The sequence below is a fragment of the Mytilus trossulus genome, chromosome 7 (assembly GCF_036588685.1).
Source record: "Mytilus trossulus isolate FHL-02 chromosome 7, PNRI_Mtr1.1.1.hap1, whole genome shotgun sequence".
NCBI classification, from domain to species: Eukaryota; Metazoa; Mollusca; class Bivalvia; order Mytilida; family Mytilidae; genus Mytilus; species Mytilus trossulus.
In genome coordinates this window covers 83,482,110-83,752,725 of record NC_086379.1, presented here as the reverse complement: position 1 = coordinate 83,752,725, position 270,616 = coordinate 83,482,110, and the positions used below count along the sequence as shown (strand labels likewise).

Genomic DNA, 270,616 nt, shown 5'->3' with positions numbered 1-270,616 from the left:
GATATTTTCTATGTTACCTGACAAGATCTGTTAAATCTGCTAAGTTGATATTTTCTATGTTACCTGACTAGATCTGCTAAATCTGCCAAGTTGATATTTTATATGTTACCTGACTAGATCTGCTAAATCTGCTAAGTTGATATTTTCTATATTACCTGACTAGATCTGTTAAATCTGCCAAGTTGATATTTTCTATGTTACCTGACTAGATCTGCTAAATCTTCTAAGTTGATATTTTCTATGTTACCTGACTAGTTCTGTTAAATCTTCTAAGTTGATATTTTCTATGTTACCTGACTAGATCTGCTAAATCTGCTAAGTTGATATTTTCCATGTTACCTGACTAGATCTGTTAAATCTTCTAAGTTGATATTTTCTATGTTACCTGACTAGATCTGCTAAATCTGCCAAGTTGATATTTTCTATGTTACCTGACTAGATCTGTTAAATCTGCTAAGTTGATATTTTCTATGTTACCTGACTAGATCTGCTAAATCTTCTAAGTTGATATTTTCTATGTTACCTGACTAGATCTGTTAAATCTTCTAAGTTGATATTTTCTATGTTACCTGACTAGATCTGTTAAATCTGCTAAGTTGATATTTTATATGTTACCTGACTAGATCTGCTAAATCTTCTAAGTTGATATTTTCTATATTACCTGACTAGATCTGTTAAATCTGCCAAGTTGATATTTTCTATGCTACCTGACTAGATCTGTTAAATCTTCTAAGTTGATATTTTCTATGTTACCTGACTAGATCTGCTAAATCTGCTAAGTTGATATTTTCTATGTTACCTGACTAGATCTGTTAAATCTGCTAAGTTGATATTTTATATGTTACCTGACTAGATCTGCTAAATCTTCTAAGTTGATATTTTCTATGTTACCTGACTAGATCTGTTAAATCTGCTAAGTTGATATTTTCTTTGTTACCTGACTAGATCTGTTAAATCTTCTAAGTTGATATTTTCTATGTTACCTGACTAGATCTGCTAAATCTGCTAAGTTGATATTTTCTATGTTACCTGACTAGATCTGCTAAATCTGCCAAGTTGATATTTTATATGTTACCTGACTAGACCTGTTAAATCTTCTAAGTTGATATTTTCTATGTTACCTGACTAGATCTGTTAAATCTGCTAAGTTGATATTTTCTATGTTACCTGACTAGATCTGTTTAATCTGCCAAGTTGATATTTTCTATGTTACCTGACTAGATCTGTTAAATCTGCCAAGTTGATATTATCTATGTTACCTGACTAGATCTGTTAAATCTGCTAAGTTGATATTTTATATTTTACCTGACTAGATCTGCTAAATCTTCTAAGTTGATATTTTCTATGTTACCTGACAAGATCTGTTAAATCTGCTAAGTTGATATTTTCTATGTTACCTGACTAGATCTGCTAAATCTGCCAAGTTGATATTTTATATGTTACCTGACTAGATCTGTTAAATCTGCCAAGTTGATATTTTCTATGTCACCTGACTAGATCTGTTAAATTGTCTAAGTTGATATTTTCTATGTTACCTGACTAGATCTGCTAAATCTTCTAAGTTGATATTTTCTATGTTACCTGACTAGATCTGCTAAATCTGCCAAGTTGATATTTTCTATGTTACCTGACTAGATCTGTTAAATCTTCTAAGTTGATATTTTCTATGTTACCTGACTAGATCTGCTAAATCTGCCAAGTTGATATTTTATATGTTACCTGACTAGATCTGTTAAATCTGCTAAGTTGATATGTTATATGTTTCCTGACTAGATCTGTTAAATCTGCCAAGTTGATATTTTCTATGTTACCTGACAAGATCTGTTAAATCTTCTTAGTTGATATTTTCTATGTTACCTGACTAGATCTGTTAAATCTGCCAAGTTGATGTTTTCTATATTACCTGACAAGATCTGTTAAATCTGCCAAAATGATATTTTCTATGTTACCTGACTAGATCTGTTAAATCTGCCAAGTTGATATTTTATAGTTTACCTGACTAGATCTGTTAAATCTTCTAAGTTGATATTTTCTATGTTACCTGACTAGATCTGTTAAATCTGCCAAGTTGATATTTTCTATGTTATCTGACTAGATCTGTTAAATCTGCTAAGTTGATATTTTCTATGTTACCTGACTAGATCTGTTAAATCTGCTAAGTTGATATTTTCTATGTTACCTGACTAGATCTGTTAAATCTTCTAAGTTGATATTTTCTATGTTACCTGACTAGATCTGCTAAATCTGCTAAGTTGATATTTTCTATGTTACCTGACTAGATCTGTTAAATCTGCTAAGTTGATATTTTATATGTTACCTGACTAGATCTGCTAAATCTTGTAAGTTGATATTTTCTATATTACCTGACTAGGTCTGTTAAATCTGCCAAGTTGTTATTTTCTATGTTACCTGACAAGATCTGTTAAATCTGCTAAGTTGATATTTTCTATGTTACCTGACTAGATCTGTTAAATCTGCCAAGTTGATATTTTCTATGTTACCTGACAAGATCTGTTAAATCTGCTAAGTTGATATTTTCTATGTTACCTGACTAGATCTGCTAAATCTGCCAAGTTGATATTTTCTATGTTACCTGACTAGATCTGCTAAATCTGCTAAGTTGATATTTTCTATGTTACCTGACTAGATCTGTTAAATCTGCTAAGTTGATATTTTCTATGTTACCTGACTAGATCTGCTAAATCTGCCAAGTTGATATTTTCTATGTTACCTGACTAGATCTGCTAAATCTGCTAAGTTAATATTTTCTATGTTACCTGACTAGATCTGTTAAATCTTCTAAGTTGATATTTTCTATGTTACCTGACTAGATCTGTTAAATCTGCTAAGTTGATATTTTCTATGTTACCTGACTAGATCTGTTAAATCTGCTAAGTTGATGTTTTCTATGTTACCTGACTAGATCTGCTAAATCTGCTAAGTTGATATTTTCTATATTACCTGACTAGATCTGTTAAATCTGCCAAGTTGATATTTTCTATGTTACATGACTAGATCTGCTAAATCTGCTAAGTTGATGTTTTCTATGTTACCTGACTAGATCTGTTAAATCTGCCAAGTTGATATTTTCTATGTTACCTGACTAGATCTGTTAAATCTGCTAAGTTGATATTTTCTATGTTACCTGACTAGATCTGCTAAATCTGCCAAGTTGATATTTTCTTTATTACCTGACTAGATCTGTTAAATCTTCTTAGTTGATATTTTCTATGTTACCTGACTAGATCTGTTAAATCTGCTAAGTTGATATTTTATATGTTACCTGACTAGATCTGCTAAATCTGCCAAGTTGATATTTTCTATGTTACCTGACTAGATCTGTTAAATCTGCCAAGTTGATATTTTATATGTTACCTGACTAGATCTGTTACATCTGCCAAGTTGATATTTTCTATGTTACCTGACAAGATCTGTTAAATCTGCTAAGTTGATATTTTCTATGTTACCTGACTAGATCTGTTAAATCTGCCAAGTTGATATTTTCTATGTTACCTGACAAGATCTGTTAAATCTGCTAAGTTGATATTTTCTATGTTACCTGACTAGATCTGCTAAATCTGCCAAGTTGATATTTTCTATGTTACCTGACTAGATCTGCTAAATCTGCTAAGTTGATATTTTCTATGTTACCTGACTAGATCTGTTAAATCTGCTAAGTTGATATTTTCTATGTTACCTGACTAGATCTGCTAAATCTGCCAAGTTGATATTTTCTATGTTACCTGACTAGATCTGCTAAATCTGCTAAGTTAATATTTTCTATGTTACCTGACTAGATCTGTTAAATCTTCTAAGTTGATATTTTCTATGTTACCTGACTAGATCTGTTAAATCTGCTAAGTTGATATTTTCTATGTTACCTGACTAGATCTGTTAAATCTGCTAAGTTGATGTTTTCTATGTTACCTGACTAGATCTGCTAAATCTGCTAAGTTGATATTTTCTATATTACCTGACTAGATCTGTTAAATCTGCCAAGTTGATATTTTCTATGTTACATGACTAGATCTGCTAAATCTGCTAAGTTGATGTTTTCTATGTTACCTGACTAGATCTGTTAAATCTGCCAAGTTGATATTTTCTATGTTACCTGACTAGATCTGTTAAATCTGCTAAGTTGATATTTTCTATGTTACCTGACTAGATCTGCTAAATCTGCCAAGTTGATATTTTCTATATTACCTGACTAGATCTGTTAAATCTTCTTAGTTGATATTTTCTATGTTACCTGACTAGATCTGTTAAATCTGCTAAGTTGATATTTTATATGTTACCTGACTAGATCTGCTAAATCTGCCAAGTTGATATTTTCTATGTTACCTGACTAGATCTGTTAAATCTGCCAAGTTGATATTTTATATGTTACCTGACTAGATCTGCTAAATCTGCCAAGTTGATATTTTATATGTTACCTGACTAGACCTGTTAAATCTTCTAAGTTGATATTTTCTATGTTACCTGACTAGATCTGTTAAATCTGCTAAGTTGATATTTTCTATGTTACCTGACTAGATCTGTTAAATCTGCCAAGTTGATATTTTCTATGTTACCTGACTAGATCTGTTAAATCTGCTAAGTTGATATTTTCTATGTTACCTGACTAGATCTGTTAAATCTGCTAAGTTGATATTTTCTATGTTACCTGACTAGATCTGCTAAATCTTCTAAGTTGATATTTTCTATGTTACCTGACTAGATCTGTTAAATCTGCTAAGTTGATATTTTCTATGTTACCTGACTAGATCTGTTAAATCTGCTAAGTTGATATTTTCTATGTTACCTGACTAGATCTGTTAAATCTTCTAAGTTGATATTTTCTATGTTACCTGACTAGATCTGCTAAATCTGCTAAGTTGATATTTTCTATGTTACCTGACTAGATCTGCTAAATCTGCCAAGTTGATATTTTATATGTTACCTGACTAGATCTGTTAAATCTTCTAAGTTGATATTTTCTATGTTACCTGACTAGATCTGTTAAATCTGCTAAGTTGATATTATATATGTTACCTGACTAGATCTGCTAAATCTTCTAAGTTGATATTTTCTATGTTACCTGACAAGATCGGTTAAATCTGCTAAGTTGATATTTTATATGTTATATAGTATTCCATACTATGGAAGCGCATATGGTACACCCCTTGTAAAGTTATTTTGTTGCTTATAAGTCGGAATTGTTAGTAAAGTTGTGTGTTATAAGCTGGAATCTTATCATCAAATTGAAGTCAAGTTGTCGGAATGATGTTGGAAAATTGTTTTACAATGTCGACTTGCTAAAATAAATATAATGGCATGGTAATAAGAAGTCGACATGTTGAATTCAACTTGTTAAATTGATTAAGTCGACAACTTGTTTAATTTGATATTAAATCATCATGTTGAAGTCAACTTGTCGGAATGATAGAGAAATAGTTTTTATTACAATGTCGACTTGCTAATATAAATGTAAATGACATAAAATAAGAAGTCGAATTGTTAATTAATTAAAAGTCAACTTGCTTATTTGATGTTAACTTTATTCGTTCTCACGGTCAGATTCCCACGGTCCGTATTTTACTTCCTGTGCTGACACATTAAAGATGGAGATCGACAGCAACAACATCAGCGGGAGCAGTGGAAACGAGTCATAAGTAAGTTTATATTTGTTTTCTTTGGAATCTTAGCATAATATTTCAATATGAAGCAATACTGAACACAAAATGAAATAGGTCATAGGGAGAAAAAACGTTATTGTTTGAATGAAAGGGCATTGAAATGTTACAGTTTAACGTGACCTGTGATAAGATCTAGACGTCTGCTATTATTAAAGATATATTCTACTTAAAGGGTTTGATCCCTCTCCCCACCAACCCATCACAAGTACACTACCCGCTCTGTACGACTATCAATGAAAAATGAAAAAAAAAACCGATTGGTTCCTCGCTTTTGCCTTTCATAGTCTTTTCTGATCAATCTCCATGACTCATTTAACTCATAACAGCCAAGCAAAAAAATATGTAAGTAATCTAAACTGATAATTTGATTCTCAACTAGCAGGGTGGATCTTATCATTTATAAGGGTTTGGTATGGGAATCCTAGCCCACGATAAAGGGGAGTTCCAACTTTATGTCCCCATTCAATTGCATTGATCTTTTGAATAAATGTGAAAGAGGGTTCGGACCCCCTGGATTCGCCACTAATGTCAGGTAGAAAAGCATGATGCGAAACGAAATATCTGTTCTCTTCATTTTGATATTGACCGATTAGAAGATTTTGCTATCATTAAGCTGCTTGGTCACCTGCCCGTCTAATAACTGACCAAAGACTATGGAAGCAAGCAATATGTTAAAGGTAATGTTGGAAGTAAAACAAAGAAATATGTTGCTGACATGGAACATCAAATCAACATACTTTTGCTTAAAAACAAACAAAATTTGTCAAAACTTTCTTGTATGGTTTTTATAATGTTTTTCTTCATTCAGACTAATCAGCGACATCTTCGTGGAAAGTATGAAAAATGTTCAATACTGTAAATGTGATTTCTTTTTTGTAAAAACTGCACCTTAAACGGTAAAAAAAATACAAAAAATAAAGAATTACCAAAATAGAAAAAGTGAGCACACATTTACACGGCTCTAGCGAAAAAAAAGTGCGCCATGATATAAAGTTTTCTTCATATTTTGTCTAGCCTGCGCAGCAAAAGCGAGACATAGGTATAGTTTAACAGGCGACGGTGAATATATGGCGTTAACAATAACATTGCAACCAAGTTTGCTGCTCATGTCTTTATCTCGTGAAGCATAACAAGTAAGGATTTTATATTTAATATGCAGATGTCCTACATATTGTTCTTGTCAGTCTGTCATGTGTCATTTATCTTTGACCTATTTTAAATGCTTGAATGACCCTGAAGAACTTAGTCAATTTTGCAACCGAGCTTACTGCTTAAGTCCATATCCCAAGAAATAGAAGTCTAAGGTTAATAATATTTGGCACTAACGTTCCAACTTCAAGGGGACGTAGTCTTTTTAGCTTTGACTTAGGTTGATGATATTAGACAAGGAGGTTCCCCACTACCAGGGGATGTCATTTTGATACTGTAAACTAATCTTGGCCTTATTTTCATGGTTGATTGACTTTGACAATATGCGACCAAATTTTAAAGATAAGTCAATGATTGCTAAAGAACTAGATATCATGTTAAAGAAGGCTTGAGGTTACAACAAATTTAGCAAAAATTGAAACATATTTTTTTCATAACAAATTTTATTTATTACTTTTTTTCTTTTTTGTTTCTTTAAGATATGGTACAAAAATCAACCAAACAAAAATAAATTCGTTTAGGCATCAGATGACTTTTAAAATGTTTATTCTATTGCAAAATGCTGGAAGAAGATATGTTTTCTCGTTTGAAAATGAAGACAAGTCATGTTCAAATGTAAAAATATCATATTCTTATACCTGATACCTATAACAGGTAAATTTAAAAATGAAATATCTTATATATATCGTCATGAAGATCTATTTTGGATTTTCAAAATTTCCTGTGTATTTTTTCCATATCGTATTCCATTAAATGTGAAAGCGCAGCGCATTTCCGAATAGTTTAGTAAGCTGATGACGTCATAGTGAATACGTAATGTCCTATTTAAATATCAAGCCAATCGGATTCTTTGTTTAATCATTACTTCATACGTGTAATTTCAATCTTTATGTTTCAGTTACTCTGTTGTCTCCTTTGTGTTGCTGATCATGACGTTGAAGGAATACCTTACCAGGTGATGATGCTTCTGTGCCTGAACTAGTCCGATACCATTACAACTTATGCTACACGTCCCTTCAAATATGTGGATTGTTTTGTTTGTTCACGGAACATTCATGAGTTATTCCATGTTAAAGAGACTTAAGAGAAGATTAAATATCAGACAGCGTATAACAACCAGTAGCCATTACCTACAGTTGTAAGGACAATCCTGGCTTTACACCGAAATGGCCTGTCTGATGTTGGATACATGTATATGTGGATGACTCTGAACATAGGCTTTGGACTTTGCGTCTCACAATCAAGAGTAAGGCTTTGCTTAAGAACAATAGACTAACAGGGTGTACTTAACAGATCGCATCGAGTTCTTCGAAGGAGAGTGTTCTACAATAGGGGACCAAACTATCTAATTCATGCCGATGGTTAAAATAAATTAAAACCCTACGGCATAGCTATACATGGGGCAATCGATTGATACTCTCGTAAACTTTTATGGTTGATAGCAAGTCCCTCCAACAATAACCCCAGATATGTTGGTTACTGGTATCTTAATTGGTTCAAACAAAGAAAGAGGCTTCCAAGGGTTGTTCGATCGGATGCAGGAACAGAAAACGTCATAATGCGGGATTTACAAAGATCGTTGCGACATAATCAAAACGATGAAATGTCGGGACAACATTTTTTTCTCGTCGGCAGATCTGTTGCAAATCAAAGAATAGAAAGGCTTTGGGGTACACTAAAAACGAGTTTCACCCAGTTTTGGAGAAACCGTTTACAGGATTTTCAAGACACTGGACTTCTTAATGTACCGTGTCTAGTACATAAAGAATGTGTTCGATTTTGTTTCCTCTCCGTTATCCAACATCAATTGGACATGTTTGCTGAGAACTGGAACTCACATAGAATAAGAAGACAACGTGCTGAAGTTGTAACACCAAGTGATATTCCAAATATATTATACTATCAGCCAGAGATCTTTGGTGATCATTTTCTTTACCCTGTAACTTACAAACAATTGACAATCTCATGGAGGAATATACAGCGAACTTTCCAGAGCGCGGCTGTAGCAATGAATTTATTAACATTGTCGAGTTGCTTAATGGAAACAGACGCGATCAGTTTCCCATCATCACATCATACGATGACGCAGAGCTATTGTTTCGGACATTGATTGCTGCCTTACCGAATTGAACCTTTGCTATACATTTTTCATACAAAAATGATTTTGCATATAAAATTTGTTAGAAATTAATTAATTATATATAATTGACGCCCGTCAAGCAAAAACCACCCTTATCGCATTTGACGTCGTTATCGGTAGTCAACGCTAAAATGTAACGTAGAACAAACCGATAAATTGCACGTTGAAATTGAGATATTTTTTCTAAACATAGCGTTATCCATGTGAACTGACCACTCTATTCTTATATTAATACATTTAAATACTTCTGTAAAATAATGCCGTATTTACGATTTAAAATTTAATTTTGTGATAAATGCTTGTTTTGACACGCTGTATAGTCTTACTGTCTTGACAGGAATGATTTATAAACAATATGATAAAATCTCACACATCAGAAAGTCTCATTATGACATAGTATCACGATATATGATTTACGTATTAACCTTCTACAATATATAAACAATACCAATGTTGTCTGAAAAAAAATCCACTTAAATATTTTCTAAAAATTACTAAAAGTTTTTTTTCCGCAGCTAGATTTCTTTCATACTTTTAATACGGAAAGTTATTGTATGAAGAACCCAAGAAAATAATCTAATATTTGGCACAACATCATTATGCATGCCAAATGCGGAAAATCGTATATGGTTAATCACACGAGAGAGTATGCTTACAAGAAATTTAGTACGACAGAGAAGAAAGTCTGTCTGAAATGTTTCGTCTTTTATTTTGCCACGCTTTAATCCGCAATATTAACTTCTGTACATAAAACAATAAACCATTTGTTCAAATGAAAACATTCTATGAGTATTTTATCAGAAAATATACCAAACAAGAATGTGTCCTAAGGTAACACGGATGCCCCACTCGCACAATAATTTTCGATGTTCAGTGGACCGTGAAAATGGGCTTAAAACTCTAATTTGGCATTGAAATTAGAAAGATCCTATCATAGGGAACATGACTGTGTACCAAGTTTCAAGTTGACAGGACTTCCAACTTCATCAAAACATACATTGACCAAAAACTTTAACCTGAACTGGGACGAACGAACGGTACGACGAACGAAACGAACGACGGACTCACAGACCAGAAAACATAATGACCCTCTACTATTGTAGGTGGGGCACAAAAAAATTGCAATGCGTTTAAACTGTAAGTATGAAACAAATATCAGTTCATAATTATATCACTCACTTTTAAAAAAAACAGTGGGGGTATACTGTTTTACCTCTGTCTGTCCTTAAGTCAATTCCTCCTTCAGTCCGTCCGTTTGTCCCATGAATATTTCTATAATTTGGTTTCAGAGTTTATATAATTCAGTTATATCGTGCGATGCGTTTTCAGATTCATCACCCAACAACTTCCTGTTTACCGAAATCTCTCGGCGGGGGTATCATCAGTAAGCAGTAACTCAAAAGTTTCACTTGTTTCAAATGCTTTAAAGTTTACTTAAATCTCCTACTAGAATCGCCAAAATCGACTTTAGAGGTCCCAGCCACTCATCTTCTAAGTGGAAAGGGGATGGAATTTGCTCGGCTCATATGGCACAAACACTATAATAAACGTACAATTCGATTCTTTGGCTAGGATGTTGTCTTTTTGACAGATTACGCATTAATTTTCCTTTCTCAATTTTATTCAGTTTTATCGTAATAATTGTTTTACATTTTCTAAAAGTGGACAAAATATAGGTGCCCTGCTTCCATTAAAAAAAACAATCTTTTAATCTTTTATTCTTAAATGGTCTGTGTGATAGGCCATGAAGAAACAAAGCAACAAAGAAAGGAAGAAAAAACAACGAAAATAAATGATGCTAGAGGCTTGAGCTTATTCGAAAAATGATTAACAATGTTGGATGCATACACGAGATTGCTTAAGCTGGTTAATCATTGTTACACTGTTGTCAAATATATGTATATTATTTAATGGTCGCAGTTCAATTTCATGTGTCTTAATTTTCTTTGATTGTGAATAAAACGAGATGCGGGATATTGTTTGACTTAAATTGAGTTGTTAACTTTGTTGAAATAAATATGCAACTCCAGTACGAAAGGTTATACAACGACGAGAAGACTATTTTTAAATTGATGTTTTTGATTTAATGATCAGAAGTCACTGACTGTATCACCCGTCGTGTAAATCTCTAAATCACGGATAGATAAGGTTAACAATCCGATAATAAACTTACAATGGAATTTTTTAAACGCCATGTAAAAATCAGAAACAGAAACAGAAACAAATGCAATTTTGCAATGTTGCATTAATTTACAAAAAAGATGATGCTGGACATATTTTTTTCAAATCTTGAAATGTCATACTTTAGATGTTAAAAAACGATCTATTTTACTTTTGCATAAAATTGAAATTTTCAAGTTTACTTCGAATCGATATCCAGCGAAACTTATTATAATTATAGTAATACATAAAAATAGTTAATATTTATTACGAAGACGGACCGATTGAAATTTCGCACTCGAGATATATTTAAGTTTTTAAATGTTATTTTTCGTTTAAATCACTTTTAGTTTAACGTGCGTTATAGTTTGTTTTGTAAACATTTACATGCGTATATATTTGTTGCAATAAATATATCTGAAACGGACGAAATTGCACACGCAGCTGCAGTTCTCATTTAACGATAACATTGAAGATAATACATGTAGAAATGAACTATCCAAAGAAGGCAAAGATACGTATTGGGTAAATTAAAATAAAAAGGCGTAGATAAATCCCGTTCTAGATACGGAGAGCGAAAGCGAACAAAATTTTACATAAACTTTTGATAACAGGTAAGTTTGTCGAGATGTATTGCTGTTACCTATAGTATTCGAGAGTCCCATTTAAAATCTTTGATTAAACACATCAACAGTAATAGAAATACAAAGAAAATATCAAAATTTTAATAGACGTTTGAGGGAATTTTCAAATATGGTACAATATTTGAAAAAATAGGCTAGTCTGCATGGTTTACCTCATAACAGACATGACTCTGAACCTCAGATTGTGTTATCTTCTTGTGAATCAAAACAGTCGGTTTTTGACACTTGTGTACCAGCATTTCAGACAAATGGAACTGGATGTAGATATAAGATGAGTATGAGTGTCAATGAAACAACTCACCATTCATGTCATAATTTAAAAAGGTAAACCCTTATAGGTCAAAGTACGGTCTTCAACATGGAGCATTTATTGACAAGATATGTCCACGGAACAGATTGGACAAATGTCTGGTCGCCTTGCTGTCCGCACATAATATTTGCATCTATATATTCTTATGTCGTAGGTGGGACTCTTATACTAGTAGAATAGTCCCATGTCGTACGTATATGCCTTCAACATTGAGATAAAACATACCGTATTGTCCGAATTTGTCGGCTATAAAAGACCCCGATATGAAAAATCAGAAACAATTAATTTAATTACAGCCGATTCCATTGAGTGTGTAGGCAAGGGTAATAACTTTGGTTAGCTAAGGTATACGACAATCCTTTCGGAGTAGCCTGGTCTTATATCAGACAGATAGATTGGTTATCTGTCGGATGAGTTGACATTTAAAGGAGTGTAGTTCACCTGAACTAAAAATGACTTCATGCACGGTTAAGCTATTCGCGAATCAAGCTAACCAAATATATTACCTTTGCCTTCACACTGAATAGAATCGGCTGTAAATAAATACCAGTATTAAACGCCCTATTTGCAAAATACATTCCTTTATATTAAATGTTCAAAACACTGACCTTTCACATTGAGCTCCTTTAATCTATATTTCATTTCTAATTTTATTGTCAATTTGATTTTGAATGGCCAAAGTGTTTTAACTGGCAATATGAATTGATTCAATCTGAACCTGAGAAAGTTTAAATAAGAGTAAAAATGAGTCAATTTGATCCTTAATATCAAATAAATATAAACAAACACCACTCGTGCAATCATAAATCATAAACAGAAAACTCAGATGACCATGTCTTAAAATCAAACGAATGATACAAAAATAACACAGAAATTTAAGGTTTGAGCAACACGAACCCCATGAAAAACAGATAGTGCCCTGTAAGAATCAGGAGTTCACACTTCAGTGTTGTTGTTTGTTTTATTACATTTTAGATAACACTGAAATTTCTACCAAAATAAAAAGAATTCTTTTATATTTGAAATCCAACAAATGAAAGTCTTTATTGTTCTGTTATTATTCTGTTATTGTAGGAGAAAAAAAATCGGTATATGACTGACTATCTTGCTTTGTGTGTGCTACAAGTAACTGGACAATATTAGAAAAAATAAGCCTTTGGTCATGCTTAACCTTTGGTAGATTTTGTCAAGCTAAAAAAAATATTGACGATCAAACTGTGATACTCTATCGCAGGTGACAGAATTCTTCCAAAAATCATCATCAATAAGTTAAAGTCGGTTAACATTGTAAGCAAGAAAACGATGAAACTACTTAGAAAATGGATAGATTAGAAACCAATTTTATCTGTTTAGATTAGACCTATTCTATGGTATCAGAAAGTACCATTATTTCATCGATGCTCAACGATAAGTCAGAAATTAATTTTGCAAAAAAAAAAATGCACAAAATAAAAGAACTAGATACTCTGCATCGTCCTTGATAATAGTTCGATAAGTTGGCTCGTCCTGTAGATATTCATGCAGCCAGAACTGCACGTGTTAGGTAGGAACATCTATACATGTATTAAAGAAATCGTCCATATGCTAGGAAGGGATATCAGGTTACATTTTGTGAAGCACCAGGAGAAGAGTAAAGTACTAGTAAATTGCAGCAAACTTAAATCGACGTCAAAGTGTATAATTTCAACGTTACGTTGAATTTTACATTAGAACACATTTCATGTGTTATTAAAATTGAAATTTCTACACTAATTTTTCACCGATCGTTTTCAATTTTTTACATTGTGTTGGCATAAGTATTTTCTGTTTAATTAATTAAAAATCTGATAATTCATAATTTTTGCCATAAGGGTCGTTTTTGCTTGTCGGGCGTCTAGATCTAACATTGTTGGGTTGATGTTTAGACGAGTTGAATATATATATATATATAATTAATTACAAATTTTCGGTTCTTCCCTCGCTGGGATTCGAACCGATGCTACTGTGATATTGTGACACTGCCATGTATCACCATCATTGATGGCGATCCGATGGATACATCTGTTGTAGAGTTGTTACTGACTCAGACGTACTTATGTATATATATAATATAAGTAGGTTTAATATTTGGTTTTACCATACAAGAAATAAATCAAACAAAATTACTAGGAGTTACTATATACTATATGCCTGTACCAATCAGGAATATGACAGTTGTTATCCATTCGTTTGATGTGTTTGGACTTTTGATTTTGCCTTTTGATTTTGGATTTTTAAATATTCTTATGTTAATCGCATTCGTTTGAATGGTTTTGTCTTCTACTTTCTTGCACTCAAGGATCTAGTTTAATAACAAACTTTTTGTGCCAATACTTTAGGATATGAAACAAAAGACTATCAAGAGGCTGTTTCGCTCACCCCAACCGTGGTTACATTAGCCAGCCCTATTTAGACCCCGATATAATAGGTATGTTCCTTGTTGTTGCCCATCAAGGATGGACATAGCACTGCTTGAAAAGTGTTCATACAAAAACAAATGTTATCAAGTTTGGTCTTAGTAGTTTTGATGAAGATCTTTGATCCCCCCTGGCCTTCAGTCCAGGGTTCAATGTTATTCTATGTTGTTAGTAATTCCTGCAATCTTGGGTTATAGTGTTGAACCTACCAGCCATAGTTTGCCTATGTCTTTTAAAAGATCATTATGACCAAGTTTCATTATAATTTGCACGGTACTTTTAATATATCTTTCAATACATTTCGCCATATGGTATAATCTCAACTACGTTTGTCGCTGGCAATCAAGTTCGATTGTACCCTGTCCGGCCGAACACAATTATGCAAGAAGGCCACCCAATGATAAGTTTTGCTTCCGAATTGGCTTAGCAGTTTCTAAGTAGAAGATCTTTTTATGCATTTTCAAATAAGATGCACTTACACTACGTTTTCCGCGGGCAGCCATCTACGATTTGACACATACCTGACAGTCATATTTATTATAGGATTTACTTGTAGTTTGTTTATTAGTTCTATAAATACTGAGTTAAAATGTGCTCCGTAGAGCGTAGCAAGTAACGACCGCATAATGGGTACATTCGGGCAAGTGTTTACACAAAGTAAATGTAGACATATTAAATCAAATTCAATCGAAAGGGCCAATCACATCTCTTGACCCGATTTGGGTCTCTTGTTTGTTGGAAACGGTAAAAAAAACTTTAAAAATAAAGTAATACACAATGTATGAAATCTATAAAATAAAAATATAAATGAAACTGTAATCTATAAACTATACACATGTCGAACAACATTTTTTGTTTCATCAAGTTGAAGCATTTTCAGTTAAGATCCTTTTTGGTACTCGTGTTTCTCAAAACCTCTAAAAAATTATATAATCTATTAAAATATCTTCATATGAATTCTGTTCCAAACATCTGCATCAAAATCGGACCAAAATAAAAAAAAAAATTCAATTTGTTCTTGGTTCACTCCTTTTGGCCTTGTATTTCTCAAAAACGGTAAATTCAACATCAAATATTTAAATCTATTTCCTACAGGGTCCAATGTAAAATCGTTGTTCCCCTCGGAGGCCTTGGATCAAACCAAAACCTGCCGGAAACAATTTGCCAAGGGGACTAGGTTTTGTTCCAATTGGTTGTTTTGAGCAACTGTTGAAAACTATGTTCCCGCTATGCTAGATCGTTTTAAAAAATCAATTCAAGAACCAATGTAAACAAGTTTGGTTCCAATTAACTAAGTAAGTTCATAGAAGATATTTGAATGCATTTCATACAAGGTTAAATTCTAAACTATGTGAAGAAGCGCGCATGCGCAGCTGGAAAGTAAAAACATTCAGAGCTCAGATAGAAATATTCGATTTTTCATATTTCTTGAAGTGTAACCGATAATTCAATAAGTGAAATTAGTATTAGAACATCAATAACAATAGCTACTTGTATTATGAATAATATTGGCTAAATACGGTACCCAGCCTCAACATATCACCTTGTCAAAACAAAATCAGACGCCTTTTTTGTCAACATAGATCAACCCAAACACACCACTATCATATCTAATGACAGAGAAAGTAAAAAACAAATGAAATTAAAATGTCAATTGTTCTTGAACAATGGAGAGTCTTTCCTTTTGTAATGTAAAAAAAATGTTCTAATAGTCAAATGTAAAAAAGTTGCGCCTCATCCACCTCAACGTTTTTCACTATTTACTATTTCTGTAAGTACTAGTGTGAAGCTAGCCGGCGTTAATATTAATGAGGCTATCCGTCAATAATATTCATGAGATGAAAACCGCGTTCGATGAAATGTTTTGGGGAGTTATTAAATTGCGACAATAAAATACCATTTTGCTGTTAACATCCAATATGGTTATGCTATTTATAGCAATATCAAGTAATTAAGAAATATTAAGCCAATAGGTGTCTTCTGTAAGGTCCGCGTCAAGTACACACAAAACAAAACAATAATGATTCATTAAAATGTTGTTATTATTATATAAATGTAAACTATTATAATTAAAAAAAGATGACTAAATTTCGAGAAATTAAAGGGAGTTGGTTGTCAAATGGGAATACCATCATCTGTTCGTTGTCTACAAATACAAATGTATAGTCCAATCCTAAAACTAAAATATGCAAAACATAAAATAGTATCATCCATTTAAAAAAATCAGAAAAAAAGAAAGATAGTTAATTGAAGGAATATAAAAAACAGAAAAATAGAAACTGTCAATTACTATTTCAATGATATAATTTTTCAAAATTACGGAGATCAATCAGAGTCGTTAATCTCAACATTACAATTCCATATTATGGCCTCTAAAATGGCCCATAGCACTTATGCCCTAGACCCGTACGAGTAAGCCAGGAATGGATAAGGGAGTACCCTGGTATATCACAAATTCGAAAATGAACTATTGCCGGCTGGCCAAGCGAAGAAATTCTCCATATCGACCATTATACCAGAGGTAGAGGTTGGTATTACCTCTAAAATGGCTAATAGCACTTATACCCTAGACCCATACGAGTTAGTCAGGAAAGGATAAGAGGGGTACCCTGGTATATCACAAATTCACAAATGAACTATTGCCGGCTGGCCAAGCGAAGAGATTCATACGTGTGCAATGATACCAGAAAAAGAGGTACTTAGTGCCTTTAAAATGGCATATAACACTTATTCCCTAGACCCGTACGAGTTTGTCAGTAGAGGGTTAAAAGGGGGATATGGTATCCCGGTTTACAACGAATTCTTACTGAACTATTGCCGGCTGGCCAAACTTAGAGATGCTCCATATCGACCAATTATACCAGAGGTAGAGGTTGATATTGCCTCTAAAATGGCTAATAGAACTTATGCTCTAGACCCGTACGAGGTAGTCAGGAAAGGATAAGAGGGGTACCCTGGTATATCACAAATTCAAAAATGAACTATTTCCGGCTGGTCAAGCGAAGAAATTCTCCACGTAGGCAATGATACCAGAGGAAGAGGTACTTATTGCCTTTAAAATTACCGATAGCACTTACTAGTATACTCTGGATCCGCAGGAGTTTGTCAGTAGAGGGTTAAAACAGGGATATGGTATCCCGGTTTACAACGAATTCGAACTGAACTATTGCCGGCTGGCCAAACTAAGAGATTCTCCATATCAACCATTATACCAGAGGTAGAGGTTGGTATTGCCTCTAAATTGGACCATAGCACTTATGCCCTTGACCCGTACGAGGAAGTCTGGAAAGGATAAGAGAGGTACCCTGGTACATCACTTATCCAAAAATGAACTATTGCCGGCTGGTCAAGCGAGGAAATTCTCCACGTGTGCAATGATACCAGAGAAAGAGGAACTTATTGCCTTTAAAATGGCCTATAGCACTAATACCTTAGATTCGTACGAGTTTGTCAGTAGAGGGTTAAAGGGTTAAAAGTGGGATATGGTATCCCGGTTTACAACGAATTTGAACTGAACTATTGCCGGCTGGCCAAACTAAGAGATTCTCCATATCGACCATTATACCAGAGGTAGAGGTTGGTATTGCCTCTCAAATGGCTCAAAGCACTTATGCCCTAGACCCGTACGAGTTAGTCAGGAAAGGATAAGGAGGGTACCCTGGTATATCACAAATTCGAAAATGAACTATTGCCGGCTGCCCAAACGAAGAAACTATCCACGTAGGCAATGATACCGGAGGAAGAGGTACTTATTGCCTTTAAAATGACCGATAGCACTTATACCTTGGATCCGCAGGAGTTTGTCAGTAGAGGGTTAAAACAGGGATATGGTATCCCGGTTTACAACGAATTCGAACTGAACTATTACCGGCTGGCCAAACTAAGAGATTCTCCATATCAACCATTATACCAGAGGTAGAGGTTGGTATTGCCTCTAAATTGGCCCATACCATTTATGTCCTAGACCCGTACGAGGAAGTCAGGAAAGGACAAGAGAGGTACCCTGGTATATCACAAATTCAAAAATGAAGTATTGCCGGCTGGCCAACCGAAGAGATTCTCCACGTGTGCAATGATACCAGAGAAAGAGGTACTTTTTGCCTTTAAAATGGCCTATAGCACTTATACTCTAGACCCATACGAGTTTGTCAGTAGAGGATTAATAGAGGGATATGTTAGTACGGTTTACAACGAATTCTAACTGAAGTATTGCCGGCTGGCCAAACTAAGAGATTATCCATATCAACCATTATACCAGAGGTAGCGGTTGGTATTGCCTCTCAAATGGCTCAAAGCACTTATGCCCTAGACCCGTACGAGTAAGTCAGGAAAAGATAAGGGGGGTACCCTGCTATATCACGAATTCGAAAATGAACTATTGACAGCTGGCCACCCGTGGGCAATGATACTTAAGAAAGAGGTACTTATTGCCTTTAAAATGGTCCAGAGCACTTTTTCCCTAGACCCGTAAGAGTTTGTCAGTAGAGGGTTAAAAGGGGGGATATGGTATTCCGGTTTACAACGAATTCGAACTGAACTATTGCCGGCAGGCCAAACTAAGAGATTCCCCATATCAATCATTATACCAGAGGTAGAGGTTGGTATTGCCTCTAAATTGGCCCATAACACTTATGCCCTAGACCCGAAGAAATTCTCCACGTAGGCAATGATACCAGAGAAAGTGGTACTTATTGCCTTTAAAATGACCGATAGCAATTATACCCTGGATCAGCAGGAGTTTGTTAGTAGAGGTTTAAAACAGGGATATGGTATTCCGGTTTACAACGAATTCGAACTGAACTATTGCCGGCTGGCCAAACTAAGAGATTCCCCATATCAATCATTATACCAGAGGTAGAGGTTGGTATTGGCTCTAAATTGGCCCATAACACTTATGCCCTAGACCCGAAGAAATTCTCCACGTAGGCAATGATACCAGAGGAAGAGGTACTTATTGCCTTTAAAATGACCGATAGCATTTATACCCTGGATCAGCAGGAGTTTGTTAGTTGAGGGTTAAAACAGGGATATGGTATTCCGGTTTACAACGAATTCTAACTGAACTATTGCCGGCTGGCCAAACTTAGAGATTCCCCATATCAATCATTATACCAGAGGTAGAGGTTGGTATTGCCTCTAAATTGGCCCATAACACTTATGCCCTAGACCCGTACGAGGAAGTCAGGAAAGGATAAGAGAGGTACCCTGGTATATCACAAATTCAAAAAAAACTATTACCGGCTGGCCAAACGAAGAAATTCTCCACGTAGGCAATGATACCGGAGAAGGAGGTACTTATTGCCTTTAAAATGACCGATAGCACTTATACCTTGGATCAGCAGGAGTTTGTCAGTAGAGGGTTAAAACAGGGATATGGTATCCCGGTTTACAACGAATTCGAACTGAACTATTGCCGGCTGGCTAAACTAAGAGATTCTCCATATCAACCATTATACCAGAGGTAGAGGTTGGTATTGCCTCTCAAATGGCTCAAAGCACTTATGCCCTAGACCCGTACGAGTAAGTCAGGAAAGGATAAGGGTTGTACCCTGCTATATCACGAATTCGAAAATGAACTTTTGCCAGCTGGCCACCCGTGGGCAATGATACTTAAGAAAGATGTACTTTTTGCCTTTAAAATGGTCCAGAGCACATTTTCCCTAGACCCGTAAGAGTTTGTCAGTAGAGGGTTGAAAGGGGGGATATGGTATCCCGGTTTACAACGAATTCGAACTGAACTATTGCCGGCTGGCCAAATAAGAGATTCTCCATATCAATCATTATACCAGAGGTAGAGGTTGGTATTGCCTCTAAATTGGCCCATAACACTTATGCCCAAGACCCGTACGAGGTAGTCAGGAAAGGATAAGAGAGGTACAATGGTATATCACAAATTCAAAATTGAACTATTGCCGGCTGGCCAAGCAAAGAGATTCTCCACGTGTGCAATGATACCAGCGAAAGAGGAACTTATTGCCTTTAAAATGGCCTATAGCATTTATACCCTAGACCCGTACGAGTTTGTCAGTAGAGGGTTAAAAGGGGGATATGGTTTCCTGATTTACAACAAATTCTTACTGAACTATTGCCGGCTGGCCAAACTTAGAGATGCTCCATATCGACCAATTATACCAGAGGAAGAGGTTGATATTGCCTCTAAAATAGCTTATACACCTATGCCCTAGACCCGTACGAGGTAGTCAGGAAAGGATAAGAGGGGTACCCTGGTATATCACAAATTCAAAAATGAAGTATTGCCGGCTGGCCAACCGAAGAGATTCTCCACGTGTGCAATGATACCAGAGAAAGAGGTACTTTTTGCCTTTAAAATGGCCTATAGCACTTATACTCTAGACCCATACGAGTTTGTCAGTAGAGGATTAATAGAGGGATATGTTAGTACGGTTTACAACGAATTCTAACTGAAGTATTGCCAGCTGGCCAAGCTAAAAGATTCTCCACCTCGACCATTATACCAGAGGTAGAGGTTGGTATTGCCTCTAAAATGGCCAATAACACTTATGCCAAGACCCGTACGATTTAGTCAGGAAAGGATAAGGGGGGTACCCTGGTATATCATAAATTCGAAAATGAACTATTGCCAGCTGGCCAAACGCAGAGATTCTCCACGTAGGCAATGATACCAGAGGAAGAGGTACTTTTTGCCTTTAAAATGGCCTATAGCACTTATACTCTAGACCCATACGAGTTTGTCAGTAGAGGATTAATAGAGGGATATGTTAGTACGGTTTACAACGAATTCTAACTGAAGTATTGCCAGCTGGCCAAGCTAAAAGATTCTCCACATCGACCATTATACCACAGGTAGAGGTTGGTATTGCCTCTAAAATGGCCAATAACACTTATGCCAAGACCCGTACGATTTAGTCAGGAAAGGATAAGGGGGGTACCCTGGTATATCATAAATTCGAAAATGAACTATTGCCAGCTGGCCAAACGCAGAGATTCTCCACGTAGGCAATGATACCAGAGGAAGAGGTACTTATTGCCTTTAAAATGACCGATATCACTTATACCCTGGATCCGTAGGAGTTTGTCAGTAGAGGGTTAAAACAGGGATATGGTATTCCGGTTTACAACGAATTCGAACTGATCTATTGCCGGCTGGCCAAACTAAGAGATTCTCCATATCGACCATTATACCAGAAGTAGAGGTTGGTATCATTGCCCACGTGGATAATCTCTTCGTTTGGCCAGCTGGCAATAGTTCATTTTGGAATTTGTGATATAGCAGGGTACCCCCTTATCCTTTCCTGGCATACTCGTACGGGTCTAGGGCATAAGTGCAATGGGCCATTTTAGAGGCAATACCAACCTCTACCTCTGGTATAATGGTCGATATGGAGAATCTTCTAGTTTGGCCAGCCGGCAATTGTTCAGTTCGAATTCGTTGTAAACCGAGATACCATATCCCTTATTAACCCTCTGCTGACAAACTCGTACGGGTCTAGGGTATAAGTGCTATGAGCCATTTTAAAGGCAATAAGTTCCTCTTCCTCTGGTATCATTGCCTACGGGGAAAATCTCTTCGTTTGGCCAGCCGGCAATAGTTCATTTTCGAATTCGTGATATACCAGGGTATCCCCTTATCCATTCCTAACTTACTCGTACGGGTCTAGGGCATTAGTGTTATGGGCCATTTTAGAAGCAATAATATGGAATTGTAATGTTGAGATTAACGACTCTGATTGATCTCCGTAATTTTGAAAAAATCTATCATTGAAATAGTAATTGACAGTTTCTATTTTTCTGTTTTTTTTTATATTCCTTTAATTAACTATGCTTCTTTTTTTCTGATCTTTTTAAATGGATGATACTATCGTATGTATTGCACATTTTAGTTTTAGAATTGGACTATACATTTGTATTTGTAGACAACGAACAGATTATGGAATGCCCATATGACAACTTATTCCCTTTTATTTCTCTATATTTAGTCATTTTTTTTTAATTATTATAGTTTACATTGATATAATAAGAACAAAATTTTAATGAATCATTATTGTTTTGTTTTGTGTGTACTTGACGCGGACATTGCAGAAGACACCTATTGGCTTAATATTTCTGAATTACTTTGTATTGCTATAAATAGCATAACCATATTGGATATTAACAGCAAAATGGTATTTTATTGTCAAAATCTAATAACTCCCCAAAACATTTCATCGAACGCGGTTTTCATCTCATGAATATTATTGACGACTAGCCTCATGAATATTGACGCCGGCTAGCTTCACACTAGTACTTACAGAAATAGTAAATAGTGAAAAACGTTGAGGTGGATGAGGCGCAACCTTTTTACATTTGACTATTGGAACATGTTTTTTACATTACAAAAGGAAAGACCTCTCCATTGTTCAAGAACAATTGACATTTTAATTTCATTTGTTTTTTACTTTCTCTGTCATTAGATATGATAGTGGTGTGTTTGGGTTGATCTATGTTGACAAAAATGGCGTCTGATTTTGTTTTGACAAGGTGATATGTTGAGGCTGGGTACCGTATTTAGCCAATATTATTCATAATACAAGTGTTATTGATGTTCTAATACTAATTTCACTTATTGAATTATCCGTTGCACTTCAAGAAATATGTAAATTCGAATATTTCTATCTGAGCTCTGAATGTTTTTACTTTCCAGTAGCGCATGCGCTTTTCTTCACATAGTTTAGCATTTAACCTTGTATGAAATGCATTCAAAGATCTTCTATGAACTTACTTAGTTAATTGGAACCAAACTTGTTTACATTGGTTCTTGAATTGATTCTTTTTAACCGATCTGGCATAGCGGAGACATAGTTTTCAACAGTTGCTCAAAACAACCAATTGGAACAAAACCTAGTTCCATTTGCAACTTATTCCCGGCAGGTTTTGGTTTGATCCAAGGTCTCCGAAGGGAACAACGATTTCACATTCGACCCTGTAGGAAATAGATTTAAAAATTTGATGTTGCATTTACCGTTTTTGAGAAATACAAGGCAAAAAGGGGTGAACCGAGAACAAATTGAAAATCTTTTTTTCATTTTGGTCCGATTTTGATGCAGATGTTTGGAACAAAATTCATATGAAGGTATTTTAATGGATTATATAATTTTTTGGCGGTTTTGAGAAACAAGAGTACCAAAAAGGATAAAAACTGAAAATGCTTCAACTTGATGAAACGAAAAATGTTGTTCGACATGTGTATAGTTTATAGATAATTATAGTTATTTATATTTTCATTTTGTAGATTTCATACATTGTGTTTTACTTTATTTTTAAAGTTTTTTTTACCGTTTCCAACAAACAAGAGGCTCAAATCGGGTCAAGAGATGTGATTGGCCCTTTCGATTGAATTTGATGGAGTCCAGCAATTAAATATGTCTACATTTAGTTTGTGTCAACACTTGCCCGAAAGTATCCTTTATGCGGTCGTTACTTTCTACGCTCTAAGGAGCACATTTTAACTCAGTATTTATAGAACTAATTACAAACAAACTACAAATAAATCCTTACAATAAATATGTCTGTCATGTATGTGTCAAATCGTAGATGGCCGACAAACGTAGTTGAGATTATACCATATGGCGAAATGTATTGAAAGATATTTTCTAGAAGTACCGTGCAAATTACAATGAAACTTGGTCATAATGATCTTTTAAAAGGCACAGGCAAACTATGTCTGGTAGGTTCAAGACTATAACACAAGATTGCAGGAATTACTAACTACATAGAATAACATTGGACCCTGGGCTGAGGGCCAGCGGAATCAAAGATCTTCATCAAACCTGCTGAGACCTAACTTGATAACATTTATTTTTGTATGCACACTTTTCAAACAGTGCTATGTCCATCCTTGATGGGCAACAACGGGGAACATACCTATTATATCGGGGTCTAATTTAGGCTGGCTAATGTAGCCACGGTTGAGTTGAGCGATACAGCCTCTTAATAGTCTTTTGCTTCATATCCTAAAGTATTGGCACAAAAAAAAAGCTTTCAGTGGCCGTGTGTTACCTTTCCTCGTCACTTTTAATCTAGCGGTGTACTACAGTACATGATTATATATATACATCAGTACGCCCGAGTCAGTGACAACTCTACAACAGATGTAATCATCGGATCGCCATCAATGATGGTGATACATGGCTGTGTCACGATATCACAGTAGCATGGGCTCGATTACATGCTACTGTGATATCGTGATACCAAATCACCTGCACTGCAGCCGTCCCGCTGGACCACACGACCACCTGGGCTCTACGGCTGTATATGCAAAATCATTTTTGTATAAAAAAATGTATAGCAAATGTTCAATTCGGTAAGGCAGCAATCAATGTCCGAAACAATAGCTCTGCGTAATCGTATGATGTGATGATGGGAAACTGATCTCGTCTGTTTCCAGTAAGCAACTCGACAATGTTAATAAATTCATTGCTTCAGCCGCGCTCTGAAAAGTTCTCTGTATATTCCTCCATGAGATTGTCAATTGTTTGTAAGTTACAGGGTAAAGGAAATGAACAGTCTCTTCCACCAAAGATCTCTGGCTGATAGTATAATATATTTGGAATATCACTTGGTGTTACAACTTCAGCACGTTGTCTTCTTATTCTATGTGAGTTCCAGTTCTCAGCAAACATGTCCAATTGATGTTGGATAACGGAGAGGAAACAAAATCGAACACATTCTTTATGTACTAGACACGGTACATTAAGAAGTCCAGTGTCTTGAAAATCCTGTAAACGGTTTCTCCAAAACTGGGTGAAACTCGTTTTTAGTGTACCCCAAAGCCTTTCTATTCTTTGATTTGCAACAGATCTGCCGACGAGAAAAAACTGTTGTCCCGACATTTCATCGTTTTGATTATGTCGCAACGATCTTTGTAAATCCCGCATTATGACGTTTTCTGTTCCTGCATCCGATCGAACAACCCTTGGAAGCCTCTTTCTTTGTTTGAACCAATTAAGATACCAGTAACCAACATATCTGTGGTTATTGTTGGAGGGACTTGCTATCAACCATAAAAGTTTACGAGAGTATCAATCGATTGCCCCATGTATAGCTATGCCGTAGGGTTTTGATTTATTTTAACCATCGACATGAATTAGATAGTTTGGTCCCCTATTGTAGAACACTCTCCTTCGAAGAACTCGATGCGATCTGTTAAGTACACCCTGTTAGTCTATTGTTCTTAAGCAAAGCCTTACTCTTGATTGTGAGACGCAAAGTCCAAAGCCTATGTTCAGAGTCATCCACATATACCTGTATCCAACATCAGACAGGCCATTTCGGTGTAAAGCCAGGATTGTCCTTACTACTGTAGGTAATGGCGACTGGTTGTTACGCCGTCTGATATTTAATCTTCTCTTAAGTCTTTTTAACATGGAACAACTCATGAATGTTCCGTGAACAAACAAAAGAAATCCACATATTTGAAGGGACGTGTAGCATAAGTGGTGATAGTATCGGACTAGTTCAGGCACAGAAGCATCATCACCTGATAAGGTATCCCTGCATCGTCATGATCAGCAACACAAAGGAGACAACAGAGTAACTGAAACAAAAAGACTGAAATTACACGTATGAAGTAATGATTAAACAAAGAATACGATTGGCTTGATATCTAAATAGGACATAACGTGTTCACTGTGACGTCATCAGCTTACTAAACTATTAGGAAATGCGATGCGCCTTCACATTTAATGGAATACAATATGGAAAAAAATACACAGTAAATTTTGACAATCCAAAATGGATCTTCATGACGATATTTTTTAGATGTTTAATTTTTAAAATTATCCGTTATAGATATCAGGTATAAGAATATGATTATTTTACATTTGAACATGTCTTCATTTTCAAACGAGAGGACATATCTTCTTCCAGCATTTTGCAATAAAATAAACATTTTAAAAGTCATCTGATGCCTAAACGAATTTATTTTTGTTTGGTTGATTTTTGTACCATATCTTAAAGAAACAACGAATAGTGTAATAAATAAGATTTGTTATGAAAAAAATATGTTTCAATTTTTGCTAAATTTGTTGTAACCTCAAGCCTCCTTTAACATGATATCTAGATCTTTGGCAATCATTGACTAATCTGTAAAATTTGGTCGCATATTGTGAAAGTCAATCAACCATGAAAACAAGGCGAAAATCAAATTACAGACTTGTATTAAAATGACATCCCCTGGTAGCGGGGAACCTCCTTGTCTAATATCCACAACCTAAGTCAAAGCTAAAAAGACTAACATCCCCTTGTAGTTGGAACGTTAGTGCCAAATATTATCAACCTTAGCCTTCTATTTCTTGAGATATGGACTTAAGCATTAAACTCGGTTGCAAAAACATTATAAAAACCATACAAGAAAGTTTTGACAAATTTTGTTTGTTTTTAAGCGAAAGTATGTAGATTTGATGTTCCATGTCAGCAACATATTTTTTTGTTTTACTTTCAACATTACCTTTAAAATATTGCTTGCTTCCATAGTCTTTGGCCAGTTATTAGACGGGCAGGTGACCATGCAGTTGAAATAGACGATATTTCTTCAATTGAAATATTTAATGATAACAAAATCTTCTAATTGGTCAATATCAAAATGAAGAGAACACATATTTCGTTTCGCATCGTGCTTTTCTACCTGGCATTAGTGGCGAATCCAGGGGGTCCGGGGGTTGGAACCCTCTTTTACATTTTGTTAGAAGATCAATGCAATTGAATGGGGACATAAAGTTGGAACTCCCCTTTATCGTGGGCTAGGATCCCCATACCCAACCCTTATAAATGACAAGATCCACCCTGCTAGTTGTGAATCAAATTATTTGTATATATTTACTTATTATTTTTTTTTGCTTAGCTGTTATGAATTAAATGAGTCATGGAGATTGATCTGAAAAAGACTATGAAAGGCAAAAGCGAGGAACCAATCGTTTTTTTTTTCATTTTTTATTGTTAGTCGTACAGAGCGGGTAGTGTACTTGTGATGGGTTGGTGGGGAGAGGGATCAAACCCTTTAAGTAGAATATATCTTTAATAATATCAGACGTCTAGATCTTATCACAGTTCACGTTAAACTGTAACATTTCAATGCCCTTTCATTTAAACAATCACGTTTTTTCTCCCTATGATCTATTTCATTTTGTGTTCAGTATTGCTTCATATTGAAATATTATGCTAAGATTCCAAAGAAAACAAATATAAACTTACTTATGACTCGTTTCCACTGCTCCCGCTGATGTTGTTGCTGTCGATCTCCATCTTTAATTAGTCAGCACAGGAAGTAAAATACGGACCGTGGGAATCTGACCGTGAGAACGAATAAAGTTAACATCAAATAAGCAAGTTGACTTTTAATTAATTAACAATTCGACTTCTTATTTTATGTCATTTACATTTATATTAGCAAGTCGACATTGTAATAAAAACTATTTCTCTATCATTCCGACAAGTTGACTTCAACATGATGATTTAATATCAAATAAACAAGTTGTCGACTTAATCAATTAACAAGTTGAATACAACATGTCAACTTCTTATTACTATGCCATTATATTTATATTAGCAAGTCGACATTGTAAAACAATTTTCCAACATCATTCCGACAACTTGACTTCAATTTGATGATAAGATTCCAGCTTATAACACACAACTGAACTAACAATTCTGACTTATTAGCAACAAAATAACTTTACAAGGGGTGTACCATATGCGCTTCCATAGTTACCTGACTAGATCTGCTAAATCTGCCAAGTTGATATTTTATATGTTACCTGACTAGATCTGTTAAATCTGCCAAGTTGATATTTTCTATGTTACCTGACTAGATCTGCTAAATCGTCTAAGTTGATATTTTCTATGTTACCTGACTAGATCTGCTAAATCTTCTAAGTTGATATTTTCTATGTTACCTACCAAGATCTGCTAAATCTGCCAAGTTGATATTTTCTATGTTACCTGACTAGATCTGTTAAATCTTCTAAGTTGATATTTTCTATGTTACCTGACTAGATCTGTTAAATCTGCCAAGTTGATATTTTATATGTTACCTGACTAGATCTGTTAAATCTGCTAAGTTGATATGTTATATGTTACCTGACTAGATCTGTTAAATCTGCCAAGTTGATATTTTCTATGTTACCTGACTAGATCTGCTAAATCTGCCAAGTTGATATTTTATATGTTACCTGACTAGATCTGCTAAATCTGCCAAGTTGATATTTTCTATGTTACCTGACTAGATCTGCTAAATCTGCCAAGTTGATATTTTATATGTTACCTGACTAGATCTGTTAAATCTGCCAAGTTGATATTTTCTATGTTACCTGACTAGATCTGCTAAATCGTCTAAGTTGATATTTTATATGTTACCTGACTAGATCTGCTAAATCTTCTAAGTTGATATTTTCTATGTTACCTACCAAGATCTGCTAAATCTGCCAAGTTGATATTTTCTATGTTACCTGACTAGATCTGTTAAATCTTCTAAGTTGATATTTTCTATGTTACCTGACTAGATCTGTTAAATCTGCCAAGTTGATATTTTATATGTTACCTGACTAGATCTGTTAAATCTGCTAAGTTGATATGTTATATGTTACCTGACTAGATCTGTTAAATCTGCCAAGTTGATATTTTCTATGTTACCTGACAAGATCTGTTAAATCTTCTTAGTTGATATTTTCTATGTTACCTGACTAGATCTGTTAAATCTGCCAAGTTGATGTTTTCTATATTACCTGACAAGATCTGTTAAATCTGCCAAGTTGATATTTTCTATGTTACCTGACTAGATCTGTTAAATCTGCCAAGTTGATATTTTATATGTTACCTGACTAGATCTGTTAAATCTTCTAAGTTGATATTTTCTATGTTACCTGACTAGATCTGTTAAATCTGCCAAGTTGATATTTTCTATGTCATCTGACTAGATCTGTTAAATCTGCTAAGTTGATATTTTCTATGTTACCTGACTAGATCTGTTAAATCTGCTAAGTTGATATTTTCTATGTTACCTGACTAGATCTGTTAAATCTTCTAAGTTGATATTTTCTATGTTACCTGACTAGATCTGTTAAATCTGCTAAGTTGATATTTTCTATGTTACCTGACTAGATCTGTTAAATCTGCTTAGTTGATATTTTCTATGTTACCTGACAAGATCTGTTAAATCTGCCAAGTTGATATTTTCTATATTACCTGACTAGATCTGCTAAATCTGCTTAGTTGATATTTTCTATGTTACCTGACTAGATCTGTTAAATCTGCCAAGTTGATATTTTATATGTTACCTGACTAGATCTGTTAAATCTGCTAGGTTGATATTTTCTATGTTACCTGACTAGATCTGTTAAATCTGTCAAGTTGATATTTTCTATGTTACCTGACTAGATCTGTTAAATCTGCCAAGTTGATATTTTCTATGTTACCTGACTAGATCTGTAAAATCTGCTAAGTTGATATTTTCTATGTTACCTGACTAGATCTGTTAAATCTGCCAAGTTGATATTTTCTATGTTACCTGACTAGATCTGTTAAATCTGCCAAGTTGATATTTTCTATGTTTCCTGACAAGATCTGTTAAATCTGCCAAGTTGATATTTTCTATGTTACCTGACAAGATCTGTTAAATCTGCCAAGTTGATATTTTTTTATATTACCTGACTAGATCTGCTAAATCTGCCAAGTTGATATTTTATATGTTACCTGACTAGATCTGTTAAATCTGCTAAGTTGATATTTTCTATGTTACCTGACTAGATCTGTTAAATCTGCCAAGTTGATATTTTCTATGTTACCTGACTAGATCTGTTAAATCTGCCAAGTTGATATTTTATAGGTTACCTGACTAGATCTGTTAAATCTGCCAAGTTGATATTTTCTATGTTACCTGACTAGATCTGCTAAATCTGACAAGTTGATATTTTATATGTTACCTGACTAGATCTGCTAAATCTGCCAAGTTGATATTTTCTTCCTGGACTCTATCTTCATACTTGGACAAAGTGTTACTGGACAGAGCTTTTTGTAATTGACCTACATATATACAATAACTACATGTAAATAGTGTATCCGTTCAATATTTAACTGAAATCGCCATATTTTTGTGTCTATATATAGATGGTAAAGTCACCATTAAGTGCCAGTCTTTGTAAGAATCAGGCAATTTAGGTAAAAATCTAAACATGATCAGAAAAAAACCACCGAGCTAATCATGATATTTAATAATAACGATCATCCTGAGTTAAACAAATGGTCTTTCGTTTGTGTGTGTTTGGTAATATCAAATAACTTGGTTAGAAAATTGGTTCGAATGATAGCAAATTACAGCGTTATCTCCCCTTATTCATTAATTTCTAGTGCATTTCAACCAAATTGTATCTTCTATTACCAGAACGGAAAACAGAATCAATGTTATTTTTGTGCATATCTACATTTTATGAACTGAAATTAATTTCAAATTGGTAGGGTTTTTTTTATCATGTTTTCACCACTGCCTAATTCTGAAGCAGACTGGCACTTAAAACTTTTTGTTTTTTAATATGAGATAAGAATTACAGAATAAACCCTTATTGTACATATTGAAATTGCTGCAAAAATAAAATGGGATATTTAAACTTTATCATGATCAAATAAAATGACTCTGTAGACATCCCCTTGGACATATATGTATTGTGCCAATTGTGACTGTTAAAAATTTCATGCATATCTAGAATGACCATAAAATTTTCAAAATAAATAAGTGCCTACACCAATCCAAGCAACAATGTTAAGTTAGTTGTTAGTCCATCAAATCATACAATAGCTGATATATGTCATATAAATAAAAGCCTTTTCAAAGTCCTATAACTCTTGAATCACACACGGAAATAAAACTGCGTTATGTCCACCAATACCAACAACTATGTAAAACATTGATTGATTGATTGATTGTTGGTTGCTTAACGGCCATTGGCATATATTTCATGCATGTTCAGGATAATAACTATGTAAAACAAGTCCCTAAAATAAACTGTATGTGCCTGTTCCAAGTCAGGAGCCTGTGATTTAGTGGTTGTCCTTTGTTTATGTGTTACATATTTGTGTTTCGTTCATTTTTTGTACATAAATAAGGCTGTTAGTTTCCTCGTTTGAATTGTTTTACATTGTCATTTTTGGGCCTTTTACAGCTGACTATGCGGTATGGGCTTTGTTCATTGTTGAAGGTCATACAGTGACCTATAGTTATTAATTTCTGTGTCATTTGGTCTCTTGTGGAGAGTTGTCTCATTGAAAATCATACCACATGTGAAAATATTTTTCAAATATGACATTTATAGCTCTGTAAATCTGGAATAGATAATTAATTTAAAAAATTGAAAGAGAGCCTCCTCTGATCAATCTGAACAATAAAGTAAAGATTTGATAGAATCAATCAAAACATACTGGAGTAAGTGAGGGATATGTGAAATATCATGAATATTACTTTAATTCAAACAGTAAAAGTCCACTTCTGGAACGACAAAGCAACAGTCAACAAATCCCTGTGATTTAAACAAAAAATTCCCTGAAACTAACATCATTATCAAGATTCTTGATTTCTCGATTGACATCATATTTATTATAATAGGAGGACATTTCAGCAACAAACAATTGGCATTCCTTTTTTTAGCCACGGCTGTGTCAGTTTTTTTTACTTGTGAATGTCCTTTTGGTATATTTGCCCTCTCTATTAATTACTATATTGTGATATTAAATCAGTTGCTTAGTAATTTATACTTACTCATTGGGTAGGATGCATCACAGCCATCTGTCATACACAGTAAATCAGCCTGTAAACACAAATTATGTTAAGTAAATACACACCTTCATAAACTATTGACACAGGAATATATCTCATATGTGTGTAATTTGGAACAATATAATGCAAATGTTGAAATTAACACTCACTTTTTACATGTAAAGTATGCAATTACTTCATAGACTATAACTAAGGGGTCAAACCCAAACATACCTCCATGGCATTTAAATGTGTAAATGATAAAACTAATCTTTACCTAAGAGATCAATGACATATCATCAGTGGCTCTTCTTTAACAGAACCAAAAACAAACCCAAAAGTTGATGCTGCTGTCTCAGGATTGATTGTTAGTTTGTAAGCGCCATTTTTATGCTATTTAGTGGCAGCCAGATTTTATTGGTTGCGTAAGCCAGAGAGCCAAAAAGAAACACCAACCTTTGACAGGTTTAGGAAAACTAACAATCCAAGTCAAATAAAATTAGAGTTGGAGAGCATCTGTCTGGGCGGGGTTCTAACTCTCACCTCAGTGTTGACTGACTAGTGGTTACAGGAGTACACCTACATAGACCACTTGGTCACTGAGACCCCTATTAACACTGAAATGTGTGTTTTGATTTAGTGATCATATTCCAATTAATGTTGAAAATCATAAAGATAAAGGTTATACAAGTAGTACATAAAAATAACATTATCAATGATGCTCTTATATGAGGTCAAGTTCAAGTGAATCATGTCAGACAAATATGTTCACATATGTATAACATACATCTTGGAAAATGTGTGTGTGGGGGGGGGGGGGGGGAGGTCAATATAGATAAACAATGGAAACTATTAGTTGTTTTGGGTAGAAGCAAAAAGTGAAAACTGAGAATAGGTTAATGTAAATTAACATGTACATATATAAATAATATAGAGTAAATAAAAACAGTAAAAACTGAGCATAGGTGAAGGTAGATTAACATGGCATGGAAAAATATTAATAGGTCAGGGCAAAATGAAAACATTAAACACTAAGTGTGAGTCAGTGGAGATAAACATGGGAACATATAAGTGGGTCTGAGTAGAAAAAAAATTTAAACTGAGAATGGGTTAATGTAAATTAACATGTAAATACATACATAGTATAGAGTAAATAAAAACAGTAAAAACTGAAAATTGGTAAAGGTAGATTAACATGTAAGTATATAAATAGTTCAGGGTAAACTAAAACAGTAAAAACTGAGAATGGGTGAATGTAAATTAACATAGAAAACTATAAAAGTTCAAGGTAAAAAGAAAACAGTAAAAAAGTAAGAATGAGTTAATATAGATTAACATGGAAACATATAAATAGTTCAGAGTTAAAAAAAAACCAGCAACATGGAAACAATGAAAAAAGTAAAATCACAAAAATACTGAACTCAGAGGAAAATTCAATCGGAAAGTCCATAGTCACATGGGAAAATCAAATGACAAAACACATCAAAAACGAATGATCATGAACTGTCATATTCCTGACTAATTACAGGCATTTTCAAATGTTGAAAATGGTGGATTAAACCTGGTTTTAAAGCGCTCAACCTCTCTCTTTGATGACAGTCTCATTAAATTCCGTTCAGACATAATAAATAAAATAGTCAAAATATGGGTACAGCAGTCATTATCGTGTGACAATTTTAAAAGGAACAATTTAATAGAACGCAATAAACATATCTACAAACACATCCATTGATTCACTTGTCTGACGTCAGGAAATTTTAAACGTCACAAAAATTTGTCGTTCAATGTATATACAAACAATTTAAAAATTTCACATTGGCAATGTTAGCATACAGGGTTAAAAAGTAGACCGAGATTTTAAATTGTACAAAAGTTATATAGAATTTATAAAAATCCACAAATAGTTCATTCCACTACGCGATTGAATAATTTGACGCTTGTGGTTAAACGTATTTTCTAATTCATAATAGAAATATATTATAATGACATATAATAAAACAATATCATATTGACGGGATATTTTAAAGCTCAGAGTCACGTTATAAGAACCAAAGAAACACAAAAGATCGCATATACAAAACACACCAGCGAAAAATTAAAGATGATACAAACACATTGATGGGATGTTTAAGTCCCGAGCCACGTTAAAATGGATATCACACAAAACAATCAAACAGTAAAAGAAATATTGAGTGTTTGTCTCAGTATAAACCATGCAAAATATGCAACTATGAGAAACCTTTTTTGTCTATCTTTGCAATTTTGGCAAATGCTATTTGAACACATCTATCTATCACTTCGAACTGGTGATAACTACATACAGTAAAGCATGCCTTAAAATATCTTGATCCAACTCGAGACATTATCAATGAGGGTCAGTTGGAAACAAAACAAACTGTACAGTCATTCATATAATTTCCTCATCAGTCTAAAAAGCAATTATAAAAAGAATCCGCATGTGAACGAGAACCTATCTATTACAAGCTCAAAGACACAGATTTAAAAAGGCAGATGTAGACCCGATTTATCCAAGTTGTACAATCTGATTAACTTAATAAATCGGTACAAACCACACATATCTCAACTTCTCTTGTGATGTATACACAAAACATCGAGAAATCTCCTCTCAGATTTAACGTTCATACCATAGGCATGTAATAGCATAAAATTCATCATACAGTTTTTCACCTCGGGTTTTGTTTGTTACCCAGATTTGTTTCCGATAAATCGATTTGTGACTAATTCTATTGAACATGTTGCAAAGTAGTCCAAATAATTATGACGTCTTGAAAGGCTATTATAATTTTTTTTCTTTGACGCCTTACATCGATGTAAGGCGTCAAAGAAAAAAATTATAATAGCCTTTCAAGACGTCATAATTATTTGGACTAGTTGCAAAGCGGTACACTTCTTTTGCCATTCTTCGTCTTCTTTATTTAGATCCCTCCAGTGGTGGAACACACATTTAAAGCATTGTAGAGTAATCCTAAAGAATATGCATTCCAGATACATTAAAGATGGATATTTTCAGACTCGTGTTGACTTCTCTGTCAAAAAGTCTAGCTATACGCACATTCAGATTTTTATATGTTGTATGTGAGAGATAAGCAAGCAGATTTATGCTGCAGGTAGTTAAGCATATAGTTCACACTAAAATTCAAAACGGCTATTACTACAAGTGTTCTATTATCAATAATATTTATATCACATAAACATATGGTGGTAAATATTGTCATTGGTGTCTCAATATGGAGCTGTGAGACCCAGGGAAGTATTATATATACCGGTGGATAATCTCTCTTTTGTAAATTTCATAACAGTATATTCTGGACATGTTTTCAATCTTACGAAGTATTTCTTGGTTGTTCGGTATAAGGCCAAGATTTGCAAAGTTCTGACGGTCTTTTATAAGTTTACATATTGCATCACGGTTACAGTCTATTTTTTTTTCAGATATGATACTCAACATAAATTGCCTTTTCGCCATCGTATGTGACGTCATTTTTTTTAATTGCGTTGACGCCTGGACTAATTCGGGTGTGTCTATGCTGTATTGAACTTAGCATCATGTATTCGGGTTTAGTTTTCTGTAATAAGTTTATACTTCAGTTTCATTATGTATATATCTTTCATATTCATTTGTTAAAATTTACTGTTTGCAATAGCATGAATCGTTCTATATAATAATGGTGTTCTTATCCCGGGCATAAAAACAATGCCGTATTTGGCAAAACCTTTTCAACTTTTGATCTTCAGTGCTGTACAACTTTGTACTTTTTTTAACTTTCGATCTTTTATATCTGGGCGTTATGTATTCGGGTTTAGTTTTCTGTATTTATTTAATACTTCAGTTTCATTATGTATATCTCTTTCATATTCATTTGATAAAATTTACTGTTTGCAATAGCATAAATTGTTCTATATAATAAAAATGTTCTTATCCCGGGCATACAAACAATGCCGTATTTGGAAAAACATTTTCAACTTTTGATCTTCAGTGCTGTACAACTTTGTACTTTTTTCACTTTCAAACTTGTATATCTGGGCGTCACTGGTGAGTCTTGTGTGGACAAGACGCGTTTTTGGCGTATTGAATTTTAAACCTGATGCCTTTTGTTATCTATTCATCATGTTTTTCTTTGTCTAATGTGTTCTCCTATTTATTTGTATTGTAGTCTTGTAATATTATGTTGTCAGGAAGATGGCCATTGTTATAATATTGTTCGTTTCTGTGTGTGTTGCATTTTAACGTTGAGTCGTTTGTGTTTCCTCTTATTTTTGAGATATTGAGATAAGACGTGGCACGGTACTTGTCTATCCCAAATTCACATATTTGGTTTTGATGTTATATTTGTTATTCTCGTGGTGTTTTGTCTGTTGCTTGGTCCGTTTCTGTGTGTGTTGCGTTTCGGTGTTGTGTCGTTGTTCTCCTTATGCCTGGTTAAATCTGTCGTTGAGCTTGTAATAGATAAGTTCCCGTTTACATGCGGCATTTTTAATTGCTTTTCAGACTGATGAGTAAACTGTATATGGGGCAATATGCGTAATTGTTTCTCCATAGGCGGTAATGGTAACGTTTTCTTCTGTTGCTCAGCTCACATCGTAAACTTGTATATGTATGATGGCTTGTTTCGAAGCTGAGAATTTTAACATATGTGGTTAAATTTTCGGGGTACGAAGTGTGATTCATTTTTCCGTAAATTAGAAAACCCCGAGTATCATTTTTTGATGCGGCTCCTCATGGTAAAAAATCCCATTTTTAACACAATAAGTGCTTTGAAAATTTAATACTTTGAACACATTTAATAGCTTTATAGTTTTTACACATTTATTCTGTGTTCCCCTTCTTTCTAAATTAACACAAATGGTTCAGCTCAGTCATTTGTTTATTATAGAAATGTGTCAAATATCACTACACATAGATTTTTCGTTTACACGTGACTTTTGAGTTCCTCATTTCAAGGCGCATCAGGGATATTGTTCCAGATCTAACAGGATGTATGACACCACTTCCTAAGTTTGAAATTGCTTAATTTTGTAGAGTTTAATTTTCTTTACATTCTAAGCGTAAGTCCAATAAAGGCAACAGTAGTATACCGATGTTCAAAACTCATAAATCGATAGAAAAAAACAACATATCCTGGTCATAAACTTAAACCGAGGGAAACGCATTAAATACAAGAAAAAGATGACACTACATTAAAATATTCACACAGAAACGAACTAAGCATTAGACAAAATCCGTTGCGAATAACAAATATCACATCGAAACTTAATACATGAATTTGGGATAGAAAGGTACTGTGACACATCTTATAATAATGTGAATTCACACTCAAATATAAAAGAAAACAAACGACACAAAAGAAATATAAAAAAGAAGATATGGTATGATTGCAAATGAGACAACTATCCACAAAAGACCAAAATGACACAAACCTTAACAACTATAGGTCACCGTACGGCCTTTAACAATGAGCAAAGCCCATACCGCATAGTCAGCTATAAAAGGCCCCGATAAGACAATGTAAAACAATTCAAACAAGAAAACTTACAGCCTTATTTCTGTAAAAAAATGAACGAAAAACAAATATGTAACACATAAACAAACGACAACCACTGCTATACAGGCTCCTGACTTGGGACAGGCACATACATAAATAATGTGGCGGGGTTAAACATGTTAGCGGGATCCCAACCCTCCCCCTAACCTGGGACAGTGGTATAACAGTACATCATAAGAACGAACTATAAAAATCAGTTGAAAAAGGCTTAACTCATCAGATATACAAAAAATAATAAATAATAAATAAATGTTCGTTTATTGCTGATTTTGTCATTCTTTTCCATTCTATTTTTCAGATAATTCAAGAAAGAAAGGAAGGTTGTACATCTCTAAAATTTCTGCTATTCTGATAAAGAAACTTGTTGATCTTTTGGACAGATATCGACGTATAGCTAGTGATCTGGAATTGTTTTTGTTGAGAACGTCACATAAGCATTTAAGCATTCACCGAAGAGCACTTATTAGCTGGTATACTGTTGCATCTGCTGTCTTTTTAGTATTAAATTATGGTGGTACTTTTTTTCTAACTGAATGTTTTTTTGTAGTTTTTCTGGAACGCTTTCCCAAGTCTTAGAGTGTTTCAAATATTCGTCTGCTAAATCATATTCATCTACTGCTTTCTTAGCTTTGAGTTGGTTAATTACTTTCCGCATTTCTTCTCTTGTTCTGAGACGGATGGAGTCTTTACAATTTCTTTTATGATTTAAATTATTTTTGTTTCACAATTCAGAAGTTTGTGTTGTTGAATTTTACGTTGGCTTTTGGTTGGGTCAAGCTTTCAAAGTATTTCACTTTTAATTAACATTGTTCTTTTTTGTATATATTCCTTTCCATTTTTATTTTGCAGTTTCTTTTTTCTGATGTTTTCTGAGATTTCTTTAAGCTTCTTTAAAGAGAGGGTGGTCATCCTGCATCATTCCAGAGTCTTTAAAAGAAAAGAAGATGTGGTATGATTGCCAATAACACAAATCTCCACAAGATACCAAATTGACACAGAAATCAACAACTTGAGCTCACCGTACGGACTTCAACAATGAGCAAAGCCCATATCGAATAGTCAGTTATAAAAGGCCCTAAAATGACAATGTAAAATAATTTAAACGAGAGAATTAAGTCTCATTTATGTACAAAAAATGAACGAAAAACAAATATGAAACATGTATACAACCAACAACCACTGAATTACTGGCGCCCGAATTAGGACAGGCTTATACATAGAGAATGTTACAGGGATAAACCGGGATAACACCCCTTCCCTCACCTAATTAGTGGTGTAACAGTACAACATAAAAACGAACTTGAAAAATCCATTGTTTGTTTTTGTAAATTCCAATCAGTTGTTTTAAACATCAGGAAAAGATTTTCCTTTTTAATACATTTTTTTATGATCCACTGCTATTTGGTAGCTTTGTCCAAAACAGGTTTCAGCCAATAACAATCAAAACCAAATGTTTCATGGAATGGACGGCATTGGAGATGTTTATCAATCTTATTTACATATATATATATATTTATCTAGTTCTTCCTTTATTAATTTATATAATACTGAATTTGTTTCGATTTACTGGTCTTCTTTATTTCTAGATACAGGTTTGTACATGATTTTACTGGTATATGGCTTGAGGTGTGATCTTGACTGTATATATTGGACGATAGTAAAACGTTGATGTTGGACAGGATACAGTCAATTTGAGAAGTAGCTTGTCCATCTTTAGGAAAATATGTTGGTTTGGATTGGATATATCTTGTGTTGGCTTTTATCCATTATTAGAAGTAAATCGTTTGATACTAAGAGCATGCTTGTTGTTTCTTGTTGGTATTAATGACTCATTTAGATCCCCACATCGATGATATTGTGTGATTGATCATAATCGTTTTTATGTCAAGACATTCCTTATTGTCATTCATTGCATGTGCTGCATTTTTTGGCATGTAGGCATTTCTTTATATATCCAAAGTTAACTTTGTTTAGGTTACCTTTTCTTCAGCCTTTATTCAAAGTTAATTGCTATCACCTCTGGACATACTTTCTGCTCTCACCTTTTACTTTTTCTTAATAATAGTTCCTTTTGTTCATTTATCTCTGTCAAGACTTTTTCTTTCTTCTTTGGCTGATACTATCGTGCTGATTTCTTTCACTATTTTTTACCGTGATAAAACAGAAGTTATCAGCCATGTGACGATTGAGCATGCTCATGTTTGTTGAGACTTTGAGATTATAAATCAACACAAACTATCATAAATATGCCACTTTATTATTCAAATTCAATAAAGTCAAAAATCGATTGAGAGAAAACAAATATGTTTTACAAACTAAAACTGAGGTAAACACATCAACTATTCGAGGAAAATTACGAAACAGAAACACTAAAGTGTGAAACCAAAACGACAATGCAACAAACACAGAAACGAACTATAAGATAACAACTGCCATTTTCCTGACTCGGAACAGGACGTTTTAAGCAAAAATGGTGGTTTGAACCTGGTTTTGCCGCCAACCAAACCTCTTAATTTGATGGCAATGATAAATATAACACTGAAATGACAACATTTCATGACAGGATGATTTGTGTTATTGTTTACCAGTGAACACTTCAAATAAACAACCACCAATTATGTTCCTGTCTTAAGACAGACACATAAACCATTTTGATTCACCTGCAAATGAAATATGTTTTAGGTTCATTAGTTATAGGAAAACAAAAGGTATTCAAATAATATTTGTTTTTAATTTCAACATAAAATATTTCACAAGTATTCCCTCAACAAATCCATAATTTGGCACAAACATTTGATCATGTGTATGTAATAGATAAATGAGTCTTAGTAAGAATGTCTGGCAGACTATATGACTACATGTAGTATAAAAAGTCCATGGTTGCAGAATTTACTAGTTAATTAGTCTGATGTCAGTAATTTATGTCCTGCATACTATTTTTTCTAGGAATGTATGTCCATATAATCAATATTCCTAGGTAGAAATCTACATGACTTTTATTTGACCAGGAAAATGTTCACTAAATTGTACATGTAAACAATGGACTTTCAATTCTTTTGTCATAGTGTTGTTTTACAGTTGTTCATCCCTTTTTATATTAAATTTATATGCCTGGTTTAATTTCCCCAGGAATTCATCTACAGTTCATTAAGACTCCTATGTAAAAACATCAATGTCCTTTACAGTTTAGGAAAATGTGTAATAAAAGAAATCATTCTAATCTTGTTGTCATGGTTGTGTTATGGTTTGTGCATCAATCTCAAGTTAAAACTAGCCACGACTTATTTACTTTTGACATTAATGTCCTTTTTCTTATAGGAAATATTGTAATGAAGGAAACCCTTAACTTGTGAACAATAGAACTTTTAATTCTTATATATTTGTACAATGTTAAACATTTGTGCATTCATATTTCACTATATTTGTTATAACAAAAGGGCTGGTTTTTTTAATAATTAAACAAACTATTTTTTTTTATATTATGGACTTAAATGATGCACATAAGGCAGATTTTACAATAAGAAGGAATTGTTGTTTTTTTGTATCCATCAAAAAAGCAATTGCTGAAACTGTGAAACAGACTGTGTAATGGAGTAATGCATTATGTTATTGAATAAAATGTGTCTTTCTGAGTAAATAAAAATAAAAATTACTCTGTGTTTGTGTTTTTTGTTAGAATTAGAGGGTTTTTAATTTCAAAATATTGGACATGGAATAGACATCATGACCTACTTTACTGACATCCAGCTTATTTGGAGTGGAATTTTGAAGTATTATTTATAAGTGGAGCCTAATAACATGGACTTATATTTTAATAAAAAGTCTTCTTTTGTGTTTCAATCATAACTTTAAGGCAGATTTTTATTGGTAAAGGCTAAAAAAGGTAATTAAATAATATTGTTGCTAACGTCACGTCTTTTCCGTCCATTGTGGTATGTCACGATCGCAATTTTCTTGTTGGTTCTCAGACAGCCCATTGAAGTTATTTTTATCCCTGGTTTTATAAATAATTGAAAATAGCAATCATATTAAATTTGGATGACGTAAGGGGGTCAAAGGACTTGAGGAATCAATATCATTGGCTGTTTTATTTTTTGCGAACGTTACTGCTCGAGGTTTCCGTCCAAATCAGTGTCACGTGAGCAACATATATTTAGATCTGTAACTCTCCTGTATAGGAGTTACGATATCGCCCTTTGCAGAAATAGATTCAGAGTCAGTTCCTTCACATGATGGGGAAGCAAAGAAGGTAAGTTGTATGTAATATCGTTACAAGAGGACCTTAAATATATTCCGTCCATCAAAAAGACGTTCGCAACAAAACGTAATGTCATGATAGTAGATGTTGCTAATGTTACTATTACGAATTGGTTTCTTGTGGATTCATTTGATATAAAGTACACCTGCAAATGACATTCTGTATATTTAGAAATTCTAAACCAGACTGTACAATTTTATTACTCCAGGCATATATTAAACATCACTGTGTGCATACATTTTAACTTTTAAAGATGTTGTTGCTAATGTGACATGTCCAAATGTCGCTAACGTTACTAATTTATGTCTCCGTCACGTTAGCAACATGAAAGTAGGAGACAGAACACAATACTGTAAAATCTGCCATAATTAAAAATGATACTTTTAGCATAAATTAAATTTTAAGAATGCCTTGGGAAATAACATTTAAAGAGGCCTTTTTCATAGAAAACAATTACAATATGGATGTATAACTTTATAATATAAGATTTTTCTTTGGAAAATAAGTGCCTGACAAACTTTTCTAGCTATGGACTTATTTCCTAGGAACAATAATCCAGGAACTTACATTCCTAATAAATCTATAGTCACAGACTTGATTACCTAGTGAAAAAGTGTGGCAGACAAATTTAACTACAGCACAATTTACTGTTACATTTACAGAACTATCCCTCAGTGGAAAATAACGTCTCTGTAAATTTATTGCTGGTTATTGACTAATCTAATTTTAAGATATCATTTTTTTGTGAATTTTATTATTATTTTATGCGGATTCATTTTACATTGAATGAATTAATAAATTTGTGTTAAACTTGCTACATCTGACCTTATGATAACACAACATTTAATTAAACATCTGGTCTTTAATTATTTCAATGTTGCTCTTATTCTACATTATAGACTAATCAGAAACCAAATAAAAAAGAGAAATAATTCTGAATGTACCTAAAATTAACAATAAAACATTCCATTCTAAGAATAAGTCTATACCACTATATGCAACATTACAACATATGAACATGTTTCTTTAAATTTGCAATACTTTCAAAAACTGTTTCATAACTTCATTGTCTTTTAGCATTAAAGGAATAAAATAACACACAACAAACATGACTTGTGTACAACTATCATGACTATCAGCACTAAATAGCTTTCTGTTTTGTTTAAGCACTAAACTATGATCTCAATTTTGCTGTGTCTTGCGTTCAAATCAGACAAAATGCAGTTATAAAAAACATTACAGATAACATGGTATACATGCAGATTGTCACATAGAAACTGATTAATATATTATTTAACAAGAGTTCTCTTCTAAAAGATGTCTCAAACAGTATTCTACTATAGAAACCTGTGATCTAATCATATATTTGTTACCCTTGCACTTTTAACATAATTTCCAAATTTTCCTTATCTTTTACTTATACCAACTAATTCACACAAAAGTTGTTCAATTCTAATCTGAATATATTTTAGAAATCAAAGAGAATGAATTCATACATGTCATATATAATATTAACTTTTGTTTATCTTTTGCAGTTTTTAAGGTCAATTTTTATCAGTCACCATATTTAACCATAGCTAGATACATAATATAATAAACAGTAAAAATAGAGCACCATTGGAAATAAAACATCTTCATATCCCATCCCTATATCAATATTGCCTTACAAGAAAAAATGTTGTTTGCAGGCCACAATTCCTAGCAGCTTGTGATAAATGTTACACTATAAAATGTCACACAAGTCAAACAAGGTTTGACTTTAAAAGATGTTTTATCCAAGAAACAGCAACAATCCTCTTTGTTTCCAATTTCTTGTCCAACTCTTCTTTCCTTTAAAACAATCCTTCATTGAATTGATCATAAACAATAAGGTGCTATGCATAACTTGTCCTGAGAATTTGAAGAATGGAACATGCCAAGAAGTCTGGATTTTGTTTTCTTATCCAATATTACACACCGTGAGCACAAAGGTGCACAGGAGGCACTATTCTGGGATTTTATCCAATATTACACCACTAGAGCCCAAGGGTGCCTATATGGCACTTTTCTAGGTCTTAATTCAATATTGCACAACTTGAGCGCAAAGATGCCCAGGAGGCATTATTCTGGGTTTATATCCAAGATTACACAACTTGAGCACGAGGGTTTCCAGGAGGCACTATTCTGGGTTTTTTACTTGGAGGTTCATCTGGAGCACCAATCAACTTGTCATCATTATATCCTACATAATAGAAATATATAGGTATAAGTTTATTTTACAGAATTTATATCTTGTACTTTATAGCATTGGATGCAGTGACAAAACTAACTTCTTATATATGTTTATTTTTGTAGCTAGACCTTATATTGGGCAGTAAATCTTGGCTGTGTTACTTATAAAGTTTAATGATCTAGATGGTTGCATTTAATTGAACAGTGAATTTTCAGGCAATATTCTTATTTAAAATGAAAGAAAAAGATTTAAAGAAAACTAGAGGCTCTCAAGTGTCACTCACCTGTATCTACTGTGGTTTGAAATTATGTAAAATAAGGTTTAAATAATAATAAATAGTATAAGATAACCCAATATTGATTGAGACAAAGTTTGGTTTAATTTGGCCAAGACAATAGACAACACTTGTATTTCATCCAATTGTTAGATTGTTAGCCATGTCGTCCATGTTGGTTGGCAGGTGAGGTCATCACACAATTTCACAACTGCATACCCTAATTATGATTATGGCCAAGTTTGGTTAAATTTGTTTTAGTAATTTAGAGGAGAAGATTTGTGTAAGTTTACAGACAAAGAAAGACGCCAAGTGATGACAAAAACTCACATGGAATTTGGCAATAATTCTCTCCTGCTCTAATTAATATCAAAATAAAATTATTTCACAAAATAATCAAAAAATTTTCAGAATAATCCCCACATTATTGAGACATCAAACAAATATTTTCATTGATAAACACTAAAATAACCAAAAACTCAACATATCAGTTAATTCACTACACTTTCACAGAAATATGTCCATGGAAAAAATTATTACTCTTCCAACAAAAGTTTTCATTTAAGAGTATAGAAAATTAGAGGAAGCATTGAATGGAGGTTGAATCATTTAAGTAACAACTTACCCATAGTTTTCCTGACTTCTTCAGCTTCTTTTCTTATTTCTGATACAGCTCTTTCGTCATCTTGCTGAAAAAACAACAAGAAAAAAACAATCATCCACTGAGAGAAGAACTGCAAGACATTTCAAAATAAAACATCTCACTACTTTCACAGAACAAATGGAATTAAATGACCAAGCAAAACACAAAATAAGAGATTGACAATGGTAATATATAGTAAATATAGTTTTCTATGTTGTGTCATGTGTACTATTGTTTGTCTGTTTGTCATTTTCATTTTTAGCCATGGCTTTGTCAGTTTATTTTCGATTTATAAGATTAACTCTCGCTTTGGTATCATTCGTCCATTTTATATGAGTTAGGGTCTGGCATTTTTCTGACCACAAATTTGTTCTTTAAATTACGGTATCATTTTGTTATCTTCATTTCCATAGTCTCATTGTTAAATTTCCATTTGACTACCAAAGATGAAGAATTTTGAAATATTAACACAAATTATTTTTATATTTTAATTTAAGACAATTGTTAGCCTAGTTTACATATTTTTTTATTAGAATTATTTAAAACTCACTCACTCTGGCAAGAAAGTTCAGGGAAATTTTCAAATGTGTAGCACATATTTTATATGAATATTAATGATAATTGTCCTGATTATTTCCAGAAAGAGACATAAACAAGAATGTGTCCAAAGTACACAGATGCCCCACTCACACTATCATTTTCCGTGAAATTGGGTAAAAAATCTAATTTGGCATTAAAATTAGAAAGATCCTATCATAAGCAATAAATCCATTGTATGTTGGAAGTGTGCAGATTGATTGTTTAGTCTTAGAGGCATGAATTTTTTATAAGTTGTTAGTGGCTTTGAACTAGCTGTCAGATAACTGCGAGTAATCTCAGATCTGTTCATTGTGTCTTTTTGTGTCGGGATGTATAAGTACCCAACCACGTCCACTTGTATTTTTGTCTATCTGATGAGTTAAGCCTTTTTCAACTGATTTTTATACTTCGTTCTTATGTTGAACTGTTATACCACTGTCCCAGGTTAGGGGAGGGTTCGGATCCCGTTAACATGTTTTCTTGTTTAAATTTTTTACATTGTCTTATCGGGGCCTTTTTTAGCTGACTATGCGGTATGAGCTTTGCTCATTGTTGAAGGCCGTACGGTGACCTATAGTTGTAAATGTTTGTGTCATTTTGGTCTTTTGTGGATAGTTGTCTCATTTCATTGGCAATCATACTACATCTTCTTGTTTATAAGTTTCAAGTTGATTGAGCTTTTCAAAAACTACCTTGACCAAAAACTTTAACCTGAAGCGAGACAGGTGGATGAACGAACAGACAGACGAATGGAGCCACAGACCAGAAAACATAATGCCCCTCTATTAGCGTAGGTGGGGCATAAAAAGCACATTTATCTCAATAACAGCAAAACAAATATCTTACTTTAATACATTTCCTGCATTCCAATATACAAATACCTAATACTGAGATAATGACAATAACACTCAAACCTGTTTAAGACACCACTCAAAGGTGAAGGCAAAAGTGGTTAATAAATATATACAGGTGATCTTTGAATACAGGTTCCACAATAAGAAAAGAACAAAGTATTCGTGTGAATAATAACTTCTATACACGAAATTAAGGATTTGATCATGCAGGTCAAATGTACTTACCTCAGGATTTGACCACAAAGAACATGATGTACATTCAGTACAATTTTTGCCTTTGTTTGGATCTCTAAAGTGACGACAGAAATGATCATAATCAATCTGAAAGAAAATATCCATAGTTATAGTGATATATAACAAAAGTCTATTTATATGGTGAACATATTTTATATTCTGGAAAGGCTAAAACATTAGTGTTGTTTAGGAGTGAAGGACATTGTTAAATCACCCCACATGTTGATTGTCAAAAGAAAGCACTAGGAACAGTATTAAAATTTGTGTTCTTCCCTACCCAGGTTTAATTGATCAGAAGAAACAGTTACAACACAAGTTTAGAAGCTTTTTGTGAAAATCAAACCATAATTGGATAAAACAAACAATGTTGTCTTTGCTTTAGGAACATTGTCATACTGCCATAAAATTGTGCCAAATACGAGTAAGGTAATCTATGCCTGGGATAAGAAAACCCTTTGTTTTTTTTAAATCAAAAGTTTTGTTAACATGAAATTGATAAAAATAAGTATGATATGAACAGGTGCTGAAACCAGAAAGTTTACTTACATTTCAATAAAATTAATTAGTTAGGAGAAAGTACAAATACACATGTAAACATGAACGCACTGGCAGAACTATAACTTTTGTTGGTTACAACATACATGGAACAAAGTTTTGATTTTGAGCAGAGTCTCATGAATTTGATCAAAATTTTGAAAGAAATGATGCTTAAAAAATAGTTGGAAATTTATTGTCTTATTTTTGATTTACTTCAAGATGAGAGTGTTTTTTTTATAATTGCCGGCCCAACCTATCCCTCTGAACATGCTGAAGAAACAATGTTTTTTCTCTAGTAAACTTGCAATTGTTAATAAACCCCTTCTTACGATCAAGGTAATTTTTTTTTTATCTCTATCTCTTATATTTTCAATCAATTTTCCAAGAGAAGTTATGTCTGTAATATTGCTCAACAAGAATCCTGTAACTCACGTTCGGCTTTCTACAAATATAACACATTTTTGCTCCACATCGACAGGTCATTTTATTGCAGCCATCTGATTTAGTGAACTTTGCTTTACATTTATGACATGTTCTTATCTTAGCTTCAGTCATCTTCTCCTCACTATAAAACACAGAAAAAAAATTACAAATCAAGAAAAGTCTTATGCTAATAAACATTTATGAAACTTTTAGTCAAAAAAAGAATACAGAAGAATCTAAATATAAAAATATACCTTTTCACTTAGTCAATATTGAAGATTGGGAGTATACCATTAGTTTACATACACAATGTAGTCCTGTTACCATGGTTACAGAGTGAACATAAGCATAGTTGTCTCATTAGCAATCATACCACATCTTCTTTTTTATATAATAATAAATTTAACAAATGTTATTATTAGTATAAGTTCATTGTTATGAAAAGATATGTTGTGAAAAATTCACGTTCAAATAATTTTTGCTGAACCGAAAAAATCCGTATTAGAATGAAATTTTTAAATGAGTTGTGCAAACAGAAACCATCTTGTATATATACAAAACTTTATTAAACTGAAAAATGTCAACAACTTGTGCATTTATTAAAAATAACTTTTAACTTACAATTGCAGCCTGAGTTTAACTTCATCTTTCTTCTCTATTTCCTCACATCTTTTACCAAAATGTTCTGTCCAATCTTCTTTACAATAACGACACGTTTCCTGGAACAGATAGAAACCATCTAAATAAATATCTATTTGAAATAAATTAGAGAGTAAGAGTCTCCAACAAATTTGCAAAATAAAACCCCCATGCATAGAGAAATTCCCAAAAAATATTCATCAGAAGGAATGTTATAATAAAGTTATATGTATATTAAAATTCGTAAATCTCAATGAACACATTATCAACAAATAATTACAGATTGTTAAAATAATTTGCAAAAGAGTATATATATATGCAAGCAACCTATATATGAGATCCAACTTTACGAATGCAATATGTGAGCAAACATTTAGAATCATGAAGTAGTGAAAAATTTAACATATTTCTGTTCTATAAACTGAATCTAATAAATACAAGACTGTCAAAGGAAGGACACTTTATTAACCATTTCCTCCATAATGACGCTTTTTGACGCCACCCCCTTTACTCCATAATGACGCCTGTTGACGCCTGTGTAGTGCCTCAGTTGAAACGCTTTGACTACAAAATGTCTGCATCAGACTTTTAAAAAAAATTATGTCCAATATGAAAAGGATATTCATGAAAATATCTGACTTGAATTTCATTGATGAAATATTCCTTTTCACAATGCATTAATACTTTAAACCTGATGATTTCTTTTTTATTAAAAAAATCCTATGCAAATCAAGTATGTAAAAAAACAAATTCCATGGAGGAAAGGGTTAAGGTCTTTCAGGCAAATTTAAAACAATATATGTAAACACGTTATATTTACTGGCCCTTACTTATTTAATAATTATTATAATCATTTTATTTTTTAAATATCAGTGCAACAATGTTACATCTGATTATTTGCGAAAGCAAATTTGTGTTCTTCTTGGACTCATGATACTGGAATATCGAGACTTCACGGTGTCCAGCACTATAGACCACTTAGTCACCTAGAATGAACCACTCACACCACATCTTCCTATATCTATTGATATTCAATCAATTTGATTTATATACTGAATTGAACATGACTGTTACATTTCCTACATCTAAAATTACTTCTAAAAAAAAATTGCAGACCCAATTAAAATAATTAATCATCAATTTTTGAAACATCACAATAGAGTTGTGATGATATAAAGACCCCTAACAGGAGAATTAAAATACAAACTATTATAAACATTTTTTTAGTTTCACAACATATGGCATTATTATAGGCAAAGAGGAAGGATTGTGTACAAGTAAAACTGGCTAAACTCCCTCGTAAGTTGGACCTGTATGTTTTGAGCTCCAGATGAGTCACAGGATGGTGGTTGATGTGCTATATTTGGCTATGTGGCAATCCTATCATTTAATCAAGTTATGTATCATTCAAAACATATACATCTACTATTCATATCCATAAAATGAGGTTAATGTCAGATCTAGATGAACGGGGCTAACAAACCTTCACTCAATTTATACCAGAAATATAGTTAACCTATCAAATAAAGTAATCAGAGTTAAAAAATCAATCAACTAGTTAAATATATTATACCACATTTCTCCCCACAAATAAACAATTTTTCTGTAAAACAAATCCTAACAACATCTGTTACAAGAATGTGTCCATAGTACATGGATGCCCCACTCACACTTTTATTTTCTATGTTCAGTGGACCTTGAAATTGGGGACAAAACTATAATTTCGCATCAAAATTAGAAAGATCATATTAAAGAGAACATGTGTACTAAGTTTTAAGTTGATTGGACTTCAACTTCATCAAAAATTACCTTGACCAAAAACTTTAACCTGAAGCAGGACCTAACTTTAATATGTTTTTAGTTAAAACAGAATATATTCAACAGATCGACATTTGACTACCAACTTTTACCAATCAAACAAGTTCAAAATATACACCAAGAAACAGCTCTTTCTAACAACAAAATATGATTTGTTCTCAGTGAACTTTAGTGTGAATATTATATCTTTATTCTTTTCTCAGTTGCTGTTAAATAGTTTATTATAACTTGTTTTAACTCCCAGCTTGCATACCGGATAGATATCGGTGTTTTGCAGAAGACTGTACCTTGACCGCTAGATATATTTGTTGCTGGGTTGCTGTCTAAATAAAATCATACCCTACTTTATCTTTTTGTCTAAAATTAACATAGGTTAGACAATAATTTTAAATGGTTTTAAAAAAGAATGAAAACAGATTTAGCATGAGAACATTTGTAACAGAATTTCTTATCTAAAATTTATTAGCAAAACAATTAAATCTTAAAAACTATGATTAATCAAAAGGTTTTTAAATCTAACTTTAGAGGTAAGAAAATTCCTGTTATATTATATTCACAATTGTGTCTTTTAAATACTACTGGTATACTTGAACCGGTTTTATCTATTTATAGATGTCGTTTAAATATTTACTGATTACATGGATCATGTATAATAATCATGTATAAACATGTCCTAATTTACTTCCTTATAACCGACATTTTAGTAAACGAAGACATAGAGACCTACATACAAATGATATGACAAATTCCTTAATTAAGAGGTATATATCATTGTTGATAAGGCTATATTACTTTATTTTGACAAAGTTAAAGGTCATTTATTAACAAAGGCTTGATTTTCATGTCATGTATTTTATTACTTTTTAGTTGTTTTTTTGAATTGAATAAAAACAATATGTTCGGTAAATTTTAAGGAGACCACAAACCAGAAACACAATTTTCAAATAATATCTAGAGGGGAACACAACAGGCATGTATTTCACTTCAAGTTTATCATAAAAGACACAAACATAAAGGCTGGGTGATCTGAGTGGAATCATCCCAGTTGGAGTTTCCTTCTTCTGCATGCTTCCCTTTGTTCTGTTACATTTTGGCCGGAATGGCTAGCGACTACTGTATAGTAGTTACTTAGACCACTCGGCAACCAAGACCTCCTCCCCTTTTATGTGAAACTTATCTGCATGATCTATTACATTTCATATTTGCTCTAGAAAATTCAAATATGACGTGCTTCTTTAGCTTTATAAACAACACTGTGATAAAATTCTCGATATATCTATTCTTAGCGCATACTCAGAGATATACACAATAATGGCTGTTACAATATACTTCCCATGTAAATCTACATGTATTGGAACCTATTTGCAAACCTTTTGCCGATTTTATTGTTTTAAAAAGTGCAATTAAAATAAGACAAAAGAACTTTTATTCTTATTTGTATGCATAATAAAAAGAATTAATGCACAAGAGCTCGGAGAAATCAACAAAATAAAAATAAAATAAAGTCTATTAATCTTTTTGGCGCAATTTTAATTATATGTCATTTCAAAACATGACGTCATACAAAAGAAACTGCTTAAGTTAGTTTTCTGTTACGTGAACCATCTGAATTCGTATGATATTGAATTAAAACTGATTTTTGAGGTACAAATGTAGGTTTTGTGTTATTTTCTTTTCTATTGCATGATTCGCATATTTACTCATTTCAACAAGTCAACATGGCGGCTCCTTAGTTAAGAAATGTCAACTTTGGATTTGACTGAAGCTTACGAGAAAAACATGTAAATTAAAAATGGCAAATGTTGGGTTTGAGAATTAAAAGAATTAAACAGATTTTTTTCTAGCGGTTATTCACAAATAACCTATGCAATAAGCTACATATTTATAAAGATATTTGAGCTTTTTCTAAAATGGAGTAAAAAAGAACAGCCACACACACAGCATACCCACCCTTGCTTCAGTTTTTTAATGACCATATTTGTCCTATCAGAATCGAAATAATTTATGGAAGCCATAGATTGTAGGAAATTTACACATGGCCTGGGTCGTGATATTCGTTAACGCTCAGGATAAAATTTGAATATCACGACCCAGGCCATGTGTAAATTTCCAACAATCTATGGCTTCCATGAATTATTTTTTAAATAAGATTAAATCCCATCCAGTTTGGTGTCAAATAAATTTATTAGCCTATATCTCATTCAAAATTTAATATTTATTTTCATCTGTTATACTTTCGTTGTTATCATTTTTCAATTTCAGTCATGTCTTGTACTGTTTGCTAAGATTTTCTGAATACCTGGATAGTATGCATTGTTTTTTCCCCTTTTTCTACCCACTTTTGTTTTCATTTGAAGTGTGCTCCTTTAGCTTTTTAGGCTTATTTTAAATTTGTTTTCTAATGTAGGTATTTTTCTTTTATAAATAATAGATTTTCATATTACATTTTCAGTTTTGGTTCTAAATCATGTGTTCCATGTTTTTTTCTATTTTTTCCCCAATTTTACTATACTTAATACAATATTCCTTCCTTTCATAGTCTGAAAAAAGTCTTGAATCTATTTCATTTTTTTCTTTCTTTTTTTAACAATGTTTTTGTATTATTTTGCTTTTATTGCATTTATACTCTTGCTCATTAAGAAAACACCGTAATTAACATTCCAATATCCACTTTTAATGGGTGTAACAATCCTTGGACATTAATTCGTCTTATATCAATTATCATTACTTAAGAAATCAAAGCGCTGTAAGCACTGCAGGCAGTTAACCAAAAACCAAGGCAAACATAATTATGAAAACTGTGGCAATGTTGCTTCAACTTTTTTTTAAAGATTTAAAAGAACAAACATTCATATATAATTGTACATTTATGTTCATTTAATGAATTAAACATTAAGGCAAATAATTTATATTTTATCAAGGTTTTCAATAGCAACGCACATGACCACAAATGGTCATGAGTCATTCATGAGTCAGCAGTGGTACAAATTTGCAATGATTGCAGTTCTTCTAGTTGATCGTAATTGTTCGTATTAGTTGACTGTTAGTAGTTCAATTTGACTTTAGTATGAGCTTGTAAAAGTATGAATGGACTTGCTTCCCTGGAAAGAAAACTGAGTTTGTGTTGTACAGTACAAAAGTGATGAGACAAATGTTTACTACTACAGGGATCAATGGTGAGGTCTGACTGACCTGTCCATAGTAAATGTAAATGACTCCCACCTTCACCCCAAGTCCAAGTTTGGAATAAAATGACAGGTGTCAGGGTCTAGCAAAGTCATGCATATGTGTCGCCTATGAGATTGACCTTGTATGTCATTCAATCTCTTTTGTGAGAGAGCCGTGGTGTAGTGGTTAGTGCATCGGACTACTAACACAAAGGTTCCTGGTTCGATTCTCGTTTGGGATGAAAATTTCAGGAACTCAATTTTCGGCTCTCCCTTGACACCATTTGCGATTATGGTCTTGAGGAAACGATGATAGTCCGTCGGACGGGGACGATAAATGGCTGACCCGTGTTAAGAGAGAGCCATATCTCTTGCACGTTAAAGACACCCTTGTAGATTTCGAAAAAGAGTAGGCTAATGCCGCTACAAGGCAGCACTCGCACCCGCAAAGTGGAAAGGGATTAATATAAGTTGTAAAACTTGTTTCCCAATCCACTATAAACAAATATGTTTAAACTAATCTCTTTTGAAATGACAAACAGGAATGAATATGGTTAAGGCGTTGGTATCTCAATCTTTTACAAGTTCTCAAAACCCCTTTTTTTCATTTGATTTTTTATATTGTCCCATACATGAATATATATTGTTTATGGGTAGGGTATCTCGACCGTTATCTAATTTTTCAAACCCTTTTTTATACGACCGCAAATTTTGAAAAAATTTTCGTCGTATATTGCTATCACGTTGGCGTCGTCGTCGTCCGAATACTTTTAGTTTTCGCACTCTAACTTTAGTAAAAGTGAATAGAAATCTATGAAATTTTAACACAAGGTTTATGACCATAAAAGGAAGGCTGGTATTGATTTTGGGAGTTTTGGTCCCAACATTTTAGGAATTAGGGGCCAAAAAGGGCCCAAATAAGCATTTTCTTGGTTTTCACACTATAACTTTAGTTTAAGTTAATAGAAATCTATGAAATTTTGACACAAGGTTTATGACCACAAAAGAAAGGTTGGGATTGATTTTGGGAGTTTTGGTTTCAACAGTTTAGGAATTAGGGGCCAAAAAAGGTCCCAAATAAGCATTATTCTTGGTTTTCGCACAATAACTTTAGTTAAAGTAAATAGAAATCAATGAAATTTAAACACAATGTTTATGACCACAAAAGGAAGGTTGGTATTGATTTTGGGAGTTTCGGTCCCAACAGTTTAGGAATTAGGGGCCAAAAAGGGACCCAAATAAGCATTTTTCTTGTTTTTCGCACCATAGCGTTAGTATAAGTAAATAGAAATCTATGAAATTTAAACACAAGGTTTATAACTATAAAAGGAAGGTTGGTATTGATTATGGGAGTTTTGGTTAAGGAAAAAGGGGCCCAAAGGGTCCAAAATTAAACTTTGTTTGATTTCATCAAAATTGAATAATTGGGGTTCTTTAATATGCCGAATCTAACTGTGTATGTAGATTCTTAATTTTTGGTCCCGTTTTCAAATTGGTCTACATTAAGGTCCAAAGAGTCCAAAATTAAACTTAGTTTGATTTTAACAAAAATTGAAACCTTGAAGTTCTTTGATATGCTGAATCTAAAAATGTACTTAGATTTTTGATTATTGGCCCAGTTTTCAAGCTGGCCCAAATCGACGTCCAAAATTAAACATTGTTTGATTTCATCAAAAATTGAATAACTGGGGTTCTTTGATATGCCAAATCTAACTGTGTATGTAGATTCTTAATTTTTGGTCCAGTTTTAAAATTGGTCTAAATTAAAGTGCAAAGGGTCCAAAATTAAACTAAGTTTGATTTTAACAAAAACTAAATTCTTGGGCCTCTTTGATATGCTGAATCTAAACATGTACTTAGATTTTTGATTATGGGCCCAGTTTTCAAGTTGGTCCAAATCAGAATCTAAAATTATTATATTAAGTATTGTGCAATAGCAAGTCTTTTCAATTGCACAGTATTGTGCAATTTCAATTGCACAGTATTGTGCAATTTCAATTGCACAGTATTGTGCAATGGCAAGAAATATCTAATTTCACAATATTGCGAAATAGCAAATTTTTTTTAATTAAGAGTTATCTTTCTTTGTCCAGTATAGTAAGCAAGAAATATCTGCAAGAATTTTTTTTAATTGGAGTTATCTTTCTTTGTCCAGAATCAACTTAAATCTTTGTTATATACAATATACAATGTATATTCACTTTTTACTACCAACTGATAAATTTAAATAATCTTTACCATTCAGTGATAACAAGCAGTTTTTTTACATCTTAATATTTTATGATGTATTTAAATGAGTAGTAATTGTTGCAAACTCCATTAGAATATTTTAATTGAAATTAGTTTTGGAATAAGGGAAAGGGGGATGTGATTAAAAAATTGGGTTCAATTTTTCTCATTTGAAATTTCATAAATAAAGAAAATTTCTTCAAACATTTTTTTGAGAGGATTAATATTCAACAGCATAGTGAATTTCTCTAAGAGAAAACAAAAATTTTAAGTTCATTTGAATACATTCATTCTGTGTCAGAAACGTATGCTGTGTCAACTATTTAATCACAATCCAAATTTAGAGCGGAATCCAGCTTGAATGTTGTGTCCATACTTGCCCCAACCGTTCAGGGTTCAACCTCTGCGGTCGTATAAAGCTACGCCCTGCGGAGCATCTGGTTTCATTTGATTTGTTATATTGTCCAATATATGAATATATATGGTTGAGAGGTGGGGATCTCATCTGTTTCTAAGTTATCAAACAGGAGTGGGTAGGGTGACCCTAAGGACTCTCTCTATATTTCATTTGATTAGTTCTCATACACGAATATATATGGTTTAATTTAAAGGTGGGGATTTCGACTGTTTCCAATTTTTCAATCAGGTTACTGCAGGGACTCCCCCTATATTTCTTTTAATTTAGAGTTGGGGATCTCAACTGTTTCAAAGTTCTTAAACATGATGGGTAGGGTGACCACAAGGACTTCCCCTATATTTCATTTGATTTGTTATATAGTCTTATACATGAGTATATATGGTTAAGGGGTGATGACCTCGAAATTTTCCAAGTTCTCAAACAGGAGGGTGTACCGTGACCATAGGGACCCCCCTTATAATTCATTTGATTTGTAATATTGTCCCATACATAAATATATATTGTTTAAGATTGTGGATCTCACCCTATATAAATTCTCAAACAGAAAGGGGTAGAATGGCACCACGAACTCCACCTATATTTCATATGATTCCCATACATGAATATATATGGTTTAGGGGTGGGGATCTTGACCGTAACCAAATTTTTGTCATTTTGGTCTCTTGTGGATAGTTGTATCATTGGCAAACATACAACATCTTTTTTTTTAATATAAGAAACTTCCAGCTATTTTAACTGACCTATCAAAATTGAGAAGAAAAAAATACCCCTTGAAATAGCAGTAGTATGTTTAACTTGAAAAGCATTAAACATGCATTACCAACATTTATCACTGATAAAAAAAAATTAAGCTGTTAGATAAACTGTTCCCAGCTGTCACATTGTATTGGATTTTGACATTAAAATTGGTGTACAAAATATTTTCTTCTTTTTCTTTCTTTTACATATATCTTTTGGTTTTCAATTCTAGTGTTTATATTTATTTACCATGCATAGATGTATTTTGTCACCTGTCTGGATTTTTATAGCTTTTTATAGCCAAAACCCGGGATTACCCTTATCCGCTTCCGGAATCGGATCCAATATTGTAATCTCGAGGCAGCCATTTTTTTTCAATGTTGTTCTCTCTTGACAGATAGTGAGATACGATTTTACTCGGATTTACACATTATTTATCGGCGATTTTCTGTATCAAGCTAGCGGTTGAACAAATTGAACATCGCTGCCATGAATAGTAATGATGAAAATAAGCTTGAGATCGTTTATTAGGAAACTTTGATAAAAATGATTGCAAAGTGTTTTTTTTTATTTTCTTTCAAGGTCCGTCGAGCATGTCGGCCTAGCTAGTAACCAAGTAGAAAGTTCGACTGCAAAATTGGACAGTCGCAGACCTCGGACCACCGCTTATTTAAACCCCTGCGTCCAAATTGAAAAGATACGAAAATTTCGTCTTCTAATTCAAAATTGCCGCCAACTACTGATGTATATATACGTAGTTGACTACGCATAGATGACAAACAATATTCCTACGACTTTTGCAATTTGGGAAATCTCAACTACTTGTCTTTAGAGATTTTCGGCAATTAAATATTTCATACATTTGTTCTTTGACATCTTAGCCAAAAGCTCAGTGGATAATAAACTACAGAAGGATTCCTAATGTGCTCTACTTCCTATGTGCAACTTCAAAACTTTTGGGAAAATCGACGATCATTTAAGGTTTTTCTGGTCATATTTTTTGAAATCCAGAATGAAAAGTATGAAAAAATGGCCTAATAAGTTATAAATAATATAGTAGTCAGCTAGATGATAACAATGGCACATATTTCAGCATTCATTGGGTAGCACATAAAACCAGGGTGCTCGCATAAGGCAGCTTAACTGCCTAAAAATATTCCTACCAATAGAAAACCAAATTAAATATATAGCAAAATTATTATTTTCATTTTCTTAACTGCTTAACTGCCTAAAAACAAGAATGTGTCCCCAGTACACAAATGCCCCACTCGCACTTTCATTTTCTATGTTCAGTAGACCGTGAAATTGGGGTAAAAACTCTATCATATCACAGGGAACATGTATACTAAGTTTGAAGTTGATTGGACTTCAACTTCATCAAAAACTACCTTGACTAAAAACTTTAACCTTTAGGTGTCATACCACCAATTACTCCCTCAAATTTAGAACGTATGTGAAAGTAGGCCTACTCGGACAAAAAATAGTGCATTTGATGTCATTGTTTACTTTTTTTTTTTTTTTTTTTACACTCATTGTCATTGTTTACTTAATCTAACCAACAAATTGGCAGAAATGAAACTTTTGGTGAAAGAGAAATATATTAAGACCATTTTGAGCTTAAGATGGCCGCCGAGCTGAAAACACTGTAAAAAGTCAGCTCCCAGTTTTTTGCAGTTTTTTGTGTTTTATATGAATTGTTGCATGATGAAAAGTGGATAGACTGATAGATAACATTTTGCTGAATCATTGGATGCCAACTTATGAGAAAAATTTGGTGGAACTTTTGTGATATTTACAGATAACCATTTTTTTGGATTCAAGTGTTCACCTATTATTGATTATATTTACTTGATAACAAAGGATTTAATTCAACATGCCTGGAGGCAATAGCCTTACAAGTAACAAATCTGTGAAAAGTGGAAAATGTGGAAACACTGTTCAGACTTTACTAGCTGCCAAATTAGATAAAGTTGACAAAGAAAAAACTGAAAAACCTAATAAACAACCAAAAAGGACTCACTCTGAAGTGTCAAATGAATCAAATACAAGTGTTGATCTGACTGGTATAATTAGTATACAAAGGGACATAGAAGAAATTAAACAAAACCTGGAGGGTGGATTAAAAAAGATAGACCTTGAAAATGCAACAAAAGACCTTGTTAAGTCAAGTGATCTGGAAGTCATTGTAACTACTATAGTGAAGAATTTATTTAAAGAATTTACTTCATCCATAGAGACAAAAATTGATAAAAAAGTATCAGAAGTAATAGAGGAAATGCAAGAGAAAATAGATGCATTATCAATAGAAAATGAGAACTTGAGGGAGAAAGCGGAGGTAGCTATGAAAAGCCTATCTGCAACAAAGAAAGAACTACACCAAAATGAACAACTGACAAGAGATGCTATTACCAGCAGCAACTACAATGAACAATATTCTCGCAAAAACAACATAAGAGTTATAAACTTTCCATGGCGAGAGCGACAAGATCTGCGTGCGGACTTTATTAGTAAAGTGAAAAGGGACATGAATGTTGAACTTGAGGAAAGAGATGTTGTCGCCATCCATAGAATTCCATCTGACAAATTAGGACCAAAACCTCTTATTGTGAGACTATTCAGTAGTGATGTCAAACGAAGAGTGATGCGAGAAAAGAAGAATTTACAAGACCATGTAAGATTTTATGATGACATTTCCAAAAGAAACATTGAACTGATGAAAAGACTAAATGAGACTGAATGGTTCAGCGACGTATGGTACTTCAACTGTGGTGTATATGGAAGGATATCTGATGGTCTACAGCTGAAGTTCAATATATTTGATGACATTTTTCTTAGATTGAGACAAAGGAAATAAGTAGTTAACTTAGTACTTGACTCTCATTGTTACATGTACATTATGTCTTGATGAACTTTGATCTATTTTTTAAACATGTTAAAAGTGCCATTCTTATTTTCATGGGACAAATCTTAATACTATAAAAGTTGTCTCCACTTTGTAAAATAGTTGACTATGTCATAACTGATAAATCATATACAGGATATATAAAATTGAAAGAACAATTATACTGCAAAAAACTAGAATTTTGTTTTGACATTAATTCAATCAAAAATGTCTGCCATTTTGATGCTAAATTCTTGTTTTTATCTCTTTCTTTTTCTTTCCAGTCCTTTATTCTTTTTATTAATTATTGCATTTCTGCAATATCATTTCATTACATTTTGTTTTGGTTTAGTTTATGGTGAGTTATCCTGTTTATCATTTTTATGCATCTTTATGTTGGTGAAATGTTTTTCTTTAGTATTTTTACACACATTGAGAATAATCAGATATTACTGTTAGATTTTTTTAAGGTCATATTATGTGCTAGTGTATTTACTGACATCATATCATGTGTGCCCTGAAGGTATTAACTGTTAATTGTCAAGGTTTAGGAGATAGTGTTAAAAGAAGAGATGTTTTTAACTATTTAAGAACAAAGAATTACAATATTTACTGTTTACAAGATACTCATTTCTTATGTGAAAATGAAAATAATATAAGAGCTATGTGGGGATATGATAGTTATTTTTCATCTTATAGCTCAAATTCAAGAGGTGTAGCAGTTATGTTTAATAACAACTTTGAGTTAAAGGTCCTAAAAGAAAAAAAGATGTTGGTGGTAATTATTTAGTATTAGACTTAGTTGTTGATACTTTACATTTTACATTTGTAACTATTTATGGACCAAATATAGATACTCCTATTTTTTATGATCAAATTATGTCAATTATAGATGATTTTGGTAATGATAGCTATATGATATGTGGTGATTTTAATCTTGTTCTCAACCCTGATATAGACTATTATAATTATTTACATGTAAATAACCCAAATGCTCGGGAGAAAGTTTTAGAAATCATTCAGGAAAGGTGTCTCATTGACCCTTTCCGTGAACTTTACCCAGATTTGAAGCGTTTCACATGGAGAAAAAGAACCCCCTTTAAACAAGCAAGGCTAGATTTTTTTCTTTTATCTGAAGATTTACTATGCTGTTTGAAAAATTGTAATATCGAGCCTAGCTATCGCTCTGATCATTCTATGGTTGTATTAAATCTAGAATTTAATCCTTTTGATCGAGGTAGAGGATTGTGGAAATTTAATAATTCATTATTGTATGATCCAGAATATATAAAGATTGTTAAAGAAAAAATAGTAGAAGTTAAAAAACAATATGTAATTTATGATATAGATAGAATTGAAGACATGAATAATGAAGATCTCCATTTTAATATTAATAGTCACTTATTTCTTGAGACAATGTTGATGGAAATTAGAGGTAAAACTATATCTTATTCAAGTTATAAGAAAAAGGTAAAAGAAAAACAAGAGAAAGATCTTAGAAATGAAATTCTTATTTTGGAAGAAAAGGTAGATGAAGGTTCAATACAGATTTTGGAAAATAAAAAATGTGAATTAGAAAATATAAGAAAAGAAAAAATTAAAGGGAAGATAATTCGATCAAGAATACAATGGGTAGAAGAGGGTGAAAAACCTACTAGCTATTTTTGTGGGCTAGAATCAAAAAATTTTACAAATAAGATAATACCAAAAGTAGTAAAAGAAAATGGAGATGTAATTTCAAAACAAAAAGATATTTTAAAAGAAGTAAAATCTTTTTATGAAAATTTGTACAAGAATAAAGACAAGTCAAAGGGAGATAAATTCAGTAAACTTAAAGAAGGATTGAAAGATATAAAATTAAAAAAACTAACTGATGATGAGAAAAAAAATCTTGAAGGTGAAATAACAATTGAAGAAGCTGGTTTGATATTGAAAAATATGAAAAATAATAAAACACCAGGATCTGATGGTTTCTCCACAGAGTTCTTTAAATTTTTTTGGAAAGATTTGAAAATTTTTGTTGTAAACTCCTTGAACTACAGTACTGAGATTGGTGAACTATCTGTTACGCAAAAACAAGGAATCATTACATGCCTGCCGAAGGGAAATAAGCCTAGACATTTCTTAAAAAATTGGCGACCTATATCTTTATTAAATACAGTATATAAAATTGGCTCTGGAGTTATAGCAAAACGCTTTAAAACAGTTTTAGATAAACTGATAGATTTCGATCAAACTGGATTTATAAGTGGGAGATATATTGGAGAAAATCTTCGTTTAATTTATGATATTATGCAATTTACTGAGGAAAAAGATATTCCAGGACTTTTGCTGCTCATAGATTTCGAAAAGGCATTTGATTCGATTTCTTGGGAATTTTTAACCAGTGTCTTGAAGTTGTTCAATTTTGGAGAATCAATAATTAATTGGGTTAAAGTTTTTTATAACAATATCAAATCAGCTGTAAACCAGGGAGGACATCTATCAGAATTTTTTTCTATAGAACGAGGCTGTAGACAAGGTGATCCCTTGTCGCCTTATATTTTTATTCTCTGTGCTGAGATATTAGCATTAAAAATACGAAATAATGATAAAATAAATGGTATTACAATTACACAAGTTGAGCACAAACTTTCACAATTTGCTGATGACACATCTCTTATTTTAGATGGTAAAGAAGAATCTCTGAATGAAGCATTAAATGAATTAGATTGGTTTGGAAATATATCTGGTTTAAATATTAATTTTTCTAAAACACAAGTTATTTGGATAGGAAATAAAAAGTATAGTAATGAGGTATTATGCCAAAATAGAAACCTTACATGGGGAGAAACATGTTTTAAGGTACTAGGTATAAGCTTTGATGTTAATCTTGATAGAATTGTAAAAATTAATTATGATGAAAAAATTGTACAAATTAAATGTGTAATAAGACAATGGTCAAAACGAAATCTTACTGTTATTGGTAGAATTACTGTAGTAAAGACATTGATATTGCCTATTTTAAATCATTTGTTTATATCCTTACCAAATCCAAGTGATGATATTTAAAAAAATGTTATTCAACTTATGTACAATTTTATATGGAGTTCACCAATTGATAGAATTAAGAGAGATGTTTTACAAAATGATATTGAAGATGGTGGACTCAAAATGATAAATCTTAGTGCATTTATTTTAGCACTGAAGTGTACATGGATAAGGAGATTATTTAAAACAGACAACAAATGGCAGAATGTTTTTTTGTCAAATGTTCATGTAGAACTTGAAAAATTTTATGGTTGTGGAAGTGTTTATATCCAAAAATTACAGCAACATATCAAAAATAAATTTTGGCTAGATGTTCTGAAAGCATGGCAACTTCTTAGAGAAAAAGATGAATATGACAGTTGGGAATGCTTTCTTGCTAGTCCAATCTGGCTTAACAATAATATAAAGGTAGCAAATAAACCTATTTTTTATAAAGACTGGTTTGAAAATGGTATAAGATTTATAAATGATATTGTAAATGAAGATGGGACCTTTTTCTCTCATCAAAAGATAGAAGAAATGTATCAGATAAATGTGAATTTCATGAGATATAATAGTATTATATCTGCTATACATCAAGCATCAAAATCATTTGTGGGAAAAAATCACAAATTAGAACTACCTTTAATTCCATCTGCTATTAAAAGACTTGTTAAAAGTTCAAAAGGATCTAAAGATATGTATATTGTTTTGAATAAAAATGGAAGTGTTCCCACTAGTCAGTTAAGATGGACTGAAATTTTTGGCTTTGATCAAAATCATTGGAAATTTTTTTTATAAACTGCCATTTGTTGTCACAAATAATACTAAGTTACAGTGGCTACAGTTTAGATTCAATCATCGAATCTTAGCTACAAACAAATTTCTTCATAAAATTAAGATTTATGATAATCCAAATTGTACATTTTGTAATAGAGAAATTGAAACATTAGAACATTTATTTTGGGAATGTGAACATACACAATTATTATTAGAACAGATTGAAAATTGGTTTCTAACCAATGGAATTAGTGTACTTTTTAAAAAAGAAGTTTTTTTGTTTGGTAACACTGCAAAAATATCAAAAGGCAATGCAGAAAATACTATTTTTCTTACCATAAAGCAATATATTTATAATTCCAGATGTTTTAAAAAACAACTGACAATAAACTCAGTAAAAGAAAAGATAAAATATGTGTATGCAATGGACAAAAATATTGCTATGAAAAACAAATGTGAACATCAGTTTCTCAGAGAATGGAATGCTTTTGATATATTACTTAGCATGCTTAGTTAAGTACAAAAATGTATATACATGTTATAAATGAAAATGCTGTATTTACTATACTAAAATAGAATTCAATTTCTAGATGAATTATATTGAAAACTCACCACACTATTCTCTCTCGCTCTCTTTCTCTTTCTATCTCTCTCTCTCCGGTGTTCAAACTGCTTTACTCTTTATCTTATATTTGTATATTTAAAAAAAAAATTAAAAAAAAATTGCTTCCTAATAGAAAGATGTATTGATTAGATAATATCTATAGATTTATATATTATATATTGCTATTATATTTGTGTATATTATGTTGTAAATTGGAAGTTATAAATAATAAAAAAAAAAAAAATAAAAAAAAAAAAAAAAAAAAAAAAAAAAAAAGACCATTTTGAGCTAAAATTTACATGTTTATGAGTTTGCATTCAAAATTGTGGATTAATGCACTCCATAGTATACTAATTTAAGATTTCCAGAAAACCAGAAGTTATTTTCAGTGGTACCTCTATTTGGAAGACCTTTTCTTTTTTATATGATTTTAAACACCTGTTGAAAATTGGCATGTAGAAAGCTGATACATGTAGGATTCAGGATATACCTGGTTTCTATGAAGTTAAACTTAAGGTAAAATATTTAGAAAGCTGGGAAAATTGTAAAATTTGGTAGAACAGATAGGGACTTTTAATTGGTGGTATGACACCGCAAAATACGGTGAAACATCAAAATCTGAAAACAATTGTTTTTTCTTGTCTTAACTGATCATTTGAGATAATAGTAGCCACATTTCAATCTTTTTGGAGGCAAAATGTCACATCTTGCAAATTTAGAGCCTAAAAATTGAGTTTGTGCTATTTTTAGCTTTTCCCATCCTGACAATATGCTTTTATATAAAAAATGTCCTAAATAATGTTATAAATGCACAGAAAGTTATTCTGTGGTGTTAAACATTGAAACATAGGTTGTTTACTACCCCCAAACAAATTTTGTCTTGCAGATTTAATGAAATTATTTGATTTTTACCCCTTATATCATTGCGTCATACTATGTACTTGGCAGATATCATAGCCTAATGTAAACACTGCAGAAACTCACAAAAGTACCATTTATTATTCCAAATAAAATTTTTATATCTTAAATTTTATTAGCTGATGTAAATAAACACAGTTAAATGACCATGACTGCATTTGTGATCAATTTGTAGTACTTTACTGACACCAGATGAAAAAAAGGGGGGTCAATATTCATTGACACTTCAATACCTTGGATTATTTACTAAATTCATTGCAAAAATTGTGGAAAGTCTTTAAAGAAGTAGAACAAACAAGGAAAAATCAACAAAAACTGATTTTGATATTGAAAGTTTATGTTCCTGTAGCCCAAAATGAAATTTTCAAGTATTTTCTATCAAAGTCATACATTACAGTCAGTTTAAATTGAGCTGTGAAATTTTTAATATAAGTCGCATAATGCTCAGATAAGCTGTTTTTAACTACAAATTGACTAAGGATTAAGAATAAAGCAAAATAAAAGATTTCTAACCAACTTTTTTGTCTCCTTAGGTGTCATACCACCAATTACTCCCTCAAATTTAGAACGTATGTGAAAGTAGGCCTACTTGGACAAAAAATAGTGCATTTGATGTCATTGTTTACTTAATCTAACCAACAAATTGGCAGAAATGAAACTTTTGGTGAAAGAGAAATATATTAAGACCATTTTGAGCTAAAATTTACATGTTTATGAGTTTGCATTCAAAATTGTGGATTAATGCACTCCATAGTATACTAATTTAAGATTTCCAGAAAACCAGGGGTTATTTTCAGTGGTACCTCTATTTGGAAGACCTTTTCTTTTTTATATGATTTTAAACACCTGTTGAAAATTGGCATGTAGAAAGCTGATACATGTACAATTCAGGATATACCTGGTTTCTTTGAAGTTAAACTTAAGGTAAAATATTGAGAAAGCTGGGAAAATTGTAAAATTTGGTTGAACAGATAGGGACTTTTAATTGGTGGTATGACACCTAAAGCGGGACAGTTAGACGGACAAACGAATGGACGAATTAAAGAACCTTAGTGAGCACACTCACATACCTCACGTCCCGACATTGTCATTGGAGAAATTAAAGGGGGCTATAAACAGTTTAGTACTAAAAACTAGGGGTATTTCCCCAGTGAGATTTACATACTGATGGAATTCCCTGCTATTTATATACCACTAAATGAAAAATTTGATTGTTTTTTTATGTTCAATGTGAAAAACATATATTGAAGTTCAATTAAAATGCCACTTTTGTCAAGATTTAAAAAAAAAAAATGTTTTAGTGACTTCCTACTATATGGAACATATAAACAGCTGATTTTCACCTGTTGCAAAAAGCACTTTGATTTGTCAGGTAAGATAGCTCCTTTCGGAGCAGGCAAACGTAGGCTGAAACTACATTTTCTTAAATCAGCCGGACAAGCTCTTCGAAATGCATATTATAAAAAATCTCAAATATATGCACAGGTTACTAATCCATGTGTCCAAAGGTGGTCTGTTTTTAAGGTTTTTTAGGGGGAAAATGCCTAATTTCCAGCTGATAACTTGTACCAATTTGCATGTTTAAACAAGAGATGTTGGATTTTTTTTTATTTATTCAGAAAGTTCATAGAATTATCTTTCCATTGATGTATAGATATCTATATAACTATGAATATCTGACTTCTGCATGATGGGTCCACTATTACATGCCCTGTTACAGAATGACGTCACGTAAAAAACTGTTGATTGCACCCAAATAAGTGTAAGAAAAAAAAGTAAGAAAAAAAAATTGTATAAGAAAAAATATTGAATAATAATTTCCTGCCAATATGCACCTCTACATAGTATGTACTTATTATCTACAAAATTTCATTGGATGTTGTGTGGTTTCAGAGGAGTCGAGATGACAAACTGTTGAAGTAGTGCCTTAAAGCAAATAAGTTCAAAGAGGCATAACTCCTAAAAAAAAAATTGAATTGTAATTTCCTGTCGATATGCACATCTACATAGTATAAAATTGAGAATGGAAATGGGGAATGTGCCAAAGAAACAACAACCCGACCATATTAAAAACAACAGCAGAAGGTCACCAACAGGTCTTCAATGTAGTGAGAAATTCTCGCACCCAAACGTCCTTCAGCTGGCTCCTAAACAAAAACATACTAGTTCAGTGATAATGAACGCCATACTTATTTCCAAATTGTACACAAGAAACTAAAATAAAAAATACAAGACTAAGAAAGGCCAGAGGCTCCTGACTTGGGACGGGCGCAAAAATGCGGCAGATATAAACATGTTTATGAGATCTAAACCCTCCCCCTATACCTCTAACAAATGTAGAAAAGTAAATGCATAACAATACGCACATTTAAAATTCAATTCAAGAGAAGTCTGAGTCTGATGTCAGAAGATTGACAAACTTTTGCAGTAGTACATTGAAGTAAACAAGTTCAAAGGGGCATAACTGGTAGAAAAAAATTGAATCGTAATTTCCTGTCAATGTGCACATCTAGATAGTATGTCCTTATTATCTAAAAAGGTTTCATGAAATTCTGTTGTGTGGTTTCAGAGGAGTTGTAAGGACAAACTGTTGCAGTAGCACATTGAAGGAAATAAGTTCAAAGGGGCGTAACTCCTGCGTGGGGTATAATGAACAGGTGGAAGAATGGACGAACAGACCAGAAAACATAATGCCCCTCTACTATTGTAGGAAGGGCATAAAAAACATAATGCCCCTCTACTATTGTAGGTGGGGCATAAAAAGGCATTTATTTCTGTGAAATTAATTCAGCTGTGATTTGTTTATAAGATTGGTACAAATAGATGTCATACATAATAATTTGTACCAATCTTATAAACAAATCAAGCCAAATGTCATATTTTAGAAAGTAGTGTCCATGCACTTGTTTTCAAACATGAAGTAAAACTCAGTTAAAAAATGATTTTTTTCTCTCCATAATTACACCTTATATAAGAATACAGGATTTCGATTGGTTGGAAACCAGTGTATTTTTTTCAGCATATTCTAATATTTTTCTTTATTTCTCCAATTTGTCTGTTTTTCACCACTGCCGTTGAATATGCCTCAAATTCAGCTCCACATCGTGTTATTTGTTATTTTGAATATTCCTTTTTTAGCCCAGCAAGCTTTTTCCGCTTTCCTGCCAAAACTATTCAGACCTGGCGTTACATAAAGACAGCGCTAACACATACAAGTTCTTGTTATATTCCTACAGTACTTTGATATTCTCTACTTATCCTCCAATCTATGCATAACTATATTTATGGATAACAACGTAGTAGTAGTTTAAAGCATTCCCTAAGACTGTACAAAGAGTAATAATCAAATCTTTTTCTGTGATATTAGACAGATATATATAGATTCTTGCATTGATACCAGTGGATTATCGGATTTATCCAATCGAGATAGTTAAATTATCAATTCTAAAGTCCGAGCCGCTTCGGCGAGGACTTTAAAATTTATAATTTAACTATCGAGATTGGATAAATCCGATAATCCACGATTAACTATGTAAGAAACTGTTTCTCTAATGATTAAAAAATACATTTTCTTTTTTGTTAACCGAAAATCCCCTTCGACATTGCACGAAGTTGTCAATTTCATTAACACCTGTTAGCATATTTTGATTCATCCAGTTAGCTAAAAAGGTCATGACCCTTAAAATCATCCAATGATCTTTTGAGATCAGCAGCAACCACACGTTGATTAAATTTTTTTATACAATGGGTTCGGAAAGGGATAAATTTCCATAGAATTAGAGAAATCATGTTACGGAGGGGTTTATGAAAAATACCAGTCTGTCGACCAAGTTTACCTCATCAAATGGCTCAGGCAATTTCACAGTCCCATGATTGGTACTTTTCACAAATACTCGGCCATAAAATGATATATCTATTAAAAATAGCAGTTTCATATTACAAATAATAAAATTTTATGTTCGCAACTTCATAACCTCAAAAATAACTGTAGTGCATACTTTTAAGTCCACAAAAGCTCTTATTCGTTGTCTGAATACTTTTCTTAAGCCTTTTCTATTTTTAACAATTTTTAACATGTTCAGGTACCGAATAAACTATAAGGAATTTAAAAAGCAAGCTTATAATTTTTTTGTATTATTTATATGTTCAGGTAATGGCATCCAGTAAACCTATACTATGTGGACCTTGTCATAAAGGGGAAGTAACCACTAAAGCTGACATCTGGTGTAATAACTGTGACGAAGGATTATGCTCAACATGTTTAAAGCATCACAAAAGGTCCAAAGGAACATGCGATCATAAGACCATTGATATCAAAAGTTATAAACCATCCATCGCCATCAAAACAGAATGTGACAAACACGGTCAACAGCTTAACTTGTACTGTCCCAGTCATTTAATGCCTTGCTGTGATGAATGTATTGCCACTAGCCATTCAAAATGTACCGGAATAAAAAGTTTAGCAGGTGTCGTGGATAAAACAAAGATTGAAAAATCCAAGGAAATTGTAGAGACAGACATACATTCTATATTAAATGTATTGGAAACAATAATCAACAACAAATCCAAAAACATCAAAACTGGAGAAACTCAGTGTGTTAGTATAAAGAAATCTATAAAAGAAATTAGACAAAAAATAGAAAAAAATTTAGACGATCTGGAGAAGAAGTTATGCCGAGAAGCAGATATTATTTGGAATCAGGAAAAATCTAAAGCAACTGATTTCATCTCTGAAATTGAAGCGAAATCAAAAAGCTTGAGGGAAATGAAAGAACATTTACAAACAGTCATAAAAAATACTTCTAAGCTACAATCATTTCTTGGTGTACATCAGATTGAACAACAAGTACATCAATGTCAAAGATATGTTGAAGATCTGGAAAATGATGAGAGGATCAAAGAAGTTGACATCAACATGAAGCAAAATGATGAGATAGAAAACATACTGAGCAAGTTAGAATCCTTAGAATCCTTAGGAGAAGTCATTGTTATAAAGACAGAAGTAGCCACGAAAACAGAAATAAGTGTGGGAACACATCCACAAGTAGAATTACAAGAACCATCCAACATAAACAACATGACCATTAATATAGAGACACAGATAAAGATCAACATGGAGACGTGGATCAGTGACATGATTTGTCTGATGGATGGAAGACTTATAGTAGTGAAACGGTTTGGTAAAGTTAACCTTCTTACTTCTGATGGCAAACTACAGAAACAGCTACCTATACCTGGTAATCCCTACAGTGCTACACAGATCAATCAGAACACTATTGCCTTAACTTATCCTCATGAGAAAGCCATTAAGATCTTCAATATGGAGAATGAAACAGTTACCAAAGTTATCACGTTAGACCAACCATGCTTGGGTTTATCATTCTCCAATAATTCTCTGGCTGTAGGTTTGAGTAAAGATGAAATCCGTATTATAGACTTGGAAGGAAAACAACTAAAGTCAATACAAGTAGAGAGTAAATCAGACCTGTATGACCTTGTTTACTGTAATGACAGAGTAATCTATAGTGACTATAATGGTAATGCAGTATACTGTTATGATGAATCAGGTAAACAGATCTGGGGATATACACAAGATTTATTAAGACCAGAAGGACTTTGTATAGATACTTATGGTAACATTATTGTAGCAGACTATCAATCTAATAGAATAATAGTAATATCAAAAGATGGAAAGGAGAGTAAAGTACTGATTGGTGAAGAGGGTGGACTGGAGGTTCCTATGTATATTTGTTTTAATCATAACGAGACTTCAGGTTTTATTTGTGATAACACTGGTACATACTTGACCAAATTTAACTTAACCTATAGATAAAATATACATAAAGAAATCTTATGATATTTACCTCCTTTTGAAAATATGAAAGTGATATACAAATATACATAATACAAGTTGTGACATTATGTGTGAAGTTTGAATGTCACAGGAAAGACAGGCAAATGTTAAAGTGTTATGTTGTTGTTGGGTTACTGTCTAATTAACGTCTACACCACCTTACACATATATTCCTATAACTAGTGATATTTGGTTTGAATGTGGGAGGCAATGTAGACAAGTGAATAGATGTTTTTGTAAATTTTATTGTTTGTATTGTGTTTTTGATTTACTGTCTTATCAATGTTCACTTTAGATATCCTTATAATCTTATACATATTTTAGTTTTGATGTATAATACATTTTAATAAGGACAAATTCTTCTGACATTTCAGTCTCATTGAAATCTCGTTCTGGAATTATTTCCAAATTATGTGATTAAATATCAATGAATTTAAATAATGTTATAATCAAACTGAACTCTGTGATAAAAATTGGGTGCAGGATACAGGAAAAAAGTAAAAGCACAAAAATACTGAACTGAAAATTCAAAAAGGAAAATCCAAAATCAAAAGGCAAAATCATAGTCAAAACACATCAAACGAATGGATAACAACTGTCATATTCCTGACTTGGTACAGGCATTTTCTAAAATGATTTTACCAGAAACATGTTCATCCCATATTTCCTTTTTCTTTTAAAATTTCTTAGATATATATATATTATGTATTTTTTCAATTATTTATAACAAAGAATTTATTGCATTTTGTACATAAATCAGAGAAAAATCACAAATTTTACAAAATTGATAGCATGGTAAATTTGACACAAAAAAACAACAAAATATGATAGAACTTTCCTATATTAACACCAACCTATAATTTTTTTATTTAAATTTATTCAGATTGGTCCACTTCATCTTTATTGAAAGTATGACACAAAGTTAATAAATAACTGTGATTATTTTTTCACGATAACAGTCCCAAAACATGTACAAATTGATTAAAAATGGAAAAGACATCATAATTGGGTACTTTCTAAGGTCAGAAAGGGTCATAGCCAAAAAATAGTACACCACCATATGATTTTTTCTCCCCCAGTTATTGCTTAAGTCTGGTAAATCCAAAAATCAGACTGCGAAAGTTTAATTCTAGAAATCTTTGGCTTGTCAGAGATGTACATCCTTAAGTTGTTGTATTTGGTGTGAAGTTTGAATGTGAGAGGTTACAGGATTAAGTGTATAAATGTATGCTTATTCAAAAACCAGTTGTTGGCATGACACAGGTTATGTTCTTCTCATATATGTTATGATGGCATGATTCTAAACCCCTAATGGGAAGGATTGTGCCTGATGTTCATATGATGAAATCATAATCTTTCAGTCAGTTTAATTGAAGTCTGGAGCTGGGATGTCAGTTAACTGCTAGTCTTCTGTTGTTATTTATGTATTATTGTCATTTTGTTTATTTTTTTTGGTTACATCTTCCGACAACAGACTCGGACTTCTCTTGAACTGAATTTTAATGTACGTATTGTTATGCGTTTACTTTTCTACATTGGCTAGAGGTATTTTTGCGCCTGTCCCAAGTCAGGAGCCTCTGGCCTTTGTTAGTCTTGTATCATTTTAATTTTAGTTTCTTGTGTACAATTTAGAAATTGGTATGGCGTTCATTATCACTGAACTAGTATATATTTTTTAGGGGCCAGCTGAAGGACGCCTCCGGGTGCGGGAATTTCTCGCTACATTGAAGACCTGTTGGTGACCTTCTGCTGTTGTTTTTATCTATGGTCGGGTTGTTGTCTCTTTGACACATTCCCCATTTCCATTCTCAACTTTATGTTCTTTGTTTTTATTGTGTAGTTGAGTTATGAATCTTATATTCCTACGTAATGATATTTGGTGTGAAGTTTGAATGTGAAAGGTAACGGGATTAAGTGTATAAATGTATGTTCTTTGTTTTTATTGTGTTGTTGGGTTATGTAACTTATATTTCTAAGTAATGATATTTGGTGTGAAGTTTGAATGTGAAAGGTAACGGGATTAAGTGTATAAATGTATGTTCTTTGTTTTTATTGTGTTGTTGGGTTATGTATCTTATATTCCTAAGTAATGATAATTGGTGTGAAGTTTGAATGTGAGAGGTAACGGGATTAAGTGTATAAATGTATGTTCTTTGTTTTTATTGTGTTGTTGGGTTATGTATCTTATATTCCTAAGTAATGATATTTGGTGTGAAGTTTGAATGTGAGAGGTAACGGGATTAAGTGTATAAATGTATGTTCTATGTTTTTATTGTGTTGTTGGGTTATGTATCTTATATTTCTAAGTAATGATATTTTGTGTGAAGTTTGAATGTGAGAGGTAACAGGATTAAGTGTATAAATGTATGTTCTATGTTTTTATTGTGTTGTTGGGTTATGTATCTTATATTCCTAAGAAATGATATTTTGTGTGAAGTTTGAATGTGAGAGGTAACAGGATTAAGTGTATAAATGTATGTTCTATGTTTTTATTGTGTTGTTGGGTTATGTATCTTATATTTCTAAGTAATGATATTTTGTGTGAAGTTTGAATGTGAGAGGTAACGGGATTAAGTGTATAAATGTATGTTCTATGTTTTTATTGTGTTGTTGGGTTATGTATCTTATATTTCTAAGTAATGATATTTGGTGTGAAGTTTGAATGTGATAGGAAATGGGGACGAGTGTTAAAATGTATGTTCATTGTTTTTATTGTGTAGTTGGGTTATGAATCTTATATTCCTAAGTAATGATATTTGGTGTGAAGTTTGAATGTGATAGGAAATGGGGACGAGTGTTAAAATGTATGTTCATTGTTTTTATTGTGTTGTTGGGTTATGTATCTTATATTCCTAAGTAATGATATTTGGTGTGAAGTTTGAATGTGATAGGAAATGGGGACGAGTGTTAAAATGTATGTTCATTGTTTTTATTGTGTTGTTGGGTTATGTATCTTATATTTCTAAGTAATGATATTTGGTGTGAAGTTTGAATGTGATAGGAAATGGGGACGAGTGTTAAAATGTATGTTCATTGTTTTTATTGTGTTGTTGGGTTATGAATCTTATATTCCTAAGTAATGATATTTGGTGTGAAGTTTGAATGTGAGAGGTAACAGGATTAAGTGTATAAATGTATGTTCTATGTTTTTATTGTGTTGTTGGGTTACATATCTTATATTTCTAAGTAATGATATTTGGTGTGAAGTTTGAATGTGAAAGGTAACGGGATTAAGTGTATAAATGTATGTTCTTTGTTTTTATTGTGTTGTTGGGTTATGTATCTTATATTTCTAAGTAATGATATTTGGTGTGAAGTTTGAATGTGAAAGGTAACGGGATTAAGTGTATAAATGTATGTTCATTGTTTTTATTGTGTTGTTGGGTTATGAATCTTATATTCCTAAGTAATGATATTTGGTGTGAAGTTTGAATGTGAGAGGTAACAGGATTAAGTGTTAAAATGTATGTTCATTGTTTTTATTGTGTAGTTGGGTTATGAATCTTATATTCCTACGTAATGATATTTAGTGTGAAGTTTGAATGTGATAGGAAATGGGGACGAGTGTTAAAATGTATGTTCATTGTTTTTATTGTGTTGTTGGGTTATGAATCTTATATTCCTAAGTAATGATATTTGGTGTGAAGTTTGAATGTGAGAGGTAACAGGATTAAGTGTATAAATGTATGTTCTATGTTTTTATTGTGTTGTTGGGTTACATATCTTATATTTCTAAGTAATGATATTTGGTGTGAAGTTTGAATGTGAAAGGTAACGGGATTAAGTGTATAAATGTATGTTCTTTGTTTTTATTGTGTTGTTGGGTTATGTATCTTATATTTCTAAGTAATGATATTTGGTGTGAAGTTTGAATGTGATAGGAAATGGGGACGAATGTTAAAATGTATGTTCATTGTTTTTATTGTGTAGTTGGGTTATGAATCTTATATTCCTACGTAATGATATTTGGTGTGAAGTTTGAATGTGAGAGGTAACAGGATTAAGTGTATAAATGTATGTTCTATGTTTTTATTGTGTTGTTGGGTTATGTATCTTATATTCCTAAGTAATGATATTTGGTGTGAAGTTTGAATGTGAGAGGTAACGGGATTAAGTGTATAAATGTATGTTCTATGTTTTTATTGTGTTGTTGGGTTACATATCTTATATTTCTAAGTAATGATATTTGGTGTGAAGTTTGAATGTGAAAGGTAACGGGATTAAGTGTATAAATGTATGTTCTTTGTTTTTATTGTGTTGTTGGGTTATGTATCTTATATTTCTAAGTAATGATATTTGGTGTGAAGTTTGAATGTGATAGGAAATGGGGACGAGTGTTAAAATGTATGTTCATTGTTTTTATTGTGTAGTTGGGTTATGAATCTTATATTCCTACGTAATGATATTTGGTGTGAAGTTTGAATGTGATAGGAAATGGGGACGAGTGTTAAAATGTATGTTCATTGTTTTTATTGTGTTGTTGGGTTATGAATCTTATATTCCTAAGTAATGATATTTTGTGTGAAGTTTGAATGTGAGAGGTAACAGGATTAAGTGTATAAATGTATGTTCTATGTTTTTATTGTGTTGTTGGGTTATGTATCTTATATTCCTAAGTAATGATATTTGGTGTGAAGTTTGAATGTGAGAGGTAACAGGATTAAGTGTATAAATGTATGTTCTATGTTTTTATTGTGTTGTTGGGTTATGTATCTTATATTCCTAAGTAATGATATTTGGTGTGAAGTTTGAATGTGAGAGGTAACGGGATTAAGTGTATAAATGTATGTTCTTTGTTTTTATTGTGTTGTTGGGTTATGTATCTTATATTTCTAAGTAATGATATTTGGTGTGAAGTTTGAATGTGAAAGGTAACGGGATTAAGTGTATAAATGTATGTTCTTTGTTTTTATTGTGTTGTTGGGTTATGTATCTTATATTTCTAAGTAATGATATTTGGTGTGAAGTTTGAATGTGAGAGGTAACGGGATTAAGTGTATAAATGTATGTTCTTGGTTTTTATTGTGTAGTTGGGTTATGAATCTTATATTCCTAAGTAATGATATTTGGTGTGAAGTTTGAATGTGAAAGGTAACGGGATTAAGTGTATAAATGTATGTTCTTTGTTTTTATTGTGTAGTTGGGTTATGTACCTTATATTCCTAAGTAATGATATTTTGGTGTGAAGTTTGAATGAGAGAGGAAATGGGGACGAGTGTTAAAATGTATGTTCTTTGGTTCCTGTCTAATCAATGCCCAAATCACAAATCATTTAATTGTTAAGTTGTGATGTTCTGTGTGAATTTTAACTGCAAGAGAATTGAGAAGAAATTACCTCTTGGCATTGTAGTAATATGATAAAGGGTAATTTCTTCTCAATTTTGAAAGGCCAGTAAAAAATCTGGAAACTTTATTTTATCTTTTTGAAAACCAAAAGATATATATGGAAAAGAAAAAAAAATCAGGAAATATTTTACACAGAGACTCAAAATTAATTTTGAGTCTCTGTGTAAAATATTTTATGATTTTTTTTCTTTTCGTATATCTTTTGAATTTCAATTCTAGTGTTTATATTTCATCATCACAGGCTTTGCCCCCCTGAAGCTCCTGGATTTTAGGTATTTCAGCCTTAATTTTTTACTTGAAAAAATAGGAAAAAGTCCGTTATATTTGCTTCAATTTTGGGTAAGTTAACATTGAATTGTTTTTTTTCTAGAGTATTTATCTGAAAATACATTGCTTATAATTATTTTGAAATCAGTTATAAAATATGTATGACCTATAATGCAGGGGTTTCATGTGAAATGTTGTTTCAATGTTTTGTTTGTTTTATACTTTTATTAAATGTTTTGTATTTGTTCAATATGGTGAATGAAATTCATAAGTTACATACAATGTAGTATATTATCAAAAAAAATAATAAAACTTGTAGCTTTTTTTTATTGCTTTCAACTTTTTGTTATAACCATTAAAAGGGGGGGGGGGGGGGGGGGATTAATTAGAGGCTTCTTAACTATAGTAAGTAACTGTTAAATTGTTTTTTTTCCACTTCTTCAGAGCTTTTTTTTTTTTAATTTTAGAAGTCTAAAAATTCAACAGAAATTATATTTTGTTAACGTAACAGTTATGTATGTTACTTCAGATCGTTTCACGAAATCTTACACTAAAAAATTTCCTGCAGACAGCAGTCATAATTTTTTAAATCACAACATAGAACACATATCGAGAAAACGGTGATCAGGGACATAGTACAGTCCAACAGGAAACGAACTGATTTGATACAATTAACGATTTTCTGAATTTCATAGAATGTTCACCTTTGTTAAACCTTTTATTCATAAAATAATCTGTGATACAAGATGCTTTCCTTTTCATAGAAAGCATAACTAGACATAGTTATGTTGTTGTTGTTTAAATTCATCAACAATTTGCCCCTTGAAAATATAGTGCTAAATCGTCGCATTATAAAGCGCTCTTACGATACAGATACGTGGTTTATAAGTATCACTTCTGCTTATTTTGGAGGTGAACCTAAATTGGCAGAAGATATATAAATATACTTTAACGCGGACCTCGACGAAGACACCTATAAACATACACATGAACGGCGTACACGGAGATTATCACTTTAGTAAAGAAAGAAATTAGATTTAAACGATTACACATTATATTTTTGGTATTTTTATTTTTTCTGCCGGTACCAGACGCTGCCGTAGGCGGGTAAAAGTACAGGGTACCGGCTCTTAATGAATGCACTGACTGGTATGACAGAAGAAATACAAAACCAAACGGTCTCTGTATGAAAAGATATGGCTGAATCAAGCTTCTTTCCTATCTAAATTTTTAGTTTCAAGTTCAATTGTAATGACTTTATAAAGTGACTTTGAAAAGGAAAATTGGGATGACCTTGTTACAACACTATAAATGACCTAAAAGTATATATTGTTATGACAATATAAAGAAGTGAAACTGTGAGCTACGGCTCACTGATGATACCCCCCACCCTGCAACTGGATAACTTTAATAGTTAAATATCTATAAGTGTTATTAATAAGTAATAAGGGAATTGCTGAGTGATGAAAGCCAACTTATAATATAAATCCTGAAACCTAATTTCAGAAACCTTTATGATTTTGTTCCTGAGAAAGATACAATGAAAAATATTCATGAGATGGCTGGACAGACAGAGGTAAAACAGTTTACCCCAACTTTTTTATAGCGGGGTATAATAACCTTGAAACATTCATTGGTATGACATTATAAATGACCTTGAGGAATGCATTGGTATCACATTACAGACTTTAAGGCATGAATTAAACTGACATTATAAACTGACCTTTAAACATGAATGGTTATGACATTTAAATACTTTATCTTCAGGGTCCATAAGGGCAGCAAAATCACAACTTGGACATCTGTAATAGAAAAATAGGTTGCAAAATAAGATTTTGATAATGCTGTTCTTGTAGAATTGAGTGCAAGTAAAATGCTAAAACACTTAGAATGGAGATCCCTAGAACAAAGGCTAAAAAAGATGCAAGACTCACCATGCTTTTCAAAATTTGTTCTTGTAGAATTGAGTGCAAGTAAAATGCTAAAACACTTAGAATGGAGATCCCTGGAACAAAGGGTAAAAAAGATGCAAGACTCACCATGCTTTTCAAAATTGTTTTAAAATAAGAAATTTGAAGTGACAGAGGAAGTCGTCTGATGCCACCTAAACAACTGTCAAGTAATATGCATGACAGAAACTTCCAAATTAGCTGCATTAAGTGATTATCAGAAATATGCCCCCTTTCCATGAGCCATCAAAGATTGGAACACTCTTCCTCCTGGGGTAATATCAGCACTGTCAGTCATGGCTTTTAAAGCATTGGTGACAAAGCTGAACTAAATTCTAACAATATGGGGTATGGGGAGTTGTCCGTATGCACATCAAACTCATGGCAAATTATTTAATTTGTTGATTGTGGCCATTATCCGTTAGAAGAAGTGATAGAAGAACAGAAACTGATCTGCCACTGTCGTGACTGTGGCCACCCAGCTAAGGACAAAATTAGTTATTCTTTTCAAAATCATCAATCCTTAACACTTTGAAAAGATTTGTAGATTCAGAAAAGAAATAAAAACTCTTGACCAATCAGAATCAATAATTTTGCATGTTACCTTACTACACTTGATATTTTCTATGTTACCTGACTAAACTACTGTGGATTCATTAATATTCGTTGGATACCAATTTTCGTGGAATTCGTGGGTACTGGTGAACCACGAATTCAAATGCACAACGAATAGCATATTTTGAATAGGTTTTGTATACAGTGATTGCTAAAACCACAAAATCAAATATCCACGAATATGCAAGTTTTCGGCAATCCACGAAAATTGATATCCACGAAAATAAATGATTCCACAGTATATATTTTCTATGTTACCTGACTAGATCTGTTAAATCTGCTAAGTTGATATTTTCTTCCTGGACTCTATCTTCATACTTGGACAGAATATTACTGGACAGAGCTTTCTGTAATTGACCTACATATATAAAATAAGGTCATGAAAGGAATAAATCAAATAAGAATTAGAGAAATATATTCATTGGTTCAATATTTACCTGCAATTTGACACCATATATTTTGTCTATGGCAGAATTATCATTAAAACAGAAGGTCTATTTCAAAATGATTTTTACATGATTTGCATATTAGGGGATCATGTTGATATAATTGGTTGATAGGTCTTCCAGTAGTGGTTCTTGACATAAGATTTTTTGATAGACGACATTGGAGGAACTACTTTTTGTAACCATTGTGAACAAGATGACAGCAACTTTGAAATATTGTTTTTCTGTGTGTTCATCGTTAAAATGTTAAATTCAACATTAAAAAAATAAATTCATTTCCAATATTATAAGACATTATTGTAGTTTATTTTCTTTTAATATAGGATTGCAATTTTCATACTGATACAATACATATTTTGTTGCCATAACCAGAAAAAAAATTCATGCACCAGGCCTATTCAACAATTTATTTGTGATAAAGGTTAGGAGTGGGGAAATAATTTTTTTTTTTTTTAATTATTATAAAGATTAAATGCCATTTTAAAGGAATTTATTGGTGTGTAAACTGGACCAACTCGCTAACATATCCTTAAAGTCCTTTTATTTGTTTGAGAGTGAATTGGTCAATTTTATACAACAATAATTTCCTTTCAAAAGGCTTTTAATGATCTTTAATCCTTTATGATTTTTTTAATATGAGAAGAATTACAATTGGCCATTTGAATATCCTTGTCAAATTTGAAAATATACCATTCTAGTGCATTTAGAAATAAATGTAGAATAAAATGGGTTATTGATGCATGGTGTTTATCCAGATGCAGATAAAATGATGTATTTTCAAGTCCAAGGACCGTAACTCTGCAAACAATTATTAGACCAAAAACAAAATTTGAACTTGATGTATTTATAACTTGTCTGACATGAAAAAACTATCCACCAGTTATCAATCAATATCTTCAAGCATGATGAAAAGGGTAATCAATATAACATTAGATAGGAATAATAGTTTTCTTAAATTAGATATAATGTAATACAATGTTTATCTATTTTCAAATTATTGTCATATATAATTAATAGTTCCAAATATTTTTTTTCTTTTATTCGACACAAACTAATATGGATTTGTAACTTACCTATAAAATGTCAACAAATTCTATTTACACAATGTACATGATGTAATGTAATGAAATAAATACCTTAATAAAAATAGATTATTTTCACTCCATAACAAAATCATAAATATAACATCATGAAAATTAGCATGTAGTTAATACCAAATAAAAAACAAACCTGCCACAAAATTATTTAAATAATTTACCAAAGAATATTTAAATTAACATAATACTCTTAACATTAGATATGTAACCATAACTCTGGACTTAATTATCAGACCTGAACAAAATTCAAACTTTATCTATAACTTGTCAAGATATGGAAAACTGACTTGCCGGATTGACAGATGAACAGACAGACGAACTGACATTCAGTGAGCAAATATAAAGTCCCCTTCAACGACTAAAATTGAGTACCCACTGTACGCCAATCCCAACAATAACCACTATGGAATCACAGATCAAAACATATACTCAAAGCATTAAGGCAGATAATGCATATTTTATCAAGGTTTTAAATAGTAACGCACATGACCACCAAAGGTCATGAGTCTTTCATGAGTCAGCAGTGGTACAAATTTACAATGATTGCAGTTCTTCTAGTTGATCATAATTGTTCGTATTAGTTGATTGTTAGTAGTTCAAGTTGACTTTAGTACGAGCTTGTAAAAGTATGAATGGACTTGCTACCCTGGAAAGAAAACTCGAGTTTGTGTTGTACAGTACAAAAGTTATGAGACACAAATCAGACAAATGTTTACTACTACAGGGATCAATGGTGAGGTCTGACTGACATGTCTATAGTAAATGTAAATGACTCCTACCTTCATCCCCAAGTCCATGATGTCTAAGTTTGGAATAAAATGACAGGTGTAAGGGTCTAGCAAAGTGATATGCATATGTGTCGCCTATGAGATTGACCTTGTATGTCATTCAATCTTTTTTGAAATGACAAACAGGAATGAATATGGTTTAGGCGTTGGTATCTCAATCTTTTACAAGTTCTCAAAACACAACCAAGAGGGTGTGGGGTGACCCTAGGGACTACCCCTATTTTTCATTTGATTTTTTATATTGTCCATATATGAATATATATGCTTTATGGGTGGGTTCTTGGCCATTATCAAGTTTTCAAACAGGAGGGGGTGGGGGACCCTAGTGACTTCTCCTATATTTCATTTGATTTGTTATATTGTCTAATACATGAATATATATGGTTAAGGGATAGGGAACTTGACTGTTACCAAGTGTTGGTAATTTTTGTCTCTTGTGGATAGTTGTCTTATTGGCAATCTTACCACATCTTTTTTTTATATAAGAAACTCAGTCCAGCTATTTTAACTGACCTATCGAGATTGTGAAGAAAAAATACCCCTTGAAATTACAGTAATATGTTTAACTTGAAAAGCATTTAACATGCATTACCAACATTTATCACTGATAAAAAAAATTATGCTGTTACCAGGAACATATATATATTGTTAGATAAACTGTTCCCAGCTGTCACAATGTATTGGATTTTCACATTAAAATTGGTGTACAAAATATTTTCTGATTTTTCTTTCTTTTACATATGTCTTTTGGTTTTCAATTCTAGTGTTTATATTTATTTACCATGCATAGATGTATTTCGTCACCTGTCTGGATTTTTTAGTCGATAGCCAAATCCGGGATTACCCTTATTCACTTCCGGAATCGGATCCGATATTGTAATCTCCCAGCAGCCATTTTGGTTTCAATGTTGTTTTGACCTCTTGTTTTTGACAGATAGTGAGATACAATTTTACTCAGGATTTACACATCATTTTACGTTGTGACTACAATCCCCTTCCCTTTCATGAATTTGACCTACCGAATTAGACTATTTACCGGATATGTAATCACATAAGCAACATGACGGGTGCCGCATGTGGAGCAGGATCTGCTTACCCTTCCGGAGCACCTGATATCACCCCTAGTTTTTGGTGGGGTTCCTGTTGTTTATTCTTTAGTTTTCTAGGTTGTGTCGTGTGTACTATTGTTTTTCTGTTTGTCTTTTTCATTTTTAGCCATGGCGTTGTCAGTTTGTTTTAGATTTACGAGTTTGACTGTCCCTTTGGTATCTTTCGTCCCTCTTTTATCGGCAATTTTATGTATGAAGCTAACAGTATAACAAATTGAACATGGCTGTCATGAATAGTAATGATGAAAATAAGTTTGAGATGGTTTATTAGGAAACTTTGGTAAAAATGTTTGCAAAATTATTTTTTTATATAATTCTTTCAAGGTCCCTTGGGCATGTTGTGCGTAGCTAGTAACCAAGTAGAAAGTCCGACTGCAAAAGTTGAAGGTCGCATACCTCGGACCACCGCGAATTTGAACCCCAGCGTCCAAATTGAAAAGATACGAAAATTTCGTCTTCTTTTTTAAAATTAAAAATTGCCGCCAACAGCGTGATCAGTTGAACTTATATACGTAGTTGACTACTTATTGACGACATACAATATTCCTACGACTTTTGCAATTTGGGAAATCTTAACTACTTGTCCTTAGAGATTTTCGGCGATTAGATATTTCATACATTTGTTCTTTGACATCTTAGCCAAAAGCTCAGAGGATAATAAACTACATAAGGCTTCCTTATGTGCTCTACTTCCTATGTGCAACTTCAAAACTTTTGGGAAAATCGACGATCATTTAAGGTTTTTCTGGTCATATTTTTTATAATCCAGAATGAAATGTATAAAAAAAACTGTCCAATAAGTTACAAATAATATAGTAGCCAGCTAGATGGTAACAATGGCACGTATTTCAGCATTTATTGGGTAGCACACAAATCCAGGATGCTCTCATAAGGCAGCTTAACTGCCTAAAAAATCAAATGAAATCTTTCTACTGCCAATCCTGGATCATCTATTGATGTTGTGTTAGACATGAAAATTGGTAAAACAGTTATTTGTATTCATATACGACGAAAGGATGGATCGAAGAACATTAACATGACATTAGTATATATATAATGTACCATATAATTACCTCTTCCCACAGGTGTTTAAAATTCATAGCTTCAGTACTATATTTTCACTGGACCAACAAACCCCTTTAAGTCTTCATGCAGTAAAGGTTTATGAGCTATGAGAAATACGAAAAACAGAGAAAGATTTGCTTGTGACAAATTCAAAAAAAGTTGCAGACAAATGTAAACTAGCTATTGTTGAGTTATACATTAAATATTATATTGTGATTATTCATGTAACTTACTCATGGGGTAGGAAGCATCACAACCATCTGTCATACACAGTAAATCAGCCTGTAAATACAAATTATGTTCATTAAATATACAACTTCATTTAAAACTGTTGACACAGGGATATATTTTGAACAGTATGAGAAAATGTTGAAATTGAAAAGTCAATTTTAATATTTCATGTACTAGTATAATTGAGGGATCAAGGCCAAAATATCTCCTTGGCATTTATAGGTGTCAATGATAAAACTAATCCTTACTACCTAAGATAACTGACATACCATCAGTGGTTCCTCTTTAACTAACCTATTACAAACTCAATAGTTGATGCTGTGGAATGTGGAAACAACACGACTCACTTCCCAGATTTTGACAAGGCAGGACAAATAAATAGGGAATGTGTCCATACCACACCGATGATGCACCCACTAGCATGACTAGCAGTTCATGTAATAAAGGGTCATAACTCAAGAACTGCAAAAGTGACGCTACCCAAATTTGAACTTGATCTGAGTTTTGTGGTAATAAACATTTTAACACATTTAGTTGAGGCAAACTTAAGTTAGAGAAAGAAAACGAAAAATTCAGTGATGTTTTCATTTGTAAAGGGGCATAACTTTAGAATGGTAAAAGTAATGCCAACAAATTTCATACTTGACCTGTGTTTTGTGGTAATAAGCATCGGAATAAGTTTCATGACATTTGGATGAGGCAAACTGAAGTTATCAATGGAAACTAATTTTAGGACATACAGATGTACAGACACGGATAAAATTTAATGCCCCTTTCGCTACGGTTAGGGCATAACAATGTCAATCTTTCTAAAGGTATTCTTGGATTTTTTTTTATTTCACCATGTATCACAACTATTTAGTTCGGGTTCTTTTTTTTCATTAAGTCGGAAAATCTTATTGCAGAAAGGTTATTAACTTGAGACTTCCTATTCAAATGAAGAAATTCGGTCTGATGAACCACTGGAGATGCGGTGAAAGCGCTAACAGAAACAATGTTCGATTTATGATGTGATTTTTTGTGTTTTTTACTTTTAAATTATATTTTCTGTACCAAGTATATACAGTTAACTCTCGTTGTCTCGAACTCGGTTGACTCGAAATTTCGGATGAGGCGAAGTTTTCACGTGGTCCCGAACTTTATTCCATACAAAAGTATGTAATTCGACTCCTGATGAGTCGAAATTGGATGAGTCGAAATTTCAAAGCATTCAAAATAATTTTTTTATCTCGAACTAATACACATATGTCAAAACATGACCTCCGGGATTTAAATGGATTGAAGAGTTAATCTGACAATACACGTGTAATTAAATTTACAGTCACTGACCACTGTATTGATTTATGACATGCTATTTCCATGAGTGTTTACCTAAGATTATCTTTTATAGAATTTTTATAGATAATTAGTGAGACATTGTTAAAGTTCATGAAAAAGTCTTTAAAATGTTTACAAAACAATTAATTTGTGATTTACGCTAATGAGCTTGGGTGTGTATAAAGTGAGGATTATGGCTTCCGTTGATGATCACCTAAAAACTACTCAAACGGCGTCTTTAATCTTGTTATATTATCTTTTAAAAAGAAAGAGTGAGATAAAACAAAATGAATAGAAATCAAAATTTTCTTAAATCTCTTCTATCCGAGAATGAACAATTTTGTCAGCTATAACCGACCTGAATAACAAAACTATCGATTGGAAGTTACTCTCTTGGAAAAGCCATAGGATTTTTTTTAATTGATTCGAGACAATCGAATAAGTAAAAATAATGTCATAATAATAAAAGACTGTGACATGCAAATACATCGATCTGAAACTAGAATATCGATCTTCTTGTCATATTCACCCGGATTTATTTTAGCGTTACCAAGCTAAGCAAGAGTTGTGTCCCTTAGATTGTCGAACTTCCGGTGTTCGTTTGAGTCGAACTACGTGTATCTCGAAATATTTCTCTGGTCCGGCTGACTTCGACATAACGAGAGTCGACTGTATATATATATCGGAGAAAGAAATCAGCAATTTAAAATTCAAAACAAGATTAAGACACAATGTCTCTATTGTACTCTACATCATGATTAAATGGATGTTGAAAGTATAACTTTAAAAAAAAAATGGTTATACAAGTACCACATATATAAAACAAGAATGTGGCAAAATAAAAATACATGGAAAAAAATACCCACACTACCATTTTCTAAGTTCAGTGGACCCTGAGTCTGGGGACAAGTCTCTTGGCATTAAAATTAGAAAGATTGTATTATAGGGAACATGTGAACTAAGTTTCAAGTTGATTGGACTATCAAAAACTACCTTTACCAAACACTTTAATCTAATGTAACAGACGGACAAAAAATGGAAGCATTGACTGAAAAACATAATGCCTTTAAGTGGGGCATAAAAATATCATTATCAATGATACACTTAATTGAGGTCAAGTTCAAATGAACCCTGTCAGACAAACATGTACACCTTTCAAGTCAAAGGTTACATACCTTCCCGTGTCCAAATACAGACTCCTTGGCATATCTTTCAAGACACTCCTGGCAAAACAGGTGCCCCTCATAACACTGAATCATCATCTCAAATGCCACTTCACCATAGCAACAACCACACTCTATCAGCTGACCACTCTCCTCATACTCATGTTCGTTAACACTGACTGCCATTATATGATCCTGTTCCTATAAAATAAAATTAACACTGACTGCCATTATATGATCCTGTTCCTATAAAATAACATTAACACTGACTGCCATTATATGATCCTGTTCCTATAAATAACATTAACACTGACTGCCATAATATGATCCTGTTCCTATAAATAACATTAACACTGACTGCCATTATATAATCCTGTTCCTATAAAGTAACATTAACACTGACTGCCATTATATGATCCTGTTCCTATAAAATAACATTAACACTGACTGCCATAATATGATCCTGTTCCTATAAAATAACATTAACACTGACTGCCATTATATGATCCTGTTCCTATAAAATAACATTAACACTGACTGCCATTATATGATCCTGTTCCTATAAAGTAACATTAACACTGACTGCCATAATATGATCCTGTTCCTATAAAATAACATTAACACTGACTGCCATAATACGATCCTGTTCCTATAAAGTAACATTAACACTGACTGCCATTATATGATCCTGTTCATATAAAGTAACATTAACACTGACTGCCATTATATGATCCTGTTCCTATAAAATAACATTAACACTGACTGCCATTATATGATCCTGTTCCTATAATAACATTAACACTGACTGCCATAATATGATCCTGTTCCTATAAAATAACATTAACACTGACTGCCATTATATGATCCTGTTCCTATAAAGAACATTAACACTGACTGCCATAATATGATCCTGTTCCTATAAATAACATTAACACTGACTGCCATAATATGATGCTGTTCCTATAAATAACATTAACACTGACTGCCATTATATGATCCTGTTCCTATAAAATAACATTAACACTGACTGCCATTATATGATCCTGTTCCTATAAAATAACATTAACACTGACTGCCATTATATGATCCTGTTCCTATAAATAACATTAACACTGACTGCCATTATATGATCCTGTTCCTATAAAGTAACATTAACACTGACTGCCATTATATGATCCTGTTCCTATAAATAACATTAACACTGACTGCCATTATATGATCCTGTTCCTATAAATAACATTAACACTGACTGCCATTATATGATCCTGTTCCTATAAAATAACATTAACACTGACTGCCATTATATGATCCTGTTCCTATAAAATAACATTAACACTGACTGCCATTATATGATCCTGTTCCGATAAATAACGTTAACACTGACTTCCTGTAACAAACTTCAGTTAATTATTTATATGATTTATTTTACACCTAGGACTATATTTTATGTTATCTCTTATTTTCACTAACACCGGTAATCTAGTCAAGCAGACCTTGTTTATCACGTGATTACGCACCTATTGAAATTTAACAGGTGAGTCTCAAATCAGTCGGCACATGATCATTGAGAGTAGCACACGTTTGTGCAGTTGGGTTTGTGGTTTAGATAGCAATTTGGACATTATAATTGTCAGGACAGGACATGGATGTCCAAAGGCTAATTGAAACAACACTCAGGTAAGTTATTTTACTTATATTTTATGGTACATTGAGGTCAATTTGCTGTCGAGATGATATTTCTTGCTCGCGGTCCAAATGTACGGATAATTGCCATATTATTCATATTTATAGATAACGTAAGTAATTTTTGGGTTCAATTATTATTTTGCAGGGGTTTTTAGGCCCGGTTTTAGTGTGCGTTGGCACGTTGCTAATTGTCGACTGGTCGGAGATAATGGTGTCGATGAATTAATGGTGTCGGGGTTAAAAATGGTAACAACTCGGTGATATATTGGTTGGAGTTACAACGCATGGAGGCGGTGATAAATTTATAGTCCGTTTCTATTTATTTGGAGCAAAAAGTCCGTAAAATTATATACATTTTTTAGTTGAGAAATCGAGAGGTCCGTGCAGTATTTATGCAGTTTAAAGCAGTTATAGTTTGTTATTCAGCATTATATTTATTCATACAAATTTAGTGTTCTCTTCAATCAATTTAGAAGCAACCAGATATATGTGAAAATTAGTTAATTCGTCCGTTTAATTATAAAGAGAAATTTAAAGGGGAACAACCCAGTTCATCATTTACATCTACAGTACGTACAACGAGGAACGTATCCGGGCAGTGTGCGGAAAGTGTGCAGGCCGAAATTTGTTTGATTTATGTTTATTTCATGACATTTTGTTTTGTTCCGTGTGTGTTTATTTAGTTACATTTGTGTTCTCATTTCATATTACATTTTTTGTTGAATTTACTTTATTTTGTTTTGTTAATTAAATTTATATTTTAATTTGGTTTTGTATGACATTGGCCACCTGACAATTCCCAAAGAACTTACTTCGTTACAATGGTGGCAGCGGTGGGATTGTCACTGTGCCAATTGTTATATTAGAAAATATTGTCAGATAGACAACAGGGATTTTTTTTCTGTTATATATTTTGTTTGAACTTTTATGTTTTATTATTTGTTTACATTATCATTTTATTATTATTTGTATTGTACAGTATGGCAGGAAGTGTATTACCCGCTTGGGTTCCGGAGATGTTAGAGAAGGGTGAAACTTTGGAGACATGTTTAGAAATGTTGAAAAAAATGCAGTCTACTGAGAGAGAAGCTAGGATGGAAGAGAGAGAGATGAGAAAGATAGAGATGGAAAAAGAGGTACGTTTAAAAGAGTTAGAGCTTAGAGAGAAAGAAATGGCTCAAGGTGTTGCACCACCACAGACACATTCAAGTTTGAAGTCGAAACTTCCTAAATTTAAGGAAGGTGAAGACCCAGATGTATTTTTAAGGTCCTTTGAGAAATTGGTGGTTTTGCATAAAATACCCAAGTCTGAGTGGGCCCTTAGATTAGTACCTTTACTTTGTGGGAAAGCTTTAGAGGCATTTTCTAGATTGTCTGAAGAGGACAGTAAAAATTATGATAAAATTAAATCTGCTATTTTATGTAGATACGAGCTTACTGCCGAGGCATACAGGGAGAAGTTCAGAAGTGAACGCCAGTCTTCGGATGAGTCATTTAAGGAATTTTCAGTCAGACTAGTAGGTTTTCTTAGACATTGGTTGGAGCGTGAGTTGATAGGCACTGATTTTGATAGATTTGTTGATTTAGTTACTAGAGAACAGTTAATGGTAAGTTGTAATAAAGAGCTCAAACTTTGGATCAAGGAACAGAAACCGAAAACAATTGATGAGTTGGTAGACAAAGCTGAGGCTTTTCAGCAAGCACATAAAGATGAACAGGTAAGTTCTAAATCAGTTGGGAGAATTGACACCGACCAATCTAAACAACAAGGTAGATATAACCAATCAAAAGGAAGACAACCTGACACTAGGACTTGTTTTATTTGTAAGAACATTGGTCATATAGCTACGCACTGTCCTACAAGGACGAACCGGTCAAAGGAGGATAATTTTAAGCCAGGTAAGTTTGGTTTGTGCATACAGAGTAGACAGGAGTATAGAGTAGATGATTATATTAGTGGTGTGACTGTTAAGTTGCCTGGTGTTTCATGTAATGGCGACAAGGTACAGGTACATGGACTTGATATAGTAGAAGGTAAGATCGATAGTGATAAAATCTCAGTTTTGAGAGATACAGGTTGTTCTACTGTATTTGTTCATAGTAGGTTTACTAACCCAGATTGTCTTACAGGTCAGACTAGAGACATATGTTTAGCAGATGGTTCAGTGAAGCAGTGTCCAGAAGTATGTATTAATATTTCTACTCCTTATATTTCAGGTGATATTATTGCATTGATCTTAGATACACCGTTTGCAGATCTGATTGTTGGAAACTATGTGAACACATCAGTGCCACATAGTGTCGATGGTTTATCAGTGACTAGTGGAGAAGATATTTTTGTTTCAGGTGACTCAGTCCCATGTCATGCAGTTGAGACTCGATCTCGAAAGAAGAAGCAGGATGAAGCAGATATTATGATTGATCAGACGAATGTTCAGCGTAGTAGCGATATACCTATATCTCATTCTATAGATTTTTCAGACGTATGCCATGATTTTAAGATTTGTGATAGGAAGCAGTTGATTGAGTTACAGAAGACAGATGAGACTTTGGATAAGGTAAAATCTTATGTAAGTGATGTGCATGATAACCCAGCATCTTATTTTATATATAATTCAGATTTACTATATAGAGTGTATACTAAGCCAAGTGGTGAAGTTATTCAGCAAATTGTATTACCAAGCAAGTTGAGAGGAACAGTTCTTTCGTTGGGACATGATATTCCGTTGGCAGGTCACCTTGGGAATAAGAAAACAAGAGACAGAATCATGCAGCACTTTTTCTGGCCAGGTATATTTAATGATATTGCCGAATACTGTAGGTCTTGTCCAGATTGTCAGATAGGTACATCGAAGGGTAGAGTACCACATGCTCCATTGATTAGCATACCACCTATGGATGAGCCATTTCAGCGCATTGCTATTGATTTTGTTGGCCCTTTGCCTATGACTGATGACAAAAACCGTTATGTACTTGTTTGCGTCGATTATTCCACTAAATATCCAGAAGCAATTCCTTTAAAAGACCAAGAAGCTTCTACAGTCGCTAATGCTCTTATAAGTTTATTTTCTAGAGTTGGAATACCCAGGGAGCTGTTGACAGACCAAGGCAGTAACTTTATGTCAGAGCTGATGGTTGAGGTATGTAGACTATTAAAGATAAGTAAGTTACGCACTAGTCCTTATCATGCTATGTGTAATGGACTCTGTGAAAAGTTTAACGGTGTACTGAAGAAAATGTTGAAGGCATATGCACGACAGACACCAAAAACATGGGATGCATATATCCCCTACTTATTATTTGCATATCGGGAGGTACCAAATGAGAGTACTGGTTTCTCACCGTTTGAATTGTTATATGGCAGGCACATTAGAGGACCTCTAGCAGTACTTAAAGAAGAGTGGGAAGAGCCTAGTACATGTCAAAACTCTGTGTTGAGTTATTTATTAGACACTAGAGAAAAGTTGAGAACAATGGCTGAGTACGCCATTGAAAATGAAACAAAAGCGAAACAAAGACTGAAGTTTTATTATGATAGAAAAGCTAGAGACAGAAAGATTGAAGTTGGTCAAAAGGTGCTTATATTATTGCCTACACATACATCAAAGCTGTTAGCGAGTTGGAAAGGACCATTTATAGTGACTGATAAAGTTAGTCCTGTTGACTATAAGGTCAAGGTTAGAGGAAAAGACAAAGTATTTCATGTAAATATGTTGAAGTTATGGCATGAGCGGGTAGATAATGATCTTGATAATAATGTCACAACAGATATTGCTGCGTGCTTAAATGTAATTTCAGGTCTTAACACAGATGAAGGCACAGATGATAGTGAGATGACTACAGATATAACTCCAGTGTTGAAAAGCAAAGAAAATGTAGATGACGTTACGATCTCACCAGAATTGACAACTGTCGAAAAACAGCAGCTTAAAGAATTATTATCAGAATATGAAGACATCTTTAGTGACGTACCTAAGGTAACAAATATTATAGAACATAGAGTAGTTACAAAAACAGATGAACCGATTTACCAACGTCCGTACCCACTACCATACGCACTTAGAGATAAGGTCAGAGAAGAGATTGACAATATGTTAGCTGCAGGTATAGTTGAGCCGTCTGACAGTCCGTATGCAGCTCCGATAGTACTGATCAAGAAAAAAGACAACACACTTAGATTTTGTGCCGATTATCGTTCCTTGAACAAACAGACTATCTTTGACCCGATTTTTATGCCACGCATGGATGAGGTACTGAATAAAGTCAGCAGAGCACGATATATCAGTAAACTTGATTTAACTAAGGGCTATTGGCAGGTACCACTTGATAAAGATAGCCGACAGAAGAGCGCATTTATAACGCCGTTCGGACATTATCAGTTTACTGTTACTCCATTTGGTATGATGAACTCAGGTGCTACTTTTGTTCGTATGATGGATAAAGTTCTGGCAGGATACGAGGAATTTGCTGACTCGTTCATTGATGATATTGGTATATTTAGCGATACATGGGAGTACCATATTGAGCATTTAAGGGCAGTATTCGATTCACTGAGACAGGCAAACCTCGTTGCAAAACCGAGTAAGTGTTTATTTGGCTACGATGAGCTTGAGTTTTTAGGATATATTGCCGGCGGTGGCAAGATTAAGCCTGTTCAGGACAAGGTATCTGCTATACATGAATTTCCAGTGCCTGTCACGAAGAAACAGGTCAGATCATTTCTCGGTCTGATAGGTTTCTACAGGAAGTCTATACCACAGTTCTCCGACATATCTGTACCTTTGACTGACCTTACAAAGAAAAACGAACCAAATAAAGTTAAATGGTCAGACACAACACAAAAATCTTTTGACAAGCTTAAAGAATGTATTTGTAGTGACTCTGTATTACGGAGTCCAGATTTTTCTAAAAAGTTTATTTTGCAGACTGATGCGTCCGGTAAGGGTCTAGGTGCTGTACTAGAGCAAGAATTTGATGACGGAAGGCGTCCAATTATGTTTATCAGCAAGAAACTCTCTGGAGCGGAATGCAACTACGCAGTGGTAGAAAAGGAGTGCTTTGCCATAGTGTGGGCGGTTAAAACTTTGAGAAACTATCTAGAGGGTAAAGAGTTTGCTATTAATACTGATCATGCTCCTTTACAGTGGTTACAGAGGATGAAAACCAGTAACCAACGGTTACTCCGTTGGAGTTTGATACTTCAGGAATTTAATTATACAGTTTTTTACATTGCAGGCAAGACAAACATTGTTGCAGATGTTTTGTCTAGATGTGGCGATATTTAGATAACCCCTGAGTGTGACGTTATTACAGCGTTATTGTGTTAATTTTGGTTTTATTTTAGTGTTACAGGACTGAATTTTTTATGTTTGATGTGTACATATTTGTTTTTTTTTACTGATATAGCTTAATTTCAGATTAGATTTTGAAGTTTGTTGTTTCTGGTCGGACTAAATGTTCTTTAGTCTCCTGGAAAGGGACGTTTGTAACAAACTTCAGTTAATTATTTATATGATTTATTTTACACCTAGGACTATATTTTATGTTATCTCTTATTTTCACTAACACCGGTAATCTAGTCAAGCAGACCTTGTTTATCACGTGATTACGCACCTATTGAAATTTAACAGGTGAGTCTCAAATCAGTCGGCACATGATCATTGAGAGTAGCACACGTTTGTGCAGTTGGGTTTGTGGTTTAGATAGCAATTTGGACATTATAATTGTCAGGACAGGACATGGATGTCCAAAGGCTAATTGAAACAACACTCAGGTAAGTTATTTTACTTATATTTTATGGTACATTGAGGTCAATTTGCTGTCGAGATGATATTTCTTGCTCGCGGTCCAAATGTACGGATAATTGCCATATTATTCATATTTATAGATAACGTAAGTAATTTTTGGGTTCAATTATTATTTTGCAGGGGTTTTTAGGCCCGGTTTTAGTGTGCGTTGGCACGTTGCTAATTGTCGACTGGTCGGAGATAATGGTGTCGATGAATTAATGGTGTCGGGGTTAAAAATGGTAACAACTCGGTGATATATTGGTTGGAGTTACAACGCATTGAGGCGGTGATAAATTTATAGTCCGTTTCTATTTATTTGGAGCAAAAAGTCCGTAAAATTATATACATTTTTTAGTTGAGAAATCGAGAGGTCTGTGCAGTATTTATGCAGTTTAAAGCAGTTATAGTTTGTTATTCAGCATTATATTTATTCATACAAATTTAGTGTTCTCTTCAATCAATTTAGAAGCAACCAGATATATGTGAAAATTAGTTAATTCGTCCGTTTAATTATAAAGAGAAATTTAAAGGGGAACAACCCAGTTCATCATTTACATCTACAGTACGTACAACAAGGAACGTATCCGGGCAGTGTGCGGAAAGTGTGCAGGCCGAAATTTGTTTGATTTATGTTTATTTCATGACATTTTGTTTTGTTCCGTGTGTGTTTATTTAGTTACATTTGTGTTCTCATTTCATATTACATTTTTTGTTGAATTTACTTTATTTTGTTTTGTTAATTAAATTTATATTTTAATTTGGTTTTGTATGACATTGGCCACCTGACAATTCCCAAAGAACTTACTTCGTTACACTTCCATTATATGATCCTGTTCCTATAAATAACATTAACATCTTTTATCATTAACACTGACTGCCATTATATGATCCTGTTCCTATAAATAACATTAACACTGACTGCCATTATATGATCCTGTTCCTATAAAATAACATTAACACTGACTGCCATTATATGATCCTGTTCCTATAAATAACATTAACACTGACTGCCATTATATGATCCTGTTCCTATAAAATAACATTAACACTGACTGCCATTATATGATCCTGTTCCTATAAAATAACATTAACACTGACTGCCATTATATGATCCTGTTCCTATAAAATAACATTAACACTGACTGCCATTATATGATCCTGTTCCTATAAATAACATTAACACTGACTGCCATTATATGATCCTGTTCCTATAAAATAACATTAACACTGACTGCCATTATATGATCCTGTTCCTATAAAATAACATTAACACTGACTGCCATAATATGATCCTGTTCCTATAAAATAACATTAACACTGACTGCCATTATATGATCCTGTTCCTATAAATAACATTAACACTGACTGCCATTATATGATCCTGTTCCTATAAAGTAACATTAACACTGACTGCCATTATATGATCCTATTCCTATAAATAACATTAACACTGACTGCCATAATATGATCCTGTTCCTATAAAATAACATTAACACTGACTGCCATTATATGATCCTGTTCCTATAAAATAACATTAACACTAACTGCCATAATATGATCCTGTTCCTATAAAATAACATTAACACTGACTGCCATTATATGATCCTGTTCCTATAAATAACATTAACACTGACTGCCATTATATGATCCTGTTCCTATAAATAACATTAACACTGACTGCCATAATATGATCCTGTTCCTATAAAATAACATTAACACTGACTGCCATTATATGATCCTGTTCCTATAAATAACATTAACACTGACTGCCATTATATGATCCTGTTCCTATAAAATAACATTAACACTGACTGCCATAATATGATCCTGTTCCTATAAATAACATTAACACTGACTGCCATTATATGATCCTGTTCCTATAAAATAACATTAACACTGACTGCCATTATATGATCCTGTTCCTATAAAATAACATTAACACTGACTGCCATTATATGATCCTGTTCCTATAAAATAACATTAACACTGACTGCCATTATATGATCCTGTTCCTATAAATAACATTAACACTGACTGCCATTATATGATCCTGTTCCTATAAAATAACATTAACATCTTTAAAACATGTACATGTATGTATGAAGTAGACTTTTGATCTCAGAAATGTTCATTTTATAAAATTTCTAATAATATTTCAATATTTAAACAAAAGCAGTATGTAGATTAAAATTTTGTTTCTAATCTTTTCATTTGAAATTGTAAGACATTTGATATTAAATGGTTGTAAATCAACTTGTAAGGGTAGCCCATTGGTTGAACTTTGTGTATACAGTTGTTTCACAAACAACACTTCTTTTGGGGGAGTAACTGTATAGTGGATAATTTTATTTTCATAGGTACCAATTTTCAAGGAGTAACGAAAACCTGCATGTTCCAGATATTAAATTCGTTGTTTCGCCTAAATATGCATACAAGCATACCTGTCAACTGACAGGTGTGACCTGAAATTTTCACAATTCTGAGGGATCACCTGTAACTCAGGAATTAAGAAAATGACCCGTTTTTACCTGGATTTCTTAACCTTGTTGATTTCATCAGTGATTTTCCTTTAGAAAACCGGCAAATTCGTAATTTTTCCATGAACAGGAAGTTTAGCTAGCTGTGTAAACTATCAAATTATGTGACCCATATGCATTAAGTGCATGGCTTCACTTGGCAGCTTTGGTTTCAAACACACGGTTTTAAAATTAACACCAATTACCTTACCTTTAGGTTGTGAATAAATTTCATTGTTGTTTTACAAACATTTTTCAACTTGAGTTATTTCTCCTTTTTTGTCACCATTCAAAATTGTTCCTTATATTTATGTTTTTTAAGGTAAATAAAAACAAATAGCATTCATATACATATTGAAATATAACTTTTCATTATTGGTATACCTTAATTTAATTATAAAAGAAAAGTTGAAAATATTTGTTTTCATTTGTTCTTTCTTTAACTGTTTATCTTTATTTTAACTATAGTCTAATTACGATCAACAATAATATTCAAAGGCTGTATATTTGTTTTCATTTGTTCTTTCTTTAACTGTTTATCTTTATTTTAACTATAGTCTAATTACGATCAACAATAATATTCAAAGGCTGTATAACCAGACATAAATTTTAAATATTTTTTGTGTAATGAAGACAATTTATCTTGATATTGATAACTGAGACTGAAAGACATCAGATGAAGTACAGTGTAGGAATATCTTTTAAAGATGCAGTGTTATAATAATTGATAAAATTTTAAATTACTTAACCAAGTGAACATATTTTGGAAACTTTGATTTAAATTTTAAGAAAAATGTCCCCTCATTGCTGAAATTCAGCTCGAAAAAGTTTGTACATGTTATGACCTGAGATTTCATTCTTCAACGCAGGTCATGACCTGCATTCTCATCGTCACAGGTAGACAGGTATGTACAATTCCACAGAAAATTTGTAATTTGTCAAACATTTAATTTCGTTGTACAACTGTACCCAGGAAATCCACAAAATTTGGTATCCATCAAATAATAATGAATCCACAGTATATAAGACAGGGTGATTCATTGGTAAGATTGTTACCTGTAAAAAAATGATCACTAACTTTAATTTTAGTATGCATCAAGAGGAAGGGGGTTGATAATTCTGAAACTCATCATAACAATAATGCTCAGGTACATGTGGTGCAATGAAATGGCAACACCCCTTGATAGTGACTACTACTAACTTTCTAATAATATTGGTCAATGTTCCATTTTACAATACCTTTGTTTCTTCCTCTGTTTTAATTCTGATAAATTCTTTCTCGTGAACAAGTTCTGGACAGACAGGAACTTCACTTCTTAGAGGTCGACCACACTTTAGAAACTGCATGCTGATAATTCTTTCACCATAAACTGAACATAAATTATACTTTAAAATAATATCAAACCAATTTAACAAACACGCCTTAGGTGAAACAAGAATGTGTCCATAGTACATGGATGCCCCACTCGCTTTATCATTTGACATGTTCAGTGGACCGTGAAATTGGGGTCAATACTTAAATTTGACATTAAAATTAGAAAGATCATATCATAGTTAACATGTGTACTAAGTTTCAAGTTGATTGGACTTCAAATTCATCAAAAACTACCTTGACCAAAAACTTACACCTGAAGCGGGACAAACGGACGGACACAGACCAGAAAACATAATGTATCTCTACTATTGTAGGTGGGGCATAAAAAACATCAACTTAATGTTGCATTATGATTAAAAACAATATTAGAGATTTCAGGTAAAGGAAAATACATCAAATAGACAGAAAATATATTACACAGATTAATTGTTGACACAAATATATATGTCTTGCCTGTGTTTAATTTCTCTTGTATCATTCAAATGTTGAAATAAGAATAATAACATTACCAACGCTAAATAAAACATGCCTAATTTATTCGTTCAGTGTATGGTTACTAGCTTTTTTTGTTAATATGTCTTTTGATTGAGTTAAGCCATTTAAATTGATATTTGATAGTGTCTTTCTATATATGATGTTATGTTACACTTTTATTTCAGACTAGGGTGGAGGTTGGGGTCTTTAAAATTGTTTAAACCTGCCACAATTCAGGAACCTATTGACCAGGGGTTGTCACTTGTTGATGTGGTTCATAAGTGTTTCTTGATTTTTTAATTTTTTTTAAGAGATAAGACTCTTGATTTTCATGTTTAAATGGTTTTACACTAGACATTTTTTTTGGCTAACTGTTCAGTGTCGGCCAAATCTTGGAGTTGAAGACCGTTCTTTGACCTACAATGGTTTTTCTTTTACACATTATGACTTGGGTAGACAGTTTCCTCAATGGCATTCATACCACATCTTCTTAGATCTATATAAAGCCTTCCTTATTGATCTTTATATTTTCTCCGAGATCTATCAAGTAAGTCTATATATTACACTTACCTCCGTCCACTTTAATTTCTGCCTTGGCTTGAGAATAAGGATGCATTAATGGGTTAGTTTCTGAAAACATACAAACATACAGTCATCAGAAATAATATACTTTTTTATAATAACTAATGGTGTTTAGACTTAGATTCTTCTTTTATCGGTTAGTTGTCCTTGATGAATGAAAAAAAACATTAAGTGAGCAAGCTTACAAACCCCAGGCCCCACACAGAACTAATATGAAAAACCTTCCCCTCTTCCATTACAGACTGTTTTTATTTAGGGAGGTTTCAATGAGTGAAAAAGGCTCACAACTGCATTAAGTCTAGTTTTAAAACAGTTATTTTAATTTTGACATCACCTAAAAAGCTTGAACAATAAATTATTGAGTTATATTCAGTCTTTCAGACTTCCAGTTCTGTTCACTTCTAGTCAATCCAGTACTAATATGGTTCAGAAGCTTTTTAGTTGAAATAATATGTTTTTCTTCAGAACTGTAAAATATTCTCTTAAATTTCAATAAAAGCTAATTTAGATGGGAACTCTTACACGTAATCCATAAATAATTTTCATTAAAACTAGAACAATGATGAAAGCATGCCCTTAAAATTTGGGCTATTTGTAATCATGGTAATAAGGAACAAACACTGATCTTCTTAAATAGAATAAACAAGAATGTGTCCAAAGTACATGGATGCCCCACTCGCATAATCATTTTCTATGCTCAATGGACTGTGAAGTTGGATAAAAAATCTTATTTGGCTGTAAAATTAGAAAGATCATATCGTAAGGAACATATGGACCATAATTTGGTATTCGGCCTTTGGTTTCTTTTTGTATCCTTTTTTATAAGTTCTAAAATTTAAACTTTTATTTAGTGGGTTGTGTTGGTGTTAGAATAGTATGAATGGAACAATTGAGTTTTTCGAGAAAAAAATAATACATTTTGATTCACCGTTTACGTGACATGAAACCAAACAGGAAACCAATCTTTATTTTCTTTATTTTGCACAATATAATTCAAAAGGCATAAATAAACACCATTACTAGTGTTACTTGCTTCATGTTAATATTTAAAATCTATTTTCAATGTTATATTAAAGTTTTTTTTAAACCTGACAGGAAACCATAAGAAACCGAAAGCAATTTTTTAGTTTTATTTTATTGCAAAATCTGCTTAAATTAATCTGAACAGTATACTTTTTCTTAAAATCCATCTTAAATGTAACAGTATTATAAAACTCCTAAATATGTGCTTGTTTTGAAAACAATTAGTACATTTTATTCAGAATTTTCCATATTTTCTCCATTGATACAGGATACCATAATCGTTGAATCATGATGTTTAAGCAAAAAAAATGTATTTATATTTGGTTTTGATTTTCCAGTTAATATATACAATTTATTCCAAATCATTGGCAATGTAACATTCTTTAAATCCAGTAAAGAAAAATCCTTTAACTTGGAATTAAAATCTTTAAAATAGACACAATATGATACTTGTGACATGTACACCATCTACAGGGTTTCCACATTTTAACCTACTTTAGTGGGCTAAAATCAATAAAGTACTCCCTTTCAAGTCATGCATGCTAAAAGTTTACTTCTCCTTTGACAAATTTATTGCGTTTCTGATAAGTGTTTGCAGAACATGAATAAAAAATATTAATTAAAAACTGTGACAGGATTCCAACTTTGTACATTCCAAGTGTAACGGTATATTAACATGTATTTTTTATTAAATTATATTTATTCACCTAAAATATCCAGTAATATTTACTGCTGAAGTTAAATCAATCCAACGAGCATTGGTACAATGATAAGAGACGTAATTTCGATTGATTTTTCCAAGGACTCTTCACGTCATTATCGGGAAACGAAGTGTGTTCTAACGTCTGTCAAATATGAAATCGATTTTGTCAAGTCATTGGGCATTTATTTTCACACAGGATCGTATGTAACATTATGCACATAGGAAAAATAACAGAGCACCGGCGCAATCTCTTTGACAATTGTATTTTCCCCTTTTAAACAAGACGAAACAAGTCTACGGATTATGTTTGCTAACATCCCGTTGGAAACAAAAACAATGTTTAGACCTAGTATTTCGTACATCCGGCCGTAATGGCGTGATCACATGCTAGTCACACGTTTCACGTATGACCGGAAATGGTTAGAACTTAAGGACAAAAACAATTTTAATAAATAATTGGACTTCTGTTTCGTGTGAAATGTAACGCATAACGGCAACGTAATTTTCTTACTTAATTATTACGAAGATCAAAACAAGAATGTAAATCATCTCGGATTTACCTGTTTGAACATCTCGCGAGAGTTCATATTTGCATATTGTTTTTAAGAATTCTATTACAACAAAGCAGATTACATCATCTAAAAATTGCGTTATGAAATCGGACGCAAAAATCACGCCACTGTTCTTACATCTGCTACATAAATACTTATAGTTCTCGGCATTTTCTTCTCACTATTCTTATTGGTCGATGTTCTTTGTTATTTGAAAGCAAAAGTTACGAATTTGCCGGTGACGATTATCTATAAATCAGTCAGCGTTATGCTCTTAGGAAGCAATAAATAACGCGAGAAACGACACAAAAATACGGTTGTATAATCTTTGAAATTCTTATATTTTAATTTTTTTTCTAGGGAAGTGTAGCATACACTTGTATGTTGATAAAAATAATGGCATCTTTAGATGTAGTTGCAACTTTTCTTACAGTAATTCACATTTTATCACTTTTCTATAGTTATAGGAAACGGAGCCCAATAGCAAATTATGGTCCATATGTACGAATGCACAGACCAGATAACATAATGCCCCTCTACTATTGTAGGTGTATTGTAGGTGGGTCATAAAAATGATTCTTTTTCATGCATATGTGTTTTGCATGTTTTGCTAAATTGACTGAAAACTTCTTTAAATAAATGTTTCAATAGTCACAGATATAACTATTCATCTTTTGAAAGTTTTATATTTTCATCTTGGGTAACAGATGATCATGCCACTAACATGACTAATACAATACTTTCTCCAAAATCTTATTTTTATAACTCTCAGTTTATCTTTTCAAATCCATTAGCCCTGTTTTTGTTTTTTCAATAAAACAACATTTATCTGAAAACAAGAATGTGTCCATAGTACACAAATGCCCCATCGGCACTCATTTTTGTTCAGTGGACTGTGAAAATGGGGTAAAATCTCTAAGCTGACATTAAAAAAAGAAATTTATATCATAAGGAACATGTGTATTAAGTTTCAAGTTGATTGGACTTCTTCAAGTTCATCAAAAACTACCTCGAACAAAAACTTTAACCTAAAACGGGACAGACGGACGAATGAACGAACAGATGCACACACCAGAAAACATAATGCCCATAAATGGAGCATAAAAATTCCTAAGCCCTGTTGTTTTGTGTTTCCAATAACTCACCTTTCAACTTGGTGAACTCCTGAGCCCTGTTATTCATGATAGCTGTCATTACTTTATGAGAAGGAGCATAGTGACCATTAAAACATTTCATAATGTTTCTTATATCTTTAAGAGAGATCTGAAAAGACAAAATATTGCATTTTGAACATAAATAGTCAGATATTTCTTCAGTTGACAACAAAATTTCAGGATACTGAAGATAAGTTCTTGTTGCGTAATTTAACATTGATTGTATGATGTTAAATTGCACACTATCAAAGTTGAAATAGCACTATTTAGAATTGTTAGTTTATACCGGTACATGGGAAACCTGAAAATAGCATGTTCTTTTTTCACTTTACATTTTATAAGTAAACTATATATTCTCCATGAATTCTGCATAACTAAAGACTAATAGAAAGATAATATAAATTGTTAAGCCCCAATAACCCCTTGCAGAATAATTTGTCAGTGGTTCAGAGCAACCTGCTTCTAAATATCAGCCAAACAAAATTATGCATGCTACTGAGATATTGTGGCACCAAATCACCTTGAACTATGCCCAACACACAAGACCACTGGACCACCTAGGCTCTATATATATAAGTACGTCTGAACCAGTGACAACTCTACGACAGATTTTATCCATCCGATCAACAGTGATGGTGATACAAGGCTGAAACCATAACTTGACATAATGTATAAAACAAGAATATGTCCAAAGTACACTGATGCCCCACTCAATCATTTTCCTTGTTCCATGGACCGTGAAATAGGGTAAACATCTAATTTGGCATTAAAATTAGAAAGATTATACTATAGGGAACATGTGTACTAAGTTTCAAGTTGATTTGACTTCAATTTCATCAAAAACTACCTTGACCAAAAACTTTAACCTGAAACTCCCACTTTCATTTTCTATGTTAAGTGGACCATGAAATTAGGGGGTCAAAAGTCTAATTTGGCTTTAAAATTAGAAAGATCATATCATAAGCAACAAGTGTACTAAGTTTCAAGTTGATTGGACTTCAGCTTCATCAAAAACTACCTTGACCAAAAACTTTAACCTGAAGCGGGACAAATGTACACACAGAGGGACGAACGAACGGATGGACAAACGGAGCCACAGACCAGAAAACATAATGCCCCTCTACTATTGTAGGTGGGGCATCATAATGAACATATGGACTAAAGTACCACAACTTCATGGTAAACTAAACTTTGAATTTTGTATTGGACAAACTGGAATGTCTACAAACTTGTGCCCCCTCCCTACCAACCAAGCAGCTGAGTCTTCATTCTTTCTTCTTAATACAATGTGCTATCAGGAAACAATATACATGATATAATATGTATTGCTTAACTGGCCATACAGGCAAGTTCCATCCTATATTAACTTGCCTTTTAATTAATGTACATAAATAAAATTTTCTGACGAAGTTAAGATTAGGTTAAGTTTTTTCAACAGGCAGCCACTAATTTACTGACATCAGACAAGAGAAGCCCATATTTTGATCATTATTTTTATTATGTTTGTTTAGCTCACGCATCATTGTAATTATAGCGGAATTTGATGAGACTGTTGTACAAAGTAAGAGGTTTAGCGCTATAAAACCAGGTTTAATCCACCATTTTCTACATTTGAAAATGCCTGTACCAAGTCAGGAATATGTTAGTTCTTGTCCATTTGTTTTCAATGTGTTTTGTCATTTTATTTTTTGCCATGTGATTAGGGACTTTCGGATTTGATTTTCCTCTGAGTTCAGTATGTTTGTGATTTTACTTTTTATCCCTTTGTTCAATGAAGACGCAATACATACAAATGATCGAGTCTTTGGTTTGACCATTGCAAGGATCAAAATCACTTTGGTGAGGCTAACACTCTACCATGAGACCACAGCTATGGTTCACCATAGATTTTAAATCAAATCACATAAATTTATGTGAAAAATGGAAAACATAACTAGTAAAAACAAGACAAGATTCCTGCATTTGGCACTGGTACTACAACATTAAGTCAGTATTATTCAGTAAAAATAATTCCTCAGTTATCTCCCTTATAGTTCTTCATTCAATCTATCTTTTAACTTGTTTTTAATCACCTACCCATTTGAATTCTGACTGTAGTAGCATCTCACACTGGTTTCTGTAGGGACCAGTAACATGGCCACTGTATTCTTTGTAATAATCAATCTTAGGTAATGTCTGTAAGTAAAATCACCAGGCTTTAATGTGTAAATAATATAATTTTAATGTGCACAGGCCTCTACATATCATTTTTTCTAACTTGTCCCTTTGGTCAAGTTACAAGAAAATCAACTTGTCTGACCTCTTATCTTACTTGTCTGAATTTATAATAAAAATGATATATGCAATAATAACACTAGTAATGCGCTTTGATTTTACCTAATAAATGGCGCATTTTGTAATGTTATATGAATACCACATCAAAATTCATTTTATTATTTCAGACTGAAGATAGACGTATTTTTTCCTTTTTTGATATAAATGAAACGCCGTCAATCACAATCCTCGTTCACGTTGTGTAATGGTATAAATCGTTCAATAATGTCCGACGTGGAGCGAATTTGCTTTTTATAATTATTTTCTAATCTGTTAATTCAGTGACCAATTCAGATTCTCAGTCACTGTCAAAAGACGATTCCGTTGTTGAATCGATATCGTCATTTTCAATAATCTGAACACACGAGTTCTTGGACTAAACTGGTCACCCGCTGATCGATACCTTGCCACAAGATAAGAGCGAAACAACAGCAGGGGTCCAGTTTATTCTCGGACTTTATCGTTGACAAATAGATAACGGAGGAGGAGCATGAATTATATATATAGGGTCTCAAAAGGGAATCCGGCATCCCGTAAGTATAATTCGAAAGTCTTGCACGACTTCTTAATCCAGCGAAACGCTTTAAAACTATTGTTTAAGTAAACAGGTTAGCTACTTAATGACAGTTACTAATTTATGACCGTAAATATTTGAGTCACGAGCATTTAATTGATCTAAGGAAAAGATCCATTCTTGTCCTTTTCGGTGATAGGGCAGCTGACCAGTTTAACGTTTCTTTACAACCAAATCATTTGATCACTGAATACAAAGACACAAACATGCTAATTTGCTTATTAGTTTGTAATTAAAACTCACCAGTTCATTAAACCTCAATTACCCTCGGTTATACTCTGTCATCCTGTGTTTGTTTAATTAAATCATGCAAATAATTAAAAATACTTTTTTGTTTTGATTGGTATCGATCGATTTTGACAGGTAATTTTTAGATACATACTTACTAACGAGCCTTCAAAACGCGTTCGGAATTTGGTGTTGACAGGGTTCGTTTTTTTCAGGTTAGATTAACGTTAATTGATAGGGAAATTTTGTGGGACTTTGAAAATTGTTCGGTTTAAACTGAAATTCGGTTTTATCAGGGTTCGGTTTACCCAGGTTTCACTGTACATTGTTATATGATCATGAAGTACATAAAACATTTCAATAAAAGTCTTGCCTTTTAAGATTTTATTTAATTTTTACATCTTAACTTATTATTTTTATATATAGATCTTATTAAATAAAACCTCTTTTAATGTATTGTTATCATGCGTAAAAAGCAAAATCAAATGAAACCTACTTTAAATTTAAAATTATAAAGTTGAGGTTATTACAAGTATTATATGTCTCTGGTTCAATCAATGAATATTTATTTCAATTTGTATGATCAATAAAAAAACAATCATCTATATTTTTGGGAAGGTAAAAGTCTTGATTTAGTTTATTTTTATCTGACCTCGATTTTTCACTTGTCCTATCGAAAAAGTAGTATTGTGAATCTACTTGCCCGACACCTGTGTCCACCTGTCCTTGACAATCGGACAAACCATAATGTCGAGCCCTGGTGCATATTAAGAATTTTTACAATTAGCTGTTTTCAACTTGAGAAAAAGTAACAAGTTAAACAATGGTACTCTTTTAGGGACATGTTGGATGTTTCAAATAAAAATTTTGCAAAACAAGACTGATGTAGCATTGTGATGTTTCCAAAACCGATCTCTGTTACAATGACAGTAGTTTGTGTGTTTATAAACGACAAGGTGATAATGAGATTATGGAGACTATACAGAAGGAATGGTAGATAGACCTGACATATCTGCTGGGTATAGCTTTAAACAAATGTTAGCCATACCAGTCAAACCAAGTCATAAGGCTAAGGTCCTATGGTTTCTATGCAGAGATGAGGCAGAACTAAGTAAATGGATGAAAGCAATTTGCAGTACTCTGCCACAACCAAGTTCTAATCTATCTCTGTTACATAAAATGATAAAGCTGAGATTTATTGTTTGGAAAGTGTTGATTTTTTAGTTCTACCTAATTTCGTTACCAGAGGTTGCCATTTATTTTCAGACTTTTTAGAACATTGTAGATTTTCTAGATCTTACCTTTGGCACTTGAGGTTGAGTTTTCTTTTCAGACTTTTTAGGATATTGTGGATTTTCCAGTATTAACATACAGGCATTATTGATAATCATCTGCCAGTTATGATCTTGTAATCGGTCATACAACTGGTCAACATAAGTCGGGTCAATATCTGGAAACATGTTGGTCTACAAAAAAAGTTTGTTTATAATATGGACTAAAATGTCAGTCATAATATCTATAAATTATAATGTTTTTGGGTGTTATGTGATGTTTTTCAATATCATGGCAGTCAGATTTTACCAGCTTAGGATATTGGAGAATGTTGAGATAACTACAGACACTCCACAGGAAAACAGACCATTCTAACAATCCTCATCAATTACAATAGAAGTGGAACACAATTCTATTGTAATCACTTTAAGTTAACGTCAAGACCAGTGGGCAACTGATATCCATTTTTGCTATTTGTATTGCTGAAACACTGTCTCATATATATACTTACACATATACCATGTATACCCCACTTCTCCTTTCAGTTCATATCCATTTCCTAATTAGTTGTTTAAGTATAAAACAATTTAACAAATGGTTAAACTCTGTGGTCCATCTGATCAAGAAACGTACTTGATTCATTTTTATCTTCTTAAGGTCCAGTGGCAAATATTTCAAGAACATAGTAATGTCATATCTCAACAAATGAAATGAATTAATTATTCTCTTTTATGAAAATTCACACATTATCTTAGGCCGTGTTCACATTGAACTAAACTCAGTGTTGTGTTAGTGTAACTCACACATAAACTAAACATAATTACGTTCCCATTGATAAAACTCAATGTTTACATGTAGTGTAAATCATGTTTTGTCTACATGCAGTCAATAGTAGATGTAGGCCTTGTGTAGGTTAAGTGTACACAAAACTAGGCATTCAGAACTTTAATTTTCCCATGTATATTTGAAAAAGAAACAATTTTTATATAAAATTGATACTTATAACACTTATTAATAAAGTTCTTTACAGAAATATTTGTCTAAACTTGATATATTTATTTGTTATAAAAACGCTCTCCATAGCCTTATTAACTTCTTATCAAGACTCACATCCATAATCACTGCTGAAAACATAATTAATTTGAAAAAGTCTTTCCGAATCGACTAGACGTACACACTGACAGAAATATTTGCCACTGGTATTTACTCAAACAACGATTCACTCATAAATGCATTACTGAAAAAGGGTGAGGTTAATTGCTTGTTTTTGTAGTATCTCAGATCCGTTAAAATTCAATTAGAAATAATAAAAAAAAACATTACCCCCTCCCTTTGCCAAATACTCATTGGAGAAAAAATACCATTTGAAACAAACAGAAAAGATAGAAATGTACTGATCCTTTACATCTCAGTTCTTTTTCTTCTTCTGGTCTGTAAGCAAGCTGATGCAGCCTTCGTTTTTAATGCGTAATCGACACATCTTTGAACTACTGCAAATCATCCAAAATGACTTTCTTAAAGGAGCAATCACTTCACTTTTTTTTTAAAAAGGGGGGGGGGGGGGGGGGGGGGGGTGTTCTGAGTCAGATTTTTTTCTCGCGCGAAAGTTTATATTTAGTTTTTTTTTCTCAATGGTACCAATTCAATATTTAACACTATAATGTATGGGGAATCTATGGATTCAGAATAATTGTTCATTCTTATCATCTGTATGACCCGATTTTTTTTTAAATCAAATTGTGGAAAATCCATCCCCCTTTTTTTTTAAAGTCAAATGGTCGTTCCCTTACTGCTAGAAAAGTTGTTTGAAAATTTGAATTCGGTTCTACGTAATGAACATTTAAATGACATATAGTTTACAAGTGTGAACAAATCTTATGTACAGGTAGCTAAACAAAGTGTATAGATGTGAACAAGTTTAATGTAAAACTAGTGTAGATTACATTAAACCAAATGTAAACATGTTTACTGTACACAACATTTGGTGTGAACACGGCCTTAGCTTGTCATGCTTGTAGTTCTATTTTACATGTTTATAGGATGTTTTTGTCTATGCCTTTTTGATCATGTTTTCAAATGATATTTAATAGCAATGTATAGTGTCAGAGTCTTTTCATGTTGTTATCATGGTTATGTTAAACTACTGTTACAGGTTAGGGTGAAGGTTGGCAACTGTTGAAACCTTCAAACCCCTGCATTGGTAGGCACCTTTCATAAGTTATAAGGAGCCTGTTCATTTGTTGTCATTTGTTGATGGGATTCATAAATGTTTTATTGTTTTTTAATTAGATAAGACTTTAGGTTTTCCTGTTTATATTGTTTTATACTAGTCATTTTGCAGCCCTTAATAGCTTACTATTCTGTGAGCTAAGGCTCTGTGTTAAGCCGTACTTTGACCTTTAATTGTTCACTTTTACACATTGGAATTGGATGAAGAGTTGTCTCATTGGCACTTAAAAGGATTTTCCATTAAATCATTCACGGGGCCCAAGGAAGGCATTTTGAAACTCTTCAATGGATGGGTGTCACTTCACTCAAGTGCAGTCAAAATGTAAATGAAATATTGACTTTGTCTCTGTAAGTTGTTTACACCATTTTAAAAGTGCCTTCTCTTGCATGGATGACATGTATGTTTAAATTTAACTGTCCTCATTCTGTTTTGAGAATAGTAACATCATTTTTTTTGGGTAAATATATTATTTTCTTTAAATATTATTGTTATGCATGTGCCTTACACAATGTACATATGTTCAAACTAGATACAATGCAGATGTTAATCAAGACCTGGTCTTAATCAATCTTACCATTTCCTGCCTTAACTTCTGTTTTGCTTCTGCTTTCTTCCTTTCTGGTGTGGGTTCTTCATCAGGAATGACAACTGGAGGACTGAAATAAAAAGAATCAAGGTCACATATACATGTTTACCTTTTTTATAACAATGTCAGTGCAATGCAGTATGGACTCAATCTGAGTATAATCTAAAACAATAGACCAATAAATGCTACCATGCCACAGTAAGTGTTCAATCATCAAATTGTTACGAGAAGTTGGGACTTTTTATTACAAAGTTTGCAACATACGTTTCTGGTATCTATACAATGAGCTGATGTATAATTGATGGGTTTTGTGTGATCCTAGACAAACATGTTACTTTTATCTGTTGCGACTTGCATGAAGAGTTGTCTCGTTGGCACTCATGCCACATCTTCTTATAATTATATCTAATGACTTCAGAATAATCTTTAATATAATTGCAATTTATGGTTCTGTCTGCATTCTTCATAAATTATAAATTGACTGCTACATTTTGACAGACATTAATGCATATTTGGCCTTGAGCTTCACCATTGTTTTTAAAAATGGCTTTTTTTGGCTTTCATGTAGCGCGCATTAAAATATTTCATCAGATCATTTATTTGAAAAGATTGCAGACTTACAACAATTGGCATTCAAATACATGACAGATGAACTCCATTTCAAAATTAAATAAAATTTTACAACTTTCATTCAAGATGTTTAATTTGTCAGTGTGGTCCACTTTTATTTCTTGAACTTGGTGACCTTTTTACAGAAATCTCTTTAACCAAAAAATTGTTATTCTATTTCAATTTTCATTCTTACTTACTTTTGATTTTGGACAATGGCAGGATCTTGAATTTCCTCTTTATTAACGGCAACAGATTTATTGGTAGGTTGGTTATTGGATGGAACTAAGTTAGGCTTGGCAAGTACAGGCACAATAAACTGATGTCCATTATTAGTGTGTCCTGGAACCAAGTCGGGTTGCCTTTCACTGTTCACTGGAGGAACATGTTGAGGCTGCACAGTATTTGGTTCTGATGAAGCAACTGCAGGTCTATTTATGTTTGCTGATGCATTACCAGGTCTAATCAGAAAACCTCCATTTGGAACTTGACTAGGAACAGGTCTGTTAGGATTTACTGCTGCTGGATTTTGATTAACTGCAGGCCTGAATGGAATGTCCATTGTTGGAACCTGACCAGCTACATGTCTGGTTGGATTGTTCATGGTAGGGAATTGACTTCCTGCTGGTCTCTTTAGGTTAGCTGTTGTTTGACCAGGTATATTCTGAGTTGTTGACATTACAGTAGCATGTCCAGCAGTTTGTGGCCCAGTAATGGTACTTGATGGCCTTTGAACCCCCATGAGAAGTGGATTAAATGGAGGTCTATTCATGTTTGTCATTTGGTGTACACTTGATGGAGGCCTCTGTACCCCTACTGTTGGATTGAACATTTGATTAACTTGTGGTCTATTCATGTTTGTCATTTGGTGTACAGTTGATGGAGGCATTTGTAAACCAGCGTTTTGATTAAATATTGGATTAAATGGAGGTCTGTTCATGTAAGGCATTTGGTGAACAGTTGATGGAGGCCTCTGTATACCAGTGTATGGATTAAATGATGGATTAAACGAAGGTTTGGGCAGAAGCCCTTTATTTGACTGAATAACAGCTGTATTTGATGCGTTGCTTGAAACATTACTATTTAACTGTGGTCTGTTCATAATTATGTTTGATGAATTAGCTGTTATAGTAGACTGGTTTCCTATCCTCATGTTCAGAGGGTTTGATGGATTAGGATAAGATACTGCTAACATTTGATTGGTCATTGGTACTGGTACATTTGCAGATGTCATTAATTGTGGCAATTGTCCTAATGGTGTTTGTTGAATCATGTGACCAGCACCTAGACCAGGAGGTAATATGTCTAGTCCTATTGTCTTTTCCTGTCTAGACGGACCAGCTTGTGGAATGTGTGTCACAGGCTTCTGACTTACAGACTGAGATTTCAATTGTTGATTTTGTGTGATGTTATTAATTATATTGACTGCAGACTGGGCGCTAGGTTTCACATGTTGTTTTTGAGTGATGTTATTATTGCTAACAGCGCTAGGTTTCACATGCTGTTTTTGTGTCGTATTATTCCTCCCTAAAGACTGAGCACTAACATTAACTGTTATATTAACATTCATATCAGATGCATGACTAACGTTTACAGTGGCTGTTACACCTCTACTTGGACTAACCGAGGGATTGGTAAGGAGGCTGTTCTTAGTACCTATCACACTGGACGGAGTGGTAGTTAGTAGATTTGGTACTGTGTTTGACCTTACCAGTAAGTCATTACGACCTTGTATTATAGTTTTATCACTTGCTACAACAGAACTAGGAGATGATGACTTGTTTGCCTTGTCTCTCCAGTTAGAGAAGTCTGGGCTACTCATTACCTTGTCCAGTTTACTATTGAATTGAGAAGGTTTTAGAGGTGAATTTTTAATTGGACTGTTTAACATTGGTAGGTCATCTTCACTGTCAGTTTGGTCAAATATTTGATGTATTAAATCGCTCGAATTCGAATCTGAACTAAACTCTATTTCTCTATACATGTCATCACTTGTTGATTTGTCAACCTTTGTCTCTATTAAAGTCACTGTTCTTTTCTCAGCATCACTCAGATCTTTCACACTGGTACAAGCTGCTTTAAATTTGCCATCTTTTAAAATCGGTTTTCTTTCTTTCCCTGCTTTCTTCCTTGTTTTTCCCGACACAATGAGACAATCTTTGGATGGAGTGTGTCCAGTTATTTGGACATCATTGTCATTGTAATCACCTGTTATAGTTGCATCAGATAGACTTATATTTGATGGACTTATTATATTACTTTTAGCCAGTCTGATATCATTTAAAGTCTTTTCTTTAGATGTATCTCTTTCACTGTCTGTAGAATCTGTAAGGTAAAAAATAAAAGTCTTCTATGACTTAGTACATTTTTCTAAATTCTAGCTTAGCCTTAAATTTTCAAATAAGGATTAATGGCCTGCATCACAATATATTCAATGAGTTTTAAAGGGAGTGTTATATGTGTTTTCACATGCAATTTTAAAATTGTTTCAAAACATTACTTATAAATTTCTCTTCAAACATTATATAGAACATTAAAAGTATAGATCTTTTAAGTGATTTTCAAAATATAATTACTTTTTTTTGTCTTAAGGCATACAAAATCATTTAATTGCCACCCTTTTATGATACTTTGTTGAATTCTGTGCATTACGTTTGCACGCATTACCATTACATTTGCGTGCAACTTTTGATTACAATTGCGCACATTTTTTTTGACAGGTAATCTCAGGTAAATACAGGTAATAATACTTATTTATTTATAATTTGTTCAATTATTTACAAGTGTAAGCACTCATTCCCTTAGTCTTAGTCCCCAGCTGCTCACCAACGATGAGATGGAAGTGGGATTTCAAGCAAGATAAATCCATTTTATTAGGCACAAGCACTAAATCCTAGAAATATATATACAGATGAAAACGTTAAAATGTTAAAACATAGCTAATCTTTAACAAAGGTAAAAGTATTGATAAATTCATTACTTTACATGTCTGTACGTGCAGAAACTCCATGTTTGTACCTTGGTGTAACTTTACAAACTAACTTAAATTATTTACTAATTTTAAAAATGAACACTTTTAGTTGAAACACTTTTCATCCTGAAATATTCACAATGAAGTTACATGTATGCCTTTATCATGTTTATGCAACGGAGTTTATTATGATCACAATCAGACACTTTATAATTGGTTTTAGAATTCAATATGAACAATATATAATTTGAATTAAGAAATATTTTCAAAATTAATAATTGAGTCATATTTACTATGGAAATAAACAAATATATAGTCAATTACAATTTGATTTAATTTTTCTTATATTTTTACTCGAGTTTACCTGTAAAATGAATGTGCGTAAATGTCATCGAAAGCTGCGTTCAAACGTAAAACACTTTAATGCCCAAATGCGCGCAAACGTAGTGCGCCTGTTCAATTTGAATTTAGTATATGTTGTTTTATCAATTCACATTATTAATATTTTAACTTAAAACAGGATTAATCAGGGGAAGTAACCCAAATTTTTTTTAATTGTTTACAAACTAAGCTTGAAGCAAAAGTCGTTAATGATTGTTAATTAGTACTATGTTTGACACCCAAGCTGTCAAGTGATGCCATTTACTTTCACATATGGACCATAATTTGGTATTCGGCCTTTGGTTTCTTTTTGTATCCTTTTTTATAAGTTCTAAAACTCTAACTTTTATTCTGTGGGTTGTGTTGGTGTTAGAATAGTATTAATGGAACAATTGAGTTTTTCGAGAAAAAATTAATACATTTTGATTCACTGTTTACGTGACAGGAAACCAAACAGGAAACCAATCTTTATTTTCTTTATTTTGCACAATATATTTCAAAAGACATAAATGAACACCATTACCAGTGTTACTTGCTTCATGTTAATATTTAAAATCTATTTTCAATGTTAAATTAAAGTTTTTTTTAAACGTGACAGGAAACCATAAGAAACCGAAAGCATTTTTTTAGTTTTATTTTATTGCAAAATCTGCTTAAAATAATCTGAACAGTATACTTTTTCTTAAAATCCATCTTAAATGTAACAGTATTATAAAACTCCTAAATATGTGCTTGTTTTGAAAACAATTAGTACAATTTATTCAGAAATTTCCATATTTTCTTTATTGATACAGGATACCATAATCGTTGTATCTTGATGTTTTAGCCAAAAAAAATGTATTTATATTTGGTTTTGAAATTCCAGTTGTATACAATTTATTCCAAATCATTGGCAATGTAAAATTCTTTAAATCCAGTAAAGAAAAAAACTTTTAACTTGAATTTAAAATCTTTAAAATAGGCACCATGTGATATTTGTGACCTGTACACCATCTACATGGTTTCCACATTTTAACCTACTTTAGTGGGCTATAATCAATAAAGTACTTCCTTTCAAGTCATGCATGCTAAAAGTTTACTTCTAATTTGACAAGTTTATTGCATTTCTGAAAAGTGTTTGCAGAACATGATTAAAAAAAAAAATTTAAATTGTGACAAAGATACCAACTTTGTACATTCCAAGTGTTATGGTATATTAACATGTATTTTTTATTAAATTATCTTTATTCACCTAAAATATCCAGTAATATTTACTGCTGAAGCAAAATCAATTCAACAAGCATCGGCTCAATGATAAGAAACGTAATGTCGATTGAATTTTCCAAGGACCCTTTTTCATCGTTACCCGGAAACAAAGTGTGTTATAACGTCAGTCAAATCTGAAATCGATTTTGTCAAGTCATTGGGCATTTATTTTCACTCAAGATCGTATGTAACATTATGCACATAGGAAAAATAATAGACCCCCGGCGCGATCTCTTTGAAAATTGTATTTTCCTTTTTTAAACAATATGAAACAAGTCTACAGAATATGCTTTCCCGTTGGAAACAAAACCAATGTTCAGACCTAGTATGTCATATATATCCGGCCATAAGCGCATGATCACATGTTAGTCACATGTTTCACTTATGACCAGAAATGATTAGAACTTAATGAAAAAAACAATTTTAATAAAAAAAGGAAATATCTGGACTTCTGTTTCTTGTGAAATGTAACACATAACGATTACGTCATTTTCTAACTTAATTATTACTAAGAACAAAACTAGAATGTAAATCATCTCTGATTTACCTCTTTGAACATCCCATGAGAGTTCATATTTGCATATTGTTGTAAAGAATTCTTTAACAACAAAGCAGATTACACCATCTAAAATTTGCATTACGAAATCGGAAACCAAAGTAACGCTAGTGTTCTTACACCTGCTACAGAAATACTTATAGTTCTCGGCATTTTCTTCTGACTATTCTTATTGGTCAATGTTCTTTATTATTTGAAAGCAAAAGTTACGATTTTGCTGGCGACGATTATCTTAAATTTACCAGAGTTATGCACTTCTGAAGCGAAAATAACGCTAAGAAACGACACAGAAAAGCAGCCGGATAATCTAAAACATTTGTTTATTTCAAATTCTCTCTAGGGGAGAGTAGAAAGCACCTTTATTTTAATAGAAATAATAGCATTTGATGGTGGAGCAACAACTTCTCTCACCAAAATACAATATTTTATCACTTTTCTATCGTTATCGGAAACGGTCCAAATACCAAATTATGGTCCATATGGTCTGTGATTTACAGGTAACAATAACGCTCATCGGTGACACAAAAATGTAATCAATGTTGACTTGCCATTCGAGGTTAAAATATCCAAAAGCGGGAGGGTACCGGCAAGCGGGAGATTTCCCGATTTTTGCCATCTGAGCGGGAGTCTCCTGCTCAAAACGGGAGGGTTGGCAGATATGCATGCCACAGCCGTTAAATTTATTTATCTATTTATTGAGACTTACCATCAGAATCTATCTCGGTTGGCTGTCTGTATGGAGAAGCAACCAACGTCTTTTCAGTGAATGTTCTTAATTCTAACAAGTCGTCAATACATCTCTGTAGGAGTGTATCTGATGTCAGTGGATCTCCATGGTTACTAGGATGTTGTACACTTGCTTGTAATATTTCCTGTGTCAAGTTTGGGAAGATTGGAACTAACATTTCCAAGACAGATTTTTCCATATCACCCATCCTAAAAGAAGAAACATGTACATGTTGTATAAAATAATTGAGAGAATTTTTTTTATATGATAGAATGATAGAGCCAAAACACAAACAATAACAATACCTTTATAAATCTGCATATCCTTTATAGAAGCATAATTTCTGCATTTAAAATATATATGAAATCTACATGTAGGTTATGTATTGGTTATCATAACTGGTTGTTGTATTACATTGATGGTGTATAGGGTATTGTATGGCCGTTCTGCAGGTATTCATTAATATCAGGTAGGTATACCTGTATAACTGTAACAATACTTTACACCTACCTCACCTGTGCCCTTAGCAAAACCCAGGGTTCGACACTAAGGGTAGTCCGGTAGTCCGGTGCCCTCCTAAAATCAAGGAGGACTACCAAAACATGGTTAATCAGTAGTCCTGTGGACCACCTGAAATTTTGTGTATGATCTGGCTATTCTAATGCTAAAAAATGGAATAGAAAGTTCTCCTAATAAATTTTATATATTTCAAAAACAGTGATGGCATTGATCGTAATGTACGTAAATTTCCATCATGTTTTTAATATTATGAAAGCACTTTTGAGCAATCGTAATTACTCGGCCATTCTCGCTACGCAGTAGAATAGTTATTTCTTCGTGCAACCAGAAAGGCCGAGTTGTTCCGATTGCACTTTTGAGATCCAGGTTTCTGATCAAAATCTTCTTAGTGTTTGTAACACATGGCGTTTTCAATGTAAAAAGTACCATCATTGTTTTCGTTCCTTTCCCCTCCCCGAAAAATACCTTCCTGTTTGAAAATGTCTGACAACCAAAATATATGTGAATGAAAACTGCAGAAAGGACAACAAAGGTCAGCAATAAAAACGTACATGTGTTAAAAAACCTTCCAAATTTGGATAGAAAAAACATTCCACCCTAAAAACAAAAACAACAGGTTGAGGTTTTAAAAAAAAAGCAACATTATCACTTATCTTTTTTTGAGGCTTTCCTGTTTTAAAAATAAAAATCATATGTCATGCCATTGAAAATGGTATTTCATCCACTTTGTTTCAAGAACTTATCCACTGAATAGAATGGATTTCAACAGTGATGATGAAGATGACCTCTAGTACACAAACAAAGACATTGTATTGATGATCCCTTCAACAAAATCTTATAAACTGTTTGAAATTAAAACATATTGTCTGACTTATTTTTATTCTTTTTTTCTAAAAAAATTCTGGAATGAAAGGTCATTAACTCCACCTAACAAGGTCTTACATATTGTCTCTCATTGCTGGATTTTGCATCTCATTTTTCAAAATTTCCTTGAGAAAAAGTTCAGTTGGAATAAAATTGATTCACTAAATGTTAACTTTTATATAAAAAAAAACATCTATATTTGTGAAAAACTCAAATGAACATTTGTGTGCTTTGAGGTGCTCAGATGGCAGGAAATTGCATCTTATTTTGAAAAATTTTCTTGGGGGGGGCATGCCCCCAAACCCCCCTAGGAAATTCGGGCCGCGTTGCGGCCCTCAACGGTGATAGTGATGGACTACCAGGACTACCCAAAAAAATTTCTTGGTAGTCCTGTGGACTACATGTCCTCTAATGTTAGTGTCTAACCCTGCAAAACCTACATCAAGGATATACACAAAGTCTGACCATATTATACAATTATGGCCTTTGTAAGTTTGTATGAGGTCGATACAAAGATTATATGGACCTGTAGGGTAAGAAGTATATGGATGGAGGACAAAGTCTGAGGACGATATACTTCTTTCATGTCTTTGGGTGGTTATATCCTGTACTGGCCTCATACAAAGGCTATTATTGTTATTTTATTAACCATACTTTTCTTTTTATCAAAATCTTCAGTGCATTTATATATATATATATTCTATTTGTTTCATCATTCATTTTTTTTGGAATTTTGTAGATCTCATTATATTGTCGCTTTGACAATAACATGAATAGCAACATTTTAGTTAATATTTCTATTATTTTTAATGTTTTATTATCATGATTATGGACATTCATTGTAATCATTGTTTGCTACTAAATGTTCAATACTGATCTCCTATAAAGAAGGTGAAGAAATATACAGAATACCGAAATTAGCATGCATATTTGCATACTTCAGTCTAGCATTCTGTGAAGTCTCTCGTAACTTGACGTCCATATAAAAATAAAAGTAATCAAAGAGCTGATAGCTCTGAAGTGGAAGAAGGTGAATAAAAGGTAACTTGAATTACCATAAAAGCAGCCCCATGTCTTGCTATTACTTAGCTTGCACAATAAAATCTACTAGTAATATATATTAACGTTTACAAATTTAAATTTCAACATTTTACTAGGAATTAATTTAACTACTAGACCTTTTATTAGTCTAGTTGCACATATTGAAAGTTAACTTCTAATAGTTTATAAACAAATTTATAATATAAACTTCAATTTAATCCTTGAAAGGAGGTCTAGATTGCTAAAATAATTTATAAATTTTAATTTTTTTATTTGTCCAAAATCATTTAAATTCATTTAATCAACATCCTTTTATGATTATTTGATTAAAATATTAATCATTTATAGTCTTTTTACAATTTACATTTTTAAAAGCAAAATAACTGAAAACAGGATAAAACAAAGGGAAGTAACAAAAAAAGTATTTCAATATTCCATACCTGTCAACTGACCCGTATTTTGCGGGTGTGACCCGAGATTTTCACAATTCTGAGGGATCACCCGAGACACCCGCCGGGTCATTGAAATAACCTGGGAATTCCGAAAATGACCCGATTTCACCCGTATTTCTTAGCCTTGAGATTGATTTCATTAGAAATATATTCCTACGAAATACCGGCAAATTCGTAATTCTTCCATGAACAGAAAGTTCATCTAGCTATGTAAACTGTCAAATTAAATTACCCATTAAGTGCATGGCTTCACTTGACAGCTTTGGTGTCAAACACACTGTTGATTAACACTAATTACCTTAGCTTTAGGTCGTAAATAAATTGCATGTATTGGTTTACAATACAAACATATTTCAACTAGACATCTAGAGTTACTTCCCCTTATTTTTCACCATTCAAAATTATTCCTTATATTTACGTTAAATCATCAAAAATATAAAATTCAAATACATATTGAAAACTAACTTTTTACTTTTTTTATACATTTATACAATTTTTAAAAAAAAGTTGAAAATTATTTTTTACATTTACACTTCCTGTAACTGTATTACTACATTTTATCATAGTCTAATTTCGATGATAGTATGGTTAAAGGCTACACAGCCAGTAGTCTAAAACATTTAAAAATCACATTTGTTTATATTTCCAATTCTTTTCTTTATCACAAAAAGTAAAGAACATAAGACTGTGTCACACAAATTTATAAAAATCTTAAAAGTGCAATGAAATAATGATTGATAAAATTTAAAATGACTTAACCAAGAAAACATGCATTGATGTTGCGGTATCTTTGATATATACATTAATTTATAAGAAAATGTACCATAAATACTGAAATTCAGCTCGAAAAAGTTTGTACGCATTTGATTCTTCAATGCAGGTCATGACCTGCATTTTCATCGTCACAGGTTGACAGGTATGATATTCCCAATACACATCGTTTTGATAACACAACGGCAGTTAGCCGGAGGTAAACATCGTTGATTACCAGTATGTTTGACACCCAAGCTGTCAAGTGAAGCCATATAATTATACATCTTCTTTGATGTTCAGGCAAAATTTAACACAGGTGTCAATTACACCCGTACAGTAGTAAGAAATGATCAAATATGGCGTCTGAAAAATTTCATACACGGGAGTTTTTTCTCCTAAACGGGAGGTTCACATGTATGTTACGAAGGGCATCTAATTCACATGACAAAGGAAAACCATAAATAAAGACAACACTTTATATATCCTTTTTATTTATATAAAAACAAAATCTTCTTGTCTGCAGGATTGAAAATTCGTAACTTCAAGGGCGAACTTGTAAACAGGGCGAGTTGTCCCGATACCAAATTCACGCATGCGTAATACAAATATCTACAGTTAAAACATCCTGTTACAAGTAAACAAATAACGTTCATGTGGATAAGATGCAATCTAATAATTTACATAAATAAAAGGGTCATATTTACGATAGTGATTGTTTTACAATCATAATTTACAAATTAAATGATTCAGATGCCTAATCATGTGTAAAATCGCTGTCAGGAATCTAAGTTGTTTTGAAATTGTAATACACGAAATGAATGCGGCATACGGAGACTCAATGCCAATGGTCAGCCCCTTAAGTCTTCAGAAGACTTGACGTCTTCTTCCACTAAAAATGTCTGAATCATTGGGTCACTATGAAAACTGTCAATATGAGAAAATAAAGGGTGGCAGCTAGATGAAACTTGCATAAATGAAGAGATAAATGAATCAAAGCCTGAAAGGCTGTAAAAGCAATTGCTGCCATGTTTATGTTTTGGGGACTTTTTTTTCATCCACATATATTTAAGAATTAAACATGACAGGAGTGTTGTCTAGTGAGAATTAAGAAGGTTTTAACTTTATATCAATTAAAGACTTTAGCAGAAAGTCATTTTTAATATGTTTTATATTTCACAAGGAGACAACACGTTTACCAGGCTAAAGTTGGGGTCAAATATACATGTGCTGAAACATATAACTCCAAGAGAAATTATAATAGATTATCCCCTAGTAGTGTTTGTAACTGGGCAATAATTTCCTTTATTGATTTAATTTTCATAATTAATTTAAATTTAACACTTCAGTAAAAACATTTCAACTTTCCAGACGCAAATGTTGAAAAACGGGAAAGAAACAAAATATTATACAAGACATAAACATGTAGAAAATAAATATATATTTCAGCTGACTAAAAATATTTTCATAATGTTACTTTGTCATCATTTCTTAAAAACTAAGTCCCAAACATTATTGCTCAGTTGATATGTGTCATCCTCATGCGGTACAAGATAACTAATTCTATAATTCTCGTGCAATCCCGAAAAGAGGGGCCATCACAGACAAACATGACATTAAATCGTCATTAAACGAACAAGAACAAACAGCTCTTAGTTGCTTTGATATTTATCCAATTTTCAGGAAACATTGTGAAAATGATCTTCAATATTTCGAAAACATGTGAAATAAAATTGCAAACACGGTGGACCGTCGAGGGTCAACAAACGTAGTAGACTCGTCCATTGGAAAGACGAGGATAATGGTTTTATCATTTGTCATGCATACCCAGTTTTGAATATGATATCCAAAAAGGATGTACTTTTTTTAATCTATGAAACTAGAAAATTCCAAATTGTAAATATCTCTTCATCTGGACTTAATTGGCATCTATCACGTTTGGACGGGTCCATTTCATTAGTAAGGTGATCGATAAATCTTACGGAGTTATGACAAAAAAGGAAAACAAACTTATTGTTATGTGTTTTTAACAAGGGTTTCGTTCCTCTAAATTATTTGCGCAAACAAATCAACAAAATAGGTCAGTTAACTTTGTCTATTTTTAGATTACAGGTAATCATTTGACACTACGTATAACCTGATAACATGTGTAGTGATTTTGATTTTACGATAAATTTATGAATGAACGACAATTTTATGAATGAACAAGAGCACCTGACCTCTTTCTTAAAAAAACACCAATTAAACATATAAAACCGTATATTATAAAAGATAATTCAGTCAAATTTTCAATACTAAATCAACAACTGAAATGATTCCATATTTTGTTGAAACATCGTACGAACGGAAAACGGAATCGCAGGTATAAAAATGCATTTTTTTCACTCGGACGTCTATGTTTTTTGATAGTCAAACGGTTGTCCCCCTAAATACAAAAATACATCTACAAGAACGTATGCTGAAACTTCTTAAATCCACTAACGTTTTTCAAAAGTTTCAAGCTATGTATTGCATTAGAAAACATACATTGGTGTTTAAGAATGACAGACCAGGAGCCTGTTTAACAAAATACTATGGCTTGATCTGGGCGGAGTCTCTGATCTGGGTCACAAAGATGGCCATACGCGACGGCATGAAAGCAATTGCTTTAAAAATTAACAGTTCAATGCTTGATTATATTAATCCAAGGCCGTCAGTCGGCCCCAGAAGCATCGAAGTAGCACATCCACTTTGGACGGGCAATGATCTACTTTTTGATATGGGACAAGCTTGTCTGGCAAAACAGCTGTTGGACTTAGGAGTAATCTCAACTAATTTAAATATGCTTTTCTTTTTTTTTCTTTATTTTCTGTGAAAAAGTGTCCACCTGGACACTTTTACAATGTTTTATGGCTTACACTTTCAGTGGTCTTAAATTCAATCCTGGTAACTGCAGTTACCACGATCCCAATATGTGATAGTAGAAATAAGTAAAATTGCTTTCTTCAGCCTGTCAATTTCGGTTACAATAGGGACTTTGAACAAGATGCCTCATGCAGTAAATGTCAGATTATAGCTCCGATATCGCGATGCATGTGAATATTTAAGTTATACATATCATGCATATTGTTCATGTTTATTGGAGATTGGTTTACAATTTTGTATTTACAGATACATGTACTTATAACAAGTTATTATTTGGATGACTCATTCAATCTTTACGCTTAACCACATGACCACAAGCCCAGGCTTGTAAAATTCTTCTCTACAAGTCAATAGAACCAAATTAAAATTTTCATAAAAGTAAGCTTCAGACTTGTGCATTAAATTTATTGTGAAGACTGCTTATTTACAATGCAGAAAATAGCCCACAATCAAAGAGCAGATTGCTCTGAGGGATACGATTGCCGTTGTTTCATTGACACATGTATAGCATGTAGCTGGATAATATTATTTTCAAAACTAATTCAACTGCACATGTAAAATAGTTACAAAATAGCCAATCCTGGATAAAAGTGTAACAATGTAATTAGGCCTATTGTGTTTTATTTTGTTCTATCAATTCCAAGTTTACTTTCCACAGCAGTCACTGAGACTCGTAGTGAGAGAAGGTATTTAACTTTGTATCTTATCACCTATTTTCCTACATTAATTCTAGGAGGAACCCCATTCCTAACTCTTTAAATATTTAATTTCCTTTGGGTCAGTGATCGAGACTCCTTTCCGTACACATTTATCGGTTTAAATTGCGATCGTTTTTAATATAATATGACGTTCATTGACAAAACGAGCTAATATATTAGACCGTTGGTTTTCCCGTTTGAATGGTTTTACACTAGTAATTTTGGGGCCCTTTATAGCTTGTTGTTCGGTGTGAGCCAAGGCTCCGTGTTGAAGGCCGTACTTTAACCTATAATGGTTTAATTTTTAAATTGTTATTTGGATGGAGAGTTGTCTCATTGGCACTCACACCACATCTTCCTATATCTAATCATGATTGATGAATACTCGACGTGTTGTGATTCAGAATTCACGGAAGTTATTTCCAGAAGGGAGACAACTCAAATCGCTAATGTGGAAGACTCCATTTCGCCTGAAGGGGTGTTCTACGATGCGGACGACATTTATTTTAATTTAAATGATGCATATGATTTAAAATTATGCAACAACAATAACCCTCTGACAATAGCAGACATACATAGAAAAGATCCCATGAGTTATAAATTAATTAATTGAGAGGGGAATCTAGAGCAACTATTCAATCTAATAAAATTGAGAATGGAAATGGGGAATGTGTCAAAGAGACAACAACCCGACCAAAATAAAAAACACAACAGCAGAAGGTCACCAACAGGTCTTCAATGTAGCGAGAAATTCCCGCACCCGGAGGCGTCCTTCAGCTGGCCCCTAAACAATTATATACTAGTTCAGTGATAATGAACGCCATACTAATTTCCAAATTGTACACAAGAAACTAAAATTTAAATAATACAAGACTAACAAAGGCCAGAGGCTCCTGACTTGGGACAGGCGCAAAAATGCGGCGGGGTTAAACATGTTTGTGAGATCTCAACAATACATAGTTACTATACAAATCCTTGATGTTTATTAAACGACCTAGATGGTTCTCATTTCTTTATGGAAGTACAATCTCAAATTTCAGTTTCATAACGGTAACATATAAGAAAAACTCCACTTCAGTTCTTAGATGACAGAAATAGATTTTTCGGAATTCAGACTGGCGGAACTCTCGCATTTTATCAAAACTGGGAATTCCCTCTGACGTGTTTCTAAATTTATAAATACACTAAATATAAATACTGCTTAATTCTGATTTTCCGTGTTGTTAAAAACACGCATATAAGTCAAGGGAATTATCAAACATGAAGATAATGAAAAGAATATTATAGGAAAGTGTGAGCTTTCAGAAGGTGTTATCCCCAACCGGGAGTTCTTCTGTTCTAAATTCAGTAGGAGCCTTCCAATCTGTCTTCCATAGAAGAGGGGCAGGACCTTTTTCGGGACATCAGGATCAGGATCGGGTGTTTTTAAGCTCGGGATTTCGGGATTGATCCTTTGGGGATCCCCCCTCACAATATGCAAGGTTTGGGTGTACACTTTAAAATGGTATAGTTTTGCTAAAGATACTGTTCCTCGGATCCCTTAGAACCCTGCTCTTTTACTCAGACACACTTTGTGAACATTTAGCAAATCATACATAGAAGGGCTTTCATCATCAAAGTGCAGAAGTGTGACAACGCAGACAACCTTACGTCAGTTACGAAACTGTCTTGAAACTTTTGTCGTTTTGAAATTTGAGTGACCTGTCATTTTCATTTTCTTTTTCTTTTTCTGGCTATAGTATTGAATATTTCAAACATTTCTTGTTGTTTACCTGGACGACATAACCCTTAATTAGATTATAAAATAATTAATTCACAGGAATTCTGTTAAATCTGCATCATCAACTTTTGACTTCAAAATAACATCTCGCGCGCTGCCTCGTTTTAATTACATGACTTACTCCCCCTTGAAGTGCTACTTTCACTTTCGTTTTATATTCGCGCCAAATTATGAAATTTTAAGAGAAGTCTGTTTTTAAATTACATCACACATTAAGGGTCCCATTGCTTTCTCTCTTAGTTAGAAAGCTTTAAAGTAATATTTATGATAAAACATAAATGTCATTGTACACATAATTATACATCTTTGGTGAAATTCAGAATTGAAACATCCAATTACTATCTAAAGACTAACAACTGTCTCTGTTAGCTTCCACTATAAAATTACCTCTGCTTCTGACTATTATCATCCAAACAATATGATCGACATTATCTTTATCTGAAAACTCATCTAGTCATGCAGTTAATACGACGGTTTAAGATATGGTATAAACTCTATAAAATAATTTAATGCCACAGGATTTCTTTACTTAATCCAATTAATCTTAATAAAAAGTTTTAACTGGCTACTAAAAAGATAAAAGGACGGAAAGGTAAAATCGACTACTAGCGCACCTCAGTAGCCCTTGGATTAACCCCAGTCTCGCCCCATATGTATATCATCTGTAAAAATAGTCTTCTACACTTTATATGACTCAAGGACATATATATAGTTATATATATAGTTATATATATTTTAAATGATCCAATTATGGATTTTTTTGGGGAAAAAAGTTTTGTTTCCAGCTTTTGGAGAAAAAAATAATTTGTTTTTGATCCTGAGAAGAAAAAAAATGTCTCACCCTCAGCTGCCACTATATGTAATGCTAAAATTGCTTCACAAACTTTTCAAAGCTATTTATAAAATGTTATAAGTAGTATTTTCTAATGAATTAACGTGACTTTTAATACAAAATGTTTAATATATCTCTTCTTCTTCTTCCGAATACGGGAGTAGACTCCTAGGTAGGAGTGTAAAACTTCCCGGAACTTGTGTGCTATGTACATATGGACTTAATTTAAAAATAATATGACAAAGAAAATCGTTATCAATAACATATATACATTAGGTACAGTGGCTTTAAAGTTTAATAAGTTGCTGTGGATCCTTCAAATGTTAGAGTGGATATGCCACTTTTGAAGGATTCCAGGGTGTCAGACATACCTATTGCTTCAGGTAGTGAATTCCAGTCCGAAATAGTGCGAGGATAAAATGAAAATTTATAGAAATCTTTATTTGTTGATATTTGCCTAAATTTATGTTTCCCCCTAGTGCGTCTATCAGATATTGTTAAGTTGTCCTTAGGAACTTCAACTAACCCCCAATTTATTTTATACAGCATAGTTAATCAAGCCTTTTTCCTTCTTATTTCTAAATTTTCCCATTCTAATGATTTTATTAAATTTGAAACTGCTCCAGGTGATCTGTCTTTATAATCATTGAAGACCAATCGGAACTACTCGGCCTTTCTGGTTGCACGAAGAAATAACGTTATTGTACTGCATAGCGAGAATGGCCGAGTAGTTACGATTGCATTGAAGACAAACCTGGCTGCCTTACGCTGTACCTGCTCAACCTGAGTGATGTGTTGTTTTTTGTACGGATCCCAGACAGGGGAAGAATATTCGACGACCGGACGGACAAGTGATGTGTACGTAAGGTTTTTAACCTTACGTGTGCAGTTTTTTAAGTTCCTACGAAGAAAACCTAAGGTTTTATTTGCCTTACAAGTAATATTGTTTATATGTGTTCCCCAATCAAGATCATGGCTTATAGTTACATCTAAATATTTACTGTCTTTTACTGCTTCTAAAATATGATTGTGCAATATATAATCAAAAGTGGAAGGTTTACTTTTTTTAGAAATATGAATTGCATAACACTTCTCAGGATTAAAATTCATTTGCCAATCCTCTTCCCATTTTACTAAACTAGACAAAATCTTTTTGAAGTAATTGTGCATCAGAACTATTATTTACATTTCTATACAATAAACAGTCATCTGCAAAAAGTCTTGCATTGCAAGTTACATGTTCGGGTAGGTCATTAATAAAGAGTAAAAATAATGTTGGGCCTAAAACTGTTCCCTGAGGGACACCAGAATCAACTGTAATATATGACGAATGCAAATTTCCCTTTCAATGCAGTCATTTAACTTGAAAGAAAGACTTTTTTATTTTGCAGTGCATGAAAAGGTCAACATTCAGTATTGTATATGTGTCTATGGTGCGACCAGAGCCATATAATACAATATTATATGTCTCTGGTGCCACCAAATGTGCCTCTAGTATTGCCGCGCGGTTAGTATGACAAAACTTGGTCGTCAATATGTGAAATTTTCGAAATGAGCATCTATAAGTCGATCAAAAATCATACTGGCCTTCCCATCATGTACCTTTAACAAACACATTTTTCAGTTTTGACCATGTCTGGTATAATAAAAGAATAGTCAGAAGGAAAACTCATATCTTCAGTGAAAAAAAGATAAGAAGAAAGATATGAAAAACTTTCAGTTTCGCATGTTTGTCGCTGAGGTAAAGACCAAAACAAATTACGTACACATTATTTTATAACCTAAAAAAGGAATATAAACCTGAGACTTATACAAAGTTGAAGATCTAGAAAACATATATTAGACAGTTACGTAAATTATGAATTTCTAACCATAATTTACACATCGAAAAAGCAAGGATTTGTATAGTAAGACGAATTAAGACTTACTATACTGTAGAAAAACGCAGACTCTGTAATAGTACATCTTTGGGTCAAAGATTGTGTAAACATTGTATTGAAAACAAAATTGATGATGAGTTTCATTTAATATATATATGTGAATGCAACATCTATCAAGACGATAGGACAACGTTTTTTGACGACATTGTTAATACTATACAATGTCTTTGTAATTTAGATATTTTGTTATATAAATTTAGATATTTAAAGAGCTGTTCGGAGACTGATGTTCTCAAAAGATGCCTTTTGAATCGAGACAAATGTGTCGTGATCAGACATTCATTAGTAGGAATAACAATTGTGGTCTATTTTTTTTTCTTCCTTTTTGTCTGTTTTCTATCATATTAATGACAAGTCTCATTCCTAGAATAACAGATAGTAGATCAAAAATGTTTATGATGATATGATACTAAACACCTAACGGGAGGGTTTGTGGTTGATTTTCATATGATGAAGAGTAATTTTTTAATCAGTTTAATTGAGGTCTGGAGCTGGCATGTCAGTAACTGCTAGTATAGTCCTTTGTTAATTCATGTATAACTGTCATTTTGCTTTTTACGGTTACCTAGTATCCTGACATCGGACTCGGACTTCTCTTAAACTGAGTTTTACTTTCGTAGTGTGTGTGTTTGCATGTTTATTATACATTGACTAGAGGTATAGGGGAAGAGTTGAGATATAAAAAAAACATGTTAAACCACGCCGCATGTTTTCCGCCTGTTCCAAGTCGCGTGCAGGAGCCTTTGACCTTATTAGTTTGTGTTGTTTTTTTTATAATTTTAATGCATTTATATGTTTCAGCGTACGTTTAGTGTGACGTCCATTTTCACTAAACTAGTACATAAGCCGATAGCCCACCTCTGGGTGCGGGATTGTGTCGCTGTGATGAAAACCCGTTGGTGGCCTTGGTCTGCTCTTTGGTCGGGTTGTTTTCTTCTTTCACACATTCCCAATTTCCATTCTGACTTTTATTATTGGAAAATAACCAAAAACTACCATAGAAACCTGCCCCAGCGGAAGACTTCTAATAACTTCACCAACTGTCACTGACGAGTTTTTTGTAGTCGAAACGAGCGTCTGTCGCAAATACCAAATTCAATCCTGGTATCTTTAATCAGTTTAGTTACAATAATTGTAAATAAACTGATCATAGATACCAGGATTGGAATCTAGTATTTTCAAGATTCTCATGGAAACATAACTCTATCTGAAATATAAAACTGAGTAATACATCAATGTGAAATTAATTTTTTATGATTCGTCGACGACAATATAAACAGGCTATGAAAATGGTATATGAGAAAAGTGTTTTTTTCTAAATTAATTTCGAGTACATGTATTAATGAAGTGTTTGGCACTCTGATACAATTCATACATTGACCGGATTAATGTATTTTTATTTCATAGATCCGGCCTAACTTTAACAAAGTATATTCATATAAATAAAAACTATATGTTTAAATAGGTCCTTCGCAAAATGCGGCAGTTGTTATGCAGATCTATAGCGCATAGTGTTTTTTTTCTTTTGTGCGAGGACATGTTCAAATATTCAACGAATTGTTTACTTTTCTTTCGTGTGAGGACATATTCAAACATTCTCAATCAATCCTGATTTATGTATTGGCTAGGTTTCCCTTATCATCAATCTCTGAATCAATCCTGATTTATGTATTGGCTAGGTTTCCCTTATCATCAATCAGGACAATGTACGATCCATATGTAACAGCTCTCACGGAGACAATTCCTTTAATACATACGCTCTCAAACAAACCTATCAATCGAATTATGAATTCATACCAACAAAAAACAAGTGGTGAATGTTGAATCTACAATGACATGTGATCAATGATGACAGCTGACGAATGTCTTCACCAAGACTGAGTCCATCCTCCGCAGAATCAACATCACCATACCTTCTAAGGAGATTCAGGTAGGACAATTTATACAGTAAAAACCATTTATTGTGTAATTGCTGGATTTTTAGTAATAACTTATATTCCATAATTTTACCTGAAGTTTTTGTCAGTTCATTGAAGGCATTTTGTTTTCTTTTGAGAGACAACACGAGCGACTTCATTTATCAGTAAAAACGATTCATTCTGTAATTGTTGGATTTTTTTAAAGTTATAACTTATATTCCATTAATTTACCTGACGATTTTGTCAGTTCATTGAAATGAATGAAGGCATTTTGTTTTCTTTTGAAAGACAACACGAGCGACTTCATTTATCAGCTACATAAAAAGAGATTTATTGTGTAATTGTTTGATTTTTTAGTAATAACTTATATCTTTCTATTACCTGAGGTTTTTGTCAGGTCATTGAAGTAGACAAGAATGTTATTACTTTTATTAAGAAACATTTAGATACATTTTAATTATATTAAAGTTTATATGTTAAACTGAATTGCTTTGAAATGAAGAATCACAGATGTGAAAAATGTAATAATGAGAAAACTGGAAGAAGATAAATGCGTTTAATTGATTGGAGTACAAACATAGCTTTCAATTTTGATTTTGTTTTACATTGTAACTTATGGGCCTTTTATATTTTGCTATGTGGTTCCCAACACAAACATCAGATATTAAACTTTACAATTTGATAAACGAAAATGGATCGTCTTTACTTAAATAAAAATATTTTTTTCTCCGTCAGACAAAGTATAGACAGACTGGATGCATGATGTTTTTGTCATTTACTTTGTTTTCAGTAACTACAAGAACTCTCAGATCAGCGATTTGTGGGTTTATATTACTTTTTTTATCAGTATTTATCTGACGAGTTCAAGTTGATTTCCTCTGCTTTTGGTAGTTTGTTTTATGTTGTGTGGTTTCACCACTATCCAGTATGTATGTGTTTTCCCAAGCTATTAGTTTATCGTTTTTGTTTTACATGACACCCTATGAACAGTGTATATGTGTTTGTCCCAAGCCACGAGATTTTTTTAATAAAATGCTGGCATTCTTGCTGTAAATCATATTATGTTATCCTTTTTTTACGTGACTCAGGCCGTCGATGTTTTATTTGGAACTAGGATTCATTTCTATATTATACTAGACTACAGAAATGTGAGAGTTCACAATTTATAGCTGAATTTTCAGTGCAAAAGAGTTCTGCTTCAGCTAAAACAACTGCATGTGTTGTTATTGAATCTATTTCTATTTGTTTATAAATTTTGTATGCCGATATCTGGAAATTTATTGCTTTTATCGTCGATATTTGAACTCTGGTGGATAGTTGCCTCATTGGAAAACATACCACATCCACCTATTTGTTTTATGCCCCGCAACTAAAAGTGTGTTGTTTTACCCATGTCCGTCCGTCTGTCCGTCCATCCGTTCTTCTGTTTGTCTGTTATGGGTACTAGTATATAGTTATTCCGCATAGCTCCTCCTGTAGTTTGAATCCAAGTAAGTTTCACTTTGCTGTCAGTTTGTACATATATTGAAGGTGTGCATTCTTTCTTTTTTTTTTTTTATTAATATTGGCTTTTTTTGGAGATAGTTGAACTAACTTTGTCATTTTGGGAGAATAAGCGGTTGAATGTTATAAGTTATTTAAGATTAACACTTTGCATCTGTGGCGGCATTAGTTGTGTCTTCCAGACAATAATATCTCAAAGAAAGTCCTACATTGACTTTTTTTTTTATTGTAAGACACAATTGCAATGGTTACTTTTCAATTTTAATCAAAAGATGGGAACCATTTATTGTTAAGAATAAAATTTCCTTAACAATGTTACGTATGCACTTTCGATAGTTTAGTTTTGTAATTACAATTTTTATGACTTATAGATGAACAAGTTCTGATTATTTTTCAGAATCAAATCAATTTTTCAATTTAGTGCATTTTATCCATTTGGATAAGTTGACAATGTAATCTATTTATGAGTGCTTTAATAAACCATACGAATGTTGTAATATCGCATTGCAAAATCAATTGGTTAACCTGTCATAAGAACAGACAGTCCAGGGTTTATTGGTTACCATATGAATTATCGGTAAAAAATAGGAAATTAACAGTAAAATAGGTTTTCTGAAAACCGCGGGAACTCATGTAATACAACTTTATGTTCAGAAATACTGACATTTAACAAACTATCATATAGTTATATTGACTTTTGATAAGATGGTACAAATGCACAAATAATCCAAGAATAGTATAGTTGTTGAATTGTGGGTCGTATCAAAGAGGTAGATTAAAATTTTCTTTTTCTAAGGCAAGTAGATAAAATAGAACGCCAGAGTCCTGCGTTAGAGTCAAATACTATAGGATGTAAAGTATGCATGATACTTTTGCCTGCGTATGCAACGTAGTAACTTTTTTGTTTAAATGCAGGTGAAGATATTTTCAAAGTTATCCTATCATGTGATATTTATCCTCTAAAAAGACGTTATTTTACTGTATTCAATGGCATTTTTGTCTGCTTAATCTTACATACAAAGTTCAATAATGTTTGATTATCTGTTTTTCTTGAGATTTTTGGACTCAATCCTTGTCGCTTCTCTTTTATTGCATAATTCTTTATTAACACAACATGTCTTTTAAGGATACCCCCCCAAACCGGTCCATACCATCAGACGCGATTCAACATGTAATACATCAATGAAATTAGTCATAAAGAACATAGACAGATAATATAAAATATAAAAAGTAATACAGTGCCAAAATTACAACATAAAGAATGATCATTGATTTCTTATAATAATGAACCATTCTGTCATGTGAATGTATAATAACTACGTTAACAAAGAAATCCCAAACAAGAATTTAATATTTATTGCTGATGAAGTTTTGCGAAACATGCAGTATCACCTTTCCTTCTTTGAAAGATTTATATAGAGATATGTTTGTTTTATTTTACTATGGAACAGTAGAAAGACTTAATTTTAATAACAGCTATAAGTATGGGCAACCAACATTCTGTAATAAGAATCACAAATCAAAAGTCATTACAAGGAAGAAATTTCCATTTTCTCCTGACGAGGAACGTTGACATATATTGTCAGCGAAATCAGACGAGGTTAACGAACACATATTTTAGATTGCTATATTGTCTGTGATTTGAATACCAATAAACGTTTTCTGTTCGTGATTTCCATAAACATTGTATCTTTTTTTGTCTTTTTCCTTGTTAATAGCTGTCTGGTGTATTGAATAAGGAAATAAATAAACGACATGGAATTATTAACGAATGTTTTGTATCTGCAAAGATATTTGGTGAAACTGTCCATTTCATTCCAATATCAATCTCAAACATGATTTAGCGCATCATTTCGTGCAGGAAAATTGTCACATTATCATGGTTCCAATTGGGGATAAAAACGTCGTATATACCCCGGCAGTTTCCTGAATATACACTGACATCTCTGTGTTGTTATCCAATCACAAACCTCGACACATTTGTAATCCGCAATATATGTATTTATTACTTCTATGTAAATCAGAGGTAATCGCCTCTTATAGTCGTGGCTGTCGACGTTGAGATATGAGACGCCTATATATCTATATCTATTTCTTGTTAAAAGTTCATTGCGTATTGAAATAAATATGCAGCTCTTTTTTTAGCTATTTTGAAAGTCAGATATATTTTAGAATTTTTCGGCTGCAATATATCTTTGAATTTTTCGGTTGCAATATATCTTGAAATTTTTCGGCTCCAATATATCTTTGAATTTTTCGGCTGCAATATATCTTTATAGCTATAAAGAGGTCTATAAAGGTAAGAAACGTAATGTTTTTTATTAACAGAATTTTATGTGGTAAGTTCAAAACCCCATGCGTCAATGTTGAGTACCATGTAATTAATAGAAAAATGAAATTAGATGAAAGTTAAACATTAAACAGTCCGAAAAACTACTTCGAACTATAAATACTCCCAACCTAATATAACAAACATGGCATAGGAATATCAAATTTCCGTAAGATGATTTCATGTAATTTGAAGTCCTATTCGTTTATCTACTATTTTGTGCTCCTTTTAATGTTTTCGAGGTTTGTGGGTTTTTCTCGAGGGGATAAACCGGTATGCAAAAGTTATGAAGGAAATGATGAGAGGACGAGAGGTCATTCTAGAGGTTGCAATGTCATATAGAGTCAAGCAGATAAATATTCCGCAGTCGACTATTGTTACGATACCGTTGCCATCTATATGCTGTGTACGACAGAAGAATTTGTGATGCATGTATTAGGAGATTAAACTCATTTGGACCACGTCAACTTGGTTATTCCCTTAAGATTTCTTTTATTAGCAGTAATAAACCAAAACAGGACAAAACTGGTAAGATGACAAAATAGCTAAGAGAATAACAATAAGAAATGATATTCTAAGGTCAAACTTCAATAGAAATCAATATTTCCTAATTACGAGAAGTCTCTGATTGGTGATTGAAGGTGATATTATATCGGTATTTTGAAGGATGAAAAAAATAAACGGAATCCAGACACTTTGACAATAAAGGCAGATAAACAAGCATTGATTTTCCTCGGCCCAATATTCAGTCACTTTGTAACTTTACATCTCTGTTTTTGTTTAAGTTCATAGGTATAAGCTATTTGAACTGACTGTAAGATTTACTTGATACAAAACTTCCAGTCATCAAGACGAACAGGTTTATTTGAATTTCACAACACAATGTATCATTATAACAAACTACCGATCTCTGTAGTTCAAAGACCTTAGAGAGAAAAAAACTTTTTATTAGAAAAGACACAATTCAACATTATAAGAGGATATTGTTTCTATATCAGCAATTTTGTTCATTTGTTGTTGAAATAAAACCTGAAGGGCTCTTAATATTTATGTACTAATGAAATTTGTTTAAAAACGTTACTTTTGAATTCTTTTAAAATTATCATGCCTTTTCACTATTGCATGTATACGTGTTAAAGATTTATACAAATACGGGAACAAAGTTATAGGTTTTAAAAGACATTTTTGTTTTTGATGTGTTTTGTTATTTGATTTTGCCATGTGATTATGGACTTTCCGAATTGATTTTCTTCTAAGTTCAGTACTTTTTTTAATTTAGTTTTTCGAAAGTTATCCTCTGAAAGAAGCGGTAAAAATATATTTAGAATAAAAACTAATTTGGCGTACTCCTTCGTCGGTGTCATGCCCTATACTACACTTATTGGACAGTGCCAGATGTAAGATTGAAGAAGACAAAGGAGTAGGTCCGGTAAGGACCAATTTTGGCCTCAAATTTCAGGTTCATCTGACGAAAGATTTTGACCACTTTTCAAACACTTATATAAATGTCTATTTCATTTGAATCAATTAGTTTTTGTGAAAGATTTGAACTGATTAAGTCATTAAAAACGACCCGATTCAAGCTCAAATATAAAAAAAAATCTACCAAACATGCCGAAAAATGTCACTTTTCATATGTGTTTTGTCAAAAATGAAAGTGGCCGCGTCCGTGTTCATCAACAACCTTTATATATGTTATGTATTATCATCCAATGCAACTTACATTTCAATATTAAGGATGAACACGAATGCGGCCACTTTCGTTTTACACGAAAACCGTCTAAAATTTAACTAAAATGCTTCAATAGTGAAGATTTCAGTAATTTAGCATGACCTCATGGTGCTAGCACCCGATATATGTGCATTGTATTGTCAAAAAAAAGGCCATATTTATTTAGCAGAAGCACTCTTCTGTCCAATAAATAACTAAAAGTTTACATTTTAACAATTTTGTAAAACTGCTATATTTTGGGGCCAAAAAGGGGTCTTACTGGACCTACTCCTTTCTAAACAAAACATTTTTGGACCAAAATATCGAAAATGAGAATTACCCGGTGAAGAATGTGGATGTCGACAAATTTCAAACTTTTTCAAAAAGTAGTTCAATTTAAAATCCACAACTGTACAAATAACCTCTGACAAAACCTAGTAAGCGTATATATTAATGTTTTCTTTCGTCGTAGATCATTTGTTTTATGATAGTTGTGAAAATTGAGGTGTTTAGTATAATAAAATACAGTACTGCTCCTAATGCTGTATTCTTTCTTGTTTAATTTATCCAAACTTACAAAACAGTATTTACTGGTACCATCAAATGCACTTTTTACATCTTTTTGTTTTGTCTGTCTTTCGTCTTCTTCCTTCATTTGCAAACTTAATACTATCATATTATTCGAATGAATAAAAATGGCAAAAGTTTACATACAAATGTATGATAAAATCTAGAAGTTATTTTTCAACGTGTCTAACTTCACAAATTACTCTTTACCACTCTAAACAATTCTATACTGGCATTAAGAAGAGTCATGGAACTATAAATAAAGGAAGTTTCTAATACATTAAAAAATGTTACAAAAGAGAGTAAAATCGATTAGGATTTTATTTGAAATGTCACTTTTTAATAGAATTTGTAGAGTGGTATCATCTTAACAATCTGCTTAATCCTGCCAAGCCGATCTCCAAGAATCTCTGAAAAAAATCAGTATTGATTTAGTCTTAAAAATCTAAAAGTGAGATATAAGTAGTTGTCAATGAAAAAGAGAAGAAAACACTGGAATTTTCTGTCATCGCGAAATCATGTCTGCAATACCTGCAAAAGGGAATGAGTATGGAAATTAAGTTTAGTGTGAAGTACATTTCACTGAACCAGTACATGTATATACATTATTGTTTGCCTGTAAAGAAATTGAACGCATGGAAAAAGTATAAGACTTCTGCGCACGGTTCTAGTTACTGTTTTATAAAGGAGCCAATTCTTTCATGATGTTCAATGCCAAAGGGGTTTAGCATTTCTTTATTTGTTGTCCTAGTGTAAGCAACGTAAAATTATGAGAAGGTCAACACATTTCAAATAAATTATCTTTTTGTTTTTTGTTGATTCACCATTCAAGGAGGAAGTGTGTTTCACATTTACCAGAATCAGAACACATTAAATGCTCATGATTTTAGCTTTTATGACTTATCTATAATAGGAGCAATTTAAAACATATGACTATTTTAATGTAAAAAACCTTGACCGTAACTGTACTTATATTTTATTCGTTTTTTAATAATAAAATGAGTCAAATTATAACTGGATCTAAAGTCAATTAATTATATCCTAGATTTAGTAGGTTAATAAGATCACATGAAGATATCCAACAAAGAGACACTAAGCAATCAATAGCTGTACCTGAAACTTCAAAGACATTATTGCTCATTAGCCTTTAAAAGCACGTGACAAATATATCGTTTGCTGCTGTGAACAATAACATTCATCGCTGTGTTTTCTATAACGACACAAGTATGTCATCGATGTACATCATTGGAAGCATTTAATGGAATATGACAAACATAAATTTCATTTAATTGCGTGATGGAAAGAAGAACACTAAAACTTATTCGATAGAACAGTCTAATCATGGTTACGCTTTGTCAATCGACAGAGTCCATCTTGTCTCGGCTTAGTCCTACATCCGTAGACAAACCAGAATCCCCGTATCTTCTACGCAAAGCAAGGTAAGAAAGATTTATTTGATTCGTCTGATTTAAATTATCAATATATTTATACAGAGATAACTGTTTTATAATGCTAAGTAAAATCCGCCTAACCTTTCTTTATTAAGATCAGAATGTTTTTTTTTATTAAAGTATTGGTACATTAAACATAAAAGCTTTGTAAAAAAAATATTTGTTACGTTTATTTTATTTCCAATCAGAAACCAAGCTAACAAAAATGAGCGAGTGCGGAGATTTAATTTTAATTAGGTTGATGTTATAGTATTTCCCCCTTTTCATAAATGAAATGGTAACAATAACTGTGCCAATTCACTGCACCAGATGCGCAATCAATGTAAGAAATTCTCTAAACAAAAATATAAAAGAGCTGAGAAGCCAAAGACCAAAAAGAAAAGACCCCACCCAGACAAGGCATCAGATCAGTGCAAGGGGGCCTTAATTCATACCTGAATATAAAAATAAGAAGATGTGGTATGCATTCAATCAGACATATTTCCTGTTGATACCAAATAACACAGACATTAACAACTATAGGTTACCATTTGGCCTGTAGCAATGAGTTAAACCCATATCGCATAATCAGCTACTAGTATATAATGCCCCGAAAAGACAAATCTTCAAAGGTGGTGGTATACATAGCTTGAATGGTATTGGAGATGTGGGATATATATATATACATGTTAACAAATGAGACAGCAACTAAAAACCACAAAAAATCAAGACATTTAGTACATGTTTGCCACCATCACGGTATTCTAGCCAATATTGATAGTGACATTAAGTATGTAAATCTTAAACAGAATTATCGACATGAAGTTACAGTGAATCATTAACATATTTTAATTTAATATTTCCCCTTCAAATATTCCAATTTTAACCCAGTGATCCGTTGCAGATCGATCTACGAATATTTTAAGTGGCTTATTTCCTAGAACACCTCGACCATTGTCTTTCCCTTTGATTTAGTATGTTTGAATGGTTTTTAGAGTTTTTGACGACATTAAGAGCGTATTACCCAATTTTCAATGAATTAACCCATAACTTATACGAGGTCCTTCGGACATCGAAATGAGAAAAAAATAAAAAATAACCAAAGAAAATACCAGCGACCTGAAGAAAGCTTAAACACTTTAATGAGAAACAGTAATAACAGACTAAAGCCAACTACAAGCAGTATACTACATGCGTACATTCTCTATATAGTTCCACGACATGTATGCTTTTGTACCTGTAACTGTCAGAAAAACAATTTAAATCTCGTTCCAACAATAATTATCGGCTTAGTTCTGCTCTTTGGACTAGTAACGTTAGTTTCTCGTTCACACTTTACCCGTTTCCATCGTCAGTTTTGTTGATGAGACAACTAAAAAAAACACGTTTAGATAATTTTTGGAATAACAGTCTAATAAATCTTTTAAGTTTTGTCCCCGTTGTGTCTACGCGTTTTGTCGCAAAAAAGCTATTAGTCTGTTCGTTTTCTTCCTGTTTTCATACAGTTGAAGTCCAGACATGTTGAGGGAACAATTTTGTTATTTGAGTAGCCAGAACCAGAAAACACGTTTGAAGATATTTTTGACCTATTAATTATACAATTTCCCTTCTTGTCTTATTAAAGTTTAATATAACCATTTTTAATAACATATAATAACTACATTAATATATCGGCGCCAGTTCTTCGTGTTATGAAGTAATCGAATGAATCATGAATAAATTGTCTTGAATGCAGTGACAAGAGGAAACTGCACATTATAATCAATACATGGCAGGAATAATGTTATAGAGCGTTTGTAACACAAAATCAATCTTTCTGGTCATTGCTTTATCAAAACTCTCTTTGCCAATTATACCATCAACAAGCAAGTCGAGATTTATACTGGTGAGTGGCTATCCGATACTAATTGTGTATAGAAGAGCATTTAAGTTTAGCATGGTCACAGATCTTATAACATCTGCAGTAGGAACAAGTTAAAACTGTGTTTATCTATATCATTATCTGAAGAAATTCATCGATTTTTTCGTGGTTTTTATTAATATAAATATATAGCTTGAAATCTTAAAACGATACCGTTCTTATTTTAAGTGGTTGCATTAGAAATGTTCGATATGGTGAAAATGTCTTAAATTAGGCTGTTAGTTTTCTCGTTTGAATTGTTTTACATTGTCATTTCGGGGTCTTTTAAAGCTGACTATGTGGTATGGGCTTTACTCATTGTTGAAGGCCGTATTGTGACCTATATTTGTTAGTTTATGTGTAATTTGGTCGCTTCTGGAGAGTTGTCTCATTGTCAACCATATCACATCTTCTTTTATATATATACAGCTGATTTACAAATCTGAATTATTATGGAAGATAAAACCTTCAATACTTTAAGCCCCTTCTGTACATCTAAATTAACTATTGGGAATGTCAGTAGATGTCATTTTGAGAAAATATGCAGTGAATATAAAATGCTAGCTTACTTGTTTTACACAAGAGCATTTTAGTTGACAATTGCAGGAATTTCAAATTTTGAATACTAGTATATCAGTATTAACTACACAAATAGCTGTTAAAATGTTTTATTCAACTCAAATGCTGAAATATATCTTATTTTGATTTGCATTTTCTGATCTTGAATTTGGAATTCACATTTGATTGAAGTCTTGGAAAAAAGTTTAAACCAGACGAAAAGGCGAACAATAGGTTATAAACCAGTACAAAAAAAACCAACGATTGAGCGCTCTCAGGATATGATATATATCAGTATCAGTCTATATGTGTACTTAATGGGAACGTATTACTATATCAGACTCATTGATTAATAAAAGCTTTAAAAAAAGGTTCAACAGTGTTCAGAAATTAGAACACTAAGAATTCAAATCTACGGAGATCGTTTGTTCTTTTAAATGCCTTGTGTGAAAGTTATCTAAAAAAACAAAAAAAACGAAAAAACAATGATAGCAGAGTGTTGCCTCACATAGGCGAATCCAGTGGGGAAAAATTGGTTGATTATGAGGGAATCACTGTAGCATGAAAGGAGCGGGCCCCATTAGGTCAGTAAGCGGCCTTATGATAAGTTCTGGATCAGCCACTGTGGCTAACTTGACTTAAAATATGCCATCAATGTATGTTAGAAAAGAAAAATGTTTAAAATATTCCGAAAAGCGTAAAAAGTTGAATCTGACGTGTACTTTGAAATCCAATAACAAACCATTCTGTTTACGACAGCGAATATCGTTTGCTTTTCCTAATGAAATAGTTTTCTAACTTTTGCTTTTTTCCAATTAGTTTTACGTGTTTTCTAACAAAAAGTTGATTTCTGTTTTGTAAAGAATTTGAATTTAAATAAGAATTTAAAACTACAGACGATGTTATCAATGTCTGATTTCAACTCTATTGATCTTTAATAGTATGTGATTTCCATTAATTATCTTCTAGACTGGATTTGAAATTCGGGTTGAAATTGTCTCGGATTTTTATACAAAAATTTACCAAACAAATTACGTTTAACTAATGAGTAAAAAAATAGTCAAAGAGGTGAACGATAAAGTAAATCATTAACAACAAAACTGTAATCTGATTGACAAAACTAAAGCACGGCCAAACTAGAATACAATGGAAACTGATTTACAAAACTGATGCACGCCCAAACTAGAACACAATGGAATCTGATTTACAAAACTGATGCACGGCCAAAACAAGAATACAGTGGAAACTGATTTACAAAACTGATGCACGCCCAAACTAGAACACAATGGAATCTGATTTACAAAACTGATGCACGGCCAAAACAAGAATACAATGGAAACTGATTTACAAAACTGATGCACGGCCAAAACAAGAATACAATGGATACTGATTTACAAAACTGATGCACGCCCAAACTAGAACACAATGGAATCTGATTTACAAAACTGATGCACGGCCAAAACAAGAATACAATGGAAACTGATTTACAAAACTGATGCACGGCCAAACTAGAACACAATGGATACTGATTTACAAAACTGATGCACGGCCAAACTAGAACACAATGGAATCTGACTTACAAAACTGATGCACGCCCAAACTAGAACACAATGGATACTGATTTACAAAACTGATGCACGGCCAAACTAGAACACAATGGAATCTGACTTACAAAACTGATGCACGCCCAAACTAGAACACAATGGATACTGATTTACAAAACTGATGCACGCCCAAACTAGAACACAATGGAATCTGACTTACAAAACTGATGCACGCCCAAACTAGAACACAATGGAAACTGATTTACAAAACATAATGCACGGCCAAACTAGAACACAATGGATACTGATTGACAAAACTGATGCACGGCCAAACTAGATTACAATGGAAACTGATTGACAAAACTGATGCACGGCCAAAACAAGAATACAATGGAAACTGATTTACAAAACTGATGCACGACCAAACTAGAATACAATGGATACTGATTTACAAAACTGATGCACGCCCAAACTAGAATACAATGGATACTGATTTACAAAACTGATGCACGCCCAAACTAGAATACAATGGAAACTGATTGACAAAACTGATGCACGGCCAAACAAGAACACAATGGATACTGATTTACAAAACTGATGCACGGCCAAACTAGAATACAATGGATACTGATTTACAAAACTGATGCACGCCCAAACTAGAATACAATGGATACTGATTTACAAAACTGATGCACGCCCAAACTAGAATACAATGGATACTGATTTTCAAAACTGATGCACGCCCAAACTAGAATACAATGGATACTGATTTACAAAACTGATGCACGGCCAAACAAGAACACAATGGATACTGATTTACAAAACTGATGCACGCCCAAACTAGAATACAATGGAAACTGATTGACCAAAACTGATGCACGACCAAACTAGATTACAATGGAAACTGAATGACAAAACTGATGCACGGCCAAACTGGAACACAATGGATACTGATTTACAAAACTGATGCACGCCCAAACTAGAATACAATGGAAACTGATTGACCAAAACATAATGCACGGCCAAACAAGAATACAATGGAAACTGATTGACAAAACTGATACACGGCCAAACTAGAATACAATGGAAACTGATTGACAAAACTGATGCACGGCCAAAACAAGAATACAATGGAAACTGATTGACAAAACTGATACACGGCCAAACTAGAATACAATGGAAACTGATTGACAAAACTGATACACGGCCAAACAAGAATACAATGGAAACTGATTAACAAAACTGATGCACGGCCAAACTAGAATACAATGGAAACTGATTGACAAAACTGATGCACGGCTAAACTAGACACAATGGAAACTGATTGACAAAAGTGATGCTAGGCTAAACTAGACACAATGGAAACTGATTGACAAAACTGATGCACGGTCACATGTTCCTTTTGATATGATCCTTTTAATTATAATGCCAAATTAAGGTTTTGACCCCAATTTCATTGTCCACTGAACATAGAAAATGATAGCGTGAGTGGGGCATCTGTTGTGATGGTATTTTCTCCCATCATCTGTTGTTGTGAAAGGAATTTCTTCGTCAATTGTTGTGACGTAGGATTTTTATATGAACTTCACATGGTGGTCACTTGTTACTTTATGTGTTGTAGTAATGTTAACTTCCCAGGGAGGTCACTTGTTTCTGTTGGTGTAAGGGTTAATTGACGGATGACTTTTATATGTACTTCACATGGTGATCACTTGTTACGATGTTGGTATAACGGTTGTCTTTGTTGTTTCTAAATTGGAAGACATGGTGTTGTTTTTGCCTTCTCTCGTTTTCTGAGTTCTTCTACGGTTCTTGTAGGTAGAAGGATATTTCGACATCTGGGGACTACATGTCGTTGTTGTGGACTGGCTTGGCAGCGAGAGTGGGACTCGCGCCTTCTTACCCTTTTTAATGAAATAAATAAGACAACTCAATTTGCTGGTTGGAACAAGGATTGTAATGTAATGTAATGTAACGTTTCTTTTCTTTTTGATCGTAAAATATTACAGTGCATAAATCATACAGATTAACAATAAGATTATCATTTGACAATAACAAATATATTTCTATTTCAAATATTGCTCGAATTAAACTTATTATATTTATTGAATTATTTCCTATTAATTTGCAATTAATTTATTTTATAAAATTACTTTACATGTAAGTAACATTATATAACTTACCTTTTTAATGAAATATATAAGACAACTCAATTTGCTGGTTGGAACAAGGATTGTAATGTAATGTACGGGAGTAGACTTATATTTGCTTTTATAGTCACTACTCATAACCCGACATTCTTGTTCCCCAGACAAGATTGAGCTTCTTTTGCAAAAGATGGAATGTGTTGCCAAAACATTTATTGCTTCATATTATGCAAAATGTATTTATTTGTTTTTGAAAAGCATTTGGACTTTTATTTCTTAAATTAAATAAAATAATATTTTTGGAAGAATTTCAATTTCTGATCTTCATTATAATTGATAATTAAATTTTAATTAATATCTTGTGTACGTCAATCTTCGTATCTAAACTTTTTGATTGGTTATTTATACAATCTTGCGTGCCTAAATGTATTACTGAATATTCATGATGCTGTAGTATCTACACATTCTGTGAATATGGTTATAACCTTGGATGTAATATCAATTCGACATACATCTGTCCGTCGACCTAGCAACCTTCTAAACGTGTGCCAAATAACCAATGAGGTTCTTGACTTGTACTATTTTTGCTTATCATGCATCTAAGATAATGCTTGTTATTCGCTATCTTCTTTATGTGTTTTCTTCTTACTTTATTTTCCTATATCAACGAATCATTTGACATTTATATTATCTTTTACTTGCAACTATCTTAATAACCTATAAACATATATTTTTGTTTAAATAAGATCTATTTTATTTCAATTTCTAATTATTTCTAAAAACGTCCTAAATCCTTTCATAACACATCCTTGTACTATGGACATATTCTTGTTTGAAAATGGTTAAACGACTTGGCTTTGTTGGTAGCTGTATACACATTTTTCTAATCTTGGAATATGCATGCATTTGATTTAAATTTGCCATTAAATTACTCGCAAGTAATGTTTTGTGTAACGAAATGATTATAATATATCAAGAAGGGGGAGGCAAATCTCTACTTCTTTGACGGTTCTTAATCCAAGGAAACATTGGTACTGTAATTAAATTATAATTATTCAACAACTTCACAGTACTCTCAGACATTGGCCAATTCTTACTTTTCTATTTTATTTTTTTTGCTAAGTGATTTTAACCTTCGGTTCTAAATTAAGTGTTTCTACAAACATTTTTGATTTATCTTTATTAAATACACGCTACAATTCCAATAAAACTCGAAAGCTGGTGAGATAACAACTATAGTCATTTATATTGTGAATTACGGAAATAGTACTAAAATCCAATCAGTCACACCTTTCATGACTAACTGATATAAAATGGTTTTGGTTAAGTGTATGATGATTGTTCTCGAAGATCGAACATTTCTACATTTGTCTACAGATTTAATTATGGGACAGTAAAACAGTTGGCAATATTTCAGCAATAATTGTCACAAACTCATACCAATTTGTTTTATGACTTATTGATTAATGGGTGATTAACCGTCAGCAGCTTTATTGCATACATATTCAAAAAGAAAACATACTCAAGTTATATAAACATATCCTGCTTTACATAGTAGTGTTATCCTTTATCAGCAAAGAGTTTTAAGGTATTGGCAATAAAACTAGAAAGATACAAGACAGTATGGTATCTATAATATCCATTTAATGTAAATGTGTTTGTGCTAATAAATATTGTCTTTATATTGCAATTCATATGGCAGCTGCCATACAAAAGCAGTGATAAGGAATGAATTTGATGACAGAATAAAAGACGCAATAAGGATTTATTACAAATCCATATCTTCAAACATCTTTTGAAAATGTTCCTGCATCTGTAAAATTTGAGATAATGACACTTTTCGTGTTTCATCAAACCAATTGCTTTTTTGAGTAATAGAAGAAAAAAATCAAATATTTATTTATTAACTCTATGTAAGTCAGATGTAGTCATCTCATATATTCGTCGCTGACGCCATATATATATATATAGCTAAAACTTGTACATACAGAAACGCTGACCTGGAAAATAAATGTACTAGCTTACAAGGTAACATTGAACCAACGATCTCCCGCTCTTAAGGTATGTTCGCTTCACGGAAATGACATATCCGATTGAACGGGTCGATAATGTTTTTTTTTTTATCACATTCTTTATATGATTTTATACCATCGGCTTTTAATTTATGAAATTTAAAAAAAAATCTAGGTAAATGAATATCAAAACAATGTGTATTACAGATCCTTGTTAAAGAAACGAAAGTACAAGATCTGTATTTCAAAGAGTATATTTTTAAACAAAACTCCCCCTTTACTGAATAATGCTATTGATACGACAAACATGATGTAATTTATCAGTCTGATGTCTTGTGTACTGTTAGACATTTCTCACAATTAGCTTTCTTCTTAATCAATAACTAATTTGAGATCTGAATAAAAAAGAAACGAAAGTACAGATTGTTTACAAATTGAATGACTTATATATTGTTGCCATGCCATGAAACCATCTAAGCACTGATTTGTATAAGGTCATGCCAGTGTATTCATTCTTTCACCTTTAAATAATTAAGTTAACTGAGACTCCCGTGAAGCCAAAAATCGAATTATCATAACCCAACTATTTCTTGATTTCTCTATAATTTTCACTGGTATAAATTTTACTGGTATAATTTCACCGGTTCATAGATTTAAATTGAATGCATGTGTAATTCACTTTTGTCGAACTTTTGAAAAAATAAGGAAATCTTATTATACATAATGACATTAGTTGCTTTGAAAAATTGATAATCAATATTGGGAATAAGGAATTTATATCATAAGACATTTTTTTTTATGATACATCAACAACAAAATTAGATTCTCTCAGGAGGTGAGCTTGTGTCGCTCATTGTATTCATGGCTGTTTTTTAAATCATGTAAAATAAGATTAAAATCATTATAAATAGTATAAAATACTATAGATTATTAGATATCTAATAATAAAAGTTGTTAAAGTTAACGACAACGGACGACAGACGTCAAGTGATGAAAAAATAATAATATAATATTGTCAAGTACATTTCTTGATAACGTTTTTGTAAAAAGAAATGCAATGTTTGCGTCAAAATATTTGAAAACATCTTCAAAATTTTGAAAAAGAAATGTTACAAATGATATTTTTTCAATTAAACATAAAACACCATGCTAAACTCTAGATATTTCAGTTTTTTTAGTCCCATAAAAAAAATACGAAGTCGAAGGAGGCTTGAGGTTTGCAGTATGTCTGTCTGTCCGCCAAATCAGTTTTCCAGACTTATGTTCTTCATGCTTGAAGATATTGTGTTGGTATTTGGTATATTGTTTCATCATGACAAGTTATTTTTTTTTTTTATTTTTTTTTTAAGATTTATCTAATAAATTAACACATCATTTGATAATTCCTGTTTTTCTATTAAAGTTGTATCAGTGATGACAACATCTAAGTAGTTGAACCATATATTGATTTATTACAAAGACACACTTATATCACTAAATTCAAATGGAAACTTTCAAATGATTTCTAAAATATTTTGAGTTCGATTTTGATCTCAAACCATAAAAAAAACTACACGCAAGCGGACGTTAAAAGTAAAATGATTTGAATTTCAACGTTCTTTACAAATTTCAATATCTGCAATTGGACGGTCAGAAACGATTTATGGCAAGGAAATATTTTAAAGTTCTGTGAGCAGAAAAAAATGATCAGGGTTAATTTACCAGGTCGTTCCACTGTTGATAAATTTAATAATAAACTCGTTAAGGATATTACAGTGCAAACAGCTCCTAATTGACACGTTTCACAAGAAAAGCCACTTTAACTTTCCTAATAATCTCTTGTTGTATGAGAGGACTTGGTACCAATAATCATGATGTTATTTGGCAAAACATGTGGAAATCAAACGTGGAAAACGTTAGAATTCACAAGTGATGGCATTCGACGGTTTTGTTATTATCAGGGTATTTATTGTATAAAATAAAGTAAAACTGATGTTGCGTATCGTAAATCAGTTGCGGATATTTTAGGGGGGATATCGGGCGTACCACTTTGATCGAGAATAACATTTTGTTTTGAATAAATGCGTCAGAAAGGTAGTTTATACATAAATATAATTTACAATTTTGGAAATAACACCCATCCCCCTCGTTAAAATAGTACAATCTGACACACACAAAAAATATTTTGAAGAACACAGTAGTTATTCTCTGTTTATTTGTACTAATGAGTCTTTAATAAACCCATTAAAAGCACGTTCTTTTGGTTTTCAGATGGGTGCAGATGATTTTTTCTTTTTACCTTTTCCACTGTATCAATTACGTGTTAAATTATTGGCGAAAATATATTTCAGTTTTGTTAAATTTTATGGATTTTGTTGGGTAGAATGTTAATTAATTTTTAGTCTTTCTTGGATAAAATTGTTTTTCCACTTCTAACCAGGCCAAAGCATTACTTTGCAAAGTGTACAATTCAGCTCATTATACGATCGTACATTATCATTATCTAGTTTGAGTCACCCTTTTTGCACTGCTCTTATTCTGATTTTTCTGATAGATTTCACATCATGTACTTCAGTTTTGATGTTCTTGTTACCATGTCATTAGTTTTAATCAGATATTTACTGCTGAGTTCTGACATTTCGTAACCTAGCTACATTTGATTGGTAGTTACAACTAATATAACGCTTTTCTGTGTATGATAGGCATAAGTTGACAATATGTGGATCGTTAAGCCTTAAGATGTATCCTTATCTTAGGTATTAGTACATTGAACATACGGATATTTTAAGTCTAATGTAGAATCCTCGCATTATGTATTGGTACATTGAACATGTATGTCTTTAAGCCAAATGTAGAAGCCTTATATTAGGTATTGGTCCATTGAGCATGTAGATCCTTAAGCCTAATGTAGAAGACTTATTTGAGGTATTTGTACATTGAACATACGGGTCTTTAAGTCTAGCGTAGAAGTCTTTTAAGTAAAGTCTTAGTAGTACATAAAGCAAACGGGCAGTTGATCTTAAAGTAAACTAATTATGTTAAGCATAGAACAATGAGCATACGGGTCTTTAATTAAAAGAAGAATCCTTAAAATATGGTATGTGTACGTTGATTATACGAATTCAAAGCCAGATTTTTACAAATTTTAGCCATTTGTTGTGTATACTTGATACATTAAAATAATATCAAAACTCAACAAACTGGTGATCATGTTAATGAAAAGTTACTTTCTATCTGCGCATAATAGATATAGAGGTGTTATTGTCACTTCTAGTTTCAGAAAGTCATTGCTATAGTTCGTGTTAAAACAATAAGATAATTCAGTCTATTAATCCTGTAACGCGAGGACAATATCCCGCGGGAATACCAATGAGATAACAAATCTGTAGACACATTTAATGTGTATCAATACATTTGTCTCTCCCTGAGGTTGATATATTGTCATATATCTTGTTTTATATTTGCCCAGACAAACCAAGTCATCAATGTCAGACAAGAACATTGGAATATTTATCAGAGACAGACTTCAACCCAATAACCTTGGAGACAAGTTACTAAGTTGTAAAACTTGTGTCTGGCCAATCTGTCATTTTGAACAAAAAAATATGTTTAAACTTAACCCAAAAACCCAATAAATGTGCAACTGAAGTCAACATTATTTATGATTCATTTTGGTAAATGCTTTATAATGATATTTTAATTCTTTTTTAGTATGCCCAAAGGTGTTATATGTTAGTATACTTTTGAAGTAAAAATAGTTCTAAGTCTTATAGTTCAACAACTTCCCCCAATTGGATGTAGGTTAGCTTCTGACTGATTTTGTGTTGACGACTGACTCTAAACTAGCCGCTAACAAAAGGGTTGTTTGCCAATAATACTTTTCTGGTGTAATTCAGGGCAAAGTGGTGGAACTACTGCGGTACTCCTGGAGCATATGTAGAAGACACACATCGTCTATGAAGATATATTGTCAATATAATTAATTGTTTAGTAATATATCGACACTAATATTGCACACGTTTTATTTTTTTTGGGGGGGGGGGGTCCCGAGCTTTTCCCCAGCCTTCAAGTGGAATGCTGTAGGTTAATCATTTAAAAGCATAGTTACTATTGTAAAGATCATATATCATGTGTATTGTGTAATCCAAGTATTTGTTTTTAAATTGGACTGAGTACCTTGTATTTGATTCATTAATTTTAAACTGTATGCTTAAGAATGATTTATGTATATATTTCAAATTGGTTTAAGAACCTGGATGAATAACCGAGTAATTATGAACAATTGGTTAGTCGTATCATTTTCAAATATTTTCCGTTAATGCATTTCCGTTCCTTCGGGAAATGACGCAAGACAAGAAAGAAACCTGAAGGAGCGAATGGATATCTGTCACGTGATCGTGTATTGGAGTACTTCCTGTTCATTGGGAAGACAAAAAAAAATGTGATTTATTAGTTTTTCACCAGCAAACCTAACATATGCATATCTATGTATTCGATATTCAGTCGGAATTATTATTCTTGTCTGGATTTATCAGTCAAAAATACTATATAGAGGACGATTGATTACTATAACGACAGCCATGATTTAAAAGTCGATATTGTAACGTTAATATCTATAGGTTATCCAATTGCACATTGATATCGTAAAATAACGTCACAATTTTTTTGACGAGAAGGCGTAGCAAACGTGCCAAAAAACCCACTTCACATTATGTTCAGTAGTTTATACTTTACGATTTATGTATGCAGACAACTTGAAAATCTGTTCAGCACGCTATTTCGGTCTTTTGGTGGCCGTTTCATCTACTATACCAATGGATTATCAACAACGAGGTTGAGAGTTCGAATCCCACACGTGTCAAGTGCATTCGACTTCAATCTAATCAAGATTTGTCAGATATCAGGTGTGGAAGTCATAAGTTCTGACGGGCTTCCTCTGGATTCCTCCACGGATAAACAAAAAGCCAACAGTAACCCTAATAATCAATCGGTCAATCGATTAGATAGATTTACGGTTATCAAAAGTAAGCTTGACGCCGTCTCCTCACACACTGTGATGATGCTGATATGTTTTCTTGCTAACTTTTAAAAGTCGTGATGCAGAGCAGCTAAACAGGGTAAAATAGGCTAAGGATAGTAAGGTACATTTGTATCTTAAACTGGTCAAACACAACCGCAGTATTTTTCGTGATTCCTTTTATCCTCTTTATTTCATTTTTACGCATAACACTATTTACCAGAACATATATAACAATGGCCATTTCCCCGACTTGGTACAGGACATTTTAAGAAAACAAAAATAGTGGGTTGAACCTGGTTTTGTTGCTAACCGAACCTCCCGCTTTTATGGCAATGTAAATTATAAATCGAAAATGACAACATCAAATGATGGGATAACGTATAAGGACAGAGAAACACACACACAATAGCTTTCAAAAGGTACCAGGTTTAGAATTTTATACGTTTTAAGTTTAGTAAATCTGTACGTCAAAAAGTGTAGAAAAAAAAATACAATACTTTGAACTAAAGAAGCAATTATAGGTATAGGAAACCACATTGAGCAATAACGTGGACTTTATATAACTTTGGGAGAGAACTTAACTATCATCATGATTGAAAGAGATTTAAAACAGTTAGTATTTATGATTTTATCTCTCTTGTTTTATTTTTTTTAGTGGAGAACGCAGATCTTTACGTCCAGGTGCGCCTTCAGAACCTAATGCTTACAACTACAATTACCCTAAACGAGGCTTGTTCATTATAATTAACAATAAAAACTTCCATCCGTCTACTGGACAGCGATGTCGGGAAGGAACTGGTGCAGATGCGGAGAGACTAGAAGAAAGATTTCAAGATTTAGGATTCGAAGTCAGACGCTACGATGACGCCACTGCATCAAGTATGACAAAAATTATGGTTGAAGGTAAATAAAATAACATTATGTAAAATTTAAAATTATGGGAACCAGCTCCCCCGATTCTATTTTCGTATAAGGTAGACTTCATAAAGGAGCTTTTCAAGAAGGATGAAAATAATTATTTTGTAGACAGTGATAACGCATTATCCCGTTCAAAGTTATATACAAACAGTTATCATCTTCGTATTTGAGTTATCATCTTCGTATTTGAGTTATCATCTTCGTATTTGAGTTATCATCTTCGTATTTTGACGTACATTATATCTGTGTACTGTATGATGACACAACAGATATGGCACGCACTCGAAGTTATGACAACTACGACAGTGGAACGGTGCAATCACATAATTGTCAATGGCCATTAACTACGGCTGCCTAAGTAGAGAAGGAACTGTTTACCATCACCAAGCACCTGTTTCTGATCCCAGAATGTCATAAATATGAATTAATATTATGTTTGAAACAAAGTTATGACAACTCTAGCTTATCAAACACTATTTGGTCATGGTAGAGAACAGACAAAGTATGACATAGTGAAGTAACAATAACACTATGGGAGCACTCTAACTCGAAAAGATGAATATTTTTTTCAGCTTGCAAAACATGCATGCAAAGCTGTATAATTTAAAGATATATTCTACCCATATCAACAAAACATGCATGCAAAGCTGTATAATTTAAAGATATATTCTACCCATATCAACAAAACATGCATGCAAAGCTCTATAATTTAAAGATATATTCTACCCATATCAACAAAACCAGACAGAATTAAATCACATCGATTTACACTGTCAAACGAGTTAAAATTATGCAATTAAAACTCCGGCTTTCAGAAAGATTACAACGAGAAACCTGGCCATCTTTTGTGATTGGTTCTGTCAGTTTGACATGATTATATAAAGCTACCAATTTATTCCATTTACATTTTATATTTGTATGTGACAGATCGTACATCATATAATGGAGGGATATTATAAACTTTATACGTACCTATAAAAACATGGCTTTATATTTCTAAAGATAACACATATCATTTATAAAAATATATAGCTTTTATAAGATAAAATGCAAAATAAGATTAAACTATTTGATGTCTGTTATTACAAATGTTGTAAAGTAACATCTATAGAGTAAGGCGGAAATTACAAATATAAAAAATCACGGAGAAGTATCATGAATCTCTGGTTACTTAAAGTGATTGAAATCAGCTAGCAATAATCACGTTTGGTTTCACTATTTGATCATTTACATTTTGTCATATAAAAATTGAGAATGGAAATGGGGAACATGTCAAAGAGACAACAACCCGACCAAAGAGTAAACACGCCAGGGTCCTTACGATTTGGTGTCTGTTTGACTGTTGTTTCATTGGACATCTCCTGAATTTTTTGTCCCTAGTGAATATTCGATCCAGAATTTTTTTTTATCCTACCTCCCAGATAATCAATTGTTGTCTCCTGAATATCTATCATAGTGCGTACTATTACCACTCTGACTGACAGTTCTTAGAACCTTTATGTTTTGTATAATACAAGAGCCCTATGTCCAGGTATCCATTCCACATTTGTCATTTCAGCAAGTAGTCTCTTTGGCATTACTTATGAGCGTCAGTTTTCATGGACCATTCTAGAACATCAGTTTTGATTGTATTCAAGGGATAATGGTAGATAACTATAGGTAGCAACATATTTAGCAACAGTTGGACCTTTCAATTTTTAAATCGGCCGTCGTTACCATGGACACTGCAAAAGTGTGAAAAATTGAAATATGCTTCAAACACAATACGTACAGTTATTTTACTTAGGAATTTCCAAAATGGCCACTGTATCCATAGACAATAAAAAAAAACCAGTAATTTGACCTGTCGAGTATAAATGAAGCATACAACAATCACTTATCAATCAATGTATAGATGTACACTCCGTCCTTGACTGAATGTTACCATAGAAACAGCAAATCAATGTTAGGAAGCCGTTTTGGCAACGTTTATGCTAGCATCATTGTGCATATTTCTTTTTGACCTTGTAATTGTATGTTTCAGCAGCGAATTATGACCACTCTGACTGTGATTGTTTTGGTTGTGCTATTTTAAGTCATGGTATTGAAGGTCGGATATATGCAACAGATGGAATGCTATCATTAGATGTACTTACTGGTCCATTTAGAGGAGATAGGTGCTCTTCTTTAGTGGGAAAACCGAAACTATTCTTCGTTCAAGTATGTATTTATTAATCATAGTAAGAAAAACAAAAACAATTGGAAAGAAACAGATTGTATAAAGTGACATTAGCTTGATAATTCGAAAAACTAAAATAAACTGTTTTGTTTACTCAAAATATTTTCCGAAATGAAAACTAATTATATTTTGTACAACAGAAAAGTATGTTTGAGATTTTTTTACGTGCAGTGTAACCGAAAAGATGCGATTTGCATAGACACCAAACGATTAATAGTTTTGCAATTATTGGGTTTCATCTAAAACTAAAGTAGTTTGGTGTGACAACACCGAATACGACTTTTGCGGTTTTATACTCGTCTTGAAAAAATAATTATTCAAGCCAACAATTACTGTTTTTCTTGTATGCTTGATTTTTTGCAAAAGCAGCAATGTTTGTTAACAAATCAAAATCTTACTAAAATGAAAATCACACAACAATCTACAGAAAAGCGTTTCTCTAGCATGTCTAGTGTATTTGTAAAATGAACTGCTCGTGATATGCATCAATTCAGCGATAAATCACACATGATGTGTCATGAATGGGTAAAGGAATATTTCTTCCAATAGTAAAACATGATATTCGGTGATACTGATATTTATTACAATGACACATTAAACTTTAGTAAATAAATGAGTTAGAGCTGTTCATTTAAAATATCTCTTTTTTATATTTTGTTGTCTTGGTTTGACAATTCTCCATACATCAGGAATAGAATGTAATATCACCATCATTTATCGATATTAATATCACAATTTACAACGTCATAAATTATTGTCCTGCAGCAAAAACGCCATATTAAATCTGTAGTGAGACTGAGGATAAGTTAATCACGGCATTACCATTGTTACCGGCAATAATCTGGCCGGTCAAAGCCCGACAGGAAATTCATTAGTACAGTAAAATTCAATGATTTCTACAGGTTAATTCACTAATGACATTCTAGTACTGATAATCACCTTGGTCAGTTAACTCACCTGCTATTAAAGATGCCAAAGTCGACATCAAAACCGAATTAAAATCTAGTATTCCGAATGTAGTTATAAGTTAAACAAAGAAATTTTTAGCCAAACATGCGCGATTCGGCAAATGCATATAAAGTACGCATTTCGTTTATCGTATTGAATTTATAAAAAAAACACGCGATCTAACAAATAAACTTATATGCAGATATAAGTTTATATCTGGATAACCCTGGCCTCACAAATGTTTTGGAAGTTTTCGTCCTCGGTGATCTTCAACTTTGTAGTTGTTATGGCTCTGAAACTTTTTACACCTGAGCATAGTTTTGGGTGGACGTAGCGCGCGTCTGTCGTATAAAAATATTTTTTAGTCTATTACCTTTTGATGGCTATTATTCGTTTGTTTCTCTGTCCTATATTTTCTCCCATGTATCTATTTATTTATTGTAACCCTGTCGTTTAACACTGCCATTAAAGCGGGAGGTTTGGCATGCCATAAAACCAGGTTCACTCCACCAATTTTTCTTAAAATGCCCTGTAACAAGTCAGGAAAATGGCCATTGTTACATTATAGTTCGTTTCTGTATGTGTTACGTTTCGGTGTTGTTTCTCTGTTGTGTCGTAATTCTCTTATATTTGATACGTTTCCCTCAGTTTAAATTTGTTACCCGGATTTGTTTATTCTCTATCGATTTATGAATTTTGAACAGTGGTAAAAATATTCTACTGTTTTTAAGTATCTCATTATGTGTGGTAATATGATCCTTCGAACAACACTTATAAGATAAAAGTATAAAACGTATCATATTGGGAGGGGATTATAGTCTTGTAACTTGGTTATGCTATACTAGTACCTACGTCTTAAACAAATACCGATAGACTGTCCTCTCCCTCTCTGATACTTACAATATAACTGTAATGTGATTTAATCATATCGTGTAAAAAAACAGAAATGTCATTGAAAAGAGCCTCTGCATGCACCTGCCCTATAGCTAGGAAGTCAAAAAGTGTTTTATATATTCCCTTTGTTACACAGAGTTTAAGTGCATTTATATGTTTTGTCTGTTTTTTCAAAGCCCTGATGTTTGTATACAGCTTCATGTGTTGAATAGCATTTGACTGTTTTTATGTTGGCCCGTACAATAATCTGCCATGAAATTGCATATTTTTTCATCTATTACAAGTCTGGTACTTTTTGTCCATCATCTTTAGTTTGTTGATAATCTCTTTTAATTTACATTTGTTTTAATATTTTCTTTTAACGATTAATTGTTACAGTTCCACGGGTTTTATATTGCATGGCTTTAATATTTTGTTTACAATCAATTTGTCTCCTTTCGGAATGTTCATTTTTAATAATAGATCATGCAGATATATACTTAGTTCGATTGTTATTTCAGGCCTGTCGCACAGCACCTATGAATCATTCCTTTGACAGTATGTCTGACAAGAGTGGGCTCTCCGAAGAATACGAACCAGCCCTATCGTCCATACGGAAAGTGCCAGTAGAAGCTGATTTCCTGTTTGCATATTCCACTGTCCCAGGTAGGAGTTTTCATTATCAAATATTGAAGTGTTCTAGGTAGCTGTTTTCATTGTGTAATATTCCACTATGCTAGATTAAATGTGTCATTGTCAAATTTCCACTAATATATGCATGTAAGAGATTCCATTGAAAAATATTCCACTGTTCTAGGAAGTAGGTTTTATTGTCCAATATTCCACTGTATTTAGAAGAATGTTTCTGAGGCAAATAACAACTGTTCAAATAAAGGCAACAGTAGTATACCGCTGTTCAAAACTCGTAAATGTATGGACAAAAAACAAAATTGGGGTTACGAACTAAAACTCGGGGAAACGCATTAAATATAGGAGGAGAACAACGACACAACATTAAAATGTAACACACACAGACATGGAGCAAGCATTAGACAAAATCAGATGAGAATGTCAAAACCAAAAACATAAATTTTGGATAGAAAAGTACCCTGACATGTCTTATAGTAATGTGAATTCACACTCAAATATAAGAGAAAACAAACGACGCAACGGAAACACAACGTTTAAATGTTACACACACAGAAACGAATTATGATATAACAATGGCCATTTTCCAGCCTTCAACTAGAAAAGTTATAGTGGCCAACAAGACTTGCAGAATTAAAAAAAACCTTAAATATATTTTATGTTTAAGAAATATGTACGTTAATGTTTTTTTTTACATTTAGGATTTAAATTAAACGGCACAAGAGTTTCTTAACATAATTGAAGGGGAGAGGGTTGTTTTAGAAATTTAAAAAATTCCTCAAATTATCATTTTATGCAATATATGTGTGCAAACTAATGCGATGACAGTTTTGTTCAATCATTTGACTAGTATGAATAAGGTATCGTCGGATTGGCTGCAGGCGGTATAGACACACTCTACGTCCGATCGTAAAAACGTCACGCACGATGTTCCTACAACCCCTATGATTTAAAACAGAATCTTTGAAATTTCCTCAACAAAACAAAATAAAATGTTAATTAACGCTAACCACTATAAAAACTAATTCAGTATATGTTTTCCTTTATGTTCTTATAGCTCTTGGTCATATGCTTAGTAATATCTAGTATATTTGAGGAGTAAAACAACAAAGCTATATGAAAAAAACGGATGTCCAACGTTACATTTTTGAACAACTGTTTTATCTCTTATGTATAGTGATCCTATTTCTTATTCTCTGATCTTCCCAAAACTTGGCAGAAGCAACGAAGTGTGTCAGTTCTTGGTTAAATTGAAGCCGTTCTTTTGTCGAATTTTGTTTGACTCGGTGGCTCCATATTAAGCTGGGATAAGAAAAGTGTCCAATGACGTTTTACTTTGACTTAACGGCTAAAGGTAGTTTTATAAGTAGACATAGCTAAAAATGTCTAACAAATGTGAGATAATTATAACATCTCCCGAAAGAACAAACATTTGCCTCATTGTTCGTGAGTTTAAAAATAGTAGATTCTATAAAACCATCTCTACACAGTCGTTTTGCAAGCGGTAGCCATTTTGTCCAAGTTGATATTTCATTTGTCCAAGCAATTAATGCGGGTTTGTTACCTGATATTTCAATAAGTATTTTATTATTTACCAAAGCAAAATTTAGATACACAAAAAGAACATAAAGTCTAGATTCTTTTTTTATTAACTGCATGTTTGGGTCTTACAGGAATAAAATGCTACGAAACATAACAAAACGGTAGCCATTTTGTCCCAACGTCGAAAAACGTCGAAAAAACAAACAAACGCTTTTTTTTTCGACGTTACATGTGCAAAATTTGTTCTATTGTATATTCCCGATACTTAAAACGAATCGTTTGGTGAAATTTAAAAAATAATTGCTGGTTGTCGAAAAACCCACAGTGCATGTTGTGCATGAAACGGAGGTAACTGAAAGACTTATTGGAAACAGCGACAAAAACAGTTTCATTGAATTAATGCAACCCCGTATTATACGGACGATTCAGGAGAAGATTAGTACATTTTGAAAGAAAGCAACTTCAAATGAATGGGAAAATATTTTCAAGATCGGGTTATAATAATTTATGTAATGGTTGTATTGCGACAAGTTATGTGTCCAGCAATTTTTTAATACAGATCAATTCAAATTAATCAAGGGTAAATATGTTTTTATTTACGTGCAGAGTGTCGGATATATAAATATATATTTGTATAAGGGTTGAATCAAGATATGAAAAATTTACATATGATATTCACCATGCAATCTTAACAGTCTGGGAGTGAAGTTTTGTTATAATTTATTTATTGAAAACCGTATACTTCTGTCCCATTTTCCCTTCCTTCAAGTTCATTACTTACGACAATACAACATTTTAAGGTTAATTATGGGTAAAAATTATTTAATCGATTTCCACAACTTGATATAAATAAATTCATGGTAAATAGACATCACAAATTTAATAGAGACAGATTAAGATTCAACCAACTACACGAAAAAAGCAAATGAAACTTGCAAATTGAATAAACGTGCGTCAAAAGTTTCAGAAAACTCTCTTTGACGTCGTGGTGGTGTAACGTCTTGTTGTAGGAACATCGTGCACAACGTTATTGTTACATTAAATACGAAGCCTCGTGCTATGTTTGTCGAATCTTTATCACTCTTTTCATTAAAAAAAACAATGCATCAACTCTGAGGTATATACATGTGCCCTATTACAAGACAGAACGTCTGCTGTAAATCTCAACATGCAACCATTTTCCAGTGAACGTATATCCTGCCTATTATCTCGGTCAAATATATATCAAACCCAAATCTAAGCATATGATTTAAGATTCCGAGTGTATGCATAAGTCCGCTGGGCATTCATTTTGTCCACACTTAACTAACAAGTTGCCTAGAACCAAAACAAATGAAAATTCAATCAAAGTTAAGCAAAAGATGAAGACAAAAATTACAATAAATTTAGTCTAAGAAAAAGATACTCTAAAATATCGATATAACGAACGACAAAAAAAAGTACATTTAGAAATATCTATGTATAAGAAGTAAAATAATACAAATACCGAACAAAAAAACAAAAAAATCATAACGGAAAGTTTGGAGTGAAATGGCAAATTCAAAAGCTAAAACACTATGTGTCTATGATGAGTTTATTTACACATCAAGCGAATGGATAACAATACATTATCAAGGATTGTATAAAACTACGTTCAAAGTGTGCTGATATATTAATCATACTTTCTAATAATCAAAAATCGAGCGCTTTGCTTCCGAATCGATTTTATACAGGAAAGTAATAAATTATGACCTTGAATCTTATCAGTTTTATACAAAAACACGTATTGATAAGAGATATAAATAAAATATAACGACATGTGTGATATATGTCAAAGAAACAATAATTCAACGACATAAATATCAAAAGATCAGTCTCCAACAATTGATAGGTGTATGCTACATATGATGATGCACTTTAGTCCAATAAGTAGTGAATAATTTAAGCAGATACTATAGATAATCTATAATTCACACACAATTATCAAATAAAAAATGCACTTGAAGAGTTCACAAACCACTGACAAGGCACAAGACTTGGTACAGGTGCATGAATATGGAGGTTAAACTAGTATTTTAAGGCAGATGTTAACTCAACATAATTATAACTCTCCCTTTGTTTTCAGGACACTATTCCTGGAGAAATAACCAAGACGGTTCATGGTTTATACAAGCACTGTGCATCGTCATAGAGAATTACGGGACTAAAATGGAACTAGTTCACATGCTTACTCAAGTCAATAGGATTGTTGCTTACGAATTTGAGTCTTGTAAGGACGAAGAGTTCACTGATAAAATGAAAATGATGCCTTGTATTGTTTCCATGTTAACAAGATATGTTTACTTCCGGCCTAAAAAACCGGATATCCGAGACTAACATACTCAAATATGCATTTGACCATCTACATATTATTCATGTATGTTTTAACATAATGTAGTGAAAGAGTGCTTATGTTTTATATCCAAGTGAAATAAAATCGGTGCCACTTTTATATTTTAAGTCTTGTTAGTTATTCAGTACCTAATAAGTAAATATATCTTGCTATGCATACTTTGGTAAGGAAAATAACAATCTAAAATAAATTTGGATTGGATATAACAATATTGCTACGCAGTAATCCAAATACAAATTATCCTTTGCTAAAAAAAACCGTATTCTGTTCAGGGTTCGGATATTAAATAAGATGCAGTAATGAACTAGTTCAAATCTGGCAGTATAAATTTAGAATGAACCACTGAGCCAAAAAGTGTTATTTTATGAATATTTTATTACTACATGATATTTATATAAAATTAATGTTCTGTATGACTGTTGAATAACATAATGCACTCCGTAATGATTCTTATATTTAAAAAAAAATGCTTTCCATGATCAGTTCCAGCTAAATCTTTTCATTTAAGTAAGGACTATTTCAACGCCGGTTATATGACCAGAAAGATCATGTTACTAATTATAATGAGATAAGGATGAATATGTTAAATAACATAAATAATATGCGAAGATACATGTCAAATCGATTATTATTTTAATAGTAAATGTTAATCAGGTAAGTAATTCTTAACAAACATGTCAAAACCATTCAAAATATTAGATTTAATATAGTGGTCATGTGCGATTTTTTACCAAGATGACACTCAGTAAGAATAACGTACGTATAGATTATACACATTTGGGTTATCCCCCATTGATCTATAAACCTATGAAATTCACAAATATAAGTTAAAAGATTGCGGAATTGATTTAAAGCACTGTTTGAAGAAATAGTCAGTAGATAACGCTGAAAGCTATAGAAGATCAGAAGTCGAAAAATGTGTTCTAATGGAGGGTGATAATAATTTTACTGCCCAGGGAAATCGTTGCACTGTAAATAAATGTTCTTAATAAAGTCGCCAAAACTTGCGAAAGTATCTCAATATGCATAATTGAGCTAGTACTAGAGAGTAAACCGATCTGCTTTCGTTAGTCGTAAACTATTTTTCTTATTTAAAGCAAACATCACTCCTTTATAAACTCATTAAAAAGAGAGATGGACAGATACTGGTATAAAAGAGGGACGAAATACACCACAGACCAGTCAAACTCATAAATCGAAAATAAACTGACAACGCCATGGCTTAAAATGAAAAAGACAAACAAACAATAGTACACAAGACACAGCATAGAAAACTAAAAAACAAGCAACACGAACCCCAGCTAAAACTAGGGGTGATCTCAGATGCTCCGGAAGGGTAAGCAGATCCTGCTCATCAGGTGGCACTCGTCATGTTGCTGATGTTATAACAAATCCGGAAAAATAGTCTTATTTGGTAGGTCACATTCATGGAATGGAAGGGGATTGTAGTTACGACGTTGTTAACATATCCGATATCATCATTCCATAACGGTCAACCAAATTTTGATGGCGTCCGTAAAATATACGAAGGGATTATTTCAATTTCACCTTTAAAAAACTGATGCTTTTCAATCCCGTTTAATAAAAAAAAAATGCATACAGCATTATATTTTTATTTTTTTAAGCTTAGTTTTGATCCATCCTATAAAAAAAACTTTATTCACCAATCATTGTAGCACAGGTCTTGGACTTTTATACTGTAAGCTCTCCCCCAAATAGGCGGTCCCTGATGACATATATTTATTTACTGATTGGTCCTATATAGATTAATGCAATCACAGTTATTATATATTGGCTATATAGGATACAAGTTTTTCCCGTATTGACGGACGATTAATGATAGAGTTGGTTTAATTTTATTGAGAGAATTGCCTTCACAAACATGACAAATACATCAGAAATATCAAATAAAAACAGATCACGAAAAAAAAAAAACAAATTATCCTACCATAGTATTATTATCTGTCCTTGATTTTAATGATTTTTATTTTATGAAATTTTTTAATACACCTAACACATAGTTTGTTTTTATAGTTTTCTCTTTAAATATCAATATATTATATCGATGTTTTTGTTCTGTATTAAAATGATTCTCGGTAAACTATTTCTTAACCTAAAATGTATTTTTATAACATTCTCAGAAAATGACATCCAATCTACCCTTATTTCATACATTTAAAGGAATATATATATATATATATATGTCGTTTCATAATCAATTTAACCGATCCCATTTTGAATTTAAATAGATTTACTATTTTTATACAAATATTTTTAAGAACAAGGTTTTTCTCAGAAATGACAACAATAAAAATAAGTACTTGTGTCCTTGATGCATAAATGTTTGGTTAAATTTTCATTGACACTTTTAAAACAGGTCCCAGAGTTCTATTAAGCGTTTTATTATTAGAACTTAAAATTATGACTTCTTTATCAACTAGATCATATTCTGATAAACAAATAGCTTTTTCAGAAATTATATCTACACGAAAGATACAGGTGGCTACTTTATTATACACAGATAGAGAGTCTTTTAATAAGTATCATACAACATATTTTTGTTTTTGTGAAGATTTAGAAAATGAAAAAATAAAATGGTCCATTAATTGTGTCTGGGTATTGAACGCATCAATGTAAATATAACGGAATTTGATGAGACTGTCATTAAAGTGAGAGGGTTAGCGCTATAGAACCAGGTTTAATCCACTTTTTTCTACATTTGAAAATGCCTGTACCAAGTCAGGAATATGACAGTTCTTGTCCATTCGTTTTTGATGCGTTTTGTTATTTGATTTTGCCATGTGATTATGGACTTTCCGAATTGATTTTCCTCTAAGTTCAATATTTTTGTGATTTTATTTTTACATGTACGTTATAGCAGATAGATTTCAAATGAATAAATAGTAAGAAATATTGTTATTTTTATATGTGGCTTAATTAAATACGTTCTTACATTAACGTGGTGAATTAAGGTTTTTTTTAAATGTTTTTCACTCGCCGACTTGTTTTTTTATTATCACGAGGCTGACTTCATGTTGGAACTTCTTAGAAAGAAATATAAGAAGTTAGCAATATCCTTTAACTCTACTTTCCGCCATATAGATGATGTTCTTTCACTAAACAATTCAAAATTTGGTGACTATGTGGAGCGCATCTATCACATCGAACTGGAGATATAGAATACTACAGATACAGCTAAGTCGGCTTCATATCTTGACTTACATCTAGAAATTGACAATGAGGGTCGGTTGAAAACAAAACTTTACGACAAAAGAAATGATTTCAGCTTTCCAATTGTGAACTTTCCATTTCTAAGTAATAACATTTCAGCAGCACCTGCATACGGAGTATATATCTCCCAATTGATACGATATTCCCGTGCTTGTATTTCCTATCATGATTTTCTTGATAGAGGGTTACTGCTCACAAGGAAGCTATTAAACCAAGAGTTCCAAATGGTGAAGTTGAAATCATCCATTCGTAAATTTTACGAACGCCATCACGAGTTGGTTCATGCTTCCATCTCAAGTTGGTGTCACCGTTGTCGGTGATTCGTCGTGCAATCAAAACATAGGTGTTGATTCGATAAGTTTAGAAACTTTGAACGAATTCGTTCATTCACTAAAGAACAACATGCACAATTTTAGTATGATTGCAGTGACCTCTTGTTCATTTAACGGGAACGTATTGCAGTATTGATTTGGATAATCTATAATCGTAAATGAATTCATGAATACATCGTGTTACAAAGAGGATGAAATACGACCACCTGACACCAAGCCTCCTAGGTATAGGCATAATGATTCGTCATAACAGCCGCCTTCTTTGAAATGATTTACCAAATGCATTGGTTTTGAGTGAACCAAATGATGATAGGTGAAGTCGGACTCATGCAGGTTTTATAATGTATTTTCATTTTCTATACCCTTGGTTTAAGATTTTTCAGAATTTGTTCTTAATCAGAAATATCTGTAATTGTCATTATGTCTTACTAGACTGTTCTATCGACTACACAAAAACGATTCTACTTTTGTTTGGATTTGGTTCCAATCTGCAGGCACAACGTTATTCTCGCATCAAGGCTTTGAAACATTAGCAAACATTAAGATCACCCCCAGATTTTGGTGGGTTTGTGATGCTTATTCTTAAGTTGTATATGTTGTGTCATTTGTGCTGGTGTTTGCCTGTTTGTCCTTTTTATTTTTAGCCATGGTGTTGTCAGATTATTTTCGATTTATGAGTTTGACTGACCCTCTGGTATTTTCCCTTCTTCTGTTATAACCGACATCACAGTGTCCGAGAAGAAATTTATCGAGGTAACAATGTGTGAGAAGACATTATCAAGCTCACTTACCATGCTTACGTCAAGTGAACTGTTTTGAGGATCGTGTTAAAAGAATAGTAATAGAATGATGAATAAATTATTGGGTTTTCTCCATATAGAAAGCGTGATACATCAGATGCTCGACACAATGGGAAGATGTTTTCTCTTTCATTGCGCTCATTGGTCTTTTACATTCCATTGTGACCCACGACTGATAACTTGCGATATCATTAATGAGTAGAAAACCCAATAATCTATACTAGTATGACATTGCAGTAAAAACCAGGTATATATGTGGCTGATTTTATCGAAATAAAACGTACGTTCCTATTTGTTATGAAAAGAGAAAAAAAATCCTTTTTTCCAATACATTCTTGAGATAAAGCAATCATGATAAGAAAACGAATAACTTTGGTCCAGAACTATCTCAAGTTTGGAAATTGCTTACAAATAGAACAACACTACAGTGGGAATAAGTCTCTCAACTCTCTGGTGTTGTGTTCAAACCCATTTTTTTTTGGGGGGGGGGGGGGTTGAGATGTGTATGACCCAGCTATCTAAAACGAGTGTTTTCCTGTCGTAGGTTGCTGGTTCTTGCAGTGTACTGTGCATACCTCCAACAACAAAAAGTTGTAATGGTGATATAACTAAGATAACGCATAATTGTGTACCACAACAACAAACAAAGAAAACAAATTACTTTAAACTAATTTTAATAAATGAAGTACTACAAAAATAACCATTGATGTAAAATTTAGATAAATATTGATTTTTAAAAATGTTATAAACATATTCTAAGTACTGAAATGCAGATTGGGAAATAACCAAGTAAACCAGGCGAATAAAAGAATCTCATTTTACACTTTAAGACATCATCTATGATGATCATACGATATTTGAAGGTTATTTGAACATTCATATAATTTAGTTATCAAAGCAGGTTGTCAGAAGAGAAAATACAAGAAGAAAAAGACAGAAATAACAAAACAAACAAAACAGATATTTGAGTAAAACGATGATTGATATTTTGTATTTAACGATGCTATGAAATCAAAAACCAAAACACATAAACGTGATTCTGCTTTGGTTGCAATCTATATCAACTTCATTTTAATCCTTATTGATTCCAATGAAATCATGTTATTAAAAGCAAAACTATAAAATACTGAACTTCGAGGAAATCTCAAAACGCCCTAATCAAATGGCAGCATAAAGTGCCCAAACACGTCAAACGAGTGGATAGCAACTGTCAAATAATGACTTAGTATATACAGGTATTTTCTTATGTAGACAAATGGTAGACTAAACCTGGTTTTATAGATAGGTATGCCTCCCAATTGTATGACAGGCGCATCAAATTCCATTATATTGACATTAATGTTGTGTGATTATAACAAACATAAATAATAAGTCAAAATGTCAAAAGCAGTCTACATTGTTATAATTTTTCACTATAAAAACAAACAAACATGTAACAAAGGAGTAGAAAGAGCTACGAAATTTAGAATAGCACAATTACATATAACGGGATTTATAAGATAAGAGCCACGTTATATGTATCAAATAGACATTAAGATAAAGCGCATTAGCAAAAATGAAAAACAAGAATCCAATTATTATAGAACAATAACAAAAAACGGGATACATGAGTACAGAGCCATGTCATATGTATGAACGAAACATAAAAAAGAGAATATAGAAAAATCACATTAGCAAAAATGAAAGACAATTATACTACAATTATCAGAACAAAAACACAATGAGATAATGGATATCACCAAAAACAGACTAAACAGTAAACAAAAAAATTAACATAATATTCATAAAGACAAAAAAAAAACAAGAATAGTATTACATGTATTACAAGTCGATAATCACCGTTAGTACACATAATGTATACGTCAAGACCATTTTGTATTATATGTGCAGTTGATACGGAATATTTCCCTTGTATACTGAATAAGTTGGGAAATGTATATCCCATATGCAAGTGAAATTGATATATTGCCTCCAAGGTGAGGGGACTTGATAATTTCAAAAATAACATTGTCTTGAAATGAAATTTTCAACGATATCATGTAACGCGTACTATTTTAGAATCTGATATACATTTTAATATTATAGAATAAGATTTGTAAGCTCGATTTTGTTTGATGGACAGGAATTTGGATGTTAATTTTTCTTTAATTATGTTTAAGAATTCACCATCCTTTATCCACATTGACATAAAACTTAATGTGAACAATAAAAATGACAAAAATAAATAGTAACCTTTGTCATAAATGCATATCTATAGCAATTGAAAACAACATAAACTAGAAATGCATATACTATCATTTAACTTATAATACACACCTTATTTATTCGTAGGTTAGAATAGTAATGATTAATATAACTATAAAAAAAGACTCTATTAATATATGAAAGACAGTAACCACGGTCTTTGTGAGTCGGTATTGATAAAGACTGTACATATGTCAATAATTCGTGTTGTGGTCTTTGTACAAACAGACAAAGTCAGAGGGATTTTTTTTCAAGTGTTATGTGTATCATCAGTTTCATGATGATCAAGACTTTCAATCAAGTCAAGCAAGTTTTTGAATGTTATTTTTTCGATTTTTATGTCTATTGGCAACAATTCATCATCACCAGGTACATCATTTCATAGCATACTTCATATTTTTCTTTTGTGATCATTCTTTTTAACTCATTCCAAAATAATATATAATCTGTTCTAAAGTCGGACAAATCATGAGACTTAAACAAATATCTCCGTAAAATCAAGGGAATTAGGCCCCCACCTAATGTTGCTAAAGCAAGATAGGTTCCTGTCACCCCTTTGGCCTGACCGAAAGCTAAAACTATTGTTGCAACCAACAAAAGAAACAAGGTTATGGATAAAAAATGAATAAAAGCCTTTTTTTATAATTTTCCCATAATGTACCAGGGGCTCCTGTGAAATTGTTGCTACATATTTTGAATAAATCTTTCTGAGTAACGAATGGTTTATCGTGATCATCGAAAAATAAAAATGGCACCTGCGATGAAAGTGTAATCGCATTGTTTTTAACGAGTATTGGCGGAGAAGGAGCACTGTCTAAGTCTAATTGCAGTGCATATTTGTAGAATATCTCTTGTGTATCGGTTGACTGTCTCCCGACGTTTTGAATTGAATCATGTAGGTTAGGCATGTTAGAAAGGATGTATTTCGTTACAGTTTGACCGAACACTTCATATTTTTTTTGTACAAGTCTTATAGAATTAGTTGCATACAAAATAAGCATTCCGGCAAAGGTAATGTATGTAAGAACATGAGATGCATTCAGTATAGCGCCTATCGCTACATACATTAGCATCTGCAGAAAGAAACATATAACTTCAAGAACCAAAATCAAAAATGTTATCAACGAGAGAAGAAACGCCATATAACAAATCGAGACAATAGCAAATTTAAGAGCAGCTATTAGCATTGATTTGGTTGGAAACATTTCTTTTGCTAACGTGCTTATTCCTAATGGTGCAATACATAACCAAAACAAGACATGAACAAGAGGTATCGACGTTAACACAATAAATGGGACAACTAAAGATAGAAATATTGGGCAAATAACAATTCCAATAATACCACAATTTTTGAAAATATACAATATTCCGCTTAACAAAAACAATAAACCTTTATTTACGTTTACGGGAATTTTATCAATTTCAACCAAATCTAGCATTCGTATGATAAACGATTTTGATACAATGTTAAATATTAGTGAAGCATAACATAATATAAAAAATGAATGATCTGGTTTAAATGAATATGTTATGTTCCACTTAAAAATATTTGGATACTCAAGATTTAATTTATTTGCAAAATATTCCCTGTCATTCCTATCTTTTTCTTCATAAACATAAAAAAACAGTACACGAAGAAACCATGGAATCAATAGGCAAAGTACATAGACTATCTCAATGGATGACTTCAAACAAGTTTTCCACTTCCAGCTATTACAATATGAACCCATAGGTAAACATTCAGCGTCACAACACTTCTGCACCCTTTTATTGATTTTAAAGCGATCATCGTAATCTAAACATTCAAACATAGTTTCTGGATCGAATGTTGAATGAGCTTTTTTTGTGTCTTGAGGTCTTATATCAATTTTGTGTACATCCAAATATAAAACATGTACAACGGGGTTTTCTATATCAACATTAGTTTGAAGTTTAACCAACTCACTCTGACCTGTGTTATTCTTATTCTGACCTGAGTTCTGCTTTGATTGAATGTCTTTGTTTTTTTTCAATGTTTCCACATGCTTTTTAAAGTTTTTCATATGCAAAATTCGATTATAATCAAGAGTATTTGCAGCAGAACTGTTGTTGCTTTTAAAAAAATCCTTTTCCGAATATGTCAATTTGATACATATTTTTTGACGAGGATGAAATGAATATGTTGCTGCACTTTTCTTATACCATGATGTGGAATAAAGAGTGGCGAGTAAAGAAATACAATGATATATACAAAAGTCATTACAAGAAATAAAGAGCTTACCCAAAAATGTTCTTCGATGGTTCTACATTCAAATGAAAAGTTGACATTACGGAAGCAACATTTATAGTAAAAGTCAGCACGTTCATTTATATTTTTGACATGCATACTGCAAATTCGATGATTGGAGTTAGAATTCTCTAATAAACGGAATTCCCTTGTCGCAAACGTTTTCAAGTCTGTGTGTACCTGCTCTTCAGTTAAATTGAATAAGCACTCACTTGACATGGGGTTAAGCTGAATCTCTACATGTTCAACACCAAACATCAAAGTACCCATGGAGAGTTGCTCAAACTGTGGGTGCAGAAGTAGCAATTCATCTCCAAAGCTACCAGCTGTTCGAACTAAATTCAACAATTTATAAATTTTTGCACCTGATTCAAATGGAAAGATGTTAGAAAAATTATGAAGATTAAAATGAATAAAAATTAGTTCTTTCTCTTCATCAATGAATTTTAGAATCTGTTCTTTTCCATTTCTATCTACTGTTTTAAACGAACAATCAGGCACATCTAGACTGACATTGGTATGACGTGATTCATTCAATACACTGACTGTACTGATGTTTGATGAGTCGACCATGACAGAAATAAATCCTAAAAGAAACACCAATTTTCGGATTGATACAAGCGCCATCTTAAGTCGTAATTCGGAAGTGTCTTTTGTTAAAAAACTGAAATACAACAAATATTCGATGCAATTATTTTAACATGATTTAAATTAACAACTATATGTGTTTATATTTTAACTAAAAAAAAAGATAGTACAATTTGTCGTTTTTTTATAAATCTGTCATAGTGCTTTCAGACAACTTGTATTTGTTAATTTGTTAAAGCATTAATCTCGCGAGATGCATTGCTTGGTTCTTATTTATTATTTTGAGTGGGTAACATAAGCGAATGTTAAATGAGAAATAATTGTGGACATAAACTGTCAACCATGTATTAAAGAATAAGAATAAAGAAACTGAAAAAGACCAATGACCAAACCGTCTTAAACAAACATTGACGATATCAATTCTTTTGCACAAACCGCGCATATCAACAAAACATTCAGTAATATCCAAGAACTTGTTTTGAGAGTCCGAAATATAGTTTCAATCCGATAAATATGAGCTTAAGTATGGCCCAGCAATTCTTACTATGAGGAAGATATCTTCCGTAATTAAGCATATTTACGCATTTTCATACAAGTCTCCCTTCAGTGATGAAAATAATATCCAGCAGAAGTATAGTATTAATTAAGTGGTAGTAATATCAATAAGGTCAACATTTATGCGTACAACATATATTAGTATATACACTCGGACTCCGGACTTTGTATTTGTTTGTGAGTTACTTGGACAAGCTTATCCACCAACACATTCCTTTAAAGAAGCATTTACTCATTCTTATAATTCTTTAAAATCGGAAATAAGGAATGTATTTTTCCAACACTCGTAACCTCCAATTTTTGTCATGTGCGAATCCTGAAATGTAATATTTCTGATGTAAAGTGATTAACAAACCGACGACAAAGTCGTGATTTATGAATAGAATAAAAAAATATATAATGTGTACCGATATAAATTCATGATATATAGTTTTAGATGCGGATCGTTTTTTCATCGCACCTACGATTGAATTAATGAAAACATTTTTATCTTGAACAGAAATTGACGCTTGGATGTCTAGATAGTTGATATGTATAATGTCATTGGTAATAATCTTATACATGTAATACAGCAAAGAAAGTTGGATCAACAGTCGAGTTGAGTCATCTTAATTGATGTTTTAATTCCTTATAAATATTACAAAAAAACAAATACGCAATCGTAATAATAGGTTCATTCTCATTTATTCAACTTTTTAAAATTTTAGGTTTTAAAGGTAAAAAAAAGTTGGATAGATGAGATCAAAGGTAATCAAGAACAAAGGGTTTTTCAATTAGAATTTGGGTTGAATGTCAGGTGAAAAATAAGACTGAAAATTATACCCGGATTAAATTTTCTGTAGTATTATGTAGCATAGCATGTTAAAATGTGCAACTGACATTAAGTTAATGTAATTTTAATCATTTGAAAGTATTTTTACGTTTTTAAAGCTGCACCTTCAACAATTTCACATCTTAATTCATTGTACAGTGATAATTCATATCATTTATAGTTAAAATGAATTGCATTCAGCAATTAATATAAAGGATTCCCCTGCTTTTAAAGATACTTGTAGTACTTGTACATTCTATCATTATCGTTTGTGATATTCTGGTATTCTTGTCTTACATTTTGCTAATAAGTCTGGAGCTTGCATGTCAGTTAACTGCTAGTAGTCGGATGTTATTTATGTTTTATTGTCATTTTGTTTATTTTCTTTGATTAAATCTGCTGACATCAGACTGGCACTTGAACTGAATTTTAATGTGCGTATTGATGTGCGTTTACTTTTCTGCATTGGCTAGAGGTATAAGGGGAGGTTTGAGATCACACAAACATGTTTAACTTCGCTGCATGTTTGCGCCTGTCCCATGTGAGGAGCCTCTGGCCTTTGTTAGTCTTGTATTATTTTTAATTTTAATTTCTTGTTTACAATTTGGAGTTTAGTATGGCGTTCATTATCACTGGCTAGTATATATTTGTTTAGGGGCTAATTGAAGGACGCCTCCGGGTGCGGGAATTTCTCGTTGCATTGAAGACCTGTTGGTGACCTTCTGCTGTTGTCTGCTCTATGGTCGGGTTGTTGTTTCTTTGACACATTCCCCATTTCCATTTTCAATTTTATTTGTCTATAGGCCTTTTGGTGTAACTTTCTTGTTTGTTGCTCCACTTTCAGTTTTGCTATGTGCTTTGTTTAAATGCATTTTTATGTTCCGTCAATACATATATCACGTGGCTCTGTACTTATACATCCCGTCATTTTGTTATTGTACTATAGCAAATTTGTGTATTCTTGTCTGTAATTTTTACTAATATGCTTGGTCTGTATGCCATTTTGTGCTTCTTTGTTACGTGTTTGTAATTCTTTTGATTGATTTGGATTATAAGATAATGTTGACGGTTGTAAACAATGTATGTTTGCTTTTGCTATTTGCTTTGTTCACGCATCGTTGTCAATATAGTTTAATTTGATAGGACTGTCATAAAAATGAGAGGTCCTTAAAACCAGGTTCAATCCACCATTTTCTACATAAGGAAAATGCCTGTACTAAGTCAGGAATGTGACATTTGTTATCCAATTATCTATAAATAAAGGCAACAGTAGTATACCGCAGTTTGAAATTCATAAATTGATTGAGAAAAAAAGCAACAAATCCCGATTACAAACTAAAACTGAGCGAAACGAATCAAATAAAAGAGGCGAACTAAGACATAACATAAACACAAACATTAAAATGTAACACTCACAGAAACGAACTATGATATAACAATGACCATTTTCCTGATTTGGTACAGGACATTTTAAGGAAAAAATGGTGCATGACGACATTGAACACAATGATTTTAATAACATAAATTCATAACTCAATTTTCGAAAATGATGAAACTACGGGCTCCTGCTTAGGGAAATATATAACATGTTGCGGGTTTACTATTTTTGTGAGCGCTCAATAATTTCCTTAGTCTTGAGAAGTGGTATAAGAGCATACCATAAGAACAAATTATAAAATCAGTTGAAAAAAAGAATACATTCATCTGAAAGATATAAAGCAGAAACGCTTTCAAAATTGACGTGACAAGGTATTTATCCAACCTTAATCTTTAACAAAAAAAAAAACAACATTTAATACAAATCGTTCAATAGTTTATCAGTTTCATTGTACACAAAAAAAAAGTGTCATCTTTTAGGTAAATTTACTTCAATCAAATTGTCTTAACTATAAAAACCAAGGTTACCTGATTTCAGTTGATACTTGTGAGACCTCTGCTTACACAATGATCAAGGTGTTATGGGGACTGCATATATAATTCATATTTCATGTTTCGTAGAATAAATACTCAGCAACAGGAGAAACACACATTTTATTTCTCGTAACATCTTTTAGACATGTTTTCTAGGTTTGATTGATTCGCTATAAAAAGGAGTATAATAACGCAAATAATCGAAAATATCATATATTTGATAACTCTTTTAGCGATAAAAACGTATAACCTGCAAAACTTGAAAACAAATGTTACAATGGGTGTCATAAGGGAAATAAATGTGTTTTTTTTTAAAGAAATTTCATTCTGTGAATTTTTTTCAATGCCTTTTGTTTACCGATCAGTATATATTTTCTTTAAACTACTCGTAACATTATACTATACATAGGATGGATAAATATAGATTCTTACATTGATACCAGTGGATTATCGGATTTATCCAATCGAGATAATTAAATTATCAATTTTAAAGTTTGAGCCGCCTCGGCGAGTACTTTAAAATTTATAATTTAACTATCGAGATTGGATAAATCCGATAATCCACGAGTAACTATGTAAGAATCTGTTTCTCTAATGATTAATAAGACATTTTCTTTTTTTGTTTACCGAAAATCCCCTTCGAGTGCCTTTCACATTGCACGAAGTTGTCAATTTCATTAACACCTGTTATCATATTTTGGTTCATCCAGTCAGCCAAAAAGGTCATGACCCTTAAAATCATCCAATGATCTTCTGAGATCACCAGCAACCACACGTTGATTAAAATTTTTTATACAATGGGTTCGAAAAGGGATAAATTTCCATAGAATTAGAGAAAGTAGATTTACACATTATTTAGAAAACATTATTCAAAACGAACCAAGGGTAGCATTCTTTGTTACATAAGGTTTCCGGTGGTATAATTGCAACGTGTTATGATTTATCTTAAATAAAACCCCTCAGATGGAACATCCAATTTATTTTAACATTATCTACAAAGCACAAAAATGTCGACATTCACCAAAAAAAGGAAATAAAACATTTAAACATACCTTCTCAGAAGAGATATAGTTACTATAATGTTGTCAGGTCAATTAAAGAGGGACGAAAGATACCAGAGAGAGTCAAATTCATAAATCGAAAACAAACTGACAACGCCATGGCTGAACATGAAAAGGACAAACAGACAAACAATAGGAAACATGACACAACATAGAAAACTACAGAATAAGCAACACGAATCCCACCAAACACTAGGAGTTGTCTCAGAAGCTCCGGAAGTGTAAGCAGATCCTGCTCTACATCGGCACAAAGATGGCATATTTTGGTATTAATTTGGTTCTCTCATAGGGTTTTTGCATCGGAAATAAACACATTTGTTCTTAAACCAGTTTTTGCATGATACGGTTTATGTTCTTCTCATATATTTTATGATGGTATGATACTAAACCCTTAACGGGAGAGATTGTGCTTGATTTTCATATCATGAAAACAGAATCGTTCAATCAGCTTAATTTAGGTCAAGAACTGCTTTGTCAGTAGCTGCTAATTGTCCTCTGTTATTTTTTTGTATCATTTTCATTTTGCTTTCTTAATTTTGGCGTTTCGTCCCCGAGGGTATCACCAGCCCAGTAGAAAACATTTCGGTGTTGACATGAATTTCAATCATGTGGTCATTTTTTTTTTATAAATTTCCTGTTTACAAAACTTTGAATTTTTCGAAAAACTAACGATTATCTTATACCAGGCATAGATTACCTTTGACACAACTTTTTGGATTTTTTTTTATCCTCAATGCTCTTCTACTTTGTACTTGTTTGGCTTTATACATATTTCGATTTGAGCGTCATTGATGAGTCTTATGTAGACGAAACGCGCGTCTGGCGTGCTAAATTATAATCCTGGTACTTTTGATAACTATTGGTACTCATTTTGACATCGGACACGGATTTCTTTTAAAGAGAGATTAACTGAACGTATTGTTGCTGTGTTTGTGTTTAATATACATTGGCTTGAGGTACAGATAGGGGGTTGAGATCTCCTAAAACATGTTCTACCCACCCCACCCCACATGTGTGTGTCTGTCACATCTTAAGTCATGACCCTCTGACCTTTGTTAATCTTGTGTGCGGTTTCAAATTTATTTCATTTATATATTTTTGAGTTGAGTATGACGTCAATTTTCACTTAACTAATACACATCGTTGTTTAATGGCCACCTGAAGCCCGCATCTGGGTACGGGATTTTCTCATTGTTTTTAGGTTTATTAATTCGGCTGTTATGTTGCTCTCTGCTAGTGGTTTTGTCTCTATCACACATTCTACATTTCAATTCTCAATTTTAATCAATTTGAAAATCCATCGGTGAGAGGCAAATACAAAATATGTTTTTTGTAAGTTTAGGTATCTTGAAAAAACCTACTCGAACGCACAATAGTTTTGGGATTGGTCTATCGTTTGACTTAATTTTTTTTTTATTATTGTAGATTAGTTATTATCAAAGATGAAAGATGAAAGATGCTTGATTAATGCAATATTAGTTGAAGGGTCATTAAAAACGACGTTGCTAATTGTTTTCAATATATATTAAACCTTCTGACATTTGATAGTCAGAAATCACAAATTCTTAATCAGCAGACTCTACTACATTGTGGTAAGGGACATTCAATTCTCTTTTTCCATGTATACATAACAATGATATCAGGCATTACAAAAAACAGCACACTGTAAAACAAACACAACTAACCACAAACACCACTGTCCAGACTATTCACAAAAAAATCTCACTCAAACCTTAAAGTCTAATATGAATTGACAACACCGTGGCTTAAAAAGAAAAAAAGACGTGACAAAACACCATAGAAAGACTGAACAACACGAGCTCAACCTTCATTTCTCTTAAAAGTAATAGATAAGGCAAATGATGCTATATCTTTTCCCCCTTTTACACAAATCATCCTGAAATGTTTACTTTTCTATTTACGACTTGAAAGAGATAGTCGTATATATAACCAATCAAACTAATCATATAATATGTTTGTGTAATTCAGTTTTCATTTTTTTTTAAAAGGTATAACTTTACGAATATATGTTTTTCAAGCAAGATAAACACAGATTTTTATAACTTTGAGGTTTAAGTTCTTGCGAATACTTCACAATGTGTTTATAACATTGATCTGTCTTCTTAATTGGTTAATATATTTAAATATCGATATGATAATAATTCTACCAATGTTCTGATATAATCTATATAATATTCAAAATTTATAATTCTAAAATGTAAATTACAAAAACTGTTCTGCCCGAAGTAATTTACTTCGTTTAATCAATGGTGTAGGGAAGGTAACTCAAGATATTTATTGAGTTGGAAAAAAGAACGTTTCTTAAAATACAAATGTTGCACGAGAACACTAAAAAAAACCAGTTTAAGATAATTTGCATCTTTTCACATCAGACAGACTATAGGCATTTTACAAACGCTTAAGCATGTTAGTGTTTGTAAAGAAAATTAGGATATATTTTTTTAATGTTTGCAAGCAGAGATAGTTGTCATCGTCAACAAATATTTTCCATTACCTATACAACTTTGAATTATAAAGTGGTATAATAGTCTTAAAATCTTGTTCAAATCGACCTTCAATGTAACTTTAATCTGATACCTTAGTACCTGGTACCTTTTTGTGTCAGTTTGTTTTAGATTTATTAGTTTGACTGTCCCTTTGGTATCTTTCATAACTCTTTTAGTAGTCTCAACTTCTAACTTCTTATTGACCACTAAAATTGTTCTTTGTTCGTAACTGAATGCTTTAAAGTTAAATACTTCCCCTAAAAAACTAGCTTTTGTCTTTGAATTAAGTTCAGATTGATAGTGTTTTTAAACTATCTTCCATGTTTTAAAGTTGTGAGGTGAAATTTCATTGTTTATTCGCACATAGGGTCAATTTTTGAAATTTGTCAAATCATATCAAAACAATGAATGGTTAAAGTGTCTGTATCATACGCTTGCAGTATTTCTTAACAATTCAAAGACAGTTATTCGATAAGGAAACACTGGTTTGGTATATAAATTGTCAATCATAATGTCTCATGCTGAGTTTATTTACATTTTTCCATAAAAATTGCGAATGCTATTCAGCACTCAGTCATATACAAACCCTCTTTCAAAACAAGTAACACATTTATATTCCAGTTTTCAATTAAAAATCGGCATTCGTACGTGAACTGACTGTTTTCATTCCAATTTTTTCTTTTTTAAAAATTATTACTTGAACGTCACATCACATAAAAGAGATGATGCCATGTCAATAAATAATGCAAAGGTATTTAACTATTATACGCATTCAACAATCAAACTCGCAATAAAGGACACCACTTATTCTTTTAACTCTTTCGTTTATTTTGACTTACATCTAGAATGTAACAATAAGGGTTCATGAAAAAAAGTTAGTTTTTGCAGAAACATTACAACATCGCTGTATATGTAGTATATGTAAATATCCTATTTGATACGATATTCCGAAATTTTGCTTTTCGAATAATGAATAATCGACGAAATAAGATTAATATCTCATTCGTTTGCTTCGGGTTCTGATTTTTTAAATCCTTGATTTCAGATATATATTTTTAATATTTAACAACAATAAAAGGTTATATCACACCACATTCCTATATGTAAAAAATCCCAGTTCCTGATTTAACTTTCCTCTTTTGCCGTCTTAGCTCGGCTTCTGTCATCTACTTTCCCCCTAAACGAACTGAACTTAACTAAAGCAACGGACATGCACTGTCGACAAGTTTTGGTACTACAGAGTAATTCTACTATAAATGATAGAATTGCAATACCGACAACACCGAAATATACATAGAAAAGGCCATATAAACTATCCAATCCAAGTGACTGGGCAGATCCAGACCTATCTGTGCTTGTACAGCTGTCAGATTCCGATTTAGGCCACCATATTTCTCGCCATTTTTGTATTAGTCCTGCTTCTGTCATCTTCATGATCCTGTAAAAAAATCTATACCCTTGAAATAATTAAAATACTATTATACCGAATTCCAAGGTAAAAAACAAACCGGAAAGTCCGTATTCGGATGTCAAAATCAAAATCACAAACGCATAAAACGAATGGTTATTAAATGTCATATTCTGTACATCTATGTATCAGTAAGTCATGTTGAAAATAACTTTGTTAGTGGTTGTTTTTTTTTATACATATTACGTTTGAATTTTAATTTAGTGATTTGTTTGAATTGGTTTGAATTTAAAACTCTTAGATATACAGTTTGAACATTCGATCAACTTTACATATTACATACAAATGTATCAGAGGTAGCGTAGAAAAATAAGCACAAAAATACTGAACTCCGAGGAAATTCAAAACGGAAAGACTGAAGATTTTCCGTTAAAAAAAAAGTGAAAACCAAAGGCCATATTTCTGACGTCGAGCAGGTATTTGTTGGAGACAAATAGTTTTTGTGTTCCTTTGATAATTATGACGTGTCTCTGTACTTATACATCCCGTCATAATGTTAATGTGCTATTGTATTTTGCATTCTTGTCCTCCATTTTTGCGAATCTGCTTTGTCAACACACTTTGTCGTGATTCTTTGTTACATATTTGCTCGTTTTAAAGTTATTAAGATTACTACACAATGTTGACTGCTGTACCCTTATTTTTGACGATTTCAAGTATTCAATGTGTCCGTTTATTTTGTTCACACATTGTTGTCAATATAATGGAATTTGATTCGATTGTCATACAAATAAGAGGTTTGTCTAGCTACAAAACAAGATTCAATCCACCAATTTCTATGAAAGAAAATTTCTGTACGAAGTCAGGAATGTGACATTTGTTACCATAACTTTGATGTGTTTCAGATTCAGGTTTGGCTATTTGATTAGGAACTTTCTATTTTCAATTTTCCTCGATGTTAAGTATTTTTGTGATTATTCTTTTTTAAAAACATGGTGACCTACTGAATTTTACTATTTTGGGTTTGAAATAGTTTGAGCAACATGACGGGAACTTCATGTGGAATAGAAACGGATTACCCGTCCGGAGTACTTGATATCACTCCGGTTGTTTGGTTGGGTTCTTGTTGCTTAGTCTTTATATTTCTATGTTGTGTTTTTGTGTACTATTGTTTGTCTGTTTAAAGCCACGGAGTTTTCATATTAAGTTACGTTTAACCAAGCCGTTATGTTGTCCATACATGTAAAAGTTGCAAAAAATGCAATAAATATATATATATAGAATAAATAATCACAAACTTACGCTATGTTAAAAGCATTCAAATAATTAGAATGTTCTGGTAGAACAAATCCATACCCTGCTTTGTTGAATGTTTCGTCAGCCACAGCGTAGGTTTTACAATCTTGAAGCATGATGTACTCAAGAACAGAGTGGTCTAATAATAATGCATATTCATTTGTCCTTACATAGCTTAATATCGTTTCTAAATGATTAGCTTTCGGCATATCATCCATTTTTGACCATATTTGTCTGTAAACTGACGTTTTTGCAGTCTACAAATAAAATAACTTGAAAAAAGTATATGTTATTTCACATTTGCACTGGAATTTTGTATTTTGTTTAATATTTTGTGAAGTGTCCTTTTTTTAGTTTTTCATAAAGATGAATACACAACATAACCAAAAGAATATACTTATTAGTAAAGCAAGACTTTCTTTCAAAAGCATTTGTGTGATATTCTATTGATAAAGATTTTTATTTCATGTAAACGAGTTTGCTTCTTTTGAGGTTGTAGCAGTTTCCTGAGCACTATTCTTGAAATTTCTATTTCATCTTCGTAATCGTGTTATAAGATTTGAAAAGGATTGTTCTAACACCAGTATCAAGGTCCAATTTTACACTTGGGGCAGTATCTGCCAACATTATGGTTTAAGTTGTTTAGTTTTTATGTTTTTGTGTTTGTCTGTTGATGTGTTTTTTTCTAACCAAGAAGTTTTCAGTTCAATTTCGACGTATGAGTTTGAATGTTCCTTTGGTATATTCTGTCTTTCTGTTAACCACCAGTAGACTAATGTTGCCATTATTTACTATGTGTCTCAGGAATATAGGTCTTTTAATCCTATTATTTCAGACAACATAAACCGAATCATTTGTTATCCTTGACTATTACACCTTGTATGACTACCTGAAACAAAGTATGAAGATTCGCTCCAGTAAATATCAATGGTCGAATGTTTTCATGTCTAGCCAGTTCCTCTAGGCTGTTGATTGGTGAATCTATTATCGTCACAGTCAGATAGGCAGCAAGATTGGCTGTATATGTGGCTGCCATCAAAATAGTAAAGATCCACCAGAAACTTAACATAACTCTGCCTGATAAGGATCTAGGCTGAGCATCTCCTCCTGAAAAATAACAACGATCAACAGTTAACATGCACGACAACGACCTACATTAGTCACCTCATGAGATAACAGTAAAGGTAAAAATGCAGTGATATAAATTCTACAAATTTAAAATGACAGCAAGAACATTTTAAAGGACGCCGTTATGTTTAAATAGATTTGAAACATAAGGTCGTTCTATCTTTATCTTGATATTTGTTTTGTTTTGTTTTTCATATTATTTTACATTATGTAATTATTGTGTGTGTGTGTAGTGGGGGGTTACCTTAATATAAGATATGAATTTTGCTATCATCACCATTTGATTTCAGAGTATATGTTAAATGACTTTCTTGGTCGCGCGAATCGTTTTCATTGCACTTTAACTAAAGAAAACAGTTTGACTCTCACTCTAATATCTTTCGTCCCTCTTTTGCAGTAATGTGTTCTAAACAAATTGATGTAAATGAACTTATCATAGATATCAGGATTAAGTTTTGTAAACGCTAGACGCGCTTTTCGTGTAAAAAGACTAATCAGTGACGCTTGAATAAAAAAGCTAAAAGGCCTAACAGCTACGTACGATTTAGAAATGAATTTGAACACATTACGGATACATTTCAACTTGTATATAAACGTTTTTTAAAATGTCTTGAGAATATATCAACAAACTTGATAGAACTAGGACCAATGCCAAATGGTAAAAAAATGCTAGCTACTCTTTCGAATTGAGGTTGTGTAAATAATGCTCGATCATTTTTATTTTATCGGTTTGCAACACGTTTTAATTATCTTATTTTGTCCTTCAGTTAAAAGCTTGATGGTATGTTAATATTGAACATGGTTTGTATAAGATGGCATACATCGGCTGCATATTTGTAAGCTAGATAGATAGAGAAATTACAAAGGTTCTCATATTTTTGTTTCCCTTTAAGCCCATCTTACTCCTAAACAAACTCAGACTAATACTTTATCTGACATGATTAGAATGTGAAAGTATATGAAATTCCCGTCCATCATGAATTTTAATTTAATTTCAAAAATTGTATTACCCTGTTCAACAAAAGCTCCATAGATAAGCCACATTGAACTAGACAAGTTTTCTGTCTCTAGGTAGTGCTGATGTTCTTCTAACTCAGTAGAACAAGGACTATATCTATTTACTATAAACATAACCACGCCCACTACAATTATAGCTACACCAATCAGAATCCACACAGTAACAGACAATGGTTTAAACATTTTGTACTCTTTATTAGCCTCTACCTGCGGCCTCAGTGTAAGAATGCCCACACCTTCTTCCATGTAGGTTTTTGTGAAGTCGATCACTGATTCCCTAGCGGCGGTTATTGTAAATGGACCAGCTGCAAAATCCGCTTCCTACAGAATATATATCAGATATACTAGTCGTAAAATAAATCTTGCATAAAGGTTGTAGTCTAACTATTCGACAATTCGAAATTTGAATCGACTAGATTTTGTCGAAGGATTTACTCTATCGACACGTCTGACTTCACTTTTTTTTATGGTTATATATCTTTAACCTTCGCAATTGTTGGTCTCTATAGTACAGAATAAGGTAACAATAGTTACCCTGTGTTTAAAACTTACAATGAAAAAAATCAAGGTTACAAACAAAAACAAACGGAAACGCATTATTTTTTTTTGGAACGAGACCGGATATGGTGGCATGATTTGATTGACACAAAAAGGGGTGTTGGTTATTAATTATTAATATCAAATTGTATTTGAATTTTTATGTACCTTAAATTAAGTATGTTTTTAAATGCTATTATTTCAATCCGCTTCCTCATTCCATTCAAATTGTAGTTGCACATTAGAAAAATATTGATCTGAAGAAACGTAAAGAATCAACTCAGTTAACTCACCTTAGGCATAACCATATCAACCATACCATTTCATGTACCGTCGTCTTCTAAACTACTATAAGCATTGTCAGCAGGAGTCACAATCTGATAACTCATAATAAACTCAATCAACTCACCTTACGCATAACCATACCAACCATACCATTCCATGTACCGTCGTCTTCTAAACTAATATAAGCATTGTCAGCAGGAGTCACAATCTCGTAACTCATAATAAACTCAATCAACTCACCTTACGCATAACCATACCAACCATACCATTCCATGTACCGTCGTCTTCTAAACTACCATAGGCATTGTCAGCAGGAGTCACTATCTCATAACTCATAATAAAAGACAAAAGTACTAGTAATCATGAATATGAAACCTCTCGGATGTTTCAGATCGGTAAGCAGATCCTGCTCCATATCTGGCACACGTCGTGTAAATATTTCATATTATGATGAGTTTACTTGTCCTTAACAGAGCGGAAAATATTGCACGGTCAAACATACACAAACTTGAATCGCTCATTATCCGACAAATTCAAAATACATTAAGGAACTAAAGAGAAGGATTGTTTTTAAAAGTAAACAACCATTAATAACAACAAAACATTTAAAGAATTTAGGTGTCACTACACAATATTTGAGGTTTGAGCACAGTCAAGTAAATTTGCACTCTCTTTTTTTTTAGTATACAAAGTCAGTTATTAAATCAGGTATTGTTTCTTAGTTTAATGCTACAGAATTTTTTTTTTGTGGTTGGTGTCGTCTGCTTTTATGCCCAACATCATTGATCAAAAGTAGCGATCAAAAGTTAACTCTAACCATTAAGCTGCAGAGATGAACTTCAGATGTGTTCAACACCAGTCAGGAGGATATTATGCAGTGAATTTCGCTGGTTGCTGTCTATATTATTTTATGTGTTACCGTATAATATCTTGATAAATCGGGCATTTGTTTTGTTTTTGTTTGAATTGTGTGACATTTTCACGCGCGAAATTAAAAGTTCAGTATCTGATGTTTTTAAATTTGAATTTTATATATGTGATATATAAAGAAAGGCAGTAGTATATTAAATACAATGACTAAATCCGTCATATTGCTGTTCATAACGTTATGCTTTCCAATTTTACGAATAAGGAGTGTTTGCATCTATTTGCTTAGTTGTCGTGGCAATAACATTACTCAACATGTATTTATTAGGTCGCTTGGAATATACAAATTAACATGTTACATTAACAGAAAAACGAAGGTTTCATTGATACAATTTATTTGTATTTGGTGCTTGAATTAGTGTTACTGTTAAAATAAACAAATTGATATAAATAGAGCCTCTAACGAGCCTGTGTTGCTCTCCTTGGACTTTGTGCATATTAAACAGAGGACACAGATGGATTCATGACAAAATTGTGTTTTGGTGATGGTGATGTGTTTAAAGTTCTTGCTTTACTGAACGTTGCTTCTTACAAGCATCTCTATCTATAATCAACTTTGATAAAATTATAATCCTGGTACTTTTGATAACTATTGCCCATTAGTAACAGAGGAATTATTTTGTAAAAATTTACCACATGAATGTTCAAAAATAACTATTAAGGGCAAATAGTCCTTAAGGGGTCAACTGATAATTTTTGGTTATGTTGACTTATTTGTAGATCTTACTCGGCTGACCATTATTGCTGTTTATAGTGTATCTCTATCTATAATAGTATTCAAGATACTAACCAAAGACGACAAAATATCTTTAAAACTTACCAACTGGGGGCAGCAACCCAACAACCGATTATCCAATTCGTCTCAAAATTTAGGTCAGATAGATATTGACTTGATAAACAATTTAACACTATCTCAGATTTGATTTAAATGCTTTGGTTTCAGAGTTATAAGCCTAAATCTACATTTTACCCCTTTGTTCTATTTTTAGCCATGGCGGTCATCTTGGTTGGTTGGCTGTGTCACCGCACAAATTGTTTAACTAAATACCCCAATGATGATTGTGACCAAGTATGTTAAATTTGGCCAAGTAGTTTCAGAGAAGCAGCTTTTTTGTTAAAGTTAACGACGGCGGACGACGGACGACAAGTGACGAGAAAGCTCACTTGGCCATGTGGGCCAAGTGAGCTTAAAAGATCATTTGAAATTTTAAAGCTCTAAAGCCTTTTCGTATTAACAGTTTATTTTCACTTTCTGTTTGGATTTTTACCTTCTAATTTTGTTCTAACATTGAAATCATCAATTGTGATAGTAGTCTGCTACCAATTCAAATCCCAAATTTAAGATTTATTTAAATTTTTCCTTAAACAAAAGCAAATGTACTGCTGTTCAATAATCATATTACGTCACGTGCTACTGATACAAAGGTTCTTACTTAAAATTCAGTTTGAGGGCCAGTTGATCAAGAATGTCAATACAGAGTCCAGTGTAGGTCGTCTTGTTATTTTCATCTGTATTGAAGAAAACCATTGGATCCAGCTGCATAAAAAATTATTAAAAAAAGAAGCACGCTTTAGATAGTTACCCGATGATTTATTAATAAATAACTGAGACCCACAGGAAGCTCAAACATACGACATTCTTTTCCCACTAAATTTGGCAAATATTTTTTTCAAAGCATAGTATTGATAGCAGTACCAGATGAAGGGAAACTAAAAGGGAATTATACCTTTGGATCGAACATATGCGTGCAAACTATATATACATCTTGAAAACTTTGATGGCGGGCAAAAGAATCAACAACTAAATTCAAATTCATCACAATATATGATTTCATGTGGAGTGTTATAAAAAAGAAGATGCGGTATGATTGCCAATGCGACAACTATCCACAAAAGACCAAAATGACACAAACATTAACACCTATAGGTCACCGTACGGCCTTTAGCAATGAGCAATGCCCATACCGCATAGTCAGCTATAAAAGGCCCCGATAAGACTAAGTAAAACAATTCAAACGAGAAAACTAACGGCCTTTTTAATATTTAGATTTGTTTTTCTTTACAAAAAACTTACCGGAACTGCTGCCACCTTCAATGTGGCATTCCTAAAGTCAAGGAAATCATTTCCAAAGAGTTTGAAATGCTTCAGAGATATTCCTGTCTTTTCTGACCAACTGCCCATGTGTTTCCATCTATTTATCAAACCATTTTCAACGCTGCATATCTGATATTTTCTGTCTGTTATATGAACAACATCCTACGAAATAAACAAATACATGACTTTTTATATAGAAACCCTTTTATATGAAATTTTTGAGCACCGGATATTTAAAAAAAACAAAGGTATCCGTCCAGTTCCAATGTTTTCTTTTGTTAATTCGTTGAATATGATAAAGAACACTGAACGGAGGACAAAGAAGATCTCAATACTCATTTTATTTTGTCAATATAATGGAACTATGAACAACTTTTATACAAATGGATGGTTTGATGAGCTAAATAATCCAATTTTTCCTTCATAAATAAATATATCAAGTCAGGAAATTGACAGATATTTGCCTCTCCGTTTGTTAATGGATAACTTTTGATATTGGCATATTTTTTTTAGTTTGGTATTTTCGTGATACTTTTTTTTTCATTATGCGAACTATTAAAATATTTACTTGGAAAGAATGTCGAATTAACCAAAAAAACAAGTTTCAAAGTTTTAATATATACTTCTCATGTACTAGAACTTCGAATATAACACAATCAAAAATTGAATATATTAGTGATTCTACCTTAGCTGTATTAATAACTACAGTACGATTAAACATAGAGGTGTGTTTATGGTTAGAGCAAGAGAGGGGCTCTAATGCCGTTATATTGTTCTTTGTAACTGTAGTAAAAAATATGTCCAACATCTTTAATTTTGCATCTGCTAGATAGTTTGTAAATTCCTAAAATCAAAACGTTCATGAAAGCGTTAACATTAAATTATTCAAAAAACTTATTAAAAGCAAATAAGTCAAATATAGACGACATTAGTTTATCGATGTCAAAATCTTGTAATACAATTAAAATGCGACAATTCAAAGTAACAATTAAAAACCACGAAATTGCTAAAGTAGAATTCAATCATGTAAATATACATCAATTAATCTCCTTCTTTTTGAAATCTTGATTTGATGAACGTTTCATTGACATATTATATTGCCTTATAACTTTTGAATTTGGTTTGTGATAGGTATGAGCGCATGTTGTTACAATATCAATGACCATTATATTCTTCTTTGTAATTCAATATTTTTTACAGAAGGAAATGCTTAAACTAAGTTAGGAAGATAACAGTTTTGTTTTTTTGAATTAGTTTATTGTGTTTCAGATTTTAAATTTACCATTCGATAAAGGACTTTCCTTTTTTGATTTTCCTTGGATATTTTTTGCTGTTTTACTGAATTTTGATTTTTTTTTATAAACCATATCATTAATTATTGCTGCTATTTCTCATATTCTGAAATGTGCTAGTGTTAGCAGATTTTTCTTTCAGATATTGCTTTTGCACATTTGGTAAGTGTTTAAAAAAAACGTGTTAGTTAAACAACATGGTCGCGAAATATTCCATGTATATAGGTTCAATCATTCCATTTTTTTTAAAATTTTGATGCATAATGCATTCAAAGGAATACATATATCAACAAAGCCCTGTAAACATTTAAATAGGCAAAGTTTATAAGCCTGATACCTTTGACAACTATTAAGAAATCATATTTTACGAAAAATTTATTATATATGTATATCATGTATTTGAAAGGTCAATTATTACCATTGCTGGATGATAGTCATGTTCACATGTTTCTAAACTGGGTCCTGTTGATTGTTGTTTAAGTAATATAATTTTACCATCGCTATACTCACTACCGTTAAGATCAACTATTCGTTGATCTTCTGACAGTAGTATCCAAGGAAAATGTAAGACTTCTTCTGTTTTAGCCTACAATGTAAAATAAAAAAATAACAAGATACAAGCATTTTCAAAATTTGTCATATTTCTTCATTTTAAGTTGAAACCTTTCAAATATTTTAGGCTCTTCACTATGAAAAATGAAAGTTAAGAATTAAACAAAGGAAAAAAGGGATATGGAAAATAGAAATATGTGTAAGGAGATGTCAGATATAAGATAACAACAGAAAGTCACAAATAATAACATATTCACTCGAATGACAAATCTTTTTTAGATGTTAAAAAGAATAACAATCGGTGTTTTGTACTCTTTAGTTTACGGACATCATGTGTTTTCTTAGATTGTTGAAACAATATGCAATGACATTTATTTTTAAAAACCTCAAAGTCTTATGTTACCTGAAATAAGATCCTTTCTAGCTTCTCTGTAGAGGTAATCACAAATATTCCATCTGGTTTATATTTAGACACAAACTTTATATACTGTTCCGGACCTTGGTAATTTGTAGTTTTTACCATTCTGGTCGACACTGGCTTCAAGGACAATTGTCTTATCAGATCAGTGATGCATGCCGAATCTTAAAAAAACAATAAAATGCACTTATAATCATTATAAATACATAAAACGACTGAACGCAAGGATTATTTGCTCTCGTGATATTTTGTTTAATTTTATTTTATGTAAGGAGTAGAGTTGTTCATACATATCAGGATATACATAAAACAATGTCGATGTACATACTTTTCGAGTTCATTCGAGTTTGAGTTTTCTCACCTTGCTTCGTATCTCTTCATGGATTTAAACATTAATAAACTTACGATGTATTATCTTCTGGAGAACGTTTTTACGGATTTTGTCACCGGGAGCATTTAGAAAAAATAAGTGAAGCATAATGATAAAAAAAAACTCCATAGTTTGCCTTTTCTGGCAATTTAGATTGTGACGGAACAGTTTTTTTTGTCGATACTTGATTCAAATAAAGAGATTGTTTTTGCGGCGTATAAAAAAAACCCCAAAAAACCCGATATTAATTCGTCTTTTCAAAGAAATCCCTTAAAGTTAAGTATATTCGCGATCCTCTGTCATAATAATGTATATTAATCTGAGTGGTGTTATAGAACGCATGCGTATATGAAAACATTTCTTCCTCAACCGAGATAGACAAAACATCAAGGAGGTTTAAAAGATAATTCATAACTTAGTCCTCTAATGTAGAACTACAACTAAACTGAACAACTTGTGTTTATAAATTAAACTGAATATCAGGGCTAACGGTGTAAAGTTTATATACTTTATAATAATCTATATATACGCTGGAATTGTTAATTTTTAGTACTTATTTTTGTATGCCTTAACCTCATCTGCATTTAGCAATCTTTGTTTGAAATGTTCAACTTTGTTATTTATTTTACTTACTTATTGATATGGAGACGACAAGTGCGTCGGGCGTACCTAAATATAAGGTAAGTTTGCTTGGTGAGTTTATTATACATTGTTCCATTGTTTTGAAAAGCTATTGCTATGTTAATACGTCATGTTTAGATTTTCTCTCTATCTCCTTGACATTTAGAGAATAATGATATATAGAGTATAATGATTAATAGAGAATAGAAAAAAAAACAATTAGCCGATTTGACAGACATATTACGTCATTGGTGTTTACGTTTTATAATTCAAATTATTGTAATTTAAGTCAAGGTACATTAACAAAATTCACTTCAAGTTTGATATCAATTTTAATAATGATGACATTTTACATTTCCTATCGATTGTTTAAATATTAATCAAAGTATTCCCATATGGGGCTAACTTTGTCTTCATTATCAAGTTTGGATACATCGGAGAAATTAATGAATACAAACTCTAATTTTCAGGAAATTGAGTAATTATCTGAAAAATTATAAAAACTATAACCATCTAACGCGAATAATATTCAATGAATGACAAATACAAAATAAATGAATGGTTAAATGTTGGTAATCTACAAAACAAATCCACGTTTTTACATCGATGAGACCAGTGAGATCTTTTTAATACATTACTGTAGGCATGAGAAAATGGGTTAACTACAAGCAAGACAACAAGAAGATAACATTATTTTTTCCTGTTTATTTTTTGTTATTAAAACCTCAGAATTACAATAGCTTATAAATAATGATATATGCCCTTGATTTTTGGAATAAATGTGTGTTGGTGCATCACCATGGGCGTGTTTGCATTGAAGCCTCGATCTCGTAAGGAATTTTATTGTAACTTACTGTAAGTATAGTCATGATAAAGTAGTACATTGCGCCACTGTCTATTTACAGCAATGTCAGCTAACAATGTATTACTGTAACTACAGTCTTGCCGGAGCTGTATCATACTGGTACTAGTCATGTGACAAAATCCACTAATCACAACAAGACTTGGGATAGAACGAAGGATCATCTGTTTGTCTAATACAATGGCTGTTTTACAGTCAACAAATAGGATGAAGCCATGAACATCCTCTTCCACCAGCTTACAGACTATAATATATGGGAAAAGTATGACACATTTAACAGATCTCACCAAATTACATTTGTTTTAGAAAAAAATGGTGAAATACATATTGATGTTTTGTATAAACAAAAGATTACTCAGATAGAAAAGATTTTACTTCATGTTTACATGGAAAACTGGCAAAATAGAATATTGACACAACATATTGGTAAACAAACTTATAAATTGTTTAAAGACAGTTATGGTAGGTTAAAAAATTATTGTTTACATAAAGAAGTACATTTGGAAATTTAAGTCATCGAATATCTTCGTTAAGAATCGAAACAAACGTATACAAATAAAAATGTAGACGAAAGCATCTGTTGTATGTGTGATTATAAAATAGAAGACAAAAAACATGTCATAATAGCATGCCCTTAATATGCAGATTTGTTTTTTTTCTATAGTGAAGCTATGAAGAATAATGTTGATTTAAATGATTTGTCTGAGGATATGAAATTTGTGTATTTATTTCAAAATGTAAATATTTTGATTGGTTGCCGAAACCTGCTTTAATATTTTGAGTAGAATAAATACCTTTTATATTCGTAAAATGAAATTATATTAATAGTCGTATGTATTCAAACAGTTCTATATAGAGTTTAATTTCTTATTTGAATTGTTTTTGTATTTTGAAACTGTAGTTTGTCTGTATTGCATTGTGTAGATACTCTTATGTAATGTATATTTATGTAATAATTACATTAGATGTAGGTTTTCATCATATTACTCTAGGGTTGTAAAAGCGTTGACCGTGCATACATTTTTAAAATGAAGCACTACCGCGCTTCATCCAAAATGTACTTCGGCAACGCTTTTACACCCCAATGAAGTTACAAAAAGAAGCAATCAATTCTTAATTGCAAGTGCATTGTAGTGAGACTATAATAAAATATTGAATCCGAATCTACATACTTTTATCTGTCTTTGTAGATAGTGATTCGGTCTGCTTACATGTTCTAAATGATTTTCTTATACTTATATTAGATATAGGAAGATAAGGTGTGAGTGGCAATGAGACAACTCTCCATCCAAATAACAATTTAAAAAAAAAAAAGAAAAAAAAAAAAGAAGGTAAACCATTATAGGTCAATGTACGGCCTTCATCCCTCACGGAGCCTTGACTCACACCGAACAACAAGCTATAAAGGGTCCCAAAATTACTAGTGTAAAACATATATTACCCTGAATGGCAATAACATTTACAAATGCAGGCGTTGAATTATCGATCTAATTAATAAAAACCTTAATTGAGCACCCTGATAAAAAATGAAACAGTTTTAGTTAGATTTGAAAAATATCAAATATTAAAAGTATTTTGTCTAAACTACCTTGAATTATATAGACAATCACTTTTAATGTCGGATTATTTTTTGCTTTGTAAAAAAGTGGAACATTCTTTTTAAGAAGTATATTTGAATATGCCATTAAAAGTTAACCAAAAAGGCCGTCAGTAACATTAAAATTCCTTATTGGTCGAAGCCTCGGATATAAAGTACACCCTACTTCATAATTTGTTAAAGCTTTAAACGAAATATCAGGCAATACGTAATATTGGACTAGGAATATACAGGATATTTAAACATTGTTTATACAATTACAAGCATTAATTATGCTGTGAATGGTTATGTTCAAATTATTCATTTACATGTACCTTTTCTGGTTAACTCCATTGTACCATCACTAAAAGTGGCATTCATAACTTCTAACTTGACAGCATCGTTAGTCAAAGCCTCGGAATATAAACATGGCCATACTTCATCACTATGTAAAGCTTCTGGCGAAATTGCAGGCCATGCACCATCTTGGATAAGGGTGGCTTAAAATATTTAATGTAATACACGAGTGTTAGAAACACAGAACGTAAGGTATACGTAGTATACAACGAAAAGCTTGTGTACAATAACTCTAATTCAAAGAAAGGTGAACAGCTTAAAGATATTTTAGTTTATTATCTAAAAAGGTTGATTCCTTATTATACAATATGAAAATCGTTGAGGAAATTCGTAAGAACCTTTAAGAAAGGATAATTACCTTAAATGTAATTTAGAATAAACGTTATACATGTGTTATGCATGTGAGATAATATGAAAATCTTACCTATTTTGAAAGTAGGTAACGAATTCACCTTGTATACAATTTGTAATAGAACCAGAGAAACACAACCACTACTCGACAGCATGATGAATAAAAGACAACTAAAAGACTGTTAAATTATCAATAGAATAATCAAATGTTGGTATTGCATGTTTGCAACCTAAAATGACTATGTTATGCAATTCGTTTCCTTTTGAATTCCCTCTCAGCTGGTTAAGTTCTCTTAATCGGATTTCGAATTATTGGATAAAAGTCCGTATATTCGTTTTTATTTATCGATTTGATTAACTTCAACAATTTTGATTACCCATCAGTTTAAGACATTATATTTTTCATTTTGTAAAGCAGGTATTTTAGAAATTGTATTCTATTAAGAAATTATTCCCTATAAGTCTAAGTTGCAATTGCGAAACATTATGTTTAGTAGTTGTCGTACATGTATGTTGATGTGTTTTATAAATGTTTATTATTTTGTTTTATATGTAGATTAGTTTGTTGGACTTCCCGTTTGAATTGTTTTACACTTGTCATATTGGTGTCTGTTGTAGCTAGCTGTTTGCTGTGATTCCAGGATCCGTGTTGGAGACCATACTTTGGTCTTTAATGGGTTTTCTTTAACAAATTGTACCTTGGATAGAGAGTTGTCTCATTGGCACTCATACCACATATTCTTATATCTACTCGATTAGTTGTTACCCTTTTAAAAAACCTATGCTCTTTCACGTAATCCCTGCGTTAATTTTACGGACGCCATCACGAGTTGGTTGACCGTTATGGAATAACCGTTTCACAACTGATATTGGATATGTTCCTTACGTCGTAACTACAGTCCCCTTCCCTTTCATGAATTGGACCTACCGAATTAGACTATTTACCAGATTTGATATCAAATAAGCAACACGACGGGTGCCACATGTGAAGCAGAATCTGCTTACCCTTCCGGAGCACCTGAGATCACTCCTAGTTTTTGGTGGGGTTCGTGTTGTTTATTCTTTGGTTTTCTATGTTGTGTCATGTGAACTATTGTTTGTCTGTTTGGCTTTTTCATTTTTAACCATGGCGTTGTCAGTTTGTTTTAGATTTATATGTTTGACTGTCCCTTTGGTATTTTTCGTCCCTCTTTCATTATAAATATGATTTATAACACTATCAATTACTACTAAGTGATATTGAAAAAAATCGATTCTTTTTAGCCCGAGATGATTGTTTAAAAGTTTATATCATTAAAAAATTCCAACCTATCTAAAAACATGCCATTTATTTGCATCAATTTTTGTTTTAACTCATCGGTGACCTGCATTTTCATCATTATTATCAAATAAGCTGTGCTTAAACTGAATAAATGTAAAATCTAGGCGATTACTGTAATGTATTTCTTTTTTTTTATTTCGATATTAACGTAATTTCTTTTATCAGTTCAACAGAATTCGAAAAAAGCACCTTTACAAAAATGCATGCTTCTTTCGAAGGCTGACTTTTAAATGAACGTTGACCCAATTTTTTTTATTTTATTTTTCTATTAAGTATATGATTCATTTATAGAAAAAAAAATAGCAAAATCCTATATTTAAAACAAAAAACGATTTATAAATAAATATTTCAATTTTCGCAAGACTTTACAATGAATGACACAGTGACATTACACATGCATGAAAATGTCAACAGACAATCATCACAACAGATTATATTTAAACATGTTCAACTTGACATCGCCAGGAGTATATATAACAACACAAAAAAAAAATGTGTGTCGAAACTCGTATTTATTTACCATTACAACCAAAATATCGAAATAACAAAACTTTTTAGTCATGAATGACGAAAACAACTGACAAGGTATCTGAGCACCCAAATTATTTTATTAAAAAGGATTTGTAAAATGATCATGCAAAATACTTCATTTGTTATATTTATAAAATTGAGAATGGAAATGGGGAATGTGTCAAAGAGACGACAACCCGACTATAGAAAAAACAACAACAACAGGTCACCAACAGGTCTTCAATGTAGCGAGAAATTCCCGCACTCGGAGGCGTCCATCAGCTGGGCCCTAAACAAATATATACTAGTTCAGTGATAATGATTGCCATACTAATTTCCAAATTGTACACAAGAAAAAAAAAACCTTCAAATATATCAAGACTAACAAAGGCAAGAGGCTCCTGACTTGGGACAGGTTCAAAAAAATCGGCGGGGTTAAACATGTTTATGAGATCTCAACCCTCCTCCTATACCTCTAACCAATGTAGAAAAGTAAACACATAACAATACGCACATTTAAAATTTAGTTCAAGAGAAGTCCGAGTCTGATGTCAGAAGATGTAACCAAAGAAAATAAACAAAAAGACAATAATACATAAATAACAACAGATTTCTAGCGGTTAACTGACATGTCAGCTCCGGACTTCAATTAAATTGATTGAAAAATTATGATTTCATCATATGGGGTTTAGTATCATACCATCATAACATAACTTGAAAATTGAATATAAAACAAAATCATTTTTTCCGCGATAGAAATGTCATTACAAATAGAAAAAAAACCATAGCACCCCTCCTTTTTCATGAACTAAGTTTTACAATAAACTACTTACAAAGTGTCTTGTATTTTTCATACATAGTTATGAGACGGTAACAATCTTTATTAATGCAGTTACAGAAATATCTTTTTATTGTGTATGGATAATCATTTCTCAGGTTTATATCTAGATTAATAAGTGAGTTTTATTCCATATTCTAAACGAGCCGTAAAAAAACCTGAACGCAATAGAAAGGAATATCCTACTGTAGTGTGGTCGGTAATATGGACGCTAAATTTCGGAAATCTTTGTTTTTATTTTTTAACGGTTTATACAAATTTAAGTTTGTCCTTATCACCTCAGGGTGTCATAATTGCCCAAATAAAGACTTTTTTACGGTATCATTTGATAAACCCTGACACCACTTGGTGTTTCTTTGACCAGGAAAAACCTTAAACTATACATTATCTATAACAAATCTACCGTAAAGTATGTTTTTTCTCATTGTCAAATGTCGCACAGTTCCATATAATTTCTTACATTCACTGTAAATGAATTTTAGTCCATAGTTGTTCTATTTGAAATAATATCACATCACATCTTCTTATTTTCATTTTAAATAGTTTTGCGCGATGTTGATGTCACATATTAAAGTACAATTGTTTTTTTAATTTCTTTTTACTTCAATTACTAATATCAATAATTGGCAGCTAAATTGACTAGGATTTGTCTTCTCAAATTGGAGAAAAATTGTCTGCTTGAAAACATTACCAGAAAACAATTATCATTTGCATGTTAAATCAGAATTAGATTAGAAATAATCTAACTGGATTCATAAACTCCAGGAAACAGTTAAATTAATTTTCAGGTAAACCAATCTCAATAATTACAAATGTACTTTTTTCATATTATATAATCTGTCTTCAAATATCAGCTTTTAGTTGTAATAAAATACTCTCAATGTTCTCATAGGAGATAATCTGGTTTGTATTAGATAATAACTTAATGTATTGTTCAGTACTTTAGTACTTATAAGTTTGGACCACTCTGGTGAACATTGGCTTCATTGACAATTGTTGTATTAGATCTGTGAAGTATCCTGAATCTGAAATAGATGGATGTACTACACGACGTAGTATTATTTTATCAATAAAACTTTAAAAATGTATGATAACACATATATTATTTCATCAATAAAACTTTAGAAATGTATGATAACATATATAATATTTCAAAAGGAGACATTAAGAAAATAAAGTTGCTCTGTTTCATTTTCATTCAAACAAGTGAAAGAAAGATTTAGCTTTTTTTATTTATACGAACCGGTATCTTGACAATTGTAAACATAACTGCATTACCAAACATCATTCGTTGTCAATCACATATAAAATTAAAGTACATTTTAAAATAATGCGGAAATTCATGGAATTAGATATCACATTGTCAGGAGATTTTTGTTTATTACGACAATTTGAATGAAAACATTTAGTTATAGCTGTACTTTAGTTATAAAAATAAGGACATGTGTTATGATTGCAAAGAGACAACAATCAACTAAACGTCGTATGAAGTGGATTAGAGCAATTATAGGTAAATGACGACCTTCAAGATGAAAAAAAACAATACCATATAATCGGCTATATAAGATATTGGGTACCATAGACTTATTACTATAATTACCAAAATTTCAAACGCATACCCACCGGAAATTGAGTAATTATCAAAAAAAAATATTGAAATTATAAATATCTAAAGAAATCATTTCTAAATATTGATGATACTCCAAAAAGTTCACGGTTGGATTGAAACCTAGTGATCTTTATGTTCAGCCTACTTCGTGCTCATATTTATCAATGCTATTTAGATGATCTGTGATTGGAATATCATAAGGATAATATTCATCTCATTTTCCACATTTACATAATTGTCTTGATTTGATTTAGTTATATTTAATAGTTAGTTGAATATTATAGTACGTGCAACTTTAAAACAAGCTATGGTTTATATGAAAATTCATTTCCATTCAAGAAAAAAAAAACCACAACCATATTTCGTGGAATGCATCGCATAATTTTTAACAATTAACAAAATATCAAATAAAAAATACGTTTATAATATTTTGGAAGATCTTCTTTTCTTGATCTGTCAAGGACGTTTGGCAAGATAACACACGAGCTACATCTGTTTTCATTTTACTTGTATTTCTGCTGCAACTAGGACTTATCAACCTTTTTCATGGTCAAGACTAACACATAATGACCTATGATTTTGTTAGACAGCGTCATGTCCTTTTTCTAAAAATGATTATTGGAAGATACTTAGACCTAACATAAAATGTGAAATAATGGAAAATGGTAAACATTAAAATAAAAAAATACTGAACTCAGAGGACAATCAAATCGAAAAGTTCCTAATCAAATGGCAAAATCAAATGAATAAACACATAAAAAACGAATGGACATATTCCTGACTTTGTACAATCATTTTCAAATGTAGAAAATGATGGATTAAACCTGGTTTTATAGCGCTAAACCTTTCATGTTGTACGACGATCCTATCAAATTCCGGTATATTTACAATAATGCGTGAAATAAACAGACAAAATAAATAAAACTATCAAAATATGGGTGCAGCAGTCATCATCATGTGACAATTTTAAAAGAAACAATTTCGCGTGTCTGACGCCAGAATTTTTTTATGTCACATATTTTTGTCGTTCAATGTTTATACAAACAATTTTAAAATTTCACATGGGCAATGTTAGCATACAGGGTTAAAAAATCAAAAGTATGTTAGAAGTAATTTCAGAAATAGACAAAGATTTAAAATAGTCCAAAAGTTCTATAGAATTTATAAGAATCCACAAATGGTTCATTTCACTACGTGATTTAAAAATTTTGACGTTTGTTGTTCCATGTATTTTCTAGTTTATAATAGAAATAGAACATAATGACATATAAAACAACAAAGATCTTTAAAAGTACAGACTCCCGTTATAAAAACCAACGAAACACAAAAAGTCGCATATAGAAAATACACCAGCAAAATTTTAAAAATGCAATACTTAAAATAGATTTAGAGGTAGAAATACGAAATTAATAATCATCGTTCAATTATACTTTGTACGAACGTTCCATGTTTTTCTTTAGACAGTTGTGAATTCGTTTGACTTGTTTAGGCTTTTGAATTCGGTATTTCATTAGTGAATTTCCATTTTAAATTGTCTTTGGAGTTCAGTACTTTTGTGATTTTACCCCTTTTTTTTTAATGAAAAGAACATTTTGATTATTTATGAGGGGCATGACTTAAAGGTTTATAATCGTACCTAAAATAGATATATGAATGTCTGTCAATAACACTAGTTAAATAGAACATATTCCCCATTGACAAATACCTGCAGCGATAAAAACGATATGAATATTATGCCGACATATTTTAACATTGCTTCCGGAAAGACCATCATGCAAATGATTGTTCAACACGATTTACTGACAATGATGTGAAACGATTAAATATTTGTGTGTTGAGCTTATATTTTCAAAACATTGTGTGACATACTGACATAATTACTGTAATCCTTTCTAAAATAAGACCAAAACTAGTATCAGAAAAACAGAAATTAATATCTGCAGTTTAATATATAGTAGCTCTGTTCCTATTATAAACATGGGGACAGAGTACTTGTAGACAAGAACGTGATGAAAATAAACCATCTAAATAAAGGCAACAATAGTATACCGCTGTTCAAAACTCATAAATCCATGGACAAAAAACAAAATCGGGGTAACAAACTAAAACCGAGGGAAACGCATTAAATATAAGAGGAGAACAACGACACAACACCGAAACGCAACACACACAGAAACGGACCAAGCATCAGACAAAATACCACGAGAATAACAAATATAACATCAAAACCAAATACATGAATTTGGGATAGACATATACCGTGCCACGTCTTATCTTAATACATGTTGTATCTCAAAAATAAGAAAAAACAAACGACACAACATTAAAATGCAACACACCATTATATAACAATGGCCATCTTCCTGACTTGGTACAGGACATTTTTTAACGGGAATAAAATGGTTGGTTTAACCTGGTTTTGTGGCATGCCAAACCTCGCATAACGTATTATCTTACCTCCTATAGATATATCGGGATATGATTGGTCAATTGACTACACTTGGAGACTTTTTTTATTTGATATAGGGTGTCCTAAACATATAGGGTTAGCAACCATACATTGTTAGTTACCATATGGGGTAAGTAAGGAGTTACTTCTCTTATAAAATAAAAAAGATGCCACAACCCTTCATAAAAACAACACGGTGTGGAGGAAATTGATGACGAAAGATTGAAATAAGTTCATAAAATATAATTGACGCTAACAAGTTGTTAACAATATTGTTGGCAGAACGGAGTTACTTCCCTTTCAAAACAAAAAAATAAATCTGAAAGGATTCAACAGACGAAACAATCGATACATGCTATGAACGAATGAAATAAATTCATAAAACAAATTTATAGTTAAAACTTTGCTATTTTTGGCGTTTGTTTTGACAAATGGAAGTAGGATATCTTCATACTAAGTATTGAGGACTTGATCACTTTGAAAGGCCGCTAGAAAAAATACCACATGTGAAGAAAGGCAGTAAGATAAATTCGTTACACGGTGCGCTATTGAACTATTATTCGCTCTTACCAAATATGGAATTTACTGACCTAATATCACCCCATATGGAATTTACTGACCCCATATATATCGAATAAGGTCACGACCACACAATGCAACTAATAATATACAGATTTTGTGTCTTTGTTTTGTTGTGAATGTTCTGATATTGTGTCATGGAGATATCTTTTTTTTTTTTTTAATATGAGTATCCTGATTGGCAAAAAAATGATATCAGAAAAAAGGCAGACGATGTTAAAGATGACTGATATATACCTTATGTTAAGCTGTATTCATCAAAATCTCTCAAAAAAATTAGCACTCAATGCTATACAATATCGTTTTAACTTTGTTGGGTCGAACTTCATAATATTTTGATATGAGCGTCACTGGTGAGTTTAATGTAGACGAATCGCGCGGCTGGCATACTTTATTTTAATTCTTGTACCTTTGATAACTATTTACTATGGGCGTTTTTGTAGAACAAACGCGTGTCTAGCATACACAAAAATAAATCAACTATCTTTAATAATAAGTGTTATATATTAACACATTGAATTCTTTGTGTTTGATCTTTGTTACTACAATCATTTTTTAAACGGTGTAAACAAAGACAACAGTAGTATGCCGCTCAGTTTAATGTGCTTTGAACTTTTGATATTCCATTTGATTGGGGACTTTCCTTTTTGGATATTCCTCGGAGAACAGTATTTTTGTGAATTTAATTTATACCACTGTTCGAAAGACAGAAATCGATTGAGAGAAAGCAAATCCGGATTACAAACTAAAACTGAGATAAACACATCAACTATAAGAGGAAAACGACGAAACAACAGAAACACTGAAGTGCAACAAAAAACCAAAGCGACAATGCAACAATATTTGAAAATTTGAAAACACCAAGCGTAACCCCGTTATTTACCCTTGTGCCTGGTTCATGCCCTTAACCTCTTCAATAGAAAGCTTATGCATTAGACCAGGTTTTATCCACCATTTTCTTTGAACCAAGTCAGGAATATCACGTCTGATTTTCATTCGTTTGTCTTTTGTACCTTTAATATCCCGACACTAAGTTATTGTTCTATAATGAAGCCATTATGTTATTGTTCTATTATAATACTGAAAATACTTTGACCAACAAAATTATTTTGTATCTTTTTCTGTGTGAAGTAACAGTCTCACGTCAAACAAGCGATTATCAAAAGAGTTGATATGAATCTTGCAATGCAGTCACGTTTCTGTGTTGATTTTAAATACATATATACGTAAGCAATGCATGTGGTTGCTTAATTTTATATAACCCTTTTTGTGTTTATTTGTTAAATATTTGTTTTTTTATTGGACTTTTGACACAGTGGTGATTTTTATATTCCTATTTTGACAATTTTACCTCTTTTGTCTGTTTCGTTGTAAAAATGACGGAAAATGATGCGACTGTCATACAAATGAGAGGTTTAGTGCTTTAAAACCAGGTTCAATCCACCGATTTCTACATTTAGAAATGCATGTACCAAGTCAGGAATATGACAGTTGTTGTCCATTCGTTTGATGTGTTTTATCATTTGATTTTGCAATTGGATTAAATACTTCCCGTTTTTTATTTACCTTGGGGTTTAATATTTTTGTGATTTTACTTTCTGATATGTTCGAGCTTTTTATTTTTTTATTTAATGTTTATTAAAAACTTTCCGATATGAATTTTCCGTGAAGTGCGGTATTTTTGTTATTCATTCTACTTTTAATGCAGTTTACAATGTTATTTTATTTATAGGACAGCAACCCTACTACAAAAATAAACCCACAGTAATGTACAGTCCTCAACAATAAACAAGTACGAATTCAAGGGGTTTATCTGTATCAAATGTATACGCTTATACTTTTACATAACAGAGAAACTATCCATGGTTTGCAGGTCATAATTTCATGGAATGTGATTATACACGAGTTAGATAGATAAACGCGTGAATATATCACTGTTCATAAACGAGAAATTGATGTTATCAAGTTTTTATCATTTTTAAAACTGTTTAATTAAAATCATTATAATTTTCTGCTGATGTTAAATCAAAAACATAAAAACAAGAATTTTTAGTGTATGATTAATACATCATTAATAAGCTACTCTAAATATCAATTTGAATTATTCATTCAAAATACCTTTAGCGATGTAAATGTATACATTTCATCATTAATCTTCTTTGAGCGAGGTCAGGTCAAACTTTAAATGACTGTATATAAGCAATAGAAAACCATGAAAACAGAAACAGGAAAATAAACACCAGTAAACGCAGTAAGTAGTCTTTATATAAGGCCGTACTTTAACCTATAATGGTTTATTTTTTAAATTGTTATTTGGATCGAGAGTTGTCTCATTGGCACTCACACCACATCTTCCTATATCTATTTTATATATGTTTAAATAGATTTCTAAATATATTTGGCCATATCGAAACGAGAAGAACTGTACAAATGTAAGTATGGAAAGTCTAAAAAATAATGTGCACATTATTTATGTAAAGAAATTTCGTTCTAAAAGACTGTCCAGTCTTACGGACGTTCGATTCTCAGTTTAAAAATGATTAGCTTTTCATTAAACAAGTATATATACTAGTATGGGGATTAATTAAAGAGGCAAAAAAAGCAAAATATCTATAGAGGTCAATGTGCTTGTTAACGAGTTATTAACCCATTTCTCAAACGTCAGTCTATTGTTCTAACGGTGGATTATTTTTCAAGAATCCACTGACCACCATGATAACTTAAGATAACTTATATCATAACTTTTAACTTACGATATTTTATCCTCTCAAAAACGAGCGAGTAATAAAGGTTCGAACTCGCGCGTAATTTCTACTGTTCAGTCTGTCATTGTTTAATCATATGTTTCTTGATTGAGTTAAGTCTGCCAATTGATATTTTATCGTATGTTTTTTCTATGTTGTGATGTTATGCTATTGTTTCAGAAAAAGGGAGAAGTTTTGGATCCATTAAAACGTTTAATCCCGCTGCAAATGTTTGCACCTGTCCTAAGTCAGGAATCTGATGTACAGTAGTTGTCGTTTGTTTATGTAATATATACGTGTTTCTCGTTTCTCGTTTTGTTAATATAGATTAGACCGATGGTTTTCCCGTTCGAATGGTTTTACACTAGTAATTTTGGGGCCCTTTATAGCTTGTTGTTCGGTGTGAGCCAAGGCTTCGTGTTGAAGGCCGTACTTTAACCTATAATGGTTTACTTTTTAAATTGTTATTTGGATGAAGAGTTGTCTCATTGGCACTCACACCACATCTTCCTATATCTATGTAGTCTATTCATGATACCACTAGACCACGAGTGCTGATATAAAATCCTTCTTGTGTTTTAGAATGCGTACCACAAATAATACTAGTTCACTAACTGATTGACGATGGATGACAAATGCAATAACGTCAAAAAAATCAAAACAAAATGAAAGGGAACCAGTTTAAACAAAATGTTTATAAAATATTTGAATTATGACCAATCATAGTATCTATTTTATCAACAACTGGTGTCTAGTGAATTGGTGTTATTGTGAATTATACACTTTATTTAGTTTTAACACGTTTATAGTAATTTTGAATGGATGTTGTAAATTCAATCAAACGGGTCATTGATTTGATTATTAGGTTGCTAAATACTATATATGTACATCTTAAAGGTTTCTATAATTAGTTAATACTTCAGTTTTGTCATTTACCTCTTTTGTATAGTCATTTTATAAAATTTACTGTTTGCAAAAGTATAAATTATTCTAAAAAAAATAGGGATGTTCTGGTAACTAACAGAAAACCCTTGCCGTTTTTGGCACAACTTTTTTTTATCTTTTGGTCCTCGATGCTGTTCAACTTTGTACTTGTTTCGGCTTTCAAAATTTTGTATCTGGGCGTCACTAGTACGTTTTGTGTGGAGAAAATGCACTTCTGGCGTTTTAAAATTTTGTTGCCTTTTGTTGGCTGCTGTTCGTGTGATTCTTTGTCAATTGTGTTCTCCAATTTATTTATATTGTAGTCCTGTGGTGTTGTGTTGTTATTTTGATGTGATATTTCACATGGCCATAAAAGTGCGAGGTTTGGCATGCCACAAAACCAGATTCAACCCACCATTTGTTCCTTTACAAATGCCCTGTACCAATTCAGGAATATGGCCATTGATATATTATAATTCGTTTCTGTGTGTATTTCATTTTAACGTTGTGTCGTTTGTTTCCTCTAATTTTTTAGTGTTAATTCACATTGCGAGTAAGACGTGTCACGGTACTTGTCTATCCCAAATGTGGGTAATTAAAAAAACTTAACTTTACAGATTTAAAAAAAAATATATATATACAATGCAATACAATACAAATATGTTTATTAAAGTGACATTGTGTATAACAAATTATGTACAAGATTGAAATATTTCAATTAAATTACACCCGGCCCAATGGACATATAAGTCACTTCAAATAGATACTACATTTATAATTCAGATTGTCATCAGGAATTTTATATACATGTTAATTATTTAAATATAAGTGTTGTCTCCGTTTTGTAAATGAATGTTCTAAGTATCGAGCTGTTTTTCGAGGATATTCTGACAATAATAAATTTAACTTTTCACTGTAATTTAAATTTAATTCGGTTTCACTAAGTTCAGAGAATAATTGAATACGTAGTACATTGTAAAACTAGCATTCAATCAGAAAGTGTAGTTCATTTTCAACATGTCTGGAGTCGCACATTTTACATACCCGTTGATATTCTGGCTCACCAACAAAACGTCCTGTTTCCAATCTTAGCGGAAAAATACCACATCTAAACTTGGCCAGTACTGATCTTTCTCTACGTTTTAAATTTTGTTTAACATACGTTTCTGTTGAATATGTAGATTTAAAAGTTCTATATGTACGTAGTTTTGGAAAGTTAGATAAGTTTGTATGCCATTGTGTTGCACATATATCCATAAGATTGTTTCTGACATCGCATTTTCACATTTGTTGAAAGTTATCATCCATACCAACTAAAGACATTATTGTTCTTACACTAGATTAACAATTGTTTGTAGATAGTTCGTAGTCCCTCAGGAACACCCTTTTACAAAGTCTACTTTAGTCCATATCCATCAATCGGTTCCAATATCTAACCATATTACACCAGCGACATTCTTTTGATGGTAGCCATCCAACATCTCCGTTGATAGCCAGCTTTGGAGCAAACTTGTGAACTCCCAAAAAGTATCGTATGGCCTTGTTTTGAACAGTGTATACACAATTTAAGTCTTTAAAACCCCACACTGAAGAACAGTAGTCAAGTATTGGCACAATACAAGAGACATACAGTTTTTCATAAGTCTTTATACCAAATTCTTTTAAACTGTGTATCTTCGATATAACAGCTCCGAGTGCTCTTTCACCAGCTCCAGAAAGATTTTCAGCATTCGATGTATAATCTTTTTTCTCGTTAAAAATAACTCCAATGCATTTCTGTTTGTCTGTAATTTGCAAGATGTTCCCTTCGATTCTGAACTGAAATTCACTCCTTTTTTTTGCGAGATGCTCTAAAGTGTACCACTTTTGACTTGTCTGTATTAATTAAGACTCTCCATGTTTTACACCAATCATGTAATTTATCTAGCATCTTTTGCATATCACTTTCATTTTGGCCATCAAGACAATATCATCCGCAGATAGAAGTAAAGACAATTTTGATTCTCAATATGAAAGCCAAGTCCAAGTTGGTTGATTTCATCTACAAGATCATCAATGAAAACAGAAAATAATGTCGGAGATAAATTATCACCTTGTTTTACACCAGACTTACATAATAACCAATCGGACATGTTATTGTTTAATCGAATACTTGCGGTTGTTTGCACATATAAACTTTTGATTGAGTTATATATTTTCCCATTTGTACAGCAACATATCATGATCTACAAAATCAAAAGCCTTTTTTTAGATCAATAAATGTGGCAATTACATTAGGATTGTTTTTATAATGCTGTTAAGGGTGAGTATATGATCCTCACACGAACGATTTTTACGAAAGCCGTTTTGTTCCTCAGAAAGTAAATCATTATCCTCCAGATATGAAGACACTCTATTGTTTATAAATCCACTGTACAGCTTCGAAACACATGACAACAAACTGATTCCTCGATAGTGTAGTGGAATGCGTTTATCTGATGATTTGTCTTTAAAGTATCGGAGAGAAAATGTCCTGGTGCCATAATGATGGAACAATGCTTATGTCGAAAACTAGTTGAAACATAGAATATAGGACGGCGATAACGTTTTCTATCTTCAATACTTCATAAGAGATATTATCAATTCCACACGATTTACCGTTTTTTGTTCTTGAGACAAGTCGCCTAATTTCATCTATAGTTATAGCTGAAGTCAACTCTTCATTTTCAATAAACAAAGGATCAAGCATTCTTTCTTCTAATAAAACTTTATGACTAGAGGCATATTTTTGGAAGTTACCATTACCATTATATATTATTTATATGTCCTTTTGAATGAATTATAACATTAATACTAAAATTTAATCAATATAAATTATTTGTTATGATTTAACATTGAATGAAATAATCATTTACAAATACAAAATCTTGTAAAAAAAAAGGGCAAATAACTACACATTCAAGTTAAATTGAAATTATATTGAGTTAAATATAAATGTGAACCGTGTGGATATAGTATATCTATTAGACAATAAAAAAGTCAAAATACGAAATAATATTGATGAAATTCAGCTGATCCATTCTCAGATCCTGAAACAGGTAGTCGTTTTACTAGAAATGGGGTAAGCTAGAGAATTGACTAAAGTCGCTCGTTGATTATCGTTTACGAATCCACTACTTCTTCTCAATTATCTACTGCTAAGCCATTCAAATTTTTGCGGGAAAATGTTCTTTTAACTTTTCATAGCTTGATCATTGACAGTTAAAACTATCAAAAACAATTAAAAAATAATAAGATTTTAGGAGACTTTTACCAATGGCTTATAATAATACATGCATTGTCAATTTAACCCACGAGAAAAGAAATATATTTGTATAACGACAGATAACCTAAAATACATTCAAATTGTAATATCGTAGTGCTTGTGCGTAATGAGAAAAATTGCTGCAAAATATCAAAGTTTTGTTAATAATTTATTATATTTTTCAGCTTATCACATTATGTTTAGACTTACAAGTGTACACGTGTATCTCCTTGTCATACTTGTATGCTACCACGCTTCCAATGCTGCCCGGTGCACAAGTCGTACAACATGTAAATATGTTGACGAACAAATTGCAAAACTGAAAGGCAATCTAGGTGAGTAACACATTTGTTCAAATGTTGGGAATGCTTAAAAAAATTTAAAAGGTTTTGCACAATACAGCTTAGGTGGCAACATTTTAGATTTAAATTTATAAAAATGGCCATATTACAGCTGCTCTAGAAAAGGATGCAAAGCAAGCAGTTGATCAACTAGCCTGAAACTTTTGTAAGTCAATAACAATAAAAACCCAGGAGTAAACAAAAACTCACAAAACCAAAGGACATTAACATCAACAGTTATAAATAAAAAAATAAGAAACAACACGACCTCCACTAAAATCCGGGGGTGAAATCATAACAACAGGTAGGTAGTATGTTACAGTCTGAACGCTTATGAACCACATCAACAAACGACAACTTCGAATAGTCAGTTTTAAACGTTCACAATGAAGGTAAATTCATAAAAGGGACCATGACAAATGATATTTATAAATTGTTGATTTTTTGTATTTTATGTCCTGGTAGTCCTTTCCGATGATGGAGCAATACAAGTATATATAATGTAACCAATAAAAATTATGAATTTGTAATTGATGTATTGGATATGTAAATCAATATTTTATTATCAATCAGGATATGTTGGTTGCTTTGTTGATGAGTTCATAGTGTATATTATTATCCTTTAGCTTATATTTGTTGTTTTGTTGATGAAGTTCATAGTGTATACTATTATCCTTAAGGGTATGTTGCTTGTTTTGTTCATGAGTTCATAATGTATATTCTTGTCCTTTAGGATAAGTTTGTTGTTTTGTTGATGATAGGACCATCTCATGGTGTATATTCTTATCCTTTATGATATGTTTGTTGTTTTGTTGATGAAGCTCATAGTGTATATTCTTATCCTTAAGGATATGTTGGTTGTTTTGTAGATGAAGTTCATAGTGTAAATTCTTATCCTTAAGGATAAGTTTGTTGTTTTGTTGATGAAGCTCATAGTGTATATTCTTATCCTTAAGGATGTGTTTGTTATTTTTGTTGATGAAGCTCATGATTTAGATTTTTATCCTTCAGGATATGTTTGTTGTTTTGTTGATGAAGCTCATGATTTATATTTTTATCCTTCAGGATATGTTTGTTGTTTTGTTGATGAAGCTCATAGTGTATATTCTTATCCTTAAGGATGTGTTTGTTATTTTTGTTGATGAAGCTCATGATTTAGATTTTTATCCTTCAGGATATGTTTGTTGTTTTGTTGATGAAGCTCATGATTTATATTTTTATCCTTCAGGATATGTTTGTTGTTTTGTTGATGAAGCTTATAGTGTATATTCTTATCCTTTATGATATGTTTGTTGTTTCGTTGATGATAGGAAATAAACTCATCATAGATACCAGGACTAAATTTAGTATATACGCCAGACGCGCGTTTCGTTTACAAAAGACTCATCACTGACGCTCGAATCCAAAAAAGTTTACAAAACCAAATAAAGTTCGAAGTTGGAGAGCATTGAGGAACAAAATTCTTAAAGGAAACGCTCAAAGTGTATATTCTTTTCTTTTAGGATATGTTGGTTGTTTTGTTGATGATAGAAACAGACTCTTCGATACAAAAAAACCTAACAGCAATAATATGACTCTTAAAAGATGTCGGGAGCAATGTCGTGGTTTCATATATGCAGGACTACAGGTTAGTTATGTCGGGAGCAATGTTCCAGCTATATGTATGTATGACTACAGGTTAGCAATGTCGGGAGATAGGTTGTAGTTATATATGTATAATATATGATAAAAACTTGCCTTCTTATTTTTATTAAAGGACTTACTAGCTGGTTTAAATAATGGGATACACACAGTGGCGGATCCAGATTGGGGCCCGGGGTTGGAACCCCCCTTTTTTGGACGATCAATATATTTGAATGGGGAATGTGGTTGGAACACCCCCTTTTTTAAATGGCTGGATTCACCCCTGTAAACAGGTACCATGCACAGATTTTTTTTAATTTTAACGTGGCGCATCATTTCTATCTTTCAGGTTTTAATTCATAATTTACGAAATTGTTTGGTTGACCATTATGGAAATCAATGTTTATTTCACAAATGTTTAAAGACATAATCCCGTTGTCGTATAGTTCCACTTGTTTAAGACAAATAATTTGTCTTATATGTACTGCAGTGCTTTCCATTTGCACAGCATTTGTCATAGATTTGGACACAATAAGAATCCGCCATAGATAAGGAAATAACAAAACTTGCCATAGATTAGGAAATAACAAAACTTGCCATAGATTAGGAAATAACAAGTTTTGCCATAGATTAGGAAATAACAAAACTTGCCATAGATTAGGGATTGCATGACGTCATATTTACCATAGATTAGGAATCTGCCATAGATTTGGCAGCCACCATAGATTTGAGTCCTACATATATATGTAAGATTAAACGGTTATGTATGTCGGGAGCAATGTTACAGCTATATGTATGTATGACTACAGTTTAGCAATGTCGGGATATAGGTTGTGGTTATATATATGTAAGACTAACGGTTATGTATGTCGGGAGAAATGTTGCAGCTATATATATATGTAGGACTAACGGTTATGTATGTCGGGAGATAGGTTGTGGTTATATATATGTAGGACTAACGGTTATGTATGTCGGGAGAAATGTTGCAGCTATATATATATGTATGACTAATGGTTATGTATGTCGGGAGATAGGTTGTGGTTACATATATGTAGGACTAACGATTATGTATGTCGGGAGCAATGTTACAGCTATATGTATGTATGACTACAGTTTAGCAATGTCGGGAGATAGGTTGTGGTTATGCATATGTAGGACCAACGGTGATGTATGTCGGGAGAAATGTTGCAGCTATATATATATGTATGACTAATGGTTATGTATGTCGGGAGATAGGTTGTGGTTATATATATGTAGGACCAACGGTTATGTATGTCGGGAGATAGGTTGTGGTTATATGTATGTATGACTGCAGGTTAGCAATGTCGGGAGATATGTTGTGGTTATATATATGTAGGACCAACGGTTATGTATGTCGGGAGAAATGTTGCAGCTATATATATATGTAGGACTAAATGTAAGTAACGTCGGGAGGATAATCGCAACTTCATATATGTAGGTTTTCAGTTTAGTAATGTCGGGAGCAATGTTACAGCTATATGTATGTATGACTACAGTTTAGCAATGTCGGGAGATAGGTTGTGGTTATGCATATGTAGGACCAACGGTGATGTATGTCGGGAGAAATGTTGCAGCTATATATATATGTATGACTAATGGTTATGTATGTCGGGAGATAGGTTGTGGTTATATATATGTAGGACCAACGGTTATGTATGTCGGGAGATAGGTTGTGGTTATATGTATGTATGACTGCAGGTTAGCAATGTCGGGAGATATGTTGTGGTTATATATATGTAGGACCAACGGTTATGTATGTCGGGAGAAATGTTGCAGCTATATATATATGTAGGACTAAATGTAAGTAACGTCGGGAGGATAATCGCAACTTCATATATGTAGGTTTTCAGTTTAGTAATGTCGGAAGCAATGTCGCTAGGTTAGTAACGGAATTGACAACAATAAGGAAAACGATACTTGTAGACAATTTAATTTAAATTAATTTGAATGAGATAAAAAAACTTTTGTTAATCTGGTATTATTGATTCATTACTTAAGGGGGTTTTGTTAGAGTAATATCATGTCGATCAAAAATGACAACAGTTAGTTCTTATAAGGATCAATACAATTTGTTTACTAACAACTATTGGACTCTGAGGACAACAACAAAGATAAACGTCTTAAATAGAAAAAGGGAATGTGCCAAAGTGGAAACGCCCAGCCTAATATAGCCATACTTTTAATGTGTTTCGGTGTTATAAAATTTCTCATCAGTTTTATCATGACATTTGACAAATATATATTAAGATATATGAATTGTTAACTAAACACAACATTTGAAAATATTAGAACACATGTATATTTTTCCATAGATTTACATATTTGTTGGCATTTATCCTCTTTTGCAACTGCACATATTTAGGAATGTTCTGATGTGTTCAATGTGTTTAAGAAATGAGCGATAGATTTATTGTATCTATGATTATGAACAGGTTATCATTTTTCATAGTGCAGCAAGTGTCACAATACGTTGATAATGCAATGATATAACATTAATTTTAATGGTTTGTAATCATTACGCTAGTATTTTTTTTCAAAGTGTTTATTGAATTATTTTCATAATCTGATTTTAAACACTTTGATAAATTTTTCACAAAAAAATCAATATCGTGAATGCATATGAAATGTTTGTATGTTCAAGTTGAATGGCTTGTTAGGTTTGCTTTGTATTGAAACAGAAATTAGCATACATTGATATCATCAGGCTCATCGTCTTAAAAAATTGTTATAAATTGTTTCAAAGGCTACTAGAGAATGTTTCTGTGGCAACCAACTGAATGTCAACAGGTATCCACCTAAACAAGAATCGGAATGCAATCGTGCATGTCCCGGAGAAAGTACCAGAAAGTGTGGAGGACATTGGAGGATGTCTATCTATACAGGTATAGACCCTTTTTTATTTACTGAATGTGTTTTGTTTTCAACTGTATGTGTAAAAAAAAGAAAACAAACTGGATGTAGCATTATTTGATTATGGACTTTTGTTGACGCACAATTTTAAATTATGAAAAAAAAGCATAAAAGAGTCGACCGACCATTAACGAAAAGACAAATCCCATTCGAAAAAAAGTCAAAAGTAGTATACAGCTGTTCGAAAGTCATAAATCAGTTGAGAGAATAAAACTCTGGGTTTTCAAACTAACACAGAGGGAAACACATGAACTATAAGAGGAAAAAATAGAACAACAGAAACACTGAAGTGCAACAAAAAACCAAACGACAATGCAACACTCGACGAAACTATCGGGTTAAAAACTGCTAATTTCCTGACTTAGTAAAATATATATATAAGTAAGCAATGACTGTTGTTGTGTAATATGATAGATGCTTTTTGTGCTTCTATGTTAAATCTTTGTTTGTTATTATTTTAATTGAGATTGTGACTCAGTGATGCCTGCTGTACCCCTTTTTTGTCATTTATAGCTACTGGTATTATATATAAAACAGAAGATGTGGTATGATTGCCAATGAGACAACTATCCACATAAGACCAAAATGACACAAAAATTAACAACTATAGGTCACCGTTCGGCCTTCTACAATGACGTCTGCTTTGATCACGCATCTTGTTTATATAACGATATGTAATGCGAATGTCATACAAGTGAGAGGTTCAGAGTTAAAAAACAAATATCTATCCATTTTACGTTTGACAATGACTGTACAAAGTCTGGAATATGACAGTTGCTGTCTATTTGTTTGATATGCTTTATGATTTAATTTGACTATTTGATAAGGGACTTTCCGATTCGAATTTTTCGGAGATCAGTATTTTTGTGATTTTTATTCTTTTGACTGATACTTTAAGTGGTAATTTAAGTATCAAGTTAAGAAACTATTTTATCTATAATATCTTGCTATTTTTAATTTCAGTTAATGTCTAAACAAAAGGAAACATCCTGCAGTTCAACATCTGTTTACAGATTGTGCTGCACATGTTCAAATTCTTTGTAAATACAATACTGATTAAAACAAGACATCATTCAAAGTTGATTTTACTTTTTGATATGTTAGATATGAAAACGTAGATGTGATATGATTGCCAATGAGACAACTGTCCACAAGAGACCAAAATGACACAGACATTAACAAATATAGGTCATCGTACGGCCTTCAACTTTGAGCAAGGACCATACCGCATAGTCAGCTTTAAAAGGCCTAGATAAGACAATGTAAAACAATTCAAACGAGAAAACTAACTGCCATATTTATATATAAAAAAAATGAACGAAAAACAAATATTTAACACATAAACGAACGACAACAACTGAATTACAGGCTTCTGACTTGGGACAGACAAATACATAAATATTGTGGCGGGGTTGAACATGTTAGCGGGATCCCAACCCCCCTAACCCGGGACAGTAGTATAACAGTATAACATAAAAACGATCTATAAAAATCAGTTGAAAAAGGCTTAACTCATCAGGACAAATGTAAAAGTGGACGATTTTGTTTCAAAGTAGTGAGTTCGAAAGACCATAGTTAGCCTCGATAATAAGAATGATGTCATCAGATAAAAAAAGGTTAACGTTGATGAAAAGACACATAAGAAAGTTAAATACAACTATCTTGATCAATTTGTTTCTTTTCCGTTCAAAATTTGCCAAAATAAAGAATTTTACGAACATTATCAGAGTAATCTGCGTTTTAAATGGAAATGAATTGTTTCCCTCTTCTCGCCCACTTGTTCACTTATTCCTACGAGACAGACTAGACTTGGGATGTCTCACTTGCAATGTTTCATACAATTAAATCTACGAATGATGCAGGATCTTCCTATCCCTCCGGTTTTTCATGAGGTTTATGCTGGTTAGTTTTATGTTTTTTATAGCGGTGAAAGAACAATTGATCTTTCGTTGTTTACTGTGGTTTTGTCTTAATTGCATGTTTTAGTTGTAAAAAGCACAACATAAGGAGAAACTGCAATTACTATGAAGGGTTTAAATACAGATCGGTGTTTAGCACAATATATTCGAAATAGAATAGGAACTGCGACGCCCAACAATTTATTTAGAAAATTTATAGACTTGGTATGCTATTGAGTCCGTCTAGCAACTCAGCCAATGATACAACCACGTAATAGAATAATTGCGAGATAAAATAAGACGTGGTTAATTTTTGAAAGAGGTAATCATACGAGGTCGTTGTTTCATATCAAAATTTTATCACTGAGATGACTTATCTACATTTAAACGTTACGCCATGGAATATGCTTTCCAAAGATCCATAGACATTCCTAGGAGTAAAACATGTGCTCCTATCAGTATAAGTGTTGATGTTTACATGGGTTTCGTTCCTTTTGAAATTCATAGGCAAATTTCTTAGAGTTTTGTTTTTATTTTGATTTGTCTCTATGTAAAACATTAACGTGATTTCAATATCAACAAACTACAGTATTTACACGACGAGTGTCACATCTAAAACAAGATCTCTTACCCTTCAGGAATACCTTAGATTAACACCGTTTTGGTAGAGTTCAACAAGATCTCTTACCCTTCAGGAACACCTTAGATCAACACCGTTTTGGTAGAGTTCAACAAGATCTCTTACCCTTCAGGAACACCTTAGATCAACACCGTTTTGGTAGAGGTCGAGTTTGTCTTTTTGTCGTCTTTTGTATTTTTTCACCTCGTGTTTTTGTTAGTCCTATCTAATGAACTTTGCATGTCTTTCCATAGGTTAACAACTGAACAAATATGGATACAAAGGTTCCTGTTGTCGATATCTATTAATTAACAAACGTCGGAGTTTCATAACCGAATAAGTATTTGTTATGTTCGTAACGACGGTAGTATTTACTAGGAAGGAACGGTTCACCCCCAGGAAACCTAATAACAACCCTGAAAATTAAATGAGAATGGCAGATATGTTTAACCCCACCACATATTGTAGGGGCTTATTACAAAGCAAGAGCCTGTGATTCCGTGGTTGTGGTTTGATTCTGTTTATCATATGTGTTTTTCGTTAGTTTTTGTTTAAATTTAGAATGCTTTCAGTTTTCCCGTCTAAATTTTGCATTTCACAACCACAATTAAACAGTAAACAATACTCTTGTTTGAAAGCACCCCTTCGTAAATTTTACCGACTCCATCACAAGTTGGTTGATCGTTATGGAATAACCGCTTTACGTATGATATCGGATATGTTCCTAACATCGTAACTAAAATCCCATGCCCTTTCAAGAATGTGACCTACCGAATTAGACTATTTACCGGATTTGATATCACATAAGCAACACGATGAGTGCCACATGTGGAGCAGGATCTGCTTACCCTTCCGGAACACCTGATATCACGCCTAGTTTTTGGTGGGGTTCGTGTTGTTTATTCTTTGGTTTTCTATGCTTTGTAATGTGTACTTTTGTTTGTCTATTTGTCTTTTTTTTCATTTTCAGCCATGGCGTTGTCAGTTTGTATCAAATTTAGGAGTTTGACTGTCCCTTTGGTATCTTTTGTCCCTCTTTTACTGATTAAAACACGTGACTTTTAATTTCGTTTAAAAACTATTCACGTTGAAATATTAGTAATAAAAATGCGTAAGCCTTAATCTAAAACCCATAATCAAATTAGATTTAAACTTGATCAATATGAACAATCATTTATCAATTATTTGAAATATAAAAAAATCAAAAACAATAAATTAACAAAAATTGAGTCATTTATATTCAATATTTTTTTTATGTATTTAATATTTATTTTACCCAAGTTTACCTGTAAAATGAATACACACAAATGTAATAAAAAGCTGCGCGAAAATTTTCTTTTTTTAATACCCAAATGAGTGTAAACGTAATGCACCCCTCAATTAATATATAATTTTTGAATGTATATTTAAACAACCGTGTAATTATAAGCATTATGCATGTTTTAAAAACAAAAAAATAGCAACACACTTTTGTTAGGACAAGAAATCTGTTTTTCTTACTACAATTCTAAAATTCAAATACAGTAAAACATTACAAGCAAGAGAAATCAATATTGTTGACGTGTCAATGATCAACTGTTACAAAAATTAGAAACGATCTGTTACACAGGTCACAGTGGTACATTTCTTTCAAGTAAGTTTTCAATCATAATATACAGAAATCTTGGTAAGTATATCGTCTAAGACGTATGTCGTTTTAATTAGTTGTTGATGGCTTTGGATTACGAAAATGTATCTGTCAGTAACTGTGGGTACTCTCAGATCTGTACTCACTGCATTCTGTTGTTAGAATATACAAGTACCCGTCCACGGCCAGTCTGTGTTTTTGAAAGATGTATTTCTATTTGTATTCATCTGAGGAGTTGTCTTTTTCAACTGATTTGTAAGATTTGTTCCTATGTAACATCACTGTCCCCGGTATTTGGGTGGGATCCAGTTTAATAAGGCTGTTTGTTTTCTCGTTTGATTTTTTTTACATTGTCATTTGGAGGCGTTTTACAGCTGACTATGTGGTATGGGTTTTCCTCATTGTTGAAGGCGGTACGGTGACCTAGAATTGATAATTGCTTTGGCATTTTGGTCTGTTGTGGAGAGTTGACTTATTGGCAATCATACCACGTCTTTGTTTCATAGAAAGGTAGCTATATCAATCAAATGTGGCATAAAAGCTTATTATTCTATTTTGCCAGTACCTGTGTTTTTTTAAAGTATTAAAATTACATCTTCAAAATATGCAAGAAAAATATAACTGACCACATCCGAAAAAATATAATATCTTTTAATTTACCAGCAACCACAAGTACCCACTTGTTTATCAAGTCGTATCAAATTGATGAAAACGTTGTCTTTTTGTATCAATAATTGAAGTGCTTTTTTTATAATTTAGTTTTATAAACTTATTCTTTTGACCATTTGTTACCGAGGTATCCTCGCTATCGAGGTAGGTGGAACCTGTTTAGGGTCAAGAGTTTGAGTTCGTGACGTTTTAGAAAATTTCTATTCGGTCAATTTCCGGGCATAGTAAACAACACTTCCGTTAAATTGAGGATGTTCTATCTATACCGTTGAAATTACGATTTTGCGCATTTCCGTAAAATTTACGCGCTTGAATCAATATGTTTGCGTGCATTTATTTGACAGGTTAGCTCATGTAAACTCAGGTGAATACAGGTAAAACCACTCATCTATCTATTGATGTATTCTCTCATTTACAAATTACCTTTCCGTTAGTGTAAATTCTTTTCTCACTAATGAGGAGGAGGAAGTGCGATTTCAAGCAGGATTCTAAATCTGTTTTATTGTTTTGTTCTTTTCTCACTAACGAGGAGAAGGAATTTCAAGCAGGATTCTAAATCTGTTTTATTGTTTTGTTCTTTTCTCACTAATGAGGAGGAGGAAGTGAGATTTCAAGCAGGATTCTAAATCTGTTTTATTGTTTTGTTTTTTTCTCACTAATGAGGAGGAGGAAGTGAGATTTCAAGCAGGATTCTAAATCTGTTTTATTGTTTTTTTCTTTTCTCACTAACGAAGAGTTGGAAGTGAAATTTCAAGCAGGATTTTAAATCTGTTTTATTGTTTGTTTTTTTTCTCACTAATGAGGAGGAGGAAGTGAGATTTCAAGCAGGATTCTAAATCTGTTTTATTGTTTTTTTCTTTTCTCACTAACGAAGAGTTGGAAGTGAAATTTCAAGCAGGATTTTAAATCTGTTTTATTGTTTGTTTTTTTTCTCACTAATGAGGAGGAGGAAGTGAGATTTCAAGCAGGATTCTAAATCTGTTTTATTGTTTTGTTCTTTTCTCACTAATGAGGAGGAGGAAGTGAGATTTCAAGCAGGATTCTAAATCTGTTTTATTGTTTTGTTCTTTTCTCACTAATGAGGAGGAGGAAGTGAGATTTCAAGCAGGCTTCTAAATCTGTTTTATTGTTTTGTTCTTTTCTCACTAACGAGGAGGTGGAAGTGAGATTTCAGGCAGGATTCTAAATCTGTTTTATTGTTTTGTTCTTTTCTCACTAACGAGGAGGAGGAAGTGAGATTTCAGGCACGATAAATCCGTTTTATTATACTTTGTCAATACGGAAAGTTAATTCATCATATACTATAAATGATTTTTACACGGTTACAGAAACAAATTCATGTGTGTGCCTTATGGCAACTTTTCATACCAACTTTAATTATTTACTGATTAAAAACCGTTACTTCCTATTGCGTTTAAACGCTTTTCGCAATGAAATATTAGAAATTAAAATGCATCTATGCCTTAATCTATAACGGTATTAATCATGATCACCTTCAATATAATCTTTTGTCAATACGAACAATCATATTTATCAATTATTTGAAAAGAAAAAAAGTCAATAAATTAACAAAAATTGAGTTTATGATATTCAATATATATTTTTTTTTAATGTATTTGACATTTATTTTATCCGAGTTTACCTGTAAAATGATTACACACAAATGTGATAAAAAGCTGCGCGCAAATGTTCTTTCTATCAATACCCAAATGCGCCCCGCAATTATTCCAACTTTTGAATGTATATTTAAACAACCGTGTGATTATAACCATTATGCATGTTTTAAAAACAAAAATAATAAGTGCAACACACGGTATTTTAGGACAAGAAATCAGTTTTTCTTACAATTCTCAAATTCAAATGAAGTTAAACATTACAAGCACGAGAATCAATATTGTTGACGTGTTAATGACCAACTGTTACAAAAATGAAATAAGATCTGTTACACAGGTCACAGTGGAACATTTCTTTCCAGTGCGTCTCAATCAACATATACATTAATCTTGGTAAGAATTTAGTTTAAGACGTTTTGATTAGTTGTTGGTGACTTGGAATTACAAAAAATTATCTGTCAGTAACTGCGGGTATCCTCAGATCTGTGCTCACTGCATTCTGTTGTCAGAATATACAAGTACCCAGCCACGGTCACTCTCTGCCTTTGAAAGGTGTATTTCTATTTGTATTTATCTGATGAGCTTAGCCTTTTTCAATTGATTTGCAAAGTTCGTTTCTATGTTGTACTGTTACATCACTGTTCCAGGTAATTGGTTGGGATCCAGTTAAATGGGGCTGTTTGTTTTCTCGTTTGAATTGTTTTACATTGTCATTTGGGGGCATTTTATAGCTAAAAATAAGTATGGGTTTTGCTCATGGTTGAAGGCCGTACGGTGACCTAAAGTTTTTAAGTGTCGGCTTGTTTTGGTCTCGTGTGGAGAGTTGTCTCGTTGGTTATCATACTACATCTGTGTTTTAAATAGAGTTAGCTATATTTATCAAAGCTGGCTCAAAAGCTTACTTTTTTATTTTTGGCAGTACCCGTCCTTATGAATGCTACCTGCCAAAGGTACTTTGACCACAGTCAAAAAACTATCATGTTTTGTAGTTTGTCAGAAACGGCCAAATACCCACTGATTAATCAAATCGTACCAAATCGACGAAAACAAGGTATCTTCGCGATTTTGGTAGGCAGAACCCGTGTCGGGTCTAAATGTTAAGTTGATTACGTTTTAGAAAAACACTACCCGTTTAATTTCTGGGCACGGTAAACAACATTTTAATGAAAATGAGGATGTATTACCTATACCGTGTGTGGTTACAGTTTATTAAATACGACAAAAAGGCATATACTATAGCAATGTCAATTTTTCAAGCACTGGAAATGTCACGAACTATCATTTTGTGTTTGTAAAGATTTAATTTTGATATGTACTTTTGAAAAGAACTTTGAAAATGTACATTTAATCTATTAACAAAAACAATTATATCATTACTCTTATAAATAAGTAAGCATTTGTTTTACAAAGATAACCGATAATACCCTTGCATAAAGTCCCCTGTATCTACATCAATATATTATAGATCATGGTTACTAGTTCTGAATTTTGTCATCCGAATTCTCAGATTCACATTGACTATAGACAAGTAAAGTTCAACATTTATATTTCTCTAAACAAGTCTGTATGTTCTCAGTTTATTTTTAAATGAAATAAATTTCTGTCATCGTTTAAAGATGAATACCACAACTTATCATACTTTAATTCTAGTTTGTTTGAAATAAACTTTTAAGTTGGATTACAAATTTAAAATGTAATACACAGTATTTTAGGACAAGAAATCAGTTTTTTCTTACAAATCTAAAATTTAAATGAAGAAAACATTAACAGCAAAAAAAATCAGTATTGTTGACGTGTCAATGACAATCTGTTACAAAAATTGATTAAGATCTGTTACACAGGTCAGAGTGGTACATTTCTTTCCAGTGCGTCTCAATCAACATATACATTAATTTTGGTAAGAATTTAGTTTGAAACGTTTTAATTAGTTGTTGGTGACTTGGAATTACAAAAAGCATCTGTCAGTAACTGCGGGTATCCTCAGATCTGTGTTCACTGCATTCCGTTGTCTGAATATACAAGTACCCGGTCCGGTCACTCTCTGCCGTTGAAAGGTGTATTTCTATTTGTATTTTTCTGATGAGTTTAGCCTTTTTCAATTGATTTGCAAAGTTCGTTCCTATGTTGTACTGTTACATCACTGTCCCAGGTAATTGGGTGGGATCCAGTTAAATGGGGCTGTTTGTTTTCTCGTTTGAATTGTTTTACATTGTCATTTGGGGGCATTTTATAGCTAAAAATAAGTATGGGTTTTGCTCATGGTTGAAGGCCGTACAGTGACCTAAAGTTTTAAAAGTGTCGGGTTGTTTTGGTCTCTTGTGGCAAGTTGTCTCGTTGGTAATCATACTACATCTGTGTTTTAAATAAAGGTACCTATATTATTCAAAGCTGGCCCAAAAGCTTACTTTTCATTTTTGCCAGTACCTGTCTTTATAAATGCTAGCTGTCATTTTGACCTCAGTCGAAAATCTATCATGTTTTGTAATTTGCCAGAAACGGCAAAATACCCACTGATTAATCAAATCGTACCAAATCGATGAAAACAAGGTATCTTCGCGATTTTGGTAGGTAGAACCCGTGTCGGGTCTAAATTTTAAGTTGATTACGTTTTAGAAAAACACTACCTGTTTAATGTCTGGGCACGGTAAACAACATTTTAATGAAAATGAGGATGTATTACCTATACCGTGTGTGGTTAAAGTTTATTAAACACGGCAAAAAGGCATATACTATAGCAATGTCAATTTTTCTAGCGCTGGAAATGTCACGAACTATCATTCAAAAATTAAAAAGAGATAATGTACTTTTGAAAAGAACTTTGAAAATGTACATTTCATTCATTAACAAAAACAATCATATCATTACTCTTAAAAATAGGTAAGCATTTTTTTTTACAAAGATAACCAATGCTACCCATTGTATAAAGTCCCCTGTATCTACATCCATATATTATAGATCATGGTTACTAATTCTGAATTTTGTCATCCGAATTCTCAGATTTACATTGCCTATAGACAAGTAAAGTTCAACATTTGTATTTCTCTAAACAAGTCTGTATGTTCTCAGTTTATTTTCAAATGAAATAGTTTTCTGTCATCGTTTAAAGATGAATATCACAACTTATCATACTTTAATTCTAGTTTGTTTGGAATAAATCTATTAATTTTTAAATTGTTATTTGGATGGAGAGTTGTCTCATTGACACTCACACGACATCTTCCTATATCTATTTTAAGTTGGATTACAAATTTAAAATGTAATACACGGTATTTTAGGACAAGAAATCAGTTTTTTCTTACAAATCTAAAATTTAAATGAAGTAAAACATTACAAGCAAAAACAATCAGTATTGTTGACGTGTCAATGACAATCTGTTACAAAAATTGATTAAGATCTGTTACACAGGTCAGAGTGGTACATTTCTTTCTAGTGCGTCTCAATCAACATATACATTAATCTTGGTAAGAATTTAGTTTAAGACGTTTTGATTAGTTGTTGGTGACTTGGAATTACAAAAATTTATCTGTCAGTAACTGCGGGTATCCTCAGATCTGTCCTTACATGCACTCCGTTGTCTGAATATACAAGTACCCGGCCACGGTGACTCTCTGCCTTTCAAAGGTGTATTTCTATTTGTATTTTTCTGATGAGTTTAGCCTTTTTCAATTGATTTGCAAAGTTCGTTCCTATGTTGTACTGTTACATCACTGTCCCAGGTAATTGGGTGGGATCCAGTTAAATGGGGCTGTTTGTTTTCTCGTTTGAATTGTTTTACATTGTCATTTGGGGGCATTTTATAGCTAAAAATAAGTATGGGTTTTGCTCATGGTTGAAGGCCGTACAGTGACCTAAAGTTTTAAAAGTGTCGGGTTGTTTTGGTCTCTTGTTTCAAGTTGTCTCGTTGGTAATCATACTACATCTGTGTTTTAAATAAAGGTAGCTATATTTATCAAAGCTGGCTCAAATGCTTACTTTTCATTTTTGCCAGTACCCGTCTTTATAAATGCTACCTGTCATTTTGACCTCAGTCAAAAAACTATCATGTTTTGTAAATTGCCAGAAACGGCAAAATACCCACTGATTAATCAAATCGTACCAAATCGATGAAAACAAGGTATCTTCGCGATTTTGGTAGGTAGAACCCGTGTCGGGTCTAAATGTTAAGTTGATTACGTTTTAGAAAAACACTACCTGTTTAATGTCTGGGCACGGTTAACAACATTTTAATGAAAATGAGGATGTGTTACCTATACCGTGTGTTTATTAAACACGGCAAAAAGGCGTATACTATAGCAATGTCAATTTTTCTAGCGTTGGAAATGTCACGAACTATCATTCAAAAATTAAAAAGAGATAATTTTGATATGTACTTTTGAAAAGAACTTTGAAAATGTACATTTCATTTATTAACAAAAACAATCATATCATTACTCTTAAAAATAAGTAAGCATTTTTTTACAAAGATAACCAATGCTACCCATTGTATAAAGTCCCCTGTATCTACATCCATATATTATAGATCATGGTTACTAATTCTGAATTTTGTCATCCGAATTCTCAGATTTACATTGCCTATAGACAAGTAAAGTTCAACATTTATATTTCTCTAAACAAGTCTGTATGTTCTCAGTTTATTTTCAAATGAAATAGTTTTCTGTCATCGTTTAAAGATGAATATCACAACTTATCATACTTTAATTCTAGTTTGTTTGAAATAAATCTATTAATTTTTAAATTGTTATTTGGATGGAGAGTTGTCTCATTGACACTCACACCACATCTTCCTATATCTATTTTAAGTTGGATTACAAATTTAAAATGTAATACACGGTATTTTAGGACAAGAAATCAGTTTTTTCTTACAAATCTAAAATTTAAATGAACTAAAACATTACAAGCAAAAAAAATCAGTATTGTTGACGTGTCAATGACAATCTGTTACAAAAATTGATTAAGATCTGTTACACAGGTCAGAGTGGTACATTTCTTTCTAGTGCGTCTCAATCAACATATACATTAATCTTGGTAAGAATTTAATTTAAGACGTTTTGATTAGTTGTTGGTGACTTGGAATTACAAAAATTTATCTGTCAGTAACTGCGGGTATCCTCAGATCTGTCTTCACTGCATTCCGTTGTCTGAATATACAAGTACCCGGCCAGGGTGACTCTCTGCCTTTCAAATGTGTATTTCTATTTGTATTTTTCTGATGAGTTTAGCCTTTTTCAATTGATTTGCAAAGTTCGTTCCTATGTTGTACTGTTACATCACTGTCCCAGGTAATTGGGTGGGATCCAGTTAAATGGGGCTGTTTGTTTTCTCGTTTGAATTGTTTTACATTGTCATTTGGGGGCATTTTATAGCTAAAAATAAGTATGGGTTTTGCTCATGGTTGAAGGCCGTACAGTGACCTAAAGTTTTAAAAGTGTCGGGTTGTTTTGGTCTCTTGTTTCAAGTTGTCTCGTTGGTAATCATACTACATCTGTGTTTTAAATAAAGGTAGCTATATTATTCAAAGCTGGCCCAAAAGCTTACTTTTCATTTTTGCCAGTACCTGTCTTTATAAATGCTAGCTGTCATTTTGACCTCAGTCGAAAATCTATCATGTTTTGTAATTTGCCAGAAACGGCAAAATACCCACTGATTAATCAAATCGTACCAAATCGATGAAAACAAGGTATCTTCGCGATTTTGGTAGGTAGAACCCGTGTCGGGTCTAAATGTTAAGTTGATTACGTTTTAGAAAAACACTACCCGTTTAATTTCTGGGCACGGTAAACAACATTTTAATGAAAATGAGGATGTATTACCTATACCGTGTGTGGTTAAAGTATATTAAACACGGCAAAAAGGCATATACTATAGCAATGTCAATTTTTCTAGCGCTGGAAATGTCACGAACTATCATTCAAAAATTAAAAAGAGATAATGTACTTTTGAAAAGAACTTTGAAAATGTACATTTCATTCATTAACAAAAACAATCATATCATTACTCTTAAAAATAGGTAAGCATTTTTTTTTACAAAGATAACCAATGCTACCCATTGTATAAAGTCCCCTGTATCTACATCCATATATTATAGATCATGGTTACTAATTCTCAATTTTGTCATCCGAATTCTCAGATTCACATTGCCTATAGACAAGTAAAAGTTCAACATTTATATTTCTCTAAAAAAGTCTGTATGTTCTCAGTTTATTTTTAAATGAAATAATTTTCTGTCATCGTTTAAAGATGAATACCACAACTTATCATACTTTAATTCTAGTTTGTTTGAAATAAACTTTTAAGTTGGATTACAAATTTAAAATGTGCGATAAATATATGTTTAAGTATTTTGCTAATGAACTCATACCTGTACCTGTTAAACGTGTTAGGTATGAAAAGTATATTTTATAAATGTATTGAGGACAAACATATGGTCACTTGTTCTTTTATTCTTGCAAAACCAATATATTTTTTAAATAACATATTTCTTTTTGATTAAAAAATCTCTAGCCTTATGTTTAATATTTTTGCAAAAAGTTTTCCTAGTGCCTCTGTAAATTGAGGGTTCATCAGTACAACCAATTTAGAATATAGGCACTATAAATCCGTTTGCCCACATAGTACGGAAGGAGCCAGTTACAAACATTTTTTTTTTAAACTTGTTAACAGAAATGACTGGCTATCTATTGGTATTTCATTTAGGACCATGTCAAAGTCACTTGACTTCTAGTTTTTTTATGTGTATATAGCTGCAATAACTTCTTTATCATAAATTTGAAGTCAAGATCTCAAAAACATTTTCTCTCTTTCTGATTGCCTTAATCGTTTAATAAAATTGTACTCGGTTGTATTAATTTTCCTTTTATTCAGCTCTTGAAAATAATCAAATCATTTATTACTTGGAATGTCTGGAGATGTCGATTGTTTTTACATCTTAAGGTAAATCCTTTAGTAAATTCTAGTGTTTATTATGTTTTTTTTATGTAGGAAGTCAAGCTCATCTATCACACTTTGTCTAAATTCCTGTAATTTCTCATTCTAGTTTTCTGTACAATTTTAATAGCGAAAAATAGGATGTCCTTGTGATTGGATCTTTGCTAACTTTTTAAAGGAGTACCCGTACTGTCTTATTGTCGGTTAAAGTTGTAAGTGGAATGTCTAACATTATATGCAAGCTGGGACTATTGTAATAACTATTTCTTTGTCCCAGATGTAAGAGTAATCAGTATTGCTGACGCAGTAATGCTAATATGTTACACAGGTTTAATACAATCTGTTACACAGAATAATAGGGGAGTATTTCTTTCAATAGGGTCTCAATCGACATTCACAGAAATCTAAGAATTTAGTCTTAGACACATGACTTTTTAATTAGTTGTTAATGGCTTTTAATTACAAAAATGTATCTTTCAGTAACTGCGGGTACTCTCAGATCTGTACTGACTGCCTCTTGTTGTTATGATTTAAAAGTATCCGGCCGCGCCCACTCTGTGTTTTTGAAAGATCAACTAGTATTTTTATTTGTATTTATCTTGTGTGTTAAGCCTTTTTCAACTGATTTGTATAGTTCGTTCCCATGTTGTACTATACCACCACTGCCCAAGGTTTGGTGTTGAATCCTGTTAAATAAGGCTGTCAGTTTGCTCGATTGAATTAATTTGGTGATGTTTTAGAAAATTTCTACTCGTTCAATTAACGGCCATGGTAAACAACATTTCCGTAAAAATGAGGATGTGCTATCTATACCGGTGCATTACGTTTGCGCGCATGAATCAATATGTTTGCGTGCATTTATTTGACCGGTAAACTCAGGTAAATACCGGTAATAACACTTATTTATCTATTAATTTGTTCAACATTTTACAAGTAACCTTTCCATTAGTCTAAGTTCTCTTCTCACTAACGAGAAGGTGGAAGTGAGATTTCAAGCAGGATAAGTCCGTTGTATTATCATGATTATATTCTGTCAATATTGAAATTATTCCATCATATACTATACATGATTTTTACACGGTTACAGAAAAAAATCCATGGGTGTGCCTAGTCGCAACATTTCACAGAAACTTAAATTATTTACTGATTAAAACACGATACTTTTAATTTCTTTTAAACACTATTCACAATGAAATATAAGCAATCATAAACATGTATGCCTAAATCTTTAACGGGATTTATCATGATCACTTTAACTTTTTTTTTTATCTTTTATTTATAAATACAATTGTATATCAATTATTTAAAATAAAATAAAAATAAATTAAAAGCAATAATCTATCAAAAATTTAGTCATTTATATTCAATATTTTTTGTTATGTATTTTACATTTGTTTTATCCGAGCTTTCCTGTAAAATAAATACATACAAATGTAATAAAAACACTGCGCGCAAATGTAATGCGACCCGCTTGAAATAAGTTTTCTACAGGTACAACCAAACTTCAAAACATAGTCTTTATACCTTGAAACATTTAGAAAAGGTTTTAAGTAATTTGTGGTAAAAGTTAATTAAATCCAGCAAAAAGTCATATGCTATAGCAATGTTCGTTTTTCCGGCGCTGGAAATATCGCGAACTAAAAACTGCTCAAAAAATAAATATGAGTGGGAAAATACAAGTGGTTGCCATGGTAACGGACACTCTATTTTTTGGTTGTGAAGCATGGTAAAATCTTTCAAAAATCTGCTAAATCACTACAATTCAGAGCCTGATTAGGATAAGACTCGAGCATTTGTCATTAATTTTCATATGTAAAATGGATACAACTTGGTTTTAGCATCATTTTAGCTCAGATTGCATGAAGACCAAATTTTTTAATTTTTTTAAAAATTTTGCCAAAAAATGCGTATTTTCAACTTTTCTGAATTTGGGATTTTTGCGAAATTATCAAATTTTCTGTGGTGTTTTTTCAGAAAAGAGCAACTGTGTACAGCATAGTTAGCACTTTAGTAATGCAGTTTGGATACTACTTTACCAAATTAAATAGAAAAAAGCTTTGGATTTTCTTTAGTTTTATCACCATAGCAACCGATTTTTCCTTAGAAACGGTGTGATTATTTGCAGAATATTGCAGTTTTAGAGCTTTAATGTACTGAATTGTTCCATAACTGATAAAAAAAAATACATTTAAGCATAAGCTTACTCTAAATTACCATCGTTAATAGTTGCTGACTTCATTAGTTACCATGGAAATACATATTACCCATAGAAACATCTATTTTAAAATGTATCATTAAAATTTATGTAAAAAAATACATATATTATATAAAGACGGTGTTTATATTCAAATTGGAATATGACTGCATGCTTTGCTTCACTCAGAGTCTTGTCTGTATATAATATATAATGAAACATTGAGGTAAGAACCGAAGGTTAGGGAAAAAGGAGGGGGGTGGGGGGGGGGGGGGGGGGGGGGGGTAGGTTTAAAAAAAAATCATACATGTAGATTCTTGAAAAGATAACGTTTGGTCGGAGAGCCTTATTATGAATAGAATAATGATTATGAAAAGAATCATTTTTTTTCCTGAAATTTCATATACATGTATACGTCACTATAACTTTAGTTTCAGAGCTTAGGTAGTATTGCAGTTCAACCCCAACTTTTAGATGTTTTGTTAAAAACTACTAAAAAACATTCATTTTCTTCGAAATCATGAAGTATTGTGAAATTATCAAATTTCTCGTGTGTTTTTCCAAAAATTGAGAATATGTAAATCATAGCTATCATTGTAGTATCAAAGTATGAATACTACCTGACCAAAATGAATAAAACATTGCGTGGGGCTCTCTTGAATTTTATCACCATGTTAACGTATTTTCCCCTTGGAAACAGAGTTATTATTTATTGAATTCTGCGGTATGGGGAATTCAATGTTCTAAATTGTTTCCAAACCTTTAAGAAAAGACATGCATTGAAGCATATATAAGCTCTAAACTGCAATCGTTTAGAATTATTACAACAGTTGCCATGGTGACAAATATCACTCATAACAGTCAATCAAATGATGTATAATATAGTTTATGTAAAAAATGACATAATTATGTTAATAATGTTTTTCTAATGGGAATATAACTGCATGCTTTGCTTTGTTTCACTCTCAGTACTGTCATGACTGTCTTTGCTCATTTAAATTTTAATATATACACTGTTGTACATGTATTTTGGGGGAGGAGTGGCGGTTGGGTAGTTTTTGTTTGAATCTTTCATAGATCAAGATCATGCACAGCTAAGGTGTGCATTAACTTCCTCAGATATACTGCAAAGTTCAAATGTACTCTTAACTGATCCTTAAAATAAAAATAAACAGTCGCTTTTTCAAAGAATAATAAAAAAAATAATAACTTCTCAATGTCATATCACAAATTCATGAAAAACTAATGGGAGGTTATGTTAAAAGATATAAACCTGGCGTCACCAAAATTTTATAACTGCTCAATGCATTGTCTGAAAACTGGAATATTCCCCCTTTTTATGATTAAAATCACATTTATCCATGACCTAAAACATAAACACACTAAAAGTGAACTCCCGTCAATAAATATAAACAATTTATTGAACCAAAAATGGAAAAAACTGTGGAGAGTTTAAGATTGTAAAGTGAAACTTTTTTTTTCAGTTTACTTAACTTTCTAAATTGAGGTACATTTCTCATTGGTTCATCTTTCTCTAAGCATATTACAAACTGGAGGAGATGTAGGTTATACGTCAATAACACAGCAATCAAACAAAAAACCCCAACTAATGACATTTAGCAGGCAACATAAAGATTTCAACAATACTAGTATATTTATAGGTGTCTACACAATATGTCAAATTCTTAATCATTATTAATTTATCTATATGGAGATTTTCTTGAGGATTAATTTATATGTAGTTGGGATCCTGCTAACATATTTAACCCCGCCACATTCTCTATGTGTGTGCTTGTCCCAAGTCAGGAGCATGTAATTTAGTGGTTATCGTCTGTTTATGTGTTACATATTTGTTTTTCGTTCACTATTTGTAAATAAATAGGTTTTCTTGTTTGAATTGATTTACATTGTCATTTCGGGACCTTTCATAGCTGACTATGCGGCATAGGCTTTGCCCAATGTTGAAGGCCGTATGATAACCTATAGTGGTTAATTTCTGTGTCATTTTGGTCTCTTGTGAAGAATTGTTTCAATTTGGCAATCAAACCACATGTTGTTTTTTTTTTATTTCAACCGGAATGGTAAAAAAATAAATACCTGAAAGTCGAAAAAATATTATATGGTATGTATGACAGAAAAAAGGGCTTCAGAAAGGTTTTCCTTAAATATCAAATGGTCACTTAGATATTTCTTCACTTAACAAGGTCGTTTAAGGTAAACTATAGTTTTAAACTCAGTGGCAGATCAAGACCTTCAGTGTGTAAAGGGGGGGGGGGGCTCCAGTCACACTTCAATGATTTTCTATATGATCAACAAATTTTTCCCATGAAAAGGGGGGCGGGGGGGGGGAGTGGCTGTCCACCCAGAATCCGCCTATGAAACTGATCTGGTTCTCGAATTAGCAATTTTTAAAGTATCAAAAAAAGAAAAGGAACGTACAACGGGCATGTTTCGGGAACAGTTAAAGTGACGCCAACTAAATTCAAATTGATCTCTGTCTTGTAGTAATAAGTATTATGTATATGTTTCATAACATTTAGTTGAGGCAAACTAAAATTAGAAAATGGAAACCAACTTCGTGACGACTAAATTACTGACGGACATTAGTGAAACTCATTATTTGAGACAAATCTTCACAAGAAACGAATTGAAACAGAAATAAATAAACATAAGTCACCTGCGGCCTTCAACAGTAAGTAAACCACCTACCACATAGTACCATATGAAGGCTTTGTAAACTAGTTGGAAAAAAACATACTTAAAATAGTAAGATCATGATTGTTTAATCAGTAACTGTTATATTATTCGGCATGTGTCAATCGGTTCATTGATTTTTTAATTAAAAATTCACCTAAGATATACCTGTTTTTTTTAAAAGAAAAGATAGTTGATACACTGTTCAGTGGCAGATCCAGGAAGAAAAGGGGTGGTTGGGGGGTGGTTGGGGGGGGGGGGGGGCTGTCCAGGGGTTGGAAACACACTTTTTTTGGATGATTAATGCATTTGAATGAGAGCATATAGTTGGAACACCCCCCCCCCCCCCCCCCCCCCCCACTTTACTCTGGATTGCCCCCTTTTAAAAATGGATGGAAAAGCCACTGCTGTTGAAGTATATTATTTTAATAAAAAATTTGAAGCACTGTTTATTTGCAAACTGTTTTTTTCCTTCTAAGGGTACCTTAAAATAAAGAATATACGTAATATATGATTAAAAAATCATTGAATTTGTTAATCTAAAATTAGAAATGCAGCGTATAATAATTTATCACACACACCACTGTTGTTTCCAGTACACACAAAGTATCTGGAGAAAAGCAAAAGAAACAGAAATTTAGGTTCTGCTTTATGTCACTGTACCGCCTTCAACAATGAGCAAATCACATACTGCATAGTCAGCAACAAAGGGCCCCGAAATCACAAATGAACAACAAAATCACTGTGACAAATATATTGTTTTAATGTAACACAACAACAAATGACAACCACTGTATTACATGCTCCTGACTTGGGAAATGCACACACATACAGAATGTGGCAAGGTGAAACATATAAGTGGGATTCCAATCCTCCCTGTAAAACATAAACACAAAGTGGACATGGCCGTCTACTTGTACATACCAACAACAAAAAGACACTAAGTTCATATCTGGAGTACTTGCAGTTACTGAAAGCTAATTAAAAGCCAAAACAACAAATAAAAAAATTACGCAATTAATTAGACTGCATGCTCTTTACTGACTATTAAACAAAATACTGATGGGATCATTACACAATGCTGGGACTGAGACTATACACATCATCTAAAGGAATAGCAAAGCAAGTCGACGAAACATTTCAGCACCCGCGACCAAACATTTAAACAAATAAAACTACTGAAACATGAGGAATCTAGGCCTCAACCATGATTCACTATGCAGCATTAATGCCCACCAAGAAGTAACAACAGTACAGTTTGGATATGCAGCCACCTACATTATTCACGTTGAATAGATTAACAAACTCTAATAGGCTAATATACTGTGGATTTCTGTGTGTGTGCTACAATGTGTGATTTGCTTGTAGTGTTTGTTTAATATTATAATGCTTACTTGGCTTTACTTTTGAATTTGTGTTATAAAAGAAATATTAGATAATTTGCTACATTCCTTTATTTCGATTGTTTTATGCTATATGGTCACGTTTTTGTCTCTATCACTTTTTCAGAATTTCCATTCCCAATTTTATTCCATTTCTTTCATTTTTATTTGAATTAAAAACACAAAATTCAGACATATACAAAAATAACCCATTTCCTATCCCAAAACACATTGGCCAATTAAAAGTTGATTAAGTTTAATCCTTTGTTTGCATAAGTTTTCCTCCTATTCCCACATGAAATTTTAACTTTTCTTACCAGATTTATAATCAAAGAGCTGAATAGCTCTGAGGGGAAAGACGGCCCTTGTTTCTATTTAATTATGTTTTTGAAAAAAGGGGGGGGGGGGTATCTTTTGATAGTTTTCATATGAAGAATGAAAAAGATAACAGCTAGAACATGTAGAAAGGTTGACAATATTGAAATCAATAATCAGTTGTTGTTTATGTAATTTCATTTCCTTAGTTTAGGATTCAATTTGGACCAATGGAAGAGATCTGCATCTTCTAAATCTAAACATTTGATTGAAGTTGATAGCTAATTATCTAAAACTCAACTGAATTCTGTCATTTCACAACAACTACAATATTTTTTAAAATCTTGATTGTGTACCACTGAAATGCAGGCTAGGGCCATTTTCCATTTTTTGTGACAGTACTCTTGGATTTTTAAGTTTTTTCTTTGGAAAGTGTGGACTGAAAAATCTATTCAGTTTTAAATTTCCATTGTTAAAGTTCCCAGTTACAACTCTCATCACAGAGAAACAGGTACTAATAAAAAAAAAACAATATGAGTGATGTAAACTGTGTGAAGCTTGTTTCTAAATCTTAATTTTGAAATATTTGTAAATAATCTATACTTTTAAACGAGAAGACTTCATTTTGGGTGTCGCTTCTCTTCTTTCCACAATAAATTAATCATCATGCCTCTGTGTCCTATGGGTACAGTGCATAATCGCATTTGTCATCCATTCATATGATTATTCAGATTGTGTTATTTTGGGTGAAAAACGAGAAAAAAAGACGTCCGGATATGTTTCCGTCATTGGGCGAAATTTTAAGTCAGATTAGACTTCCGGTTTCCGTTTTTCTGTATACTTTTATTTAATAGAGAGGGTCTGAATAATATATCTATGACCGCTGTGGATCAATTATTAAACTGAGAATTGACTGTAAAACGAACGTCTGGAACGGGTGTTTTTTAAGATCAGATTGTCCATTTCGGGATCCGGGATTTCTCTTTCGGGATATCGAGATATCTAATTTGTATAATAAATTCAGAACGTAGGGATTTCATGTTTTTAAGCCCGGGATATTGGGATCAGGGCCCCTCCACAGTGGCGGATCCAGAAATTTTCATATGCAGGTGCCTGTTGACTGCCTAAGAGGGGCTGGCTCCGGTCATGCTTCAGTGATTCCCTATATAAGCAACCAATTATTTTCCAGAAAAAGGGGGGTGGGCCCCCTAAATCCGCCTCTGCCCCGACCCCCTTTAATGAATGTTCATAATATACAGATAAGCGCTAAAATTATTCATCTGTCATTAAAATGAATAGAGAACAAACAAAAAAAAAAGGATTTTTTGGTCGAAAAAGGAGGAGCCGGGCTAGAAAATAATTATCCTGTCCCAAATTACCTATGACTTTTGATACCTTTTCTGAAATTCTCAAGACACTAAATGTTTTACAAAAAAAAGAAGATGTGGTATGAATGCCAATGAGACAGCTCTCCACAAGAGACCAAAATGACACCGAAATTAACATGTAAAGGTCACCTTACGGCCTTCAACAATAAGCAAAAGCTGATACTGCATAGTCTGATATAAAAGGCCCCGAAATTACAATGCAAACAATTCAAATGAGAAAACTAACAGCCTTTTTTATGTACAAAAAAAGAACGAAAAACAAATATCCCCGAACCACTGAATTACAGGCTCCTGACTGGAATGTTCATAATACATGTGCACTAAATGTATGTTCATAATGAAATTAATAGAAAACAAAAAATAGGAATTTGGAAATAAAGGAAGAGGGTTAAAAACATTTTCCTGTCCCCAAGTACCTATGACTTTTGATACTTTTCCTGAAATTCTCAAGTCATTAAATCTTGTACAAAATTCTTCCTACAACACTTTACATCCTTTCAAATACGCTCTGAATGCCCGCGATTTCGCGGGTGTGTTCTAGTAAATATTTAAACTACAAAATGCAAATTTTTATTAATTTTTTTTTACCATTACAATGATTATGTAGGTAAACAAAAATTTAGTTTTAATAGAAGACTTCTAATCCAATGAAATGTCACATTTGAAGTGTTTAAATACATTAACTTTTATTTTAGTGGTTAATTACTCATCAATTGAGGTGCTCCTGATTTGGAGGAAGATTCTCAGAATTTTAACAGAAAAAAGTGGTCTCACTAATTAGCGACAAGAAGAATTTTAGCGACAAGAAGCGACAAGAAGAATATTTTTTTCTTGTCGATAAATAGTCTTCTTGACGCTTCTTGTCGCTTCTTGACGCTTTTTGTCTCTAATTAGTGAGACCCGAAAAAAGTCATGAAATCGTTTCTTTCCCCTGTCTCATGTAACCCCACGATCTTTGTTTATTTTAAAAGTTGTTGACCTACAAATTAAAGTATTGCATGTTGATGTTTAAATCATCTACAGTAAACAATATTATGTTTAGATTTAACAAATACAAATTTGTAATTAGTGCACGATCTCTAAGAATGATTTAAATAACCAGTGAACTGGTGAAGGATATCCCTGCTTCTTCCAAGAATGACGTCACTGTAAAATACAATGTAGGTTGGATATGTTTAGAATATCTCGTCATACTAATTTTTCCGGATTGTAAAATAAACGTAAATAGTGTAAAGGAGAGTTCAAGATACGATAATTTCGTGAGAAACAGAAGGGAAATGTGTAAAAAAGTGTTTAAAGTCAAACTATTCATTTCTGGGTCTCCTTCTCTTCAATCTAGGTAAGATTTGTTGGGGGGTTTTCCACACTATAACATGTATAAAAACAAAATGAATGATGTGAGGGAGTGTCACTCTGGTCAACCCCATAGGGGATTGACGGCTTGAAGCCGTCTTTCCCCAAAAAAGTGGGAATAGGAGGAATGAACCGTTTAAATAATGTTGAATATCTATTTATTTGAGATTATTTTTCTATAAAATTTGAATTTTTTGCATTAAATATCTGTCTCTACAATAATATGTAAAAAATAATACACATAACAGCCCTCCTTCTAGTCCTAAGTGGCATTGTATAGGTCGTTAGTGCACGAAGGAGTCCTTAGCAGTGTTTAGACGTACCGTTTACTTTTACGATTCTAGACCAAAATAAAATTAGAATTTTGAGATATTAAGAAAAATCCAGGAATACAATTTGTTAAGGAAACCATGCACTAAATTCACGGCCCTACATTATTAACTCTGTCTCTCCATCTAAAAATTCTATGCCATACTTTGTTATTACAATAAACAAATGACCCTTTCATGAAATCAAGAGATATGAGTTGTAAATATAGAGAAATATGATTTTTTTGTTGATTATGGTTGAAAGAAGTCCATTTACAGGGCTGCAAAACAAATATTATAAGGTACATAATGGTTTGTATCAAATCTGAACTTTTTTGTTCCCATGGTAACCAAAAGCAGATCAAGTGTAAATAAACTATCTAACTGTTGTGTATATTATTCATACTCCATTATTTACATGTATCCAATACCTAGAAAACCATGTATTTGATGCTGATTCTGAATTAATTTAGCAATTTCAGACCGGTTTCTAGGGCTTTCTTTTGGTTGCTATGGTCTTTCAGCCACTAATATTAAAGCTTATATATTTTTTTTATCATTTCAAACAAATCATTTGTTTTATTGTCTGTTAAATTACATTAATACAAACAAATAAGCAAACATTTTGATAATGAACAAATATTGTGTTTTGTCATTTTTATGAATTTTACCAATTTTGGTTGCCATGGTAACAAAAAATTTCAAAAAAACCCAGATGTTTTTTTCCTGTTTTTAATAATTCAATGTATTAACTTTAAGATGCAATCATAGTTTATAATGGCCTTGTCTGCTCAATGTCAATTTTTCTTGATTTAAAGTATGACATTTAAGCTATTTTCAGAAAATGTCAAAATACAGATTTTTGCACCTTTTAAAATACCATTTTAGCCTAATATAAAAAAGAAATTCACAAACTCAACATCAAAATATAAACTTCAAATAATGCCTAATTATATGTTGAAATTATTTTTGTTCTTGAAATTGTCATTATCATGAAATTGCTGCAACAAAAAAGTAGACATTTTCCAATTTCATGCCTGATTTCATCATAAATTCCTCAAAACAATGGCTGCATGTTTCCATAGCAACCGTTCAAGAAAATTAAAAAAAAAATAGTTTGCAATTTTTTTTTCAATCTTAGCTGCCTATTATATAAAAGAATAAAGCAGTTCTGAGACATACATGAATCACCCCCTGCCTGGATCTTACAAATAGCTGTACTTAAGTAACTTGTGGTAAAAGTTAATTAAATCCAGCGAAAAGTCATATGCTATAACAATGTTCATTTTTCCGGCGCTGGAAATATCGTGAACTATTATGTTGTCGCTTTCTTTGTTAAGAGATAATTTACTTTTAAAAAGAACTATGGAAAATGAACATTTTAATTATCAACACAAACCAATCATATCATTAATCTTATAGTTCAAATTATTCTTATAGTTCAATAAGAAAAAACACTTATAAAATTTTGATTATTTCAAATAATCGTTTAAAGCATTTCTTTAATTTTTTGAAGGGTTTGAAGAGTTTGCTCGACTTGTAAGTTATTCTTCGATTTAAATGTCTTGCGCGCGGGCGTAGTAACGTAAACAATTTCACCCAAGTAACCCGAGTTAATAAAATCGAAAGGACCCGCAGTGTTCTACTCGTGTAACCAATGCATGTTTATCAATACCATAGCATTACAGAAATTACTGCATATACTCTTACTCTTTTTGTTTTACAGTACTTTGTAAATCCCCACTAGGTAACTATATTAATCAGAGCTGGCACAAAAATAGTAATAGGAAGATGTGGTGTGAGTGCCAATGAGACAACTCTCCATCCAAATAACAATTTAAAAAGTAAACAATTATAGGTTAAAGTAAAAAAAGCTTATTTTACAATGTTGCCTGTACCTTAGTTTATTCAAAAATATAAAAATTCTAGTTTCAAATTATGTCGATGCAAGCAAAATATGAATATGCTTCTTGCCTAAGGTACTTAGACCACAGCCGACAAAATGTCATATCTTCTAGTTTTCCAGCAACGAGTAAATACCCACTGTTTTATCAACTCGTACCCAATCGATGAATACTTGTTCATTTTGTCTCAATAACTGAGCTGATTTTTTCATATTTTGGTTTTATGAACTTTTCATTTTTACCATTTGTTATCGAGGTATCCTCGTCATCGAGGTAGGTGGAACACGTTTCGGATCAAAAGGTTAAGTTGATGACGTTTTAGAAAAACTCTACTCGTTCAGTTTCCGGGCATGGTGAACAACATTTTCGTAAAAACAGATGCGTCCAATGACATCTCATCATACAACTTTCAACAATGATTAAAAAAACTCCAGTTAAACACATTGTGAAATAATTAGAAAATGAAGACCATCAGACGGATTTTGGTTCAAAGATAAACGAAACAAAAGTATGATAGACATCAACCAACGACCAACAGTGGATAACAAAACATTTCCTGGCTTGTTTTCAAAAGGTTCACCGATACAAGTTTTCAAGTAGGGAGCCTGTATTTCAGTAATTGCCGTTTGTTTATGTGTTACACATTTGTTATTCGTTCATTTTTTATAAAAATAAGACCGTTAGTTTTCTCCTTTGAATTGTTCTACATTGTCATTTAGAGCCTTTTATAGCTGACTATGCGGTATGGGCTTTGCTCATTGTTGAAAGCCGTACGGTGACATATAGTTGGTAATATCTGTGTCATTGTGATCTCTTGTGGACAGTTGTCTCCTTGGCCATCATACCACATCTTCTTTTTTATATTCAACTGCAAGTATCCATATATCAGTACATTTAGTGACAAGACAACATAAAAACAAAATGTAAAAATCACTCGGAACGGACTTGACTATCAATCCGACAAGAACCACAAAAAAGAAAAACACAAAACAAAATACGATCTAAAATATAGATCTGCAAATGCTTGCAGTTGAAACCATTATTAGATCACCTGGCCCAATAGTAGTCAATTTCTGTGTCATTTGGTCTCTTGTGAAGAGTTGTCTCATTGGCAATTACACCACATCTATTTTTATATCTACAAATAGGTTCATACCGTAGAAATTGTCAGCCAACTCCTTGTTAAAGTTATTTCACTTTGATGTTGATTTTTACCAATGTTTAGCGTTTTTGACTTAAATCTTAAACATTATAATAGACAGATTGAAAGTTAAATAAGCAAACATTATCAGTAAGACAAGATCTGCAATTACGACAATATATTGGAAATAAATCATCCGACATATCCTTGGAATTATTATTCTTAAATGTAGAATTTTTTTTTATCATTTTTTATTTCCATGATAAGAATTATAACAGATAGATAGACGCTTTACATCACAAAACAAATCATCAAGGTATGATCTATTAACAATTTACATTTCATTGATACATGTAGTAGGCTGTCACTCTTTATATGAGCGGTTGCCCAGTGGCTGTCCATAAACCGGATGAGCATTTAGTCTGTTTCTTTTTGTTTTGAGCAAAAACTAAAGCAGATAAAGAAAAACTAAGCAGACTAAAAGCTCAGCAATACTAGATCCACAAAATAGAAATTTTTGTCATAAAATACCAAAAATACGGAAATTCAAAACGGAAAGTCCCTTATCAAGCGAGCAACATAGACCTTTTAGAGCTTCTAGTAAAATATGTCCTTTAACCCAACACAATCTAATTATTTAGCCTATATTGATGCCAATTCTACAAGAAAATCGTCAAGCACTGCACTCGCACCCGGTTGCAATCCTTTGGTAATTCTTGCAATTCGCTTAGAACATTTTAAGCCAACAAGGTTTGTATCTTCTTAATGGATGTTTAAAATTGAATATCGGTACACTTGCCTAAAAATGGTGATTTGATATCGATCGAAGCATTTAGCATTACGTATTAACTCATTAAAGAAACCAGGGTTACACTTCTGTAAGCCATACACGCGTTTCGTCTACAAAAAAAACATAAGTGAGGCTAGTATCAAAAGCGTTAAAATGCAGAAAATTAAAGTATGAAGTTGAAGACCATTATAGACCATTAATATCAAATAAGGTAATATTTTTTCTGGACTTAAACATCCGTAATGTATAATATGTATCAAGTCACACGATTTAACCGAGAAAAAAGACTTTTTAATAATATGTAATTTAATTAAAATGAAAAAAGAACAATGACACACTTAATAATTATGAAACATTTCTCAAACAAAGCATGGTTCATCTTACTGATAAATACGTCTTGCTCGTTTTTTCTTTTTCGGTAGGTTTTCTGTAGGTTTTACCATATCGACCTGTTGTGTCTCATCCTGACGTGTTACTACTATTGTCTTTGTAAATTTCTTTTTTGATTTATAATTACGTGATAACTTCAGCCTGTCTTTTGTTGTGGTATTATTTGATGCAATAAAATGACCAACAGCCTCTCTCCAGAAGCTTGCTACAATGTTAATGATGCCGTATGTGGACCGCACCGGCTTTTTCCTAACTATTGTAATACCTACGTTTAATGTTGCATTCATCATCGTCATTAAAATCCACAACAAAAACAAAACAAAGAAGAAGTAATAGGCTCTTCCCAGAACCGGCTCCACAGAAAACAGATCTTTGATGCTGTTTTTACCGATTATAGCGTTAACCAATGTCGTTGATGACACAAATAAGTTTTTGTATGTTTCTAGATGCCTGCCAAAAATTAAATGTCCAAAAGTTACAAAGGCTACGTACACCATAACAAACATTACAAAACATCCACAAAGATCACGGCTCACATGAGCAAGAACCTGTCCAAATTGATTTATTCTTTCATTGTAGCTGAGAACTCGCATGATTCGAAATGTTGTTAGAAATATAATAAATGCCAAGAAAATGTTAAACAGTTCGTCCCATGACGCAATATGACTAAAGTTGACGAATTTATTCTTATGATTTTCCCATTCTTTCATTGCCTTATTAATCATTATCCATCTTCCAATATACATTATGGTAGCAACAAAGAATAACATTATGATTAATATGTCAAGAACATGCCATAATTCTTTCCACATCTTCTTACCGTATCTCCGAAACCAAATAAATTTATGAACAGAAAATACAATTATTCCAATCAGTACAATAATTTCACAAATAAAGATAAACAATCCAAGACTTCCGACATGTTGGTATGGTCGAAACGGTTTGATTAATGTGCTTGCAATGACCCCACCTGTTTCCGGAAATTCTGTCAAAAACGAAATGAAAACAAAAACATTATCATCTACGTTGTACAAGGTGAATTCTGTAAATATGGCTCTCGTTTCACGATCTATCCATGTGTATTTATACAAATCATTGAGAACTAGACGTGATATGTTGTAGTTGACAATGAATTCTGCTATGTATCCACCCCCGCCATAGGTAGAATATAATCCTGTGACCGGAAGTCCCCAAATATCAGCAGACGACACAAAATTCCAGGCAGCATATGTCATATTATAAACAGCTTGACCTCTGACGCAGGGTTGAGACTCCCAGGCTACACAATAGTTCCCATTCTCCTCTCCGGAAATAGAATACTCATCATAACAGGTAAAGTTATCCCATAACTGTGTCCTACATGGCTCTGAAAAAGTCAATAACAACTTTTATATCAAATGACTTTCAATAAATAATTTTCCCCTCAAGGTGAACATGACAACTACCAAATGCATTGCAACATCTCAGTTTAAACCATTTGATGGCTTACTAATTACAATAGTTTTGCATTTTGTAATCAAGTTGCGTTTTGAGTTGTTATCTTATATTAGCTCGGGAATAATATTCTGAATTATGTTAATTCTGTCAACACTCATGTTCATGTCTCGTAGAATCATACACTTAAGTATACGTTTAATGTCTAGGTTAGAGCATTCCTGATAGAGGTAAATATAAAAAAGGCTTTAGATGCAACCAAATAAACTCATCATAGACACTAGGATTGAAAATTTATATTAACGCCAGACGCGCGTTTTGTCTACAAAAGACTCATCGGTGACGCTCGAATCAAAAAATGTTGAAAAGGCCAGTAAAGTACGAAGTTGAAGAGTATTGAGGAACAAAAATTCCTAACAGTTTTGCCCAAATACAGCTTAATTAATTTATTCCTGAGGTAGAAAAGCCTTAGTATTTCAAAAATTCACAGTTAATTTATAATTATGAATTTATCAATGATAACTCAAGTCAACACAGAAGTACTGACTACTGGGTTGGTGATACCCTCTGGGAATTAAAACTCCATCAGCAGTGGCATCGACCGTGTGGTTGTAAATAAACTCATCATAGATATTAGGATTGACATTTTATATTAACGCCAGACGCGCGTTTCGTCTACAAAAGACTCATCAGTAATGCTCGAATCAAAACAGTGTTAAAAAGGCCAAATAAGGGACGAAGTTGAAGAGAATTATGTCATATTAAGTTTATTAATGGGATTACCAATATTATATGAGTGAAATTTGCCAAAACATTCAGGAACAGACACAATTAAGATGTAAGCTGCAATCTTGAATTTCATCAGTGAGAACTGGTAATTAATTCATCACAGTAGTAATACAAATAAAGATGCTTGTATAATTAACCGTACCTTGAACTGCTCTTAGTTGTCTTAGTCTCATTGGACCAACACGAAAGTTGACTTGATCTTGTATATATAATCTTCTATTGACTTTCAGTTGATCTCCATTGGAATGGTACCGTGGAAATAGAAAAGGAATAAGAGTCTCGTCGATCCATGTATATAAGCTAGCTGAACTTGTAACCTGTAAAATATTGTTATAGTTTATGATATATGACAGAAGTTATCGAGTGAATTTTCTATATTGTGGCTTACGTAAACATATTGAATTATTACAGATTATACGAGCTACAGATAAATGACATATATATTTGCTTTGTAACTCAAAACAAATGACGAAGAGTTATCAAATATACCAGCCTTATAATTTAATACGTCAGACGCACGTTTCGTCTACATAAGACTAATCAATGACGTTCAGATGAAAATAGTTATACATCCAAAGATGTAAAAAGTTATTGAGAATCCAAAATTCCAAAAAAGTTGTGCCAAATACGGCTAGGGTTATCTATACCTGGGATAAGAAAATACTTAGATTTTGGAAAAAAATATTATTTGGAAACAGGAAATTTATAAAAACTACCATATAATTGATATTCATGACAACACCGAAGGGCTTACTTCTTGGCTGGTGATACCCTCAGGAACGAAACGTCCACCAGCAGTGGCATCGACCCAGTGGTAAATAGTTATCAAAGGTACCAGGCTTATAATTGTATACCAATTTAATAATCGTAAAATTAAACGTAATGATAGGCAAACAGCAAAGTTAAAAACTCAAATTTGTTTTTTAAATTCTGAAAATATTTTGTCCAATATTTTTAACTGAATAAAGTCCTTTAATTCTGGCAGGATCAAGTTGGAAATGGGTAAAATTTCGACAATAAGGTATTAATGTTTGAACACAGTTGGACAAAGGTATTATATTATAATACGCCCAGTTTAAGGCTGGCGTATAACGAAGGTAATATTATAAGATTGATCAGTATCTTTAAAAAGATATTAATATGGTACGTCAGTGACAGATTTTCACTTGATGAGATTTTTCAGTTGCACTAAAAGTTTTACGGTCGGTTATTTCGATCAAAACATTACAAATTGATAACATTAAAAAAGGTGAGCCAAACCTAAACATACCTTTGGCAACTATGTTTATAGTTAAAAACAAAAATAATAGCTATACAAAAATGTTTCGCCGCGCATAATGCGAACCTTTACATACGCTGATTTAAGTATCACAAATGAGATTTATATTGTCGATAAATCTCATATAATCTTACGATTTTGTGACACTAATTTACATCTGTTGTGTTTATGGACTTTGTATTTTGGGATAGTTTTGTATAAAGATGTCACTATTAAGAAATAGATCTCAACACCACCTTATTCGTTATGTTCGCCGTACCTTTTGTGATGAGGTAGCGTTAAGCAAACTTGTTTCTTGTCACAACCTTAACTCATTACATTCTAGAAGTGTAAATAACTTCTTTGCTGCAAACCCATGCCTCATCATAGGATATCTCACTAGGTGTATGGGTGTTTATATGGAATTATTTGCGCTTCGTCCAAGATTTATCAATGTCATGCACATACATTACACTGTACTTGAAGATGTACCTTGTTGCATTCTCCAATAAAAATATTATCTTTTGTCAATTTTTCATATCAAGTAACATAATGAAAATCATAAACGAGCCTCGTAAACCAACACTGCAGGTACACGTATATAGGGAAACCAACTTTTTCTTCATTATTCTGATTTTTTATGTTTCGTCTGAGTTGTTGTCACACGCATGTTTACTCTATAACCATTTTGTTTCCTATATGTCATATTTTGCCGCATTTGTTGCTTTCCCCACATCCTTTCTTTTTTCTATATTATAATGATATTTTCCTGGAAAGAGCTCTTTTTGAAAAACGAACCCATTACCTTAGTACCTTTAAAATAGATCAGTAAACATGGGCATTATTATGGATGATTATTCAGACTTATTAGTGCACACATTTTACAGTTCAAACAAGACAATGCCGAGCGTGGCATCCCCTCGTATGTAACATATTGGGGATAAATATGGACACTATATTTGTATATGACACATGCAGAAAATGGTAAATTGAATATGCATATTTGATACATAAACTATTTTTTAAGAAATCAACCAAAACATTCAGTAACTCGAAATACCTTTAATATTGTCTTTAGAACCAGCAGTTAAAAACATGAGTAACCAATTTCCTTTGTATTATGCTATTTCAAGGAGAAAAAACAAGTCCATCTGCATGACCTTGACCTTTGGCCTTGAACGTAAAAAATGTCAGATCATTACAAGGAGGAACAATATACCAAATGTAGTTAAAATCTTTTTATTATGTAGTTTAAAAAAAAAAAAAAAAAAAAAAAAAAAAAAAATCTTTTGAAGCATATTGGTTTTAGAGTGTCCACAAGGGTGATATTGCCTTGTATTACAACTGCCACTATGACCTTGACCTTTGAACTTTAAAGTCAATAGCACTTAAGATATTCTTAACGAGTAACACCATACCAAGTTTTGAGCATTTTGGTTCTAGAGTGTCCATAACAATTTTATCTACACGCAACTTACATTTAGTAGACGAGGGGATAATAAACTAAGTTTAATAAGAAATAGACATCGTATGGCCATCGCACCATCATCGTTATCCATCGTGTAGCCTTCGTGATCCATCGTGTAGGCTTCAGCTGAGATATGAAGCTTAAATACCAGTCTTCAGTTAACCTTCGTATATTCATCTTTTGCTGTCGTATATAATTTCAACACCATCGTATAGACTTCGTTATTCATCGTACTTGCTTCGGTCACTTTTTGGTATTTTAACGAAATCGGGACCAACTTTGTACAAAATTACAATTTTCGCATTCGTGTGTTCATCGTATTAAAAAATCGGGACAGTGTGACGCGGGCAATACGCTACACGGACTGTACATGAATTAATGTTTTTGATTCTAAAATGTTATACATCTATCATAAAATGCAATCCCTGTCATAACTACCTCGCGTGTTATGAATAAACGAGACAGTAAATATAAAATACAAAAAGTTTTTAATTCAAAAATTAATTTAAAAATAATTTGCTTTTGAAAACGTCAACAAAGTAAGATTTCGCCAACAGGACAAAATATTAAAAATCTAAATGGCTCATTTTGGAAATTAAAAAAACAAAGACAAGGTTGTTGCCGGCTTTAAAAATCCAAATTTGTTTTCAACCTTTCCGGTCCGGCATAGTTGTAGCTAAATGAAAGGGAGAGATTTTATGTTTGATGTTATTCTTGAAGCAATTGTTTTTGTCATATTAAGTTAAATTTACAACATTTAGTTTTACACACTGAAAATTTTGATTTTAATTCACATTCGCTGAGTATTAATTTGTTTTCCCTTGCAGCTAATTTCCTAATGCATGTAGGGTAAAACTTCGGTTGTCTTCCTTGCTTTGTTTGTATAAATGTTTATTCAAGCTTTGTAATTTAGATTGACATCTTCATATATAGGTATGTAAACCTGTATATATGATATTTAAATTCAATTGGACGCTATCAAAATATAATTATACAAAATGTACAAACAAAGCAAGCAAGATAACCAAAGTGTTGATCTACATACATTAGAAAATTAGCTGTAAGCTTCAGTGAGATTAGGCGAACTGTTAATCATTTCTCCTTAAGACCATTTGAAATGAAACAAAGGACAAACGACAATGACCCTTTGTCACAATTTTATTTATACTATAAGATTTTGTCAAATAAGCAGTAAAAATAAATTTTAACGTCATTGCAAGATCGGACATTATTTTACGAGGATTATCCAGACATCAGTTATCGAGTATGTCAAACTTTTAGGAATAATTGTTTATCGGTCTGACCTTCTGAATACTCAATTATTGATTATTTTTTAATTGACATTAAAATTAGAAGGATCATTATCATAAGGAACATGTGTACTGTGTTTTAAGTTGATAGGACTTCATCTTCATCAAAAACTACTTGACCAAAAACTTTAACCAAAAACTTTAACCTGAACATACTGACAAACGAACGGACGCACAGACCAGAAAACATAATGCTCATAAATTTGGCATAAAAATAACTTTCACCTATCTTATTAACCTGTACACAATCGGCGCAAATGAAAGACAAAATCTACGCAAGTGAAAGAATAAAAAAAAATGAAATGCAGATCGGCGCAAATATAAGACAAAATTAAATCATGTGAAGGAATAAAACAAAATGAAATGCAGATAGGCACAAATGCAAAAAGTCAAGATCAAAATTTATACTTAGTTTTATTATTTGTATTAAAACGAAGGTTAAATACATGTCCTAACTACACAATAATTTTGGCCACTAAATTAGACTCAACTAAAATATGCATTTTGCCGTGCAGACAGACTGGAGCCAGCATTTAATCAAATTTGCAATTCAGTACAATACAATAATCTCATATATACATATGCATACATCATATATAATAGTATTTATACTAAGTAATTTAACACAAAACTTTGTGAACCAAAAAATATACTTCCGGCAACAATAGTAATAAATATCTATTAACTTCCAATAACATTCAAATGATAAATATCGTATTATGAATACCCGTCATAAACAGACACTCGCCGCCCAGGAAAAACCAACTTAAAAAGTTTGGAAATCTGCGCACGGAGCAATGCAAGAACCGTTTCTGGGTAATGATGCCGTACTCCATCATGATCATGATTATATAAAAACACAATTTTTTATTCAAAAAAGGAAGTTTTAACTATACGATGTCTACGGCTAGAATGACCACCTAGACAATTTTTTCACGAATCCGCGAAAAAACAAATTAACATAACAAAACATTAGGTTACCTGACCTATCGAATCATACATCATTGACCCATACAAAATATTATAGAAACTTTAAGACAGTATTTTTCCGCTATACTGCGAAACGCTGAAAAATATATGTCCTAACTACACAATAATTTGGCCACTAAATTAGACTCAACTAAAATATGCATTTTGCCGTGCAGACAGACTAGAAAAACAAAGAACGGGCGCGAGAAATGCAATATGAATACAATGCAAGATACTTATAAAATCATAAAACATAATATAAAATAAAATTCAAACCCTCAACATTCACAAACCTAGTTTTTTCGTAACCTGAAGCCGATGATCAAGTGAATCGGCCACGTAACCATCTTTAGCAGTGTCGCTTTTCCACCGACCGTGTCGTTTCCAACAACGTTCGTTAACATCTGAATTGGCGGCTGCAGTAGCCCCACCTGCTCTCAAAGAATGCAAACCAATGTTTAAATCAGGACATATACTTTTTAACCTAGAAACTATGCATTCTCTAGCTCTGGTATAGCTTAATCTTTTATTTTTATATATTAATGAACAAACTTGTTTTGATCTGAAAATTGGTCTGAATAAAAAGTTTTCTGATTCAGAATTAATCATAGCTAATAGAAAATACTTTTTCAATAATAAATATGGACAGGCAATTGACTCTCCTTTACAAATGACAATTTCGTCACCTAATCTATATTGGTCAGTTTTACTTTTAAATATATTGATTGAAAAATGATCTTCTTTGAAAACTATATCCTTACAACGAATGCCGCTTACTTCATCATAACGAAGAAAACCAGCAAAACATAAAATAATCATAGTTAAATCCCGTATAACAAGTAAATCATTACAATCTTTGTACTTAGAACATAAATTTATCAAAACATCTACGGTAATGTGATCTTTTTTCATTCTCGGTCTGTGTGGTTGTCGTTTTGCAGCTTCCATTAAATTCACAACGAAAAAATTTGTTGTCGGATCTTGAATTCCTTGAATGTTATGCGCCCACTTGATCCCGTAAACGGCAGATTGCACTACACTTTTTGACGATCCTTTATCCAGTAAATGAGTTAAATATAACGCAACGTGAATTGGAGAAGCGGGAATAGATTTTCCTCCTTCTTTAGATATAAACTGTTCCCAACGTTTAAAAGAATAAAAATATTTACTATTGGTGTTGCTGCTATGTGAATGTAACAAAAACTCTTCCATTTTCCCACCAAGTTGAGTGAAATTTTCTGAGATCGCTCCACACTGTAAAATCTCTTTCTGAATGGTACATTTTAACCCGATCCCTAAAAAAAACAAATACAATGATAAATATCTAAAATCTAATTTTAAGTGCCAACATAGGGAAATTTGTATCTGTCTTTCCAAATAATCCGTTCTTTCCTCTTCCTCTTATAACTACACTTGATGACAACAATCTACTGTCTACTACAAAACTCTCAAATGTTTGCGAACCTTCAATACCAACGTTTAAAATTGGCCAAAAAGGAGCTGACCTCCAGTATGGAACGATTAGTGTACCGATAGATTTTTCTTGTTTCATTTTTTGAATACATTTGGAAACAAGTGAAGGTGGTGGTACAATCCAATTAATTTCGCTTTTCCAATCTTGATCAAAAGCATTAATACCTGAAGTATTAGGACACCAGTGCTTAGAGTTGAAGACCAAACATTTTGTATTATAATCTGACGCAAATCGATCTACCGTATGAGGACCCCACAAATTATCTAGAACTGAATACACTTCTGGGTCTATTCCCCAGTCATCACAGTCTACACTTTTACTGATCTGATCAGCCTTAACGTTTTCCTCTCTTGGTACCCACTGTGGTAACAATACAATAGTGTTAAGCTTACATACATTGGCTATCTTGATAGCGATTAATTGTAGATCGCCCTTTCTACTACCTTGCTTGATAATGTAAACAATATTTTGATTATCAGTATACCATTTAATAGTTTTACCTTGTAATGTTACTAGTAATGACAACAAAACTCTATATACCGCTTCTAACTCTCTCCATGTGGAGCTTTTCAAACTTTCTACTGAATTCCAACTACCCATAACTTCAGTATCACTGATACTGACAGCATACCCTCCGAAACCTATATCGGAGGCATCACTATAAACAATGCAAGAGTACTGTTCCACTATACTCAAATCTCTGCCATTCAGTATGGCTACGTTTTCCTTCCAGAAAACAATTTCATCTAATGCTTTGCTATTCAAAAGCACAGGAGCGTTCCAACTTGCTCTATACAACAAGCAATCGTACATACTCCTTGTACGCAATCGTACTACTGGGCCCATTGCCCCTTTCATAGAAATAATCTGTCCAATAATGGACGCCAAAAAACTGGCTGTTACTTTTATTTCACCTTTTCCCAACCTGTGAATAATCACATTCAGCGTATCTTTCAACTTATTCAATCTAGATTCTGTCACATAGACAATACCATCTTTCATGTCCCACACCAAACCTAGCCAAGTAACTGATTGACTTGGTTCCCAACTACACTTTTCTTCGGCAATTAAAAAACCAGCCGACCTTAAAGCATAACGCACAGTTAAACTACAGAAATTAGCCTTACTAATTTCACTTGCCCCACCTATGCCATCATCAAGATACATTATAATCTGTAATCCTTGATCTCTTAAATATTTTACAATGCATCTAACAACCTTTGTGAATATGTATCCTGCTGTACTTATACCAAAAGGTAATACGTTAAAAACGTAGTATTTTGTTACTTTTTCATGTTCATAAAACCAACTGAAACCTAAGTACGTTTTGTGATCTTCAAATATCTCAATATGATGATATGCCGATCGAAGATCGTATGTAAATAGATAGTCCCCCTTTTCGAACATATGACTAGCTTCAACAGCATCTTCATATTTGAACCTAAATTTGTGTAAGTGGGGGTTTATATGCCTGCAGTCAAGAACAAGTCTGAATTTTTCTTTATTCCTCGCAACTGTGAGAGGATTGACTACTTTAGGTAACTCGGGTACTTGAGATATACAACCCCGACTAATTAACTTAGTAATCTCGGATTCAACAAACTCTGCATTATCGAATGCTGTCTTATTGTTCCTTAAACAACAGCTTTCAGGTTCTGTATAAAACGGAATTCTGTAACCGTCTCTAATAATACTAAGAATATAGTCGTTTGCATTAATACTTTGCCAATAATTATACGCGTTGCGTAACCTGTTTACCGGTGAATCGTTAGAGTTCACCTTTGTAACTGTACTTTTAAATGTGTTATCAAGCTTGACGAATTGTGAATGTGTATCTTTTACAATTGTGCTTTTGTCAAAACTATCAAAGTTTTCTACAGTTTTATCAAAACTATTTACATTTTTACTTATCTTGTCAATCTTGTTTCTTTGCATAGTTGCAACAAAAGCACCAGTTTGATGGTCTACCCTCCAATGTCCGGGAATACCACACTCATAACATTTCCCTGGGCGTTGAACTGGAACATTATTTCTAGGTGCGTTGGAATTAAATCTCGACGACTGAGAGGTACTGTAAGGGGTTGATCTATGTTGTTTATTTTGTTTCTCGCTCTTGATTTTACGTGCAGCTTTGTTTTCGGCTCTGATGATTCGTTTCTCATCTTCAGAGTCGTCGGCCAGACTATGAGTTTCGTATTCTGTCACTGTTTTCCAGCCACTTTCAGATTGGTCTGCCAATTTAACTAATTTTTGTCTATGCCGTAAAATATCCAAACCTTCACTGATACTTTGTGCTGCCTTTTGGGTCTGTTCGGTTTGCTCCGGGTCTTCCCTCAAAAAACATCTAGCTTCCTTCATCTTGTTGGCAACCTTGGAATTGACTTTAAATTGTTCTTCATTCCCCTTCCTTTTAAACACATAATTGTCCGAATTCATCTCTTCAATCTTAGCAAGTTGTGTTTCTGACAGTTGTCGTTGATTTTCGTTCGTCGACTTTTGGAAAGCGTCAAAACTGCTTTTGATAATCCTGTCCATGTGATGTACAATATCATTCTGTGCGGTTGAAACAGCTTCTTGCACACGCTGTTTAATCAAAGAATCTAGCTGTACCGGCTCCGACATTTTAACTATACGATGTCTACGGCTAGAATGACCACCTAGACAATTTTTTCACGAACCCGCGAAAAAACAAATTAACATAACAAAACATTAGGTCACCTGACCTATCGAATCATACATCATTGACCCATACAAAATATTATAGAAACTTTAAGACAGTATTTTTCCGCTATACTGCGAAACGCTGAAAAATATATATAGTGTAATATATTTTGTGTCCATATGTGTTAAATTTCCACAACGCTTCATTCCTCTTTTCTTGTGAGACGTATTTTTAAGGATGTATTCTTCTGACTTTTCAGTCTCGTTCAGTCTCGTTGAAATCTCGTTCTTAAATTATTTCCAAAACATATGATAGAAGTGGAAAATATCAATGAATTTTAAAAATATTATAATCAAACACAACTCGGTGAAAAAGTTGTGTATTTACCATGAACGGTTTTTGAATAATCCAGTTTTCAAATTTTACGACCATTCAAGTCAGTATTTTTAGTCAAAATTTTGAGAAAATGGGTGAGGGATACAAAAAATGATTTTACAAGAATAATATACATCCCATCTCATTTTGGTTTTTTCAAATTTCTTAGATATGTATTTGTTCAATCATTTATAACAAAAAAGTTGAATTAATATGCATTTTGTTCTTTAAAATGAGAAAAATCATAAAAATACAAAATTGGCAGTATGGTAAATTTTACACAAAAAAGCATCAAATTATGATAAAACTTTCTTATATTAACACCTACCTATAGTTTTTGTAAGTTAAATTTATTCAGATTGGTCCACTTCATCTTTATGGAAAGTATGAAAAAAAGTTTAATCGTGGAACTGTGATTTTTTTCACGATAATAGCCCAAAAATAGGTAAAAATCGATGAAAAGTGAGAAAATCATCAAAATTGGGCATTTTCAAAGGGCCGTAGCAAAAAAAGAAGCACACCACCATTAATTTTTTCTTCACCAATTGTTTTGTTACAGTCTTATAAACCTAAAAATCAGGTTAAGAAAAAAAGTTTAATTCTAGAAATTTTTGGCTCCTCAGAGGTGTACATCCTTAAGCGTAAACCATGTTGGAATCCGTGAAAAACGCGAAATAGGACGTTATAATTTGACGTTTTTTCATTGCTAGAAACAACGTCATAGAGCTTTTATGTCACAACCAGCTTGCGTTAGTTGGTGCGCATAAACAATAGGCTGTTTGGTCTTTAATACCAATTGTCGTTGGTTTCGTGGGACAGGTGAGCAACGAATTGAAATGTACAACGAATTGCAAAAAATATAGTCTTTGTTTACCGATATTACCAAAACCACGAAATCAAATATCAACGAAAGTGCCAGTTTCCCTCAAGGCACGAACATTGATGCGCACGAAATATAATAAATCCACAGTACTTGAAACAGGAAAGACAACTAACCTGATCATATTTCAACGTTGAACCTCCAACTGAGATGCTATTCGATGTAACAAGCTGCTGTTCTAGATGATTTTTGACGTTGTACCATCTCGAATCCCGGTTACTAAAACTGACACAATACAAAACAGCAAGGAAAATCATATATAAGACTAGCTCTATGAATATCTCTTGCATTTTAAGGCGCTGCTGTCTTTTTTCTTTTAATCTAGCAACTGTTACGGATTTCAATGGAGCTTGCTCGGCTTTAAACACATCTTAAAAGACATAACAAATTAAAATTATGAAAAGTAATATATAATTCTGACATTTGATATTGTAAAGTTTTATTGACTTTCCACTTTCTGTTATATACCTGTTAGTTCAGTATTTGTGTTACTAATTTTACAATACAAGTAATAGTAAAATATACGATTTTCAAGAATTAAACGTAGTCAAACTAAAACCCAAACACTGTTTTCAGGTAGACTTTTTGTATTTCGGGTACTTATAACAAATTCCTCTACTTTTCTAAGCTTTTCTTAGATAATTTATTTTCCTAATGATCTATGTTGTCTATACGGGAGAATTTATGCGCCTTTAATACAAAGAAGTGGTTTAGCTAGCTATAAATCCAGCTTTAATCCACCAGTTTCTACATGGGGATATACTTGTTCCAAGTCAGGAATACGCTTGTTTTCAATTCGTTCGATGTGTTTTAACTTTTTTATTTTGCAATTTGAAAAGGGACTTATTGATTTGAATTTCACTTAAAGCTCGGTACTTTTGTTATTTTACTGTTTAAAAACCACATTAGGATAACTTATATATATATGTATAATCTTTTTTCATTCGGCCATTACAAGGATGTATCTTTTTACAGAAATAAATTCTTTTTAGTACACCAAATGCTGATCGGTTCCAAAAATACTATTAAAAGAGGGACGAAAAATACCAAAGGGACAGTCAAACTCATAAATCTAAAACAAACTGACAACGCCATGGCTAAAAATAAAAAAAGACAAACAGAAAAACTATAGTACACATGACACAACATAGAAAACTAAAGAATAAACAACACGAACCCCACCAAAAACTAGGGGTGATCTCAGGTGCTCCAGAAGGGTAAGCAGATCCTGCTCCACATGCGGCACCCGTCGTGTTGCTTATGTGATTACAAATCCGGTAAATAGTCTAATTCGGTAGGTCAAATTCATGAAAGGGAAGGTGATTGTAGTTACGACGTAAGGAACATATCCGATATCATTTGTGAAATGGTTATTCCATAACGGTCAACCAACTCGTGATGGCGTCCGTAAAATTTACGAAGGGATGATTTCAACTTCACCATTTGGAACTCTTGATTTAATAGCTTCCTTGTGAGCAGTAACCCTCTATCAAGAAAATCATGATAGGAAATGCAAGCACGGGAATATCGTATCAATTGAGAGATATATACCCCGTATGCAGGTGCTGCTGGAATGTTGCTACTTAGAAATGGAAAGTTCACAATTGGAAAGCTGAAATCATCTCTTTTGTCGTAAAGTTTTGTCTTCAACCGACCCTCATTGTCAATTTCTAGATGTAAGTCAAGATATGAAGCTGACTTAACTGTATCTGTAGTATCCTTTATCTCCAATTCGATGGGATAGATGCGTTCCACATAGTCACCAAATTTTGAATTGTTTAGTGAAAGAACGTCGGGCGAAAGATACCAGAGGGGCAGTCAAACTCATCAATCGAAAATAAACTGAAAACGCCATGGCTAAAAATTAAAAAAAAACCCAAACAATAGTAAACATGACACAACATAGAAAACTAAAGAATAAACACGAACCCCACCAAAAACTTGGGGTGAACTTAGGTGCTCCGGAAATGTAAGCAGTTCCTGATCCACATGTGGCACCCGTCGTAATGAATATGTTATAACAAATCCGGAAAATATTCTAAAAGTCTTAAAACTGCATGAAATAAACAGCTCCGGTTAAAGATTAAGATCTGGGAAGGCATACAGGCGAGTAGTTGAAAGCAAAGGAACAAAACGTTGTTCATAGATTTTTGATACACTTTGGAAACACCACATCAATGATACTATATCGTTCATGTATCAAGATGTTTTCTCATCATGTGTTGTTGCATAGTTTACTTGGTATACACCTCAACTTCCAATACTTTGGTTAATATATCTAAGAAAAGATTGAATTCAGCTATGTTTGTAGTACTGATCCTTTTATTCCCTTTTTACAATGTGTATTTGAAGTTAAAACAGTAGAAAAAAGACCCGAAGTAGCATGTATAGCTCACCTAGATCTATCTGCATTTTCAATAATGGCCAGAATCTAACTACTAAAATAATTCATGACTAAAATGTCGATTTTTCTAAAAGACCAAACCATAGATACTTATCTTTGACAAATGTACTACTAAAATAAGGTGAAGGTCAGAAAATTTCAGACTTTTGTACAGATTTTGTCTTGCTAATATTGCATGATTGGTCCAAAAATTACTACAAATTTAAAAGTTATCATACATATTCTTAAACTACTGAAAACTTGACTAAGTAATAAAGTACTAAGAAAAACAACACAAATTTGACATCGAACAAGTTACCATGGCAACAAATCATGACTTAATTTGCATATTTTGTTAAATTTCGTGATTTTCCTTGTTTTTTCATCAAATTTGAAGTATATTTTAGATTGAAAAAGTATGTGCGCACTCAAGAAACAAGTTTATATTTGGTGAGATTATGCCAATAGTTATAATAAAGCTTCTGTTAAATTATTTTGTTGTTTCTCGGCTGCGCACGATGTTTCCTCAACGGAAATAAAGATAGAAAAATGCATAAATTCTGTATTTTCATCGTTTTTGTGAAAATAGTATACATTATGACGTAATTGTGACGTCATTAGATAAAAATCTGAATGTTTTTTATTTATATTTCTTGACCCTATGCATTTCTAAACACTATGTGCCAATTTAGAATAGTTATCAAACATTTTATTTTCTTGGGCCAAAATTGGGCCTTAATGCCCCTATTCCTTTGGTTTGAAAATTTCCGATGAAGGTAATATCATGAAAGTGCATCGAATGCAGAATGTTTTCTTTTATCTATCAATTTTTCTGCTTTACAAACTTTCAACCCGGACTGTATACATGATTTCTAATAAAGAGTAAATAAAACAACTGTGTTAAAAGTTAGTCAATGAATTGATTTATGTTGTTTTTATATTAATCACCTGTTTCTTTTAATTGATGATACGCTCTAGAGTTTTACCTCAGTATTTCAAACGAAAGGAGATGATATCGGAAACCATAAGCTTGATCAATATATATTTCTTCAATATTCATAGTTCAATATAAACAAAGGTTACCTAAAAGATATGACAATGGACTTGCTGCACGTCTTTTGGTCTCTAGAAGAAGCTTCTCTTGGTCGTATTTCACAGTTTTCTCCTTATAACTCTTTACAATCCAAGAGAATATGACTGACATCAATATAATCTAAACAAAGAAAAACATCCTGATATTTCAATATGAAGGTACATGTATACCTTTTATTTGAAAGAATATATACCAAAAATTTAGAGGTGTCAGAACGACATTAATGGCCCCGTCTCAAAAAGTTGAAAAACACGTGTATATACAAACATGATGGTAGTCTCACATACCAAAAATCAGCCCAATATCTTCAGGCGTTTAAAAAAAATTCTGTATGACTGTGATTTTCAACAATTTATCAAGGTGCAAAGCCCGTAATTGTAGCAAAAACTAGTTGCACGGAACGAAACATTAGCTCAAACTGTAACTTAGCATGTGTAACTCACAAACCAAAAAACAGCCCAATATCTGAAGGCGTAAAAAAAAACTTTGTACAACTATGATTTTCAACAATTAATCGAAGTTAAAAGCCTGTGATTTCGACAAAAATAAACGGAGCAGAACGAATTTCAAACTTGATCTGTAACTCACCACGGTCAACTGACATACCAAAAATAACCCAAATATCTGAACGCGTTTAGAAAAAATTCCCTATAATGGTTTGTTGCGGAATGACGGAGGAACGGAATGACGAACAAGGTTTAAAATGTATTTATTTCAAATAGCTCTTACGTACAGTTGTAGTTTCGTCAATGATAGAATTGGATTTAAAGGGTATAAGTCCAGCCAGATATATATTGCATTCGTAACCTATTTGTTTTAACTGACATGAAGTGTTACTTCTGACGTATAAAATAGAATAACAAAAATAGAGAGGTCCAATGAAAATGTTATAGTCCATAAGCAACTGGCAAAATCCAAAGATCAAGCACACCAAACGAGTGGATAACAACTGTCATATATCTTACTTGCATTGGAGCAGGAATTTTCATTTATAGGACAGTGTTTTTGTAACTCCTTACCAAGGAAGTACGAAATATTGCTGACTATTTAACATGTATAGTGAAACCTAGATTTTCTTACCTTAAGGGGATCAACTAAGAGTATTGATTCGATGAATGACATAAAGAAACATAGCAGCCATTCCTCTGACTTTGTCTTTCCCCATTCCATGCTATACAGAATTAGAAAAAATCCTGATATAAAGACGGCTAATGTAATTATTCCCCATGCAGCATATCTACACCAAAACGGAAGTGAAAATTCTGTATCGTCTGTAGCATCTGCGTTAATGTCTTCCTGTTCTGATTTTAGTGTCATTTCAGGATTGTCTTTAGTATTTGTAAAAGTTTTCTTCTCATTTCTTGAACGAGGTTTGGATCTTCTGAACATATAAGATACTAACAATATTGGAGGTGCAGCAATAATTGCACTGACAATTGAAATATATATCCCAGAAAGTGGTAATTTGATGGGTCCTATTATAAAGCGACTTCCTGTGTTTTGTCCATAAAACATTGCATTTGAGATCATAGTAAGAAACAGCAATGTCAAACAACAAGCCAATCTTTCTAACCTTGTAAAGTTGCTGTTTTCAGGTCGAATGGCAACCGATAACCATAAGTGATTGTCTGTTGTGTTTTGTCTAGTTTGTTCGTTAAATAAAAATGAGAACTTGTGTTTATCCAACTTATCAGAAACAGGAATGGCACAATCGACGCAGCCATCATCGTGGTCCAAAGAAAGCCATTGATCACATATAAACAGATACCTGTCAATTAAAAGAAAGAAAAAGGAAGATAAAGCTATTATCTGCACTTTTAATTTGAAATTGTAAAGCTTTTATGATCTACCAAATAACAGCATACAGATGATTACAAGATATAAGCATGTACAATATAAGTATTTTTGATTATTAAAATATGGTCTGAAATATTTGTACTTCAGCTTAAAACCAAGCATTTCCTGCAAAACTTTCTTCACAATTTTTTCATCGATATTTATGTTATTAAAGAATTTATAACAAAACAAGGCTGCGTGATGTATTTCACAAATATCTTAATTTGTTTAGAACATCTTTTTGAGTGATACCTTAGCTTTCATTTTGTCTATAAAAAGCTATTTGTCAAATGACTATATGAGCCAATATATGTCAATTTATCATGGTAATGACATCATAGTGTTATTCCTTTCAAACTATATCGGCTTAATTTTTCATCTTATTGCACCCATGATCATTCAATAATATGAACAAATAATATCTGATAGGCTTAACTAATTTTACTATTTTTCAACTTTTATGGCCCACACATTGTCTCTTTTCATTACTTCATCAGCATATCAATACAAAACAGAACAAACCAGAATATGTTTCTACGCAGCTAATTACTCATTTAAGGAGATAAATAATTAAGTTTGTAAAAGAGGGGCGAAAGATTTCAGAGGGACAGTCAAACTCATAGATCGGAATTAAACTGAAAACGTCATGGCTTAACAATTAAAAGACAAACAGACAAATAATAGTACAGAAGACTCAACATAGATAACTAAAGACTAAACAACACAAGCCCCAACAAAAAATGGGGTAGATCTCAGCTGATCCGGACGGGTAAGCAGATCCTGGTCCACCAGTGGCACCCGTCGTGTTGTTCATGTGATTACAAACCCGGTAATAATATAACTCGGTAGGTAACATTGTAAGCTTTACCTTCCACCAGTTTGTACATCCTCCAGTATGATTTTATTAAAATACCATGATGCTGAGTGTCCTTGTCCACTATTATCATGCCAAATTTTTAATACTGTTGGGTCATTTATTGGTTTAGCAACGCTCATGACAAATTTTCGGATGCTACCAACATCAAAACCCTATAATATAAGCAAAATCACTTGGTTAACCCCTTCAAATAATCATTTGTCTGTCCGTAGCCTCGTCAATCGTTAGTTTGTGTCACATGTCATGTTTTCTATTGTTTGAAAAAAATGCGGTGTTCATGGCAGACCTTTGCATTGCTTCCATTAAGGTTTGTAAATATTCGTCAATGACTATAGACGGTTAATATATAGCAACATATAAATATATATGTCCATTGTTGATAACTGAATGCTGCCCTCTAGATGTTTTATCTAATAGTTTTTCGGTTGTTTTTTCATTAGCATATACTAATAACTTAATTTAAGTCATAGCAAACAAAAATATTTTTGAATTTAAAACTGACATTTAGTAACTAAAAACACTATATAGAACACCAAATCAGAACCTTAAACTTATCATTTATGGGTTTCATTTCTAACAATACATTTTCTAACGATATCATTAACTGGCGCTTCCTATCATTGAAGTAAGTAAGGTGTTGATTTTTACCAATTAGAAAATTATTTGTCGTATATCTGATCATAGTTATTGAATCCTTCTTACGATGTACATGCATATGAATTTAACTTTTAAAAAAATATTTAATTTTCGTTTTACCGTTTATGATGCACTTTTTTATCATAATTTTAATCAATAGTGTTAACTGTGAATCCGTGCTGCTCAGGAAATACACATGCTCTTTTTGGCATCTGTAGCGCTATGTTTAGTATTATTTTTTTTTAATCGTGAATGAACTGTATTGTTAACCTCTGTTTATGTTTTGTGGTTACATAAGCAATCGTTCCACATTATGTTTTTAAAACAACTATATTTAAAAAAAAGAAGTAAAAGACGTCTTTTAAAAGTTTCAATTTTATTCCTATATATGCATCATATGAATCAGAAGAACGGATTGTTTAAAACAATAAGCAGTTAATACTCACTCGATGTGTTTCGTCATCTAGTAGTCGTACATCTGGTTCATAAAAATGGCTTTTCTTTGGTTTGCCATCAATTATCATAAAACCTATTCTGGATTTTGTTCCAGCATATCTGTGTAGTCCTGTGAACACCGTCAGAATGTACAAGTAATCATCGTGAGCACCGTTGTCACTTAGGTATGATAATGCCCACTGCAAGATTTAAATACAACTTACAAAAAAGGTTAATTTGATTTTTTCCGATTTTGGTAAAGAAGCTACCCGTTTGTTTATTTTTAATAAATAGACCGTTATACAGTTTGATTAATTGATTTTTGGTTGCATTTCCAGTGGAAAATGTTATATGCATGTTCAGAACAAATACAAATAAAAAAGGCAAAAGATAGGTCCTTTAATTAAGGTCGTCCGGAATGAAGGTCAGGGAATTCGGACTGTCGAAGGAAAATGATGATATATTGGATATGGACAGAAATTTGGCCGTACAACAGGTCACCATTAGACCCTTTAAAGAATTGTTTCAATGGTTCCTACAATCAACCTGCAGAAAGTGTGGCACTTTCCCGACACGAGGCATCGGATTAAACGTCAACATTTAGACAGGACGTGGCTGAGTTCATCACGCACAGCCAAACAAACGACCCACTGCGGTTTGCTGTCGGTTGTAAGAATACCATAGTGACCATATATATATATATATATTAGTCAGCTCTATGTGGTACATTTAGATGTAATTGTTATAAGTTGTTGACCTATGACGACGTCTTTCCTTTTTTCATGACAAATTTTCGTTGTCCCAACAGATAAAGCCTCTAATAATATTGTCTTCATATGTAAAAAACATTATTTGCAATGTCTCACAACAGAGCTTGGAATAAATAGAACAACTGGTAATCCTATATATTCCTTAACATCATTTACCAAGGACGAGATTTTACAAAATCATAAATCTGTCCTTCTTTCTTTTGAAAGCAACATCAAAGAAAACGAAGAAAATTTACCATCATTATACTGGATACCAAATCTACACAAAACTCCATATAAAGAACGATACATAGCTGGATCGTCAAAATGTTCGACTAAACACCTTTCTTAAATACTGACTCCTATTCTTTCTAAAGTTAAAGATAGGCTTCAAAAATATTGTGATAAGAAGTATTCTACCAGTGGTGTTAACCAGATGTGGATTCTCAACAATTCGAAAGATCTACTGCTTAATCTTCGATCACAATCTTTGCAATTTTGCAGCAACATGAAGACTTTTGATTTTTCGACCCTTTACACTACTATTCCCCATGCTCAGTTGAAAGATCGACTCCACCATCACATTCATCATCAGAGCTTTTTCTATAAAAATGGGAATCGTAGACACAAATTTCTTGTTTTGGTTTAAAATAGTTCATATTTTGGGAAGAACCACACTGAATCTACCAGAAAATATACTGAAGATGATATTATCAAAATGCTGGACTTTTTTTTATCTACAATACATTTGTTGAGTTTGGAAGATTCATATTTCGGTATTCCAATAAGTACTAATTGTGCATCCCTACTAGCCGATTTGTTTTTGTACTCGTATGAAGCAGAATTCATTCAAACCATTCTTAAAGACAAACAGAAAAAACGCGTTGCGAAATTCATTAATTTCACTTTCCGATATATTTATGATGTCCTATCACTGAATAACCCATATTGCAGCCAATACTTGCATCTCATATATCCCAGTGAACTTGAAATTAAAGATACTTCTGATAATAGAAAGACTGCTTCTTACCTTTATCTTTTCCTCAGTATTGACACAGATGGACGACTTCACACGAAAATCTATGATAAACGATTTCAACTTCCCAATAATCAATTTCCCATTTCTCAGCAGTAGCCCCTTTGGATGATGTTTACATATCTCTATAATACGTTATTCTTGCGCATGTTCACACTATATGGACTTCATATACAGGAGTGTGCTCCTAACTCAGAAACTGCTCCAACAAAGTTATAAGGAGGACAGATTAAATGACACTCCGTAAATTTTACGGACACCATCATGAATTGGTTGATCCATACGATGTATCTTTGTCCAAACTCTAACTATGGACATTTTTACCACATGTTAGATTGTGGTTTGTCATTACGTTGTCTGATCTTTTTATTACCGAACGTGAGTTATTCCCGAATGTGACCTGTTTGCTGGGTGTGAATTCGTATTGCTTAAAGGGCATATCCAACACTTTATTTATGACGGTGAAAATGTTTTCCCTTCAAGATATTCGTTCTTCAATTGACAGAGAATCAAATTTTGTCAAAAGATATAAGTCGTCAATTTCGTTTTTTCAAAAAATACTGCTGAGAATTGAACATTTTTGCAATTTTGGAAAAAATCGTTTTTTATTTAAAAAAATTAATTATGATTTTTCAATCAACATATTCATAAATAATGGATCTCAAATTAAAGCAAAATAATCCAAGATGGTTAGAAAAATCTAACTTTACCATTTAAAGCATTAATTCTTAATCAAATAAAGCCAAAAACGTTATGGTGGACCCAAACAACGGCAAGAATTGAACATTTGAAATGCACATTTTTGATTTATTAAAATATTTCTAACGGTGTCGATTTGGCCAAAGTAAGAGATGTTATTCTTTGAAAAAATGGAACGTCATAACGTTTTGAAAAAGATTTGTTCACCGTACACGTTTTTGAGAAAAATCGAGAAATATGATATTGTTTTCTAAATCCCTTCCGTAAGCCTCACAAATTGCGCCAAAAATTAAGACGTTTCGGGAAATAACGTTATACTTCCCCGCTAATTTTTCAAAGGCAGTGCGACGGAGTGGCAGACAAATGTATTTATACACTGTGTCTTTGTTGGATAGTTGTCTCGATAGCACTCATATATCTCATATCGCATCTTCTTATTTATAATAAACTAGTATATGGACGAGATGACAATTTAGTTAGTTTTACTATTGTGTTCGTCAAAATTGTGAAACCCGGGTGTGAAACATGCAAACCGTGGAATTACAAACTATAAAAATAGTTCCTCTGGTATCTTTTATCCGTCTTGATTTTAAAACAAAAGTATTACACAATAGAAATCCGTTTCTGTGTGTCGGTCTATAGTTTAAGCAGGGTTAATTTTCATATTATATTTCCATTTGATGTTTTTGTTCTGAATATTCATTTAATATTCCACTTGACGTCCGTCATCCATAATCATTATTTATTTTACCGTTACTTTACAATGAAGTGTTTTTCTTACACTGATTTATATTACACCGTCTATAATTTCACATATCGAAATTAATAAAGAGCTCGTGAAATTTTGTAACCAAACAATTGTCTAAAAAACACTGACTCCGTATTATGTATTTATGTTGCAGATTTAGGCTTTTTATTCTGTAAAGGCTTCTAGCTTTAACAAAAATATGTATGTTGCCTCTTAGTGTTTTGAATCAAATGTGTCGTTCAGTTGCTGTCGTATTAATGTATACATTTAAAATCTTTTTCAAAACAAAAGGATTTATTGGGTATAGAAATATTCACATATCTGGACTTCTCACGTCCGTCCAACAGTATATTTTTGATATAATTGGGTGCGGTCGTTTAGCTGCTCGGATGTATAAATTTGCAGCCTCGTTTAGTCGAGAAAAAATGTCGTATATCCGATGCATAGTGTAGTGAGGGTTTCGCGCTATCTATACGTTTACAAACCATCTAAATAAATGGTTCAAGGGATATCTGAACTTCGAATAAAATCTCTTAACAACAAAGTTCACATGAATATGAACTTCATTTTTCTAGAACCAATGTTATCATTTACTTTAAATATTGTGAATTCTGACAATCACATATATTTTTCTTTTCGACAAAAAATAAATACTTTGTCAAATGTTTTATAGATAAGCCAATCTCATTACCCGTGTTGGATCTTTTCTGTCCTGTCTGAATGCCCATACACATAACAAAATATACAACAGTACAAGTGATACAACTGTGGCAAACACCGCTGCATTGTTTTTCAAATCAAACTTTTCAAAAACATTTCCAAAATCGATCGTGTTGGGAGGCACATAGAAAGTTGTGGCAAAACTATTTCCGGGTGGACTGGTACATTCACAAACAGTTTCACTGATGGTTGATGCAGCAGAGAGCTAAAAAAACAGGAAAAAAATAGTGTATAAAGTATCATTAATTGAAACTATGAGTCTAAACCTGACAGAAGCAGCTGACATCATACTCGTTTTTATAATGTTTGTATTGCTCCTTTATTAGTTTTCTGTGTCACAGGTGTGCTGTAGACTGTTGTTTGTCTATTTGTAATTTTATGTTGTGTTTGCCTCTTCTGTTGTTTTTCCCCCGAATTTGTTTATGCGTTTTGTTTACTATTGTTTCTTTCTTACATAACGTTAAAAATATAACGTATTGTAAACAAAAAAATATAAATTCAATGCCTCCGAAGTGCTTTTTGGGATTTAACTTCACCCGGAACGCAGAAACCCATTAATTTAAAAGCAGTGAATGTAATAATTCACGAGGAGTTACACACCGATTGCATAAACCAACACGAGATCAACTTTGTCTTTGGAAGGTCAAACTTTATATTTATAATTTCTCTACTGTTCATCAGTAAATCAAAGCAATGTATATACTTAATTAAATCTATGAAATGGTTAATAGTTATAAATCTACTTTGTTGAAGTGTTAGAATTGTTATCATCAAGTTTCAGACAATTATATCGATCTATGAAAATGAGATAAGAACAAAGAACATACCATGATGTCTGCGACAAAAATGATAACGGTGGTTTCTTGTTGATATTTATAAACGATACGTCCATTTCATTCGTAATGATATACAATAAACCACCCGCTGAATGAACCTCCTTGTCTATAAAATATATCTTCGTAAATGAAAAGTCCAACATATCATTTCGATACATTTTGTTTATAGACCCTTTCAGGAGAAATCAGGGTTTGGAGTGCATCCAATAAGGAATAACTATGTAATGGATTGAATACCTAATTGAAATAGGACACATCAATCATAATAGAACAAGGGTTCACCATAATCATACCTGACATGACGTTTTGTCCCATTTCTGCTTTACAGTATCCCATACTCTACAACCAACCGTAGCACCAATAATTCCATATTCAACGATGGTAGTACTCAATGATGGTCTTCGAATGGTTGATGTAGCGGTTGATAATTTTTCTGTCAATTAAAAATCCAGTTTTATTATCCTAGGAATAGATTACCTTAGCCGTATTTGGCACAAATTTTTGAAATTTTGGGTCCTCAATGCTCTTCAACTTTGTACTTGTTTGGTTTTACAACTATTTTGATCTGAGCGTCACTGATGAGTCTTATTTAGACGAAACGCGCGTCTGGCGTATTAAATTATAATCCTGGTACCTTTGTTAACTATTATTATATATAAACCAAACAACGAAAAACAAATTATAATGAACATAATTTTGAAACAAATATTTATTTTTTATCCAAGTGTATGTTTTATTGTACTCATGTAGATCTGCGCGGTGTTGTGCACATTTTGTTTGAGTTTTTCAATATAGTATTATTAACTTATCGAAACATGAAAATATGTATGATTGGGAATTAGACAACTATCCACTGGAGACCAATTTTGTAGAAGTATATGGCTACGTAGGATCCAAGACAATATGAGCAGAACCTATAACATATGGTAAATTACAAAAGCATTGCATAATGTTTCATATTTGACGTAGGAGGTTAATTTGTATATTGCAATACTTCCTCTGTACTTGTCGTTTCAAATGTTCCAGTTATTGATTTGTAAACGTTTGCATTTTCTCTGTTTTTGTGAGTTATCATTGGGATTAAATGAAGAATCAACATTCAATTCAGTCTGATGAAAACAAGAAATGACTTAAATAACCTCATTGATTACAAATAAATGCAAACTCTTACACGTGTGTTTGGATTGTTTTTTTTTATCTATTCCCAAAAGTTAAATATATATACCTTTTTGAACAAGGACTCCAATATACACATTTGTTGGGGTGGTGTATAGTTCACCGTCAAGTATTAATTTTATTTCGCTGGTGGATAACCAGTCGCTGGATTCTATAACTTTATTCCAGTCATATTCGTCTTCCGTTGGAGGTGCTGTCTTCCGAATGTAAATCGTGTGATTGAGAAGGTTTATTGCGTTATTTATACTGATTATCAAACTGTCCGTAGGTGTCTTCCAGTACATTTTGTACACTAGCACCTGTGAAGTGGTCTCATTTTTATCAACTGGAATGGCTACTTTGACAGTTTTTGCTGTTGGTACTAAACCAGTATTCTGAAGTTTAATTTTCGATGGTATTGCTGAGTTTGTTGTATTGCCTTCTCCCACTAACACAGTAACGGTCTTAGATGATATGAACTTAGACTCCTCATCCCACGAAAATGGTGTGTGGTCATATAATGTTACCTTTCAAGAAAAAATACAATCTTTAGTTATATAGAAAAGAAGGTTATACACTTAAGTGATCCATATTAACTCGTGGATATAAAAAAGAAGATTTGGTATGATTGGCAGTGAGACAACTCTCCACAAAAGACCAAATGACACAGAAAGTAAAACAACGATAGGTCACCATACGACCCTTCTGCAACTATATCCTTTTGTGTGCTTTCATTTTTAGGTTTTGTTGATAGTACTACATTTGTATCAATGAATAACAGTAGTAGATCTCTATACAATTTGTCATATAGTAAACACGTTTCGATACTTTGCATCAAGTTATAAATCTCCTTGAACTCACTTAGATTGTTAACATTATGAACAGGCATGACAGAATCGAAAAATATCTTTTTAACACAATAAGGATGATTTATTTTTCACGTTTCTCTTTCTTTTGTTTCGACATATAGTATTGACCAATCATAACAATTACTGTTTAAAGTCTCTATTTAATGTGTTTACCTGTATGGCTTGCTCTTGTGTAGACTGGGAAGTTGATTCTGCAAAACTTAAATCTACTTCATTGATTTGAAATCCTTTCTGAATCAATTCTCCAATCAGTTTCTTGTCTTCTGTGGAATTGATGTGTCCATTTTGAACGTAAACAGGCATCTGTTTACGATAGTTCAGCATCTGAAGCACGTGGCCTAAGTAGGAAATACTGTCCAATAGTACTTGAACCTCGTTTTGTACCTACGAATAGAGTTTTTCCAGCATATATCGACAAAATAAAATACATTCACCTTAAACGTTGATTTGTAAAAGCAAAAGGTAAGAAGGAGTATCAGTCCGCTTTATATGATGTCAGAAAAAAGTCGAAAAGAAAAGGAGAACAATTGGTTCAAATAAGAATGCCAATTGTTTGCTAAAAACACACCTCCAAAACGTAACGACTATGTGTATACAAGTGTCACTAAAAATACATCACTTTGTGTGCCGTTAATCTATGTATGTGATGCGCAGTTCTTCTGTTGTGGTGTCCTTGTGTACTGTTGTTATGTCATGGGTGGTTTCCAATGAAATTATGTGTGTACATGTTTTTAAGTTATATATGTAGCACGCCTACTAGGAATTAACTAATTTGATTCACGAAAAGCATAGCTTTGAGTGTATTAAATATGTTAATGACTAAGGCGTGTCTATATATGATTTGTAACATTAATGGGTTATGACACAAGTTAAAGGTTGCATTTCTATAAATATTGACAATGCAATTTCCCATAGGAACTCCTTTTACGGCCCAAGCTGTACCACTTTTACTATGAAGTTTTGAAAAACATCTTATCCTAGAATTGAAAATTCATTTGCACCACACTTTTTTTCAAAGGTCAAAATATAGGGCTGTGCGGCATATTTTCAACGTTTATTTGCCCTGAACTTCTCAGAGTTTAAACTAACACTAATTTTCTTAACTACCCCTACCTCGAATGAAAGGTTACAACAGATCTCAATGTAAACAATATGATAACACAGAGAGCATAACTTGGAACCAGCATGTAAACAAAATTAATTTCCTATGAATATTCAATATCTCCCCAAAAGAGGCGTGTTTTGAGAAACATCTGTATTTACAAAGTGCAACCTATACAAACATTTATTCAAATAGAAAACTCTCTAAAATCAGTTTTTCTCACATTAGTACTCATTTATCAGAATTATAGCCTTAAAGAATTCACTGCCTATACTCTAAATTGTTCTTACTGTACATTTTATACCCCCTCCCCTGTTTCAATTTTTTTAAGAATTTGAAAACAAGACTTTAATTATTGCCAGCTGAATAAAATGCCTAGAACCTGTTTATAACTGTATTGATAACATATTGAAAGTATATTAGAATACTATAAATGTTATGTTTAGCAGTCAATCATTACAACATTCAAGATTACTAGTATATAAAGTATTCAATCCAGCCTCTGTGTCCAGTCCACATCTTACTGTATGCCTATTTGTCAATTAAAGTAAACCATTTCTGCATCAAATGGTCAATTAAGAGTTCTTGTCACAACAGTATCACCTGTAACCATATATCTGACACAATTTAGCTAATATATTATATACAAGAAGTGTTCACACAAAGCCATATTTTCAATAGTTGTATGTATGCAGATACCAGTCTGAAATATAAATTCATTTGAAATGTTATAAAGATGACTGCCAACATCTGATTTTTGCATAACTTCCAAGCATAGTTATTGGTTTCCATATCAAGAACTTTAAAAACATAAAATCATAGCATTTAAAACTTAAATTATTTGTTTTATGACCCAGGGGGTAGGCAATTTTCTCTATTTTTTGCCCCTGGAGCCTCAAATTTTTTAAATCATTCTGCTGTTTCTAGCAATTTGGAATATTTAGTACATATTTAGGATAGAACACAACATTGTAAGTTTATTGAGATATTTTTGTCTTTCTAGCTTGTATTTATTATGCCGTGGTGATAAAAAAAAAAGCAGATTTGGGTGTTGCGGCTTACTTTTGGGTTATCGAAAGGACAAACACACCCCATAAATAATACTCAGGAAGGATCTATGAATTTCAACGACTGCGAAAAGTAAATATAAGCACTTCTGAACAATTTAACTTACAAATATGCAAATATTATGAATCAATTTTGTATCCAGCACTTTAAGTAAACTAAGGATTCTATCAATCTTCATTAAATGTTTATAAAACTTCATATTTGAGTTAATTTCTTTAAAATCTGTGAAATAAAGCAAATTTGGTTAAATTCTGAATGTTCCCCTTTTCACCCTATGTAGGTTGCATTTCTGTAAATATTGACAATGCAATTTCCCATAGGAACTCCTTTTATGACTCAAACTGTACCACTTTTGCTATGAAGTTTTGAAAAAAATCTTATCCTAGAATTGAAAGTTCATTTGCACCACAATTTTTTTCAAATGTCAAAATATAGGGCTGTGCGGCATATTTTCAACGTGTATATGCCCTGAACTTCTCAGAGTTCAAACTAACATTAATTTTCTTAACTACTCCTACCTCGAATGACAGATTACCACAGATCTCAATGTAATCAATATGCACATGTAAATGCACTGGTAACATTCCCAAGTTATGTCTATGTGGGATGAACCGCAAAAAGCATAACTGGGAACCAGCATGTAAACGAAATTAATTTTCTATGAATATTCAAGATCTCCCCAAAAGAGGCGTGTTTTGAGAAACAGCTGTATTTACAAAGTGCAACCTAAAGGTTAAACCCTAACAAATAAAACATTTCTGCACTTTTAAGTACTACATCAATCAAATAGTGGCGTGATACTATATATCTGATTTCAGAAAAAAATATTTGTTTGTCCGAAAAAGGTACGTTTAAAATTCGTTGCCGTTTGAATCAAACTCGATAGTCATTTTTTTTTTCTTCTCAAAAATTCTTGAAAAAGGGGGTGTGGTAGGGAGAGAAACTAGAGGCTCTCAAGAGCCTGTGTGACTCACCTAGCATATTAAACAATAGACACAGATAAATTCATGACAAAATTGTGTTTTGGTGATCATGATGTGTTTGTAGATCTTACTTTACTGGACATTCTTCTTGCTACAATTATCTCTATTTATAATGAACTTGGCCCAGTAATAACAGTGGAAAATTATATATTCTAAAAATTTACAAAAATTTACAAAAAAATTATGAAAATTGTAAAATAAAGGGCAATAACTCCTTGAGGGGTAAAATGACAATTTTGGTCATGTTGGCGTATTTGCAGATCTTACTTTGCTGAACATTATTGCTGTTTACAGTTTATCTCTATCTATAATAATATTCAAGATAATAAGCAAAAACTGCAAAATTTCCTTAAAATTACTTATTCAGGGGCAGCAACCCAACAACGGGTTGTCCGATTTGTCTGAAAATTTCAGGGCAGATAGATCTTGACCTAATAAATTATTTTACCCCATGTCAGATTTGCTCTAAATGCCTTGTTTGTTTTTAGTTATAAGCCAAATTCTACATTTTACCCCTATGTTTTATTTTTAGCCATGGCAACCATCTTGGTTGGTTTGCAGGGTCACGCCACACACTTTTTAAACTAGATACCCCAATGATGATTATGGCCAAGTTTGGATTATTTTGGCCCAGTAGTTTCAGAGGAGAAGATGGTGAGCCAAAAAGGGGGGGACGGGGTAATGCAAAAATGTATTCTATGATTATTTGCCATCAAAACATAAAAAAAAGACATGTAGTTTCACGGGACGTTGCGATATAAAGTAAACATATCCCTAATACCAATTATGAAGGTAAATCAAAATGTTCATTCGTTCCCCAAAAATGGGGAAGATCGGTTAATTGATTGCGTGTTGAATTCATGTAAGGTCGAGGGACAAATGTTTGAAGCTTGTTCAATGCACGAAAATCCAACTGTATGTGTGTGTGGGGGGTATGTTTCCTATTCTTCTAAAAAGATATTCTGATCCCCAATTTGATGAAAAGTTCTTTTTTTATTCTGGTCTATCAGATCACAAAAAATAAATTCTGAATCCAGATTTTCCCCATACCTTATAGAGTGGAATATTGTAACAAAATTCCGACTGAGACAAAAAACATAGTCCCCTTGAAGTTCAAATGGTTACTCCCTAATTACTTCCTCAAGGAGGCGGAGTGAGACTGTGCATTAACAACTTCAAAGTGCAACTTAAAGGTTAAACCTTAACAAATAAAACATTTCTGCACTTTTAAGTACATCAATCAAATAGTGGCGTGATACTATATATCTGATTTCAGAAAAAAATGTTGGATTTGTTTGTCCGAAAAAGGTACGTTTAAAATTCGTTGCCGTTTGATTCCAACTCGATAGTAATTTCTTTTTTCTTCTCAAAAGTTCTTGAAAAAGGGGGTGTGGTAGGGAGAGAAAGTAGAGGCTCTCAAGAGCCTATGTCGCTCACCTTGTATATTAAACAATAGATACAGATAAATTCATGACAAAATTGTGTTTTGGTGATCATGATGTGTTTGTAGATCTTACTTTACTGGACATTCTTCTTGCTACAATTATCTCTATCTATAATGAACTTGGCCCAGTAATAACAGTGGAAAATTATATATTCTAAAAATTTACAAAAATTTACCAAAAAATTATGAAAATTGTAAAATAAAGGGCAATAACTCCTTGAGGGGTAAAATGACAATTTTGGTCATGTTGACGTATTTGCAGATCTTACTTTGCTGAACATTATCGCTGTTTACAGTTTATCTATATCTATAATAATATTCAAGATAATAAGCAAAAACTGCAGAATTTCCTTAAAATTACTTATTCAGGGGCAGCAACCCAACAACGGGTTGTCCGATTTGTCTGAAAATTTCAGGGCAGATAGATCTTGACCTAATAAATTATTTTACCCCATGTCAGATTTGCTCTAAATACCTTGTTTGTTTTAAGTTATAAGCCAAATTCTACATTTTACCCCTATGTTTTATTTTTAGCCATGGCAGCCATCTTGGTTGGTTTGCAGGGTCACGCCACACGCTTTTTAAACTAGATACCCCAATGATGATTATGACCAAGTTTGGATTATTTTGGCCCAGTAGTTTCAGAGGAGAAGATGGTGAGCCAAAAAGGGGGGGACGGGGTAATGCAAAAATGTATTCTATGATTATTTGCCATCAAAACATAAAAAAAAGACATGTAGTTTCACGGGACGTTGCGATATAAAGTAAACATATCCCTAATACCAATTATGAAGGTAAATCAAAATGTTCATTCGTTCCCCAAAAATGGGAAAGATCGGTTAATTGATTGCGTGTTGAATTCATGTAAGGTCGAGGGACAAATGTTTGAAGCTTGTTCAATGCACGAAAATCCAACTGTATGTGTGTGTGGGGGGGGGGGGGGGGGTATGTTTCCTATTCTTCTAAAAAGATATTCTGATCCCCAATTTGATGAAAAGTTCTTTTTTTATTCTGGTCAAGCAGATCACAAAAAATAAATTCTGAATCCAGATTTTCCCCATACCTTATAGAGTGGAATATTGTAACAAAATTCCGACTGAGACAAAAAACATAGTCCCCTTGAAGTTCAAATGGTTACTCCCTAATTACTTCTTCAAGGAGGCGGAGCGAGACTGTGCATTAACAACTTCAAAGTGCAACCTAAAGGTTAAACCTTAACAAATAAAACATTTCTGCACTTTTAAGTACATCAATCAAATAGTGGCGTGATACTATATATCTGATTTCAGAAAAAAATGTTGGATTTGTTTGTCCGAAAAAGGTACGTTTAAAATTCGTTGCCGTTTGATTCCAACTCGATAGTAATTTCTTTTTTCTTCTCAAAAGTTCTTGAAAAAGGGGGGGTGGTAGGGAGAGAAACTAGAGGCTCTCAAGAGCCTATGTCTCTCACCTTGCATATTAAACAATAGACACAGATAAATTCATGACAAAATTGTGTTTTGGTGATCATGATGTGTTTGTAGATCTTACTTTACTGGACATTCTTCTTGCTACAATTATCTCTATCTATAATGAACTTGGCCCAGTAATAACAGTGGAAAATTATATATTCTAAAAATTTACAAAAATTTACAAAAAAATCTGAAAATGTAAAATAAAGGGCAATAGCTCCTTGAGGGGTAAAATGAAAATTTTGGTCATGTTGACGTATTTGTAGATCTTACTTTGAAGAACATAATGGCTGTTTACAGTTTATCTCTATCTATAATAATATTCAAGATAATAAGCAAAAATTGCAAAATTTCCTTAA

General features: G+C 32.5%; 6 protein-coding genes and 1 long non-coding RNA gene across 11 annotated transcripts; 3 read left to right on the top strand and 4 right to left on the bottom strand.

Moving 5' to 3' along the window:
* Positions 1-42,784: 42,784 nt before the first annotated feature.
* On the bottom strand, positions 42,785-124,963 carry LOC134726021 (uncharacterized). Of its 2 annotated transcripts, none has more exons than XM_063590380.1 (18): positions 124,843-124,963; positions 115,822-116,051; positions 110,163-112,287; positions 109,342-109,423; positions 106,567-106,731; positions 104,227-104,325; positions 102,142-102,259; positions 98,708-98,767; positions 97,528-97,658; positions 86,310-86,498; positions 83,820-83,868; positions 79,340-79,439; positions 78,241-78,319; positions 48,471-48,568; positions 47,859-47,991; positions 46,881-46,976; positions 45,205-45,268; positions 42,785-44,314 (listed from the first exon to the last, which is right to left on the bottom strand). In XM_063590380.1, the coding sequence occupies exons 1-18, from the start codon at positions 124,851-124,853 to the stop codon at positions 44,217-44,219; spliced, it is 3,927 nt and encodes a 1,308-aa protein (XP_063446450.1). In that variant the 5' UTR covers positions 124,854-124,963; the 3' UTR covers positions 42,785-44,216. The 2 variants fall into 2 exon arrangements, with proteins under 2 accessions (XP_063446450.1, XP_063446451.1); XM_063590381.1 differs by lacking the exon at positions 124,843-124,963 and adding an exon at positions 124,721-124,794.
* On the top strand, positions 50,967-70,883 carry LOC134726072 (uncharacterized). Its single transcript, XM_063590469.1, has 2 exons — positions 50,967-51,067; positions 69,201-70,883. The coding sequence occupies exon 2, from the start codon at positions 69,204-69,206 to the stop codon at positions 70,881-70,883; it is 1,680 nt and encodes a 559-aa protein (XP_063446539.1). The 5' UTR covers positions 50,967-51,067; positions 69,201-69,203.
* LOC134726020 (uncharacterized) lies at positions 87,695-88,747 on the top strand. The gene is made up of 2 exons (XR_010108619.1): positions 87,695-87,974; positions 88,129-88,747. It is a non-coding gene; the product is annotated as an uncharacterized LOC134726020 (long non-coding RNA).
* Positions 124,964-129,409: 4,446 nt separating the features above from the next.
* LOC134726019 (caspase-3-like) lies at positions 129,410-159,860 on the top strand. 3 transcript variants are annotated; one of them, XM_063590378.1, is made up of 5 exons: positions 129,410-129,552; positions 150,897-151,144; positions 153,183-153,358; positions 155,720-155,864; positions 159,493-159,860. In XM_063590378.1, the coding sequence occupies exons 1-5, from the start codon at positions 129,485-129,487 to the stop codon at positions 159,741-159,743; spliced, it is 888 nt and encodes a 295-aa protein (XP_063446448.1). In that variant the 5' UTR covers positions 129,410-129,484; the 3' UTR covers positions 159,744-159,860. The 3 variants fall into 3 exon arrangements, with proteins under 3 accessions (XP_063446448.1, XP_063446447.1, XP_063446446.1); XM_063590377.1 differs by lacking the exon at positions 129,410-129,552 and adding an exon at positions 136,823-137,090 and having other exon boundaries at positions 153,186-153,358; XM_063590376.1 differs by lacking the exon at positions 129,410-129,552 and adding an exon at positions 136,823-137,090.
* A 17,038-nt stretch (positions 159,861-176,898) lies between these two features.
* Positions 176,899-181,956, bottom strand: LOC134726728 (glutamate receptor-like). Its single transcript, XM_063591146.1, has 5 exons — positions 181,861-181,956; positions 180,908-181,235; positions 179,659-179,876; positions 178,776-179,026; positions 176,899-177,503 (listed from the first exon to the last, which is right to left on the bottom strand). The coding sequence occupies exons 1-5, from the start codon at positions 181,954-181,956 to the stop codon at positions 177,191-177,193; spliced, it is 1,206 nt and encodes a 401-aa protein (XP_063447216.1). The 3' UTR covers positions 176,899-177,190.
* A 55,496-nt stretch (positions 181,957-237,452) lies between these two features.
* On the bottom strand, positions 237,453-255,370 carry LOC134727296 (polycystin-2-like protein 2). Its single transcript, XM_063591673.1, has 5 exons — positions 254,694-255,370; positions 253,604-253,733; positions 250,254-250,507; positions 239,884-240,058; positions 237,453-238,884 (listed from the first exon to the last, which is right to left on the bottom strand). Exons 1-5 carry the CDS (start codon positions 255,141-255,143, stop codon positions 237,509-237,511), a joined length of 2,385 nt encoding a protein of 794 aa, XP_063447743.1. The 5' UTR covers positions 255,144-255,370; the 3' UTR covers positions 237,453-237,508.
* LOC134726017 (uncharacterized) lies at positions 244,257-249,002 on the bottom strand. Of its 2 annotated transcripts, none has more exons than XM_063590374.1 (2): positions 248,120-249,002; positions 244,257-246,041 (listed from the first exon to the last, which is right to left on the bottom strand). In XM_063590374.1, exon 2 carries the CDS (start codon positions 245,956-245,958, stop codon positions 245,032-245,034), a length of 927 nt encoding a protein of 308 aa, XP_063446444.1. In that variant the 5' UTR covers positions 245,959-246,041; positions 248,120-249,002; the 3' UTR covers positions 244,257-245,031. Both variants share the same exon structure in this region, with proteins under 2 accessions (XP_063446444.1, XP_063446445.1).
* Positions 255,371-270,616: the final 15,246 nt, after the last annotated feature.

Bases quoted from the DNA above. Each gene is read 5' to 3' on its own strand.
- LOC134726021 (XM_063590380.1), bottom strand. The intron at 104,326-106,566 runs GTAAGATCTAGA...TTTTACTTACAG, and splicing joins CTCAACCTCAAGTGCCAAAG to ACATTACCTAAGATTGATTA. The intron at 48,569-78,240 runs GTCAGTTTATAA...TATCTGTTCCAG, and splicing joins ATAACCATTCATGTTTAAAG to GAAACGTGTCGTTATTGTAA.
- LOC134727296 (XM_063591673.1), bottom strand. From the start codon at position 255,143: ATGATCTCAAATGCAATGTTTTATGGACAAAACACAGGAAGTCGCTTT. The intron at 250,508-253,603 runs GTAACCTTTGTT...ATGTCTTTTAAG, and splicing joins TCCATTGTCATATCTTTTAG to ATGTGTTTAAAGCCGAGCAA. The intron at 240,059-250,253 runs GTTAGTTGTCTT...AATATTTTACAG, and splicing joins CAACGTTGAAATATGATCAG to GTTACAAGTTCAGCTAGCTT.
- LOC134726072 (XM_063590469.1), top strand. From the start codon at position 69,204: ATGGCATCCAGTAAACCTATACTATGTGGACCTTGTCATAAAGGGGAA.
- LOC134726019 (XM_063590376.1), top strand. From the start codon at position 136,993: ATGGTTACGCTTTGTCAATCGACAGAGTCCATCTTGTCTCGGCTTAGT. The intron at 137,091-150,896 runs GTAAGAAAGATT...TATTTTTTTTAG, and splicing joins TATCTTCTACGCAAAGCAAG to TGGAGAACGCAGATCTTTAC. The intron at 151,145-153,182 runs GTAAATAAAATA...TGTATGTTTCAG, and splicing joins GACAAAAATTATGGTTGAAG to CAGCGAATTATGACCACTCT.
- LOC134726017 (XM_063590374.1), bottom strand. From the start codon at position 245,958: ATGGAAGAGTTTTTGTTACATTCACATAGCAGCAACACCAATAGTAAA.
- LOC134726728 (XM_063591146.1), bottom strand. From the start codon at position 181,956: ATGAGTTACGAGATTGTGACTCCTGCTGACAATGCTTATATTAGTTTA. The intron at 181,236-181,860 runs GTGAGTTGATTG...TATATTCTGTAG, and splicing joins TTGGTATGGTTATGCGTAAG to GAAGCGGATTTTGCAGCTGG. The intron at 179,027-179,658 runs GTAGTCATACAA...TTTTATTTGTAG, and splicing joins ATCTTCATACTTTGTTTCAG to ACTGCAAAAACGTCAGTTTA.